The sequence below is a fragment of the Micropterus salmoides genome, unplaced genomic scaffold, assembly GCF_014851395.1.
Source record: "Micropterus salmoides isolate LMB-PRFRI ecotype aquatic unplaced genomic scaffold, ASM1485139v1 Ms_hic_scaffold_12, whole genome shotgun sequence".
Lineage (NCBI taxonomy): Eukaryota > Metazoa > Chordata > Actinopteri > Centrarchiformes > Centrarchidae > Micropterus > Micropterus salmoides.
The window spans coordinates 1,489,525-1,777,882 of record NW_024040263.1 but is presented as its reverse complement, the minus strand read 5'-3'; the positions used below and the strand labels follow the sequence as shown (position 1 = coordinate 1,777,882).

General features: G+C 39.8%; 9 protein-coding genes and 1 long non-coding RNA gene across 15 annotated transcripts; 4 read left to right on the top strand and 6 right to left on the bottom strand.

Moving 5' to 3' along the window:
- Positions 1-5,796: 5,796 nt before the first annotated feature.
- On the bottom strand, positions 5,797-82,085 carry mgat3b (beta-1,4-mannosyl-glycoprotein 4-beta-N-acetylglucosaminyltransferase b). 3 transcript variants are annotated; one of them, XM_038712770.1, is made up of 5 exons: positions 80,660-82,085; positions 21,414-21,825; positions 17,147-17,802; positions 15,800-16,082; positions 5,797-15,686 (listed from the first exon to the last, which is right to left on the bottom strand). In XM_038712770.1, the coding sequence occupies exons 1-5, from the start codon at positions 80,680-80,682 to the stop codon at positions 15,189-15,191; spliced, it is 1,872 nt and encodes a 623-aa protein (XP_038568698.1). In that variant the 5' UTR covers positions 80,683-82,085; the 3' UTR covers positions 5,797-15,188. The 3 variants fall into 3 exon arrangements, with proteins under 3 accessions (XP_038568698.1, XP_038568700.1, XP_038568699.1); XM_038712772.1 differs by lacking the exon at positions 80,660-82,085 and adding an exon at positions 74,455-75,272; XM_038712771.1 differs by lacking the exon at positions 80,660-82,085 and adding an exon at positions 34,971-35,079.
- A 238-nt stretch (positions 82,086-82,323) lies between these two features.
- On the bottom strand, positions 82,324-85,054 carry LOC119898619. Its single transcript, XR_005443606.1, has 2 exons — positions 82,812-85,054; positions 82,324-82,543 (listed from the first exon to the last, which is right to left on the bottom strand). It is a non-coding gene; the product is annotated as an uncharacterized LOC119898619 (long non-coding RNA).
- Positions 85,055-93,463: 8,409 nt separating this feature from the next.
- tab1 (TGF-beta activated kinase 1/MAP3K7 binding protein 1) lies at positions 93,464-110,813 on the bottom strand. Of its 2 annotated transcripts, none has more exons than XM_038712764.1 (11): positions 110,732-110,813; positions 109,435-109,565; positions 108,662-108,815; positions 107,165-107,260; positions 106,355-106,493; positions 102,871-102,987; positions 101,324-101,435; positions 99,056-99,200; positions 98,341-98,554; positions 97,070-97,223; positions 93,464-94,213 (listed from the first exon to the last, which is right to left on the bottom strand). In XM_038712764.1, exons 1-11 carry the CDS (start codon positions 110,762-110,764, stop codon positions 93,988-93,990), a joined length of 1,521 nt encoding a protein of 506 aa, XP_038568692.1. In that variant the 5' UTR covers positions 110,765-110,813; the 3' UTR covers positions 93,464-93,987. The 2 variants fall into 2 exon arrangements, with proteins under 2 accessions (XP_038568692.1, XP_038568693.1); XM_038712765.1 differs by having other exon boundaries at positions 93,464-94,210.
- Positions 110,814-112,453: 1,640 nt separating this feature from the next.
- Positions 112,454-136,169, bottom strand: LOC119898617 (synaptogyrin-1-like). 2 transcript variants are annotated; one of them, XM_038712766.1, is made up of 4 exons: positions 135,306-136,164; positions 118,984-119,221; positions 117,362-117,507; positions 112,454-114,624 (listed from the first exon to the last, which is right to left on the bottom strand). In XM_038712766.1, the coding sequence occupies exons 1-4, from the start codon at positions 135,405-135,407 to the stop codon at positions 114,409-114,411; spliced, it is 702 nt and encodes a 233-aa protein (XP_038568694.1). In that variant the 5' UTR covers positions 135,408-136,164; the 3' UTR covers positions 112,454-114,408. The 2 variants fall into 2 exon arrangements, with proteins under 2 accessions (XP_038568694.1, XP_038568695.1); XM_038712767.1 differs by lacking the exon at positions 112,454-114,624 and adding an exon at positions 114,995-116,700 and having other exon boundaries at positions 135,306-136,169.
- A 231-nt stretch (positions 136,170-136,400) lies between these two features.
- ift27 (intraflagellar transport 27 homolog (Chlamydomonas)) lies at positions 136,401-145,547 on the top strand. Its single transcript, XM_038712768.1, has 7 exons — positions 136,401-136,554; positions 137,473-137,552; positions 143,891-143,950; positions 144,277-144,336; positions 144,574-144,691; positions 144,988-145,097; positions 145,222-145,547. The coding sequence occupies exons 1-7, from the start codon at positions 136,437-136,439 to the stop codon at positions 145,324-145,326; spliced, it is 651 nt and encodes a 216-aa protein (XP_038568696.1). The 5' UTR covers positions 136,401-136,436; the 3' UTR covers positions 145,327-145,547.
- A 7,270-nt stretch (positions 145,548-152,817) lies between these two features.
- On the bottom strand, positions 152,818-220,024 carry LOC119898613 (voltage-dependent calcium channel gamma-2 subunit-like). The gene is made up of 4 exons (XM_038712763.1): positions 217,935-220,024; positions 172,723-172,806; positions 156,526-156,666; positions 152,818-155,007 (listed from the first exon to the last, which is right to left on the bottom strand). The coding sequence occupies exons 1-4, from the start codon at positions 218,143-218,145 to the stop codon at positions 154,475-154,477; spliced, it is 969 nt and encodes a 322-aa protein (XP_038568691.1). The 5' UTR covers positions 218,146-220,024; the 3' UTR covers positions 152,818-154,474.
- Positions 220,025-235,698: 15,674 nt separating this feature from the next.
- Positions 235,699-240,311, top strand: LOC119898612 (protein CutA homolog). Of its 2 annotated transcripts, none has more exons than XM_038712761.1 (7): positions 235,699-235,780; positions 236,288-236,353; positions 236,538-236,686; positions 236,980-237,039; positions 237,194-237,239; positions 239,511-239,560; positions 239,765-240,311. In XM_038712761.1, the coding sequence occupies exons 2-7, from the start codon at positions 236,291-236,293 to the stop codon at positions 239,862-239,864; spliced, it is 468 nt and encodes a 155-aa protein (XP_038568689.1). In that variant the 5' UTR covers positions 235,699-235,780; positions 236,288-236,290; the 3' UTR covers positions 239,865-240,311. The 2 variants fall into 2 exon arrangements, with proteins under 2 accessions (XP_038568689.1, XP_038568690.1); XM_038712762.1 differs by lacking the exon at positions 235,699-235,780 and adding an exon at positions 236,031-236,052.
- LOC119898611 (somatostatin receptor type 5) lies at positions 240,296-244,477 on the bottom strand. Its single transcript, XM_038712760.1, has 2 exons — positions 243,629-244,477; positions 240,296-242,986 (listed from the first exon to the last, which is right to left on the bottom strand). The coding sequence occupies exons 1-2, from the start codon at positions 244,412-244,414 to the stop codon at positions 242,258-242,260; spliced, it is 1,515 nt and encodes a 504-aa protein (XP_038568688.1). The 5' UTR covers positions 244,415-244,477; the 3' UTR covers positions 240,296-242,257.
- Positions 244,478-278,474: 33,997 nt separating this feature from the next.
- Positions 278,475-283,578, top strand: LOC119898609 (kallikrein-8-like). Its single transcript, XM_038712758.1, has 6 exons — positions 278,475-278,605; positions 279,801-279,987; positions 280,215-280,406; positions 281,460-281,521; positions 281,854-282,011; positions 282,146-283,578. The coding sequence occupies exons 1-6, from the start codon at positions 278,563-278,565 to the stop codon at positions 282,329-282,331; spliced, it is 828 nt and encodes a 275-aa protein (XP_038568686.1). The 5' UTR covers positions 278,475-278,562; the 3' UTR covers positions 282,332-283,578.
- On the top strand, positions 283,111-286,190 carry LOC119898610 (kallikrein-8-like). Its single transcript, XM_038712759.1, has 6 exons — positions 283,111-283,194; positions 283,765-283,945; positions 284,115-284,309; positions 284,873-284,934; positions 285,152-285,309; positions 285,414-286,190. Exons 1-6 carry the CDS (start codon positions 283,149-283,151, stop codon positions 285,564-285,566), a joined length of 795 nt encoding a protein of 264 aa, XP_038568687.1. The 5' UTR covers positions 283,111-283,148; the 3' UTR covers positions 285,567-286,190.
- The last annotated feature ends 2,168 nt before the right edge of the window (positions 286,191-288,358 follow it).

The following is a 288,358-nucleotide window of genomic DNA, read 5'->3' as shown; positions in this document are numbered from 1 at the left end:
TTTACATTTCTCATGAGTTGATGGAGAAAACAGGACAGCCTGTCAGGGTATTGACACAGTAAGTTCTGTCCCTATGGCTACTGTAAAAATCAATGCAGTGGCTGCTATTATTCAAATGCTACCTGGGAAGGAACTTCAGTTATCAAAGTTATCTCCTGAAATGGGCACTCTCACTACTCAAAGTAACCATGCTGAATACAGCATGGTGTATTATGGCTTTGGACTGATGAGGATGTCTCTCAGCAGAATGTTTGATGGAGCTCTGAGGGAGCTTTTCAAACTAAACAGGCCCGCATGAGTTAAAGAAGGTAATGCAACTTTTCTTTAGATTTATACAGTACACCTCATGACACGTAGTTCAAATTACAGAGAGAACTTAATTAATAGTGGTGCTGCTGCTATTTCCACTTAAAACGCTGGAAACGTGCTGCAACAGGAGGTAAAGAGCACACAGTATGTCTGCTGATCTGAGGACCCAACTAGACTTCTAATCATGTACCAAACCTAAAATCAGAAGGATTCTGGGTCATATGAACAGGAATCACTATTATTATATGCTATAAAGGTGCCAGGGGTTGTGTTACACAACAATAATTTAATCAGTAACTTGTAGACATAGTAGGCAATCTCAATTATTTAAGTTGCTTTATTCATTCAGGATGTAAAGAAGATGGATTACAGAGACAAAATAAACAGGCTTTATAATAATGATAAAAAAAATACAAGGAAGGGGGATAAAATGTAATTAGTTGATGTGTTAGAAACAAGCATTCTGCTGGGGAAAACATTATTAGTACTATTAGTAAGTACTGTAGAATTTCTACAAAGAAAAAAAAGATTAATTTTTAGGAGCATTTGTCGACTTAGTATAACATTTAAAGCAAAAATAACAGAGTGAGATGATACTTGTCTGTAGAATCATCACTATGAGTGACTCCTTTCACAATACACATGATCAAACGTTAATGTGAACATATTTATTTTAGTTCAGTGTTCTGTTCTACTCCTATAACAACCCCACAATGATTTAGTGACCTTACACTGAACTGTACACAGAAATCCCTTGGTCTAATTTCTAATGTCACTATTTAACATATTGTTGTTGTAATTCATGTTTCTCCATCACTCAATATTGTTTTAAAATCTAGGGACTTTATTAAACTTTGTCAACCATAATACAAAAATGCTGTGAAGAACAAACAACGTACTGAAGATTTTGTTATTGGCAGACCTTTTCAAGGAATTAGGCTATAGTTATCCCCTGTGACTGTAGAAAAAGGTCACGGACAAGGCTGGATAACATCCGTGCAAAGCAATTAACTGCCTCAGATCGTTATCCATGTGGATATTACTTTGTGGTAATTTGATTAATTAAAATATTCTTTGGTAATATCCACCTCAAAAGCACACTAAAACTGAAGGGCCATTTTTAACCAATCTTAAGGCCCTGAATCAGTTAAACCAATTTGGGTTTGATCAAATTATCCCAAACTTACATCAGCCAGCAAACCTGGGCACGGTGGTATTCCGACACAGAAACACTGATTCTTCTTCTCTGGTTTCTTGGACAAAATGGGTTTGGGAAATGTGTGTGTGGCGGCAGGCTCAGGGCACACAGTGGGTAAATTCAGCTCTGATCAGTGGGTCATCTTCTCAAGAACTTGTGCATGTGCATGAATTGAATTTAATATCTATTGTGCAAATTTAATGTTATAGCCTGAGGGAGGTATAAAAAGAAAGCTCATTGTATTTTATTGTATTTGTTCAGTGTTTATTTTAATTACTGGGAAACAAGTGTCACTATCTGCCTACTTTATTCCAGCTGCTTTCTGTTTTGGTATACCTGTCCATATACTTCCTTAAGGGGTCCTCTTGTCATGAATACGGTCTAAAAGGTTGTATGTCCAAAATCATAAGGTTTCATCATCAGTTTTAACGTACTGTAATTATTATGGCACAAGCATTATTTCTTGTTCACAAGTCCAAAGTTTGGCTTGATGGTGGCACTAAAGAGAAGGCTGAAGTAGTAACCTAAAACATATGGATTCAGCATCTGGGAAGCACAAACATCTGCAACAATTTCCAAGAAAACATGCTGAGAAGTTGCTGAGATATTAACATCACCTGCCTCTAAAGGGGCAAAAATACTACAAGTTTATCCATTAAATGACACCTGTTATGGTCTTTCATGATGACCAAGCAGCACTTACTGTATATTCACATCTGTTTCTGTCATTGTTCATGCATTAATGAAGCTGTTTGCATTTCCTCAATATGTCAGGGTCTTTAGATATTTAAAGACCTTTTGTTCTTGCTTCATTGTCTTCACTTTAGACACAGAGAAACAACAGCAGTGCATTCCTAGGTCTGTGTGACTGGGCAGGGAGCTGTTACACCCTACTCCACTGTGGCTGATCTGGCACTTAAACTGGACATTAACTGGATGTTTAGACATAAAGTCGCTCCCTCCTCCCTGCTGAATGTGTCATAGTGGTGTTATGGCCTCAAATGACACTTTCTTTGTCCATTTTATTTCCCAAAGATGGAAAGATGGACTGCTGCAGTTGCATTTGCTGACATGTGGAGGTACAATGTGTTTTTTTCACATTGCACTTTGGTTAATGGTCAAATCCACAGAAACAGTTATTACTCCCTATTTTTCAGCGCGGGTTATTATTTCCTCACCATATAGTTTAACAAAGTTATAGAGCTAGTGCAGATGTGTCCCTGGAAGCCTTTTCAGTTCAGCTTGGCTCAGTTTTTATTACTTAATCTCTGATTAGCAGCAAGGCTGGAAGGCAAGAAAGGTGGGCAACTGCTGCAGGAGGCCAAAATAAGCCCAGGGTCACTGCATGGCAGTTGGTTTAGGTAATTTGATTGATTACATATTTGTAAGGGAATTTGTACCACTCCCAGGTTTAGTTTGAAATTTATGGCAATACACTTCCTTATTTTCATTTTCTTTCTATTGAGCTACCGCCAGCAGCCAGTTATCTTAGCTTAGCATAAATACTGAAAGCAGGGGGAAACAGCTTGCATGGCTCTGTCAAACGTTCAACACACACACACACACCTACAAACACCTCTAAAGCTCACAAATTAAAACATGTCTCACTTGTTTAATTTGTAAACAAGTTGTAGTTTTAGAATTAGCAGAAAAAACGTTATTGTCTTTTTTGGGAATTATGTGATACGCTGAATCACAGCACCTGGAAAAAAATTGTCCAGCACATAATACACATAAATTACAATTTATTACGCTTTGGTTTTTGACAGCTGGGCTTGCTGTTTCCTTTGTTTCCAGTCTCTGTGCCAGGGTAAACTAACCGATTTCTGTCCGTAGCTTCCAATTTAATGACAGATACTGTATGAGAGGGGGAAGAGATCTTCTCATTAAACTCTCAGCAACATATTTCCTATCCAAGCAAAATATTTTTAGTGCATTTTCCTAAAATGTCAAATAATTGATTTAAGACCGGTATCAAGTAAAATGTATTCCGCATTATTATCTTGTCTTATAGAAGGGCGCTCAGTCAAAATCAAAAGTTTTAAGACATTATTTTAGTTTACATGTTGCATGGGGCATATTCCTAAACAAACTTGTTTACCGGTAATCAAATAAGCTCTGGGGCCCATTCGTTTATTTTAGCATAGGAGCACATGTTGTTTCAATAGGAACTTGTTGCATGGTACGTACACTAAGCACCCAGGATGGGAGGAGGGTCAAAACAGGTTAATCCAACCATGATTAGAAATTGTGTTTCCGTGCAACTAATCTGGAAAGTTTCTAAAAGTGACAACGCACGCTTAATTCAGCAATGTGGAATTTAACTTGTGACCAGGATGCACTGTAATAAAATACTTCCTTCTCCATAAGGAGTTTTGAACCTTAAAAGTCTGCTGGTAGAATTAATCCAAATCAATTTGGAGTGTGCAGTGGTGCATCCTAATGAGCTGTAAGGATGTGTGCTGCAGTGCTGCCCTCTAGTGAGATGAGGGATGGATGATGCAAATCACAGCAATCTAGTAACAATGCAGAACATTTGCACGCACACAAACACACACGCTTCAGCTCAGACACCTCAACAGATGTCTCGAAGTCAGAAACAAACAGAGTGCACAGTTAAAATTTTAAAATTAATTTATTATATGTCTTTGTCATAGAACTCATTACTTATTGTTCATGGTTAACATACAGCCATTCATATAGAGAACAAATGAGTTTTTTTATTCATCATTTTCAATTAACTTAGAAATGTACACTCTTCTTTGTGACCCCGCAGAGGAGAAAAATATCCTTTTTTCAAAAGTATCTTTTCTCATTTGTGTGGTTCTTCCCCTGAGGGAAAAGGCTCTCTGCCTCCTCCTCTTCATCTCCCGTTCTTTCTCTTTCATTTGGATGAACGGATGTAGAGGCAAGGGAACACCTGAACACACTGGCACAATGATGAACACAGGCAAAGGGCTGATGTACATTGGGTACTGAACACCGTGCCACAAAACAACCCGCCCAATCTTTTTCTCTTCTCTCACTATCTCACACACGCACACATTCAGTAGGCTATAGTAAATACACACACTCTCTCACACAAACACACACTCTCCCACACACCAATTACGGAGGCCCATCAAACCATTTCAAAATAATAGCACAAAATAATAAATGACCCAAGAAACAAAATGAAACCCCAACAATGATATAAAAATAAAACTATGCGACCATATACAATCATTATCAGTGCATGGGGACAGAGGGAGGCAGGGGATACAGTTTGTGTTATTGTACAATGTCAAAATATGTAAAAGACTATCCTCATATGTAACCATTGTGTCAAAATTAAAAGGAACAATATTTCCTTGCTTTATCCTGTCCCAACAGCTTTTGCAAACAGAACAACAAAAAGCTTGAAAAGGAGCGTCTGGTTATTATTTTTATAAGCAACATAAGAACATTATAGGTAGACAAGAATGGACCAAAATTACAGGCATGACCAGTTTCAGCTAATCTCTCAAATCTCATTTAGGTCAACTGAAAAAGCACAGACAAAGTGCTGCAGCCTGTTCACTTTCACCAGGATTTTATCAAATAAAAACACACCCACACCGAGTCATCTAACCTACTTTCATTATCCCTCTCACATTGTAAACCTTATTTTTTTAACACAACAAAAAGGAGCGGAGGGCCAAATCTGGCAATGTGGCAGGAGGGTGGAGGGGATTAGATGGTTATGGACCTGGCAACCGGCCCTGTTGGTTAATTGGCTGCAGACAGCACTCTGCCCCGGGGACATGAGACCGGGTGGCAGCACCATGCCCAGTGCCAGTCATCTGCCAAGGCCGTACTGTTGATGTGTGTGTATGAGTGTGAAAATGTGTGTGTCTACACAACATGGTGTCTTTTGTCAGTTAGTCATTTGTCCTTTTTCAAGGACAAGATGGACGGAAGGCGGAGGAAGTGTATGTGTATGTGTGATATGTGAGGGGACAAGCAGGATGCCTCCTAGTGGTCACTGTGTAAGGACAGGCCAGTGTGTATGTGTGTGTGTGTGTGTGTGTGTGGACAAGGCTTAACTAAGCAGCAGCAATTAGCCAGACAGTCATACTTGTCCAAGTCAGTATTTCTTTTAATTAAGCTCTTTGGATTAACACAATGCGTGTAGGTATCTCATAAAATTTAATTTATGACCCAGTATGAACAAGAACATACCTAAAAATTCCCAATATGAGAAGTTCTAGTTTTATGGAGTAAAGATTAAAAAATATTTTTTTTATCAGTGTCAAATCTGGTCAAATCTGTTAAGTCTTTTTGTATGTTCACCCCTTTTGTGGCCTATCTTTTGATGCTGCTTAATGAAGCCGTCCCACAACAAACACCAGTGACTAAATCAATTATGATGAAACCTGGTATTAATATGCAAAATCAAAACCCTGTTTACGATACAATATATTGCCTGACTAGCTAACAGTAACATTTTAACAAAATTAAAAATAAACAAAAAATAAAAAATCTTTACGTAGGCATTACAAAACAAAACAAAACCACATCCCTCCAATAAGGTGCAATTCATAGTTTTACAGGCAGAAATACTATATGCATTTCGGCATGCAACTCAAATAAAAAAACCTTTTTTTTTTCAAAAGAAATAATCATCGCTTTCTTTTTTATCAGTTTTTTACATCTTTGTCTATGTGGAGGGACAAAAAAAACAGAGGATATCAGAGATAAAGAGGGGGAAAATGCTGAACACAAAACAAAGAGCATAATACCAGCACCACTTTGCTGTCAGTCAGACACAGAACATTAAAGAAAAGATGAGGGCAAAAATGGCAGTTTTTTTCCCCGTATGCTGGGTTCCTCTTAGGTCGGGGCTCTGGCCCAAACCGGTTCTGAGTGGCTGAGCGACAACAAAAATGTTTTTTGGTCACACAATGGTAGCCTTCATAGTGATCACATAACAGCGAGGGCACAAACAGAGCAGCTACAGTAGTCTGCCTGTTTGACCAGCAGAGGAAGTGGCCACAACCAGACCTCAGTAAAAAACAGAGGCTGTACTACATGCGTGTCTTTGTGTGTATGTGTTGGCTGTAGTTATCTGTGAGTGTCAACTGTATACGTTGCGCCATGTGTGAAGGTAGGAAATGGAGTACATCATGAAAAAATATTCAAATAAAAAGGTCAAAACAAAGTCATAAATCAAGTGGTTATGTGATGCTGTTAAGGTCACAAGAAAAAGTTTGTCATCAACACAACAGAGAGCAAACAAGAGGCCTGCCACAGTATGAAGTCCCCTTTATAGCATCAAAGGAGGTAAAAAATCTGTGAGGTGGACTGGAAGTCTATTCTAGCCGTAGGCTGAGACAGTGTTTATGAGCTTACACACACACACACGCACGCACACACACACACACACACTCGGACATACACACACACCGCCTTAAAAGACATTAAATATCAAGCTGCCAAGTGGATGGAGTTACAAAGAGGTACAAAAACAAAGTTAAACAGAAAAACAGAGGGCTAAAATAAAAAATGATTGCCTCTCAGTTTCTCCATTTCCACCAAAAACAACATTAAAACTTTTCAAACAGAAAGAAAGACATATCGATTGACTTCACACAAAAGCATAGGTGCAAAACATAACCAAACCAAAAAAAAGGGTAGACTACAAATGTGGAAAGTCTGTGATTGTAAGGATCAGTTACTCCCTCTTTCCATCGCTGTTCCCGTTTCTGATTGCAGGGAATTCAAACCCCTCTGGAGGTTCGCCCTCACGCTCTTTCCCTCACTCTTCCCTTCCCTTCCCTTCCCTTCCCTTCATTTGCCTTTTTCTAACCATGTCACCCTCTCCTTCTCTGCCTCAGTTTAGGTCGGGCCGCTAAGGGACAGCAAGTTTCTGAGCATTGCAGGTAGACTAAAGTAGATCATGCACGCAAAATGGAATAAACACACACTACATGGACAAGAGTATGTGGACACCTGAAATTACACCCATATGTGATTGTTGAACATCCCACTCCAAAACCATCATTAATCTGCAGCTATAACAGCTTCTACCCTGCTGGGAAGGCTGTTCACAAGAGTTTGGAACGGGGCCACAGAGATTTTTGGCCATTTAGCCGCAAGAACATTGATCAATTCACCCCACAGGTGTTGGATGGTGTTGAGGTCAAGATCTTCCACAGCAATCTGGGAAAACCATTCCTTTAGGGACCTTACTTTGACCACTAGGGCATTGTCATGTTGAAACAGGAAGAAGCCATTTAAAATAGCAATGTGACTACACAATATTCTGCCAAAGTGTGAAGACTTTTGGTTATTTCACATCCAAGATTTATTTCCTCTGTGCTCTTCCACCAGTTTGAAGTGGGCGGGACTCAAAAAGGTAAAGTCCCCTAAGTCCCTGAACCAACCAGGATTTAGTGACATTTGATTCAGAAGTCAGTCAAATCTGATCAAACCACACCCACACATTTCAGATATAACAGATTAACACTTGTTGGGCATTAAAGGAAAGGTTTGAAATTTTGGGAAATGCAGTTATTCACTGTTTTGCCAAGATTAAAACCAATGGGTCTAGTCTTAATCATGAAAAACAACCCCAAACCAAACTACAGCAAATAATGCTGATAGTGTTGTCCACATATTCTTGGCCATATAGTGTACGCTCGACACAAAGAGAGACACACATTCAACACTCCTCCCTTCCCCTCCAGTTTCTGATGGCATTTGATCTGTAGCCAGGTGTCGGCTTGTCTATATGCCCGACATTTCGCACGCGTATGTGTCACTGCGTCCATCTGTCTCTGCAGTGCCACACTGACTTTCTTCTTTTTGATCTGCAGTGTCACAACATATGGACTCCTGGACCAGACTTGTCCTGCATCCACCCCGAAGCCAACAATCTGTCCTGGAACGCATTCAGACGTGTTATGTGTCCTGATTCACTCACACACCTCTCCTATTTCGCTGTTATAAATGCCAGACACATTCGTCAGACAAAACGTGGCATGTTTACAGAGGAAATTTTCCAGTCATCATTACAAATGTTTCCATTATTTTATATTCAACACTGCTTCTAAACTGCTGCTTAATTTAATGGGTTTTGTTGTTGTTTTGGAGCCCACTTCAATGCGTGATAAGGTAAATTATTTTCCATGCAACTTTTACGCAAGTTGCCTGCTTTACTGAACACAACTGCGCTGTGCCCAATTGATTTGCTGAGGAAGTTTTTACTTCTCAGTGGAAGAATTTAACATTTATGGTTCACAAAAACCTTTTTTATGGTGTAAAGGGCCAGTACACCCAAATGTTCTCACTTAATTCTAGTAGTCTTGCCAACAGTGTCTCCTAATCCACAGAATATTAGGTTGACAGTTTTCATAGGGAGTATTTACTGGGTAGAAAATAGCTTCAAGGAAAGCTGGAAAGACATTAAATGTAAATCTTCAAAGCTGTAACCATTAAAAATGAAATTCTGTTCAATTCCTTGATACTGTAGCACTAGAGGGAAGTGTTGTGTAATTTGAGTAAATTGACCCCTATAATACTACTTGTAGTGTTTCAGCCTAACACTAACAAATCCAGCCCTGAAGTCCAACTAAGCAAAATGGGAGGATAATAACTTGCACTTGTTTTGGCCAATGCTTGTGGTTAGTAACATCAAGTACTTTCCAATCAGTGGTGACACATTTTTGCAGGTGTCGAAGTTAATGCGATTGCTCAGCTTGTGGAATGTGACTGCTTTCCGTTGCTTTCATGAAGAAAATGAACATGTTTACAGCAAAAATGACAACAGCAGCAGATTTCTGCTGTGGTCTGGCAGGAGGCGTGTGCTGGTTCCTATTTCAAAATCCCAATTTAATTTCCTGATTTGATATGAAGCGTTTCAGCCACAATGTTCCATCGACAAAAACTGTTCTTCACACGTATAAACTAAACTAAAATGTGTGAGATGACGAGTCAAAATTAAGGACTTGGCATTTTTTCTAATTTTTCTAAAGATTTCCACACATTCCAGATCCATGTATGAGCCACAGAGAGAAAGAAAAATTACTTTTAGAACTAAGTCAAAAAGGGACCCCAGTAAAATGACCCTCCTTTCTCAGCGCCCCACACCCTCCTTGATTTCCGGCCTGCCTGCTGCTAATGTTTCTTGGAAAAGATCAATCGTTGAAAGCCACAGGACTGGCGGGGGACCAGAGCCGTGAAGGCATGCAAGCCCTGTAGACGGGCAGCTAGTCAGCCGCTCCACAATCACAACAACAGATGGGGGGTGATTGTGGTGGGGCAACACAGCCCTGGAGACACACATCTGTATAAGATAACCCCACAATGAATTGTGCTGTATGCTACAAACATGTGTTGATGGTTAGTGTGTGTGCTAAAAAGAGGGTTGGACTGATAATGGGGATTTTGAAGGCTGCTTTTTGTGACAATTTTCTGTATCTTAAAAGTTGTCTAGCCTTGGGATACATTAAATGGGCACTTCACTTGACTTATTTGACACATACACACATCGGTTTACTAGCCATGTTTAGTCCCACACCTGTGAGAACTGCTGTAAAATGTTTTTAGAATGATCTTTCTGATCAGTTTGGGCTTGGAGACTAAAAATTCACAACAAAAAGCCTGTGTTATAAACTTGTTGCATGGCATTGTAAGACAACATTTACTAGGCAGAAAGGTGTAGCAAAAAGATGCTATTGAGTTGCAAATATGGGAAATCTGAAGTCCTCTTGGAGGATATATCGACCAAATTTTTATCATTCTTTTTTTAATCTGTGTCCCTCACCTTTATGTAAGTGCAAAATCATTAGAGTGCCCCTTTAAGTTTTAAGGTATATAAAACCTGCTCAAGAATAATACTACACAACTCAATAAATTGATCTTCTTTATGAAAATATGTCGTGATAAGACAACTTCTTGGGAAAATGACCTTATTTGCCAATATTTAGAAGAACTAGATCCTGAGAGTGGCCTGATATACCAAAGTATGTATACAACAATATAAATACTTATTTCGAAAACACTCACTGACATCCTCTGTTTAGACCACTCCAATTTAAAACATTAACAATCCAAATGGGTCTAAGTTTGTTTCCTGTTGCTAATATCAATAACTGACAGGAAATAAAGACGGCGCCTGAACTGTTTCCTAGCAACACAACTCCAAACCTCTGCCGTCTGCAGCCCCATCACCCCGTCTCGTATACAGTTTTAATTTATTCCCTCTGTTCCAATCACCTGAAGCAAGATGCCATGTTTATTGCAGTTTTTTTTGTTGGCAGACAGTCCAAAAAATCCTTATCAAATAAAAACTCAAAGCTTATATATTTGGTCAAATTTTTGACACAATTCAAAATGTTGAAAATGCTTTAAATAATCATCAAAAATCTTCACTGTGTGTTGTTATAGGCTGCGGCTATTTCCTTTGCCATATGTTATTGCTTTATTTTGATCATGACAAAAGGCACCAGGCCGGTGCTGCGACTAGTCAAAACTGTCCTGTAATGTAAATGTCACAGGTCACCGTTTAAGTGCTAAAACGTCTGCTGCGTGGTCACAATCTGCCGAAATGTCTTTGAGCAAGACAAAGCCCCTCAAAACATAGTAAATCCATTTTGAGCCTAGCGATGTGGAACAAACACCGCTCCAATGGTTCAACATCACAACCTCGTTTTCACTTTAACTGTCAGTGGTTTATAGATTTCCTCTTACAGGGATGATGAGCTACTCCCTTCATTTGGATGGTTTTCGTTTCATCTGCACGACGATGACTTTCTCTCATAAAAAGGAAAAATCAAAGTCGATTGGTCAAGCTTATTACCTCCCTCCTCTCCCCGTGTCATAACCCCCGCTTTATCCAATAAGACTGTCATTGGGAACAGCAGTGGAAGCATTATTTCCGAAATGTCTCATTTAGGATTCGAGTCTCCATTCATCAAGCCTTGGCTTTGTTTGAAACAGGACTCCCTCTTTTTCTTGTTTTCTTCTGTCTGCTTAGACCAAAAAAAAAACATTTCCTATTCATGTTTTATTCCTGGTACTGGTGATTTTAAAAAAAAGTGTTTTTCTGTCTACCTTTTCTGCTCCTCATGCAAATTGCCTGCATGCTGTGATGAGTCAGTCAAATCAGTGAAAAACAATAACAAACCATATAAAAAGAAAGGTGTGTGCTTGTTAATGGTGTATACTACGGGTGTGTCACTATTCTTGGCTCTGCTGTGCTGTAACATTTTCTCAATGCAACTGAGCAATGAGAGGTTTTGCATTTTTCACCCAGGTCAGGTTGTGTCCGTAGAATTAAGTTGAAAAGAATCAAAGGGTTTGTGATTTCCCCCAATCATCTGCCCTCTGCTCTCCCTCACCTCTTATCCTATTGGTCTGCTATCTTGGTTGATGACCTCAGGCTGTTAGGGATCTCAGGAATTCAACAAGAGGATCGTTGCCATGACGATAATGGGGCAACAGGCTGAGTGAAGTAACCCTGGTTTGTCTATCAGCAGGCCAGACACCCTTATCTGGCATGAGTCGCTCTGTCTGTCTAACACAAACACACAAACACAAATTATTTGTGCATAGCATAAATACCGATATGCACATACACACACACTGTTCACCAGATGTGCAGCCTGATTGCAGAAGGCAGCTGGAGTTGGAAGTTAACTCTGGTTAAATGCCTCTTGGCAGAGCTTAAACACAAACACACAACCCAACCCTTGATGGGATTGAACAGACAACCCTGTGGTCACATTTCTGAGAAGACGTTTAGCTATAAAGCACAAACTTCTTGTTTTTTGCATGTGGCAGCGTGTAAATAAGATGACCTTATTTATCACTAGACAGAGAGGGAGAGAGAGAGAGAGAGAGAGAATGCACAAGGTTGTGGTTTGTGGCCTTGAAATGAGCAGAGGGAGGGAGGCAAGTGTTGTTTGTTTTTTGCACCATCAAATTACATACTTTAGTCAGCTTCATGTTAACTGTTGACACCAGAAAACATTCACAAATGGTATTTCTTTTGCTAGAAAAGCTCAAAAGGTATTCCTTAAAACATTAATTCAGGAGGGGATGTACTGAAAACATTGTTTTAAAAATCCATAGAGTGGACACAAAATTGCCAAACAGCAGAAAAATTCATTAAATCTAAAACTGTCCACAGCCACCAATTTTAGTCTGATTCCATTCTGTTAAAGTGTTAACCCAACACTGAAGTTGCCTACTTTCGTTAAAAATTCATCATGTTTCATTTTTGTTCCATCAATCATTATAAATCATTGCCTTGTCAAAAAGCAGAAAATCTAATTTAGGAACAAAAAACGTCACATCCAGCATTGTTGTCATCTCCTCTGTCGTCTAATGTCAAATCCTATTTAAAGCTCATTTCTCTGCAGCCCTTCTGGAGTAGGGTGGGAGTTTGGCTCTCAACACCAGTACCAAACCCCTAACAGCTGCCGCCGCAGACCGTGCTGCCATCGATGCCGCAGCACAGACACGACACAACTGTCAGTGGCCTGTTGGCTAATCTGCTTTTCCCACTATAAGCTCACAGCCATGAAAACTCAGCGTTATGACGGGCTGATAAATACGCTCACACAAGTTCTGCAAAATTTCAGAGAGTCAGTAACCTGAGGCTTTCATCACGCTGCTGCATGTTTAGCTTTCTTCTTTCCTTAACTGCTCCCCAGCATTGTTAATAGCTTGTACTTGACAAAAGAGTAACCCAGTCCCCATGCTATTTTCGGCCCACATGACACACACCAACAGAGAAAAATATGCTCGCCGAATTGTTCACAACCTCTGCCGAACAATGTGGGGTGGGGATTTAGGCGTTTAGCCACATCTACAGCTGTTGTACAGCAGGGAGAAGGAAAGGGGCATGAGCGCTCATGCCTAAATGTTTAGATGATAGTTATGTGTGGGCACAGGGTTGGCATCGCCATGGTAACAACAACCCTGTCCTGTCCTGTCGAGTCGGGGAAATGAAAGAGGCAGAGAGAAGGTAAATACACCCCTATTATTGAAATGGGGCATTTTTGTGAGGGTTAAGAGGAAATAGATACACATCCAAAATGGAGTGTGAGACCCAGTGTGTGAGGGAGGGGGAGTTAGAGGAAGAGTTGGGCATTTCTGACAGAGAGGTGAATGTGTAGAGAAAGAGAGAAAAATAATTGAACTGAATAGAGAAAAATGCGCCTTGTTAATGAGGATTAGGAGGAAACCAACACCACAGAAAGGAAACGTTAACAGTGTAACAAGAAAGAAAGAAAGAGGACAGGAGAAAGACAGAAAAGGCTTAGAAGAGTCATTTTCAGAGCGTGGCTGATTGACAGCTGAGGAGAAAGAGGAATATGTAACTGAGGGGACTTACAATCAGTGCTGACCTCGTCTGAATGCTACAGCTCCTTGCCTGATGTGAACCAACCCACTCTTCTTGACAACACCCATCTCTTCTTTCCCGTACTTTAGTTTCCAAGGAAACAAAGTCATCTCAGCTGCTGGACAGACCAAGAGACGAAACTGACGGGTGAAGCTTTCCCCAACTGGTCTCAATTGTTCTCATCGAACAAACAATAACGGAGCATGACAGAGCATGATTTATTCAGAGCTGTCTGTAAGCTCTGAGGGACACACATTCTGCACACTCATACATCAGTAGACACTGTGGGAAAGAGAACGTCGAGAGAGCCTCCTTTTCTTTCATTCCTTTTCATCACCGCTCTCTTCCTCCCTCATTATTCTCCTTTCTTTCCTTGCCTGCTGTCTCGCCTGTGCTGTTTTCCCATCTCCTGGTCTTTCTGCCCCGTCCCCCCCGATGATTCTTTCTCAATTTCCTTTTCCTCTCGCTGATCTTGTATCCCCTTCACAGCCCAAAACCTCACAATATGATACAAAGACAGACCACACACACTTTTTTTTTTACAAACACACAGACACAGGTCTAAGGTGCATTTGAATGAGTGCGAGTATATGAATTAGTTGAAACACCTCCATCAAGTCATTCCTTTTCATTTGGCAGTGGGTACTCCAGCGGGGTTTAAAAGGACTTATAAATTGCTACTGAGACCCAAGAATAATATAATATCTGAATGTATGTCTGTTTCTGGAAGGAGGTCACCAAATATGACAGGAAGACATCTGAAGGTGGAGAGTGAAGCGGGAACATCAGCCAGTCCGTAAACTTTAATGAACAAAGACAGAAACAAACAAAAAAAACCCCAATCCTTTACTTCCAAGTTTCTTGTCTCCACAGGTTTCAAATGGCTCCAAAAATACCCTTCCATTACCTCGAAACAGTGCCTTTCTCTCAGACAGCAGGTATGTCATATTGGCTCGGGTGAAGTAAGGGAGGACAGGAGCAGGATGACAAAAAAAGAGAGATAGCTTGGCTCCTCCCCCAAAAAGGGAAAAATGAGGAGTTCTTTGATTTTGTTTATCCAGTGGTTGTATCCTCTTAATAATCTCTCTGTAAATCCATGGTGGATGTGATTAAGTGTTCCCTTTTTGACCCTTTTTTAATAATGATTTTTAAGAGATTAAATCCTTGCAACATCAGTGCTGCCTGGTGGAGATACTCGTAGTATCGCTCCAATGAGAGATGTAGTTCATCAGTACTGTTCCGCCCCCCAAAATTCTGAGGCCTCACTCTGGCTTTGCTAGTTATTTCACATAGCTTGTTCTAGCTGAATTGCTAGCGCTCACTCAGTCTGGACACTTTGTTGTAAGGGTTCTCCAGGAGGTAGCGGTACCTGTCATAGTGCTCCAGCATGTACTTGGGGGCGTACATGTGCTCTTTGGGGTCCACAGGGGGATATTCCTGCAGGGAGCCATCGAACCAGACCCCTGTCCGGATCAGATCGCGGATGTAGTTGAGGTCACGCTTGTCCTCGTAGTCACCCCACCGTGGAAAGTCTCCGTTCTGCGCTGACACCAGCTTGAAGTAGATCCCCTCAGGCGTGAAGCACCAGGAGCAGTGCCATCCAGCAAAGTGGAAGGGGCTGCCCACTGACCATTGCACCAGGATGTGGCCGGTGTCATTCTCATACTTACGGAAACCTGGCATGGTGTAGTATTCGCGACGGCGGAGCTTGATACCGTCGCCATCGTAGACATCGCGAAGCATCCCCACTGTGCAGCCTGATACTACCTCTAGAGAACCAAACTGCTTCCAGAAAAATCCATACAGTGACTGGATGTTGGGAGAGAAGAGAAATAACCAGGGTCATAAACAGAAAGCATGAAATATGAATGATTTGTTCAAACATTTGACTGACCACACACAAGCTGACATATCCCTACTACCTTGCGCATGTGGATGGCAAAAGGTTCTGTCCAGCCATCAAACAGCTTGAGGAAAAGGAGGCCCTCATGTGAAGGGATTTCATCTGCGTCATTGATGACAAATACGTCGTCCGATCTTGCGCCCAACACCCTGGACATGCCATTGTGTGTCAGAAAGGTACGCAAGTAGTCATCAGCAATCCAGCCGTCCTGTCGACCACCCTCTGGGAAGTGGTCAAGGAACACGTACAGGATCTTGTGACGTATGTAGTCATACGTGCCATTGAGGAGGAGCCGCAGGAAACTGGGGAAATTGCAGGCATTACAAATGTCATTTAGTGGATTGTTTTATCCAAAGAAACTTACAGTTGTGCATTTGTGCATTGTTATATTGAAACATATCACCTCACAGCTAACTATTTTCCAATGTTATTGTTTTTAGATCTTCAAATGTATTTTACCTACCATTCCAGTAAGCCATAGATGTCCTTTCTTTTTTCATTTGGTATGCTAATTTGTTAGTAAGCTCTTAAAACTTGCTGGAGTTGAATCTCATCACAGTGTACATTAAGACTTTTTTTTCAAGGTTAGATTGTTGTTACTTAAAAATGTCCAGAGTCCAGGATTTTTAAATCAGCTACATTTACAAATTTCGTTTGTGTCTCATGCTTTAATAGCATGTGCACAAACTGCAAACATTAAAAAAACTGCTTTGAACATTCTGTTTGACATTTGTTGGACATCAAGAATCCATAAATGCATTTTGGTGTAAGAATGTAAATGTAACTGTATTCCTTTAGAAGAAAACTCCACAGGGTAACTTTCAACTTCATTGGCATGCACCCATAATGTGACTTTATCAAACGTTTACAGAGACTTGATGAATTCAACAACTCAAGCAAGTATCAAAGCCCTGCTTATTGATTTCCTACTGTACAGAACAGAACAGTAAGAATAACACATAAACATTTTGTAGATGACATTAAGATTGGTAAAAAGTTGCAGCAGAAATAATAACAGCCAACAAAGTCCTTTTTTGACAAATTATGCCTTTCACTACAGAAAACCCACTGTCCATACACCAAACTGACTGGAAGAACAATTCAATTAACCTGTTGATATGCACAGCAAAAGAGAGTGTTCACTGAATGTAGCTGCTTTCATGCAGTGTCACATCCTATCATTGAACACACCAATCTCTTTCTCCAAGGCTACATAGAGAGTCAATCATGTCGCTCTTGTCATAATCTGCTGTAAAATTGCTCCCGAGGCATTTCATGTTGTTGCCAAAGGAATTTGACTGTAATTGTTATTCAGAGCACACACACACACACACACACACACACACACACACACACGGTGTCTTACCTGAGAGGCCGTTTCTCTCCGTAGGCAGTAAAGTTGGATTCACAAACAAGGAACAGATCAACGGCTTGGGCGAGCTCATGAAAGCGTACATGGAGCAGGTCAAACTCGTGGTTAACGTTGATGGCATTGATCACCCTCCGCGGAGTTCCTCTGGGTGTCAGCCGCTCCTTAGTGGGCAGATTGGAGTGATACACCATGGTGGGAACCCCACAGTAAGGTCCGTGCCAACCCGGCCGACACACACATTTGACCAACCGCTTCCCATTGCCTCTGGCCCTGGCCTTGGCTTTTGGAGCTACAGAGGGCTGCTGCTGGACCTCCAGAGGTTTGCGTTGCGCAGCAGGCCCAACTCGAGCAGCTTCCTCAGCCCCATTGGCCACAGACCCCCCTGATTTCCCAGAGTACTCCTTTGGGGTAGCCATTTCTGTCCCCTGCCTGAAGCAAAGGGCTCCAGCTTTGGTTCGGACAAAGTAAGGTGTTTTGTCATCATGAAGTTGGTGTTTGCGGGTGTGGAGGTCTCCCAGAGTTTCTAAGGGGTCCTTGATGAACACCACATGAGGCTCTTTTGCCACCAATGGGGCCTTTGGGATGTCAGGCCCAACATGTTGGGCTTGGATGCTGGGTTTCCGTGGCTTCAAGTGGTCTTCAGCTCTCTCCTGAAAAGAAAGACAAAAATAGAAGGGGATTAAGAAAACTTGTTTAAATTAGGAAGAGTTTAAAATTTGGGGCTATGAGCTGCACACTTGTGAGCCATAATGGGAGGTAGGTGATTCACAGTTGGGTTACTGCCAGTGCGCCGCTTATCAGCATTGCAGGCTGCGGGGGAACTCCGGTGTTGTCGGAGAATTACAAAGCTTGTCTATTAAACACGATAGGCGTCACTCTGTTTTATTTTCGTTGGCCATCTTTTGAATTGAACCTCAAACTCAGAGTATTTTTTGTTTACTTGCTGGGATATAGAAAGATGAACTCCTAGGAGATTTGAACTGAGATAAGGACTCATTAATTGGTGGTTGAACTGTGGGTTTTATATTGAGCGCTTATTGTAAAACACACTGTGGTGAACTTAGTTTTTCTTGTGGTCTATAGGTGGGCTGACCTGATATTATTATATCATATTATTTAATGCCATGACTTGACTCAAATTAACTTTCTCATATTATTATAATTTGATATATCTTCTCCACCATTGCTCATAATAATAATTCTACCTAATTCATCATAACACCGGCCTGACCCACAAGAAAGAACACTGTTTGTTCTATCTCTCTAATATTGTGTTGGTCATACTGTACACTGACTTACTGCTTGTCTGTTTTGAATAATACAGAAAGTAAAGAGCTTAAAAATTATTTGCATATTAAATCGCAATCGCAATATTGGTAAAAAAAAATCGCAATTAGATTATTTTCCAAAATTGTTCAGCCCTAGTCTGTACTAATAACATTCTAAGCATCCCACTAAACTCATGGACTCATGAATGTTCAAAACATGTTTTAAACGTGCAACATGTGTGCACAAGAACATAGATTTATTTGAATACCAAAAACTGATGAGTAGTCAAAGGCAACAGAATTTAAAGTGAGGTGAAGTGAAAGAGAAATATCATATTAACACATTATATTCAGGATAATAATGCAGACTTATTGTCCAAATTTCAATCTAAGCACTAGCCAAAATGAAATAATTTCTTATTATTTCAACTATGTCGTAGCTTCTTCTGCAAATACATTTTATTCATCTTTATTTATTATATCATGGCTGGAGCCAAAGTCTGTCATTGTTATTGGGTTTTTATACTCCCTACTTTCTAAAAGTATATATGAATGTACAGTGGACCTCAACATTGGAAATTGGACCTTGCAGAAACTGGTAAGATTAGTAGTGACACATGATCTTGAAAAGTGAAGAAGTAACTACATTTGTGTTTGCCTCATTGTCAAAGTGAATGAAAAGAGGGCAAATGGTATGTAGTTAATGTTGAAATGAAATACAAATAAATTAAAGAACAACTGCAGCAATCACAGCAGAACAATGATACCTTATCATTAAATCTTCAGTATGAAAGCAATTACTTATCGTAAAACAGTTTTATTACGATTGATAGAGACACTGCATTACCATATGACCTCTGACGAGTGTTTACAGAGCAGTTTTCTTTGTCTCAAAGGCTCAATGAACATAGACTTGGGAACAAGTGATAACACGGTGGGGCAGAATGATAAAAACAGGATGATAAAATAGGATGATAGCAGGAGAAGATGAAATAACTGAATTAATGAAAGAAATACAATCAATAATGTGTGAGATACTATTACATTACAATTACATCAAGAGGGTTGTGAAAATATTTTTCCTCTATGCGAACAGTTTATTACTTTCTATTTCTGTCACAGTTTGGCTCGCTGTCCTTCTGTCTAGCGTCATTCCCACTTCCTCAAATACATTTTGTGGCTGCACCTCAAGTCTTTTAACATTTCCCTTACTTGCATCTTAGAAAAACCATGTGTGGAGAAAAGAAACAAGGAAATATGCTTTTAGAGAAATGAGACTTTCTTTGCAGCGTCACATGAAGCGACGTCATTTTCTGATGACGGTGACAGTCGACTCAAACAGCTGTAGAGACATTTGACGGAGTTTGTGCCTGCATACATGTACACTGTGCCAGTGCTAATAAAAAGGCTCACAGTTATCAGTGCCAGAACAGCAGTGTTTTCTCTCTGTAGCTGTTACCTGCTTAGCAAACACCTGCACATTATACTGTGTAATGTGTCCTGCTCTGACGCACAGGAGTCATTTCTACTGGCAGAATGCTTTTCTATTATTTATTCATTATCTGCATGAATTCATTGTTGAATAACTCAGAATATGATCATGGTGTCTTTTAAACACTGAATATGATTTATCAGGATACATATTTCAGGGGAAATTATGTAACTCATATCAAATCCAATGCTCCGGAATGATAAGCCACACATGACTAAATGTACATTACAATAAATGATCTAAAAGAGTCTCCGACTCTCTCTGACTTTAATCGTATCCATAATAAAAATTGGGGGGGAAAAAACGTTTGTGAAAAGAAAAATCTTTCTAATAAATGAATAAAGATGTCTGTCCTCCTCTTGTTGTTCAGACCTACAATGAACACAGATTTTTTTTTAACTAGTATGGTGAAGGAGAAAACAAACTTGGGAGTGATGCACTTGAGTTTAATCTGTTATCAGTCTTCAGTGATGCTGTGTAATATAACATCAGTCCGATCAACTACAGGGTCCAATCAACAACTGATATTCATAAAGAGGGCATGTTGTATAGCCCCACTAATGGCTTCTCAGAGATCCCTCCTCGCTCCTCTGACCACAAATAAGAGCTTTGACAAGGCCTGCAAGATGGCGGACCAGAACAAAATGAACAGAAGTGGCCACTCAGACCAAACACCGTACATGCTTATATATTTAACATAATATATTTAATGTGACTAGCCATCATTTAAATAGCGTTTTCAACACCAGCTGTTCCTGCATTACGAGGATAGAGTAGCAGTGTTATTGCCATGACAACAGACCTGCAACAATGAAGTCAAAGTTGGGGATAAATCCACTCTTTTTACCAGACTCATCACAAGTCGTAACTCTATTTTATAGCCTTTAATGTTCACCCCAAGTAACAGATTAGGTAGCCTTAATCAAATAAATAAATTGATGAATAGGCTATACAAATGAATGATTACATTGGCATGAATCACAGCCCTCTATAATAGCCTAATTCCAGTGTTCGAGCCAATTGACAATTTAATTAAAATAATGTGGTATAGCCTAATAATAATAACCAATACGACAATTATGAACGTGAATTATGTTCAAAATTTAGGCTAGGCTATTTGTTTATTTATTAAGTTTAGCTATCATTAACGTTTTACTTTGAAGGCGAGCGGGCGCTGTTTCCGGTTTACAAGTTGGATAATGAAACAAGCCGATGCTTTGGTGCGCTAAATTACATTGCATGTCCTCATTCAATGCGACAGTAACACAGCATAGTTCTAACATAGTTTAGGCAGCATTGGCTCTGGAAAAATGAACTCACATGGATCAACATACATTTGCATTAGCGCAAGTAGGACAATGAAATTAGGTCATACCCCTAAACTGCAGATGAATTATACTTCATGCTCGGACCATTTACTGCAGGGCTGTTGTATTTCATTTCTTTTCTGTTCACTCAATAGACAGTAAATAATGTTACAGCAAAGGTTTACACATCTCACCTCATTTGGAGTGTCTCCCCGCTGGTTCTCCTCTGGTTTTTCCCAAGGGTGGGGGGGCGCCGGCTCCTCCCTCATCTCCCGCCCTTCACTGCCAACAATTCCAACCATTACACCCCCAATCCCCAGACCCACCCCTCCTCCAGCCACAGCTCTAGCTTTGGTGTCCAATTGATGGAGAACAGGTAGGGGAGGGGCCTCTTCAGGAGAGGCGGGGCTGAGCGGGGTGGTGGCCACACCCTTCTCCCTCCAGAAAAAGCCGGTGACCATGATGAAGGACTTGATGTTTGGGTACGGAGCGGAGAGCTCACGCAGTAGGGAGACGTAGTGGAGAGCCTTGTAGTAGTGGAGGAAGGAGATGACACACAGGCCCACTGTGCACAGCAAGAACACCCTGTGTCGCCGCATTTTCATCCTGGAAAGAGGAAGGAGGGGGTGAGTGGGGACAGAGAAATTAAGAAACATCAGTCTGACTATTAACATCAGAAAACAATGTTTGTTTTGGAATAATCTCTTTATTCCCATCTGCACTTCTGCGGGCCAACTACAATTAACTTAAAAGTAATGGCCTCAGGGTAAAAAAATCACTCACCACCCCTTGGCTTTGGTAAGAGCAACAGTACAAATAAAAGGTGGAAGGTGTTAGCCTCAAATGCGTGGGGCCATGAACTTGCATTTTACCCCTCAAGCTAGCATGAGTCCAAAAACATTCACCGCTTTTCCACTGAGCGTGTTGTTTTTTCCTCTAAGAACAAGAAAGTAGCTGAAAAGGAGTAGAAATACTTGTTAAAAGGAAAAATGTTTGGGACTATAAAGATTTTAATTTATTTTCAGATGCAAAATACCTTGGGGATCTAGGCTCCTCTTCTTCTTCTAATGTCATTGTTTTGGTTTTACTACCCACAGCTTCACTATTTTGTTCCCTCTCACCACTCATGAGAGTAATAACCAGACACAGGTTGTTGTTTTCAGTGAAAAAGTTCTGATAAACCCACTGTATGCTACCTGCCCAGCACCAAATGGCACACGTAAGCAGTTAATTGGTGAATAATATTTCCCTCATTGTAGAGACCAAAACAGGGCAAAAATAAGTGAATACTGCACATTAATCACATGGATAGAAAAAGGGCTCAAAACAAATGCTAATTTTGTTCAGGATCAGTTGGACGTGTACATAAGCACCTGTTTGCTAACACCATATCACCTCTGATGTGCTTACAGCTAGTTGTACTGTTCCCTAAATGGCAAAATCAGTTAATTTAGGTTTAAACTCAAACCTGTAAAAATGCAGGTTTATTTAATCTAAAACGCTGACAGATTGGTTCCTACGAGCATAATTGGCCACACTGAGAATCAAAAACCTGTTCATGTCAGTGCTATGCCCTAGCTCTGCTCAGTGAGCTGTACATAATTTCCCGCTGATGATCATGTTGGTTAAATGAGTTGATTTAATTTTCATCCAGTAACTTTTTATTACAGAAGATGCACAACAGAAGAGTGAAATATACGTGGAAAAGAGTGAATTGAAAGGGAAGAAAAGTCAACATGGCCATTATATCATTAGTCATACTGACTTTTAGCTTCTCATGCAGGACGTGGGATGAGAGAGGAAGCATGCGAGAAAAACTGTATGTATTATGTTTTATTAAGGGATAATCATAACTTTCAAAAATACAAGGCAACACAGACCAATTACAGATCATCCTAGTTTAGTCCTGTTTGTACACATGTCTATCTGATCAATTTCACCTTTTTTTTTTTTCTCTGTTAAAATAACCTTTAAATAGACCACAAAAGTGGACTCAAAGCATCTAATGTGAGCATCTGTCTTGGCTTTTGAGTGGGATTTCCTTTTTAGCTGGGCACAGGCAGTACAGAAAAGGAACAGGGAAACGCAATGCTTACACAGCAAGATTTATTCTTGCACTCTAATCCATCTTCAAAAAATGCTGGACATCTGAACACATTAAGCATGCAATGTGCAGGGGAATAAAAAACAAAACACTGAGGCACGATGGAAAAAAGAGCCTACTCTGCCAGTGACCTCCCAGCTCCCATAGTGTGAATCTGAAGTAGCTTGTTCAGCACAGCGCCCTGCCGAGGGTCTCAACTACTGGTTATGAAATGAAAAGCGAAGAGGGAAGACAAGTGTGATGAAGGGCAGGGGAGGAGTGAGGTCCAGCTGAAGATGGGGGGAGGACAAAGAGGAAGAGGAGGAGAGGATGGGAGGTGGTGGTATGGAGAGATGTGGTTAGTGGAGAGAGTAGAGGAATGTGAATGTGAGGGCAGAGATGAGAAGAGTGGAGGGAGACTGAGAGTCCTCTGAGAGGATGAAACATTCATGCGCTGCATTAACAGAAAGTTGAGAGCCTAAACAACAGGCTCAAAAACATTAACGTTAACAGCTTACCACAAGTACATAAAGATCTTAATCCGAGTATAACAACATTAGTCTCCACATGAATCTTAAGTGTTCTACAATCTGAAAACAAATCAGAGGGGTCAATGCGTCAAGTTCTGAATCACGACTGAATCAAATCCTGAACTTTGTGTTGTCAAGTGTCATTCATGTTAATGTTATAGGTCTTAAGTAGCAAGTATGTTTTGATTTTTTCAAGTTGAGTGTAAAGTCACCAGACTTGTGACTTGCGTCTGACCCAAGTCACAAGTCTCGTAACTTAAACCCACCTCTGCTGTTTTCCCATTTCCTGAAGTTCAACATTCACTAATCTCTTCATCAGTGAAGCTAAACCTGAGTCCAAAGATTCAGTTAAATGAAGAATAGTTTCTATTTCACTGCATGGACATTTACTCTATGCAAGCATGTATAACAATGCTTTCAATTACGCTGCTCTAAACTAAACTCTAACTAAAGTTTGTTACTTTAATATGAAATGTTGGGAAATTACTTAACTTCTTCTGTATGCAAATGTGCATTTTGATAGACAATAATGGATTACAAGCACCAGACTTTCACAACTCAAGTATTTGCATACGTTTTATTTCAGTTCAGATATTCAATTCATTCTGCACCTAGACTCCAATCTTAATCACAGACAAGTCCCTTGTTCCCTGTCCTATATTACCTCGTCTTTAACCACCCCCAAAACCTGAAGAGGTCTTAGGATAAAAACATAATGTAAGCAGCCATTTTCGGGTAATGTTGTGGGAAGGAAATCTGTCCCACGCCCTAAATGTCTTCAGTCAACAAGCTCTCAACACTGAGAGAAATACGCATCCATAAACAGATAGAGATGTGTTATGTTGTGTAGCTACTCCATCTCTTCACTGAGATGCTAGACTTCCTTTTCAAAATATAAATGAAGCATTCGTAATTCCACAGTTGATATGAACACAGTCATACATGGATGAGAAGAGAGGAGCGGATAAGAGAGAGGAGGTGATGGGACTAGAAGGCAGAAAAGAAGTGAAAGGAAAAGGTGTATGGAAAAAATCCAGTCTCCAAGTCCATTACCTCAGTCTGAAGGATTTATTAATTAACTACAATAACATGGTTAAGGATGCGAGAACACACTATTTTTCTGAACTCATTACTACACATAAACACAATCCCAGGTTTCTGTTTAAGACTGTGGATCAGCTGGTAAACCCAACCACTCCTTGTGCCTCAGCTGGAAGTAATGATGACTGTGAATTGTTTTTATCTTATTTTACCAATAAGGTGGTGTCAATCAGAGCCTCTATTACCCCCGTGGCCTCTTACTCAGAGGTTCCTCACCAGCAACAAGAGAGTTTTAACCAGTTTTATCCCATCGACTTGTCTGAGCTTTTAAAAACAGTATCACAAATGAGAGTGTCCTCCAGCCCACTTGATGTAATACCTACAAAATTTTTACTGAAAGTAATGGATTCTGTTGGGCCCCATTTGATCTCTGTTTTTAACAGCTCCCTATCTACTGGTTGTGTCCCTGATTATTTCAAAAATGGCTTGCGTGAACCCACTTTTAAAGAAACCTGGTTTAGATCCCTCCCTCCCACATAATTTTAGACCAATTTCAAAACTGCCTTTTATTGCAAAGATTCTAGAAAGAATTGTGTCCAAACAGCTGCTCACTGTACTGGAAAATAACAAAATATTTGAAAAGTTTCAGTCTGGTTTTAGGAAGTACCACAGCACTGAGACTGCCCTGCTTAAAGTCACCAATGACCTTTTAATGTCTGCTGATGAAGGCATGTGCTCAGTCCAGGTACTCCTGGACCTTAGCGCTGCTTTTGACACCATTGATCACAACATCATGTTAGACAGACTGAGGCACTGGGTGGGGATCTCTGGTACTGCCCTAGAATGGTTTTCATCCTACCTGTCAAATAGGAAGTTTTGCGTGTCTGTAAACAACTATGTCTCCTCATTCTGTCCAGTTAAATATGGTGTGCCTCAGGGGTCGGTCTTAGGACCCATTTTGTTTTCCTTGTATCTGCTTCCCCTTGGACATATTATCCATAAACATGGCATTTCTTTTCATATTTATGCTGATGACATACAAATATACTTGCCCGTCAGATCCACAGACCCTGGAATGCTGAGTTCACTTAACAACTGCCTTTGTGAAGTTAAAAAATGGATGTCAAATAATTTCCTCCAGCTGAACTCAGACAACAACAACAGAAATCCTGGTCATCGGGTCTCAGCAGATGGCATCAAATACTGCCATCTGCTGGTTCCCTAGTAAATCACATTAAGCCTGTGGCAAAGAACCTTGGTGTTTGGTTTGATAGTAATTTAAATTTCGAGCAGCACACCACAAAGCTTGTTCAATCATGTTTTTATCAACTTAGAAATATAGCAAAATTCGATCTATGTTAACTTTTAAGGACACCGAGACCATTTTACACGCCTTCATCTCATCACGCCTGGATTATTGTAACAGCCTTTTCACCTGTTTAACCCAAAAATCTATTGATCGACTCCAGACTGTCCAGAACTCAGCTGCCAGGCTTTTAACCAGAACAAAGAAATATGACCACATTACTCCTATTTTAGCTTCATTACACTGGCTCCCAGTATGTTTTAGAATTGACTTTAAAATTCTATTGATCACTTTTAAAGCTCTTCATGGCCTCTCGCCTTGTTATATTTCTGACCTTTTAGTCCCATACACACCAGCAAGTACCTTGAGATCCTCGGGCAGAGGTCTGTTGTCTGTTCCAGAGTCTCGACTGAAAACTAAAGGGGACAGAGCGTTTGCTGTCAGGGCCCCGAGGCTCTGGAACAGCCTGCCCGAGGAAATCAGGTCGGCTGAGTCGGTGAACTCTTTTAAGTCCCTTCTTAAAACATGCTTTTATAGGAGAGCCTTTCCCGATCTTATTTGACTTTATTTTATCCCTTTTATTTTATTGTATTTTCAACGCCTCCTATAGGTTACCATTGTGATGAAAATATTTAGGACAGGTTGGGTTGCATGTAGGTTGTTAAACTCCTGGAGGGCATGTACTGGTGCCAAAAACCCGAGTGGAATTAAACCTTCAGTCAGTATCTTATGGGAATGGTGTTTTCATGACAGCGAGGATATCATGGTTTCTTTCAGATAGCAAAATGTCAAAAAGTACATTTAGCAGTATTTTTGACAGGTAAGAAAACAAACTCAGGTGACCAAAGTTAAAGGGGTGTTTGACATTTTGGAAAACTGTAGATTACTTGCCAAGAGTTCAATGAGTGTGACACCACTAATGTGTGTATGCTAAATAAGAATCTATTTTAATTTAGCTTAACGACTATCGCCATCTAGCCAATCAATATTAGTTGCTTTGGGTATTGGATTCAGTATAGTATTGGGTGTTGGGTATAGTATTCAGATCTAACAGGAAAGTTTAGTTGCTGCAGGTTTTATTGTTTCTAAGAACCAGGTGGCTTTTGCAGTCAGTGTTTGAACTCCCGGCCTCCCTGGAACATTTAGTGACATCTTTTAAATGAATTCTCAAAACATTTAGCATACACTTTTATTTAACATCTTTTTATTATTGTTTTTATCTTATATTATTGTTCAGTACTTTATTCCATTTTACTTTTGTATGATTTACTGCTGAAAATGTTTAGAATATAAAAACATTTTTAAAATTTTTACTAGAAAGGAACTGATTTAGCCCATCTCCAATCCATATATGAAAGCACTTACTAACAGAGTAACCACAGACATCGTGTGAGAGTTTCAGGAATTCTCAGGTACATCCAAGCCAAGACATGATTATAGAAATTACTCCAATGTGCTCAGGTCAGCAGTCATTGCCAGTCTATTGTTGCAACCTTACCCTTTCAAACCTATATAACCTTTTGTTATCTTTCAAGCATTCAAACTGGTTAGGAGTGAAAAAGATGAGAAGTATGGATGAGCACAGAAAAACAAAGACTCGCTAGGGAGGTATGCTCTCCCGGAATTTTTGGGAAAAAAATAAGCTACTAAATGCACATCTGATTCTGATGACTTTTAGGATTACACTGCAAATGTACAAAGTACTAAATTATTAAGTGCACATGTATCTTTATAGCCTATGCATTTGTTTGTTTAGGTTTATGTCTGCTACATGCAAATGTATACTAAATGCATTGATTCTCCTCAAAAGCACAGTCCTGGTTTGGCATCTTACCAGCCTGGATCCATGTGTTATGAAATGCATCCAGACCCCTGGGATACAGTCTGATTATTAAGGTGTTGCCTGCATTACTTTGCAACAAACAGGTACTGAGTTTTCTCAAAACCTTTGCAGTGGGCCCCCATGAATGTTGAGTCCATAATTCTGGGTAAAGTTCTAAAAACATTTGATCCTACGTTTCTATAACATATTTCATTTGATATCCTTGGCCATGACTTTCAAACTCCAAACGTTCTGTAGTCTCTAAGTCCAAGCTGATATAATCCTGCAACATCACTAACTAATGTATTTGGCGCACAGCATCAAACCCCATGAATATCTAAACAAAAGTTTCTGCCTGCTGATCTTCTTCCAAGAAGCAGGATTATGGAGTTATGTATATAAGTTTAGTTGACGTAATCCTCAGATCCCTCAAATTTGGAACATGGACTGGTATAAATAAGATGCCCTGCTGAATGTTTCAAGTCAACCTGCTTATTACAACGGGACTCTTTAGACATCACATATTAATATCCATCAGAAATAATCAAGATCTCTGAAGTGAGAGTGGAAGTTGAAAAAGTATGTACAAAATGTGGTAAAACCTTTGATGGGTCAAAAGTCTGGAAAATGTGCCAACAACCAAGTATGTTAGTTTTTAAAAATATTTGGGCTGTGCATTTGCTTTAAAATAAGGACTTGGATGTACATTTTAGCTGTAAGCTACCAGTTGTGAAGAGATTTAATTGTGTTCCACTGTGTGCTTTTTCCTGTCTAAAACTGTACCTGTTGAAGATAATAAAATTTAATTATGCCTTCTTGTTATAATTAAAGATTATTACAGTATTATTTATTTATCATAAATGTTACTGTTGTGTATGACTGCAATTATTGTTATAATTAAGTAATCTGACAATTACCTTCTCAATGAACTGTTTGGTCGAAAAATACAAAAAAATGTTTTTAAATAAATTTAAATTCAATATCACAATTTCCCAGAGCCCGAAGTAATGTTATCATGTTGTTTGTTTTAACCAACCAAGAGTCCAAAAAAAAGGATGTTCAGTTTAATTATCACCAGAGACAAAGAAAAGCAGTGATGACTTACATTGGAGAAGTTGGAACCAATGAAATATTGGCAATTACTTTAATAAGTGTATTAATTATCACAGCAGTTGCTAATAGATTTTCTGTTTAACAACTAATACATTAATGACCTAAGCGTTTCAGCTCTACTTGTATGTTGTTTTGTGATTTTGACAAGTACTACACTATTTTTACTATTAGTATACAGGTAACACTTGAACAGCCAACGAGACATTCAAAACCAGGTATGTTTTCAGTTCAGGAATGCACTGAACTGAGGTAGGAAGACATTTTCAGAAAACTATTCTTAATGTGTGTTTTAATTCTGGCCGGCTTGAGTTCCTGTGTTTACTTGAGTGATAGCTCCTCTCCCCTACAACAATGTTTATGTTATCATGGCCTAGTAGATTCCATATCCCACCTCTTCTCCCCTCTTTCCCTTTCTTTTGCCACCCGCAAGTCTGCCTATGTGTTTTTTTTAAGGTTTTGGGACAGCACATGCACCCCTGGAGAGTTTCGAAAAGCCCAGACTGCCGCTTGACAAACACAGACCAAACATTTGGCTTGGAGACACAGAGGCCCATCAGAGTGATAAACAACCATAGAGACAGAGAGCGAGTATGTGCCAGGAGGAGGAGTTTTCCCAGTTAACTGCTCCTAATTTCATCAGTCTGACGGTGTGTGTGTGTGCACTGCTACTGCTGACCTGTTGAACCAATTTCACATTGACTGGCAGACAAACGGGAGGGGGTCTGTCTGTTGTCGTGGCTACAGTGTGATGGGGTGGGAGGGCCCCTGCTTAACGAGGGGCAAACTGCATCATTATGTGGGTATAGTTTCGTCCCTCATCCCTCTCTGCAAGCAAGAGCATTTTGAGTTGTCACTCTCAAATAAGGACATCATTCACTTTAAATGACTGTGATCAGTCAGTAAAATCTGGTTGAAAGTCATTTCAGACCAAACAGGACCTTTTAAAATATACAAGGCTGCCACCTGTCAACTCCTACAAAAAATACATATAAGTTATTATTATCATCATCATTAGATCTTTATATAATTTGTTTTAACTATCCACATTTTCAAGACATGAATATCATAGTAGAATCAGTCACAGCGTTGTGTTCCATGGAGGGCCAAAATATCGCCCAGATAGCTCTCATAGACTTTTATTTTAAGGCCGACTTTGGTGTGAGTCCTAATGTGGAGAAACAGAGTGATTAAACAACACATTGACACCTGTTTTCACTAAAACATTGCTTTACTGTCGGGAACTAATTTTTCAGATTATTCCGACACCACATAAGGCAGTGCCATTGGATCTCAAACCATTTTCTGATGCCACCAAAAATATATTAAAATTCTTAAATTAATATTATAAATGAGCAACAACTAGTTGACTAAGGAAAATCTATAGTTGGGGTCAACCCTAAAAACAATATGGGTATTTTTAGTCACAAACTGATATTGACACACACACACACACACACACACACACACACACACACACAGATCTGAAACATTCATGCGCTGCATTAACAGAAAGTTGAGAGCCTAAACAACAGGCTCAAAAACATTAACGTTAACAGCTTACCACAAGTACATAAAGATCTTAATCCGAGTATAACAACATTAGTCTCCACATGAATCTTAAGTGTTCTACAATCTGAAAACAAATCAGAGGGGTCAATGCTTTGCACAAGTACGTTTCAAGTCAAGTTCTGAATCACGACTGAATCAAATCCTGAACTTTGTGTTGTCAAGTGTCATTCATGTTAATGTTATAGGTCTTAAGTAGCAAGTATGTTTTGATTTTTTCAAGTTGAGTGTAAACCAGACTTGTGACTTGCGTCTGACCCAAGTCACAAGTCTCGTAACTTAAACCCACCTCTGCTGTTTTCCCATTTCCTGAAGTTCAACATTCACTAATCTCTTCATCAGTGAAGCTAAACCTGAGTCCAAAGATTCAGTTAAATGAAGAATAGTTTCTATTTCACTGCATGGACATTTACTCTATGCAAGCATGTATAACAATGCTTTCAATTACGCTGCTCTAAACTAAACTCTAACTAAAGTTTGTTACTTTAATATGAAATGTTGGGAAATTACTTAACTTCTTCTGTATGCAAATGTGCATTTTGATAGACAATAATGGATTACAAGCACCAGACTTTCACAACTCAAGTATTTGCATACGTTTTATTTCAGTTCAGATATTCAATTCATTCTGCACCTAGACTCCAATCTTAATCACAGACAAGTCCCTTGTTCCCTGTCCTATATTACCTCGTCTTTAACCACCCCAAAACCTGAAGAGGTCTTGGGATAAAAACATAATGTAAGCAGCCATTTTCGGGTCATGTTGTGGGAAGGAAATCTGTCCCACGCCCTAAATGTCTTCAGTCAACAAGCTCTCAACACTGAGAGAAATACGCATCCATAAACAGATAGAGATGTGTTATGTTGTGTAGCTACTCCATCTCTTCACTGAGATGCTAGACTTCCTTTTCAAAATATAAATGAAGCATTCGTAATTCCACAGTTGATATGAACACAGTCATACATGGATGAGAAGAGAGGAGCGGATAAGAGAGAGGAGGTGATGGGACTAGAAGGCAGAAAAGAAGTGAAAGGAAAAGAAGAGATGAGGTGAAAGCTGGTGGTGTTTGGTGTATTACTTAAGCACTGCGCCACCTCATCTCCCACTGCCACATCCTCTATGCAACTCTTTCCATTCCCCACTATTAACTGTCATCTTCAATTCCACCTCACATTCTCTTCCTCCTTTACTCCACTCTTCTCTGTCTCACACACAGTTTGCCGTAAAAGACAAAGAGGCGGAAACAAGGGGTGAATAAAAGACTCATCTTTCTCCACCCAAACACAGAGAAATTGAAAGTAACAGAGAGGTATTTCAACAAACACAGTGAAAAAATTATATGGCACAAAGCCAAAATTCTTTAACTATAGGTTACCATTGTGATGAAAATATTTAGGATAGGTTGGGTTGCATGTAGGTTGTTAAACTCCTGGAGGGCATGTACTGGTGCCAAAAACCCGAGTGGAATTAAACCTTCAGTCAGTATCTTATGGGAATGGTGTTTTCATGACAGCAAGGATATCATGGTTTCTCTCGGATAGCAAAATGTCAAAAAGTACATTTAGCAGTATTTTTGACAGGTAAGAAAAGAAACACAGGTGACCAAAGTTAAAGGGCTAGTTTGACATTTTGGAAAACTGTAGATTACTTGCCAAGAGTTCAATGAGTGTGACACCACTAATGTGTGTATGCTAAATAAGAATCTATTTTAATTTAGCTTAACAAATATCGCCATCTAGCCAATCAATATTAGTTGCTTTGGGTATTGGATTCAGTATAGTATTGGGTGTTGGGTATAGTATTCAGATCTAACAGGAAAGTTTAGTTGCTGCAGGTTTTATTGTTTCTAAGAACCAGGTGGCTTTTGCAGTCAGTGTTTGAACTCCCGGCCTCCCTGGAACATTTAGTGACATCTTTTAAATGAATTCTCAAAACATTTAGCATACACTTTTATTTAACATCTTTTTATTATTGTTTTTATCTTATATTATTGTTCAGTACTTTATTCCATTTTACTTTTGTATCATTTACTGCTGAAAATGTTTTGAATATAAAAACATTTTTAAAATTTTTACTAGAAAGGAACTGATTTAGCCCATCTCCAATCCATATATGAAAGCACTTACTAACAGAGTAACCACAGACATCGTGGTGTCTGCAGTTGCTAATAGATTTTCTGTTTAACAACTAATACATTAATGACCTAAGCGTTTCAGCTCTACTTGTATGTTGTTTTGTGATTTTGACAAGTACTACACTATTTTTACTATTAGTATACAGGTAACACTTGAACAGCCAATGAGACATTCAAAACCAGGTATGTTTTCAGTTCAGGAATGCATTGAACTGAGGTAGGAAGACATTTTCAGAAAACTATTCTTAATATGTGTTTTAATTCTGGCCGGCTTGAGTTCCTGTCTTTACTTGAGTGATAGCTCCTCTCCCCTACAACAATGTTTATGTTATCACAGCCTAGTAGATTCCATATCCCACCTCTTCTCCCCTCTCTATCATTACATTTTATAAGAATTTTCAAAGTTACAAAACCCACATAGATGGAGAGTCAGTAAACATTTGGTGCGAAGTGTTGGTACTATACAGTAATCTAGTTTTCTAGATTTGGTGTTACAGATGTACATGTAATTGAGCTCAGCCAGACATCACTGAAACCAGCTAGTTAAGCAACACTCTGAGTCTGTGCTGTGTTGTATTGTGCCGGGTAGAGGAATTATGGGCGGAAGGCCTGTGTCTATTTCTGTGCTGCCATCTATTGTCTGGACAGAAACCGTTGGCTCAGACTCAGCGTGCTAAGAATCAATATGCTATGACCACACCAGCTAGCTAGCTTGCTTGGATGCCACAGGCTAGCTACTACACTGTTTCACATTATGAGCAGATTAGCATTGTAAAGTGTATTATAATCATTGACTAAAAAACCACAATGCTGACATGATTAATAATGAGGACATGTTAATACGAATTTGATCAATTTCAACACAAATTACATTGTGTGTGTGTGTGTGTGTGTTCAAGGCATTTCTTTCTTGAACAAGCAAAGTTACGCAGAGAGAGAGAGGGCCACTAAACGTACAAAACTAATTACATTTCAGATCTCACGCTATCCACACCCTGTTACAGTCAACTGTATGCAAACAGGACTGAAATTCAATATTCAGCCCTGGACGCTGCTACAGCAACGGTGCACAACCACAATATGTGCAGATCGTCAAGTGTTTACACACAAAGTACAAACTATCTCACACTTGGCTGTTTGTGACTTTAAAAATTAAACCACATCAGCTAAACTGTTTAATGGGTCGAATGACAAATGATGCACTGCTTCTCCAAAGTGCCTAAAGGCCTTTGTTTTATAAGACCTCAAGGCAATAAATCTGTGCTCAGCGTGTGTTGTTGTGTGTGTGTTTGTGTTACAATTCTCTATGAGAAGTGAACCGCCTCATCTAAATCCCCATTTCTTTTCTTTCAGCACAAAGAAAACTCACAAACATCTTTCCACATGGGCTTTGGTATCGTCTCATCTGAACTACAAAGCGTCTCTTGGCTTATTCAGCACCACCCACAGTCTGTGACCAGTCTGTTGACCTCATCTAACAAGCACCCAGGTGGGATATCGAAACAAAACAAAGCACCTTGGGTGCTCCAGTTAGTGAGACCAATTTCCAACCAGACAAGCAAACACTTGGCCCAATCAAAGTGTCCTTAGATAAGGCCCAGAATCAAAAGAAACAAACTCTTAATTGCACTGTGCAACAAGACAACTCGAACATAAAATGAGCCATAAACTCTTAAATCATGTCCTTGCACTTCCCCAGATTGTCCTTACCAGGCCACCTTTTGTTTATGAGTTTACATAGCGAGACATGAACTCATTTTAAAATACAGAAAGGAATTCCGGGTGGATATTTGAAAAAAAGATGTATAAGAAGTATTAGCATCATGTGGGAGCTTGCGGGATGATGCATGGGTTGACATCGACACAAAAGGGCCATATTAACACCACGGTTTTCACTGTTGTTCTGTCAGAATAATACATTTGGGGACATTTGTCATTATTTTTTACTATTCTTGACCATAATCAAGATAATTGTCAGCTGCAGCTATATTTCATTTAACGCAGGCTAAAACATAATATATCACTAACACTTCCATACGGACTTTGTTTTCTTGGAGTGTTTTGTTCCAAAATCCATTTGAAAAGTCCAACGCCTAATCTGATAAACAAGCACTAGCATGAAATTGAAATTAACTGATGATGAAATAAAACTTACTTGTTCATATTAAATCTTGAGCATCAGGCAGCAACTTCCTCCCTAGATGAATGGGTTTCAGCATGAAATCTTTCAGGCATTAAGTGTTGTAGGCCTGATCCTTCCACTGTCAGAGTATGAAAGTAAATCTCTCAACATGCACAGCTGACAGTTTGTTCCTGCTCTTGTTTCTGCTCTTAATGCCTGCTCAGATAACATTCTTATAGGTGGTTCCTCCAATAACAAATAGGGGTGTTTCACTGGAAAGATGGACGAGGAAGGCAACACTTAACTCAGGCAATCACCAGCCAACAGCGCCACTCTTTCTGAGTAGATTTACTGCACTGCCTCATTTACATTTTGCCCATCCTTCCCCAAATATGCCAAATGAGTGTACACACACTTGCTGAGTTATTTAGGAAACTCCTCTGAAGTTTCCGATCATGCTGTGTGTCACTCTACTCATACATTTACATTAATCAACCAAAAATACTCTTCAGCCTGCACTGTACACATGCTGGTTCTTCCGCTGTTTCTCCTGTGGCATTAGGAAGTGACAAAAAAAATTTTTGGGGGGGTTTTCTTTCTCTAAATTAAGGGTCTGGGGATGGAAGGTGCTAAAGTTGGCTACAGCAGGACGCATTGAACTGTGCTGGTCTACCAAAGTTGACAGACACTGCACTGCTGTGACAGAAAACAAGAAATGCATGTATTCTGCCAACAGGAAATGATTCAAGGCGTACGATAATAGATGACAATCCAACTGCTAGTCTGGAAAGTTATTGGTAGTTTCAAAATTGGTAAGTTTCACTTTTTTTTTTTAACTCGGATTTTAAAAATGAAGAACTGGGAGTTTGATAGTTCCTTTCTGTTGCAGTTTGCAACAAAAGTGACCATAAATGTCTGATGTCAGATATCAACCAGATATTAGTCAAGTTATTAGAATGTGTACATTTGCACTAGCTCTTCTTCTCACATTGCTCCAGCAGCAACCTCCTCTTTTAAGGTATATCTATCTATCTATCTATCTATCTATATATATATATATATAACCTTTCCAACTGCAGTGCCAGAGACCATCCCTTCCTGTCTTGTCCCACTAAAACCCTGGAAAATCAGAGTATATTCTTCTTTTGTCTCTTTTGCAGCACAATGCTCTTCTTCTCAGGGCTTATGGGTCACTGGTTTGGTGAGTCAGATGTCAGGAGAAAACCAGCGTGCTAAGTGGGTTTCAATAATGCAGGCACAGTGGGGGCCTCAAAAAGTGTGTGTGTCTACATGTGAGTGTGAAACAATGTGAGATATGTCAAGAACCAGTCTTTAGGTATACATGAATTTTTGGGGAGTGGAGGGGTGGAACTGCAGCGTGAATGTGTGCTGCCTCTGAGAGACTTGGTGTGTGTGAAGAATATTGTTCGAGTGAAGCAGGCGTGATTTAGTGTATGCGTATGTGGATTGAGATGGGAAAAGCCGGTGGAGTGCCTCCATTCCTCCAACCTCATCTATAATTCAGCTCTGTAGCGGTCTGTGAGGTCCCCCCCACCCCCACCCCTCCCATCGCTCTCTGCACTGAAGGTGGAGACAAGTGTTCCACGGTACATTTCACCGTCTCTCCCCATCTATCCATCCCCATCTACCGCTACCTCTCCAGAGGCCCGAGCAGCTATGGGGAGAAGCAGCCCAGCGAATTTCACTGAATGAAGACGTTCTGAACATACAGAATGTGTGTTCAGAACAAAAGACTCTGGCTGTCTGATAAATCCCCACATCTTTTAAAGCTTTTTGCTCCTAGTTAATAGCACAGACCTTTTATTAAAAATGTTTCCAAGTCCAACCTGAGATACCCGAATTATGTCATTTGAGTTATACTAGCTACGACTAGTTAATTTACTCTGAAATGTAATAAGTGCACCCTCACCCTCTTCACCCATTTAGCTAATATTGCTCCCACACCAAACACAATATAATCACAACAAATAAAACATAGTCTTATCATTAAATATACTAATACTAGCAACAGCACTAGTGGTATAAGAATGACTAGAAGTTTTAATAGTATTAGGAACTGAAGTACACATAGTATTTCAGCAGTAGTAGTAATGGTCTGTGTTTTTGGTTTTATGTACTTGTATTCCCTTTGTCTGTAGCCGTAAAAGCTGCAGAGTCATTGTACCTCAGGGACAATAAAGCCTCGTTCAGCTGAACACCCTCTTTTTCACTATCAAGGCTTATTCAGCCGTTCTTTCTTCACTTCCTTCCTTCCTTTCATTCTAGCTTTTTCTTATATTCTTACACCAGCAGTTTACAGAAAATGAGAAGACACATTCAGAACCTGATCCTGCCTCAGCTGCACTGTACTATGTGTTCTGTTATTATTTTTTATTTATTTATTTATTTTTTTGCTCTCTCTCTGCAGTGTCTCATTCCAGAAAAGGTGGCTCTTATTGTAATGGCTCACTGTGTTCCTTTTTCTTTCCCTCAGTCACTCTGCTTCAATTTAAATGTCACATATTCCTGTAGACTGCTATGATTTCACTTATGTTGACTGAACCTTCATGCGCTGTTCAAAAAGCTTTCAATTTATTGCAGTGATTTTTTTTTTATTAACCTTGCTATTTTTAGCAGCAATAACAGCATTTGAAACTGTTGTACTAATTGTACTTCAGGCAGTGTACATGTTGTGTTGTCCAGGTGATGTTACTGTTTTCAGCATGTCCATTCTTTTCAGTGCAGGATTTGGTGCATTGTTAAGGTTAAAACAATCTAAAAGCAAGGTCCACTTACTCAGTCAAGCTCAACTTGGGTGAAAAGTCCTAGAGGTCAGTGTTAATTACATGGCAAATGAGCAAACTCAATCTGCTTCTGAAGACTGCGTGATACAGTTGAAAGCAGGAAAACAAGCAAATAAGTGGACCTTGAGTTGAGATTATTCTGTCTACTGTTACACCCTTGTTTATTACTTTTCTTTGGTCTAGCTACATTTAAAAGTTAAGAGTTTCTCTTGTAGATAAAAAGTAAGTACTTCTGTGCGTCTCCCCTGCTCATTTTTGAAAACATCAGTCTCTGTTTAGTCATTTTGTTTATACCATTATAGATTAAACCTACATACAGAGCCATAACTTTAAACTTTATCTGAGAAAACTCCATCTGCTTGTGTAGATAGACCATGGGATGCGGTTGAAAGCTAGACCTTGTGTTAAGATTATGTTGTCAAACTACCTATTCCAATGTGAAGAGTGTAGTTTCATGTAGTTTCCGACAAATGAATAACTTAAACTTAATAAAATAGCCAATCTAAACATGAGTCTTGTCGAGAGAGAGACTTGTTAATCAGGCTCATTTTCTGTGTTATGAATTTGAAATGAAGTGTAACATTATACACTTTATACATTATACATTATAAAACACTTGCTATACAGTAGTTCACTTTTGCAGCCTTGTCAGGTAACGTTACATGTCTTATATAAGATATGTTGCATATTTGATGAAGCCAACTGTGACTGAAAAGCTGACAACTGATACTTAATTTTTCAGGGGTAAAGAGAGTCGGCAAAAGGTGCTGTAAAAGAGCAATGGAACCTGCAAGAGTTTCACTTAAGAATCAAAGTAATATTGTCTTTTTCACAGAGAAAGAATTACACCATACATCTTCTCAGTTCCCTCCGATCCTGATCTGGGTTTCATTTCGTCCCCTCACTCTGCAGAATATTGTCCTGAAAAGCTAATAAGAGTCCCTGCAGCCCCCTGATCTCTGCCACTGTCTCCAGCCTTGTTGACTGAACACCAAATTAAAAAGGTAAGCCAATTATACATTTGTGGCCTACGGGAAAACGTCCCTCCATTACAAAGGCTTTCATGTCCGTCTTCTTGATTTCCCACCATCCCCTGCACGTCTTACATCACTGTTCAGCTACACTAATGAACCCAGCTCTCTTAAAAAGCAATCTTCGCTGCGGTGATTCACTCCTTTAGTCATTTGCAGCCTACTCTTTTGCCACGCCCACTCACTTCTACTCTATTAGAAGGCCAACTGCCACATCTCGGCAACTGTTCTGCATTGCTACTCTGCGCTGTGATTGTATGGCGGGCTAAGCTAACTCACACTAGTGTTTGTGGTAATGACACGGCTCTGCGGATCCTCTTGACAGTAAACAAAGATGCTCTCTGTGTTGCAGTGCCTTCCCCAGGTGTGTCATTATTTTCAAGACAGGATGAAAACACCAATTCTCTTTCTGTTTTTTCCACTCCTCTCCCACCTTCCTGTCCTCCCTCTCTTCCTCTTGGATGCCTGCTGAACTGAGAATTGTTTGCTGCAACGGCTACCACTACTATTTGAGCCTGAAGTATTGAAGTCATTAGTTTTACTGTGTGTGTGTGTGTGTGTGTGTGTGTGTGTGAATATAAGAGAGAGCTAGTGGGGTGACAGTGGTCTCTCTGATGGATGTGTGCGGGTCCCTATTGAACATACAGGCCTCGCGTTGTCTATCTGCGTGGGAGAAAATGATATGGCAGCAGACACAAGTGGGTTTACTGCTTATTCTTGGTGTGTGTTTGTTTACCCATGTGAACACACATCCCAGTGCAAACCAGCCTTTGTTAGAAGCGCACCTGCTTGTACTCACGGTATCCTTTCATCCGTTTTTGCTGCCCCCTTCAAACTGCTGCCTCCTCTAAAGTTGAAAGCAGTCTGCATTGCATTTTATGAAATCAGCCTGCCCGCTAACGATCTGGTCAATTGGCAAGGTCAAGACACCAGTCATTGACACTCAAATCAAAACAGCTTACTCATAAATTGAGCCCGATTAAACAACATACAGGCGTACACACAGGCCTGGGATTAGCGAAAGTAGGTCAACACCCAAAAACCACTAGGCTGAAGGATTCACTTGCACACTTCTATTGTCTGTGTGGATACCATTGTTGTTACGGAAACAGGAAGACGGCAGCCATTCCAGGTTCCATTTTGGCTTTCGGTTAAGCCTTATGGTCTTTGCATTAGTCTACAGTTCAGGCGGTAATTGCTGATCGCACAGAATAAGGCCTAATGAACCCAGAGAATGGCGCCTTTGTGTCCAGTATTGTTGCTGCGTAATGCATAACAGGATACTGAGTGTTGATAAGTGAGCTGAGAAGCGACCCACAGTCATGAAATCTGGAACCATGCATTCACTTCTTGCAGTGGTTCGTCAATTTAACTCTCCCATCTCTCATGTGACAAGGCAAATGGGTATTTTGATGGAGGTAATGTAATGTGTTCTGCCGCAGCAGGAACTCAACTCTGCACTGAGGAACAAGAGCAGGACAGGAATCAGGGGTTACACCTTAACACAGCTTGTTCGGCCACTGCAACTGTTTTTAATTAGAGGTTGATGGAGCCACTCGACAAGAAAGCGTGATCAGAGAGAGAAAAGAGAGTGAAGAGACAGTGATTAGGGAGGGAGCAAAAATCAAAAAGGAAACAGCTAGAGGGAAAAAGGGCAGTCTTAAAGGGGATGCACGGGTGTGAGAAAAGAACAGGAAGGTTAGTGCGAGTGATGGTGCAGCAGGAGGATGTGTGGCTGTGAATATGAGCAGGAAGGAGGGAGGGAGAGAAAGAAATAGAAATAGAGAGATGTGGGGGAGGGATGCAGTGGCATGCTGAATAAAGAAAGCGCCAGAAGCTGTGTGTGTGATCAAGACTGTAGACGAGATCACAGTGTGGAGGAGAGCTGGATGGGAGAGGATGTACAACAGCAAGTTCAACAGAAGGAGATGAAACATTTTGGGACGTTTACATGCGCACAAACAACTACACTACTGTAGATTCACAGATTGCGCATAATAGTTTGATTAAGGAAACAACAGAAACTGCAGTAACCTGATGTCCCCAATAAACAGGCTGACTGATGCTGGATTTGTGATGTTGATAACAATATTTATTTTAGAACATTTAGAAAAATGTATATGCGCATTGCTTAACATGAAAACATATTTTGATAGGGAATCCTTAAATGTTCTGACAATAAAGCTGTTTTGCAGTCACCCACCAAAAAATCTGTTATTTCTTTGATGCTGCTAGCGATGATTTCTTTTTTCATAGAAGGAAATCACTAAGCTGTATTGGTGCCAAGAGGAATTTGAGTAATCCAGCTGGGTTAATCGAGTTGTGCTTCTGCGATTACAACCTTAATGCGAGTAAGATAACTTTAAAGGGGTTTATCTGACAGTTGCAATATTACCCTACTGGCACTAATCAAATTATTAGAGTACATGTAAATACAGTGAGTGACAGAGAAAAAGATGGAGGGTGAGGGGAGGGTGGAGGCAGAGTGGCAAAAAAGGGAAGGTAGAAAGAGACACCCACAAAGCAAGATGAAAGAATCAGGTGATTCCTGTCAGCTGTGTGATCTTGAAAAAGCAAGAGTGCCAGAGTAAAACCGCTATCAGCCCTGCTCTCCCTGCCTCTGCTGTCATCTGCTCTTCACTTACTGCAAAGACGACCAGTGAAAAGCCTGAAAGCACTTGGCACACATACCAGTTACTCCCTTTCCCCTCTGATGAGCCCTCTAGACAAAAAGTTCACAAGATCCATGCTTTCATAAAAGGGGGGCACAGGGAGCATGAAAAAGTGAGACAGATTGTGCAACACAGAGGGTAATAATCTGCAACAGTTTTCTGTAACAGTGCAGTGATAAACCATTTTTTATTCTTAGAGATTTGGTAGATTCCCGTCTTATGTTTTGGAACTAACAAAAGAGGGACTAAACAGAAGCAGCCATCACAGAATGAACACCTCAACCTTCACTAACAGAATTACAGATGGCAGGGTCTAAGTAGCAGATAACCATTAAAGCATATTTGATCATTTGATTTCTGCAAAAGAGGAACTGCATAAAATGTATGAAAAAATGCAGCTTGTGCAACCGGAGTTTTCTGACAGAAGTGAAAATGTGAGGTTTTCCATGTGCTGCTTCACTTGGTTGGCAGGGGTCTGTTTTGTTTATACACAAAGGTCCACATACTACATGTACATTTTAGCTATTCGCTTCAGCCTTTCTACCACATTCTACAATACCTGCAAAAGAGGAAAAGGTGGAAGCTGCTGCGCATTGACAACAGATACTGATCTACGTCACTAAATGCAATAATAGAGAAGCAGTAAGTAAAATAAATAGCACTTAGCATGACACTGACTAAAAATGAAACAAGAACAACTTGTTGCCAAATTGTGACAAGATATGTTATACATATTGCAGTCAAGTCTGAAATTTAAGTATTAAGATACTGGTCCTGCAGTTAGCGCGATAAAGAAAGAAGAAAACCACCTCTGCACTGTGCGAGTGATAAAACCTCTACCAGTGGTGTTACCACTCGCACAGTGGTGCAGTCTCTTTATTTCTTTATTACGCAATCACTGTCTTAGCATCTAGGAACCCAGTCTTCCTAAAAAAAATCCTTATGTCACTAGATTGTTGATCATGCAGGAAAATATTTAGAGCTAGTGGTGATCATAAGATTGCTGAAAAAAACAATACAGACTTGAGTGTGTTTAACAGGTGCCAACACGTCTTTGCTTTCCTAAAGCAGATGAAGGAAAAGGGTGCCATGTTCAAAATTTCTTTCCCCATTTTGTTCAGGTTCTTTACTTTATCATTAGCATTCGTCTACATAATCTTGATAACTTTAACTGTGATTTAATGATGTTCCTGTTAAGGTGTCGACTCTCGTATTAGACACAAGTTACTTTGAACTTAAATAAGAATCAAATCCAGCTGTGAGCCTGCATTCATACTGTACAGGCTGCAGTGGGTCGTCACTCAAAGACCTGATCTGTTGACTCTAAACCACAGCCATGTAGTTCACCTCACACAACCCCGTAAAACACATTCAGACCTGAATTACAGACACACACAAACACATGCACACGTGCACACCCACAATTAACCGTTTCCTTCCTCGTGCTGTCCACAGCTCTTCTGCTGTCATGAGTTTTCAAGCAGTGTGACACATTGATCAGCAGTTGCTGTTGCACGTGTGAGAGCGACAGTGTCCGATTGGGTTTGGTAGATTGGTGTGGTCGACAATGTAATAACTCCATTGTGATCACAAGGCCTGTCTCTGCACTCCACAGCTCACTTATCGTTTACAAGCACAGTTTAGGAGGCAAGTTGCTGGCTGCTGGCTGCGAAACGGTATGTGTGCAGTAGCAAGTGTGTGTTTGTTTGAATAGGAAAAAAATATCAATGCATGTGTCTTTGTGTGGCTTGAGTGAATGCATGTCTGTTAAAAGAAACTCTTTGTGTGTGGGGGGTGTATGTGTGGGTTACTATTATCACCATAACACTGTAAGCCTTCCCACCACACCCTCTCTTATGTTCAGACTTGACATTTAGAAAGTTAATTTTAGCAACAGAACAGCAAGGAAAAAGGAAGGTATGTCTGCAAATAAAGTTATACGGCCTCAGAATAAAAATGCCAGGAAAATATACTTCTTAAAACTGAGCTGCACTCAATCCTTCTTTTAACCTTCATGTGACCCATCTGGGAAAAAAATGGTGTCGCGTTAAAGACATGTGCTTGGGACCACAAATCTGTGTTACTTCCAACAGCAACACGACACGCCATGAGGCATCTGCTCTGTTCTTGATTTTGGAGAATCAACAGTGGATCTAAAAAGGTTTGGCAGGTTCCTGGATATGCACTGACCACACTGGCCCATTTTGAGTCAAATAAACTTAGTGTTTTTACTTGGTTCCATGCAGACATGAACTACAGGATGCCAAGACCTGGAGGTGGAGGAAATACTTTTAACGTAAATCCAAACACACACTCAGATGCTGTATTTGACAACACACTGCTTAGATACATCAGGCTATTTTGTGAGCTGGTTTGATTAAAAAAAAGGGAAATATAAATTTTGAAACAGAGAAAAACATCTTGCCCTGGTGGTGCAATTCAAGTGCCACTCATGACGACACTTTCCGTAGTGTTGCCATAGAAGCCTCACCTTCGAAGCAGCCACTTTTTTTATTTTTGCAGATTTGGGCTTCATACCTACCACATGATTTCACCATATTTAACTGACCTGGGTACAGTTTAGTATTTTACAGTTACTGCTGGATGAGACTACTATGGTGAAGAGCTAGTAATTGCAAAACAGCACTGGAAAAAATTAATGCTGCTGTCCTTGACCTCAGTTCAGTTATATAATAACCCAAAATGCTGCATAGAGAGGGGGTGTGACAGGGGGAGTCAGATAATTACTGTTACTGAATAGTAGATGCACAACACTGCTTCTGTTACTAAAATGGAGATAATAACTGAGCAAAAGAATAATATGCGGAAAGACATAGAAAGTATAAAACATAGCGTACAGCAGGCATTCTATACATCTCCAGACCAGGGAAACTCTATTAATCTCTTGGTCGACAGAGAGGTTACAGTGGCTGCAGTCTGTCGTGACGGCACCAGTCACTGTCAGAAACAGAGCGCCTTCAGTCTGAGATAGTGGCATTACAGCAATAAGAGCACCGGAGGAGGGTGGAAGAGACAGGTTGACTGACTTTTAAAAAGGTTTTCAGCTGCCAGCTCAGAAAGTGCAGTCTGGAAATGGTTCAATTAGAGTATCGGGCAGAATTCGTCTATTACTAACCCTCCGCCATCTCAAGTCAAAGGGCTGGTTTCTGTAAAGATTTCTCTGAATTCTGTGTTTTACAATTTGAGCACCTTTTGTCATCAGAAAGAGTGTGTAATCATGTGGTGGATGAATAAAATTCCAACAATTAAATATTACAAATTGTATCATGAAAATACTATATATTCAAGCAATAACCTATTTGATCCTTATTGCTTGACAGCCTCCATTTGCTGCTGAACACAGAATATAGGTGGGTCTGACGACGCCACTCTCACGTGGGCAGCACTCATCTGCTCACTGTAAATGTGTGAAGCACGTGTTAGTGTTTTGATGATTTGTTAGTAGCTTCTTAAAGAGGTGGTATTATGCTCATTTTCAGGTTCAAAATCTTATTTAGGGGGAACAGGTTTACATGGTTTCATTTTCAAAAAACACCACATTTTTTCTCATACTGCACATTGCTGCAGCTCCTCTTTTCACCCTATGTGTTGTACGCTCCGCTCTTGAGCTACAAAGTGATGCATCTTGTTATTAGAAGCAGAGAAGGGGCGGGTAGTAATAAACAAGGTAGTGTGATCCAAATCAAAGCCGCTTCAGACTGTGACCGTAACCTAGCAGATGGTTTAAGTTACTCACAGGTCCACAACATCATTGTTCCACATCTTACCATTACAAGTAAACGTTGAACTGTTGCCGGTGTCCTGACGATCTACGCTGGCTGTGAAAAATGCTACCATAGCGCAAAACGATAAATTCGACTATACTCAGCCCTGCTCCGTTTTCCATTGCAGGTGTAGTACCCAGAAATGGTACGTAGCTTGTCGTCATAGCGACGCCACACACAACTGCCGCGATGTAATGTTCAATGCGACACACCAGCGATCCACACAGCTTTCTCTTTTTTAAGTTAAAACGTTTCAACATTCCTCAGAATGTAAAGACAGATAAGCGGTATGAAAACCTTCCAGCTAACTTTCCTCTGCCGTTGTTGCTGCAGCGGTGTGTGTGACGGCGGGAGTAGAGGGCTCTGTGCCTGACCCCGCTAGCCGCTTGGCAACCTTTATGACGCGTTTTCATTGTGATGTCACAAGTAAAGGAAGTGAAGGGCTGGACTACAAATGAGCTGTTTTCAAGCAGTTCAGAGCAGAGCTTTCTATGGGAGATGGGAACTCCCTTTGGGCTCGACTTTGGGCTTTTTCACTTTGCAAACCTATTACATGCACAAAAAGGAGATTTAACTCAATAAAGGAGAGGGAAAAAGCCAAAAAGCATAATAGCACCTCTTTAAGAAAAACAGAAAACACTGATTAAATCACCGTAGCTCTACATTTAGCTCATATTTCTTTGCCAGCAGTTTCCACCTTGACCATTTGGCAGCCCAGCTAACTGACTAGCATCTCAAGTTCCCTTATCTTTTCCAAACCTTATTCACTTTCAACAGCACAAACCCCACCTGCACTCGGAGAGCTTACTGGAAAGGTCAGGAATGTGGAGGAAAGAGAAAACGAAGTGGAGGGGGGGATGAAAAGGAGCTACTTGTCAGCATAAGGTGTATTCTGAGAGAGGAGGCGGCATGCTAGCATATCTAATCCCTCTGAGAGCTAGGTAAATAACCCTGGGCTGTTTGCTGCGCTTGCTCTCCTGCTAGCGCTCATGCTAATCTTGACACAGACATGTACACTCAGATACACACGTGCACATGCACAAATAACACTATTGACACCATTTTCAATCTTCCCCATGTCTCTCTTTCAGTCTTTTTCTCTCGGTCTCCATCTTCCTCTCTGCTCTGGGCTTTAAAAACATGAAAAAAAAATACGATTCAACCTGTTTTTTGCCTTCCATGTCATCTTTCAGCCAACAAAGAAAGAAAGGGAGAATGTTTGCTGACATTTTAAAGCTCTCACTGCCGCACAGCTTCAGATTATGCTCAACACAGAGCACGACGTTTAATTAGCCTGGTTTGAAAACCCAAACACATAAAAACCAGGCGTGTCATATGCACATGATACGAGCGCAGAAAAGCATCCTCGCAAGTGAGCATTTCTACTTTGTGTGCAGAAATGCGCTCCTGCGAGAACAGGGCTGTGAGGAGCACAATCTTGACCCTCTCCATGCGCTCGCAACTGCTCAACACTGGAACAGACAGTGGTGGATGTCTCCCCTTCTATAGTCATTTTAAATACTGAACATAACCTTTGATTGGCTGTTTGGTTTGACCATCAATCAACAGAGGGGAGACATCAGCCAGTGTCTGTTCCATCCCCGTCTCCAAAGTCTGAAAATCCATTTATTATCCATTTCCATTTTTTCTTTCATTTTATAAGACTTCTGAATTAACCTGTAATTACCTGAATTTATAAGAGAAACAGTTTGATACAGGACCTTTGGTTTTGCAGGCAACTTCCTTGGTTCGGTACGCCCTGTGACCCAAACAACAACTGTCAAATCATCGATTTAAGAAAACTACTCGCACACGTGGAACAGAAATTCTAGGGCACAATTTTTACCTAGAATGTTTTGGCAGTGCACCAGTTGTCTATCAGCGGTAGCATGCTAGTAGGTTTAGCCAGATTAGTCAAGCTCTTGTAGTGTCGCTGTCTCCAAATGGCAGACACAGGGGGCACTAGTTACCTCAATTGGGTGGAGCACGCGTCACAGCATTACCCGAAAGTGTCAATTAGCAGAAAAAGACAAGTCCTTCTCCCCAGCATTAAACTAATCTTAGGAGTGTTTATCCCAGCAGATATGCAACCATATGCAGTAGTAGAGAATGCAGAACATATGGTCAAAGTCCTTGAGGCCCACTACACAGTTCCTTCATGTGTGCATTTTAGTCAGTCCATTGTTCCTGCCCTGTATAAACGAGTACAAGCTGCAGTTCAATAATTATCAACAGGTCAGAGTCTTACGACTGATATATTGACTATATGCCAGAATTTGAGTACCTGAAATGTTACAGTAAGAATTTTGGCCAATGAGCCACAATGTTTAAATCTTTCAAAATAAATGACAAATTACCGGCAAAAATCTGTGCATCAACTGTTGAGTTCATCCCATGAGTAAACAACCAGTCATGCAGTCTTCGGGGCACCTGCTATCCATGGTATGAGTTCACACTCCAGGCAAAAAGAAGTGCCATGACAACCTGAAATAACCTTGTTGTCCTCTTTTTATATCAGCCCTAACTTACAGTGATAGTTTGGTTTGTGGAGAGGAAGTCCTCCTCATACCTCAAACAACAAAACTGGCTGAAAAAAATAATCTTACAACAAGGCCTATTTAGTAACTCTTCTAAGAGCTACTAAATCACACATGGAGTTTGCAGACTTGTCATGTAATTGTAGATATTCTAAATTTATTTTCCTAAGCATTTTAAGGATTATATGTTGGCTTAAAAGCTAAAGTGAAATCTGATCCCGGAATTGGAAGATGCTGAGAAAACAATCCTCCCACAAGGTACATTTAATAGCTGTTCTGGAGCTGTTCAGTTGCACACCTGTATGATAGTCATACAGGTAATATTGACAAAGTTGAGTGTCTGTCAATATTACCTGTATGACTGTTCCGAGACTACGCACAGGAGTTCCTGATCTTCCATTCCCTTGGTTAAAATCAGCTTAAGGTTAAAGAATCACCGTCATGGTAAAAATAAGCCAACAGCGACTGTTGTGAAAGTGGAACATGAACTTAGGTTTGAATTTCAAAGTCACACGCTTCTATATGATCCACCCTGACCTCCTCCCTCGGGGGTTTGTGGCAGTATAACAACATGAAGCTAGTTCTTGTATTGATACTGACAATTGGTCATTATTCACATGACCACAAGTGATCGTTTGTTAGGAATCAAAATTCACTTAAAGGTCAAGAATTAAAGTTCAGAAGTCCTTAAATTTTGTCACGTTTCTGGGGAGCTGGTGTTTGTGTTTCCGGTTTTATTTTGAAGTTGTTTGGCCTCTCGTGTTACTATCTCTGCTTTGCTTCCTTTCAGTTTTTGTGACTTGTTATCTTTACCTCTTGTGTATATAAGGCGTGGGGTGGTGATAGAGCAGTGGATAAGACACATACCTTTGGTGTTAGAGACCAAGGTTCAATTCCCCACTGTGATACATATACCATTGTGTCCCTGAGCAAGACACTGGGCAAGAACCCCTAGTTGCTCCAGAGGCGTGCAACCTCTGACATATATAGCAATTGTAAGTCACTTTGCATAAAAAGCGTCAGCAAAAATGAAGAAATGTAAATAAGTCTTTGTGTTCTTATTGTTAGTTATAATTCGTACTACTCCGTCTTAAGTCTCCCTCATCACCTCAAACATTCCACATCACTTGCAAATTTCTAAACCGCACTCAAAACCCATCTGTTTAAAGCAGGTTTTGACATGTAATCGATTTAGCCTCACATGCTTTCTTTTTGTTTCTGTCCTGTTTTTATGCTGTTTTGCTTTCAACTTTTAATATTTATCTGTAGTTGTTATTGTGGTATTTATGCTAATTGTTGTAAAGTGCCTTGAGTAGTTTTTAAAGCGCTAAGTAAATAAAATGTTGTAGTAGCAGTGGTAGTAATAAACTCTGAAAACTGCATCTGCTCTGCCTGGTGTCTGCGTTTCGATCCAAATCCCGCGTTTTCCTGTGTCAGCGTTGAGCTAAATGTAACAAATTGCTCAGAGATTTAAAAAAAGAAAAGAAATTGTAACGTCTACATTGCCATGACAACTGAGCAAACTCCATCTGCTGATGAAGACTGTATGATAGTTCATATGATAGACACATGTAAATATCTGCAATGTTGTTCTTTCTCTGCAAATAGTTGTTTCTCTATTCTTTTTATTATTCTTAGATAACTTGCATTGTTTATTCCATATTTATATATTTCTAGATTTATTTACAATTTTATGTCAATTGTACCGTTTGTCTACATGTAGCACCTTATCACCAAAGCAAATTCTTCGTATGTGTAAAACACAACTTGGCAACAATCTCACCTCAAGGTCAACTGAGTTGGTGTCCTGGAGCTTTCTTTCATGTTCAGTGTCTGAATAAACAACCAATGCTGCCATTTTTCCAGTGGGGACAGTCTGAGGACTGGTACAATAAAAAAACTGATGCTCAATGCCACAACAATTACGGCAAAGCCTTTTCAGATTTCATTATGACACAACTTCAGTGAGCCTCATTTTCTGACAACAACCACCACATAAAAATATGCAGAATGATACAGCTACTCTGCAAGTTTTTGTTGTTCTTCTAAAATTAAAGCGAGCAGATGGGTCACAGCGGTTTGATGAGCCACTTGAGGCTTCTCCTGTGCTTTGGTTGATTGGACGTAAATGGAATATTTAAAAAATGTAAATAATGACTTCACTTCCAGTGTATTTCTCTGCTTGTACAGAGTGACTGGAAGAGCAGAGGGGGCTAGGGAGGGTTCATCTAAACAAACACGATGCATCTTTGGATGAAACCACAGACTTTTAGTATGTTTCCAAAACCTTTCCCCATACTACGGTACAGAAAGTAGTTGCTCTCAGGGGAATTGCACATGTTAGTACTGAAAGACAGATGTATATCCACAAATAGAGATTCAAACAAATCTTGTGACACTGTGACATGTACATATGCAGATTTCATTACACTGACATCAGACAGCTGTTAAATGCACTAATGTGCACAACCTCACTCAGAGAGACCAAGATGTTCAGTACAATCAGCTCTTTGAAATGAAACTCTACATACAAAGGTCAACCCATGTTTTAAAACCACTGTAATTTTCCACTGCCGTTTGTTTATCTTCACCTGCACCATCATCCTTTGCATATGCTGCTGACACAAGTTAATCCCCTTATAATGCAGAACCACAGCAAATGTCTATCCAAATAGCCCAAGTCACAAGTCATGCCATAGAGTATATTGCATTTCAAAATGTCTATGCAAATGCAAAGAGAGAGGGCAAGTGCAATTAGCTTTGTTCACTGAACTGCAAGTTAATCATGTCCCAGACTACAAAAACAATTAGGAACACAGATGGCTACATATACACATTTTGTGTTAAAATTCAATGAAAGACCTACTGTTGGGTTGCAACTATTATTTTGTGTATCATTATTATTTGATTATATTCAGTATGCCTTATACTTAATCCATTAATTGTTTGGCTGGAAGTTGTGAAAAATGATCATAACAAACTCCAGCCATGATGCTTTTTCTTCTTAAAACAGATCTTAAACCCTTAATCTAACTGTTGCTGCTAAATTTTCTGTATTTTTTTTTAGAAGAAATATGTTTTTAAAATAAATTTGTTAAAATTATTTTAATTACATTTCATTCCATTAATGCTATTAGTTAGGCGCAGACCAAAATGTCTCTTGACGCTATTGGATAGACCAAATCCTGTCAGAAGTACGGCAAAACATCTTTCTTATCAACAAAAAGCTTTAAGTGCAGTTGTTTGTTCGTGTTTCAGAGAAAATATATCGTCTTATAAGCTCTGTTGCTAACGGGTTGTAGCAGGATCTAAAACAAGTTATCTATAAAAATCATGATTTTCTATAAATTTGTAGAAAAGCAACTACATAGGTTGGCACAGAACGGTCATAAATACATTTTAAGCCCCACATGCCTGTGAAAACCTGCTAGAAGAAATAATGATCTGTTTCTAGTAATTACCTGACACCTTTTTGTTCAGGTAAATAAAGGCCTCGTGTGGTAAATGCACATAGTCACATGGTCACCAACCGGACTGACACCTAGACAAATAAGGGATTTTTTTCTCTCCACAGAGTTAAATAATTTGAAAACGAGCACCTGTCCCATCAGGCTGTTCTGGAAGGAAATGTGAGAGGAGGGTGAGGCGACTGGCAGCTCATTAAAACCTGGAAGACAACCTGTTAATGATTCGAGCAGTGGGCGAGTGCGACACTCAGCTAGCATCTTACCCTCGCTATCAGACGTTACAGGATGACAGAAAGATGCATGCACAAACATGCACAGGCAAATAAACGGATACCCAAAGACAAACAAGCAACAAAAATATAAATATACACAAACCTAGACAGGGAGAAGACACACAATCTACAGCTATGGCTTCTTCAGACTATAGAAAACTCATTTCCATACATGTGCCTGTCAGGCACGCATATACAACGCTGCATAATTCCCATAAAGCAACAAGGTCTAATTAAGTTCCTGGCAATTCAGCAACATCTGCCCGCTCCTCCTCATCTTGACTCTTCAATCAGCTATGCATACACGCTAACACACACACACCACAATTACAGAGGGCCTATTAGTGATGTTAAGCTTTCCTTCTTATGATGGCAGGATATGCCAGTTCATGACTAATCGCTGCTGTAGATTTGCATGTACTGGCCTCCCTCTGCGTGCTGTTTTGCATAAGGGTGTGCAGCTGGGACTGGACAATAAGGAATCACTATGTCTTCAATGAACTGAGAATTCCTCACACATTTTGGTAACTGCTTTTATATTGTAAAATGAATTTAAAAGTACTGTAAACCTGCCATTTGAAAGCTGTAAAACTATTATGTTAGTTTAGGTTTTGGTGGATATGAAATGATACATTTTCAAGATAATTCTATTCCATCCTGATAGGAAAATATATCTAGGGGAGTTTCACATTTTGACATTAAATTTTGATGTAAAAACAACAAAAATGTACGCTCTGAGGTTTGTCTATTTGTTGCATCTGAATCTGACTGTGGAGCCGTGTGTGTGTGTGTGTATACACATCCGAAAACTTACACAATTTTTAGATTTACATTAAACAAAAAAAATAAAAAGGCTGTAAACTGCAATGTTTCTCCTCACTTACACCAAACTTGCTGCAAAGTTTCACCACTATATAGCCCTCCACTTCACTGCTCATTTAATTTCCTTGTCTTTGCATTGCTTATATTTTAAATATTTGGCAGCAGGAGCCAAATATGCTTAATTTTGTGGATCAATTCTGTTTCAATCAACCAACTGTAAAGAGCAGGCGGGAAAGCCTCTGCTCCCCATCAACAGAAAAGACAAACAAAATTCCTCGACCTTAAAAGGATCATGGTAGAAAAAGGGGCTTGGAAGTTCAGTGGGATGACATGAGGTTATTCTTAATGTGATGAGTTTTTAGCCTACAGCAACTTGCGCTTTCAAGGAGGTGAGAAGGTCATCCTACCACCATTGTTCATTTGAATGTGTCCCAGTCATGTATGTGTTGCTATGCAAGTGTGTATTGTATTCTTTAAATTGCCGCAAATTAAGTTTCCCGTTAAGGACAAAGAAAGCCTGGAATCGAAACAGAACAACAAATTCCTGAACTAAGCTTACAACCGTAAAGCAGTTCCTGTGGTTAAACTGTGGTACAATCTGTACACAAACGCAGCTGTATGCTCAAACAGATAAATTGGATCATTTAGGCTCACAAACAGTCTCTCTATTTTCTGATAAAATGCTGCATTATGTTCTTGAACACTGATGGGTACAGAACAGTCGGGGGCTTTTCTCTAACTTCATGCCTCATCAATGAGTCTTTAAGAGCAAATTATGGACGTTCAAATGTGCACACAAACTCACACTTCCTGCTTCACACCAAAACTTGTGTCTTCCCTCTCATCAATAAACAGTAATAGCAAGCATTATTCATTAAAAAGAGCAGTTTCCCAACACTCTCAACATGCAGAACAGCTCAGTACAATTGTCAAGCCAAAACAAAAAGCACAAAAGCCACAAAAACACTGTCAATCAATCAGTTGGTTGTGACATGCAACAAATAACTACAGGTAGCATTAGTAGAAGCTGAATTTTATGTAAATCTTTGTGACTATGTAAAAATGTTCTTCAGTTATTCTAAACAAGGTACATAATGGAGTAAATATCAGCCATACTCAACAGACAGTATGTAGGGAATTTTCTGGGTAATTATTTTCCCCTTGGAGGTTAACAGTCATTTTTGTTACATTGTTAGCCGAGGTGGTCTTCATTTCAGGTGTGGTGGACCTGCCGCAAAACCCTGGTTGGTTAGGGTCTTATAAATATTGGAGCCAATAATGTCAAGTTGTCCCTGAGGGTGCTGGTGGTGGGAAAGCCATAGGACCATTGAAAGCAAACATGTCATTAAGAGCATGAAACTCTTCAGTATGTTTCATGGCAGAATGCTTATAGTCTGAAGATTATTTTGGGTGCAACGTCTGCCCTGAGGGTGGTAGCACAGAAAAGTTCTCACTGGAGTGAGATGTATTCTGTACATTTTAAAGACAATCTGTCAATTAGATCTGACATTTCTAGTGTACCAGTGGAAATTTTGGTTTGACAAAAAAGTCCAGATTTTGGCAGTTTTACGGTTCACACAACACAACAAAATAGTGTTATGAAAATAAAGTGAGCCAGGGTCGGGTGTGATGAAGAAGTTTTGGAGACTTATGAACACTTACACAGCATGGTTTAATGAGAGCCGAGGAGATACAGACACAATATACAACATGTGAACACATGCAATGCCAACACCAAATCTGAAGGATACTTCCTGTCTGGGGATATTTGTCCTTAGACCTACAAAGATTCACTAAGTGTCCATAAAACGTTATTGTTCACCACTCTATACACGTGTCAAGATTCTCTTGGATATTGGTTAAAATCAAGACATTATGCTTACTTAAGTTAACCTAAGTCACGTTGTGTGTCGTTCAAGCTACATGCCACACTTTCTACATAGAGCCAGTTAGTCTGTCTGTAATAAAACAAGATAAAGATAATCTCGACCTTGGGTTAGATGGGAACAGTCTGACACACAGTTTTGGAAAGTCACTGGCTGTCACCTTTGGTTTCCTTCAGCTCAGCAAATGACCCTATCATGACCTGGGCAGACCTGTGTCACAGTGCCCCTAAATTCATTCACAGCAGTATAATCTATTTAACAGTACATTTTTTAACCCTCATTAATCTAAAATCTTGATGGACCCTGTTTCTCACGTATCATCTTGCTACTACATGATTCATTGAAAACCTTGAAAAAAGTTCATATTAAAGCAAAATCCACTTGTATAATAGAAATTTCTTTCAACAGCCTTCCATCACCAGTCCAACACTGCGATGAAAAACATTGTGACAGAAGATTGGCAGTAATGGCAGGAGCCCCGCAGAGAGGCAGCTTGACATTGTACCAGAGTCAGTCTGAGAGTAGACAAAAATAGATAGAGAAAGGCAGGAGGTGACGTGAAAATAAGAGACATGACAGTGTGTGTGTGTGTGCGTGTGTGCGTGTGTTTGGGTTATAGTAAGACAATGAAGTACAGATTAGACCTTGAAGTGACCTTGTGATGATAACCACAACCCTGACAACCTAGGAGGGGGGAAATTATTTACTAACACACTGGAGTCAAGTTGCCCCTGCTTAAGGCACTTAATACCATAACAGTCCTACGGAAGCAGCTCACTATCCACTAGCTGATGATTGCGGCCATCCTGGGATGCTTCCATGTGTAAACTGCATACAAATTTAATCAAAACATCATAACAGACTTTTCCATGTTTGCTGCCCCAAATGAGAGGGAGATGCTCAAAGAGCTCGTGTGTGATATCCTTTTAGGGCAACAACTTTGGTGCTAAGGGCCTGTTGCTGTGGTGTTTTTGAAATACAAATCCCAGTTATCGTCTGTCAATCATACTGGGAAATGTTTTTCTTTTGAATTTCTGTGTGTGTTATTGTTGGCCAAAGAACCTCAAAGTGGACCAAAGTTGAATCTCTTGTAAATCCACAATTAATAGTTTTCAGTCACGTGACATGCGCGTTGACCTGGAGGGCAAAACAGCAGACCAACATAGCGGCTCACACCGCGACTCCCCTCACATTTTAATTGGATCACCTTTCAACATAAGAAAAAGAAAGATATGAACACAAACTGCAAGTGTTGGGCATATCTGATCCGTAGGCTATAAAGTTACAGCATCCGCTGCCGCATTTCTACCCTTAAAAAAAGCCAGGTGCCTGCCGCCGCTCGACTGCGGTAATGTTTACTTTTACCTTCTGGGGAATCCCTCACCTAACACAGCTCAGGCTTGTCTCCTCGATTAGTAAATCTGAAAGCACAACAACCATCCAGCATTTTGGCAATGCAAAAAGTAGCCTAACAACTCAAAGTAACAGTGTATCACTTGCATATTGGTTGGCAGGCAGCGGAAATAAATGTCTTTTTGCCCTCCATGGGAGCGTTTTCATTGGAGTGCGACGTCACGTGAAAACTATGAATTGAGATTTGTAAAACAGGCTCTAACCCTTACATATGAAAAGGAAACAAAAGCTGTTTAGCCCTACAATAAGATTTCCCTTTAATGTCAGCTAAATTAAATGTGCGCAAACTGAGAAGATCTAAACTTTTAATTGTGGCTCCATTTTGTACATTAGCCCATGAAGGCAAGTTTATTTCTACATATCAAGGATAATCTTATACTAATCTAATTTAAAATAAGCAGTTGCTGTTAAAGATTCTACACGCTCAGTCTGATGTAAGTGAAGTTTAGGTGAAACAAGGATTTGAGAAATTTTTATTGTGGGAATGGTGGTAGTGCAAGAAAACAGGAAATGAGCTCTTGATTATAGAAACATACTTCCATACATCCAAAACCACACCAACCAGGCATTTTCCGCACGAACTCCAGTATGTGCAGGACGATTATGTCCTTTATTATTATATATAATTTATTTGTGTTGATATAGTCAACATGAAAACATCAGAGAATATGTGTGTGTGAGGGAGCAAACATATCTAACAGCATGTGTGTACACAAGAGACAGCCAACTGAGCGTGTGTGTGTGTGTACCAATCTTTAGCGTGATTTTAATCGCATCTCAACTTCAACAAATACCACAGAGGCAATGTTAAACAAAATTTTAGTCTCAATTTTTTTACAGTGAGATTTAGGAATTTGTGTAATTCTATATACAGATGTACATATTTTAGCTGAAGTCTCCCAGAAATAGTACATTTTAATCTTTTTCATCACATTTTTACAATACTGTCATAATACTGATAATTTTGGTCACTATAATCATGATATGAAATTTTCACACCGTTTCATCCCTAAAATCGCTTCATTGTAGTAATTATAGCTTTCAATTGTGGACTGAACCTGTGACTTGCTGAGACGGCGTTTTAAACCACCAGGCCACCCAGCTGCTCTAAACCAGGATCTGTGCACAATTATCAGAGCATATGTGTGTGTGAGAGAGCAAACATATCTAACAGCATGTCTGTACACAAGAGACAGCCAACAGCCAGTGTGTTTGTGTGTGTACCAATCCTCCGTCAGATTTTAATCGGATCTCAACTTCCTCTTCAGTGCAGCTCTGAAAAACATGAAATACGTGTCTGATCTGCTCACCGTCATTAAATTAGAGCTTTATGTTTGCACTTAAGTCCTAGATCTAATTTCGGCTTAGGTTTGTTGAATTAAACAGAACAAGCTAAGCTTTGTGTTGACAATATGGCTGTAAAAGTAAACAAAATTCAGTCTGAACTCAGTTTTGGGGCCACAGCTTTTTTATGTTTTCAGCACAGTAAGGACAATAATATTAAATAACACTGATAATATGGCTAATAAAAATAACTTCTGGAACTTCTGGAAATCTGTGATAATTTCTTTACAATCAGTGTCCATCCCTTCATGTTCCTAAAATTTGAAAATTCACACCTACACGAGACCCAAATTAAGGTTGCAATCTATCATCGCGTCATAAAACTCATCATCTGTCTCTGTTAGCTCACAGGTGGAAAGCCTGAAGGCCTTAGCTTGTAGGCCCTAAAGGTGAACTACTGCAGCACATAAAAATCGGTGTGCTGGCTCTACAGAAATTGCTCTCTAATTGCCACAGCAATTTCCCTCTATGATCATGAGAATGTTAGGCCTCAAAATGGGGTAATGAGCCAGAAAAGGTAAAGTTAACCAATGCCAAGGTGGTACTGGTAACCCTATGTCAGAGTGCTATTCTGACATAATGATTGGACTCCATCGTCGGTTTAAATGTGTAAGATGCACGGGAGTTTTAAAGATGAGCGAAAGCTAATGTTGAAAAACAGTGTTATTATTCAGCACTTATTAGAGAACTGCAGTTGATTCCAGTACAGTGCTTCTTAGTGTGTGTGACTGTGTGTGAGAGAGAAAAAAGGAGAGAAAGCACTGTGGGGTCAAGCGTAGGGCTGGGCACAGGATATTGTGTGTGTGTGTGTGTGTGTGTGTGTGTGTGTACTGGCTAGCCACTCTGTCTCCAAGATAGTGCTGTTGGAACACAATGAAGCCCATTCAATTCAACTCCTGTCTCTAGAATAGTCCTGGTGGGGTGGGAGCGTGTGTGTGTGTGTGGGAGCGTTTGTGTGTGTGTGTGTCTCACATAATCCTCAATAAATCCATCTCTGAATTGTCATTACGTTGATGTAATACCATCATGAGCAAATGTGGCGATGGGATGGCTTGTCAGCCCATGAATTTCAGTAACTACAGACCTTTATCATGTAATGTCAGTGCACCGCGACATGCTTTATGAGGGGCGTTCATAATGTTGCATGTTAAACTCACATAGAGCAACGTAATGGCCCTTCAAGCTCATTATCATATATTAAAAACACAAGATAGATGTAAAACGTCCAGCTGCAGTGTTATAGCTTAATCTCCTGTGACAATATGATATATGCACACATTATTTTCTGAGCATAATATTGCATGTTGTAGGCACTGTAAGTTGACGGGCAGAGTCAGGCTTTTCACAGACCTTCATGTGGAAAAATCAACACACTGCTCCATACAATAACAACAATAGTTTGCAAAAGGTTGCAACCCAGAAAGTCAACATTTAAGCTGAAGGACAGACTAATAGCTGTAATAATAGTTGTTTTCCACAGCAACAGTCATTTTGTCAGAGTAGGCAGCGTTTCTGAAATACTGAAATTATTTTGGCGACCCACTAAAATAGATATGCTCCAACCCACTTAGATTTCTTGGTATTATTGTGTTTATTTCTGACTTTTAAAACTGTGTGCATGTGATTGCAGCAGACTTTTCAGTCTGCATTCACTTTGATCATACTGGGGGATGGTTTGGTCCAGACTGATATATATCTTAACTATTGGATGGATTGCCATGACATTTTGTACAGACATTCATAATCCCCAGAGAATGAATTCTAACAGCTTAGATGAAAACTTTTCACTTTGAGCCATCCGAGTCAGAATTTTAAAATGACCAATACTTTGATTCATGACCAAATACCTGAAAAACTAATGACACTCACTTTATGTTTAGTGAGAAACATTAGCATGCTAACACCCAAAACTAAGATGGTGAACATGGTAAACATTATACCAGTTAAATATCAGTATGTTTGCATTGTCATTATGAGCATGTCACATGTACATAATCTCCATTGTGTGCCTTAAATACTTGTCAGTGAAGTAAGACAGACATACAATAGCAATTTCTTAGTCTAAGCATATACAATATGACCTTTACACACAGTTTAAGTACTCACTTATCTCAAAGAGTATTTTATGTTACAGACAAGGTATATAAAGGTGTATTAGACTGACCTACTATCTCACACAGCTGTTAAATGTGAGCTGGCTAGTGTGTGTAATGTGTGACCTGGATGCTCAAGAAACACACACAACACACAAACACACCTGATCTCTCACATGACCTTTCCTTACAATCCGTCCTCCTTCCAAATAATAGCCATGGCTCAGTGACACCTATTCAGGTCTCCATTGTCTTCCAGGTGTCTACGGCAGAGATACAGTGCCAACTTGAGAGGTGTCTGCTTACACAACCTTTACAGAACAATGAGCCACAAGTGCACTGAAACGTCAAGCAGAACCACTCTGTGTTCAGTATTTGACTATGAGACAGGGAGAGCAGGAAGGTGTGTTACTCTTCCTGGCCTATGTTTTGGATACAACAAAATCAGGCCATAGGCTATACAATGTGTTCCTCGCTTTCTGCTTATTGAAAAATGTTGAACATGTGCTTCCTATGATACATCTTTATTTCAGTCAATAAATCGTATGCCAAAGAACCCAACATGTCTGCACATTTTACTGAATCTGAGTTTCGCGACTGTCCTCCTTATGCAAGAAAACGAGAATGTAAGTAAGTATTCATGTACTGTGTGGAATTAATGGAAAAATTGTTCTGCAAGTTATAGGTTTCATTCCCCCATGTGCCACTTAAATATAAGGTATTTCTGAATATATTGTGTTACTAAAGGGATACATTGATTTGTGTCCATACTAACGTATTTATGTCCCTTAAGTCTAAAGTTGCACCTCCCAAACAAACTCAAGCATATTGTGATATTGATCTTTTCCAACTTTGTCAAATTTCAAAACTTTAAAACATGTGCATGCACCAAAACAATTTCACATTTAACAACGTTAAGGTTATTTAAGGTTGGGTTAATATAAAAGATAGGGTTACTAACTTCCAATCAGAAGAAAAACTAAAAATAAACTAGTAAGTAGAGTAAGTTGATTTTTTTGTCAACCAAAAAACAAATACTACAGAGGCAATGCTAACCACAATTTTAGAATATTAGTAATTTGTGTAATTCTAGACATCACTCTGAGATGCAGATGTACATGTTTTAGCTGAGGTCAATAGTCATGGACAGTCAGCAGCACCGATTTAGTGCTTGATTGGAAATTGCTTTCAATTGTGGACTGAACCTGTGATTTTTTGAGACAGTGTGTTAAACCACCAGGCCACCCAGCTGCTCTAAACCAGGATATGTGGGCAATTCACTTAACAAAAGGCAAATGACAGCACTGTGTCATGACACAGCACACAACCTATGATATGGAACTATGCAGGTAACAAAAAGATGCCACGAGGAGAAAGCGAGGTGTGATATGATGAATATTCCCACATTAACATGATATGGTCAAATAATACACACACTAAAATACAAATAAATGAAAAAATAAATTCATGGTTTTGGGCAACACCTTTACGTATCAAGTTCTAAATAATATTCTAATATTTGCAGATATGTTTCATTTTAATATGAAGAACAAATAAAAAGCATCATAATCTTTCATCCACTGCAGGATTTCACACTCTTTTGGTGCATTTAAGAGTAATTGGACCATTTCATAGAAACTAGCAGGCACTGATCATGATATAATACGTTACATTACTAATAATACAATTTAAAATAATCTTTAAAAGAGCAAGAATTAACAATGTCTAAATTAGTCCACCAGTTTCATCCTGATTTTGTGCAGCTGACCCCATCCCCAGCATGCCACACAGAAGAAGGGTTAATGTGTTGACAGCTACCACTCTCTTCATACAATCCTGCAATCATTTTTGAGTAGAGACAGCTGAATGTGACATTCAAACCCAACCTTAACAAAAACACAAAAATGATTTTTAACTTTGCTTCAATGTCAACTGACTCATCTTACGCAGAGCATCATGTCGCCCTTGATGACTGTCAGCTGTCAGAAAACCAAAGCCTCTGTATGTTTTTATGTTTAGTGCTGGATGCATGTACCTCTGCTGATGAAAGTATTTAAGATTAACTCCTACAGTATCCTACAGCCAAGGGTAACTCGCTCTAATGTGTGGGAGAAAGTGTGACCCAACAACAGCGGGTTTCAGCTTTACTCTGCCTACACGACAACTCTGTTTTACTGGTACTAAGCCTAAATCTAAAAACTAAAACTCCTCATGAGTAGTATGGTTAATATATAAAGTAGAAACACAGCTGAAGCATCACTGATTAGTAGGAAAGAAAATAAAAAACAATTTGGCTGTGTACACGTGTTAATGTACGCAACTCGTCCTTCTCCTGCCAACTCGCTACGTTTCCCAATTACAGCCATCTAGCCCTCCACAGCAACCTCACACCGTGTAGAACTCTGCCTGAAATCTTTACATTGCATTAGCAGACTTCAAAACATGCAATAAAATATGCCAATGGCACAAGACACCTTGTTACTGAGGCGATTTGTGTGCTATCAGAAAGTAGCAGCTAACACAAGTAGAGTAACACTGGCGCTAGCAGCTAATGCTACTGCCAACAGGCCCCTAACTCCACCTAGTTACTGAAGCTATGTGCTGTTTTATTCACAGGAACAGCATTACTGAAAATACTAAATCCAGGGGGATGAACTGAGGTAAACAACACCCAGTCAGCTGCGTTTAATTAAAAAGTTTATTATCCTTAGGGGCTAGCCAAAATGTCACCCAGTGTATTGCCTGTGTTTAGTCTGTGTGGTAGAAGACAGACTTTCTGATTCAGTCTCGCTGATTCAAATGCATTTCTACAAATTAACTACAGAAATCTTTTCTGAGGTCTGATAATAATCCAGATGGTTTACAGCCGCATATGTGATAAAATAACACTATGGGTAGCAGCTGTGTGTACTGGTCATGTATGAGGACACTATTAGTTAATAGTTAACTGTGGGAGGTGACATACAAATGACGGTAATAGCTGATTAACAGTCTATGATGGTAAGTCCTGGTGCACTAGGGTATTAAGACCATAGACTGTATAAAAGAAGTAGACGTAGTCATTGAGACACGACTGGCTAGTTTGTGGACTGCCGTTTTAAAGCCTCGAGTTTGGCCGTTAGGGTGTCGCCATGTTGATTTTTCGCGACCAGCGGCACCGGACGTGTCCATATTTGGAAGAGACTGTGGAGCCAGCGGCTCCATGTGTGAGCTAGCTAGCTTGCTTAGCTAGGTGCATCTGTAATTTACGCTGTCATTTTAACCGGCTAAAAACAAAATGTACTCACCAGAGAAAGTGAACAGCCAACTCCTAATAAGCCTTTTCAACGGGGCTGGTTACATTTACAGTCTTGGATACAAGTCACTCTTGCCTGATTGACAGATCGCCATGGTAACGACTTTTCAATCTCAGATAGTCCTGCCCTGAAGCATACTCTAGCTTTATGGTCTATTTACCTCTAAATGGGACCAAAATTTACTAAATGAACATCATGCCAAATTAAAGAAGACATTGAACTAGCGATTGAGATCATAAACTCATTATGAAAGTGTTTACTGTGGTAATAAATCAGGAGAAGTAGGGTAATTATTTCTAATGTAACTGGAATTCTTTTTGCAACCAGAGGAGTCGCCCCCTGCTGGCCGTTCAACAGAATGCAGGTTCAAGGGACTTCCGCATTCGCCTCCCTTTTCAGACCCGGGGGTTCCCGCTTGATTAAGACGCTGCCCTACTATACTATACATCCCTGGTTTAAGTCTAGCTGGGGTCCCATCATCTCTTTATCCTTTCCAATGCCCCAGAGCCCAAGGGGAAATCTTCAAGATGCTTGTTTAATACAAGCCAGATTCCGAAAGTGTTCAATTTACAGTAATATAAAACAGAGAAAATCAGCAAATCCTCACATTTGCGAAGCTGGTACCAACCAATGATTTTTGCATTTTTGTCGAAACAAAGAATCAGTTATCAGATTTGTTGTCTCATCAATTATCTGATGAATGGACTAATTGTTTTGGCACCCTGTTAGTCTTGAATCTTCAGTTTTATGCATATAACCTGAAGTCTCCATGTGGAAGTACAGACATGTGGAATACACCTCACTGCAATCAAGGCTTTCCTCCTGGCTGCAGCCTGGTGGTGGGAGGGCAGGAGTTTGGGGATGCACGGCGAATAAACTCAAGAAGGAGAACAGACGAATGGACCACACACGCATAAACAAATACACGCACACATATTCACAGAATTATATATTAAGATCCAGCAGCAGGGTTTTTCTGGAGGGACCACAGTGTAGCCTGAAAGAGGGGCTTTCCTGGGCAAACTGAGGTGAGGCAGAGCTTTTCCAGTTTTTACAGCCTCCTGAGGCTGTGTGTGTGTGTGTGTGTGTGTGTGTGTGTGTGTTCAGTAAGCACTGGGCCACTTTCCCAGATGAGATTCTCTGCTGCAGGATAATCCTGATGAAAATGTCTTTGCTCTTCCTCTCCCTCTCGTTCTCTCCATCAGTCCGTCCAACCGCAGGCAAACTGTTGGCTGGACGCCCTCGCTCTTCCTCTCCCACCTTTGTTCACATCTCACCTCCCTCGCACTACCAGTGACAGACTCCTTATTAACATAGGTATCTCTACCTTCTCTACCTCAGCCAAAAATAAAAGTAATGGGATGACTGTGTCATTTTCATTCTTATAAAGCATGTCAAACCGCTGAGCTGCTTTTGTGGTTGTTTAAGATGAATCATTAACATGGCCAAGACTTTCCCCTTCTGTCTCCTGTCTGTAGCTTGCCAGAGTCTTTTCTTTTTGTCTGCTCAACCTTATATATTTGTGGGTTATGAAACATTTAATGCTGGTAAAATGAAAAGAATCTCTCTCACAAACCAAGAAAAAGCTTAATTGTTCTTAACACGTACAAGTTAAAAACAGTGTACCTTCATTTTTGTACTTTTAGGATATGCGGCAGGTTCGCAGGAGGCAATGAAACACTAACGTGTCAAAAGTGAGTGTGTGTTCCTTGGGATTAACCTTCAAACCAACAACGGTTGCACTTTTAAAATTAGAAGGGTACTTGGACATGGCAGACCTCGCCAAGGCTAATAGTCAGGTCTTCTTCTATGATATGCAAATCTGCAAGCACTTCCAGTATATATGTTTGGATATATTTCCAAAACTATTAGAATTATAGCATGTCCCAATATTGTTGTGCCTAGCTGAAGTCTGTATTTACTCAAACCAAGTTGAAGTATTAGATTTGCCGTATGAGACCAGGTTATCAAGGTTGTCATCACATTCGGTCAGCATTTGCAGGTTAAAAGACATCTAAGTGTTAAGGTTTAACTAATGTGTTAGCTATGCCTGGCATACACTGCATTATTACTTTCAGAAGTTAAGGTTGAAAAATCATGATTTGAGTGACACTATGAACATTCTCAGTTTTATTTAAAGTAAGAAGAAGATTAATGTCAGTGTTGATACAAACCATGAAATAGTACTCTTCAGATGTGCTCAGACAGAAAGCAAAGCAAATTGCATTTAAAAAGCAATGGACAAACACAAGTAGCCACAAATAGAAGAGAAATTGTAGGGTGGTGCTAACTGACACAGAAATGCATCAGTGAAAGTTGAAAATGTTTCAACTTGAGCAAAAAACTGCAGGAGAGACTGCAGGGAAAACCTAGTTAGTTCTGACATCAGACACTGAGCTACCACACACACACAGGCTCATTCCCGCATGTGATCTGTGCGTATCTTGCTAGCTAGCTTACAGCTAAAGTGTGTAAATTGGCAGTTTGGGGTGAAAAATGTAGGCTGCAAAAATGGTTCAGTGGTTCAATTCATGGGAATAATAATAATAGTTTTTAGTGAATTTGCACTATGAAATGTCATGCTGCTAGCATTGTTAGCTACTAGCAGTTCCTTTTTGCATTGCAACAACACAGGTGCTGATAACAAATCAGGAAATATCTGAACATTTGTTCTGGATTTGGATTTGCTGGAAACAGTAGGTGATTCCAATGGTTTATGTAGGATGTTTGTATATTAATTTGTACATTAGCGGTAGTAAGGGTTAAAATAAAGTAAGTGAAATGCTATTATAACACTGTAAAGTGGCCATTTAAAAAGAAAAACTCCCTTTAATGCCAATTAAAGCCCATGTTGAACCTAGATATATAGACATCATCTGACCTGCAAATCAGCACTTTAACTTTCTCTTCTTAAAAGGTTTTGTCCTGCATTGCACATTACACAACATCTGGTACTCCACACAGAATAAACACACAAAGAAATATCTGCATATTCATCTTTGACCCAGGCAATTTTCAACTGGCACCAGACACCCCCCTCCCCCCAATAAATTGTGTGGCAGCGGTACCGTTCCAGCACTGTGGCCTCAACAAACACATGCTGGGTCGAACGCAGGTCAGGACTATTTTCTCTAGCTGCTAGGTGGGTCTCCTGAGGTCTCCACGGTGGAGCATAACTGTAAGGTGACACTGAGGTAACTGAGAGGGGGAAGTAAAAGAGAGTGGGTGAGAGAGAAAGCGGGGCATGGAGAGAAGGGGAAAGAGAGAGAGAGACATCCTCAAGGACAGACAACTTCTATTTTGGCCTGGTGGTAAACTTGGCTTGGCTGTCTGACAAGAGGACGACACAGTGGAGGTGTGTGAGTGGAGGGGGGGTTGAGGTCATGGAGGGAGAACATGCCTTATTTGGAAAAGGGGAGCACCCTCCATACAGCAAGAGGGGAGGGACAGAAAGAAGAGAGAGAACGAGTAAGGGAAGAAAATGGTTGCAATGCTGGTCCTCCGACTGTCGGTCTTGTCCTTGACAAACAGCAGCAGTGTGTGGAGTGCTCTTCATCCACCCCCACATAAAGCCCAGCCATACTCAGTTTGACCTGCCAGAACAGAAATCCATACTTCATCATCACAACTGCTGCCCCTTCAAGACTGCGCCAGAAAGACTGAGCTTGTTTGTACATATGTGTGAGAGACTATGGAGGGGTTGTTGGTTGTGACTAACTGCATTGTAAGTCTTTGCTTAATGAGGACTACAACAGGACCAATAACTCACAGTATAAGACCAATGTCTGCTGGTGTCACATTGTTTTTCTCAAGCATATTCAACCAAAGTCCATCATGTCTATGTTGCAGATAAGATGAGTTATGTGGACACCTGTAGGATTTTTTATGAGGTCCTTGTTTAACTTTTTGTGACTGAATGGCTTTTGTTGTAATCTTTATTGTCCAGTATACGGGATGGTCACATACGCTAAATGCTGCTGTAAAAGTACAAGAAAATAAACAGTGAAGAGCACACATTGTGACAATGGTCACAATGATCAAGTCTTCAGTAAGTAGAGTGAACACCTCCTCCTGAATAACTCACTTCTTAATAATGAAGGATAGAGGTAGTCATATGCTGTACAGATAGTATAGTCCTCAAGGACAACCATGTGATTTGGGGCTAATATATTTGCCTGGAAAATAAAAACACTACTCAGAAGTTATGACATGCAATTGCCCATGTGATTTAACACAATCCTAGACAACACGAGCACACCAAAGTGATGACGGACACATGCAAACTAAGCATAAATATTGAGCAGGGGGGGGGTTGGCTTTAGCAGTTTGACATGCGAGAGACATATGCAAATGCAGTTGAAAGCTCCTTCATTGAAACAAATATACCATACATCACTATGAAAAACTATGTCTCCACTTTAGGTTTTGAAAAAAAAGGAAAAAGAAAAACTGACCTCACTGAACTGAGCTGCAGAGCGCGCTTAACCCAGCGGCAACTGCTGCTCAAATCGCGTTGTATCTGAAAGGGCCTTAAAGCAGCTGCTGAGGCTCACTGTGTCATCTTGCATCAAAATATATTTCATTAGCTCAGCCGGCCATCATGTTGTCTCACAAAAAGGAAATTAATGACTGAAGTCTCCTGCTTCAAAACCTGCTTTTTCTAAATAAACACAGCTACTATAATTGTCAAGTCACAGTTCTGGTAGCTGTTTTTTTTCATCTTTGCATTAAAGAGGTCACTGGCGACCTGTCCAGGGTGTACCCCGCCTTTCGCCTGATGTCAGCTGGGATTGGCTCCAGCCCCCCACGACCCTGTGCACAGGATAAGCGGTTGACGATGGATGGATGGATGGATGGATTAAAGAGGTCATATTATGCTTTTTGCCTTTTTCCCTCTCCTTTATTGAGTTATATATCTTTTTTGTGCATGTAATAGGTTTGCAAAGTGAAAAAGCCCAAAGTCCAGCCCTAAAGGAGTTCCCATCCCCCACAGAAAACTCTGCTCTGAACTGCCTGAAAACAGCTCATTTGTAGTCCAGCCGTTTCCCTTTCATAACTGTGATGTCACAGCAAAATGCGCTTCATAATGCTCGCCAAGCGGCTAGTCTGACACACCCTAAAAACACTAGTGGAAAAACACTCTGAGCTTCAGCACACAGTGACAAGACATCCGCCTGCTGCCTCTCCTCTCCCTTCCAAACACCAGCTACCCTCCAGGCAGTCAATGGACATAAAGTTGTTACTGTGATGTAGAGACAGAGCTCAGTTAAAACTTTATGGATGAAAGATACATTTGTTACAGATTAATAAGTCACCACTCAGAAATTCTTGCTCCAGTCCATGTTGCTAAGCTGGTAAGGGGAACATATATAGCTGAACCGAAGCCGTGATTACCCGCTTCTCACTGACCCGCCCTACTCTGCTTCTGATTGGCTAGTAGTTCTTACCTTGGAACTGCGCATGTGCAACTCCTAACAAAGATCTTGTAGAGACAAGATGTATCACTCCATAGCTAAAACAAAGCCTTCAACATACAGGGTGAAAAGAGGAGCTGCAGCAATGTGCAGTATGACAAAAAATATGGTGTTTTTTGAAAATGAAACCATGTAAACCTGTTCTGGTAAACCTGTTCTGGTACAACCCCTAAATAAGATTTTGAACTTGAAATTGAGCATAATACCACCTCTTTAAATCATTATTATTTATTCATGGAATATATTTTTATCTCTCTGGTTTGTCAGGTGACAGATATTTAGTGGTGGGGAAAAGTTTCAGCGGTTCGTGCATCGAGCCATCATACACCTTTTGTCTGACTAATGAGGGCTCTAAACACTGAATCCAAATGCCGGGAGGATTGACAAACGCACAGATCTGCAGCATGTGTGGGCAGAAGGGTGATCAATGCAGGTATGTGTACGATATATAAGTGTAAATGATACGTGTAGGCAGAGAGAAACTGAAACTGAATGGCAAACTTATCACTCTAGGCTTAAGTACCACACTCTGCAACTGGGGTCTGATCGGTCAGAGAGTTCAGGTTGGCGGCCACACCTTCTCCACTCAAGGCTCAACATTGGCTGTGTGTTCAGCCCTCTTCTTTTCATGCTGTACACCCACGGTTGCAACCCCCAACATGGAGAGAACTCTGTTGTGAAGTCTGAGGATGACATCACCATCATCGGCCAGATTTCCAGAACAACAATGAGAAAATCAACAATCTTGTGGTGCACATAGAACAACCAACTCTTCAAAGACAGCAAAACCTAGGAGCTGATAGTTGATTTTAGGAAAAAGGAGGCAAAGACACACACTCCTACATCAGTGGAGCTGAGGTGTAGCAGGTGAACCTTTTTAGGTTCATGGAAATCAGTATTACAGAGAACCTGATATGGTCATCTCGCATCTCCACCCGGGTAAAGAAAGCTCAGAAACAACTGTAAGGAAACTTAAGAAGGGTTAATTCCTTTGCCAAGTTCTTAATAACTATTACAGAGGAGCAATAGAAAGCATCCTGACAGGAAACATCACAAACTGGCATGGGATGTGCATGGACCAAGACAGGAGAGCTCTGCAGCGGGTGATTAAACCTCCCAGAAGATCACGAGTAGCCATCTACCGAGCATCAGTGGTATTGGTGAGGTGTCTGCGCAGAACCCAAAAGATACTTAAAGACTGTACCCACTCCAGCCACAGCCTGTTCTCCCTGCTGCGTCTGGCAGGAGATCCAGCAGTATCTGCTGTCATCCCACAAGACTTCAAAGCAGCTTCTTTCCTCAGGCAGTGAGACTCCTCAATTCATCCTAAGCACTCCACCATGTGTTTTATTTCTGACTTGTTATTTATCCGCGCCATCTAGTGTGTATATTTTTTGTATATAATGATTGTTTTTTGTGAGTAGCATAAAGGAAACTTCAACCATATCTTGTAATTCAACCCTGTGTTGTAAAATGATAAAGAAATCCACCTTGTACCTTGTAGGCAGAGAGTAAGAAAGATGGCAAACTTTACTGCTGGAAGCCTGATAAGTCAAGTGAAATCATACACACACATTGTCTGTCTTCACACAAAGTGTGCAGAAAGCGATGTATGTCTGTGTGTTTGATTCTCTCTCCAGGAACAGTGTGAGCAGAGCCGGGAGCCTAGAGTGTGTGTGTGTGTGTGTGTGTGTGTGTGTGTGTGTGTGTGTGTGTGTGTGTGTGTCTACAGATGCCAGATCAGGGACGGAACACAGCTTAATTCCCCCAGCAGCAGCAGCAGCAGCAGCAGCAGCAGCAGCAGGCTGTGCTCAGCTGTATCTAACCTGTTGGTGAGGTTAGGATGAAGCTGTTCGGACATCCTGGAGCCTGGGATGACCCTGCCTGAACCACAGAAATCACACACACAGCCAACAATGATGCACACAGAGGTCGGTTCAACTGTATGATCCAGATCAATGGAAAGACAGGCAAAGACAGGAAATGAGGCGCACAAGAGGAAGAAGAAGAAATAAAGACAAAACACTCATGTTGCTGTAAGTTTCATTTTCTATCCTTTCACTCTCTGCTGAGCTATGTCTTACAATTACTTTAGCGCTCACCAGGGTTTTTGCCTCTGTCTCAGCACTGAAAACAACCTTTTATCCCACTGACTTCCAATGGAATAAAAAACATATTAATGCTAAAGACTGCCCAGAGCAGGAAGTAGCTGCTGGGACAAATATAGCCTTCCACATTGTTCAGCTTCACTCAATCTTTGCTCTTATTTCTCCACTCAGAACTTTTTATTGTAAAGACAAAGGCAATCTACAATTACAGTAACTGTGAGCCATCAATACTTCATTTTAAGCCTCATCAACAAATACAACCAGACAAGTTATGTGCAAAATGTGCATTCTGAGAGCAGGCTAATTTCAGTTTCTGCGTGTTCTTTTCTAATAATAATAACCATGGAGGAAAATGTTTACTTCGATTTGTTTGTGTCATCTTATTTAGATCGCCACAGCGTTTCATTTCTACCTGTGGCCATCAAGCTCTATCAAGCGTCCGACAAATGGGCACTTCTCCATTATATTTATTTAATGTAAATATGTAATACATTCTTTCTATTATTATTTCTATTCCTATGACTTGGTGTGCAATATATGCACCTGTAACACAGGAATTTCCCCTCGGGGATCAATAAAGTATTTCTGACAAACAAACCGATGCTTGTAAACAAAGGTCATTGATTCAAATGTAGTTTCCTTAATTTGATAAGAGAAATTTATGTTGGCTTTGCAAAACTGTCTTTGCTGCTCTTTGCTTTCCTTCACTGGTGTTCTCACACTGCAGGAAATCAGATGTCTGCGTCCATCTGCTTATAACAACAAGCCTGGTTTTTGGTCATTTCCTGCAGACTTACATTCTCACTTCATTCAAAATGCAATACGTTTGACTTGGAAAACGACTGAAGCCTCTATATGGATTTGAAACAGTACTGTTTTCACCTGCCTAAGTAAAAGAAATATACTCTTAGGTCTAGGAATGAACAGTTTCAGACATTCTTGATCTGATTACTGATGCCATTACTAGAAGTTTGTTGTTGGGGTGCCTCAAAGCTAACGTTGGATTTACAAGGAGAAAAAGTATTTTAGAGGGAAAGCTTGCAAAACAGGATGCTGTTCTCTTCGTACCCAGATCACCTCCGGCAATGTTAACTGACAGCCTCTCTGTGTGCCAGCAAAGCCATTTGTTTGGGCCTTGCAACTTAAGAAACAGGCAGTGAAAAGAGGGAGCAACCTCATGAAATTGCTGTGTGAGAGGAAGCAACGATGAAAGAATGGGGGAGTTGTGATACGGTGGCGATAAAACAAATAGAAAGGTGTAACGCTGCATATGACAGATTGTTAATGAGACAACAGGTATGGAGAAATAAATTAACCATTTTACCAGCAATCATCTCTTTCTTCCCCACATGAAATCTTATAACCGTTAGAGGTGTTGACAGTTTTGTTGGTGCACAAGGTATTTGCCGACTCGCTGTGTTTGAAAAGGTGAGACACAGGGAGAAACCGTCACCACTGCTACCAAGACATCAATTTCCCCTGCATATGTCCATAACACATAGCAATTTTAACTAAATATTATCAAGGTTTTGAAACAGCTTCATTAGGGCAGACATTATGACCAAAAGTTACTTTTCAGTGGTCACAAAGCAAGACAGATTATTTGTCAGATTATTTGTCACTGAAGCACCTCCAAGCAATAGTTCAACATTTTAAGTATAGTTGTTCGCTTTCTTGTCAAGAGTTATGAGAGGATTGACATATCAGTGCAGTAAACACAAACTGTGTAAGAACAACAATACTTTTTTTGTGGAGGGTTACCTGAATGTTTCTTGTCCGAGACTCCAGGAAGGTACTGGTCCCAGCCAGGACATAATCCGGCACATAACCCTCCATTTAACGGCAATTTAACATTCTTACACTTTGGTTTTTGTACAGATCAAACAAATGAAATATAACCTTTGGGCAAATCCAGGCTTTTACAGTGTTTACCGGCTACTTATTCCAGCTTCATATTTACCAAACAGACATGAGAGTGGTATCAAATTCTCAGCAAGAAAGTGATCAAGCATGTATCCCAAAAAAACTATTTCTTAAAAAGCCTTTGTAATATAACCAGTCACACCTGAAATAGCAAACTTAATGAGATAATGAGAGATAGAGGGAGAAAATCACAGGAGTGTGTTTTTTATCAAAAGAAGTGAGCTTCAGCTGTGGGGCTCAGGTGGACCTCTGGAGTCCACACATCCTTTCAGACACACGTCTGGATAACATCCCTCCATCCTTCCCTCCAGCCCACTCAGTCTCTCTGTTCTATTTTCCTTTTTTATATTTTTCTTTTATCTCTCCATTCTGACCTCAGTGGCTACAACTCAAGCACGCGTGCATGCACGCGTGCATGCACTCAACATACATATTCAGGTATGACAGCTATGTTCAGTCCCCCGCTGTGTCATCTGAAATCCCAAATGAACCCTTGGAAACATTTTCTTTCTTACTCTCCTTATCCTCTTTTTGCAACCCCACCCTTCCCTACATACACACACACACACACACACACACACACACACACACATACACACACACACACCAGCCCACTGCACTGTCTCTCAGCATCAGCATCAATGTGAAGTGAAAAGGCCAGCATCCCCATGAGATGGGGTCTTTGTTGATGTTGTTGTTTTGAAACGTGGGGATCTAGGATGTTGGTCGGGGCTCTGTCAACCATTTGAAGCCACAGTGAGATAACCACAGAGAATCAGAGCAGTAGTAGTAGTTGCGGGATCTGTCTCTGCTTATGCTGCTGCAAAGACAGTGAAGTTTACAGTATACTTCCTACTTTTCACATATTCAAAATTTTGCTAGCAGGTAGGCTACAGGACCAATTTGCTGTCCAAACAACTTTTTAAAAAAAATCACACTGCCATTTCATCAAAAAGCTGCTTCTGTGTTCAACTGGACCAAATAAAGAGTAGTATGTCTTCTGTAAACAACAGACATAGACTGTTCTCCTTTGGAGCAACCTTAGATTCTCAAATAATTACCTCTACCCGACATGCATTTTTAAAAACCTGGATTCATCCTGAGGGAACACACTGAGCATGCTCATCAGCGATGCCCTGTTTCACACATTCACACCTGGGAGCTGGAAGGTACAGCTACAGTCTGCTACTGTTGCACCATTGAGCTGCTCTAATAAGGTTATTGCTGATTAATTGCCTTGCTTAAGGGCAACATGTCAAAGGGACAGAGAAAGAGGTTCATGTTTACACTTCACAGTCAGATATTTCCAGTGTTTCTCCAGTCACAATCTCATCTGCTTCTCTATAACCTCTAGGCTACCCCCCCACCCCCCTTTCATTTATACCACATTTGCACTTAACTGCCTATCAGTGATCAGGTTACTCAGGCTCCCATATATCCAAACCCATTTGGGACCCTGGATCAATACCTGACCCCTACGCAGCAACGAGGGAGACTGGCTCACTCTCGTGGGAAATTAGAAATAGATTCAGCAGATGTTGGTGTTTAGTTTTGGTTTTGGTTTTGGTTTGACTAGATGGGAAATGAAAAGGTTTTTCGTCAGCCAGGTTTGCAGTCTCTGCATACTGTAGACAACTGCCCGGGGCAGGGTGATTCAGATGTGGTTAGGTGACATGTAGCAGGGCTTTCCTCTGGGCTGTAAGATGTAGCAGTGACAAGGCTGAACGCTGCCATCCGCTGAGGTGTTTGGGGAATGTGTGACGGTGTGAAAATTAAGAAATAGCCTGTGAAGCATGGCTACGTTGATGGACACCGAAAGTACCTTATAATACTATGGATTCATTCAAAGATGAGCGGCCAAAATGAGAATCAAACCCCAAATCCCGGCAGCGTTAGTGCAAAATGAATCCACTGAGCCACTTAGAACTGTCAATGATTAGACAATTTAAAAACTAAATAGTTTTGAATTATGAGCGTGGCCTCAAGTCCTGTACTGTACAGATCATGGTCAAATTATGAAACAATGGGCCCCTTGGAGAGTTTTGTGTCTTTATAGTTGGTGTTTTGTGTCCCTTTCTGGTCATTTTGGGCCTCTTTGTGGTTGTTTGGCATCTGGCTATAGTTGTTTAGCATGTTTTTGTGGTCATTTTGTGTCTTCATTTTGTCTACCCTGATGCCCATGGGCCTGTAGCTGGTAGGCTCATTCAGTAATCCATCCATGGTCCTGGTATAGTATAATCTTATTTAAACTAAATCTCTCATATCCTGGACCCCGAAAACACAACAGAACAGAATCGTATGAGATGGCATAAGCTATAGCCTACTCTATCTCTAATATGAACAGTAGCAAAAGGTCATTTGTTCATTTCAACCCATCTACTTCCTATTTTCGTGAGAGGGAACTTCATCAATCTCATACACACGCAGAAATACACCCTTACACTACACTGCAGTCTTATACTGTACGTGCAATGGCAGGGGTCTTCACGTCACAAGTCTTCCTGCCACTCCACCCTCCTCACTCCCACCCCCGCCCAACCTACATAGCATGGAATAAAAAAAATCTAATAAGCAGAGCATCTCCTCTTACCCATCTGTGCCTGTGTCGGATGTCTTTCAGAGGTTCATGATGGATGAGAGCCCTGCTGATCCGAGTCTTGTCTGCTAGTTTCGCTGCAGAAGCCGCTATGCCATCGCATGGGTGATGCTGGAGACTCTGTGATAACCGGGGGCCGGGGTCGCTCTCTCTCTGTTCTTCCGCCGGGTTACTCTACTGTCATCTCGCAGTGTTTACCACCCTCCTCCGGCTTTATCCACCGGATCGGTTGCGCCGACGATCGTCCCGAGCAGGACTTACAGTTGATACAGTAGGTCGTAGTGATGACACTGTCCCCTCTCTTGCCTCTGATGTTTATTCTACGAAAAGACCGAGCAATTGTTTGTCCAGAAAGATTAAATAAAGAGACAACACCAAGAGGCTTTGGTGCGCAAAACGATGAGCCAAACGGTGCAGAAAAGGATGGAGATGGAGAGATGAGGGGGGACACGGGGCTGACGGTGGTGGTGGGGGGTGGTGGGGGGGGGGGTGATCGTCGCTGTCTGCCGTCCTATTTGCCGTTTTCTGTCGTGTTTACCACTAGCTCTCGCCTCCTCCCTCCGTCTTTTCTATCGCTCTCTCCGTGATGCGTCTCCCTCTCTTCCGTCCTCCGTGCTGCGCTCTGCACCCGGTGTGACGCCTTTTCCGCTCGTAAGAAAATAAGACACCCCCCGGCTCTCTTCTCTTTTACTTCTTTTTCATCATCTTCCCTCTCTCCCTCTTGATCAGACTACAAGGAGGAGGAGGTGGAGGCGAGTGTGCATGGGGGGCCAAGTGAAAGAAAACGAAGGCAGTGGAAGGAGGAGCCCCGCGAAGAGAGAGCTCCTCCCCATTATGCTGCTTATCAGTGGAGGACGAGGGGGGCGCCCAGAGGGAGATAAAGGAGGAAATATGTGAAAGGAAGGGTAGAGGGCAGGAGACGGTGGTAAACTTCTGCAGGGGCTTAAGCAGAGACGACTGCCACCATTATTAGTGTAACACGTGTCCTGTCATACTTTAAGAAGTCTCCTATACCCTAAATTCATCCAACCACATACAAGTTCTGCAGAACTGAAAAACATGACTGAAATGCTGTGACCCCACCAGAGCCACCTTGAGGTTGTAATACACATTACATACCATAAAAATAAAACATGGATAAAATATGAAGAGACAATGGTGCTATTTGGAGACACACAACGCTAATGGGTCAAAGAATGGAAAGTTTGGCCTGATGGTGGCAACAGAAGGACTCCCCCGGTGTAAGTTAAAGGAATAATGTTTGGGAAATATACAAAAGTTCAATCTCTCACGTCTTCCGTTATTATACCAAGACTAAATCACACATTGGCACCTTTACACTTCGTTTTTTGTAAGGATTAAACAAAAAAGATATTGTGTTAATTGGTGTGCTAAGGGCTTTTTAAGAGCACTTACTCACCTGTTCTCTCCTGTTGCCAGTCATTATGCTAAGCTAAGGTAACTGTCTGTTGGCTCCAGATTCATATTATTATTTCAGCCCACCTTTTAGCACATTTTACAATGTGTATTGATTGCTGTGATGGACAGACATTAATCTTTTCATCTGACTGCAAGAAAGCAAATAAAAGTTCTAAAAACTTCCAAAACTTCTAACGATTCCTTAAATTAAAAGGGTTTAGACTGGAAATCATATGGGATGGATGTTACTTCCCACATTTACAACTTGCAATTCCTGTTACAGTAAAAATACAGTGAATGTTCAATATAACTGACACTGATTCATTTACATTTGAGTTTAAATACCTTGAATACATACTGTACTTTGACATGAGGCATCCATATTTGCTTATTCAGGCACTATTAAGTGTCACGTCGGATATATCAAGCTGTCACACACACACACAAATCTGAGTTTCACAGTAATTACAACTTGGATATTGACATTAATATGAACTAGCTGACAAGCTGAAAGCTGGTCACTAATGTAACCTTCGTATTGTATAAATGCAGCATTAACTTCTGCACAGTAAACATATTAGGACACATCAGGACAAGACAGCTTGACCGGTTCAGTTCTACAATGTGCAAAGGCTGCATGCTGTACTAAAAAACTGGGATAGTGTGGCAATATTTTTCAATTTTCTGACCATTCTGTTCTGTGTGTGCCAGCCCTTCCTAAACTTAAGTTACACAGCAGTTAAAAAACAAAAACAAACAGAAGATGAATGTAATAGTGGTCTATGTGAATTGAAATGGAAAGTTTGACTCTGGTAATGGGCTCTCATTTCCCATTACAGATGATGAGAGAGAGAGAGAGAGAGAGAGAGAGAGAGAGAAGCTACATCCAGCATAGTTGTAAATACAGAGTCTAGGCTGAAACCAAACTGGGTTCATCTTCAATTGTTGAGTTAACTCATTCAATCTAGAAATGATAGACTTGCTGGATGTGGAGAGTCAGAGACCTGCCTGTACCTTGTAACTTGCATAATGCTAAAATCATGTAAGAAGGTATATGCGTGTTCAGGTTTCTTTATATATCACTTTAAATGTTATATCCTGAATATAAGACCGAAGACTCATTTCACACACACATAAAAAAAAGTCAACTCCAAAGGACAGGCGGCATCCCGACTGACTGTAATGCCTAAAGCTGTACAGCTAAAAATGCATGGACTGTATATCACTGGTTTGGACTTACTGGTGGACTGGTTTTATCAGTTAACCAATATAAAACTCAGTGAAAACACACACAGAAAATAATTAAATTACTTTAGATTTTTAATCTAACATGACTGTCAAGTCAACGGTTCTGTCAGTAGTTGAAGTATGATTACCACAGTAAAAGCCCTGCATGAGGAAAAGATTTGGCAGTAAAAATGTAAATTATCAGAAGTAAAGTCATGATCAGATGATTTCCTTTCAGTGGTTATCATTGATCTGTTACTCTGTAATAAGTACTATGACTCAACTAAACTGGAATGCCCTCTCAAACATTACCAGTCAAGTAGTGACTACGGACCAAGAACACCAAAAATGATGCATGAATAAACTGCATTACCAATTGCATTTATTATAAAAGTTTAATTAAAAACTAACACATGTAATACACATTTGGAATAAGCTGTATGTGGGCATGCATAACTTCACACGCCACACCCTATACAATTGCTTGAGCACATAATGTTTGTTTTTGTCAGTTTTTCATTAATTCGTCAATCTTATTACTTTTTTTAATGCCTGACAAAATGAGGTCACCCAACTTCCTTCGCATTTAAATGCACATAGGACCTCACGGGTAACTTCTAGATTTTTCAACCTGGACCTATTTTCCAGTGTTTTTGTGTCTGACTAACGGGGACTGGTCTAATATTGAGTGAGCACGCTACACTCGGCAGCAGTCAAATCGGGCTGCGATGTAATCCTTGTGGGAATTTGCGCATCCAATTAAGTGCTTGTTTTTGACAACATTATGGAAATTATACAGAGATAGATCTTTTTTAACAAGTAAGATCCTTTTCATTTAACCAGAAACAGTACTGTATCTCTCTGTCCAAAGCCATCTGACTCCCTTGACAAAAACAGAAATTTTACTTCACAGAACACAGGGGTTGCAGGTCTCCCACTGCCTCAATCAGTTAGTTTGTGAGTCAAGGGACTCTGATGGCTTTTAACTAAGAGATATAGCAGCAGTTGCTGGTTAAACGGATCTTAGTCCTTTAATTTTACAACTTGAGCATGGTATTGTATACCTTTATAGTTTTTTGCACCAACTGAAATGTGTCCATATCAGAATCTTAGATTAGCATGAGCATGTTAGCATGCTCAGCCATGTTAGTTTACTCAACCATCGCATGAATATGTTCCACTGTAGCTTACTACCTCCTCTGTGAAGCGTATCATTTCGGGAAGCCCCGGACACACAGGTGCACAGGTCTGGGATGTTTTCCAACTGTTGATACTTTGTGGAGACACACTTGTGTTTGCAAATGTTTTCCAGTGTTTATTAGAATTCATGCAGTATTGATGTTATAGCTGTAATAACTAGTGCTCATTTGTTTCACAGTGTGGTCCCTGTGAGGCTCTGTTATTCTGAATAATCACTCAAAATAAACCTGACCTTTTTCATATTCACTGACTCTCATCTTTTTTCAGTGGAGTAATAGGTGATGAATCATAAGGGAACTGGCCTATTGACATTTTATGGCACACTATTCCATTGTCTACCTGTCAAATTTATGCCTGACAAAATAAGCTCTAAATCAAATTCTTTTGTTATGGTGATTGTTTGGCAAATATTGCTCTAATATCTTGTGACTTAATGTTTCAGGCTTAATATCAGGTTAGTAGGGTAATTTTTTCTCAGACTCGGGCCTGGAGGGAGTCGTTTACTCATGTGAACAAAAGTAAAGGTGCTCATTATTTGGCAGCAGTGATACAGTACAAACTTACAATGGCATATGACCTACTAACTAACACGTGTTTGCGTTCGTGTGTTAGTGAAGTTGCCAGCGCCTCCGCTTGTTTGTTATACAGTAAATACAGCTAGAAGTTAGGCCTCCATTCGTGGAACATCCCTCATCTTCAGCCTCACACTGCCCATTTCGTCTCCCTGTGAGCAGTCAGCTGCAACTGGAGAGAGGCTTACAAACCTACATATCAGGCTGCCTTTTTATCAACTATAGATATCAGCCAGTTAGCATATCCAGTGTGACAGAGGTTTTCGTTCCTGACAGCAGGGGACTGTTTTATGAAGCAGGTGTGTGTGAATAATTCCTGGAGACCCATCAAATCTGGAACAGGGTTTGTGTGAAAAGCCTCCTCCTGGTTTTACTCTGTATTTTCTGACAATTTGAGGGTTTGTAGCAACCCAGGAGGTGTTTAGAATGTACAATTTAAAACATACACAGAGTGGGAATTTTACAGACTGATTCCATTATTTTGATATTTATTGTACGTAAATGTGGCTACACACAAAATAAATGAATAAAAGCTAGGGCTTGGTCACGTTATTTGTACTTTTTTTTTTGTTACATGTTGAATGAAATGAAAAAATGAAATACAGTCATGTATTAGTATTAGTATTTTTAAAAAAGGTCATATTCAAAACAATTATTGAAGACTGGTATAACACACCCAGCTTCTGTCTCGACATGTGAAACCCTAACTGCTCAAAAAAGCCCTAAATCAAGAGAAAAATCTGCAGATTTTCAATGTGAATCTCATTTTGCTAGATGTACTGCACATTCACCTGCACATATACCCACACACAAATACACACACACACTTCCAAATATAGAATGTAAAATATTAAGCTAAAGAGCCTCCTCAGATGACAGTGACGATATGAGGGATACGGAGGACTTTCATCTGAGTCCAGACAAACTGAATTGTTACTGTTGGCTAAAGAATTCACTTCTCCAGATAAAATTCCAGTGACAAGACAAAAAAACTGGAGTTGGAGACAGACCATCTACCTTAACTCAAGGCAATGTTAGAGAGATATTAAGGTGTTTGTCTAAATAGGGCACAGTATCTATGGTTTAGTTTTCTGAGACAACGCCAAGACATGGCATTCCAGAAAGTCACTGTTCCCTTTAAAACTGCAACTTGTCCTTGTCCTACGGATTAAACAAACAAGATATAGGGTGCTAATTAGTGATCTTTAGAAGTGCTGGTACGTAGATTTCTTTAACCTTTGGACAAAGCCATAGCTGTTTCCCTGTTTCCAGTCTTTGTGCTAGACTAAGCTAAGCTAACTGACTCCAGCTTCATATCTAAGAATCTAAAAAAAATAAATAATTATTGCTGTTTTGCACTTATAACTTCCTGTTTTTGCAAGATGTGGCAGAAGTCAGCAAACCAAAGTTGCTAGTGAACAAATATCTGAACAAGCAAATTTGAATGTGATTTCCTACTTTTGGACGTTGACATGTGTTTCTGTCCATCACTGCCTTTAAAAAAAGTCACAAATCCCATGACAGTTCCTAACACACTAGGCGCATGTGGAATACTTCAGCAGTAGTGTTTACTCTCAGAAACAGACTTCATTACACTCACAGCAAGAATTAACAGACACAGAATAAAGATCACATGATTTCTCATTCACTACTCAATGGTGGCAGACATGCTGTCACGGTAGCATCTGTTTACTAACACACTCACACACACACACAGCTCTCCTCCTCACCCACACAGACATTTCACTTAGTGAGTATAAATTGTAGTCTTTTGTATTTACCTCACACATTTTCTTCTACCCATTTTTCCCTCTGCAGTCCAAGATGGAGTAACAGAGCCAGGTGACACTAACTAGCTCTGCTATTAAAGTTGATAAGAATCCAGTGAACGCGGGCTGAGCAAATATTCAGGATCCACTCTCCTTTGTGACAAATAGTGTCACAAGGGAGACAGTGGATGTGTTCATTGGTTGTGTTCACACCCTAAACACACCCACAGAGTGACAGGTCCATCCTGTAGGTGGTTAACCTTTAAACCCATATCCAATAAATAATAATAAAAGAGGTCAGAATAAAACTAGTGACAGTAGCTGCTTGTCTTCATCTTTTGTCATGCTTTTTGTTTTTATAAATATCTGCCAACTCAGCAGAAAGAACAGGTTCAGGAGTGCATTTGCTGTATTGCACAACGTCTATTATTGCTTGGCAGTGGTGGTGGTGGTGAATAAACCAGCAAGCTTCATGTTACAGTATGACTGGGTTTTGAGTCAGGCCTGATTGCACGTGTTGCTACTTGAAGATTTTCTTGTCAAAATGGTCTCTGACAGATCTGGAAATCTAGCTCCATATTGCAATCTGATGGGCTAGTTTAAACAATCAGCAATACAAGCCAGAGTGGCAGAAAGCGGGGACTCAATATGGCGGTTATTATGTCAGAGTTGAACAAAGAAACCAAAGTTATACTGGATTAAAACAAAACATGCTCATGAGTTGTTGTGTTTTTAGTCTCATTTGAAAGAAAAGAAGATTTTTCAGTTACTGTGTAAAAACATGGTCACATGAGGCTCTTAAAGGTTGTAACATAGGATAAAAGCTGATGCAAATAAGTACAATCTAATTATAAATCTTCAGTCCAGTCTTCCAATGTGCAGTGGTGGAAAGTAAGTACATTTACAAGTACTCAAGTACTGTGCAAATTTTTACATACTTAACATCCGTCTCATTTGCACTCAAATATTGTACTTTTCAGGAATGTACTGGGACTGAAATTCAGCCCGGGACTTTGAGACGGAGAGGCCTTCTATGCGAGCGCCCTTTTGGGGGAGGCATAAATATTTTTGCAGTTATTTTAATACATATTTGTGTTTTTGTTGTATACAGTGAATCAGATTACGCTGAAGACCTTCAAGAAACTTCAGGATGACACCTGCCTGTTCAGTTTGTGTAAGCAAGGCAGCTCTGCACTGAACAAGACCAGGTCAGGCAAGCCTGATTCAGTCACAGTGCTAACATACTTAAATGTACTCAAAAACTACAATACATTCTCAATAAAATACAGCAGTGCGACGGGCCCGCCGAATCTCCGTTCGTGGGTCGTCTGTTATGATAAAATTGAGAAATAAAGCTAAATTTAGGTAAGATGTCTATGAAGATTCTCAGTCATCCAGGTCATAGTTATCCAACGAAGGTTAAAATCAAGGGCAACTGGACTTGGTTGAACGAACCAGCGGTATCGATGACCTTGGCCAACGACCCCACTGAGGTTAAATAGCTGAGTTTCCCTGCCAGTCAGTCAGAACTGAAGAAGTCCTTTGGATGAGGGACGAAACGTCTTCCAGTATCTTCAACCAAGTCCAGTTGCCCTTGATTTTAACCTTCGTTGGATAACTAAATTTAGGTAAGGTTCTGCTGGGGAACAGGCTTCACCAAAACAACAAAACCAGGCTCAGACCAGTACTGTTTATAAAACCAGTGAACCTTAAATTAAAAACAATGAACACAAACACAATTAAAAGACCTAAAATGATAAAAAGAGTTCTCAGTCATTTATAATAAACTCAGTAGTTATTCTTAAAAAAATCCCCGTTTATCAGTCCATCGGCCCGCCGCCTCTCTTCCACTGCTCTCGATGCTCGTTCCTCCTCTCGGCAGTGGCCAGCAGCAACCTAGATGACAGGATGCTCACGGCAGTCACAGAGTTCCGCGCAATACCTTCCCCCACAATAGTTCCACTTGGCGTAATTAAATTATATAACAACTTTAAACTAACAAAAAAATGTGCATGCAAATTAACAACTCTAGTCTCTATAATGTACTGGGCTCGCTCCTCCAAATACTACAAGTTAAAAATTACGACTAAAAAGTAACAGCTTGTTCTCTGGGGACGTCAGAACAGGCAGATAGCAAATGAAAAGGTGTGCGAGAGCTACTTACAGGGAAGGAGGGGGGGAATGAATTCCAACCCCTCCTTGTGTCTCCACAAAGGTCGCTTCTTACTCCAGATACTCTGAGACGTCTCCTCTTGGCTCCGGGCCGCTGTATCTAACCAAAGGGTTACTCTGGAGTACGGTGGACTCTCTTCCGAAGTCTACCTCGGTCCCTGTCTCGTCTCTGTCTACGTCGACTCTCCGTCTAACGTTACCGTCGTCTGTGGTGACCACCATGTTCCTCCGGCTTCTTTCCTCTGGCGTCACTGCCGTTCTCGGTCCCACGGTCCAATTCTTCCCTGCTTCCGCGTCCCTCCTGTGTTTCTCCCGTCTCCTTATAAAGGAAGACCTGGCAACAGACTTCCCACACCCACACCGGTAGCCATTCACCACTAACGAGGGGGCGTGACCCTACGCTGCTCCAAATCTCACACACACACACACACACACACCCGTCACCCCAGTGACATTAATTCTTATATTTTCGACTTCATGCAGGTTGTAATAGAGGGATCAAGTGAGCCGCCACAGAAAGCGGGGCAGCCTGCAGCCTGAGCAAACCTGCCATGTTAGCAGTCAGTCTATTTCAGATGTTGGACTAAAAATTATACTGTGTCCCCTCTGGCTTCTGATGCTTTTTCCTGCTTATGTCATGCAGACAGCTAAAACCATCAGTAGATATGAATTTTACCCCTATGGGGGATGGAACATGTGAATATTCATGCACACCAGTGTATACAAACCTCTGTGATCTGATCAACATCTGAAATTACACTGCTATTTACAAAGACAATGGTTATACAGGCATTATGCACATATGGCCTAAGCGAGGTTTGTTTCATTGAAGTGTAACATTAATGCATTAAAATGATTGCCTGTCCCACAGCTATGCTACACTTTTATAAGGGATGGAAAATCATACATGCAAACCAGTCCCCTGCCTGCCTAACTTGCACGCTACCAAACCTAACCTATTCGCCTAGAGTGTAACCGGTCGCAGCACCCATCTTCACTCAATCCTGCACTGATGCGCCTGTACAGAAATGCCACAGATGCCTCTACATGTAAAGTTACATGTTCTACTTTCTAATTGTTATGTTTAGTGTCAGATGTTTCTTGATAATATCCTGTAACGAATATAACAATAATCTTGAACTGTATGCTGCTGCCTTTTAATATACAGTCTATGGCTGCTGCCCGTTTAAAGTGTATCCCCTCTTATTAAGGTCATGTCTACTGTGATGTCCCTTCTTCATCATGTCTCCTGCGTTTCCCAATTGTGTGTGCTTTTCCTTTTTTGTCATATTGAAATGTGCAACCAACACATATTCTTATTTGAGAAAATATCAAAAATGTCAAAAAATGTCAAAAACATAATAGCTTTAGATGGAGCTTTTCATAGGCTGAGGTAATATAAGGTGAATAAGCACAAGGGGGACCACAATATGAATAAAGCTTTACAATGGTATGCTATATTTATTAAATTTAAATAACTGAGCAATGTATGAAAGATTGGGAAGTGATGTTAGGACTGAACAATTCAACAAATGTTTCTGTAGCATCAACTACATCTTTGGTAATCTGGGGGTGAAGGGATGTAAAACCTTAAAATGATTGAAAATACAAGAATTTAAAATTGTCTCTTTAGTCTCTGTGCTTCAGAAATCAAGAAAGTGCACGCATTTTCAAATAGTTGTTAGTATAGTTAGAATGCTGTACCCTCACTGGATGAATCATTCATGGCGCAGAGGCGACATCGACCAATAACAGTTTTACTTTGTCGGAGATACGTCATAATGTCAAGCTCGTTTGGAAGCAGACAGTCTGGATAATGTCCCGCAAAATATATCTACGATGATTGACATTCAGCTTTATAGCTTTCACTAAAGGTAAAATAATAATTTTATTTTTCAACTCAACCTCTCATGAGTTAAGCTAAGCTAATTGAGTAAAGGGCGGCAGCTTGCAAAACGTTACGTTTTATTTTCCATTTGTAACTTATCAAAGTCTGTCTGGCGTTTACAATAGCTAACGTAACATTATGCCAGTCCTAATTAAAACGTTATTACATTATCCTTCAGTGTGAATCATGCATTCATTGTAACGTTTCATTACGGTAAGTTACATTTGTCAGTTGTCATTACATAATTAAACAATAACATGCCATTCCCACTTGCTAATAAATAAAAAGCTGTGGCAGGTTGGAATCTGCACTGACAGAGACATATTTGTGACAGCTAGTTAACGTAACGTTAAGTATGCTAGCGGTGGCACGTTTAGCCAGATAGCTTGATACTAATATGAATTAAAGAAACGTGAAATGCTCTGCTGCGCCTAATGTTACTGTTTCCTTACCAGCGTATGCCGTGTACTAAGGTTACCTTACTTAGTAGGACATGTATCTCAATTTTTGCTAACGTTAGCTCAGATAACTAAGTCCGTTTTTCTTTCTGAACAGCGAACCAGACTCATCACCAGTGAATCATGAGTGAAAATAACGATTTGGGATTCAGAAAGGAGACTCCGCTGCGGTCTGGACAGAGTGGACCACTTCGAAAACTTCTGCATGAGTATTTGAAAAATAAGTCACTGAATTTAATATTTAGATGGACTATAGAATGCTCAAGCAAAGATAATTTTCTTAAATAAGTGAATAGTAGTAAGTTACAATTTTCTGGAAGAGTAAATCACTTGGACAGGTAATGTTATATTTTGCATTTTTGTTTCATTTGTCCATAGATAATCAATCAAGGTAAGTTATAGCATCAGTCAATCTGTTCAAAGCTTTTACCCTCATGGAGAATGAAATGATTTATGTATATGCAAATTTGCAACAAGATATTTACCAGAAATTCCAAGTTGGGAGGAGGTTTTGTTCACAGCATCAGTTGCCTGAGTTACTGATCTAGGGATTATCTGATCTTGCTCTCTGAAACAGAAAACCCAGACGTTCCCTCATCTCAGGCTTAACATACTCAGAATTTGCACTAATTCCGCTTTCTGAAATGGGGCCCTGTTCTGACAGACGCTGTGGTCTCTTGAATGCCCAAGACAAAATTATTCCAAGGGAGACAATAAAGGCTAGGCCAATTATCCTCTTCCCACTGCCTCTCCACAGGGGTGCGACAAGGCTCAGTGCAAGAGCCCCTTCTCTTCTCAATCTACACCACCTCACTGGTGCCGATCATTGGCTAGCACGGCTTCTCTTACCACTGCTATGCAGACGATATGCAACTCTACCAATCCTTCCCGCCAGACGACCCCACCGTCTCGGCGCGGCTCACAGGCTGTCGGACATATCTGCATGGATGAAGGCTTGCCACCTTCAACTAAACTTCTCTAAGACTGAACTCTTGGTGATTTCAGCCAAGCAATCTATCCACCATAACATCAAACTACAAATTGGCTCCTCAACCATCACTCCAACCAGGGTGGTGAGAAACTTGGGTGTCATGATTGATGACCAGCTGTCCTTTTCAGACCATGTTGCTGCTGTCTCTCGGTCATGCCGCTTTGCTCTATACAACATAAGGAAAATCAGGCCCTACCTCACTCAATATGCCACCCAGCTTCTAGTACAGGACATGGTTATCTCTCGCCTCGACTATTGCAATGCCCTCCTAGCAGGTCTTCCAGCTTGTGTGGTGAAACCCTTACAAATGGTTCAGAACACAGCAGCGCGTCTGGTTTTTGATCAGCGCAAAAGGACTCACTCCATTGTGACTTACGTCACTCCATTACTCAGTGACCTCCACTGGCTCCCCGTGGCCTCCAGAATCAGATTCAAGTCACTAATGCTTGCATACAGAGTGACTACTGGGTCTGCACCCATCTACCTAAACTCCACAATACAAACTTACGTTCCTTCTCGGCCACTACACTCATTCCAACGAACGCCGCCTGGCTCTGCCATCCCTTCACACAAAGCAATTCCAGTCTCATCTGTGACACCATGATGGTGGAACGAGCTACCATATGCCATCAGAGCTGAGGCGTCACTCTCTAACTTCAAGAAGCTCTTGAAAACTTCTCTTCCGAGAACACTTCCTCTTATAACACCGCTAACTCCTAACCTCTAACATGCACTTCCTGTGCTCTTCTTCTATCTACTACAATTATCTTGTATTGATTGCACTTTTTTTTGTTAACTCTTACTTCCTTCCCTAGGTATTTACCCCAATGATGTGATATGAACTATGAGCTCTTACCAGTATTTATTGCTGCTCTCACTAGTATGTATTGTCAGTTGTAGATCTGTATTTGCTTTGTTGATGTTTGTATGCTGTTCCGCAAATGTAAGTCGCTTTGGATAAAAGCGTCTGCCAAATGAGTAAATGTAAATGTAAATGTAATCCTTTCTTTAGTGAAAAGTCGAGATTTTGGAACCAGCCAAAGGATCTCAAGCAGCAATCAGACTCATATGGAGTTTGTAGATCACAGATATAGGCAGGAGTCTGACCAACCAAATAAGCAGTGAAATCAATTCTAAAACACACAGGTAACCAGTGAATGTCAGAAAGGACTGGTGTGATGTGGTCACTTCTCTAAGTTAAAAACCTGGCAGCAGTGTTGTGCGAAAGTTGTGTCTTTGAATGTTTTACCTGCTGATATCAGAATAAATCACATAAGTGATACAATCCTTTAAAGAGGTGGTATTATGCTTTTTGGCCTTTTCCCTCTCCTTTATTGAGTTATATATCTTTTTTGTGCATGTCACAGGTTTGCAAAGTGAAAAAGCCCAAAGTCCAGCCCAAAGGGAGTTCCCATCTCCCACAGAAAACTCTGCTCTGAACCGCTTGAAAACAGCTCGTTTGTAGTTCAGCCCTTCACTTCCTTTACTTGTGACGTCACAATGAAAACGCATCATAAAGCTTAACAAGCGGCTAGCGGGGTCAGGCACACCCTCAAACCAAGCTAGTCTGAGCAGAGGCCCTTTGACTCGCCTTTGTTTGGTTTTCTATCGTAGAAATGTTGTACCTGTGCCTGCTTCCAGGTACTTTTTTTCGTAACACCTCACCTCCATTGAGGTTCCAAGCGAGCTGAGGGAAACTAAAATGTAACGTGAAAACACGACAGACTGCTGATTGGTCAGAGAGAATATTCACTATTCACTGCATCATCATTGCTGCACCAGACAGAGGCCAGCAACAGAAAGTTTTAGATTTTACAGTTTTCATATGGAATTTTATCACTAAATTTACTTCTGAGAAGTTTTGAGGTGAGAAATCAGCTGTGTAGATTTCGAATATTGACAGTTTTACGAGAAGTGATAGCGGAACAAAAATGTGCTTGAATATTTTCGGAATTGAGGAGCTCCGCAAGTGGCTGCCGGGGAAGTCTGTGCCAACCCGCGGGAGGAGCGTGTGAGGCCGGCCAGCCGCCCGCTCACAGAGCCCTCTGCTCCCGCCGTCACACAGACCGCTGCAGCAACAACGGCAGAGGAAAACACAGCTGGAAGGTTTTCATACCGCTTATCTGTCTTCACAACCTGTAAGTATGCTTTATTGGTTGTGAATTATATTTAAAATAAACACGGCAATGTAACTTCACAGAGTGTTCAAGTGCGGAGTTGTTGTAAACGTTGGCTAACAGTGTTATAATGCTAATGTTACACCCGATGTGAAAGCTACTGAGCAAACGTTCAGATTGTTTGGCCAATTTATGTTATGGTGATTTTTGTAGTCGTTTATGGTAAGATGTGGAACAATGATGTTGTGGACTTGTGAGTAACTTACACCATCTGCTAGGTTACGGTCACAGTCTGAAGCGGCTTTGATTTGGATCACACTACCTTGTTTACGACCCGCCCTTCTCTGCTTCTGATTGACTAGTAGTCCTTACCTGGGAACTGCGCACGTGCAACTCCCAACAAAGATCTTGTACAAGTAAGATGCATCACTCTGTAGCTCAAGAGACACATAAGTCATGTGTACACTTTTTTTTTCTGTCCCAGGGGTAGCATGTATGTGGTAAATAAGAGGGGAACCAGAAAAGAGAAGAGCGTGAGAGGAGGCATCTCCAAGCATTACAAAGATGGACCTGTTCAGAGCCATTTCACTGATGCCAACATAGCTTCCAGAAAGTTGATTAAGACATTATGATTCACTGTGTCCAAGGCTGAACTAAGGTCAAGGAGGATCAAAATGAAATACAAGCCTGTGTCAACAGCAAGCAGTAAGTCATTTGTGACCTCAGTTCTGTGTAGAGAGCAGAGAGCAGAAACCAGATTGAAAATGTGATTGCAGTTGAAATATTTTTTCTAAAATCTTAAATAAATGGCATCTTAGAAATGGTTCAAAAATGACTTAAAGAGAAGTATCTAGACAGGGTTATTTAAAAGAGGACATACACAGTGGCATGTTTAAAATTGGAGGAGAAAATGCCAGTAGATAGAGCAGTCAGTCTGTTTTAATGTGCTGTTGAATATCCCATTATGTTACAAAGGTAACACAGACTATGTGGTTTTAAATATGATTGTGCAATAATGTCCGTTTAGCAATCAGTTCTAAAGTATCTTTGCACGTCTTTGATTGCACGCTGATAAATGGACAATAGATCTTTTGAGAGAAGCAAGAGAGACACTGTGATTATCCTTCTATTTCCGCTCTGCTGGCAAATCTAAAAACCCATTGCATTTTTTAGATTTCTTGTTTCTTAATTTAACCATGTTCGAAAAGATATCAGATTTTTTATATTTGTGCTGGAGCTGTTAAAAACACTGAAAAGCTCCTCTACGGTGAGGCTTTGGCACTCCATGGTATTAAAAATGTGTTTGAGGCAATAAAAACTTGACAGAAATGAAGACGAGAAAGGGCTGGAGAGAATCAGTGTGGGAGGGTTTGGGGTCAGGAGAGAGAATAGCCTTATGATCAGAGACCGCAAAAACTACCATATTAACATCTTCTACACAGAAACCACAAAGAGAGCATAAGGTCAAATGTGTGTCCTTTGTGGTGGCTGGGATGCTTAACATGTAGGGTAAAATTAAATCTAAATGTTTGTTACAATCAGAAGACATGTATATTAAAAGAATGAATGAGAACTCAAACAAAATGACAAATGATAAGTCTAAGATTAAAACATAAAATAGAACATTTATTCTTTAAAATAAAACTAAGGCTTGAAAAGGTGGAGAAACAACCAGACTGGAGAACAAATCACCTCCTTGGCCTGTCAGTCTTGGCTGGTAGAAGAATAAATCTTGTGGTGGTGATGAGTCAATGAGAGGTGCACATTCATCAGGATTAATCCAGGACTATGTGATGACAAAAAATCTACAGTGGCCATGATAAAATGCTGGGAGATGTAAGATGTATTTGCAAGGGATCTTACGTAAACAGACAAGAGCTGATTAAACAGTGGGGACAGTTGAAGTTGTTTTAACTGTGATGAGATTGTTTCTATGTGAACTGCAAGTAGATTACTGCCTCTCAGTAATGCCAACAGGAATTAATGAATTATTGAGGGAGACAGGTCTGTACAGTCCAGAGCCAGGCTGCTGGGCTGGGTCTTGCTGGGGAAACCATAAATTAAAGCAATGAAGTTAATACAATTAATGTTCCTGTTCCTGCAACCCATCATATTTAAAAATATACCACTTGCTCTAGAAGGAATCAAAATTACTAATCAAACAAGTCCAGAAGCAGTTGTAAAATTTTACTGCCATGATGCGGACTAAAAAGACGATTAGACCGTTCAGAGCTCTTGCTCACGGTTGGAGTGGGACTGAACAGGACACACCATCTCCCCAGGCTTTTGACTGCGGAGGCTAGAGACTCAAGTTAATATTGTAGCTTAATAGATCAGTGCCAGCATGCACTATCACAGTGTGGATGGAGGCAAGAATGTCAAAAAAGCCAGAATTAGTACCATAAAATCCATAAGATCTGGCATTGAATAAAAGCATCTGCCAAATGAATAAATGTAAATTTTGACACTTGAAGGTAGGGTAAGCGCCCAAGTCTGTAAACAGGAAACAAACAAGGTGGGCCGCACCCTGCCACACAACATTCCAGTCGTTTCAGCCATGATGATGCATGTCAGATAAAGTTTAATATGCCCACGTACATTTAGTTTAATTCCAAGACATGCTGTTGTTGTGAGTTTAGCTGTAATACCTGGAGAGTTGTGAAAATCGGTTAGGAGCTGGTGTGCTGGCTCTGGGACCGTCTCTTTCTTTTTGCATGTTAGCTTCGCAGCAGCAACTTTACAGACAGTATGCTAACCCACAACTTAGTTAATGTTATTTACATGTTATTTCCACCTTTAATTTGGACCCTGCTTTCTTACTAACTGAATCTGAACTGGAGTCAGTTGGCAGACAAATCAACCTTTTCAAATCTCTGTGAAAGCATGTTGTCACTTTGCATAATGTTTTGGCTGTTTCAGACTGGCGTTTTGATATTTGTGTTAAAAAGGTTGAAGTGTTAAACGTGTCAGCCCTGGAACACAGCCCAGGTTTGTCAACATCCAAGGCCACACCACTTCCATTAAGCTCCCTCTGAGAACATCCATCACAACAACACAAGTACACAGTAGGTTTCTAGAATATACACGGCACAACTGCATGTCTCCCAGCACGCAGATTAATATCATACAGCATGATAATCAAATATGACATAGAATACAGATTGTTCTTAATTTTCCATCACAGCCAAAGGACATATATTTTATGAGTGTGTACTTTCTTAAGGACCGGGACAAACAGAGACAAGTAATAAGCAGAGTGCCGTGACTGTGGCAGCTCAGTTCATGTTCTCATCATTCAACTGACTTTTTATTTCCCTTCATTTCCTACAAGGAGGAATAAAGTTAATTGAACCCACTTTTCAAGAATTAGGCCAAGGCCTAAACAGGAGGAAAACACAAATTATCCCTAAAATGAGCAATTAGTAACATACCCTGTCTCTGCTGTTGTCTGTGTTACAGAACAGTTCCAACTGGTAATTCGAGGGGTTAATGTGAAATTGTGTTTATCCCCTTTGTTACTTTTTGTGTGTTTCTAATGACTTCCCTGATTAAGTTAATTAGGGTTTCATAACTGTGAAGTTAATTTAGGTGATGAGATTAACTCATGACTTCTAAGAGGAGGGGGCTATGGAAATAACGCTGGATGGTGGCTGCTAACCACTGGCCCAAAGCATACAATGCAATTTCATACTGAGATATTTCCATGTCTAACAGCTGGAAAGGTTTTTCTTTGAATAGCTGAACAGTCATAAAAGGAGAGACATCTCTGGTATGTCAGCCTGCCTTCATGGCAGATGAGACAAAGATACAGATTTCTTCACTAAGAGTTATCTTAATATACCAGAGTGTCGTGCAGTCACAGCTTGTATATTTGTACATCAGTCACTGGTGAAATTGGTTTTCTTAACTGGAAAAAAAATCCTTCTTTCTTCCTTCAAGTAATTTTGAAAAACAGAAATTACAGTTTGGGAGAAGCTGAAATTTCATGTGAAAATAACACCTTGAAGTGCAATGGGCACGAAAATCTAATAATAATTCAACTAATGGAAATATTTACAAATTTGTAAGTTTCTCAAATATGATTCTAAAATCCTGGTGACATGGTATAGAAAAACCATAGTGTGATGACTCTGTGACTTTGATAAATGGCTCCATTTGCTCCAACAATCACTCAGCTCCTGCTGGTAGACCCTCCCTCTACTCACATGATGCTCCCCATCCATCAACGTCATGTTTCTGAGGTGTCAGAGAGGTCCATTCCTCATCATGTTGATAGAACAGACCACGCTTCATAGTCAAGCACTCAAACATTGTAGCTACACTGTAGCTCTCTAGTTCTGACTACTTTACAGAATGCCACCTCCCCCACATCTCTCCTCATGCTGCAGCTTGTCTTGCATTACGCAGCCACTAAATCACATCGTTGTTGATCCCTACAAACCTTCAGGTTAAGCTTTTTGGTTGTTAGGATCAGAAGTGAGTCATGCCATCTCATGTAGCAGGTTTTTTATGAATGTAGCTGTACAGAGGAGTTTTTTTCAATTAATTACTGGTTGCTTGACTGCCCCACCACAGGTACAAATACTTGTGCAAATCGCATGAAACTCTGAGGTATGTATCATTAAAATACATCTGTAAATACATAAAACAGATGTCTGCAAATTAATGCAGAATCTGTAGGCAAGGAACAAGATTTTCTTCCGATTTCAGTTTGTAGTCCAAGAAGTATTGACCAGTCACATTTGAGTGGGCTTTGGTTGCATGCAGGTAAACAGTGTCCGTTGAGCACAAAAGAGACGGAACGCATTGGCTGAAATGTAATCTTGGAACCTATCAGCTATTGTCCAACAATTATTTAGCTTTTTGTCAATCTCAGAACCCTAGAGATTAGCTTTTTATTAGATTTTTAAAATGCATCTGTATTCAAATTGTCATTGGACAATAGCTAATAGGTTCCAAGATTGCCACTCGGACTGTAAACAATGACTTCCACTTGGAAGAGGAAGTCTTGGCCCAGATTTCCTTTATCTGGATTTCCGCAAGCTACACCGGAAGCCCCAAAACATTGGCTGTCACCCCCAGGGATTGCCAGAGGTTGTGACATTCCCACCAAAATGACCCGAAATGTTTCAGGCAATAGATGGTCTTAAGTGTTTCAAAGTGTTAATATGAAGAGAAGTCCAGAGAGCCTTTTGATTAATTTGGAGATATACTTTCATTACAAATAAAGCAGTAATTTCAAACGCATCTATTCATCCCAGTATTACATACATTACAGTATGTAATCATTCTCAACTCCGCAAACTTCATAGTTTCTGAGATTCCTGCTTGCAGATACATGTTTTTACATCTGACAACAATGGCTACAATCTAGATTACATATATTCACATTCACTCATGACCAGCATCTATTACAGAAGAGCAAACATCACTTTATGGTGTGTAGTGACACCATTTCCTCACTGTTTAAGGGTTATTCTTTGCCCACTGGCTTCACCCACCATTATATAGCAAGAACTTCAAAGCCCCAGTCCATCTTCCATAGGTCCCCATGCACCTTTAGGTGACTTAATAGTTATGATACTTTAAAAGCGTTTCATCTGTTATCTCAACCTCTTAAAATCTTTGTTCCTTCTCAATCCATGTGCCTTATCGCTGCCAGAAAAAGCAGTCCGTCCCTTTCTATCTGGCACCCAGCACCCTCCTTGTGCTCCTCACTGGGGTCCCAGTCCTCCCTGAGCGCTTTGGCCTTCGCTGTGGTCACTTCCCCACAGCCGGTAAAACTGGCTGAAGTCCACGTAAGGTGGGACCCTTCCCGTCTCGTCGGGCTGAGCCGCCTGGCTGCCTCTCTGGCGGAAGAGGCTTCCATCTCCCGAGCTGGAGCTGGAGCTCTGCGTCTGGGTGTTGGTAGACTGGAGGGTGGCTGTGGGGCTCTGACTGCTGGGAAAAGCGGAGGAATAGAAGAGGGAGGAGACAGGTGGTTGGTTGGGGAGGGTGGAAAAAGAGGAGAAGACAGGTATGAGGGTGGGAATAGAGGAGGAAGAAGTGGGGGCGTCAGAGGAGAGGAAGGGATCCATGAACGGGGTGGAGAGACAAAGGAGAGAGGTGGAGAGAGGGAGAGGACGGGGAGGAGGAGCAGTGGTGGAAAGAGAGAATAGGGAGGTGGAGAGAGAGAGAGAGGACGGGGAGGAGAAGGGGTGTTGGAGAGAGAGAAGAGGGAGGTGGAGGGGGGGAGAGGAGGAAGAGGGAAGAGGGGGCAAAGAGGGGAAAGTGGGAGTTCAATTATGGGCTGCAGGATGTCGACGGATGTTTGGCAGGTAGCAAGGTGAAAACTGCTAAAGGAGGGGGAAAGGCAGAGGCAAGGACAGACACAGGACGGATATTGGCAAGTCGGGGCCAATGAGGAAGAGAAATACAGATGCGAGTCAGACAGTGAGTGACAGGGAGATAGAGAAGCAAGCCCTGTGGACAAGTTAGCAAAGGCAAATATGCAGATATGAAGAAAGTGCGCAGCAAAAGAAAAGCAGCAGCCACGTGAGTGCAACTCATGCCCACTTATTTTACACTTGAGATAGTTTCAAGCAGGTAACCTCACTAACTAAAACTACATTCCCAATGATGCTGATGGAAGCTGTCAATGATTCCCACATTAATAATCCCATGTTAGTTATCAGCACTGGCCTAAAACTCCAGTGTTCCTCATTAAAAGATGTGTTTGCTCTTCCTGGTGTTTGTCCTGTTAAACTCGTCACTTTGCATCATTATGACATCATCAAAACAAAAGACTCAAAAAAAAAAATGCCGGGAAGTGTTGAGAAATTCAAAGTGCTCTTTTCTCACAATTACCACTTATAGCCACAGTGGCTCCTGTTCAGCAAATGTAACATACACTCTCCCACTAGAGGTTGGAAAAAGGAAAAGCATACTGTAGTGATACTATCCTCTAGGGTTTTTTAAGGCCTTGTTCAGACTGACTTGAGCCCTGCATACAAAACAAAGCCCTCTCATTCGGGGGGACTGGGACCAGTCTGGAGGCACAGCGGAGGTACCAACACTGGGGAAGGGCTCGATAATAACGATGGCCCCTTGCGCTGATAACATTGCTAAAGTGCAGTTGTTAAAGTTGTATGAAAGCCCATTCTACTCCACACCGCTGTGTGTATGTGTCTGTGTGCGCGTTGCTGCAGTATGTAAATTAACTTTATAGACCTGCCCTGAAGGTAACAAAATAGTTATGTGTGATGGTCAAACAGCAGGAATGAGTTAGCTTGGCAATATGCAACTTTGACTAGCACCAAGCAGCTACCTTGCTCAGACCATAAAGCTGCAGTTAGTGTCTTGTTTTGTTTACTATTACCTTTTTATTTTACTATAATTAAATTGTAATAACATTTTAGTTTTTTTTTAATATCCCGGATGCATTTAAAAATGAATAAACATGTCAATAGAATAACATAATTTTTTAGGTCTTTGGTTTTGTTATAACCATAGACTGTATATAAGTGGACGTAGTCATCGTGACGTCACCTGTTGGTTTGTGGACTGCCGTTTTGAATTCTCAAGTTTGACCGATTGATTTTTTTCAACCAGCGGCACTGGACGTGACCATATTTGGACGAGACTGTGGAGCTAGTGGCCGTGTGCGGAGCCAGCCAGCTTGCTTAGCTAGGTGCATCTACAATTCACGTTGACTGTCATTTTAACAGAGCTGACGGCTTCGTCTAGCGAACAACAGGCTTAAAACTAAATGTACTCACCAGAGAAAGTTAACAGCCAACTCCTAATAAGCTTTTTCAACGACGCTGGTTAAATTTACACAGGGCTGTGGGTACAAGTCACTCTTGCCTGATTGACAGGTCGCCATGGTAACAACTTGTCAATAGATAGATAGATACTCCCACCCTGAAGCATACTCTGCTTTATGGTCCATTTTCTTTTAAATGGGACCATAATTTACTACATGAACATGACATGAACTTTTTTGCAACTGGCCTTGTGAGGCCTGCAGGGTACCCACACAAAAAACAAGTTCTAAAATCCTGTATAAATATTACAAACACTGCAGTGTTTTCGTGTGTCATAAACTTTAAAACACATCTGATACGACAACTGGACTTCCTGGACATAATTTGTTTCTGTAAAAATGACCCCCAAGAGCAGTACTGATTGAATTACATTACATATTCTTTCTTCTTCTTCTCTTTTTTTTTTAAACACATCTTGTCAATTTCAGTTTCTTATATATAAATGTTTATTGTTATGCTTTGTCACCAATGCAAATTCCTTGTATGTTTAAACTTATGTTGCAATAACGCTCATTCTGATTTATATGCTTACATTACAGTATATGGTTTACACTGTATGGTTTATGGGTAGGTTCAGTATTAAAATACTTTTCCAGCTGTATTTGATCAGCTTTCCCTTTCTAGTCTGTTAAAGGAGCACTAGCATGATGCACAGAAAACACAGTGGTGGAACAATGGGGAAGTGAAATCCATGCTTACACACAAATAAGCATAGCAGTGGTGCGACACAGGGGAGTGAAAATCAAGCTTACCTAAAATAAATAAAGCAAGGGAGTGCAGAGTGGAGTCAGTGTAAAGAGTGAACTCAGAGTGAAAAAACAACAGTGGGACAAAAAGCAAAACTCAAGCTCATTCAGAGCATGCACGGCAGGAAAAATAATGTGAAAGAGTAAAAGTCAAGCTTACCCAGACCAAACGTAAGAGTAGCAGGGAACCAGGAAAATACAAGCTTACTCAGGGCAAACAGGGACAAGAAACAAACCAAACATACCCTGGTGTGGGGGTGCCTTCCTCCAGTGTGGAAGCAGTGTTGGTTCCATTGGTGAGGGTACTTTGAGAGGGCATGACCAGTGAGAGGGTGACACTGGTTTTACTAGTGCTCTGGCTGTTGGAGTAGGGCACTGATACAGGGTAGATACGTCCACCTGGTAGAAGGGCAGAGGACAAACATGTAAAAGGTTTATAAAAATCACATTACATGATTAAGTCCGGTTTATTTCAGAAGCATTTATAAAAATTCTTCAAGCTAAAAGTTAAAGGCCGCTGTTCAATTGTTTTGGCAAGAAAATGCCTGCCCGTTTTTTATACTTTTCACAAATACATTTATCAAGACAAACACATCTAGTGTGCAGCCTCAGCATAAAATGGGCACCCTGGGAACTGGGAATAAATCTCTGCCTGGACCTGGTTATTCTGTCTCTATGTAGTATTCTTGGCAGCACATTTCTTTTTGTAAAGGCTCAGATGTGGTTAGACCTAGTATTATTTCAAGATTTCTTTACAAGTGTAGCTCTCCACTGGTGTTAAATTTTCAGTGTAGGATTAGTTTAAATCCATGTCTGAGAAACCAACGCTGAAGTCCTAAAAGTTTAGATTAGGGATCTCCCAATCAAGTTGTTCTGACCTGATCAGAGTCTTTTAACACTGGTCCAATCAGATACTTATATTTACCTAAATGTTGATTAAAAAATGTGACTCACTTAAATAACTGCTGTAGACTACTAAATTTGGCACACCTTATTTTTCACAAGCTAGGTCCTGGTTCAGAAATATAAAGCTGACCAGCTTCATTTATTTATAAGATACTGATTCCTAGTTCTTGTTATAATGATTCTTAGTTCCTAGAGTCTAATATGGTACTATACCATAAATGTTCTAAAGAACATAAACTGCTTAAACTAATTATAAGTTTCTATATTGTAAATATTAATAGCAGCATCCATGAACAACAAGTTACAGATGAACTCCTTATCAAGAGCTGAATAGTTTTACCTCTCCAGGCCCCTAAAAATATTCAAATAAAAAAAAAAAATCATAATTCATAAAAAATATATAAGCTATTACGAGTTGAGTGGTTACAGGCCAAAATGTTTGGGAAGCACGCTTTTTCAACGTTCTCTATGAATTTGACTAAAATACTTCCACATACTTCTAAAACTTTATAAGTTTTAAATGAGTACAATTGGTGGTTGGGCTAGTGTGGAGGCCTGTTCCCTGAGCAGTGGTCGAACAGTAAACCAATCACAGAATGCCCTTTCCTACCCTGTGTGGGCGTGACCGCTCCGTCAGCTAGCGGATAGTTGAGCGTGCGGATGAGCAGGGTCATGTCCTCGTGCCGAGAACAGTAGGCCGCCCTCTGACGGCCGGATACGTAGACGTCGTGGTGCAGCCGTTTGACGCGGTCCACCACAGACTGAGCCACTGCCTCTAGACTGGTCTGTTGGGCCAGCTCTGCTGCTACCATGGCAACAATTTCCTACAATGGACAGCAAAGGAGACAGGGAGTCTGAAAAAGAAAGACTGATGCTAGAGTTGATGAACTACAGAAGATAATCAGGATGAAATAAAGAACTGAAAGTGAGCAGAGAAGACAAGCACAAGAAAATGCAATAAATGAGGATAAGAAAACAGCAATGGACACAAAGACAAAAGTAGTCGAGAAAACAGGACCTGAAGTACAAGAGAGGGAACCAACAACATATAACAAAAATAACAAAACAGTAACAAAAACATGACATCAATGAAAAGGAGAAAAGAGAAGGTTTTGGTAGAAGGAGACGATAGGAGGCACAGGAAGGAAGGAAGGAAGGAAGGAACATGACAGAAGGGTTAAGAAAGCAAATTTAGATTAACAAAAGAAAGATGAAATGTGTGGTTTAGGTAGGTGGTTTGCAAAAAAAAGAAAGCGAAACATGAAAAAAAAAGTGGAAGGAACTCTGTTGAGGTTATAAGAAATTGTGAATATGAATCTGCTAACCTGATTGGCCTGTTCTGGGCCGTGGGCAGACTCAAGGGCATTGATGAGACCTTCTGACATCAGCAACAAGAAGCCCGTCACGTTGTCCAAAGACTGGCTGCCATGAATCTCTGGCTCTGCGATGACTGGCCTCGTCTTGGCCGCACTGAGGGTGGAGGAGGACAGGATGAAATAGATGTGTTAGTAGATAAGTTAAAGAGAGAGAAAGAGTAAAACATGCATCATCGGGGACTGGAAAAGAGAGATGAAGTGGAAGGAGCGAGAAAGAGGCAGAAACTGTGACAAAAAGAGCACCTGACCTAAATACAATAAACCTAGCTTATCTTACAGATCCCAAAAAATTGCTTATACTTTGTCCACTTCAAATTTCCTGCACTCCCTTTGATGGCATTTAAGAGGAAATTCTATAAAGATTATATTGTGTGTTTAATTGGGGATCATAATTGAAATGACTCATAGATATCTGAGCCTGATTTGCCTGGTCTGGACTGCAGACAGAAACAGGAAATGAGAAGTGTGAAAGAGGGGCCCCTAGATCATGGAATTTCAAGAGGCTCAGCCGTGATAAAAGAGAGGCTGGGACAGAGTCTGACCGGATAATAAAGACCATAATATGGAGACAGCTCCACTCTCCAGAATATACACACAGCTACAAAATCTGAAAAGAAAAGATTATAATTTCATTTGTTTTGAATTAGGTTTTCACTTAAAATCACAGTTCTTTAAGTATAAGTTTGATATTCTGGGAAGTACATTCATTCGATTTCTTGCAGAGAAGTAAAGATCAACAACCCCTCTCTCCAGTCTTCTCAACGATGCCCCTCCATAATGCTAGATGAGAGGCTAGTACAGCACGGTCCCTCTTCAAAAGTTATCCCCCACTGTTTGTCATCATGCCTCTTTGCCACTTGTCGATATGAGCACCATGGCATCGAACATAACGAACCCAAAGCGCCGTGTGGAGCTTGGTGGTCGTGTGGTTATCTGTCTCGTGTACTTCAGGACAATGAAACTTAAGGAATTCACTGTGCCGGACCAAGAATTACTTCAAGCACATAAATCTGCATAAAACCACAACTTGTTTTCAGATTTCAGTTTGTGTACGGATTAAACAAATAAGATATGAACTATTTTGTTGCCTTTGGACAGAGACATGCTAGCCCCCCCAATCTTTTTATTAAACTTGGCGTCTACAGCGCTATACTTATCGCACAGACATGAGTTATATTGTTCTTCTCATCTAAAGTTCTTTTTTAACTTTATTGCCTATGTGTTACTGCTGAATTCAGTGTGTTTTGTCTCATCACCTTTGAATTATTGTTCTGAACTTTTCCTGTTACAAAGATAGAGGTTGAGGGAAAAACAGTGAGAGATGAACAAAGAGGTACAGTAGAGGTTTGTACTGATCTGTTAAAGAATTCTAGGCTGTAATTGTGCCCTTTAGGATTTTTTTTTTCATTTTTTTTTTTAACTTTTGAACTTATAAATAAAAAGTATGGATGCTCCAATCTATATTTTTTCTCTCCATATCAATTCCGATACCTCTAGCTGAGCCCAGTGCCAATCTGATACTAGTGCTCCTTTTTACCTTAATTAAAATCTTTAACTCACTGCATGGCACCCATTGGAATCATTTTTATGTAAGGTAACGTGAGACCAGGGATAGCTGTGGCACTAAAAACTGCCCACCTTGTCTGAATGAATAAAACTTATTGCGAAGACACTGACAGAGAAACTGTATTTGATGCTCAACTGTTGCAAATATTGATTTTGGATGTCGCATTGGTACGTTTCTAATTTAAAATAAAGAATAATTTGAAAAAAACAGGTATGTACAATTGACCCTTCACTAAGCCACTGCCCGAATACGCAGCTGGCCAAATCACAGCGCAGTTTAAGATTCTCTCTCTGAGGTCCAACACTTTCAAGGCTGCGCTCCTTTGACCGTAATGCAAAAGAGTCGTTTGAGCTTTTTTTTTGCTGTATTGGATTGTTGCTAATGTAATGTTAGTTAGCTAACTTACTACTGAATGCAACGTTATATAAACCTACTGCTTTTGCATTTTGATGATTGTAATAGTGAATCGAGACCTACCAAGCTGTACAGTTGATCCTTGATATGGTTGTCTTTTGTTTCAATCAAAAGTGGCAGCGCCGTGATAAAAGTCGACAAGTCCGACAGTTTGTTGGACTTAGCAACAGTTTCTGAGCGGGGCGTGGGTCAGCGAAGGGTCAATTTATAATGCAGTTTGAGTATTCTGACTTCACCTGATTAAGTCGATTTCATTGTAGTTGAACTTAACCCGGTAGTCTCCGAGCCTTCTGGTGCTGCTCTGACCAGCGATCTGCCCCGCCTGCCTTATACGGGCGGAATCCAAACCTGTATATAAGAGGGAGGAGAGGAAAAACATTAAAGACTGGGAGAGGTGGATAGTGAGGACAGATAGAGGAGATGAGTTTGAGGATTGCAGCATAATGTTAAGAAGAGGATGTGGGAGACAGAAGCAAGATTTTTTTTATGAGGAAGGAGAGGAGAACATAGAGCTAGACAATAAAATAATAACAATAATTATCGCGATATAATTTCTTTCAATAACAATATAACAAATGTTCAATAAATGTTTTGATTTTATGCACTTAAATCATTTTTTTTATTAAGATGTTGATTTTGGTGAAGAAAAAGGACTGAAAAAAGCTTTTACTTAATTTTATTCATGTATATTTGTTGACAAAGAATTTTATCATAATTGTTTTGAATGTTCTACGTCAGATTTGTGAAGTGATTCACTGTTTGTCATTAAGTGTTGACCATAAAGAAGACCTTCAACCACAATTAACCAGCAGGTTTCTTCAACTTTCACTCAGGAGCAAAAATAAGCCTTTAAATTCGAAAAGAAATAACGATTTGATTCTTATTGTCATAATTATCGATATCGAAAGTGAAATTGCCAAGGAGAACAGAACAGGACAAGAGCAGTATGTAGAAGCAAGAGATGGGGGTGGGAGGAGGAGAGGGGTATGTGTATGGGGGTGGATGAAGATACGAGGTCACCTTCATCACCTTGGTTAATGTAATGACTGCCATTTCATTGAAAGCATTCAGGGCGAGACAACAAAGAGAGAGCTCTGCCTCCTCTTCTAATGGCATGGTGTGAAACAATGCAGCTAATTCACCATTAAATTCATTACAGGTGCCAGGCTACACCTAATGGTTCTTTTGCAAAGCTAATCACAATGTATGTATTTCCTGTTATAAACCTGACACTCATTACTAGACCATTAGCTTGGCTGTCCACTGTGGAAAGATGGATCCCAGTGTGTCTCTATTCCAGCTAGTCTACACTGAAGGCTATTTCTCTGTCCGCCTCTATACCCTGGACACAATGCAAGGAATGTAAGTTATGTCTGAATGTATGTATGCTACTGTGCTAATATAATTTTTTAAATACCAATTTGACCAATATACAATATACAGTCTGTTCAACTCACAGAACTGGTTTAAAGGCCAATTTAAATAGCAAAAACCTATTTAATTAATTCCTGTCTTGTTAATTACCAGAAAAAGACAACAGCGAAGACAAAAATGAATATATTCAAAAGCCAGTATGGCTTATTCTTTTTTTTTTTTTTCCCCCTTTTTCCCCCAGACTGGGCTGTAATTCAAATCTAATTTAATTCCTAAAATATCATGGAAAACAAATCTCAACTGAAGAAATGCACCAAACCAACCCTCGTCAGATGGTTTATGTATCCGTTTTCCATCCTGTCATCTTTGAAGGGAACAGTCTATCGGTCTATCTTTCTGTGCATCTCACCCAGTGCAGCCAGTCTCTGCAGCTCGTCTTCATTGTCAGTGCTGTGTGGTCGGCCAATCTGGAGAACCTGGTTCTGGCCATCGCTGCTGGACTTGCACAGCAGTGCCCGGTTGGTACCTGGAATCCCAGACAAACATCCATGGATTCACAAAACCAAGAATGTGGACGGGCAAAATGAATTTATGGTGTAAACTAATAATTTTGTATTTTAGGCAAGCCAACATTTACACATGGTAAAACAGAGTCTGGACAAAAATAATCAAATTGAAGAGAAAATATGAAGTTGGAAATAAGTAATTTTTCATTTCATGCTAAAAACGTGAAGTGGCGTGATTACCAGTTTTTGCTGACACTACATCAGAGAGGATTTTATTCAACTATATTATCATTCTTTGAGGAGCAGACATTTTGCCATATATTTTTCCCACACATTAATAATGCAGAGAAAAAAAGTGTACTAACATTGCCATGAGGTGACTCACAGGCCCAAACCTACGCCAATGAATCAGTGAAGGTATTGTGGTACTTTTACAAAGCTAAATATGAATCATTGGATGATGCTGCCACAATTATTAATTCACTTCAAAGTTAAGTTTTTGGGCCACTGAGCAGGAGCTTGATATGGTGCAACACCACCTCCACCCAAATTTTAAGTTCTGTGAATGCCTGGAGTAGTGTGCTGCTCGTCTAATCTGCAGACAAAGCCATCCAATTAGCCACAGTATACTGAAATTGCAAACAGGGCCCCATGTGCTTCTCTCTGTGGGGCCCTAGGCTTCAGTTCCTGTAACCCTGTGTGTTAGTGCTGCGGTGCTGACAGGACACGTCATTTTTCAAGTGTTCCAAAATGATCTATTGGTTACAAAATACTCTACGTCTTGGTAAGCCTGGAGATAATCCTCATGGTCGTATGTGCAAAGTTGCTCTACACATCACTACATATCTAAAAAGAATAGCCAAACATGCCTATTGTATGTTCGTATGCCCTTGGCTGCCCCCCCCTCCCGCAACCCCCACTCCTAGCATATCAAATTATGGGTCAAACGACCTTAACTGTCAAATATATTTCACATCAACACACAGCTGGAAGTGCTTTTTAGAGCACACTAACTCTTGTTTAAACCTCCCTTGGATTCATGTTCTGTCAACTTTGAACTCTCAACCCTCACACCCCACAGCAGCCCAGTGCGGAGAGTGCTCCTTTCTACTCAGTACTAATTACTATCCCCCCTTGCTCTATGCCACGTCCTGGAGGACAAAAGAAAATGAAATCCCAGAGAGACGTTAAAGGGCTCTTTGCCATTGCCAAGAGACAGAAACATCTAAAAAAAAAAAACATTAAAAAATGGATTTAGACTCATACCCAGAGTTTCTTTAAATGAGTGCAACATTAAAATGAGATTTATACTCTCTCTCTAAATGATTAAATCAAGCAGGAGTTAGAGCGGCCACAGGGCCCAGTCACATGAAACAAATCCCATATACAGCAGCTGGGGTCTGGTACTTTGAGTAACTTTGATGATTCTTAAAGAGAAATTCTTCTAAGGAATCCCTGTGGCTCCTCAAGGTTGGTGTGTGTGTGAATGCCTCCCACAGTCTCCTTTGAATTTCCTCACATTTAAGAATCTAAAATGGACTGCTTGTTCATGTAGTAAAATATAAATTATAAATTATTCTTTTCTGTGGCTTAAGGAGTCAGGTGGGAATCTGAACACAAACACACAGAACAAGCTATCACGCTACTGCCCCTACAGCTGTTGTCTGCAGGAGCCTGATTTGGCACCGGGGATTCAAAAACAATGGCCGACATTGTACGTAAGCTTTGAATAAAGACAGCCAATGTGATTCCAACATCTTTCTGAAGTCCACAGAAAACAGAACCTGTGGGAACAATGAACTTTCTGCACAGCGTGTAAATCATGGGTTTGCTGGCAGGGTATTTCATAATGTAGATTTTTATATCAGACTATCTTGCAACGCTAAACCCCAATATTTTGTAACATACTACTCCACACGTTTTTGTAGCTGCTGTTGAACTTGTGTTAAAATGGTTCTGTACAATATCATTTCATATGACCAATAACTAGAAATGTACAGCATGTTAACTATAACTATTAAAAATAAACACAGAAAGTTGTGAAATAAAAATAACAAAGACGATAAAAAGCTTTAACTGGAAGACTGATACTTGATGCATCAGGATGTGTAATAAGCAAGAGGCAATGGAGAATTGAAACGAATACGATCTCTGTCCACACCAGCGTTTTAGCTGCGTTTAGGAGTTGATCTCAGTCTACATTAAAATGACTGAAAACCATGCTGAAAATGCACATCTATTGGATGGGGCATTAGTTCAACAATTCACCTCAGGATGAATAAAGTTCTTCTCTTACCAAACAAATCTCAACAGAAATCATGAATTTGTTGCCAAATGCAGTAGGATTCAACATACCATCCCACTGCAGAATTATAACAACAGAATTAAGTTGTTTGTATTTACTGTTGCTTGAGTCTGATTTTTGAGTTGCATATGAATGAATGAAAATGAGAAATAGAGGTACTCTGAGAGACTGAAAACACCTCTATCTGCTGAGTGTTTGATGGTTATGTAGTTCTGATTAGAGTCTAACTGCAATTAAACGTTCAGCAAAAAAAGTTTTATTTCTCTCCTTCGCTCACTTTGTCCTCCACACCCACACCCACACAGGAAATCAGCAACAACCACCAACCTAAAAACTTGCTGCCGAGGAAGCTTTAGCATTTGCGATTGCATACAAGCAAATAAAAGAAAAAGTGCGTTCATTGGCATTTATTTCTACTCAAATTGAATTGAAGTCAAGTGAGCAGACAAGCCGGCAGATAATTTGGGGGGTGACAATCATGGTGAAATGATAGCGATGATCCATCCTGTTACAATTTGCCGTGAAGAAGAAGAAGCAACGTTTATTTGTTGTGATCGTCATTTCCAGTAAGTGCACAAAGGCAGTGTCTGATTTAAGATAACACCACCATGTCAAAATTCACACACTATGCAAGTACATAGTGCACAAACTGTACTACATGTGACACAGCATGTGCTTGTCCAATAACTGATGGTCTGCCCTGCAAATGCCACGCCTAAATTTCCTAAAACCATTGGAAAGTACTACTCCTGCAGTAGGGAGGGTTTTTTTCCCACCTGAAACTACATGGGTTTTACTGGAGTAACAATCCCTAAACCAAAACCTGTTTAAGCCTGACATCTACTGGTGTAAAGCAGATTCTTAAGTGGCCATCTAAAATTTGGCTGGTTTTTGGTCTGAACAATATTTCCTGCACTACTACAAAGACGAAAAATAAGGTACAACTAAATTAAAATATTTCTGTCAAAAGGTTTTAACAATGACTCATTTGTAGTATTAAACAAACATAAGTAATGGTACTATCAAAGTCAGAATTTAGGTATCAAGACAACTCTAGCCTGTTTAAATGTGTGTGTCCATACCAACATTGGCAATATAAAGCTTGTTGTTGAGGATCAGTGCCACCACGGCCGTAGCTCCTCCAGACACCTCCTGCTCCAGCTCCTTCAGACGCTCCTGCACTTTTTGACTCTGAGAAGAATGCTGGTGGAATGACACATTCTGACCAAAAAATAAGTAAAGAAAATGTAGTGAGTGGAAGGAGGAGGGGCGGAAGGAAAAGAGGAAAGAATCAGCAGGAGTAGGCACATAGAAGGAAAAAAGAGCAATGAGCAAGAGACATGAGAGGAGAGGAAAGGCGAGTGGAAACGGAAGGAGAGGTGGAGAAGGAGAAAAAAATGACAGGAGGTGAGACAAAAAAAAAAGACAGAAGTTGAGTAAGAACACAGGAGATAGTGAGCATGAAAGAAGCAGATAAGCAAACAAGACAAAGCGTGACAACAGACAAAAGTAGATTATGACTAGATGTTCTTAATGAACCAACTCAAGCAACAAAAAGTGACTAACATCATTTTACAAAAAAAACAAACAACACCAGCAATATCAGAAGTGATATAACACTATGTGAAGCAGAGAAGAGTAGACACTGAAAAAAGGAGAAAAAGATGGAGTGGGGGGAGAAGCGGAGGCAGAAGAGCAGGGAGAGCAGGATCCAGAGACGAAAAACTGAGACCGGCTTATCCAATGAAACAGGTTGATGAGTCCAATTAGAACATTCTCCAATGGGTTGAGGACTAGCTCACACTAACGCCCAAATCTGTGGTTGCTGTGGAAACCGACAGAATACCCTGCTAAATCTATCAATATGCTTTGCCTAGTGTGTATGTGTTTACCTCATTGTGTGGTAGAAGGTAGTTGGACAGGTGAGCTTTCTCAGCCAGAGCGTCATCTATCGTCTCAAAGTAGCTCTTCTCCACCACATCAAAGGCCTGCGACAACAAGAACATATATCTGGATGACACAATGATGGCAATTATCCAGGGCAGTTTGCATTAGCCTCCCTGGGTACGTTGTGTTCAGGTGACATTGTCTTTATCAAGGCAGAAACATCCACATTGCAATAAACTACCATCTTTCTCTGATCAGATCAGCTCGTGAACCGAATGCTGTTTTACAGCCAACCACTGCAGATAAATTAAATCTGTGACAACCCCTGCACAGTTATTTTTCTTTACGCTACATTAGAAGCATTTATGTAAAACATAAAAAGTATATATTTTTTAACCAACTGATGTGGCGAAATTACTTTAAAAGTTCACACAACCACTGACATTTGTGACAGGAAATTTCTAGACACGGGGCAAAGTTTTGAAAGCTCCCTCTGGTTCAGAACATGCTTCTGTCTTTACAGCACTACAGTAACCATAGAACCAGCATAAGAAATCAACTCCCGCCACCTGCCAAATGCAGAAGACTTTGGGCAAAGGCTATTTTGGCATAAAGCGTAGTATATGCACATATGCATTGTGTGTAACGTATGATTAGTTTAGAATGACGATGAATCCTTCTTCTTTTTTTCATACGTTCATTAGGTCCCCTTCACACCGTGATTCTTATGCTCTCTGTCCTATGTTTAAATCCAAAATACTTTTACGCTTCCTTGGATAATTCAATTTACTTAGAGAAAATTAATGCTTGATGTGTTACCTTGCCATCATAAGAAAACAATAAACTAGATGACCTCACAAGGCAGTAGATCAGTTTAGCTTGTGCATGCCATGTGGCTTGACAGGACTGTTATATTGGAAGCACAATGTGGCTGCATATTGCTGGAGTTACAAGGCCCGTAGACACAGATCCTATCAGACATGCAGCAAACTGCAATGTAGTGTGAGATTACATCCTTTATGAGGAACTTGCAGCTCATAACCCTTTAATATTTACAGTAATCACCTTCTGCCTTCTGCGCTTTATTGAAATAGATGCAGATTATTGAAGTGAGGATATGTGTGTGAATGTGAACTTAAAAGCAGTGTGTGCAGTTATCACTTTGTCTACTGACATTTCAGATATGCTTCCATTTTATTAAGTTCATTTAGTGACTTTGCTGTTGTAAACTTTACTGTTGCTGCTCTAGAAACATACATAGTTATAGTTAAAATATTTCATTCTTATCCTGTTCCGAATGTAAAGACAACCAGGCAGCTAATATGTATTTTGAACAATGTTATCGCACATGGACGGTTTTCCTCATATAGTTTTGCAAAAGTGTCTCAATTTCCCATCCAGGAGAGCAAAAAGTTTCTCACTCTTCCTGGAATGTAAATGCATTATAATACTTGCTGTGCAATCGTCAACAAATGAAACGAGTAACATAAAGACTCACAGACCTGTGTGAGGATCCTGCGGACGTCGCTGTCTGTGTGACTGGAGTTTAGCTGTCCTAGCAGCAGTTCAGCTGTTAGACACTGGGAGGCAACACTGGCCACTCTGTTGCCATCAAAACCATTTAAAACCCCATAGAGGAAACAGCCATCCTCTCCTCTGATTGGTGGAGAAAAAACAACAAACATATCTTCTGTTTCACTCCAAAACAGACACTCTTGCTAATGCAGTGTTTTTTTGTCTAAAACTACTACTTGAATTGTGGAGACACATGCAATAAATGCAGCACATTTCTAAAGTCTGAGTGTTTCTTGATAACAACAGCAAAGTCATTTATGTAAATTACTTAAATAGAATTTTAATGACAGAGATGCATTTATACTATGAAGTAATGAGTGTGAATGTGTTTTTGAGTCAGCTAGTTTACAACTACAAGAGACTCAGATTTTAAAAGGACTGTGTTGACAAAGTGTCCATGATCAAGACACAGAATCCCTATCAGCTTCACAGACCTCTTTTAGAGATGGTCAATATCACAATGCTATCAGCAGTTTGATGGTGTACTTAATTACTGTATAGCATTTACACAGACAAACCGAAAATGGCAAACACTGAAAAAGAGAGTCAACTTGCCATTTGAGATGCAGGTGCTGACCATGAATCACAGTGCTGTTGCCGCCTCAGCAATTAGATTATTACATAATTCCTTTAGTTAGCTCCAACCCTACCCCTTTTTCTCTTTATTTTCTGCGCTTATTGTGTTTCCAGAGTGTCTCACCTGAACCCGAGGTGTCCATCCTCATTGGAGTGGCTCTGACTCCCTTTACCATCAGGGCCATACACACAGTTGGGTGCTGTGCCAACCCCACACATCTCACACAAAGGCAGGTCATCTGTCCAGCTCTGATGCTGTCGAGGTAAATAATAAAAAGTTCAAAAGGTAACTGTCCTTCCTCCATTTATCAAAGCATAAGGGGTAATTTGAATAGATTATCTTTTGCAGGTCAGACAGTATATGGCAACAGTATTTGTGCTTCTCTTCCTTGAAACCTCGAAAGTGTTAACAGAATACTATTCGACCAGTAGATAGATGATCTTTTATCTTCCCACCAGTTTTCACAGAACAAACAAATACTGCAATCTGTATTCATCTGCATGCAAATAATGCCAAAATGTCATTATTTTGTTTGCACAACAAGGAATTGTTGATGGTAATTTCCAGATAAAAAGATCTCTTGTGAAACAAACATTTTTTAGAGATTGCCTGCTGTCGTTGGTGTTTCCTTTTTTGGTTGTTTTTGCATTGTCCTTACTTTTTTTGGCACATTTCACTGTGTTCTGACAACTTTTTCCAGTTAAATGATAGTTGTATACATTTTATTGCAAAGCACAGTTAGTTTACTTGTTATGGAAAATAGATATGGCAGGGGGAATGACAAATGTTGAATTTGCGGTACATATTTTATTTAACTATTAACAAAATGAGCACTATGATTTTAATTTAGACTCACCACGCCTAATGTTACACTAGAGACCGACATCGTTTCCGCATAGTGCCAACGGAACATAGACCCAAGTCTATTATAAACGATATGCTGTTGTCAACAACACCGACGGGAGTGTCAACAAAGACTAAACAGGCCGCAAACAATAACTTAAACACAAAGAGCAAAGTTGAGTCTGAGGATTCATTAAGACAAACATACAAAGCGACCGTCGCTAACGTTACAAACTAACGTTAGTTGATGTGTGAAAGATTTGACGGTCAATGAAAAAGTTAGGACAGGGCTCATAACGTTAGTTAGCCACACCTAACGTTACTTCTAGTAATAGTAACTGTCTATGGTGATAAGACGCTGATAAATTATTATTTAGAGTAAGTTAGCTCGCTAATGAGCTCAACTGGTATGGCTAGCACTAGCAAAATTGAACGTCAGGAATTGAACACTGAAAGGAAGAAAACAAGCAAAGACGACCACCAGGGAAGATAAATGAGACCAAAGTACTCTTCAAGAGTACTGTAACAGTAAGATTACAGTTTAGAGAGAGTGATAAATAGCTGAGTTTTCACTCACGCTCTGCATCAGATTCCTACGCTGAGCCGCCATGTTGGACGGTGCCAGTTGCGTTCACGGACTCATCGCAAGGTTCAAAATTCAAGCGCCAAGGTGATTGCATTTATCGTTAACGTTACATAATAATAAAATTAAATGAATCCTAAAACGACATATTGTGGCTACTGTAATAATTCCTCGCTACTAATGTGAGTTACAGAAAACGTCTTCCCTCCTGGGTTGTTGCGTTTTATATATATCGATGTCTTGTCCCTAAATTTCCCACAGCACTTTAAGGCAGCATCCAGATAAATTTATGGAACTCATGAACTAGCAAATTATTGAACAACTACATCATGGGTCTATAGGTTCTCTGTACGACTGCTATTTAAAACGTTTAATGTAAGTCTTAATTGAGTTCATTTATAAAAGGAGGGAAAAAACACCACTTCCGTTTTGTTCCTCCAATGGATCTCTTTGACAATATCGCCATCGTATGGGTTTATTATGAACTACAATAGTAAACTGCAACATGTTGTTGATGGCTGTAGCCTAGGTCCATCATTTTTGTCTTTCATGACATTTCAGTTCTATTTAGGGCTACAAACAAGTACACTTGGGATTTCTACCTTTCCCCCACCATGTATAGTGATTTGTATTTCACCTTGCACTGTCTAAATTCTGGTCCAATAATAATACACAAATCCGATAATCTAATATTATTACATTTATTTCTGGGAGCAATATGTTGGGATGATGCACCTAAAACATCGCAGTGTTTGTTAAAGGTCTGTTCAGTAAATATATCCTATGCTTAGAATTTAGGAAATTGATGTAAATTATCCAAAGTCAGCCAATAACACACTACTGAGCAGCTTCATTCTCTTGCGCTGTGCTGTTTTGATCAGCAGGGAATGTAAAAAAACAAACAAACATTAAGTTACAAATGTGCTTATCATTTCACCAAATCAAAAGCTCTCCTGGTAAAATCCACATTTATACTTATTGTAGATGTGACTACAGATAGACATTTTGCCAGTGGAGGGAGACATGTACCACGTTTCTGTGTCTCACTGAAGCTGCACAGTATTACTACTGGACTGAAAACTGAGTTTATAAAGTTTGCAAGTGTGAGGAACACTTGAAAAACATTTCTGAGCATTTTTTGTATGGATTGTAAGCAATCCAGACACATCTCTGTTTGAATTTTTAAGGCAGTATGGTAGATATTTCCCAGATTAGACCAGTCCCAAAAGGACTCAGAAGTTAAACTTATTTAAACTTTTTAAAACTCTTTCAAAGTATTTTAGCAAGTTATTAAAAATCATAAATAGCAGACAAAGAAATTGCAACTAAAATCAAAATATCCCAGACCACTCATTCATGTTTTTCTCAATTTTTTTCTTTATTTTTATTGGTTAAAATCAAACACATCAAAAAACATACATTTGTAGACACTTTTTCTTAAATACTTCCTTTTTTTAAAACGAATTTCACAAAGGAACGTCACACATTTCTACGTCTACACGGTTGTATAGTATAAAGTATATATGTGCATATATATACTTCGATAATTTGGTCACACTTTGTTGCTGTATTTTTTTTTTATAGTTAGTATTATTATGCCAAAATAAAAACATCTCCTTACCCTTAAAGCAACATAAAGAATGAGGCATGGATGACCTCACCATATATCTTATCACAATAACACTCAACAGAACATAGCTCTTCTTTCTTTTGTCCTTTTTATATACAGAACTAGCATAATGCCCTAAAATGACACACTCTAATATAATGAATTATAGATTTACATATATTTAGAGAGACAGATATACTTTATTCTTTAAGAAATTGGAGCAATGCATGTTCATAAATACTTTGTATATGGATGTTCATAGTTGCCAAATCTGTAGATTTGTTGGAATAAATGGAAAAATATATAAATAACCTGCAATCATCAGTGTAGGAAGTTGCTGTTATGAAATTTTGTGTCATTTGGGATGCTCTATAATGATGACAAATCCTTGTTTTGTTCAGGGTTTTTACGTGCTTAAGGACAAGACAAAATTCGATTAGCTATGCTTTTGCTGCAAAGATGCTTAAAGAGAACTGTGACACTGTGTATGTTGGGTATACTTTGCCCTGTGTTCATTGGATTTTGCTTGGCAGTCAGCACTAAGGCAACAACTGAGGAAAGAAAAAGTGGGTTCTTCAGGGAAATAGGAAAACACACATTGTCCCACATCCACACATCATTAAAATCCAAAGGAGACCTTTCAACACACACACAAACACACTCCTGTGTTACAGTTAATGGGGTTAGTTGCCAGATATGCCACTGTTGCTTGTTTGTCTATGCAAAGACCCTGTAATGCACCTCTAAGGAGTATCGTCAGCAGAAACCTGTGTTGTCTGTTCGAAATCAATATGTGAACGTGTGCTTGTGTGTGGCTGTATTTGTTGTGTGTGTGGTTGTGTGTGTGTGTATCAATGAACACTGATTGCAGTCATTTTGCTGACTGACAGCAGACCTCAACAGATGAAGGCAATGCGGTCACAAGCATTGATCTGCTACAGTGTAACCATTTCTGCAAAAGCTTGACCTCCGAATTCTTCCTACCCTCCTGTTCCTGATATCTTCAACCACACCCAGTGTCTCTCTGCTTCCCACAACCCCTAACTATGGATGTCCTCAAACCTAATTGACATCTTATCAGACCCCTGTGCCTCCCAAAATTTGGAAAGTTGTCCAAAATTTCTGACCTAGAGATAAATTCTGCGTTTTATCCTACATAAACTGATGGAAATCACCCCCAAAATGTCACAGGTATGAAAACCACTAATTTCTTCCTCCAGCAAAATGCATTCATTGTTGCATGTATGCACTACTAATCACTAAGTCAAATAAAATATATTAATTTAAAAGTGAAGATAGAGATTCTAGAGAAATCCATCACCATGACAAATTCCATGGTACAGATCGAACAACGACACAGCAAGTAATGCAACTAACGTTAGCTAAGTTGTGGTTTAGCAAACTGTTGTTACGGTTGCTGCTGCGAAGCCAACATGCAGAGAGGACGGTCCCAGAGCCGCATAACAGCTCCCAACAGCGATACTCCCTGCTACTATAGCTAATATCACAACAACAGCATATCTTAGCAAACTAGAAAGTAAGCTGAATATCCGTGGGCAAGTCGTTTAACGTTACCTGACACACAAATCATGGCTGGAACGGCTGGAATATGTGTGCCATTGTGTGACTGGGTGTGGGCCACATTCCCATTTACAGAGCCAGGGCTGAGCCACCGGATTTTTTCCAGTGCTCACACAGAACTGAGGGCTAGCGGACCGTGAGGAAATATTCGCTGAATTTGACAAAAACACCTGTATTGGATTCGCTTACACCACCTTTAACCCAGTAGCCATGGAGAGATTTTAGTTTTAGTTTGGGGTTATTTATCCAAACATTGTACATTGTTACACTCCAGCTCTAATTACGCTTCATATGCTTATTGTTTTTTTTTTTTTCACTAAATCTTATTGTCTTACACTGGTTCAAAACAACCCTGCGTGTGTGCTATATTGACCCAAATTTGGTCATTTTTGACCCAGTGACTTTTAGTGTGATATAAACTATATACACCTCTTAATTAGAAACTATGGACAACTTCACCCCCCCTCCAGTATATTTTATCTCAGTAGTCCTGACGCTGGTAGCCACTAGTACCGTCAAAAGCCCCATCACTGTTGGACTGGCCCCCTCCTCCTCCTGGGCTCTCCACATCGTCCCCACCAAAGGAGGTATAAGGGGCTCCAGCAGCGTCCTGGCTGGGATCCGTGTATTCCTGGGAGAAGAGGGCTGAGTCAGCTCCCAGCTTGTACCTCTGGAAGGCCAAGAAGGACTGGCCCGCCTTGGGGATGGAGGGATCGGAGATGGAAGATGACAGGAGGCAAAGAGGATATATAGGTGGATGAAAGATGTGGAGAAATGGATAGACGTGGAAGCAGAGATGCAATCGTGTTAGAGCAGAGGTTTTGAGAGAAGAGAGGGAACAAAGAGAGAGAAGGAAACATTGATTAGTTGGGTTGCAAAGCTGGTGAAGTTAATTAGATAGTTTGAGTCAGTCGTTTAGTCGGTCACAGCAAGTTAGTTATACAGGCAGCAGTGCAAAAAGGCTATTATTGAGCTCCGTAATGAGACCTCAGCGCCACTACAGTCCACATGGGATACGGACCAAGCAATTAAACATTGTCTGTGTGCATTATTAAACAGGCCTTGCACTGTAACACCACAAATCTAATTTTTGTTGATAATTACAGATGTTTCAAGAAAACAGTGGACGAAAGCTAGTGATACATGAGTAAACAGACACTCAGAGAAAGAGAAAGTTGAGTTGATTCAAACTCTCAGTCATTTTTTGAAACATTGTAGTTGCTGTGGTACTTGTTAATAAAATAATAACACAATTTACAGACTTTACCTGTAAACTTAGACTTAGATTTTTTGGTTTTGGAACATTTTAGTATAGAATTCGTGCAATAAAACATATTTATGACCCAATAACATGCACAGTTACAAGCCATAAAATCCTATGAATATGCAATAAAACAGTTTGATATTTCAGTTAAATTGTCTTAAACTGTGAAGTCAATCTCAAAAAGCTATAAAAAACAACAAATCTACCTATTAAACTTATTAAAATAGTCCACATGGGAAAAGCATGGATGTGCATAGAGAGTTACAGGGAAAAGCACTGATACACTGGAGCAATTAAAGGAATAGTTTTGGTATATATACTACATCATTTTCTGACCGAGAGCTGAAATGACATGATTGATACCACTTTAATGTCTGTCTGCTCAATGCGAAGCTGGAGTCAGCAGCTGGTTAGCTTATCTTAGCAAGAAGACTGGAAACAGGGGAAGGAGCTAGCCTGGCTCTGTCGAGGGTAACAAAATCCACCTAGCAGCACCTCTAAAACGACCAAAAAATTGTCCGACACATAGAGCTAACCCCCTGCAGCACTGCAACGTGTTGTTTGCACACAGTTTTTGTACAGATTAAACAAATGATTTATAACGTATTAACAAGTGAGCGCTAGAGGTGGTGCTAGATGGATCTTGTTAAATCCAAACAGAGCCAGGTTAACTGTTTCCCCCTGTTTTCACTTTTTATGCTATGCTAAGATAAGCTAACCGGCTGCAGGCTCAAGCTTCATATTTAAATACAGACACATATCAATCCTATCATCTAAGTCTTGGCCAGAAAGTGAAAAGGTGTGTTTCTGTTTTAAGCAATGCACTCTGACAAATGTATAAAAACTCATTACAAAAATCTGAGAAATCACGTTTTAAACAAAATCACTTCATATAAAAACCATCACGTGAAAAATTCTGATCCCCACAATAAAAGATAATGCACTAAACCCTCATGTTAATGATAACATGAAGTAGTGGCCTCTTCTGTAAATTGAGACTGCACTTGTTTAAGGGCTCCAGGTTTGGCGGTAAAGCTACAGCTGGGAGCTTCCATTCTAAAACAGATTACAGGTATTTAAGTAGGTGTTTTTAAGGCCAGAAATCTCAGCATTTGGTGATGTAATTGTTGAATCACGATCAACAATTGAATCAACCCACCTGCACAGGCATTATCATTATAATGTGGCAGTTATTTAACTATGGTGGCAAAAACATTAAGCAATATCTTACTGGTATCAATGATGGTACAACTGTTTTCTTGTACTGTACTGGTGGATCACACTCATTTCCAGCACTATTTAATGTTACCAGGTGCCCTTAAAAAAACGTATCCACATTTGTGTAACAGAAGTGTGTAGGGCCAGCTGTGAAGTGTTAAGGCAGCAGGGGGAGAGGACAGAGCAGAGTCAGACAAAATGTTGACTGGGCTGAGGGGGGAACAGCTTGGTGTATTCCTCTTCAAATGACACATTCTTAAACTTCTCCATAGAGAAGAGAGCCTGAGCGCCCTGTTGGAACAACATCCACACACCTATGAATTCATAGTACATATAGGCTATACAAATGAACATGTTCACAGGCATCCTAACACTAACCAAAAAGAAGATGTAGAAGATGTAGGAACAGTAGTAAAAGCATACACATTTTCAATAGCTTATTCGCAAACAAAGGAGGAACTGAAAGGTGATTCTTTTTTCCATATTTTTCCACCCGCAATCCGCTATCACGGCAGCAGGTGAGCCACTTGCTTGTTAATGACGCAGCCTATCAAACAACTCGAACAGCCGAAACCAACATCTGCACCCTGTGTTCAATGTTGCTTTACGTTACCTGGTCTGTGCTTGTAAAATATCCACCCAGACTTGTAACGTCATTTCAGGTTTTTAACCAAGTGAAGTCTTGTGCGAGTGAACACACGCACAGACCACGCTGATTTGATTACATTAATGTTTGCACCTTATTTGTTTAAAGTTTGCAAACCACATGTTATTGCACTTTTGTGTATATAGCAGTACATTTAAATTAAAATTGCGCATTACACTACTTTAGAAATCATTATTCAATTTTATGTGTGACAATGCGATTAATCGTGATTAAACATATTAATCGTTGCCCAGCACTAGTCATTTTGTGTTATACTGTGCACCAATGAGGTGTGGATGCCCTTACCCAGGTAAAGATGGAGAAGAAAGAGAAGGTGATGGCTGCCCGGGCAGCATCCCCTCCCTCTCTCAGTGGGTTGTCCTCATGCTTGGTTACCTGCCACTGGTTTGCCAAGAAACAGAAACCCACAAACCACATGAAGGACCAGAACGCTGGGAAGAGACACAGGTACACAGACAGTGTTAAAATTCAGATTATCACTGGATTCAAGATGGTATTTTAGAGATGCTTCTAATCTCAAGGGAATTGGTAATGGAATACTTATTAATTTAATTTAATATTTATGAAAAATGCCTATTTGGTTTCTTGATGAGAGTTAGCTTAATCCACTGGGTGGTTATCTTAGCTTAGCATTAAGACTAAAAGCAGAGGGAAGCAGCTAGCCTGGGTCTGTCCAAAGATTAACAAATAGCCTCCTAGCCCTTTAGACAGCTGTAACGTGGATCAGTTGAAAACAACAAGGGACCAAGGATTGACCCTTGTGGAACGCGCCCCATGTAAAATGAGCAGATAAACAGCAAGAATTACACCTAAACCAGATACGGTTCTATCCTGCTTGCGAGTTATTGCAACTAGAAGAGCTCCAAGATACAAAGGGGATTCAAACATCATCCCATCACATCACGCAGTGGGTGAAACATAACATGGGGCTTAACCAGAAACATCCAAGTCCGATTAGGACACATGTACCAGCTGTTACCTTTTTAAGAACAAGTAAGTAAGTAAGTCAGCACAAAGTTCACAGTAAAATGTAATACAACAAAGAAGAACAAAGCATTATATTAGATATCATATCATATTATCACAGAGTACAAAGCATAACATAGATACAGTAGGAGAAAGTGAGAGAAAGAAAGTGCATGAGTGATGAAAAGAGGAATGGAGGATCTTGTCTGTGACAGGAACAGCCTCATTAACTAATCAATCAACAGGATGACTATCTTGTCACTGCAGTAGTTGTACAGCAGAGAAAAAGAGGAAGCCATTGTCCAAGATTACAAAGCACAATGTCTCAGAGGCTTGTTAAAAGCTTAAAACAGCAGCAATACCAATCAGCTACATTTGACCACTAGACTGTTTCTTTGTAGTGGATTTAACACTGGAAAGCATAAACTAAATTAAACTAATTTTATTTTAGTCACTTGTGTCTGAGTTTGCTGTAATGGTTTTCATAACAACTGTATAAGCTAATCATACTGCAGATCCCAGGAGGTAGTGATGTATCTTGAAACTTTATAAACAAAAGAAGCTTCAGTCTTCTGGAGAGTGTATATGGGTAGTGAATTAAGATAGAAAAGACTAGTGCAGTCCTTGATTGCACTTGATAAATTCAGATTAATTTAAATTATGTTAAAAATGGGTTAGAAAAAAGGAGATTTATCTAATTTATCTTTACCTGAACTAAAATAATCGCATGGCCTTTCTTTCGCATGGCCTTTCTTTCATTGTGGTACTTGGCTGAGGTTTACATTATAATGTAATAATGGTTATTATAATGTAGCCCATGCTGTGTTTGTTTAGACTTGTTCAGTGAAAAATGTGTAAAAGTAATTTTTAGCTGTCTGAAAAAAGTACACAAGTGTTAAAAACATAGGAAACAAGAGGCTTTGCATAGATAATTGGTTTACCTGATAACCCGATATCAGCCAGCACTGCCTTTTTACGGTCTTTGACGCTGGTGATCTGGGGGAAGTAGACGTCCAGAGCCAGGAAGGCCATGCAGCAGAGGAAGGCCATGGAACCCATAAAGACGCCATAATTACAGGCATTCTGGTTGCGGTTGAAGATGCAGAACTCCTCTACTTCGTTGGGGCGGTTGATGTAGCCCTCATTGGCGATGCAGCCAAAGATCACGATGGAGAAGAGCTGCAGAGGGGAAAAGAAGAAGGGTTAGGAAAGTGAGAGCAGAAATAAGGCAGCCCAGTGTAGTTCATGGTGCCGTCAGGCTCTTTGGATAAAAGACCTTCAATAAACAGGATACATTTTAAAGAGGCCAGCAACAGAAAGTTTTATATTTTACAATTTTCATACATTATTTCATCACTAAATCCACTTCTAAGAAGTTTTGAGGTGAGAAGTCACCTGTATAGATTTCAAATATTGGCATTTTTATGAAAAGTGATGGCGGAACAAAAATGTGCTTGTAAGTTTTCAGAGTTGAGGAGCTCCAGAAATGGCAGCAGGGGAAGCCTGCGGCAAACCCACGGAAGGAGCTCACGAGGCCGGCCAGCCGCCCGCTCACAGAGCCCTCTGGTCCCGCCATCACACAGACCGCTGCAGCAACAACGGCAGAGGAGCTGGAAGGCTTTCATACCGCTTATCTGTCTTTACATTCTGAGTAATGTTAAACCGTTTTAACTTAAATCACGAGACAGCTGTGTGTGGGTCACTGCTGTGTTTGTCGCATTGAACATTACGTTGCGTCAGTTGTATGTGGCGTTTCTATGACAACCAGCTACAATGAGGGGTACTATCTCTGGGTACTATCTGCAATGGAAAATGGAGGACGGCGGGCCAAAACCGAGTTGAGTAGAGGCGAATCGAGGTGAGTTGAGCTGGTACTGGTAATGGAAAACACAACAATAGATCTGTCTTTCCGTATCTTGTATGTAAAGGGTAACACACACTGGCAAGGTATAGTGCGGCAAAAGACCCGTGACTACAGTTTTTAAGCCCAAATACTGCGTCTTCATGCAGATAGGATAAATCACTGTCCTAATTCCCAGCCAATCGGCACTGGCTACCATGCTTTGTAATCTTCTTCTGTCTGTTTAGCACAGTTGGTTTGTGCTGCGGACGTCAATTTGTGCATTTAAAATGACACAACGAAATATATCGTGGCCTGAGTGTTTTGCATTATAAACCGGATGACACCAAAAGATGAATGACAGCAGTCTATGAAAGGCACATTTAAAGGTTTAGTGTGTAAGTTTAAGTGGCATCTAGTGGTGAGGGTTGCAAATTGCAACAAGCGGCTCATGGTGCATTCACGTACTCCTCGGCTGGTATATAAACAACATGCAGAGATCTGCTTCACTCTACATGGACAGCAAACTAAGTGTTATAACTTTTCTGAAATTCCTGCTCAGTCATGTATTTGTAAAGCACCACCTCACCCTAAATGCCAGTTAGCATGTTTTGTAATAATTCATAAAAGCCATTTATAGCCCCAAAGGAAAAATACCTGCTGTAGTCCAATGGTATATTTAGACTGACTGGGTAATTTATGAATAAAAATACACTTCAGCGTGACGCTCTCAGCCCATAATGTCACGACAACCCTGCAGGGGAGTTTTATGAATAATCCCTCATGTCTGTTTCAAACAGTTTTGCCCACTGTGCCTCTGGGTTTTCTCTTGAAATATGGAGTCTGACTGTGAAAAATTAGCCTTACTCTGCTATTCTGAATTGTTATATGACAGCTACCGGACAGAGAATGATATGAATAATACATGCTGTATATAATGCTTGGCGAATATATTATGCAAATAAGGACATATGGGCTATATTTATGTTTGAAAATAAATAATACATTAGACAGTCTGTTGAAGTTGTCAGAAAATAGGATTTATAGGATCTTTCTTTTGGTATAAGGATAACCAATAAATGCAATTGTTTATATTTTCTTTTTTATTACAAATGATATTGCACTTAAATGTCAAAATTACAATTATACACAATCATACTCTGTTGTTATTATTACCCTGTACTTTGATTGTCTTTTCTGTCAAGGGACTACAGATGCAAATTGCCTATATCTGGTGAAACTTTTTCTTTAATTGAGCATGGTCCCTGACAAATAAACAATAAATTCAAGTAAAATTAAAATAATGTAATCAGAAGAATCTTTAGAGCTTTATTGCCAAGTAGTGTTTTACACATACAAGGAATTTGCTGTGGTGATAAGGTGCTACACGTAGACAAACATACAGTCAACATAAATAAATGCAGAAATATATAAATATGGAATATAAGAACAACATTGCAGATATATATACGTGCATTATTCTGGGTCTGTGCCGTGCAGAAGTAATGCAACGGAAGAGAATGCTGCGTATAAATATATAAACTGACAACAAAGATCAACAATCAATAATTATAGTAATTATAGTAATGTGCTATCAACAATTCATAACAAGCATTTTATAATCTTTTCTACACTGTGACAATATACTTCACCATATTTTTAGCGTCATATAATGTTATACTGCAGGTGCTTTGCATACCATCATTATTAAAATTCAAAATGCTTATAACTGATAAACTTGAATGTCTGGTTAAATAAATCCATACAGCAAAGAACATACTGAGGCTTTTCTCCTCTGCTTCACCAGAATCTTTGAAAGTAAAATTGCACTTCAGGTGGAAATCAATATCTTGTTGAACTATTTCTTTATGTTCTGCATCTCAGTCGTGGTTCAGATTATCTCTGCTTGGAGCAGTAGGACAGAGCTCTTATGAGAAACAATTTATCGGACACTTTCTTCCAGGTGTTCCTACAAACACCTGGGCAGGCTGTGTGCTATCTTAAAACTTATGTGTAGGGTTTGAAAATGTCACAAATTGCAGTGAGCTTAACTGAGAGTAACACATTTTTACCCTTTTTTTTTTGCTTTCACCAGGGTTGTCTCATTTTTCAACAAACAAAGACTTGCCATCAGAAAAAAGAGGCTTTAATCACATAAATATCTTGAAAGTATACAGAGACATTACATAAGCCTGGTGCATATTCATGCTGTGTCTGCCTTTGTTAATGCAGTATGTGATATTAATTACCATGTGCTGAGAGGTAACTCACTTGTATAGGCATTGGAAATGTAATTAATTACATATTTAAGTATTGTGTATTTTTATGAAAAGATTATCTTGTAATTGCTTCTATGTAACTTTTGGATTGCACAGGCTCATGTAAGTCCATAGCCATAAAATCCTTTTTAATTTCAAAAATGCACCACAGCGAGTTGAACTGTAATGCTGATTTTCTTGAATTGTAAGAACATGCAGGCGAAGTCTGTCTAAGGTGGTGGAGAGACAAGGACAGCGACAAAATGGAGATTATCATACTGTAGGAGGAGGTTACAGCATCTGATCCCGCGCCCCTTCACGCTCCTCTGCATTCCTTTCCTTTCATCCTCTCTCCTTTTCTTTTTCTTTTACTTTCTTCTCCTCTCTTGCCTGCCTTTGCCTCGAGGGGTGGAGACACAAAGGGCTACAAAATGGAGTCAATAACAGTAGCAGGTTACTAAGATACCATCTTATCCCTCTCTCCTGTCCTCTCCTCCAATCACTACAGCATCACAGAAACACCCTTTCAAATATGAGACAACACACACATACAAACACCCACAGCGTTAGTATTCCACCCTGCAGAACAGTGTAGCAGTCTACTTTGAACTTCACTTGATAACAGCGGATCAGACAACTCCATCCAACTGAGAAACCCTCAGACCAAACCTCCAGGGAGATAGTTCTGGATAAGACTGAGGCTGAGTGTGTTTATGTTTGTCTGCCGTCTGTGTGTGGATTTTGCTGTGGTGACTGATGGATTCTGAATGTGTGTGTAGTGTATGTATCTGACAGTAAAAAGGAGACTAGAAATGCTAGAAATGAGAAGCTAGAAATGAGCCTTGGTTTGATGAGCTGCTTGGATAGTTTACCCAGCTGTTGTGTCTGTGTTTGAGTGACAAATGACAGAGATACAAACAACAAACAATAGACTATACTTCCACTGACAGCCCAGACCATGAAGGCCAACCGCCAGGCTGGGAGGAAATAGGGATGTCAGTGACAATAGGGATGACAGAAGTTTTTCTCTTCCACTCTTTGCTTCTTTATCTGCTTTTAAGCCAGTCTTTCTAGTGTCTGGTCCACACTTGAGAAACCAAATTTTTTTCCACAGTTGACACAAATACTCAAGATTTGAAGTGCCAGCCGAAGCAGAATATAAGTCTGGTAAATTTACTTGACACAAACTGAGATACAATACATTTGACTGTGCGAGGGCACAAAGTCCATGCCTTGCTTTATCCCAGTGCTGGCCCACTTAACACCAGGATGTGTATATATCAAAACAGAGAAATCATATTAAGATTTTCTTACTAATATACAAACTATAAAATTTAAACTTTTTTTCAATTATTGAATGAAATGATCAAAAGAATTTTTTATTTATTAAGGTCCACTTACTACTTACTACTTTAAGTCTGAAGAAATCTAATAAGATGCTATGCTAGTGGCGCGGATTACCATGAAATGTTAAACCGACCTTGAATTATAGTAACATCAGTGACCCCTAAGTATTCATGTAAATTATTCAATTTGGACAAAAATACCTGAACAACTAATGGCGGAGGGAAAGGGGTGTTGTCGCCATAACTCTGCAATTTTTTCTGGTCCGGAGATTCCTTCAACAGCGCAGGGTAGAGATGTCTTGCAGTTGTTAAGAACTCTCACTTCTTCCCAAAAATCATTAACATTGTTACCTATGAGCTTCTTTGCCATGGAATCAGCCCTCATGGCCTGCTCATTTGTTTGTATTTACTTTTCAGTGCTAATTAGTGATTGTTAGAATGCTGACATGCTAAACATAATAAACACAGTACCTGCTAAATATTAGGCTGCTAGCTAGCATTGTCAAGACATGTAACGCACATTTAAAACAGCATGGGCTGACCAAAGTGCTTTACAAATATATGCAGAAGAAAAAAAGCAGAGAGCAAGATGCAATAATAGCAATTTAAGTATATTTAAAAGCTGAAGAAAAGAGGTGGGCCTAAAGCTGTGCTTTAAATGACTCAGTAGAGGGGCCAGATCTGATGTGGTGGGGCAGTTTGTCATAGTGATTTGTCATTGTGACCAGGTTAGCATGTTTACATTAGCATTTGGCTCAAAGCATCGCTGTGCCTCAGTATAGCCTCACAGAGCCATCAGCATGACTGTAGACTCTTGTTGTGGCTATAGAGTTTCATTTAACATTTTGTAATTAAAAACAAATTAAAGCATATAGCAGACAGTGAGCCTTAAATCTTGCCTAGATAAAGAAATCCGTGATTCAGTTGTATTAATCAGCAATAACACAAGTGACTCAGTATTATCATATATGGTGATACATGGTAATATCTGGTCAATTTGTGCTACTCATAATTAAAAACATCACTAATTCTCACTTTAAAGACAGATTCAGTGGAGATAGCTTTCTCCACCACGTAAAGAGGAAACATGAGCTGGTATTTGGAGTCTGTGTCTTGATATTAAACTGGATCAGTTTGATAGCAAGCATGCACAATCTTTCTGTTTCCCTGGCACCTCCTCCGTCGCCCTTGTGCCTCTTTGGTCTTTAGCCGCATGCACTCTTCTCTCCATGAAATGAAGGATGCGTGGAGGGGCACAGGAACACCTCAATCCCCCCTCCATGTACCTGCAGCCGTTTTCATTAAGGAGAGGGATGATGAAGAGCTAGAGGAAGAGATGGAGGGATTGCGGAGGGGACAAGTGGAGGGAAGCATTTGGGGGCAGCAGGGGTATGGAGGCGGTGCTATTTTTAGACCGGCTGCATCATCACTCGCTCCCTCCCCCTCGTCTTCTCCCATCTCCTCTCGTTACTGGCCCTGCCTCTAACCACGAGCATTCTTGAGAAAAATGAGCATGCTCTGACACACACGCACACACGCAACCATACACAGCCCAAACGCACTCACAGTTTGTCCACTGTTTCACATGCCCGGCTTACTTTAAGATTCAGGTCAGAAAACACACAAAGTCGTCCACACATGCACAAAAATACATACAGACCGTCAATCACATGATGTCGGTAGGATGTCAGAACACCATGCTAAAGACACATTTACTAAGAAGAAACATGGTCTGTGTGTATATTTTACTTGCTTACTTGTTCTTGTGCCTTTTTAGAAATGACTTTGATCTTTTCTTAAATAATAAATAATAATAATAATAATGCCAAGATAATCAAATAGAGATACCGCTAAAGGAACTGCCCATGCTAACTAATGCTAAGATATAAGATTCAGCCTAGGGGTAAACGTGCCCACAATAAACCACAAATTTGGTTGGGGACCTTTGTTGCGTATCATTCCCCATTTCTTGCTCTCCTCATTTCCTGTTGATGAAAGCATAAAATGTCCCCAAAACACATTTATAGTGATGGCAGTTTGCTTCATTCCGTGAACTGTGTTTGGGTCTACACAGTGACTATGAACATGCAGGCCTACATCTTTGACCCTTGCTGTTTTTTATTTGGATGCAGAACGGAGATTCTGTAATAAGGACAGCAAGACCTGCAGTGCCACTAGTTTTAGTGGTGCGACACAGTTTAGTTTTAAGATGCTCCCATGAGAAACTCCACTGGGAAATAAACTCACCGGCAGGGATTATCTTTCTCTATGTTCCTCTATTTTGCACGTTCCCTCTACTTCTCAACCTGTTTCACTGACACAATACCAAACACACAAATGCCCTTACTTGACATAAGGATTGGTTTTGGTATAACAGTTCATTGTGTTTGAAAACACACATCGTCTTCTGGGTCACACTTACATTTGCTGTCACATGACAGGGGGGTAGATTGAATGACTGATCTTTTTTTCTGGCTGCTATCAGAAATCCTGATTTGTGATGACGGTGTAGCAGTAATTTTTCTTTGCCTGTCCCAAGATACATGCATGCACTTAAGCATACTATATATATAGATGCACACACACACATATACATAAATGCGCAGCAAATGTAATGGGGTGGATACAACATTCTTCACGTGCTTTGGAGCCTTGAAAAGTGGAGCATGTGATATGGTTTCATATTTGATTCCCCTTCATCCCCCCCTCCTTCCCTTTTTTACCCCTGTGATTCTGTCTGTATTTTACTTCTTTAGGTATGTATGTGTGTGTGAAGGAGGGGGGTGGGGGGGCGTAGGATCCTTTGATCCGAAGACAGATCACAAGGCTTCTGGTATTGCTGAAAGCAGGCACTGTGAAGGACACCACGTGGATTTTCTGATCTTGTGACCATCAGAGGGTCACTTTACAAATGCACATTAAGAATGCCGATTGCCAAACGTGTGAGTGTGTATGTGTGTACAAGCTTATGAATCTGCGTGCATGCATGTGTGAATCCATGTGCTTCCTTCAGAATCTTCCTTTCTCTCTCTGCATTACTTACTCTGGCCTAAATCATATCAGTCCAGTCTCGCATGTTGTGAATGATTTAAAGCTGCTGTTGTGTGGGCTGAAAGGCCTTTTGGATCCATTGTACAGACCAGACAATTGAGCCAGGCCTCATGTCAACCCAGTATTCACACACTGTAACTCACACAAATCCTGTGTTAGAACTAGCCACACACACCCTCACAGAGGGACACATCAGATCATGGACTAGCACTGCATTTTGTCCAGGTCTTTGTGACTGCAGCCTTAAACACAGTGTGTTTGTAATCCAACAATAAATGAAATACTATCTATGTGAAAAATATTGAAAACGTGAGTTGGTCATCTTCTTTTTTAAGTTGTTGACGCATCTACAGAGTTAAATGAATGTCACCCTGAAATTTATGAAACAAATGTGAGCTTTATGGAGTGTTGAAATGTGTCTTTGCTGTTATGTTTAAATACAAGTTATTAGGTATTATAGGTAAGAAGCTTTTGTTGAATCTAAAAGCGTATTGTTTTGGATTGAGAAGGGCAGAAAACCCAAGTTCTTAGAGCTAAGGGCTATGGCAGGAGCATGGTCAAAAAAAAACAGTTCATATGATGTGTCATCTGCCCATGTTGTTAGGGCAAAAGTGGCAAGGCACACTTGAAGGCTGGATGAAAAGCCTGCTGTCATAGGAAGTGGCAAGACACAATGATTGTTTAAATGGGGATAAGAGCACAAAATGTGTCGTGATGTTGCACTTGTTTGTGCCCACGAAATGTGACAGAAGTAGTTCTGTGAAGAATGAAAGAAGAGCACTTTCGAGAGAAGTTCAAACTTTTCCTACTTCACACACACACACAGCATAGCCCAACGTGAGTATTAGTTATGGACTGTCGGTTTAGGAAAGTTAAAGAAATTGTCGGATTGCGCTGCCCCCAGTACCGATGTCGGAAAGGTGTGGTGAGTATACTCAGCCTGACAACCACCACACCTTTTCTTTGCCCTAGTCTTTTCTAATGTCAAGCTACAAATAAAACATCAATATGGAATAATGCAAAAGAAATGGATAAGAGCCATCTGAGAAATAAAATCAGAATTGTGTTCCACTCTGACCACTGATCTTCGCTCCACAGCTCCTTGTGGTTTTTGAGATATGTGTATTTGAGGTTTTTGTTGCACTTACCAGTCGCTCTAGATGCAAATGCAAAAATGTTCACCAACAACAAAACTGTAAGAAAGAACCAACTTTGCCATGTGTTACGATAAATTCATCACTGAGAGAAGACAATGCTGTGGTTGAAAGACAGGTTTTTATACAGTCTATGGTTGGAACCAGATGCTCTATAGAAGCACACTGAAATTAGTGATTCACTAAGTTAGATGCTGTAACAGGAAGAGGTGAGTTTGTCAACAGTGAGTTAGCTAAACTGCTGAATAATACAGGATCACTGCTGGAACACATTTTATATTGTGTGTGTGAGAGTGTGTGTGTGTGTGGGCTTGTCTGCTGCAGCATGTTGGCCTGGACTGGGCATACCTGATTGCTGCTGTCACCATGGCAGCAGCTGCTCATGTAATGCGAGAGGGAGTGAGATAGACAGAGAGAGAGAGAGAGAGTGATAGAGAGAGAGGAGACCCTGTCAAAGTACAATTCAAGGAGAGCCACTGCAGCACCAAGGGTACACACCGAGACAGACATAATCGCCAGCCCAGGACACAGCGACACTCATATCTACACCACTCTGTTCTACCCACTCACTCAATCACACAACCACTCTGCTCTCCTCAACATTCCTCTCTTTTCTTGCTTTACAATCCCTTACAATTAGTGAGTATATAATCAGATGATTCCAGAAAACAAGGCTGTATCGCTGTAAGGAAACAGACGACTCCTAAATCTTGTAAAGCAGGGCATAACAGAATCAGAAGAGAGCAGAACTGCTATCTGGACTGCCGGTCATTTGGTTACTTCTGTGTGTGTTTTTTTTTAAGTAAGAAAGATTCATCTTGCTTAAACAGCAATTTCACCAGATATTGCCAACGTAGGACCATACCAGCTGTTTTATGGATCTAGTCTACATTCACTTCTGTAATGTATGAAAATCTGTCCCAGTCAAGTCTATTCATACTTTTCGGTCATGTGACATGTGCAGTGACCTGGAGGGAAAAACGACAGACCAAGCTAGTGGCTAACACCGAGACTCCCCCGTAGAGACGCCGCAAAAGCCATCAAATTGTATTTGGATTACCTGTCAACTTAAGAAAAAGAAAGATATGAACACAAACTGCAAGTGTTGGGCATATCCGATCCATATAATGTTACAGCATCCGCTGCCGCACTTCTACAATTAAAAACTGCCAGGTCCCTGCCGCCACTCGATTGCGGTATGTTTACCTTGTGGGGAATCCCTCACCCAACACAGACCAGGCGTGTCTCCTCCTCGATTAACAACCATCCAGCATTTCCAGCAACTCAAAGAAACAATGTATCACTTGCTAGTGTAGTTGTACTCGAGACGGTCTCGTCCTCGACTGTATTTGTACTCGGTCTTGTCTCGGTTTCCGACATTGAGGACTCTGGATTTTATTTCAAGACCAGTCAAGACCATAACTTTGGGAATATCAATAAATAGCTTTTGCATCGTCTGATTTATTTGTTAATATCCTAACTTTGATTGGATGTAAAACGTATTGCTTCGAATGCAACAAATAACCTTGATTAAAATGTGTTGTTACCGTTAACGACTGTCACCCCTCCCAGCGATGGTAAGCACAGAAAAGGAGTGTTGAATAAAGATGCTTACATTGATTTCAGTGTTTGTATGTGGGTGTTTTAATGGGAATGTGGATCTTTCAGATGAATTTGAGAAATACCTGTGATCTCGTTCCACATTTTATTTGTTGTGTGTCATCATGTTATATGGGGAACTGGTCTTGGTCTCGACTTGGTCTCAGCCCCTAAAAATCTTGGTCTTGTCTCGGTCTTGATAAACTCTGGTCTTGGTCTTGACTTGGTCTTGGTTTGGGCGGTCTTGACTACAACACTATCACTTTCTTCTTGGTTCTTCTAGTTGCTGGATCTACAAAAACACAGTCCACTCGCGATTGGACAGTGATGCTACAGAGTGAAGTTTCTACACTCACAAGAGATTTTGGGTCGAGTACAGGTACACAAACCTTACAACAGCCACATTTCATTTTGGCCTGTTACCAAGTGCGTCCAAATCATTTTTCACACTCACACACTTTTCTCACAGTTTTCCCTTGCGCATAAAAGAGAGCAAATGCTGCAACTCCAACAGGCTGAGGTGGACAATACACAACAGAGTAAAGTAAAGTAAGGATCTGCATTTGACTGCTTTATTTTCGCTGATACTGATCCATTAAAATATACCCAGATCGGCCCAGATATTGATCCATAGGATCGACTTGGGATATAAACACACTATTCTTATATCCCATTGCTATTGATCAAAGGCTTTGAACCCCAGTATGGCAACTGTGATAATGGCGCATCGTTTGGGAACAGCATCCTGCTCTCTTCTAACTCATTGATTTTACAACTGTATGCCAGTCCTATTGTCTGAATGAAAAACTGCCTCACCCATTGATTACAGGTGCAATACATACTGTTTGATCACTACCTTCTAGCCCTCAGTATAAATGTTCTACCTTTTCATTGTTGTGGGTGTAGTTTACCCACTCAGACCCACTATCTGTGTCTGTGAGCTAACTATTAGCATACCATTAAACAATCCCACTCCAGCAAACATCCACCAAGGATTTTGAGTGGTTTCTTCAACAACATCAAGTCTATGCTAATGTTTGTCAACGTGCATTATCATTACAATAGTCACAGTACTTAAATTGAATTACGACTCAACAATACTGTGACTTTCACAAATGAATAGAATTTATAAGGAAAATTACTTACTTACATTTCCACTGTACTACTAAGCTGAAGGAAATCCACAGTAAATGTGATTACATCTTTTGTTTTAATTAGGGATGAAACGATTACCGGTTTAACGGTAAACCTTTATAAAATTCCCGACGGTTATTATTACCGTACACATTTTAATTACCACCATAACCGGGTAAGGTTAACCGTTATAATCTCACGGCAAACACTGTCCAGCGTCTCCCAGAAGCAGGCCAGCATGCGCACAATGAAACGTCAGTTTGTTTGGGTCAATGACAACACGGCGGAAGACAGCGCTGCAGAGATTTTTCAGTCACTCTGAAGTCCGGTCATGTTTTAGTTTTTATGAGAGCGCTGAGGGAAACATGACTGAAGAAAATAACCTAATAGTGAACGCAGGGTGAGTTAACTTTTAGCTTTAGTTTGACTCTCTGATTTGGTAACAGCGTGTAAACTGAAGCTCTCAGTTAGTTAGCTGCTCTTGTAAAAACGCTACACGTTGTTCTGTTGCTGTGTGCGTCGTGTGTCGGCAGAGTCTATTCATCCACTGCACGTGATAACACGTTACGCTGTTTAGTCAACCAACCAGCATATCTAGAAACGCTACAGACTCCTCTGTATTTATGTTGGTTGTTGGGCTCATTGCAGTTACTATCACTGTTTTCTAAAGATTTATTTATTTTCATGTAATTGTCCACGGGGTCATTGTATTACCTATATAATATAAAATATAAAATCTATAAAAGTTTTTTAATGCAAAACAAAATGGCAATTGTATTTGTAGTTTTCAATATAAAACTTGTTGAAATGGTTTCTGTGTGTGTATCGGTACATTTTAATATTTTTTGGCACATTTTTACAGTACCGTGATAATACTGATAACCATGATAAATTTGGTCACTATAAGCGTGATATGAAATTTTCATACCGTTAGTATGAAAACCCTAGTTTTAATATACACATCAGAGTGTTGACTGAGTGAAGAGAAACCACAAAAGACAATGCAATCTATCCCTAATCCCTACTACAGATTGTTAACCAGTCAGTGGAGAGTTTAGGGGCTTACTGACACTCACCAGCCAAATGCCAAAATATATTAACAATCCTATGACAGACAGCTGAGTGTTACTATAGGCTCATTTGTAAATGCAACTTGCATTAAAAGCTTTCAAACTGTGTCTGAATTCTGACATGTAGGCACTAACAAAGTGTGAGTGTGTTCCTGTTTTACATGGAGCTGACAGAATGTGCAGCACTGCAGAGTGTGTGTTTGTGTTGCTAATATCAAATACTTACTCACCAATCTCCCGACCTCTAATATGTGAATCATCACAGCTAAATTTAAAATGTTAACCCACGTTGCTTATAAGAGCATTAAAATGAAATTGAAATATTTTAAATAGTTTATTATACGTATGTTTTGAAATGTCACATGTTAAGAAACCCACAAGTGAAAGCAACTTTTCATGAACTGTAAGATGCATTTATCACTATCAAAATACACAAAGGTGGTTGTTGCAGACTATAGAGACAGTAACACTGAAAGTGAGCTCTTACTCCTCTCTTTCTCTTTCAAAAAATTACACACACAAATATCAAACGCAAATATCACTTTGCATTAGTGTAGAGTTAAGTGATGAACTTTGATTTGACAATTCACCCAGTGGGCTGTCAGTAAACTCCACGTTGGGCATGTAGACTTCTGAGAGTAAAGATGCTGCTTTAGAGGAATAAAGCACAAAGCAGAACCACACACCACATTTAGGTACAGACTGATTTGATCAAATATCTTAAGTTGTCCTGGTGATAACCCAAATCCACCAGCAGAACTTAACGCCCAAAGCCAAAAAGCAATGATTTAAGCTTCAAAAGTAATGCTCTATCAAATGCAGATCAAAAGTAGAACCATAGGCAAAAAGATGTCATCTCAATTCAAGAAACAAGATGCTCTCCCTCCATCTGTGACTACGTTCACTCTCCTCCATCCATCATGCATCATCACAAACGTACTGGTCTGACTCCCTGAGGGTGAATCACACACACACACACACACACACACACACACACACAAACACTTATTACCACCTCCACATACAGCCCTCAAAAGTCAGATTAGTGGGAGACAGAGAAAGAACCCTGAACCACCATTCACAAAGTGCTCTCTCTTTCCAAATATGGCCATGCGGATCTCTCCATTCCCAACTGTCCACCACTCTCTAACACACACACCCTCACCTCCATCATCAACTGTTTAAAATGATGATAGTTTCCATCCCCCCAATGAACAGCAGACTGAGTCTTAGCACAATCACGCCAACACTTCCGATGGTTGTTTAAACCATTTATGCAAAAAAAAAAAATAATACCATACAGTTGCAGGTTTCAGTTTCTAAAATGTGAGATTTGCTTAAGGTCATTGCAAATTGAATATTTTTGAGATTTGGACTGTCAGACATCACCTTGGACTCTGGGAAATAGTAAAATACCTGTTTCACTTTTCTGAGAAGTTATAGTGCTCTTTTATAGCCTAGTAACACTCTAACATTGGCTTGTATTATGAAAATATATGCAATAATGACTCAAAGGAGTTTGGGATAAAGGTATCTACACAGCTGTATCAAAAAACAAACCCAAAAACCCAAAAACAATACCTCGTTTCCACTGATTAGACCCTTAGTACACTTTGTTTTATTGTGACATTTCATTTTTCACCTAATAATGCTACAAGGTATATCCAATGAACAGCATACACTGTACAACATAGGGTATCTACAAATAATGTATTAAAGAGAAATTTATCTGCTTTACTAGGCATGCCCATGTCAAAATAAAACCGAATTAAAAAACAACAAAATGTTTCATGACCTTCATATAATTAAACCAGCAACCATTTTGTATGTGGATGTATTTATCTACAACCAGAGAGCTGACCTCAAAACTCAGTACCAGGCCCGATGCTTACATGGAATAGCCACATAGAAGCCATTCTGAGTTTAAATGGTTAACACACTCACTACACTACCTGTTTTCACACTTCTTTCACGTGGTTTAGATCTGGGTTCAGGTTCTATGAGAATGTTAAGATTACTATCAGTCACATTTGTAGCTTTAGTCACAAGGGACAGAAATAAGACCTCAGTGTAACAATACTTGATGGTAAACTACAACTCTTTTTTCTTACTAAAAGTAGTTCAACTATTATCCATCATTTTTTATTCCCATCACAGCGTCACGTAAAACAATCCAAAACAATAGCTTGGTCTTGTTTGTACACATTTCCACCAAAAACAAATGTCCCCTTGTGACCCCAAAAACCAGCATGCCGGCAAGGCTTGCTCCTTTACTGGAAAGTGTAACTTGTGTAACCCCATGAATCACCTTGCCTCGTTATCCTTTCAGCATACTTGAAAAGGCTCTTGGCGTTACATGCAGACACAGACATAGTCCTATAAATAAGAAATATTCCCAACTGTGTGACTTTCTACTATAAAGTGGGGAATAAATAATGTAAATAATGGCCTATGTTTAACATTTAACGCCGTACCTTGCAAAATAAACCAGCATGCTAGTTGTTGTATTGTATTGTAACAGGGTTGCAGGATTGCAAAGGCAACACATGTTTTGTTTTCTATGTGCAGTTCATGAAAACCAGCTAACTTAAAGAGAAACTTTACACATTCCTTTTGAAGAAGTGCAAACGTAATGATGAGCTGGTGGAATCAGACACAGGAAACTTAAGCCAGCATCACATCCTGATCACTAATCTTGATCTTATCACCATTAAAAAACAGTTTATGAAGAAACACTTTCATTTTGTGACAGTCTAAAAGTGACGTGTGACATCTAAAACCGTTACAGGGTACATTATCTGAGTGAACGTCATCAAAGAGTACATCTACACCCATAAACCCACTTTTATATGAGGAGCAGATAAATGAAATCAAGGTCGCCTTCAGCCTACGTTACGTTAAGTAACTGACCTTCAATGTAACTGATTTTTACCAGAACTGAAAAGAGAGAGATAGCTGAAAGGAGCGGTAGAGATTCTGCTTAATGCTCCTTAGTCCCCATTAGTGGTATATACTGTGGTGTGTCGCTCCCACTTTCTGATGTATTTCTGTATTCATTATAACAAATGAAGATCATATTAGAAGCCAAGATGTAAATATAGGCTGAAGAATCCTTGGACAAATAATCAAGTCCTTACATAATAATGACCATATCATCCTTATCTGGAATTTTAAATCTGCAATGGCATCAAATCATATAGCCTATCACAGAATGGATGGAGTGGCCACTTGTTCCAGTTTTGGAGACTTTGTGTCCTTCCTAAAAGTGGTGCCTGTTGCTTTTCCTTTTCATGCTCCTTCCCTTTGGGGAATGGAGGGTGTTTATTATGAAATGATTTGTTATAAAACCCTTTCAGTAAGCCTGTGTGTTCTGACTTTGGTTATTAGAAAACATTAGTTGCTATCTAATAGCCTATGTTATCAGAGGAGAGGACAGTAAATGTTGAAAAACAGTGAAACAGGACCCATCCTGGGCCTACATATGCCTAATATAATCTCCCTACCTATACCATAAACATACAATGGGAATACCACTGACATATAATATTGGTATATTTGATACAAAAGAGAATACGAATAAAGTACCATAAAGCAGGATAATGATGTCTATTGTGTCCTGCAATCGTAGTAATATGTATTATTTCAAACTGATATGAAGCATGTCTGCCTTTTTAGATAAACAGATTCAAATCCACATTTTACATATGCACATGTAAATTGCAGGTATAATAAGGTTATTTCTAAGTGGCCTATGTGGTCACTCTGTAGCTAAGAACCCAAAAAAATTATTGTCTATTTTTCTGTCACTCACCCAAGACACTATGCGGAGAATGGTCTGAGGCTGTTGGAAGAAGGTGACGGGGTCGAAGGCTCCTCCGGCTTTCCCGGCTCCGTATGCCTGCATCCCCTCCATGGTCCTCCTCCTCTCTGCACAGCCTCCTCTGGTCCTCCCCTCCTCCCCGCTGCTGATTCAAAGGCACAGGGTGTGTGGAGCACCGGGCAACTGACACGGAAAATCCACGAATCTGCTCCTGCTACGATTGTCACTACAAGGGTGGATGCTCGTCTCCCCTCGGCTCCTTGGCGCAAAGCCTCCCTGTAATTTACCCTCTAAATTCCCTGTTGTCCTCTTTCGCTATTCGGGCAGAGGAAGCTGTTTGCCAGTGTTGTGATGCTCTCTACCTCTCTCTGGAACCGGTGGCGAACACGTGAACGCGCCTCCGTTGTCACGCCTCGCCTTCAATAACACATAGCGAGCACACGCACGTGTTTATGTAGGGCGCGCGCTTGTGCTCTCAGCGATTACCCAGACCGCGTTGGATTGCCAGGAGTCACGCGCTTTCGGCTTTCCCATAATCTTTTGAGGAGATTGAGCAGAACATGATATTCAATAAAGCAAAGTGATAACTACGATGTTTTAGTGTGCTAAGGAAAGATTAGATGTTCATTTATTAATTTATGTTTGAAAACCGCTGTAATAATCGGATTAGAAAATAATAAGCTATACGATAAAGAGTTACACAAACTAAAGAGCCCGTGTCAGAATAAGTTTGTAATGCTGAGGCAAGAAAGCCCGCCCTCTGGTGGTCTTTCTGATCTTTGCTTTGGAAAACATGGTCCTTCGTACCATAAATAAGCTTTTCAGGCTGTTCTTACTACCTTTGTATTTGCTGTAGTACCAGGAACCAGAGGAGTTTCGATATAACAATTTTACCACAAGTGGCGGTAACTGCACACAGTTTGAGAAAGCTTTGCCTGACAGACAAATAGTCGGGGAAATAACCCCCAATCCACCCGCTTGTTACGTCCTCACAACTAGCCAATGACAGCGCAGCCACTCGCTGTACGTGTTCACTGGTTGGACCAATAAAACACCTCTGTGACTGGTTGCTAAGAGACGCGTTGTGTTCATGTTGCTGAGGGACTAGGAAGACATGTTTACATGCATAAACAGCTAAAGAAAGAAGGTAGAGACGTATTTACCATAATTTATGTAACGTACAGTGTCTGGAAGTTATCCACTGTAATGGTGAAGTTAAGGGCGAGATGTCTGCTTGTCGGTAAGGTTTTAAAAATGTACTTCATCCTTCTGCTAGTAAAGCTAAACGGTTCAATGGCTAAAGCTAACCAATCTGCTACAAAACCCGCCGTAGTCAGTTCACTTGTAAGCGTTAAAACACCAGAGATAAATTAATGGTCCTCTTTCCTCTGTAATTTCCTATCACAAGGGTTAATCAGATTCAACGTGCAAAGCAAAATTACGTTAAAACCGTTTCCCCTTTCTTAGTTAGACTAACGTTACCACTTATAACTTAAGATCTCAAATATTATGACGCTCATTTTCATCATAAAAAATCACTTCCGGTGTTGTGCGATTTGTGCATGCCCACGGAGAATTGCATGCACGTCGCGGGAGTTAACACTCATATATGCTGAGAAAAGAGGTGGATGCAAATCCTGGCATTTAGCCTACAACATCTGTTCTGCCGAATTGTGCAGTCCCCTCTTAAGTTCCTTTTCAGACACCTTGCATGTTGATTGTTGAAATGCTGAAATGCAATCACCACATATTTCTGCTAAATCTCAAGGAATTCTACTTCTACTAAGAGTAATAAAATATTGATGACTCTAAACGTTCATAAAATATCTACTTCAAATCATTTATCACCATTGATGAACCCTACAAAACTATTATATTGTTTTTAAACAGTACTTGGAGGTGCGTGCAATTCTCAGCAGGCATGCAGAACTCGGCACAACACCTGTAGTAGATATTTGATACCAAATCACAAATATACACCAACAAAAGCTGGTAAATCTGACTGTATGAATACTCCATTGGATAATTTGACAATACCAAAGGAAGGTTAATGATTAATTTAATTTCCAAAGCATTTAGTAAACACACATTTAACATTCATCTGTACACTCAGGAGTTGAGAAATTGTGAAGTCAGCCTCTCTACTCTGTGTGTGTAGGAGATGCTGCGGTGGGGAAAAGTGCCCTTTCCCATATGTTCCACAGTGATGGTACTCTCTTCCAGAAAAACTACAGCATGGTGAGAGCATGTAATACTGTCACATTACTATCACATGTCCCACAGCAAGGGCATGCAATTCCAAATATACTGCTGTGTGTTTGGATCACCTCAGGTACCACTGTTAAACTTCTTGTAAAATAAGGATACACTGTATTATATTCACATCACACAATAATAACAAAGGAATTGGGTTGTAAAACAACTGGTTGAGGGATTTAGGAGTTGGGATGTGCTCTGAGTCAGGGACTAGCCAGCGGCTTATATTTTTACATTCAGGTAGGGTAACTGGGATTTTGAATTGGGTTTGAAGGAGCAACTCATGAGATTTAATTCTGGCTCACTGCTAGAAAAGACAGCAGTATGTTAGTAAGATCCATGTTCTGTGAAGTGCTGCAAAATTTAAAATGTATTCTGTTGTTCAGTCCTGGCTGATACTAAAGCAGCTAATCACTGAGTTAATTGGCTAAATCTGCTGCTGCCACACTTTTAACTAGTCGTCCTTCAGAGTAACTTTACAGGAGAACCCCAGAGTAATGATACCTGTAGAGATCGTAGCAGGCTCGATATTTCATATAGACAGTGCAGGTAATCATTTAGTACTTGTGGAGAAGGGTTAATTAATCTTTTAAATTAAATAATTAAATTCTAATATTTCAAATTTAATCAATCAATCATTTTAGAATTAGGCAATTCTTTACATATCCAAATTAATATTAGTTCAAAAAGGTAGAAAGGTCCAAGGCAGTCTTCTGGCAAAACAAACACCTATATTATGCTAGCTATTAAGCTATTTCATGGTGAAATTCTAAAAACACTGAAAACACCTCTAAATAGAGCTAACAAAATCCAGCAAAACAAAGGGCTGTTTGTGCTGCAACACATGGGTTGTTACTCAGCTCATGTACGAGCATTGTCTTGTCTATCTTTTTAGAAATTAGAATGAAATAGCCTATTTAACTTTTTGCCAGAAGAGTGCCTGAGGACCTTTCTTCCTTTTATAACTTTTGTGTTCCCCACCAAAGAGCGCTCCGGATCTTTTCTTTTCTTAAAGCTTTTGTAGGCAATTTATTTCAAAAATCTTTATTGTTATATTGTTGAAGTTCTTTTTACATGATCCTGACAACAATCAATAATTTAAATGCTTTGACACAAGAAAGGAAAAAAAAATCTAGTATAGATGGCTGTTGCAATACTGTAAGAAGCAGCCAATCATTTCACTCAGACAGAATGAAATGCTTGACTGGTCTTCCTGTCTACCTGCGTGCACGCTGCTCATTTACTCATTGCGAATGAAAATGCGTGGATTTGGATGTAGGAATAAAGGGAGAAGGTGGGATTTTTTTCAGTTGGATACTTTCAAATTCTAGTTGTCTCTTGCTAGTTTCTCCAAAATTGCCTACCCTAGCTTTAATATTAGTTCATTTTGGATGCAATAATAATATTTACTTTTCCCAAGATGTAATTATGTATCAGTTGCAAATCTTAAAAGACATGTAATGGTCATTGATAATGTTGATCATTTTACATACGTAGTTTCTTTAGCGGAACTCCTTGCAAGCTTTTCAAGGACCTGCAGAGGTCTCTTAAATCTACTACAGGAATTTCTGAAGTGCAAAGCAGCACAATGTACCAATTAATGCTGATGCAGAAAGGGCTAATCTGCATTATTTATGCTAATCTGCATGAGGGATGGAACTGTGTCATTAACCTGACTCTGTGATATGTGGGGTCAAGGCCGCTCACTGATTTCTTCTGTCAATGTTTGAAGGGCTACTGACTAAATCCATGCGCTACACAATAATAAATGCGCTAGTGCAGCTTGCACACATTCATTTGGGAGTTCACTATTAAGCCCTGCAGCTGGTTAGGGTACAGAACAGTTTCGTGGGTAAACTACTGGACAAGAGCAAATTGTGTGTGTGTGTTAGTTCAGCTCTTGCTGTGTCAGCAGTATTGGGGGTTTTGTGGTGACAGGAACGTCGATAATTAATACAGCAGGATTCTGGAAAGCCACCAGAACAGGTACTTAACAAGCGCAAACACACACACACACACACACACACACACACACACACACACACACTGTACCACAACAGTGTTGAGTTTCTCTGTACTGCAGAGACCTATATCCACTTGTTTGTGATGCTTTACGTGTCTGTTCATGTTGGACTTGTAGAGTAAAGTAGAAAGGTGCTGCAATAGTTCTGCATTTTACATTTGCACTGGCCTAGTATGCTTGCTGAACTCCAGACAAGCCTTAACACATATTTACTGCTGCATAACATAAACATTTGCCGAAAAATGAAATACATACAGAACATACGGATGAAATTGAATACAAGCTATAAATATCCATACAACATAACAAATAGGAAAATGTCACAATGAAAATAAGAGGAGAAACATGCAGGTTAGCATGCGTACCTGTAGATCACCCTGTGCCCACCAAGCACCACTTTATTAGCCGGATGCACTGAAACAAATGCTCATGGAAAAGTGCTGGTCACGGTCTCTGCTGTTGCTATGCAACTGTTAAATCACCTATTTGGAGCCAGCCGCTTGCTTGATATTAGCTGAAATATTTTTAACTTCTTGCCCACTTGGTGGCAAGTGCTTCATGTAAAACAAACTCCACCAACCAAAACTTTGAAGCTGGAGCCAGGAGTTACTATGTATTTAAGTTTTTTTTATTCAGATCAGTTTCTATAATGGTAATGATCGTAGCAAGAGAAAAGGCAAGAAAGTGAATATCTGCTAAATTCAGGAAGCTCGTCAGCTACTGGTCAGATTCACATTGAAATTTTGTGCTGAAATCTGTAGTCCTATGAATTTCAAATCCCTTTTTTTCGTTCTTATGACCTTTTTATCTCGTGCCACTGCCAGGGGAAAACTTCTCCCTGACATACTAAGGCAGATTAATATGTAATTTGTTGTGATTATTTTAACAGATATTGAGATTGTGATAGGAGTCACAATTATTGTGGGAATGGTAATTTTTGCATTTCATTTTCACAACACATTTTTTTTTATAAATTATGTTGATGTGATTTTTTCATCTTTATCAAAAAAAATGCTGCTCCTGCGGATTTTGCACATATTTAGATAATTTTTCATTTAATTGTTCAGCCCTAGTTTGTATTTTTTCATGACCCCCGGCAATCCCCTATGTTGTACAGTTTGCCCAGAAATTCCACATAAAAATATCAAAATGGAATTGGACAGATTAAGAAAAGATTAAATTTACTGAGCTCTTAAATGCTCCCTCATTGATAACCCTTTTATTTTGACTTTACTCTACTGTTACCCTTAGGCCCTAAGAACAGCAAAATTGTATTTATGTTGTGTATTCTGTGTATATTTACACCACTATGACCACATCACCTAACACCCATGACTGAAGTGTTCTACCAATAGTAGTTTTAAGCAGTGTTAAATGTATCAGGTTGGATTTTCTCTTTAAGATTTCACTGCAGATGGAAACAGGGAACAGCGTGTCCTTTCCATTGTGACTAATGTGAAAAAGGAGCCAGCACTGTGAAGACTTATTCCTTGTGCAGACACCTAAGTCATCCCTCATGTTGTTCAACTTTTGATTTTGAAGGGTAGCCGAGGCTGTCGGCCATTCTGCTCACGTCCTCCTTTGAAAATGTCAGACGGCCCGTTAGCAATATTCCAAGCTTATTTGTTACTAATAGGCCCTCATTGACATTCCAGCGAGAGGCTTCCTATGCATCACACCAGCTCATTAGACCGCTCCAAGTGGGACCGCCACATCATCTGTGTGTGTGTGTTTGTACCACTGGATCCTTCTTATGAACTGTTTCTGTGTATGAAGCAGGTAAATGTTTGTCTGAGGTGTGTGTGTGTGTTTGTGTGTGTCTGTGTGTGCATTTGACATGCTCAGTTAAGTTTGAGCTCAGGAGATCAGCTCAATTTTTGAGTATGGTGCTGATGTGAAGAAACCTCAATTTGCCTCTTCAAGGTCACCACTGATCTCATACCAGCTGATACATAGTGGCGAAGGGAAACCTGCAACCATCCAGTCCACTTAGGACCTCAATAGATCTGGAAGCTTGTGAAGAACATGCATCTGTGATCAGACTATATTTATCATATCCTGACCCTCTACTGCCTGCAGTCTATCTCCTTTTATATCTACCTCCTGTATTACATCTGCAACCTCGACACCAAAGCTTAAACAACTATTCTTTCTTGAAACTGCCATTGTGCTGACTCAAAAACACATCTGGCACCTCCACTGTACAACTCTACCATACACAAAAAGAGGGAAAACAGTATCTCTGGTCATTTTAGTTTTAGTTTCTACAAATTTCCAAATGTTGCCGAATTTAGTTTTATTGAAGTAAAACAGCTGTTGTAGGGCTGCTTGTGTGTGGACAATATTTTATATTTGAGAACTTTGGTTTCTTTTGTTAAAGCGGCTATAATCAATATTTATATATTAACAATGAATCACATGATTACTTGTATGTGAAACGGGTCACTTGTAGTCCCAAATCCACAGAAAATTATCACCCAACTCTGCAGTTCCACTCAGCTCTATGGACATTTACAGTTTAACGTCACTGTTAGTAATTTGTGGCCTGTAACTTTACTGTTTTGGTTCACTCTCACTGCTGTTTTTGTTTTTGGCCGCAACAAGCAGCTGTTTTTCATTGAAAAATGGAGTGCACAGGAGCTAAAATAGCTAAAAATAAGGAGAGTGAGTACTGATACGTACATTCATCAGGAGGACGCAAACAGGACTCCAAACGAATGTTAATGCTTAGTGTCTGCTGGATGTGTAAATAGGCAACTGTTTGATAAGATATTTGCCATACAAAAAATAAAATCATCTGTCAGTGCTGCATCAACAGCTTGTTTATGCCCTACAGTGCAAGAGGGCAGCAATGCAGCAAGTGGAGATGATGCAGGACTAGAGCTGCATCATCTCCACCCTTTACTACCTGCATTCTATCTCCTTCTGTTCTCCTCCTCCACATGCCCTGTACTCATTTCTAAAAATTGTCAGCCGCTCGTGTGTCTGACCTATGCATTTTCTCCCCATCAAATCTTTTGACCAAAACAAAAACCATTGCTCTTTCTCAACTGGCCTGCACTGTTTTACCACTGAAAATTATAGAAGGTAGAAAAACTTCTAGGTATTGACAGAGATCTGTGACCAGATTAGTGGTTGACTAATTTGAGTTTTTCAATGGCCGCTGTTTAGATTTAGAAAGCAATATCAAATATCAAAACAAAGAAAAGTCATGTATAATTTCATTATTCCATGCATGTTGTAGATTTCAGAACTTGACTAGTTAAGGGAGAGTGGGGCACAGTTTGTCAAAAGTGACATTGTTGACAACTGCATGATTCCATACAGTTTAACTATATATAATTAACGCTAGCCAGTAATGGTTTTTAGATTAGATGAGCTGTCATTTAGGATGTGAGAAACATTTAGAAAAGACAATGGTGACTAAGGACATTTAGGGATTGAAACTGTTTCACCACCTTCCTTAAACACACAAGAGGGAGCACTAACATCGCTCCACTGACAAGGCTGCCTGCAGATGTGTCCTCAAACATTTTTTGTGTATCGGCCTTGTGAGAGCACGCATTGGCCGTGCCGTTTATCTCAAAATGCCAGATATCGGGCTGATATTTGACAAATTTTCAAACCACAGACAAACTAGCTGCTTGTGGTAACTGTCAACCCATTATAAATGTAAACCTCCACTCTAGATTTGTATTAACCATTAAGACTCTCACTATGTTTTAATTGTTGCAACAGCTGGGCCCCATGGGGGCCATTCAGTCTATCATTCTTACTAGAGTTTAACCGAGCTGGTAGGTCTCTCCCTGAAGGCTTTTTCTTTATTGAGACATTATAAGATTCGTGGAGGTACAGAAGAGGGTTAGGTTCAATCCACGCCAAGCTACTAATTAGTGATGCTTATGTTTAGATATTGACAATAAATCAAACCAGCTAGTTTGTTGTGCTACTGCGTAAAGCGTCAGCTCCGTGGCCGCTAAATGTCTCTTCTCTTCTTTATAGAACCCACAGTAGGAGGAACGTTGGTGCTGTAAAAACCTTGGTTGACAGCGACACATACAACTACAGTACATACTGATTTAGCTGCAGCTTTTGAAGAACATTGAAGAAACAAAAGCATTTACACTTAAGAAAATGTAGCCAAAAATACACTACAGATGTTTCTATGCAATCACATTGACAGAGAAGTTGTTCATAACAAAAGCAAAACATGAGCGGCTGGCTTCATAAAGGCTGTTTAGGTTTACGTTACATAAACAGAATTTTAATTAACATCTCGGTTGTGTTTGTTTGGCAGACAACCGGAGCGGAGCTGCTAATGAAATGTGTGAACATCCCAGAGACCAATGACAGTGTGGTGAGTCCAGCCATTGTCTCTTTCTCATACTGTGTCCACCACCCTGTTTATATCTTTTTGGGCTTCTTTTATCTTATAAAAGTCACAAAATCACAGAAGGTGGGTGGTGAGAATTGGAATCCATCACTCAGTGTGGAGGGAGTTTTCCCTGACATTAATACTGTTAGTTTCTCATCTGTATTCAGAGGCAATAGGGCAGCATTGTAGGAAGAACATTAATGCCCTTACGAAAAGAAATAAGTGGTTTAAAACCATGTAATTTGACTAAATCTCCATGTAACACCTTTTCCCTTCCCTTCCATTCTCTTCTCGCCTTTCCCCTCCAGGAGCTATACATCATAGACTCTGCAGGGAAGCAAACATTAGTGGAAGCCTGTGAAAAGATGGTGAGATTGCTTCTCTTGAGTTTTTTTGCACTGAGCTAGTGAAATCCACCATCCAGGGCTCTGTATCCTCGTCACATGAAGTACAAACACAGAGGAGCTACTGGAATATTATTTATTTTGTCACAGGAGTAGAAAGTATTAAGCTGATCTGATGCTGTCTCATTGTCTGCCACCCTGTCCGCATTCCCTAAACAACCCTCCCCACCTCATCACCACCCATCACCTTCCCTTCCTTAGTGGGGTGAGCTGTCATTGCTGTGCCTGGTTTTTGACCTGACCAGTGAGCAGTCTTTTGCCAATTGCAGCCACTGGATTGAGAGAGTTCATGCTCACTGCCAGGGTTTCCACATTCCAGGTACCAACCTCTAAAATTCAAAGAATTTGTCTTAACGTTGGCAGACTGACAGACATAGTTCAGTTGTGGAGTTGTTCTGAATTCTTTTGTAATTTTCATTCTGGGACTTATGTAAAGGATTATCAGGTCTGTTTTGTAATGTGTTACCTAATATCTTGTGGAGTTGTGCAATAGCTATGGATTAGAACGTGATCAATACTGGACTTTTGAGGCATTTGACATTTAAACAAAAAAAGGAAGGTAGCAATATCGGCAGAATGAATGCAATAGCGATGTTTAAACATTTGGTGTCTCAGGTGTCCTGGTGGGCAACAAGTCAGACTTGTCTGCTAGAAGGGAGGTCCAGGCATCTGTGGCCCAGGATTGGGCCCAAAGCCATGGGTTGGAGTACCACGAGACATCAGCTGTAAGTGTACATTGTGTTCTTCTTTGGCTTTGTGGGTAAAGTGCACCAAATGGGTTGTACTGTATTTCTGCATGAGTAGAGAACAACACCACCCATCACTCGTGTTCATGTTTCTGTCTTGCAGAAAGAGATGGAGAACTGTGATTCTCTGCTCCTGAGTTTAGCCCGGGCCTTCCACTCTCTCTACCAAGAACGTCGCGAGGAAATCCAGAACCTGAGTCCAGGCTAGACCCTTATCCAGTTACACACACACACCTTGACTTTTCACACGTAGAATAGACACAAGATTCTGTTCATAGAATTTAATAAGCTTTATGGATTATGCATGTGAGCATTTGAGGCAATTCAGGCCTGTGTTCTTTTTTACCATGCGCTGCAGGCCCAGCAGAGAATAGTGTTCGGAACGATATTTTGATGGGACCGTGAATAAAGTTGTTTCTACGATAATCAGTGGTTAGCTGTGTTGTCTCTTATCTGCTCGTTCCCTCCATATGCACAGATAGTAGGGTCCTTTCACAGTGATGGTCAGGTCATTACCAAAACCACAATAAGACTCCAGCTCACTGTGGAGAAAAGATCACCTCTCTTCTGCATAGATGTCTGTTCCTGATTTTAGCAAGACAAAAGGTTCGAGCTCGCCCTTATTTATTGCCTCCTACCCCCCTTTTAATGTTGTTGTGCCGTACCTCTAATCTCATTGTCACTTCCTGGCCTCATCTTTTTTCTTGTTTGCCTTCCTTCCTTATCTCACTCTATCTCTTTTTCACTTGCTCTGTCCTTTTCTGACATGTCTCAGTTTTTTTCTCTCTGCCATTATGAGTTGTTGTTTTGTTGCCTTTTTTTTTTTTAATCTCGGCCCCCCTGCTTGCTGTCTCTCCTCTTTCCAGTTCTATCTCTTCCCCTCTCTCTGTCTAGCTTCTGCAAGAGAGCAACAAAAAAACAAAAACAGCATGTGTTTGTATGTATACACATACTTGGCCAGTAAAGCTGATTCTGATTCTCTCTCTCTTGTTGTGTTAACTCCCCAGCTGCAGCTCTCTCACGTCATTTCAGGCATGTCCCCGGTGCCGCTCTAACAACCAGTAATCACCGTTCTAATTAGCAGTCTCCCATTCAAACCAGGTCAAAGCTGTGTCCTTGTTCTTTCACTGCCTCTCAGACCAGCTGCCACCATTCAAATGAGGGTGCACTGGTTCAAGCCAGACATAATGGTCTTTATCTTGTTATGCTCTATACTGAAAGTGTCTCATGATTATTACACACTGCAGTCAGTCTCTGTCCTCTTTAGGAAATGCAGTCACTGAATTTTCGATTAGTTTTTCTTTCAGTCCTCTCTACCAGCTGTACCGTTGTGTCTTTTGACACTTGTGGAGAAGTGTGGGGCATTTTTAAAACCACAACAGTCTTAATTCACAAACTACATACATGAAAGTAAGTGGCTAAGTAATGAAGTATCTTATTGGGAAACTTTCCCCCTCTAAAATAAAAACTGATTTGTAATCACGTTCTTTACAGAATCTGTATTTAACAGCTTGTAATTGTTATTGCAGCACAATGTTTTCCTACTCCTCGAGTGGGTGATCGTAATTATAGCAATTAGGATCTTTCTCCTTCTCTTTCTTTCTGTCCTCATTGTTTTCATGTCTGTAATGTGTACGTGAGGGTGTCTGCATGTGTTTTCTGGTGTGTCTAGATCTGTTTTTTCCCCCCTGCTTATGCTGTCTGTCACATTAGTTTTTTTTTGTGTATCAGCATGTAGATTATAAACCTGTTCCCTTTATTTGTGCCCACCAATGTGCATATAAATCTATGTAATATGTATGGCATTGTCAACTGCAGTAGTTTCCTGGAGCGCTGACTTCAAGTTCAATCATTATTGTACACACATTACATACTGTTAAGGTGTAACACAAGTTCTTGACCATCCTGGAAAATCACTCGAACCACTTCAACAGTATCCTAAAGTCTGTCTTCTATTCATTTTAAATGGAGCATGTCTTGGGAATATAATTTAATAACATCTCAGCATAGAGTGTGGGTTATTACTTATTGCTTTGGGAGAGACATCTTCATTTCCACAGATATTGGAACAGCCGGTTAGCAATCATAGAAATGTTGACACAAGCCTGTTTTCGTGGCTTTATACACTTCCAGTGTGCTCATCTGTCCCTACTGACCGCAGTCATTCACTCTCAATAATTAGTATTCAAAACAGGTTTGCTCCCTTGGCGCAGAGCTATAACACAGCAGGAACAACTGCTGTTCAACTTTTAGCCACAAGAGAGGGCAAAGTGGTCACTGCCACTCCCATTCAAAGCTGAAAGGTCTGCAGGAGGTGATGGAGGTCAACTTTGGTTTGTGTTACTTGTGATTGTAACCATAAAGAACTAAAGATTATTTTATGATATACAGTAATTAATTCAAGGTCTTTTTGCAGTACTCAGCAGACCACTAATGAATGTTTTAAAACTGTTCTTGCCTCACATATTAATGCTTGCATGTGCCGTTAGGTGGGTGCTTTTATTTGAAGCAAACCAAAAGTGCTTGTATTTTATCATGCATTGCCCCAGTGGGCACAGAGCTACTATATTGCTGTCATGCTCTTTCAAGTGATTTAATTAGGCAATGACAAATTGATGATTGTGCGTTTTTAATATCAATTCGGACATAATCACTTTAAAAGTGAACTATGGTTTATATCTGAAAACCTGATACTGGTGAGAAAGCGGCAGAGCTGGACTTAACCAACATTGGCAAGCGGAGCCACATTAATATTTCATATCTACCACCACCAAACTCTACATGGAAAAAAAATAGGACTAAGGAGTGCACTGTTTGCTAATATCATGTTATGTCCACTGACTTCCTCCAAACTTTTACGTATGTCTCGCTGCTGCTTTTAAGCAAATAAATCAGTATTAAGAGGTTCCGTCATTTTGGAGTATATTTGCTGCTGCTCTCTTTTTGTGTTAAGAATGAGTATTTGTGCAGCCATACAGCGGTGATATAAAGCAACTTGCCTAGTCATGATTTGATCGTCACCATATGTCATGAATATGTCATGCATATATTTCAGCCTCATAAAAACAGGTCAGCTAACGTTTCATTGAGGGCCCTAGTGGTTTTATCGGGAGTGCTGTATACATGCTAAACATTACATGCATTCAAACTGAGGATCTAGCAATTGGTTGGCCACCATTCAGGATGAGCAGCCAGTAACTGTTTCAACAATACATAAAGAGTGCACAGAAGTTTTAAATTTTAAAAAATTTAACCTTGAAACATAAATTATAATTTATGCATTGGGTGTAGAAATTCACTGGCAATTATCAGAAATGATAAGGTTGATATATTGGCCTGAAAGGAGAGCATGAGCTGTTGCTTTGAAAGTCTTCTCGTGTGCTACAAATGGCAAACATTGAGTAAATACCTAAAGCACTAATTACTCAGATAAAACCTTATATATTTACAGTTGGATTTCCTAGAAATGTCAGGCGTCTGTATTTTCGGTTTTTACAAATGATGTTTGCTGTGCTCTTTTACATTATCAAAAGTATACATAGCATTTGTGGATGACTGCAATTGGCCCTGGTGTACCTGTGCATCTCTACACATCGTTTCTGTGCAAGGTCTGAGTCTGCTTTGGGACATCAGGGTTTTATTTCAGCTATATTTCACTGCAGTGCATCTCACCCAAACAAACACAGAGTTTTGTATTCATGACACAGCCTGAGCACAGGGCAAATAGTTCCAGCTCACATCTTACACCCAAACCCACTCCTTTTCTGTTTCTCACACTCTTTTCCTGCAGATCAGCTCTTTGTCTGTCTGCTGATTTTCTCTCTTATTTTTTTTCCTTTTCTGATCCTTAACATTTCTAGTTTCTAAATAATGGCTTTCTGCGTTTTCCCAAGTTCCTTTGCAAGCAGCCGTTCCCCATAGCGATACAACCAAATTATACCATTATACCGTAACTGTAAATTATGCTAACTCATATTAATGTGGTAATTTGATTGAATTGACCTTAACCTTGGTCTCCTTCTCTCTGTCTCACTGTGGGTGTGTGGGTTGGTGCGTGTGTGTGCGTGTGTGTGTGTGTGTGTGTCCAAGCATGGCGTGTTCCATAGCCCCTAACTGTCCGTGACCTAAAAAGCTTGCTAATTGCAGGTGAGGGAGGACACAGCAGCTGTTCTCCCAGATCTGCTACCCTCCTGTCTGAACTGCAGCATGACAAAAATCAGCCACAATGCCTCCAAGCTCCCCTGCACTACAACAAAAATGTTTACCGATCTGCTTTTTGATAAAAAAAAAAAAAAGTCCAATAGCATCCCAAAAAATGTAAGTTGCATTCACATTTTAAAGGAAATTAGATTAAAACTATGTTTAAATATTGTGATATTGTTTTTGAAATAACTATGATATCTGTGCTTTCTCTGTTTTTTGCCATAAAGTAATCTATGCTATGAGACCTCTGCTTGTGGCACACGTAATAAGGACAGTAGAGGCCAGCAAAGGCTGAAAATCTTGTTGGTTTATGGTACTCATGTTAGCTTCTCAAACGTAATTAATATATTATAAAAACATATAGTGTAAATTGACCAACCCAGTGTATACCACATTAGCACTAGGTAAGGTAAAGTAATTTTAACACCCCCTTCCCCTATCCAAGTGAGTTGTATAGCTGTGGTGCCTGGGACAGGACAAAAGACACTTTGTAACTTGTTTTTGAAAAGTGCTCTACAAATCAAGATTATTAATTATTATTATAAAAGATATCCTCTGTGAAATAGCAGAGAGTTGCCATTCAAGAAATCCAGTTTCTTAACATCGATATATTAAGAAATTATGTTTACTTGATTATTCAGTAAAACCATGTTATTGTGAATATTATTGTTACTTGTTCATGAAACAACAGCCACATCAAGAAATGAAGTGTTACATGATGTCTCATTCTCCTGTAATACATCATTTTACTGGACTGTAATCATACTCAAACTTCATACTTGTAGTTTTGAGGTTTCACTAGTGTTCTGGCGTAGTTTACTGTCTCTGTGTTCCTTGCTTTTGTATATTTTGTTAGCAAGGCACTCATATCATAGGGTTTTTTTATTTTGTGATTTCACGCCTTGTGTGTTTATGTGAGCTTTACTTCCTGTTTTAGTTTCTCTGATTGTCTAGTGGTTTCACCTGTGTGTCTGCTGTTTTCTCCCTTCATTCTGTGCCAGTTCATTGTTGCTTTTGTGTCAGTTGGTTCTCTCCATTGTTTCTTGTGACTGTTTGTGGGTTAACTTTCTGTTGGACCTTGGATTTACTCACCCTTTGTGTTTGGACAACCTTGCTTCACATACAACTGAAAGTTTCACCTGGTTCTGCAATAAACGTCACCTACTCTACCTGTTTCATGTTCGTGTCTGTGTTTGGGTTCAAAACACCTGTTTCCTGAGTTGAGATCTCAGCTGAAAACAAAGGGTGATTTACCGTAAAGTTAAGCAATTCACATGCAACACTGTCAATTAATAACCACATGCAAACCACCTGTAATATCCAGCTAATGGTGAGTGTGCATATTTACATGCAAGACCTTGGTGTCTAGCTGGCTTTAGTCAACGCATTGGTAATCTATATCGCTACATATCACAAAATGTCAAGGCAGCTGAGTGGCCGAAGGAGGGGACGGCTTCCCAGTTAATATCAGTTACATGAATTACGGATGCCTCTTGCTAACCAATCTAGCTACCTCCACCCTCTTGTCCAAAAATGGTCACTTCTGGTTTAAAAAACCCAAGATGGCGACGGCCAAAATGCCAAACCAATGGGTGATGTCACAGTGGCTATATGTCCACTTCTTTTATATAATCTGTGCGGTCAGGCCATAATGCGTCATTTAAATGTAAATTTAATTAATCAGTTTAGCGGCTTTTTAAAATGTATCATTTTATTGATTATAATTCAGTAAGTTTAGGAATTGTTGCCGCACACAAATGTATATCAGTTTGGAGTCATTAAGGTGTTAATCTTAAAAGGAAAGTCAGTCTCGTTCTGCAAATGAGAGTCAACTGAATTTACCTTCCAGTATATTCATGTTGCTAATAGAATCTGTCGTGGAGGATTTATTCCATGCACTTTGGGAGAGGTCAATGAGTTTGAGCACTGACTTTTCAATGAGAAAATCTCTATGTACCTCCAAACCAGAGGGAGGCAGTGTGCCGCTGCTTGAAGGAGGCTGTCCAACTGCTCCAATCCCTTTTCTCTCTCCTCCCTCTTCTTCACTCTCTCGCTCGCCTCTCTTCAGTGATCACAACAGTACTGCAGAGGGACATGCCAGCCACTTTGATCATCACACCAGGGGAGAAGAGAGAGGGAGGGAAGGAGGGATAGCGAGAGAGAAAGAGAACCCAGAGACAGAGTATCATGCAGAAGTATATGTGGCTGATGTTGAAGAAGTTCATCTGATGGAACAGCGGGTCAGCCAGCTAATGGAGAGCTAACGGAGATAGAGGGGAATGAGGAAGCGAGCAAGAGTGTGAATGAAATTGGGAGAGAGGTCAGGCTGAGTATGTGATTTGAGTTGGTGAACATGGATGTGAAGTTGAGAGAGTGAATGACAGTGAATCATAGAAAGTGATGGAGTGAAAAAGGACATGCAAGAGTGAACAGGTGGGTGACAAAGTGTTCATACAGTATACTTTACCCATGGATTAAAAACACTAACATTAATAAACCCCACCAACATGTTGCGTTACACATTGGTTGCACCCTCAGAAAGCCTTGCTTGTGCTGCAAAGTACTGTTGCATATTCTACCACTTTTTAACCCTAGAAGACCAAGCAATTCTAATGCTTTCTGTGAGAAAATGTTGTGCAGTATGAGATGGTGTAGTCAAGGCAGGTTGTGCTACACCAACTACAGTACCTAGTCATTGAGATGTGTGTATGTAGAGTATGATGATCTTGTGTTATGGCTGCCCTTCCACAGAAATGTGGATGCATGCAGTAAAGTCCAATCAAGTGAAAGTGAAGTCACAAAAAAAGAAATCTGAGATGCATTAGAAATGCACCTTTACCCTCCGAGCAGTTAAATGGGAGGCCCAGTGTATGTGTTTGAGTGACAGCTGACCCAGCAGGAATGCTGAGACACAATGTAAACAAACTTACAAGCCAAGGAGAGTGTTTTGTTAGCAGCAGTATTGAAGAATAGTTTAGCACCATTTAGCATCTAAACTGATCAATCTTGGCTTTTGAATGTATGTTTTTAAGCTGTTCAGTTTGTTACAGATGACTTGCTATCTAGCCTGCAAAATGAAAGTTAGCGGTGCACGTTTTCCTCTTCAGAAAGAAAGCAAATGTGGGTTGCACTGATGGTTAAGCTTGTCTCTATGGGTATGTCGAGGCTCGCGAAGCAACCGCTGTGTAAATAAGCAACCTACACCTGGATGGATCACACATAAAAACCTAAACTTCTGGCAAACACTGCAATTTCTGGCAAAGTTTGAGAGGTGATATTTTTGGGTCCCATAGAAAGGGAAGAGGTGAACTTTGCTCCATGTGGCTGTGTTGCACCCTGTTCAGTGGGTCTTTACCATCAGACCTTTCAAGAGGTCTAAGTCTGTCAAAGTGTTAAATGAAAGACAGTACCTATCTCTCACCATCTCATTTAAAATAAACTCTGGTCTAACTGGACTCTGCAATGTTGTGTTTTTAGACCAAACATGATACAAGACTCATTCTGTTCCCTACGGGGGGGTTCAATTTTTATTCGTCATCAGGACTTGATGCATCCAAGTTCAGAATCATTCAGTTTTGGCACCTTGAAAGACATTACGCTTTTTTAAAATTCTCATTTACAACAACACAACGCAAAACCAAACGAGAAAAATGAGACAAAGAAAAAGTCTAAGGCTGTGTGAGAGTTCAAAGGAACTGAGAAAATAAAAGTAAATGAAAAGGCAAGATAAGATTTTCTTCTGTTAAAAAAAGCCTTGATACGTTCTCCAAGGTTTGTTCTTTTTGTTTCAAGCGTAATGAAGCTCCACCCCAAATTACCCACTCAAAAGAAAAGAAAGAAAAATTGAAGTAGACACAGTACTGTAACATTGATTTCTACTTTGTCATCCCACTGCCCTTACATGGTATTGTTCAGTTGTTCAAAACATAGGTTCCTTAAAAGCAGATCGGATGATTTTGATTAGCATGCATGTAAATTCTTAATTTTTTGGAGTCACTTAGCTTCACCTCGCTGGTAGCCATGTTCTCTCACGCACTACTTTGTGTCTTTGGCAGTAGTGACATTTCATTGTCCACAGTCTTCTTCAAGTTTGCTGAGAGATCCTCGATTACCCAGAGTTCGCTCTTCACTCCGCCCCTTCATGGAGCAAAAAAAGTAAGGTCAACTTTAGTTGACCCTGAACAACGATGGCTGCCAGGGTTTCGGCGGAAGGCCAAAAGATTTTTTTTGTTGTAAAAGAATGTGATGATGTGTCTAATACTAACCAATATCAGTGTATCAAGTAGGCTGAAGCCTTTGCCCGTCAAATGAGCCAGTCACGGTGAATCCTCCGTCTTGGTTTAGTTTCCATGACGACTTGATTTAGTTTCACTTGTAGGTTACTTTGTTTTCTTTTTTTTTTTCTTGTTGATATTTTTGCGCCAGGGAAGTCTAGTCATGATTTATTAACATATATATTCATATATAATCAATACATATATTAACTTGTGTTTTTTCTTTTTTTTTCTTTTTTTGCGGCCTGAATTGTTCCCTGCTAAATCCCACACCGCAATGGTTCACAGTATTAATGCGAATAAAGAATGAAATCAAGAAGATACAGCAACTAAAGAAAGGAGTGGGGTTTAAGGGAGGTTAGGGTGTGTGTTGGGGGGCTTGTGGGATGGTAGTGCGAGGGCGGGATCATAGGCAGGGCCGAGGGGTCAACTAAGCCCCCTTTTCATCAGACTGAGGAAGAGTAAAAAATATAAAGTTCACGTTTTAACGGGCAGTCTGGCCCAGCCCACCACTCCACGGCTCCACAGCCCCGAGACAGACAACCACTGGCCGCCCCCCACCCCCCCCTCCCGACTCTTCTTTGCCCATCCTCCCCCTCAAATCTTTACAAACATGTTCAAAACTTGTTAAACAATGGTAGATGGGAAAATCATGCATGTTTCTTTTTTTATGCATTTTTTCTCAGTTTCCTTTTTTTTTAAACAGGAACTCAGTGATCATCTGAGGTGCTGTGGAGCGCTCAGAAGTTCCCTTCTGTCTTACCCCTCACTCCATCTATCCATTTAAGCCTCTTTCCATCTCCTTACACCATGATCTGTCTTTTGCCTTCCCCCCAAATTCCCTCTGATTTTTTTGTGTCTGAGAACCCTCTATCAGTTTCATACAGGTGTGGTGCGTCGGTTGGCGGTGTTGCTGTGGCCGCCTGAGTCTTTCATGTCCTTCTGGATGCAGTTGTGGACCTGCAGGAAGTTGTGGTCCCTCTCCGTGGAGTTATAGGTGGCTGTCGGGGTGCCCGTTTGGCCCTTGGGTAGCGTGTACATGGATAGCTCGGTGGAGGGCAGTGCCCCAAAGGCCTTCAGGCCCACCGGTGATGCCTCCCGGGAGTGTGAGGGATCTGTAGAGCGTGACGAAGAGCGTGAGCGGCGTCGATAGCGGTAGCGGTAGCTGGGGATGCGCGTGATGGCCGCACCTTGGAGGTAGTCGGCAGCTCGCGCCCCCACGCGCAGCTCCCGATGGCGGTCGATGAACATGTGCACGGCCAGCACGCCCACCATTTCGGCCATGATGAAGGAGAGGGCGCCAAAGTAGAAGGACCAGCCGTAGGAGTAGCTGTTCTTCTTGGAGTCACTCTTGGAAGGGTCCCCAGCATTGGCTGATATGTACACAATGATTCCTATGATGTTGCTCAGGCCTAAGACAGGGAAAGAAGATGAGAGATCAAATTTAAAATACAGCCAAACTGTTTCTCAAATAGGCCCACACACTAAAAAACCAAAGTCATCACAGTTATTATCATTGTCAGCAAAAAATAAAAAATATTAAAAAAATACCACTAGGCTACTTATCTTGTTTAGATTAAACCATAATACAGTTAGCTACAAAAAGAGGTAAGTGAGGATACAGCTGCTGCTTCACACCTCATGTCGACACCCTCTGAATTAAAACAAATCAAATTCATGTAAAATTAGCTAAACAGGTACGTATTTTAACCATGAACTCTGAGATGCAAACCGGGGCAGATTCAGCCATACATTAATTACTTATATTTGAATATCTTTGTTTGTAACTCTGTAGTTCGCCGTCCCCATCTTTTCCTACCAACAATGTTCAAATTAACAGCCAATCTCTCTCATCTGTCTCACCTTTTCTCTCCATTTCTCTTTCCTTTTCTCCCTCCCTCTATTTTGATCATATGTTGTTCTTGTCATACATCATCACTTTGGCAGCCAGGGCAGACAGACAAAAGCACAAATATGCAGATAAACAGTGAAAACAATACTGTATAAAGTGACAGAAAAGCAGACTGGGGTGTGAGGACTGTGAGGGCCTGATTGAGATGGATCAGAGCAGAAGAGTATCAGGGACACCTTATTTTTAGAGTGTAATCCCAGTGGCCTCCTCTTAGCCTAGCAACAGGGCGAGAGAGACAGACACAGCGAGAAAGAGAGTGAGAGAGAAACAGAGGGAACTGCGTCTCTCACTTCTGACTTGAAGGGGAACTAGTTATCTAGCGCAGCACAGTAGGCCATGGCCTAGAACCAGAGTACAAACACACACATGCATGCACACACAAAAACACAAAATCTCTGGCAAAATGGCAACCTGCGCTACCTCTCCCTAGCTTCATCCCGAGGCAATTGTATGCTACACACATGGCCACCGCTACGCAACACATCACCTGGTGGTCAGCGAGTCCCACCGTGGCTTCGCCTGCCTTCGTAAAGGGGCGTTTGTGATCTTCAAAATGTTCTGATACTGTGCTGTCACCTGTGTCTTCCTCACCTCTTTATTCATTTGTCCCCTCAGCTCTGCCTCATTTTCGTCAGTGTTTCCCTTCATTTTCTTTTATATAGGTGACTGGTGAATAACAATGTCCAGATTTGTTTTTTCATAGTCAGACGCGTCACTCATACGGGATGAAGGGGTGAAGCATTGTCTCCAGTCAGCCTTAAATGCAGCTTTATCCATTGCTGTATTCTAATTAAAGCTGCTCTAATTAATATGTTTATATTAACAATGGGTCAAATGACTATGTATGATGTGAAAGTGAAAGTTCCCCTCAGCTCTGCCCATCATTTTAGAGCCTTTCAGCTCATAGTTGTTTTTTTTTTGTGGCCTGCAACTTTGCTGTTTTGGTCCACTCTCACCACTCTCATAATGCTTTTCATATTCATAAGGTGATGCCTCCTTCCTCTCCTTCCCTTTGTACCTGCGGAGACGAAGAGAATGCCGGCGCTGAGGATGATGTTGTGGCGTGACTTGTAGAACTCGCTGGCGGCGATGCACAGCCCCCCCATGAAGAGCAGGATCACACTCAGGATAGGGAAGATACTGGAGGCTCGTACAGCACCTGGGCACACACACATCAAGGCCAAAATAATCCTCATTGTCATAATTGTCACCACTGGATACGTTAAATATATTATTATTATTACAAATAGTATGACAGCTGAATGATCAAATCATAGATGACACGAATGGAGCCTTTAAATTGTAAACTTTAAGTTGTTAGTAATAAATAACTGCAGCATCAATAGCAAAACTACTTACATTTTCCAAAGCAACTTTCTTTATATTTACCCTTTCAGGAAGCCAGTGATTTCAGTTGCTACCAGCATGGCATGAGAATCAAATTGCAAAGACACATATCAGCGATATGATCCCTTAAAGATCTCTTACAGGGCTAAATATATTCTGTATTATAATTTACTTCACCATGACTACTTAATCTATAGAATACATGTACTTGCAAAAAACTTTTTCCACATTTGGAAAAATCTCTTTACCTTTACCATCTGTATCAAAGATCTCTCCTCCTTTTGTGCAGTGTATCTGTCTCCTATCACGCCCTTCTTCATTGCTTTATCACTCTATCACTCCATCTCTCTAACTCTGTCTCTTTCCTCTTTCTCTCTCCTATCAGTCTGTCCATCAGCTGTCTGTCTGTTTGCCCTCTGCGTGGCTGATTTGCTGATTGGCCTCAGGGTTGTCATGGTGTTGCCGTGGTCACGGAGCTCGATCTGGTTTCAGAGGTGATCAATTTCTCATGCCGATACAGTTTCATGGATAATTCTGCTTCTTTTATTGACAAGATCATATTCTTCTTTTTCCTGTCTAATTCTTTGCAAGAACACACATGTGTAAGTAAGGCAAGATAAGTATTAAAGCTAACGTTTTCTGTAATATCATTATGTTAAACTAAACCTTAAATTTACCGTGTTTGGAGACACTTTCCATGCTCTGCTATATGGGGTTTGTCAGATAAGTTAATCTTCAACTTTATTACTCAAGTAAATAATATACTTGTGTTCATCACATTCAGTTGATGGCAGTTCAAGCAGCTCTCACAAATGCAGCATTAGGTAGTTTGTAATTTAATAGTTATACAATCTTAAGCACAAGGTTAAAGGATGATGCCATTTCATTACAGCTTTAATATTATTTTTGTAGTTTCAGCCATTAGGTATGTAGGTAGCTCTTTTTATCCCTGAGAAGAAATTTCAGTCTCACAACAGCAGAGATAAGTAGGGAATAGAAAATGCTAATAATAAATAATGAATACATACAGAATACAAAACAAATACTATAAGAATAGACATATGTGAGATTTATGTGCATTGGCATGCATCTGTATAGCATAAAAGTATAGTTGGTACGGTACAGTACAGTCCATGAAGGGTGACCATCATGCTGTGGCCTCAGAGACCACAGAGTTGGCTGCAACTGCAGTAGGGGTGGTAATCTCTTGGCACCCCACGATTCGATTTGATTACGATTCAGAGGGGTGCGATGTGATTATAAAAACGATTATTGATGCATCTTGATGAATAATTTTTTTTTAAACAAATCTCTGAATAATTACTAAGCATTTAATTTACGCATTAAATCCAAACATCTCCTAATTAGCTTAAAAGAACTACTTTGCATCCCTAATCATTTCTTTAACAACCAGTTGTCAGACTCCTCTAAGAACAGAAATATAAGGATGTACAGTATGTATACAGGACAGAGCTGTACACCAGTTTAGTCTAAGTTTGTGCCTGATGTTCTCAACGTTCAGACAAGTAGGTAAGTTAGTAATGACATACAGTTAAAGTAATTAATATTACTTATTACTAATTTAGCTAATGTTACATAACAGCCAAAATACGTGCTGTACAGGGGAGATGTTAGCTAGCGCTCACAGCCTTCACTTTTCCCACACTGCACTTCCACCTTTTGTGTTCCGTCAACGTTACGTTATCAATTAACATTTAAATAATCTATTTCTTTTCTTAATCGAGTCAGAATCTTCCACGTCCGCATCACGATGCATCTTAGAATCGTTTTCTTCACCCACATCTAGACTGCATTACCGCAGGCATTATAGTATAGTAAAATAGCTATTGGTTCAAAGGGAACACTTGAATCCTTCCTTTGAACACCTTGGCGGATGACACCGTTACTGAAGGTGCTTCCTAGGCCATCCATCTCCTCATGAAGGGGATGAGATGGTTTCTCCAGTATGGTCCTGATTTTGGACCTCATCCTCCCAGCCACCTCCTCCAGGCTGTCAAGAGAACTCCTACAACAGAGATGCCTTCCAGACCAGTTTATTTCAGTTTGCATCACCATCCATAATGCCGCCTCCCCAACAGAAATCCTTCACCTTGTTTCTAATGACAGTGATAACTCTCCATCTCTTTTTTCATTCCACTAATGTTTTTACTGTCATTTTTTTTTCTTTTTTCCATTGTATCTCTCTTCTCTATGTGTGTACGGTGATGTTTTCATTCACTGAAGCAGATAAAATATTAAGGTGACCTCAGAGTTGGCACTGCACCAAGCTTCCCCTCCTCCTCCTCCTCCTCGTCCATCGTATTTGTTTTTACCCCATCTCCTCTTCTTCATTGACATGTGCTGTCAGGGCAAATTGTCTTCAAGGTGGAAAGCCCCTTATACCAGCCACATGCTGTATGCACACACGGACACACATCTTTTTTTCCAGAGTAAGCGGAAATGTCTCCTGTCTCAGACACGCACACACACATGCACAAATACACACTCACCTGTACTAAACCAGAGGTGAACATACTGCTGGCTGAGATTCTGAGTTTTGAGTCACACACACGGCATATTCTAGGAAATAAAATATGGCAACAGGGTTGTATTTTGTTATTAAAATTTCAATGACCATTTCCTAAGCCTGAACCGCCTTAGTTACCGTTGTTGCCCCTTCCAGCACACAACATATGCAGTTTACGATGGCAGTGGCATTTAGGCCATTCAAAAGTTCATAGTTTTGAACACTTTGTGTTTTTGAAAAGAGACAAAAGTAAGACAAAAAAAAATTTCCCAGCAACTTGTGGAATTAACTGAATTGAACAGACTCTGAAATTGTGTTTTTTCCCTAATGACAGACAGTTGACTTCATAAACAAAAATAATGACTTAATAATTTAGTGTTAAGTGTTTTTTACTGAAAGTACTGTAGGCCACGTCAACCCTCAACTCACCTGTCCCGAATCTCAACTATTCTCATCTGGTCAAAATCACAGCTAACAACATGATATGGAAGAAGCCAAGCTACGATGACTTCACACACTGTGAAATTTCCATGGTAACTGTAGTTTTTTGTATGCTGATAAAGGAACCATGGCTTAACTCCATTAAGGTCACAAAGGTTTTAACTTCTAATCTCGAGTGCTGTATTTGATATTCACTTATCTTAGAGGATGGACCCCAGTAACATGATTAACTTTTACAAAATGATGAGCTAAAATTGACAAAATACGGGGATATAAGTGGAAAAGAAAGGAAAGGAGTAGGAAAGAAAAAAGTAATGAAAGCAGAAGAGGACAAAGAATACGAGACGAGGAGAAGTGAGAAGACTGCAGGCCTTCACTTCTCTGTGAAGCTGCTTTGCCTCGAGCAATCTCTTTATCTCTCTCTGTCTCTCTCTCTTTCTCTCTCTCCTCTCTGCACAAGCGCTTTAAGCAGAAGGCAGGGAATTTAAAAGGAAGAATTTTTAACCAAATTCGCTGGCCTCCAGGCACACCCTGCCACCAGGCACATCACAGCACAAAGACTGAGAGACGGGGAGAGGTGAGTTGAAAGTGAACAAGCTTCAGCAGCAGTAGTGAGAGGAGAAGTTTAGAGTATTTCTTTAGTAGCTTTGTCGAGGATGCTTAAAGCTGCAGTGGGGATTGAACCTCTGACTTCCTGGTTGTGGGATTATCTCTGTAAACTACAGGCCATCCTGCCTCAACATACAACACAACGTTAGCAAGTCAAACATTTCACAGTCACATCTGCTGTCCAAGACATTCTTGCAGCAAAATATCCGTTCCTTGGCTATTGGCTTTTTTTGTCATTGACTGTTCTGAAACTTTGCTCATTGTATAGCCTACAGTATCATGAAATCTGTAATTAAACCAAGCAAAGTTATAGTTCTGTATCAAAAACATGTTTCCCCATGTATCCAAAGCCATCACACTTAGTTTTAAAAAATGCAATTAAAGATATCATTGCTCAGTTGTGTTAGAGGGCAGTCTTGAATTTGAAAGTAATAAGAAAGCTTTACTAGCTAAGGGATCAACAGTTGATTATCTGCATCCATCAATCCATGCATTATATTTTCCCATTTATTCTGCACAGGGTTGCAGGGGAATCAAGTTTCCCCAGCTCATATTCAGAAAGAGACGGGGTTCACCCTGGACAGGTCACATGTCTGCTAATTATCTGCAAGTAAGTGATTTGTAATATTGATGCAATGTTTCCCTGTCGGACCATGAAGTGGTGGAGGATTATTATTTTACTGCTGCCATTTTGAATGAGAAGAGTCATCAAGGCTTTATGTAATTCCTGTACATGCTGAAACAATTATCAAGAGAATCTTCATGATAATGATTTTGTTGCTGATATTCCAATAACATAGGTCTACAGTTAATCATAAATATAAATGATCATTGGATGTGTAACTTTGATCACACACATTGTTAAGAAGCTGATCCTAGGCCAGTTTATTTCTGTGTACTTTTCAGAATTTTTTCCAGTTGAATCTCAATTTTGCAAATCAAGCACACCGTGTGTGACATCCAGTCATATTTGTACCATGTGAGTCATTATGTACTGTGCACTATGGTTCTGATACAATACACAGACAGAAGGCAGAGCAGACACACACACACAAACCAAAACTGTTTCCATCCTCCTTCTCTAAAACCTCTTTTCTTTTTCATTCTCTCTGTAACACTGTTTCACCATCCCTTCATTTTTCTCACTGCTTGGTTGGTTCTGCTGCAGTGGTGTGTGTTTATATGGTTGTGTGCGTGTGTGTCTCCGGCTGACTTATGGTTTCATTAGCTGCGGCAGAGGAGAGCCTTGTAATTGTGGCTGAATTATAGAGGCGGGGGTGGACACCACCATGGGAGCTCCCTGGGTTCACACACACGTATACACACAAACGCACACTTTAATGTATACACATAAACTACAGTACAGTGCAGCAATCCCCCCCCCCAATCACACAAACACACACACACATCAACTCAACAAGCTACAAAGTGAACACACTCATCGATCAGCCTCCCACCCCCTCACTCGCTCACTCTCACGCTCCAAAGTGGGGTGTTTCCCATACAGTGTATACTTCCCACGCAGGAACTATCTGCTCACTCTCTCTTTCTCTCACAATCACACACTCATCTAACTCTCTCACACACACACACACACACACACACACACACATTTCGCCCACTTGGGTGAGCCCAGCAGCACAAAACATGTGGTAGTGGGAACTTGGCAAAACAGCTACAGGGGAAAAACTAACAGTATATGCGTGTGTGTGTCCATGTAAAGCTGACACACTTGTTCACCAGTAGAATCCTTTTTAGAAAATGAACAGATCTTATTTAGAGGGAAGAAGAAAAACACAAGCCTGGACACACACCACCGGGTGTGTGTGTATTTTTGTATGAATGTTGGACACGCACACAAGGGTGCTTGCGCAGTCTGCCAGTCATTATCATGCCGTATTACTCATGTAAATCGTGATATGCCTCCATGTCACAACTCGGCTCCCAAAAATAGCTGCAGTGACATCAGTGAGCCGGGTGACATCATCAGTGGGTGACGTCACGTGTCTCTTAGCATCCCGATTCGGAGTGTTAGCTTTATGTAAAAGGATCCAGCGGTCTAATTTTAGCAACCACTTCAGCGTGTTCAGAACGAATCGGGACACTTTTTTGTGTGCGTTCATATATGTCTATCTTTGTAAGGACCAAGTTTTAAACCTTATAAGTGAGGACATTTTGGCTTAATAGTTTCAGGTTTAAAGTCACTGGACTTTAAACCTGAAACTATTTTTTCTAACTTAATACATTTACACAAAAACCTACAAAACATTTAAACAGTTTATAAAATACTATACATTGTTAACTACTCTCTACCTTGCCCAGCCACTGTACTACATTCAATCAACAGTAATAATAATTCAATAATTGAGGCATTATTTTATGGAGTACTTTTACTTTTGTTATAAACATTTTGCTGATAAAAACGTTTACTACAGTCTTACTGAACAAAATGTTTGATAGCAGTGCATTTACTTGTAATAGAACATCTTTAAATTCTGGTATTTACTGACACGTTTTTCTCGTGTGTGCATCCTTGACGTCTAACAAACATGTTGCATTCACTTCCGTCCTCATGAAACATTTGCAAAGCTGATTTGTTTAATATTTTACACCCTGCATTGTTGCATTACATGTGCTAGCAGCTCCCTCCTCCTTTCTTGGTGCTTTCCTGGCTTATGATTCTACCACCAGCTGTCAATCAGTGAAATAACTTTAAACTGTTGCCACAACGTGTGCTGCCTCATCAACATGCCTTTCCACGTACATATTCCAGTTGTTGACATGAACCTAAAACATATTGCTCCACAGCTCCTTTAGTTGTTGAAAACTCCACAAGATGCTTTAAAATAAAATATCGGACTATTTCTTCCACCACTAGTTAAGGTTAGGCAGTAGATGTGATGGTTGGGGTTAGGGACTAACGGATAATTTATTTAAGAGGGTGCTCACAAATATAGAAGTACAAACATCTGTGTGTGTTTGTGTGTGTGTGTGTGTGTGTGTGTGTGTGTGTGTGTGTGTGTGTGTGTGTGTGTGACAGTGCCTTGTTCAAGCCAGTTAGGGCCAGAGCTGAGCTGTTAGCCATATCTAATCCCATTCAATGGCTCTATGCATGATACGACTCACACTCACTTACTCACAAACACACACACACACACACACACACACACACACACACACACACTTCAAGCACACCAACACAAACACACATTCACACTGTGTGTTATATACTTCACACCCTTTTCATCTATCCCTGCATACACACAGCCACTTTTCTATCCTAAATTTATTCTGTTACACACACACACACACCATGCAACCATGCACACAATGGCTTATACGTGCCCTCAGTGATGACCAAGTATTGTGCACTTCACCTAATTTAAATTAAACCCCAAAATACACTTCACTAACAAGGACCAGGCCTGCGAAGATCTAGATTTAAAATGGTTTATTGCTTATGATGGAGCTTGAGATGGGATTGTATGGAGAGAACGGATCGAGTGCCCGGAGGGTGGGCTGAGGGATGCAGGGATGGGGCAGAGGGTCGAGGGATGAGGGGTAGGCTTCGAGGTGTGATGGATGAAGGGTTGAGGGGAAGACGGGTGAGGGATGAGGGAGATGAGTCTGATACGTGCCGATGGATGTAGGCATGAAGGTGTGTGGGAACCGGCGGACTCGAGACTCTGGGTGGGGGAGACGTCTCTTAGTCAGTGGACGAGTGAAAACCCCCAAAAGAACTCCACATGGAAAGGTGAGCGTGGGCGTTTCTGATATCGTTTAGATATCACTGATTACAGATTACATTGCGAATGTAAGTGAGGTATGCTGTTGAGGACCAGCGGCCGAGGATTTTGATGATGTTATATGGGATTCCCTGCCTGGAGGCAGTGAAGGCGGCTCCGATGCGGAATGAATGCCCAGAGTACAGTTCTGGGGATATTCCAGATTTGGATAAAATTTTGCGAAGGTGTTGGTGTTGTTTGTCACACTCATGAGAAAGCTGAATCAAGGGGAGGTGAACGGAAAAGGTGTGCTTAAGTACTTGGTGTGCGGAAATTGGAATAGTTCAAGGCGTGGTCTTGGTCCCCGAATCTAGGGCTGCATTCGAAAAGTCTTTTTTGCTCAGGAAGGTTCCTCACTGAGTGAAGTGAACCGGATGTATTTCAGTGGCAGCCATGATAAGAGCTGTTCGAATTCTCTAAAAGCTAAGGAAAGGTGCCTCAATGCTTCCTTTCATATCTCCTTTAGCATAGGGTACACCTGACCATCCTTTACGAAAGGAAAGGAGAGAATGCCGTCCCACAATTCCTTGCGGCGGCAACATTTAAAGCGGCGCACGTTCTCAAACTCAAACGATAAAATCCATCAACCACATTTAGCAAAATCCTTGCAGTACAGATGCACATTACGATAACTGAATAAGACTCACAATTACCGTCTTTGTTTTGGTTTGTTTTCTTTTGGCTTTTTTTGTAATATAATACTGTTTCAACACCGTTTTATGTTTCTGGTTGTTGAAATAAGCCATGAAGTGTTTTCTACAATAAAAATAAATAAATCACCAACCATGATGGAAAAAGGAGGTTGATCACCATGTAAGTTACCATTGCCTATTAAGCCTTTTCTCTCTTATGCCATAACTTGCTAATATGCACATATCTTAAATTGTCAACAATAACTGAGACCCATTCCAGCTGTTACTAGTCTTGTAGTCTTGTAACGTGATCAAAGTGAGGATAATGTTGCAGCGTGTAGCCTCAGGTTATGTACTGCAGCCTTCAGCACATTAATTTTACTTCAGTCACAGATGCTGACACCCTCGCCTTAATAAAGGCAAAGAACAAGCTGGATAACCTCTACAGAAGGCGTTTCCCACACACTGACTTATTTGTGGCGGCTTGCCACATTATCAACGCTGATTTTCGATTGATTTTGTTACTATTTAAAATGGTTAAAATCGTATTCGATGACAGAGCGCTGCACAGCGTATATATTCTCTCAGCATCTCCTCACGCCCCGTCGCTCCCTCTCTTGGCACAGTTAGGCTGTATTTCTGTAGGAAACACTGTATTTACATACAATTGGGATTCATGTTGATAAATACGTGTATGGGTGGGCAGGAGGGTGAGTGTGAGCAAGCATTCTCAATGTGACAACCCTGTCCATTATTTAGTGACTGGTAGGCTACCTTATCTGCCTTTTTGCTGTCTTGGTTATTAAGTAATATATTCCACCGTGTTGTCCACCTTTAGATGGCCTGCATTACAACAACAGTGTCAAAGATGCGCTTTTTGTAGTCCATCTTCAGAACACTGTAGTTTCATTACAGCAGGTCACGGCAGTAAAATCCACCATCGCATAATTACGTCGCTTAGAAAAGAGCAGTCGGATTCTCTTAGACCCGCCGTCCTCTTTTCCTAAGTCCTTACAGATTCTCCTTCACATCTTTCCTTTACCTCATGACGTTTTCCAACGAGGTCAAGAAAAGGTGGTTAGGAAAAGAGATTTTTTTTGACTTTTCGGGTGCAGCCTTCTTCATAAAACTTCATATAGTTCCTGTTTTATCAAGTCAGGGTTCAGTGTGTCACACAACAGTCTCACACAGATGACCATGTCATAGACACTTATTCTCATAACCCACAGACACACACTATTTCAGATATTATATATTATATATATTTGCAGATTTGTGTTTCAAATGTGAAGTGAATTCATCTTGGGGACACCAGAGACAGATACAGTTTCTTTCGGATACCTCCATTAGTACACTAACATGTAGTACGCTGACAGTAGTACAAAAACAGCCATTGTGCACCAGAAATGACAATCAAAAAAAATAGTATACTTTTACTTTGACTTGCATGTGTGTGCAATCGCAACCGGTGCTGCTTCCTCAGCTGCCATTTTCACAAGTTTGAAAATAGGTTGGTGGTCCCTCCTCTTCTGCTACAAATCCAAATGGAAGTGTCCAGTGTTCCACACTCAACGTTTTGACTGTTATGAGTACACCATCTACGTACACATAGTAAACTTTCCTTGCCATACTTCTCAGTGTTTATGCACTTCTGCACTCAAAATACCAAGTGTAAGAAAGGAAGGGTGCGAATTGAGACACAGCAAGTGTGTCACACAACTCTATGATAAAACTGAATGAAAAACAGCTCAGGTTTCAAGGACAACAGGAGTATAGCGTGCAATAATAGCAGACAGTGCAAGAGATATGTTGGACATTAGACTATACATCAAAGACTGGCTTATGTAGGACATCACAGAGTCTCAGCAGGCTGAGGCGAATGCTATGTCCTCGTGCTGTCTTTGTTTTCTGGAGAGCTTGTGACTATAGTTGCATGCCATCCCAGTTTCTTTGAAATTAATGGTCAAAAATGAAAGAGGAAAACTGTGTTGATGTTTGAAGTGCCATTGTCATTCTGAAAGAGCTCTAGCATATCTCATACCAAAAGACATTGTAGGCTTTCTAAAATATTTCACCAAGAGGTTGATCTTTCCCTTAGAGCGTCACGAAAAATTAATTGTCCAAATTCAACATTCTCCGCTTCCCTGGTCAGGCTATGATCCTGATAAGAAAGGATATTAATACACAGGAGATGCAATAGATTTACTGCTACTGAATCCAGTTTTCATTGGACAGACTACCTACTACTACTATTGGACTGCATGGAACGCTCATGCAGCCCCACTTTGTGATCTTGTCTCATACACATTTTTGTACAAGTCTTGTAAAATTCAACTTCTTATTCCCAACTGCTTACCTGGCCAGCATTAAAAGACAGTGGTTTTACTGGATATTTCCGAAATATTGTTTTGTATAGCTGTCTTGGGAACCAATCCAAAATCGACCGGCAAAAACCCTACCTGATCCCCACATGCATAATTAATTTTCAAAAAAGAGACACCCGATCCAAAGGGGACCAGAGGAAAATAAGACCAGATCCAACATGTGGTGTGACTCAAAAAGAGCCTTATAGAACACCAATCAGATTAATTAACAAGCAGCCATACATAAACAGTAGCAATTCTGATAATAATGTCCAAAGAATGAAGGTAAATTAATAACAAATTATATCCAAAAATTATATGTTTATATGCTTCAAAGACTAATTTATTGAAATAATTAAAAGTCCTATTTTCACCCACTGCATTGATAATAAAACACTCTATAGCCAATTGGGCGATTATATTTTTTTTAACCAATGTAATATCAGTAAATCAACCCCCCCAAAAGGTAATTAAATAGCATACATTATTTACATGGGCTACTGATTTTCCTAAAATGTTTTATCCCAAAGTGATATGACATAGCAAGTGATCAGAATAGACGCTCTGATCTATTCGGATTCCCTCAGATATTAGATGTGTTGACACATATGGAAAGGTCATTAATTTTACATTAATCATGCAGATTTCAGATGATTCTGCTCTCTGATTCAGATGGGTACATGGGCACAGTAAACTGTAAGCCTTGTACTCTATATTATGCTGTAGTGAAAGATTGGGGTGGTGGCTCTGTCCTCTCTCTCTGTGGCTGCGGCTGATAGTACTGCTGCAGGAGGAAGGCTGACTGCTCGACGTTACATAACCACATGTACAAATTCACCCAGAGAGAGGAGGGTGGGGGTGGAGGGTGATACGGCTCAGAGACTGATGGAGAGAGATCGAAAAGACTCTCGCAGAGAGAGAGAGAGAGAGAGAATGGAAGAGAAAGTGTAAAGAATCCAAAATGAATGACAACTTTTATCCTTGTATAAACTTGGTCTACACTTTATTACTACTCAATTTTAGTCTGTACAAGTGGTCCTAATGGTGGCAGACTGTTCATGAATCTCTTCCAGAAATGGGTTTGAGTCATTTGAGGAAGGGGATTTTTCTACTAAAATTGAAAAGCTGCTGCACTCATTTACACTCAGATCAGTTTGACTTTGAAGCAGTTAAAAGTGTAAATCTACACTAATTTTTCTTGTAAAGAATAAATGTATATTTACATTGTGTTACTCACCAAATCTCATTTTGTGAATCCTTGAGATCCAACAAATGCATTTCCGTCCTCTTAAAACATGTGCAGAGCGCATTTTGCCTTTTAAATACAGCATTGTTTCCATTGATGTTTACTAGCTAACACTCTTCTTCTTCCCTGCCTTTACACCCTACAGTTGATGTAGATTATTTAAACCATGTCAACATTATTTCTCTAACCACGTAGTTTAAGCTGCCTGAATTTAACCAGAATTTATCCGGCAGATCACAAAATGCATGTATGAGTCAATGCTCTGGCTCTGCAATTTCACTGCCAAAATGCTTGTTGGAGGTGGGATTTCTACATTGCACTGTGTTGAGTTTCTCCTTCTTAGTTGGTGTAGGCTACTACAAACAATGGTGACTGAAAGTGTTCGAATGATCAATGTTGAAGAGCAGTTACTTTTAGTGAAATTACTAAAGCGCAGAAACGAGAGAAGGCGTCGGAGGAAATGGTATGTCCGACCCTTGAACCAGTTGAGGCAGAAGAAGGGCAAGCCGGAAATGCTCAGGAGGAAAAGCGATCCTACCAAGCTGACCAATCACAGTTCTTGTGGTCTGCGTCACAGCAACTCGTTACATTTTTGGGGAGATGTGTGACAGACTACGGCGTAGATTCAATGCAGAAGTATAAATTGGCCTTTTGGCTCTCTCCTGTATGATTCATTGTTATTACTATGTAAGTTTATTACATAGTTTTTACGGTGTAATAACTGCTGTTTAAGGATATCAGGAGCCTACTAGTCAACAAACACTTTAAATTTTTTTCATCTCATTATCCCAGGCTTCTGACAGTCAAAACAATACGATTGAAATTCAAGGCGGGTCAGGGAAGATCGGTGGTCTCCCCTCTCTCTCTTCCAGGTGGGAATGTGTATGAGTGATACACAAATGTTGCATCATTTCCATCTGTCAGAATGCATCATCATCCACACTTTACATTGTCATTTTAATTATCTAGCAGCCACTGTTATACAGAGTGACTTACAATGAGTGCAACAGTAGAATGAGCTTTGATACCATATTTCATGAATGACTAGATCTGATACCAAATCACAGAAGATTACAGGAAACCAAAAGCAAAGAGTGCTAAAGTAAGTATGTTAGTGCGTTTACAATTATGATGTAATCCTGTAATCTATAAAAGCGGTGCTCCGAAGACAAACAGACAAAGAACAGAAGAACAATTTGTGCAAATGGTCACATACAATTACGGACCTGCAACAATGTTGAATTAAATGTCAAATACACACTGCACATAGATATCCACCAATCTCACTAGAAATCTCCCTCTTTATTGGCTAAATAGCTAATTAGGAAGCTGATCAAACATCTTAAATTTGTGTACTTACAGAACAGGAGCAACTGGTTTTGACATGCATTTAGGGCATTTAAAGGGTAAGGCTACCAATTCTATATATTTTCCCTACTGTCAATGAACCCCATGAAAAAAGCATAAACCAACAATGAATTGAAATACTTTCTGTGTAATTACAATGTAGCACTTGCCAGACTCTGGTAAATCAAATTGAAGTTGTTTGTATTTCTTTATTTTTCTGTTGTACACATACTACTACTGTTGAGCTGATTACGAATATGATTTGGGCTGAATGGATCCAGTAGGACAGTCGTAGTGTGTGCAGGACAGTGTGTGATATGTAAAGACTAAAAAAATTTATAAATACAAGCCAATAAAGCCAATTGAATTGTATTAATCCTAATCTTTAGTCTTTTAGATGTAGTCACAGCCAGTCATTCTCATAAACATTTACCAACAACGTCACATGTGTCACATGTTTGTCCGAAGCTCAAGTGTACCTCACATTACATGTACAAACACACAAGTCCACAGCAGAGATGGGGACTCGAGTTAGAGACTCGGACTCGAGTGCGACTTAAGTCGCACACACAGTGACTTGAGACTCGACTTTAGACTCGTTCTCAAAAGACTTCAGACTCGACTCGGACTCGAGGTGCGGGACTCGTGAACAATGTTTATTTTTTAGGAAATTTCTGATGACCTTGCTGTTATTCCCCTCCCTGCGTTACCTATAACCTGCCTACGTAACATGTAGCATCAGCTGCGCGCGGCTACATGTGAGAGAGGACAACAAGCACCGGCATCTGCCGCGTCATTCATTATAAACTTTGGCTTTAAAACTTAATACAACAAGGCCCAAAAAAAAGAAACGCTTAACGCAAATAGGTTAGTAACCTGTGGTGAGTAAACATGTTTAGCTCAGCACTGGCCATCTAACGTTAGCTTGCTTCTTGCTTCAGCTACGACCTACGAGAGGTTTACTCCGACTGTCGTTCATTAAGAAATGATGAACGAGCGTTTGTTTACTTGCCAAAGTGTGGTGGTCAATTAATGTAATCCTTTACGTCCCGCTGGCTGCCATCACGTTAATTAGTACCGTTGGCTAGAAAGAGGTTTCAGGTTTATTGTTGATCATGTAACCTTACAGTTTTATTTAGTTATAACGTTATACTGGGTTTGAGAGTCTGGGGGATGTGTTGACTTACAGTAGTTTATAAGCTGTCATTAACTGCATTGCACATTACATGGTTGTGCTCTATAAGTTAAAAACAGGTTACAGCTTTATTGTTGACCATGTAACTTTACAGTTTCATTTAGTTAACTTTACACTGGGTTTGAGAGTCAACAGGGTTTGTTGACTTACAGTAGTTTATAAGCTTATAATAGGTCATTAAGTGTAGACGCATTGTACAAAAGACTACATGGTTGTGCAACAGTTTTATTTAGTTAATGTTACACTGGTGAGTGAGTCTGGGGAGTGTGTTGACTTAAAGTATTTAATAAGTCGTCAATAATTGAATTGCACATTACATGGTTGTGCTCTGTAAGTGAAAAACAGGTTACAGTTACAGAATTCCTTATAGCTATGCAGTTTTATAAGCAACCTGGATTGAATGTAGCAGGTGATACAACATTTGTAATAACCACGAGAGACTTGAGACTTGACTTGGACTTGTGAGCATCTCTGGTCCACAGATATTTTAAATGATTGCCATGGTGATGCAGGGAAGGAATGCAGGACCAGGGGTGGACATATTTGGCAAGAGTGCTGCTTCCACCTTCAACCACTCAGAGTCCACTAGAATCCACACACCTCATCTAGAAACCTAAAATAAAACCTAAAACCAACAGACTACTGCAGGTCATTGTTTATTTTAAAATGCTGAAAAGAGACACTAATAATTGTAATTGTTTTTTAAACCAAACACGCTTAAAACTTTCTAAAAAACATTTCAAGTGGATACTAACCCCAACTTCGGTTCCCTCTCTGTCCTGTTCCCCATCATCCCCTCGCTCCACCCCATGGCCTCCATCCACCAGCTGTCAGACAGGCATGCAGGCCTCGGTGGAGATGGACAGACAGATGGATGGAAAGCAAGAGGGAGGAGGCAAGGGATGGATGGAAGGAAGGAGGAGAGGGAGAGGTGTGACCCATATAGCAGAGCCTAGAGTATTTATAGAAGAAAGTGTCCTAATTGGCAAGCCGCTGGGAGAGCAACAGCACTGCATTGGTACCCTACTCCTTGTCCTTCACCTCCTCAACCTTCCCTTCTCCTTGTCTTCTACGTTTTCCTACCACCTCGTCCTCTTGACCTCTTTCACCTACCAGAATTTGTCTTCTCTAAGACTTCATCGCTCTTTCTGCTGCCTTCCACGTCAGTGACCTACTCCTCATCTTTTGACTTCCACCTCTTACCCCTCCACCTCTTTTGAGTCTCTCCGTCTTTACACAGCTCTCTCTAGTTTCTCATCTTCAATTTTTATGCTACTCGTTGTCTTTGCCCTCTCTCTTCCACCTGAAACTTCTCATCCCGGCCCTCCTGTCCTCCATCTTCCTCTCTTCACTATGGCTGCGTCACCCATGCCCCATCTTCTACCCTCTCTTTGCTTCTCACATCAAGTTTAAACAAGTTTTCTGGTGGCAGAGTTAATATACTGACATTTTCTTGTATCTCAGTGATACTTGATGAAATGCTTGAAATAATAAGTTTAACTCCAGTGATCACACAGATTCAGTATATTTTCAGATTCAGTATAAACTATTTCATATTAAATCTTTTAATTATAGAATGAGTATGACGATATGGCAGTGCTATGTAGGTTCTTGAATTTCAAGATCAAATGACTGATGATAATGACAAGAAATACTAAAGATGTATGGATGAAAACATATAGTAAATTCTAAAAAATATGGATGGAGGGAAGGAAGAACTCACGTAGGAAGTACTCGGAAGCATCCGCCTCATAGTCAGCATCCTCTGGGAAGTGATCTATCTGCTTACACATGCCTTTAAAAGATCCTGTGTGAGATCAAGAGAAAGAAAGAAAAAAAGAAAGAGAGGAGGCAAAGTTATGAATAAAGTCACAAGTCAAAGCATTTAAATGAAATGATTAGACAGAAGAAATAACAGTTTAAAGGATGTACTGTATATGTAAATGTGTGTTTGGTGTGTGCTTATCACAATCCTTTGCCCAGCTAAATCATCACTGTAATTGCAGTAAAAATTAAGATAATGACAGTGAAGACAAGAGGAAGGTAATCAGAAAGTCAGCAGTCAGAAAAAGGTCAGGTTAAGAAAGGGGAGTGGAACTCAAGAAAGAGTAAAAAGGTAAGAAAGTGATGGCGAAAAGAAAAGAAGAAAAAAAGAAGTAGGTTAGATGCAACATTTGAGACAAAGGAAATAAAGAGAGGAAGAAAGATTTGTCATCAGCTTTGAAGAAATGCATCACAGGACAGAAAGTGACAGACAGAAGAGGAAGAAGAAGGCAGGAGGAGTATTTAATTTAAACGCCTCATCAGAGCAGACAGGAGGGTGAGGAGGAGGCAGGAGGAGAGAGTGAGCAAAATGCAAATGAAAGAGAGGAAGAAAGGAGAGCTGATAGTGCCGCTCATTAAGAAGAATTGTGTGTGTGTGTGTGTGTGTGTGTGTGTGTGTGTGTGTGTGTGTGTTCAGCTCCAGTGGTAATTGTATGCCCTCCCAAACCACTGCAATTAAATGGGCCCTTGTTAATTGCCGATTGAAGGACGAAAGACTAGCATCGGTTACACACACACACACACACACACACTCGCACAATATGCCTCACACTTACAAGCACATACACACAAAAAACCAATACACACTCATATACTTTTGCATCAGCCCTACTATCAAGAGAACTGGCTGTCTTTCTCACACATCACAGTGAGAGCACTTACGACTAAGTTTACAGACACTTTACATTTTCATCATCATCACCACTGAGAAAAAGCTTTTTTTTTTTTTTTTACCAAAGCTCAACACATAAAAGTGAATAAAAATGATGACAGAACTTTACCACAAGCCTGTTTCATATTTACATGTCTTTTATACACTTCAGCAAACATGCAGGCGAACAAAGTGTTTTTCATCAGGTAGGCTTTGATAGAAACATTAAAGATATTTCGCCAGGAAGCGGCTCGAAAACCTTTCAGCGTGCTGCAAAAAGGCTTTCATCATTTTATAATTTCAGTGTGAACTGTGTAGAGCTGTGTGTAGAAATTCTGTTCCGTTCCTGAGAGGACAATGATGTGCAAAAGCACTGCGTGTTTCAGGTGAAAATAGCCTCACATTCACATTGCCTCTTGTCTCAGTTACTTACTGTAGCTATTTGTTGTGCAAATGTGAGGGATACTACAAAGTTGAACAGTCTTGAAGTATGCTGTGTGTATGCAAGAGGCTTTTAGTCAAGCATAGAAATAAGGTGTAGATGTGTAAATGTCTCTTATGTTATGTAGTTTGACCTCCAGTGACATGAAGGAGGTCTGAGCTTTTCTAAAAGACTGAGTCACGTGGACATCACTAGGATTGAAAGACAGGAGGCTTAGCAAAATCTTTGCACTCGCATCTCTTGTTACTGTATTAGAAGAACACTTACCAGTATGTCAAAAGTAGTGAAGAAGCCAATATGTTAAGACATACTCTGTTCTCCATTTCTCCTCTGTTGAACAAAAGTTACTGTAATGTTACATGGGTGTCTCTTTGAGCATTAAACAATTAATTTCCTGCATTCTGGTGATTTTTTTCTGCACCAATTTCTGTCTTTCCTGCATCAATTTTTGGTGGAAATGTTTTTATTTTTGCAAAGGTGGCAGGTGACAAATCAAAATCTAAAACTCAACAGAACTTAAATCAGTGCAGCTCTTAGTCATTCTGTGTTGCTTTCAGATATGTTACTCCTGTAGATCAACTTTCTCATGTAATATTATCCCTGCTGAGTCAGCACACATGCACATGAAAAAATGTTGATATAATAAAAGAATTTTGTCCAGTCCATTTTTGAACCAGATTTGGCACTGGTACCACAGCTAGCTTCTCTCATTGACCAGGATTCAAAGAGCTGCTAACACTGGTTGATTAATGTTAACTTAACTGTAGCTAGCTAGCCTAGCAAAAATGTCAGAGAACTCTGTTATAAGTATTAACATAACAACATAGTGTAAGTGTAATTCAATGATGCAACAAAGACGCATTTAAAAGACGCATTCACTTAAAAAGCGGCTTTAGAATGTGAGCACAAAAACACACCTGAGCAGCAGGTATGCTAAAATGCTTTGTTTACCTTGCAGTATTACGGCAGCGCAGCAGGCGCGAGCAGTGAAAACAAGGAATAGGATTTAACTTATATGGAGTCTAAATGAGCTGTGTGGAATGGATTGGAAGGAGCAGCAGTGTGAAAGTGACGGCTGTAGAATGGAGTTAAATTTATTAGTGCATTCCTGAAGTGGAATGGATTTGATTGACGACGCTCTGAAAGGTGAACAAACAGATACGCTGAATTACAGACAGTAAAAGTGAGTGGGTCCAATATCATTGGTCCACCCACATACAATGGTTCCGACGCCCATTAAATGTTAGCTTTTAGACACATCAACGCTGCATGTGGGGAATTCACTTAGGCCAGACTGAGTTCTTCTATAGGCTGCTCATGTAAATGTGGGATGAAGTAATACCATGTCTAATTTCTCTCTCTATTAGATAAGTTGTAGGTCCAAAGAATGCTATTTAATTACAGTAATTACTCTTACTGCACTGTGGATTGGTTCAATCAGAGTGTGATTTTTGCTCTGTAGTTTGGTTTGCATACAAACATTTACACGTAAGCTGTTGATAAGGATCCTATTTAAAGTGGCTACTGTCTGAAATTAATAACCTGATGGTGGGAGCATTAAAAGATTTGGAGTAATGATTACTATATGTATGGATACAAGTATGTATGATTGCCTTTATTTTATTATATTTTCCTGTGTGTATATCTGTGGGTATATGCTCATGTATATCCAAGCCTACATTAAGGCAACATCTGCCAACAAATGCATAATGTTAGAAGAAAACAAAACAGCCCACATTTCCTTAGACCTGTAGACCACAGACTGACTGTAGAATACTACTGACCTGCAGACCACTACTGACCTCAGAATCAGCTGCCTTGCCATCCTCCTGCTTCTCTTTCTCTCCCCTAAAATATCTTCAATATCCATCTGGTCAATGAATGGAAGGATATACAACAGCATTAACAGGGACACTATGACATTTAGTTTTCACTGACAACAACATTCTATGGGGACTGATATTGTTTTGAAATAGGCTACTAGAGATAGGTAAAATGAATGACGTTCACATTATCAACACTAGTGTTTTCTATAGCCAACTAAAATATCTCCTTTCCTTTACCTCAAGTAAACGTTTCTGAAGTTCAGCAAGTAACAGTCACTAACAGCAATTTACAGTTTCACTCTGAATCACTCACTACACTGAATCAATCTTCCTTTTACCATGTCTGTGTGTGTGTGTGTGTGTGTGTGTGTGTGTGTGTCTCTCTCTGTGTAGTAAGTGGCGCTGCAGCTCAGCAGAGCAGCGATGACCCTCAGGGTCCTAGTGCCTGACCACAGCAGGGATTTCAATTATGAAGCAAAGGAAACAACCAGGATTATTTTAAGCCAATAATTACAAATTCTATTTGTATATTTCAATAGTATTTATAAATATTCGAGTACGTGTCTGCACTGTATCAAAAAAAAATTTTAAATGTTGTAAATGTAATTATTTTTCTTATTATTCTTTGGGGGGCTTAGGACCATGTTAGGGTGGCTTCAGCCACCTTAAAATACGTCCATGCTGAATCATAAGTATCAAAAAACATTACATCATTACTTGTTCAGTTCAAGATTTGTTACTGATATATCTTATTAGCTTTGTTTTGAGATAATGGCATCTATAAATAACAGGATATTACCAGTTGTTACGGTGAGCTGCATGCATGACATGACCGTTAACACTTGATACAGTTAATGTCACATGTCAGAGAGTTATTGACAAGCCACAAACAGAATGTCGAGGCGGTGAAAAGTACATGACCCAATCAGAGAGCCAAACGTGAGCGTCTGTGCCCGTCCTCGGTAAAACGCCACCCGGAGATTTAAAATGTACAACGGGGTCGGCAGCGTTTTCCAACTTCTCAGTTTTAGGTCTTCGTTTTTGTCGTTTTAATCTGGACGGGAGGTGCAAACGTAGCAAAAGGTCTCGATACGAAAACGCATTAGTGTAGATGGTGCCTCAGTGCTATGAGGTAAATAGAAAACAAAATATGTAAATAGAGATGCGTCATCCATCTGCACCACTCTTGTGCTTTGAAAATGTAGAAAAATAAGAAGCAAACTTCGACTACAGTGCTGACACGTCTATGCATTGAAAAATCATGGTTCTTGTGAAATGTGACACAGACAGTGTTTTAGTCTGTAATAATATTACTTTTCCCAGTAACTAATTACTTATTATTACTAGTTACAAAGGCAAGTAACATTGTCGTCTATCGTAAACTCTTAGCGAGCAGCAAAAAGCTTTCAACTGCGAACATTTCTACATCTGATTTATTGAAGCATCCGCTGAAGCAGCACAGCAACGTGAAACTTGAAAGAAACTCCGGCAGCTGCTGTCACTGATGCTTGGACTCGTCGGGAGAGAGTGCTACGTAATGTAACATTTTGTAACTGCTGAATAAGGCTCTTATAAAAAGGCTACATGTGCAGTAAACCTCTGTTTAAAAGTCGGGATTTACTTATTTTTTTTATTTCAGCCGGTGGCGTTAAGAAACGTAGGCCTAGGCTATATGCTTTGTAAAATATGCTTTGCCACAGGCTTTTCTTTGGTTGCCAAAGCTCTGAATTGGCCTTCAGTTTTGGATTGACAAAGATTTTACCATGTTTCTTTCACAACTGTCAACTTTCATCTCAGACAAAATTGCACAGTGAGAATAGAGCCTTTAGTCACAAACTTGGTGATGGTGCCTGAGTGAACTCCTACTGAAGGGACTTCACCTTAGAATTGGCTGAGCAACATCAACTGTGACTGAAGCTTTACTTTTCCTGCTTTCACTAGCTTTTAAAGGAGTATGTTTTGTTAGATATAGATAGTTCTGACATGTATAAAGATGAATATACAAACACACAGAGATAACATTAACCTTTGTGGCTTTGTTAAAGTGGGGAAACACTTAGTGATTGTTCAGACGATTATAGTTTGGGTTTAGACATCATACTCATTAGACACTGTGTGTTTTGGGTCAGTTTGCTGCTGACAGTCAGGAAATAAAATCATAATTAAAATTTTTACATTAAAGTTGTTGCCTGATATCCCTTCTAAGATTAGTTAATCATTTACATTCATTTTTACAACTAAAGCTGGATCAAAGACAGCACAAATGTGATCAGCAGAAATAACAACAGAAATACTGGCCAAAAAGCTAGCGAACACAAATCCAGCACATGCAGCATTTATAATCCAGTTTATCCAGGTTCCAACTTCCAATTTCTCTGCACAGTTTACAAGACTTGTTGCTCTTTTCTCTCGCCCTTAACCATTTTGTTGTTTTTGTCTTTGGATCAATTTTAGCATAAATGAGGAGGGAAAATGATTTATTCATTGATGACAATGTAAAAATATGTGGTAATCATAGTGTGCATTTACTCAGTTGTTTCTGGCTGTCAAGGCTAATAATTCAGTGTACACTATGTTGGAGGAAGTCTATTATTATGTGTGATGTGTCTCTGTAGGGTTTCCTCAGTCTTCAGGTGAAGCAGGTTAAATGGTAACTGCTTAACAGGAATGCTTTGGAGTAGAAACAAGACCACTAGACAACATACTAGCATCCAGTTTGGAATCAATTTACCTGTGCAGAATTTTAATCTTAAACATTCCTGTATGCATCTATTCACAAGATTTCTGTTATTTTCTCAACCATCTAACTGCCATGTAGCTACAGTATTATAAAACATTCAAAATGGTGTCTGTTGTGGTTGCTAGGAGATGTGCAAAGTAGAAGATACAGTAAAAACACTGTTGTACCATCACTCTTTCAGCTTTAATAATAATAATACCTTTTTGTATCACTGTTTGGTTTTCAGTTTTAATTTACTGGCGACTCCACATGAAGATCCCACATTATGTCAAACGCATCAATTCACACACTCACTGCTGGGCAGAATTTCCATCATCTCCACTCTCTTCCCTGTCTCTCTCGCATTTACACTCTCCCTCACTCCCTCCAACACATGCCCACCCACGCTGCAGCACAAGCACATGTAATCTGGAATTGCATTTTCCTTTCATTCTCTCCTATTTTGCTCTCACATAACCCTCTCTGTCTCTCTCTTTCTCCTCTATCGGTCTCTCACATGCATACATATGTGTGTACCCCGAGGACCAGCTGGCAGCTCAGCTCTCCTCTACTCCTCTGTCTCTTCCTTTATTCTTTCTGCAATTCAAATCAAAAACACACTTTATTGTCTCAACAGGGATGAAACCTGTGCAGCCTGAACAGAGCATTATGTCATCATCTGAGATTCACTGATTATATTTACTTTAACAGCCAGAAAACAAAACAAATCAAATGGATATAAAATGTGTCTCAAAAAGCCTCAGTCATGAGCATTTTACTTACATCTCTAGTTATCCAAGCACTGTACACCTATACTGCTCTGATATGTCATATGTTTACCTAAGAACAAATAGTCTTACTACTCTCTCCTGTCATCAGATGAGTGAATCTGCTGCTCATTTCAGTGTTCTGAATTTGTGAATATGAGGCCAGTTTTGTGAGGTTTGAGTTTTACTCTTGATCATCTTAACATTTTTAACTGTCTCTGTACTATGATTCAGATTTCACACAAGTTTGCTGTCCACACTGAAATGCCTATAGAAATACAGTTAAATCTCTTCTATCATCTTTTTGTTTTGCATTGTCATCATTATATATCATTATATTTTATATGGAATGACTCCTGTATTTTTTTAATAAACTACAGTGATCAAAGACACTGACAAAGTTTAACACTGATACATACACTGTATAAAAGAAGTGAACATAGACAACATGACATGACCGTTTTGAAGCCTTCAGTTTGGCGTGTTGGCTGTCACCATCTTGTTTTTTATGGAACCAGAAGTGGGTGGAGGGTGGAGCAGGGGAGGGATAAACAATACACATTGCTACGCCTAACTGGCTGTGGTAACAACTTGTCAATCACAATGTAGCCACACCCTAAAGCATAACCTGCTTTATTGTCTATTTTTCTGTAAATGGGACCATAATTCACAAAATCAACATCATGCAACATCATCTTCATGTAGTGAAGAAGACTTGAAACTAGTGATTGAGACCATAAACTCATTAGGAAAGTGTTTACTGACGTAATCAGTCAAGTGAGAAGTCAAATCATTTCGTCATAGACATCTATACAATCACATTTCTTTTTGCAGCCAGTGGTGTTGTCCCCTGCTTGCCTTTAGAAAGAATGAGGTTGAAGTACTTTTGCATTGTTCTAAAGGTTTTTCTAGTTTTTGAGGGGTCCTAACATACATCACAATCATAACAAAAGAGCAGAGACAAAATAAAGAAATACAATTATCAATTATCAATTATCGAGGGACAGAGACTCATTTGATAATTTGGAGTTAAGGGAACAAGATACTGTAAATAAGAAGAATATTTGAAATGAATATTCTTGAATTTAAGTTGAAGCCAGTGAGTGTTTCTTCTTGCGTTTAGTGATGGCCATTTGAGAGCCTCATACATTGTGCAGTGAAGACATCCAAGGACAAATCTGCAGAGTCTGGTATATACTGTGTTAAGATGGACATGGTCTGATATTACAGAGTTTTGATCAGGAGAATCAGCAGTATAAGTTGAGAGGCAAGTTTCTTACGCTAAAGCATTTACGAGACTGATTATTCTAAAGAACATTATTCCAAAGTTGAGTTTGCGTAAAACATGATCCATGTGTAAAAAAAAAAATCATACTGAAGACAAGCTTGAATTGGTGGAAGATCAGGTTTAGATGTGTATATGAAAGTGTCATCAGCATAAAGTTGGCCTCACTTTATAGACCCAGAAGTCCCCTCTAGCACTGATACTAATGGAAATACTAAACAATGTGTGTGAGTGTTGACACTCATACATCAACATTTTTCAAAAGTTGCAATTAATCCGTTTATACCACAATATCATTTTAATAAAAACACAATGTTTTTAGTTTCAATAAATCTTATAAGCTGTTGCCGTCATCTCTTCCCCATTTCTTAATATTTTACAATAAGTGAAACAGTGCCCCTCTAAATGCGTTGGATGTGTGGTGAAACACTATATTGCACCACCGAATACTGGCCTGCAATCTGACTACGCGAGAAGGCCAGGCAGAGTTGGCATCCCTTTGTGAAAAAAAATTAAATGATTAACCAATCAGATGAGGTCATGCCACTGCCTTAGTCAGGATGATGCCAAGGAAAGCCATCCGCTGTCTGGCTTCACGCCAGTGACCACGCCTGTCAAATCACAGCATGAGATCAACATCCTTCAGATGAAATAACGGGAGCTAGCAACTTTAGCTGGTGCAGTTATGGAGGGTGGAGATTTGGAGTTTTTAGTTATAATAAATAGTTTTACTGAACTACCACTACATCAGCAATTTAAGATTAAATCTGACGGAAGACCAACGCCAAAACTGGAGCTGGCCTGGAGAGGAAAAAGGGGTTTCGGACTTTCAATGAGGAAAACTACATCCGTACAGAGTGGCTAGCTAGTAGCGCCAAACTTTGACTGACTCTTTTGTTGCGGAGGATGTAAAAGCCAGTGTGAAATTCTATAACTTGGTTATTGACCACTTCGCCACCATGAAAGACTTGAGAATGGCCTTCCTTTTCAAATAGGGTGAGTGAAATGACACCTCCTTCTCTCTCTGAACTTAACTGAACTGCAGCTGTGTGTGCAATTTGTGATGTGGTTATATTGTTTGTTTTGCTTTGCTTTCCTGGAATTAGCTGCGAATGAAGTAACCTTGTTGTTTTTACTGCGGTTGTGTACGCATAGATAATGAGCTCCGGACAGCACCCGCCACAGGGCCCTGCGCCAGGTTAGGCTACCTGGCTGAATTATTGTTTCTACTCTGGTTGGTCTGGTACTTGGTTGTTAGTCTTGACGTTGTGTTGTGAACATTTGGCCAAGCATTAAGAGGTATGTAGGCCTATTTGATACATGCACCACTGCTACTATGCAAATGTCTTCACTCGTCTTCTGATTGAGCTTGTGAATGCTTCTTTCATTCTTAAGTGCAATTTCTACTTCTGTGTCAAATCGATGGCGTAGGCTACGGGGCTACACAGAGGCTATGCCGTCGTGATTGGTCAGCTGGGTAGCCTCGCAATGCCTCCGAGCCGACCGAAAGTACCACGCGCTTTGAAGTGACATTTACTAGGCGGCTGTAACACAGTGAATCAATATATTTGACCGTCGCAACCTGAGCGAAATGACTCTTTTCGCTATCAGAATGTGATCCATTCGGTTGGTAAAATTTGAAAAGCCTACACCAGCCGCACGTTTACAATTTACGTTAGCGGAGCGCTAAACCGAAAGTTAGCCTGCTCAACCAGCAAAAGTCAACACAGTGGACGCTCTAGCGCTACTGCCGACTAGCGCTTGGGGGTGTAATTGCAGAATGACGGACACATGTACGCACAAGTATAAATTCATGGCTACATGCGTAGCCTACAGCGTAGGTACACACGTAGACCCAACGCAGGAGTATAAATGGGCCTTTAACCAAAGCCTATTTGTACTGCGCACTGTAAGCAGCGGACTATGTATGCTATTTGGAATAAGAGAGAGTGAGTGAGAGAGAGCGAGAGAGAGAGAGAGAGAAAGAGAGAGAGAGAGCGTACGTGTCAGTTTGTATAATGATAACAGATAGTGTGCATCTTTAAAGTATGATTCAATTTTGTGTAAAATGATCCCGTGCTGTAGGGTTAGCTGGTCAACATGCATAAAGTCAGTGACTTAGGTTTAGGTACTAACATTTCTGATGGTTGTGGTAAGGGTAGGGGCTTCGGGAGGCTGTCAACACCTTTATCACGAATGTAGCTACCGCTAGCTAACTAGCACTTCCGGTCTGTAGAGGACGCCCCAGAGCGTCTCATAGAGACGCACCCAGTGCGTCTCACACCCTTTAGCGTCAAATAACTACGCTTTGTCACTCTTTCTCAAATCGTTGGTATATGACGCCCTGAGATGAAAACGTGCTGCTATCCCACACGCTTTCCTCTAGTTTCGTTTGTTGTTGTAAAATGTACCCGCCCTGTGCCCACTCTGATTGGTGGGTGGGACCGTAACAGGAAGCGCATGGCGCTTGGGACTGGCAAGCAAATCTGTCACACAAGGATGACAACGGAATGAATTTGTAACTGCTGTATAATTAACCTGCATTTTCTTATCGCAGTATTTAAGATTAGCTTATCAAGTTCTTTGAAAATGAAATTTTGATTTTAAAGCCATTAATTGTTCAGCCCTATGTCTAACCTTAACCTTAATCTTAACCCTACCCTTAACCTCATTGTAACTTCAACCTAAAACCAAGGCTTATCCTTCTAAAAGAACTTGTGACGAGTGACTTGTGTCACTGTGGGGAAAAATTATTTTGTCCCCACAGTGCTCCTTGGATGTATCAGAGCTGTCCACATTTAACCTTAATCAACAACTTGCTGTATATGTTCATGCTATTATGAAAATATAAAACATAGTTATTTTCATTACCAATATTCCATAAAAAATGTTATCAATTAATACCATAATTTGACAACAAACAATAATGACAACAAGTCTTCTCTTAAGTCAAGATTTCTTTGTCGGTAGCCTTCAGGTTCAGTTCTAAAGTCATAACAATATGTTTTCTGCTATCAATGTCAGACTTTCTCACCAACACCAAAACGTAATCTTTGCAAGAGTACGGTAAATGTAATTACAAGCTAATACATCCAGCCTCTTGACAACTATATGCTAGCATTAATCTAAATTATGCCTAAATAAGCAGCCATGTGGCTACAAGTTTGAAGGTTAAACTCTGGTGCTGATCCCTTTTTAATGCAAGTCTGAATAGATAAAAACTAGATTAGAAAATAAAATTGTCTTCCTTACTTATGCACTAATGAATGAGTAGACACTAAACAGTCTTTAATCCACAACTATTTCCAATCTAATTATTGGCAGTTGTTCCATTGTTGATTTGGGGTTACAGGACAGATGTGAACAAGACAAATCTGTGCAGACATAATTCATTTATGCTGTAAACTTCATACACTGGAGTTACACTCAACAACTTCTCTTGTGATTGTGTTTATAAAAGTCACTGTCCTATCTCTACTATTAAAATAAAGTATTGCACGTTTTTCTACAGTGACATTTAATATTTTGCCACACAGACAAAACCTTTGTGTGTATAAAATCCCCATCTGAGAAACACCTCTCCCCCTCCCCTCCTCCCCACCTCTCTCTGCAGTCGTCATAATGAGATGTCGCTCTTCCAAATTGCCCATGTTAAATTATACATCCTGCTTAAACATGGAACAGATACTATTATTCTGAGACCTGCACCTCGGGTCAGGATGGCTCCGTCACCCACTTATCCTCACAGCGATAGGGGGGCCTTGTGACTCTTCTTGGATGATTTATAGCAATAATATGAGACCCCAGTGACCGCCTTGCTGTCACAAGCCAATCAGAGGCCTGCTTGTCGACTGACCTTACGGCTGTTAAGGATAAGTTAATGTAGTGTGATGAAACACATCAGACATCCTTTTTATGAAGTATTAACATTGTAACCCACTGCAGAAAGTGTGTATGTGTGTGTGTATGTCTGTGTGTGGGGGGAGTATATGTAATGTAAAGTACAAACGCCCTCCACTGAACCAGCTCTGTGTGCTATGCAAATACTTGGCATAGCGTCTTTATTCTTTATGCTAATTATGGCTCAGTCTATCTGTGTGCTAAAATGCCATTAAAGTAATCCCTATGCTGCAAAGGTGGATGAGTATAAGAGACCTCGAAGGAGACGTGTTGCACAGCAAAGATGGCTATCAGCTCGGTTCAGTTGATTACAAGTGCGATGCACAGAAAATGTGTGTTCCTTTCTTTTCATGATCTATAAATGTTAATTCATCCAGGAGAGAGTTTTCCCGTGAGTGATGCTCTGTTTTTTACTCCTTTTATGCATTTGCAAACATTTCCTTTTTTAACCTTGTATTGTGTAGGTTCCCCATCTGTACTGAACATGGACATCCAGGACTTCAACCTATTACTGTATTCTTAACTGGGTACAGAACTAGTTTGTATGACTTGTTGACCAACCACATCTTTGTCATTGTTTTGTTCAAACTGGAGATAAAGACAGACCAAGTTCTCTCCATGAAGCAGGTTACATAATTGTATACCTTTAATTCCCAACCCAATTAAGTTTTCATTGATTTATTACATTTCTGACTGCTTTAAAGGTAGAAATAGAAAGTGGTGTGTGACGTATGTTCTATATAGTTCTAGCATCCTGTGTGTCGTACAGCACAACACCTGATGATGAAGATTAAAGAAGAACTATTTCACTATCTGCCATGTTTTAAAACTAAATCATGACATCCCAACTGGATGTGCAACTTTCCAATACCTGTCCCTTCAAATAGGTTCTACGTTCTTACGTTTTGATTCCACCTCGCACGTCTCTTTGATGTTGCGTCTACCATGCCGTTTTGTTCCATCCTCCCTGCATCCCACCTGAAGTGTTTCAGTAGCAGAGCCCAGTGAATAGTGGAATCAAGTAGTTCAGGCCATCCCTTATCATTTGGATCTCTGGGCCCACGCCTGTTGGGTCCGCACTAAAAGATCTAGCTCTATAGATCTGTATATAGTAGTTTATTGATTTGGCTATACACTTTGGTAATAAAAAGAAAATTGTACAATGTAGATAAAGTGTAAAATCAACTCTTCTTGCATTTTAGGACAAAAACTCTGACAAAAAAAGACAAGCTCCACCGCAAGAGGAGAGACACGGGTGCCTGAAAAGCATTCACTTCATTAAACGACTTCATTGTGAGATGTATTTCATTTTAATCTTTGAACCAGGACAGCCCAATTCATTTCCGCACAATTTCAGAACACATTCGACAATGGAGAGACCTATTAAAGATAATTGTAATAAATGTGGAATGAGATTTTCACCCTACTTGCAACTAATTTAGAGTAAGCAATTACTTTTCCTATCTGCAGGCACTCACATGTGTACACACAACACATAAGTTAGTTTGATGTGTAGTTGTGACAGAGAGACAAAACTGCTTGGTTTTGCTACTGAAAAAAGCCTCCGTCCTGTCTTAGATTTTTTTGAGACAGGGAAATGGAGCAGTGTTTTGTCATGTGGCACAAAACAAGAAGCAGCTAATGTGATAGTAGCACAAATGGCTGGTTAATTGTAATTTGGCAGCACACAAGCAGTTGGGTGAAGGGCACCGAAGAGGCCAGGTGGTCAGAGACTATCCCATAACCAGATGTTCATACTTTAAATCCAAATGAGCTCATCACTGCTAAATTTTCCCTCAATGCTAAAATGAGTCAGGCAAGCACAATAATTTTGCAAAACAATACATGCGCTTGACAGGGTTGTGCGTGATGATTGAAATTGTGTACTGTGTTAGCCATATTTTGGCAAAAAGATATATAGAGTGGACTATTGCAGCGTTCACATTATGTTGTTTATGCTGGGGGGGGGGCGAGCAGCCATGTCAGAAAAAATGTTGTCAGCTTCTGAGTTAGAATTCTTAGTCAGAAATATCAGAAATTTCTGATCTGGTATAGGAGCACAATCTCCTGATTAAAGTATAAATCAAATATGTGCATTTCAAGAACTCAATGTACAGCGAGGTTTCCATGTCCGCACCCAATGAACACAACTAGCTAACCTCCTCCTCTCAATGCTCTTTTCTGATTTTTGTCGTGTATCTGCTAAGAGGAAATCTTACAAGCCTACATGAAGCACCACACTGTGTTATCATCACTTAGATAGGCGTTGGTGTCGTGTGTAATGCAGAAGAATGTCAGCATCACTGATACTGCTGCTGCTGCTGCGTTCCCATCATGCATTGTGTATCCTGTATTAGATCAGTCAAACGGACGTCTATCTTCATGCATCTCTTTTCAGATACATCAGAACTATCAGTCTCTCTTGAATAGTATATACAAATCCGATTTGCACAGTGAAAGAAAAGTCAGGATATTTTCCGGACATATCAACGTAATTTCAGAGAGCTGGGAAAAAAAACCAGCACCACTTTTTTGGGACAGAGCTGTAGAGCAGCTCTACAGTGGTTCTGCATTTGGAAGTAGGACTAGTACTGTGTCACCGGCATGTAGCACTCTCAGGACAAGAATGTTACAATTTGGTGAGTGCATACTCAAAAAAACGGATACAGTTTTTCAGAGCACATTAAACAGCCTCACTATTCCCCAAAACAGGTACAGCAATCTGAAACTGGCTAACTCTAATTCTAAATTACTGCAACAACACCTGCACAGTGAAAACAGGATCACAGTCTACATGGCTGGTCACATGTCTTTGCAAAATAGATGGTGCCTGAAACTACTTGCTCTCTTGACTAACTGCAAACCATGCTGCATCTCTTTTTACACAGCAGTTTTTACTCCAGCAAATCTAGGTTATATTAAACTAGGTGGTGCAACACAGCTCATATGATTTTGAGCTCCCAGTTCTCTCAGTTCCCTCAAAAGTCAGAAGTGTCAAGGCGCTTTGCAGATTGTCGGTGGTTTGAATTCACATGTCAATGTTCCCTGAAGTTGAACACTACTTGAAAACAAAGAATTAATTTAATCTCGACAAATCCACTGATGGCGGCAATTCCACAGAATTTTCTGGTTTAAATGCTAATGTGACAAAGCTCTTAACCATAAAATATAATTAGAAACAAGACTGTGAGTCTACAGCCATGCCATAATCACTGATTACAGATATTTGCATCCACACCCATGGGTGCACACATGCCATTTTAAATGTATAAATTTGCAGATGGGATTTGGAGCAGAAAAGGGTCAAAACAATTAAACAATTACGGTTAATGAACAAGTCTAAAAGAGTTTTAATGGGGGGTTGGGGTGGTAGCAGCCACCTGCAAACAGCCACACTGTCCCCCTTTTGAGAAATCCCTCAGCTCTCTCTCTCTCTCTGGTCGCTTCACTGCTCTATCCTAGTTTTATTTAGTGAAACTTTGTGCAATGTTTTCCTCCCCCCTCCCACCCTGTTGAATTCCTTTGGCGCAGAGGGAGAGAAAGGGGGAAAAGGAGTTATAGGAGGTGATGAAAAGAGGGAGAGAGGGAAGGGAAGAGAAGGAACGAGACAGAGAGGTGACAGCAATGAAAGAAAAGTGAGACTCACAAAGCTGATAGCGTCCCAGCGAAGCTCATTGATAAATGAGGCAACAGATGTTTAGTCCTGTGTAAAATTACACCAGGCAGCTATATGTGGAACAGCTACCTGCCCTCATTTTGCAGCTCTACATTACATCCTCCCAAAAAACACACTGGCCAGCAGAGCCAGCGAGTGAAATGTCAGCTCAGATTATACAGTGCTATGATTTATATTACTGTGTCATTATAGTGGCAGCTTATCAAAAACTACAGAATAGTTGGAGAATGTCAGATTTAGGTATCACTTCTTCCCATTCAATCTCTTAGTCTTTGGATTTTAACTTGGGAATTTAAGGGAAGTATACTTTTAGTGTAATTGGATTAAGTGAACTTTACACAGTTATGAGCGCCTGCTGTTAAGTGTGACAATGTCAGCAAATAGAATGTCTTTCGCCTCCTATTTCGACAGTTCAACATGACTTTTTTGGTACTTGGGAGTCTTGAAAATGTCTTCTAGAATTTAAAATAAAGGTCAAAAAGCAAAAAGTTCTTTCAATGTGTGATCCCATCGACTGACAGATGTCCATCCATTGATATCTCAATATATTCTTGCTTTTTGACAATGATGATTATTTTAGTCTTCAGAAACCCTATGTGATATGTGACTTATTTTTGTGTAGCATTTCAATTTCTGAACAATAAATACACACAAAGGACAATAGTCAACATGTGCAAAGAATCCATTTTGTAATCAAGTAAAATGTAAATGGGCACTTAATCCACTTTTTGTGTGGCACCCAAATCATTTACTGTAACCAACTATGTCTCCTATAGAAATTATGTTTATATAGTACTAATTTGTTTTCCCAATTACATTAGGCCAGCAAACGTAATTGCTGCCTAGATTATGTCCCCTAGCAACGTCTCTTCAATCAGAATCAGATTTATTTGCCAGGTATGTGTACACATACGAGGAATTTGACTCAGGATGGTCCATTGCTCACAATATGCCTACTCATACAAAAATACCATAACATAAGAATAAAATCAAACACAGGCTACAGTATAGAAAACACAAATATACACACTATCAACAAAAACAATATAGACAGATTGAGACAATAGTGCAATGAGCAGAGTGCAAAGGATGCAGGAGTAAATAATTATTATCATTGTTATTATCATTATTATGTACATGTCGGAGGTGGATATGATATACAGGTACACATACACAAACAGGCATACATGTTCACAGTGTGATGAAGCATAGTGCAAAGGATGTTGGAATAAATAAGTATTATGTGCAGGTACAAGTGTAGGAGGTGCTTCATTTATGTACAACACATAAGTCATACAGTAAGGAGGTGGTCAAGGTGTATTAGGGTTTACAAGGTGCAGGACTAGGGACAATGTTGGTTGGGCACAGTGGTGGATTATTAAGTGTTAGAATCTGAATCACTTCAACCACTGATTTAAAGAACACTGGGTCAAATTGTATTCAAATGGTGTACTGATTGTTGTCAGGTCTAGAAGAGCCTTACTGTGAAGCAGCCGCAGGCAAGCTTGGGTGCATGTGTAAACTCAGTGCCAGCAGTTAAACTGCTGCTTCATAAACTTTATTTGTCTGTCAGTGCTTTTAGATCAGGTTTAAGAAATCAGATATTGAAAATTAGGATGGTATAGGAGCACAAGAAAATATAAAATATACAGTAATGCTGGATGGTGTTTACTATATCATCAATATCATATCGTTATACAATATCTTACTGCCCACCACTGCAAGGATAACCAAAAAGAATGTTATTTGCATTCATTTTGGCCAAAATGACTATTGTTGCACTAATAATATATTCAGACTCACTACCCTTCCAAAATATTTTTAGCATTTAAACAACCCACTTACGAGATAAATGCAATGTCCTGAGTCCTCCTAACATCCTAATATCTTTGCATAATCATTTTTTGAGGACAGAATCATTATCAGTTTTTTGTCCAGTTTTCAAACTGTTGAAAATGTTAGAATGAAACTATTCATATTTCCTAATCTATTTCCTTGCTTTAAAACACCATGCAAATTAAACACAGTGACCTATTGATCTAATGAATGATTTAAACAGTGGTCTTACTCTCAGCACAGAGGGTGAGTCATAGTGTAATTAAAATTTCAATATTAATGTGCTATACACCACAAACATACATATACTCAAATATATGCTTTGTGTATTTATGGCCTCAAATGTGTGGATTAATTTACAGACTAAAAAGTTGAATGAAAAGCTGATCATGGTCATAATGTTGCACATTACGCCACATTAAAATGCATTTCGCTCCAGTGGAATTCACGGGTATAAATGGGTCAGAATCAGCCATTAACTCATGAAGGTTGAAGGGACCACGAGACTGGGCAAGATAGTGGGTCAATGAGCAGTGAATAGCAAGCCCTCTCTCTCCCTTTACGCTTTCATGTCTCTCATCCTCTGTCTTTCTTCCCCATCCAGCTCTCTCTCTCTTTCTACTTCCTCACCCCACCACCCTCCCATGCCCCACAGTGTGTCTGTGATGGCTGTTGCGTAACATTACTAAAGAAACACCACCCCAGTGAGCAGCATTGATGGGGGTGAGGAGTGGGAAGTTGTGCAGGGCGCACTGACCCAATATCTAATGAAAGAGAAGAGAGGGGAGTGGAAGGAAATAAAGAACGATGGAGATGGAGAGGAGGGAGAGAGGGCAAAGGTGAAGTCATTGCGAGATATGAGAGATGGAAAGAATGGAGACAGAAAGGGAGATATAGAGGGAGGAGAGAGGAAGATAAAATGAGAGGGAGAGACAGAGAGAGGGGCAGAGGCTATGGGGGAGAGGAGGATAGAGACAGAGAGGGGCAGACAATGAATTCAGGCAAAAGGAGCCAGGACATTTAAACTATAAATAACCAAGATACTAGCAGCAACACTGGTCTGCTCTTTCTCTCACTCCATCCTTCCCTACATCTTTCTGGCATCCCCCTTTCCTCCCCACATTCAAATATTTCTCCATATAATTCCTCATGTCTGCTTTTTATTTCTGCTTGATAAAGCCAACATGACTTTTGAAAGCCAGAAATTTATTTGCAGTTTCATCATCCCAGCTACCAATCAAAGGAGAAAGTTGTTTACCAATTCAGAAGATGAAGGAAAGAAAGGAAACTTGCTATATTAAATTTAAGAGTTATAACTGAAAATGTGTTACATTAATTGTATATTATTAACTTTAATTTGTATTCTGAGTTATCAATTTGGAGAACAATAATTCTGACTGTAAGTATTTTTTTTAATTTTGAGGTTTAATGGCTAATAAAAATTTATTAGGAGATAATGGGCATCTTTGTCTTCTGCCTTAGATGACTAAAATAGTTATTGTAATAAAAATAGAGTGCTCACTGATGAGTTTTGAGCTGTTAATGATTTCCTTTGTTTTCTCTCTGTCACTCATGCAAGTGATGAAGTTTAACAATGAAAAAAATGTGTGCACTATGAGCTCCAGTCTGTACACTGCGGGACTTTTACATATAAATGAACATCTGTTACATTCAAGCCCTTGCCAAACAAGCTCACACAATGCTGATTAAGCCTATTACCATCAGGTAAATCTCTCTTTGGTCGCAGTATACCAGAGTTTTTAATCTAGTGTCTGTGGCTACATTTCCACACTGGCAAACTGTTAGTGATCACCGGTAGTGATGTGTTTCATGCCAACCAGCAATGATTCGTTTGCCAGAGTTGAAGGGGAAAGCAACCATAGTGACAGCAGCAACTCAGCAGAGCCTATCATAAGTCTCAATGTCAAAAGGGGGAGACGGAAGTTCCGCACAGCAGGTTTAACTTTTAACACAAAACTCTTTCAAATAGGGTTATTTTTCCTCATCACTGTGTGACACACTCAGCCATGGACAGTTGGGGAGATAATTTACCGGCTGCCCTGATCAGAGGTCATTCACTGGCTACCCTTTGGCAACAAGTTGTTATGTTAGCCAATCTGAGCAATCACTAAGTACACCTATTGGTCAATGAATGAACCGTAGGTGGACATGAGAGTATTTTCAAAGTGGATTATTTATTGTAAAATCCTGTTTTGGTGGTATACATGAGACTTGTATGATGCTCCATGGTGTCATTTGAGAAGGTGTTATGGTTGTGCTGTTAAATGGCGATACAACATTATGAAGTTTTGGTCTCCAGAAATAAATAGCAGGAAAGACATTTTGTAGTCTGTAGTCTTAGTTCAGCAGTGATATTCTAGCATGGAGGACATGATGAAACAAGATACAGCACTGATATGTCATTATACAGAACATTTTTTCTGCTCCTTGTCATGCTCTTCATTACATCCCTAAGTGTTTTCTTCTCTCCTCTCTCACTGTCTTTCTCTTCCTCTGTGTCCATCCCACTTCACTCCTTTGTCGCTGATTCATCCTACCCTCTTCTTTTTCGGGCCATAGCTGTATCACATTTTCAGTCTCTTTCTTCCTTCAAGCTTCCACCTATCCCTGTGTCCAGCCATGTCTCCCTGTATCCTAAATCCAGCGATGATTCTCATTTAAATTATGCAGATACTGTCATCTCAATTTATAATGGGAGAACTGACTATGCACTTATGAGCTGTCATGCTTCTGATTATTCAGTTTCACACATTCACACCTGGGAGTGCAAAGTTCAACCAGTCCTTCAATAAGCAGCCATGAGGTTAAGTGCTTCCCTCAAACACCTCAGCAGTGGTTGTTGAGGGCAGAATGCGATAAAGGGAGGTGTGTGTGTGTGTGTGTATATTTGAAAAAGAATAATCAGCATATTAATGTGCATGTGTGTGACTGTGTGCACATATTCATAGTTGATTCATTTGCCTGCACATGTGCATGAATGTGCGCTGACAATGTACAGTACAGTATTTGTGCATCTGTGCACGTATGTGTGTATGTGTGCATGCATGCATATGAATATGAGCCGTTAGTTGTTATCCACAGGGAAGACATGTTAACAGGTTTGGCTACCACTGAGAGGATTGGTAAGAAACCGTCATGAGCTGTGTTTGTGTTTGTTTGTGTGTGTCCTTCTCATAGGCCTACATGTATACACCCAAGTATGTGTTTGTGCGTGTGTGAGGTCCCATTGAGTCAGTGGAAGGAAAGCAGGGGGTATGAGTGTGAGGGGAGGGAGGGCTGGGGGGCGCTATGACTCATCCACTGCATGGGCCTCTGGCTCTCTCTCTCTCTCTCTCCCTGCATAGCAACGGCTGTGCAAAAGCTCATATAGGTCCATAGCAACCAGTACTGATAGTGTTGTGGCCTATAAACACTCCATTAACAGGTCAGAGGGACGCAGGAAATCATAATCAATATATAAGAAATTGTAGACTGTGGAGACTCAAACTAGCTGGATTTTTTTACATCAATAAAACACTGTTCAAAATCACACCCAAACCTTAACCAGAATAATTTAATCAAATCTTAAAGAAGATTTTGTCAAAATGTTTTTAAATAGAATGTTTTGGAGGTTTTTTTGGTCACAGTTTTAGTGTTAATTTTCATCACTCTCATGCATGAACTTCTTTTCAACCCACTGTACATCACCTGTCCTGCACCAAATATCAGGCAGACAAAGCTAGATAATAGTTTAGGCGATGAACATAGTGGGTCTCAAAGTGAAGATAACTACTTGACTACAAAATATTGCTTTATGTCTTCTGGCTGTGTAAAGTATATGTCATATCAACTTTACAAGGCCATAATGTGTTAATACTGTGTTAATTTATAGTTTTCAGATTCACTACATGGAAGTGTCCCAAGAAAATCCATTAATACTTCATTTAAACTAGCCAAGATTTTAGTGTGGTAAATTTTCCTGTTCCTTTAAAGTCAATAAGTGAAATGTCTCAATCAGGGACAGCTGAAATGAAGCACAGTTCCTCAGTCAAAGCACTTATTTATTCAAGTATTTTTATAAATTCAAGTGAAACAAAAAATGTCAAAAATGTGTCATTTGGCAACATCCTGAATGAACGGCATATTTAATATCTCAAATATTATTTGTATTTGTGTTGAGAAACTGTACATAGAGAGATTTAGGTAGCAGAACAAACAGACACCTTATGTCATGGATCATCCCCTTCATAAAATCAGTTTTCATCACCAGTAACCTTTCCTGTCATTTCAGACCCTGCCAATCCCTCATCATCTAGAGATTCACCTCTTCCTTTTGTTCCCCAGTCACATGATCTTCACCTGCCCATATTTCCCCTAATTCGCTCTGCCAGCATATATACCGGACACTTTCCTGTTTTCTGACCTAACCCTCCGTTTGGACTGACCAATCTTTGTTTTGAACTGCATACCTCCGAGTTGTGTTATTGAGTCAATTGTTTGTAAAACTGAACCTTTAAGTGTAGCAAAGTTCAAAGTCTGAAATAAGTTTGCGTTATGTGCAGACCTAGAAAATAATTTATAATGAGGTTATGAAAAATAGAGTTACGACTATTTTCTGGTTGTGGTTGTGAGAAGACAGTGATGTCAACGTATGTATACAAACACATTCCATAGGCCCAACAGGTTAAACTACGGCAGAAAAAACTCTTCAGCCTTTATCTGCCCTCGCACAAAGAGCATCAAAATCTTACTGTCTAACAGCAGCTAAAAGCTAGCGCATTGCTAGCTCATACGCCTATAGCATTGATGGTGATAGATGGGACGAATTGCAAAGCTAGTAAGCCATGGTAGTGATGGATTATGTTTCCCAAAAACCTCAGCTGCAGTAGTGTTTTTCCCAAATCAGCAAAGGAGTAAACAAGATGAAAACATGGTTGGTTCACTCGCAGCTGATGTTGTGGCCACAGAAACAACTTCCAGTGTCGAGATTTTTCAACTTGCTTGCTGTGTCAAGAACATTAACTATGACTAAGAATCACTCACAGCAGCGTCAGTCACCTCAGCACACTCTCAGTTTAAGATCTTATCTGCCTTTCGCCTCACCTCTCCTCTCCTCTCCTCCCATCTTTGGAAAGCTTTCTCCCATACACATCCACAGCTATGTCTCCTCTTCCTCCCTCCTTCACAGATGTTGTTTGGCGCATGTCTACCCGTCCCTGTCTTCTTCTTTTTCTCTTTCCTCTATTTCTCCTCATCCCCACCTTTTCACTTCTTCTCTCTTGCTACACCTTCTCTTCTGTACCAGATTATGTTTGTCTCTCCATCTGCTCTCTCTCCTAATTTTCCTTCCTCTCTCCACCCCTCATTCCTTCCTTCACTTCTTCAATTTCCCTCCACAAAAACCCAACTATTCAAACCCTCCATTTCTCTCTTGTTTGTCTTCCTTCTTTTCCTCCCTCCTCACCCCAGTTCTTCCATCTCCCCCCGACATCTCTCCCAGATGTTTTCTGGACAGAGATGATCTCTCCTGCAGTGATAATGAAACTGAAAAGTGTCCTGAGGCAAAAGAAGTACTTGTTGTTTTGGGCTGGAGGGGTCATGTCACAGTCATATGCTCACAGCCTGGATAAAGAAAGAAACACATACTGTCACGCAAGCTGTGTAAGTGTGTGTGTTTGTGTGTATGTGGAATACAAGCTTGTGCAGGGTTGGCAACAAAGTGTGCCACTGTGTGGATACATATGTTTATACCCAAGTTTCAGCATAATGTTGCCATTTGGAGATAATCTGCTGGCTGTTTCAGCATTGCTGATTTGAATGTTAAAGCGGCTATAATCAATATTGTGTAATAACAATGCATTAAATGGCAATGTGAAAACAGTGTGACAATGTGAAAGGAGTTGCTTGTTTTGATGAACCTACAGAGGATTATCACCCAAATGTGCTGCTCCCCTTGGCTTTAAGGAGCTTTATAGCAGGTTTCCACCCATTATTTAGCTATCTGACTCTCAACTTTACAGTTTTGGTTCACACTCACCGCTCTCATATTACTATTTTTGGGTTTTCAGCATAAAAGCTCTAAAAACCCACTGAACACTACCTGCTCAGCACCATTGGAAGAGTCCAAAAGCAGAGCTATAAGAGAGTAAATATTGGACGTTCGTCAGGTGGCCAGAAACACGACTCAAAATCAATGTTTCTCCTTAACTTTTCAATGTTTCTCCATAACTCCTGGATGTGCTTGAAGGAGGTTTTTGTACAATTTGATCTCACAAAAGTTGAGGAAACGAGCATGAAGTCCTATAATGCAAATTATATGTTCATTGTACAAGAAGTTGGAGAAATAATTTTAACTGAATAATGAGATTAAGATGAGCTGCAACTAAATTATTGATTAAAGAAGTAGGAGGAGTCGTGATTCAACTATAAAAAATTATTATAGAAACTCAAATACAGCTAAACATTTACTCCACTGAGAAGATAATAAAGACCCACATTTTTTTGTACGTATATGTGGGATGTCAGTTTGGTCCATCATGCAGTAGACAGCCAATTTGACATTGTGCTTGCTCCAAGTCAAGTCTGCTTAGGTTCCAAATTTGCCCAGGTTTGGATTTTCTGGAAGGTGACTGCAAATGTAGCAGTGACAATAACTCAGGTTTAAAGATCACCTTTGATAGAGCAACACCATGTCAAGGTCTTTCTGTATCTAAAAAAAATGCAAACGCTGCACAGATCATTAAAATCCACTCATTTGATCCCACAGATAGCGAAGATATTTTGATTTCAGATTCATGTTTATTTAAGTAATTACTTACTGACAGTAAGTACATATTAATATTAATATTTTCAGGTTGCAATTTGATAAATGTGTGTTTGCATTTCTTCATTTTATTCTTATGTAAACTCTTCATTTTATTCTTGTGTAAATGTGTTTTTAACTTTTTTCTTTACTTTATTAAGACATTTGGAAGAACATTGTGATAGGAACATAAACAAAATACACTGAGACTGAAGACAGCTTGGATGAGACATCCTAAGAAAAATAGCGTTACTATAAAAAGATCTTTACTCTACTTTTTTTTTTACTATTATGCTGTCAAAACAAAAAAATTTATTCCAACCAATTGAGTCAGTGACTATATTACCCTTCTTCATTTAAATAATTTTAAGAACTGGCCTAATACCAGAAATGCCACTAAAAAGGCAGAGGAAAAAATACAACAAAAAAATATTTTACTGGATTTTATAGCATATAAAAACATGGATCTAATACTGTTTAAAGCTCACCTACTAGCAGAGTCCTAGGTTTTATCAGATGTAATACAATAATACAATATCAGTAGTGAAATGCAGGGTAACATAATCTTGAAATCTTGAATCTCTATGAAAGATGAAATTCAGTGGCAGAATTGATCCGTTTCCAGTACATGTAATGAAATACTAAAGTATGCATTGAGCCAGTGTGAAGGAGGACTGTGCAATTTTTCAGTCCACATGAAATGTGAAACTTTCATATGTCTCAGTTTAAAGGCAAAATTATGTTGGTTCACATAACTTATTTAGTCTTCATCACTTCTAACAACTCCATACAGAAACATTTGACATTTTCATATTTCCAGTTTCAGTTTATATTATATATATATATATATATATATATATATATATATATTTTTTTTTTTCACAGTAGGTCTGGCTTTAAAATCTCCGACAGTTGGATTTCCAGCCCAGGCTACAGATATTTCCTCCTTGAAATGATACAAAGAGTGTCTAACGGGGGCGCCACAACAATCGCCATGACAACAATGATTACTCATCCCCAAACAAGTGAAACAACAATGAATAACATCTAATAAGGCTCAAAGCACTGAAGGTGTGATTATGCACACTGCTGCTGCTTTGCTATCTTTATGCAAACCATCTCTTTCTCCTTTTCAAAGCGCTCTGGGCAGAATGATTAATTTGCGACTATTGATTCCTTGAGAATGTGGGAGGGATTGAAAGAGAGAGGATGGGGAGGAGAGAGCATCCAGTATTCTGAGTAGCGCCTTGCTGCAGCTCTCGCCTCTGGTCCTTCATTTAAGAAAAAGCCAATGGGTACAGAGTTTGGATCCGCCAAATCACCTCCATCCCTCTCTCTTTCCCTTCTCCTCCTTCAACCTCCTCTGTTCATCCCTTCCTTTTTTCCTCTCCCTTTTTTCTTCATCCTCCTTCTCTCCTGCTTCTGCCTCCTCCTGTCCTCTGCTGAGTAAATTATCTGTGAATATTCAACAAAAATGCCTGAGCATTTCACAACAAGCAGGAAGGAACCTAGGGCAGAGAGAGAGAGACACACAGAGAGAGGAGGGTGAAATGCTTAGAAAACAAAAACAAAAATATTTGCTCCTCCTAAAGTTCATAAACTATTTAGTTCCATAAATATCTTGAAACCAAGAGCCCAGCCTTTAGCTGTGTTTCACTACAACTTCAAAACACTTTCTAATTCAACAGCAGTGGAAAATTAGCAGAATAATTCTCATTTAATATCACAAGGAGCATATTAAAACACTAGCTTCTTCCTCAGCAAGGGCTAACTGAAGAGTTTCCTTCAGAACAGATAAAAACTTTTTTAATGGGATACCTATAAATTAAAAATAGAAGCTGGGAAAAGGTGGGTTAAAGAATTTTAACCCACCTTTTCCCATTTGATCATGCATTTAATCAACTGAGCTTTAAAAAAAGTACATTACAATATTTTTTTCTAAAGTTTTATATTTGACTTTATCCCATCTTCTACTCAACACGGTTCCCCAAATACATGGAAAAATATGTTGTTTATTAGTGCCTTCCAAAACATTACAAATGACAAATTATTCATACGACCATTTTCTGATCTGTGATTGAAATTGGCTGGGTTTAGATTTAGGTTAAAGGAAACATCATGGAGCCTTAGTTGTCATAGTTAAAATAAATCAACACCATCTGTTGGTAACAAATCGAAAGCAAATGTATTACAGTTGCATGCTTTTTCTCCCATCAATCAACCCAGACTTCCTCCCTAGAGTTAAATGTAAACACGTTGTTTTTAGGCACGTGGAAGACTTTTTATTGGAAGGACAGTCTTGTGGAAGGTAAAAAATAAAGAACACATACTCCCGTTCTCTCCTCCTTCCATTGTCTCCCTGTAAGCTATAGGAGTGGGTTTAAAATCCTTTGTTTGTGTGAATCCAGATGCCATTTTCTGCCTCTCTCTAGGAATGTGATACATCTGTGTCCACTGCTATGATCATCTTTTATAATAAGGTTGATAATAAGCTGAATTCTGTTGAATGTTACTTCAGTACATACAGTGACTTGATCATACTAGCCAGTGAGATGAGAAAAACACAGGCTTCAGGGTGCATGAATCGAAATCATATTTCTGGAATTTTGATTCTCACTGCTACATGTACAGGATGTGTTACTTTTCTCCCCATCATGGCATTTGACATTTGACATTTGGCAAATGACATTAAAGATAGAAGAAAAAAACATTTCTCAACCACTGAGCTGAGCTAACCAGCCACAATCAGTTTGTTCCTTTGATTCCTTTTTGTAAGTTAACTAAAGAGGAGCAAAATGGTATTTTGGCTCTGCCTTAGTAAGTGTGCTGTAATCATCCAGCTTCAGGGTTGATACTTTTTAACCTTTTAATGAGTTGACTGTGTCATTGTTGGAGAGACATCTATTAATATTAGAAATATTGTGGCACCTATTTACGGTGTCCAATTTGAGGATTGCTATTTCTTCTGACATAATCAACAATCAGCCTTTACAAAGAAAGAACGGCAAACAATCTGGTGCTTCAAAACACACACTGAAACAAGTGATGTTGTGAGAGAAGTGACACTCCACTGTACAGTTAGCAGATGGCAGACATGATGTGTTTTAACAGTCACTTAATTCACAATGTTTTAAAATAATGCTCATATAGACACACCAAAATGAATTATTTACACACACAAACACATATTCACTGCAAACCTGCGCTGAATAAAGAAGAGTTGTTTCTGCGTGTGTCACCTGTCTGTCAGCACGTTTGCCAAAACAAAGCAAAACAACAAACAAGCAGACTAGCTGGAGGCCATTTTGTGTCCACATGCTGCTGTCACTGCGCTGACCTGAACTCTGAGAGGCTTCAGTAAAATGCTGAATCGTTTCGCTTTATTCTGACTCAACTCATGTGCTACAGTACCTGCTGTAGGGAAGAAGCTCCCTGTTCTCTCAAAACAGCACGATGGCATTCTCAGCCATGTCATCAGCTGTTTGCATGAGTGAAGTACATGTAGCTTGCACATCGAAATCACATTATATTAACAGGGTTTTCATCCTAGTAATTGCACAAGGTTTCATTTCAGAAGTGGGACACACACACACAAATGATTTGTTGATGTGCTTTCCATAATAATGGTAGTATACCAAAAAGTAGAAATGCTATGTTCATCTCTGTTTTGTGTAACCCTACTTAAAATATATTTTTTAATAGTTTCCTTTATATATACACTTGTTAACTTCTGAGGGAAAATGTTGTATTTGCATCTTCAGGATAAAGAGCTTATTTTTTGCTAATGTTCAATTTTAGTTTAGGCCTTAAGCCTAACTAACTACAAATAAAAATAAAGATAAAACGTTATCGTATTATATATATCCGCAATACTTTTTTCAGCCCTGAATGATGTGTGCAGGTATTCCCCCCAGACTGCATACAGCCCCAACAAACTTCACCAAATAAGGTGCAGCCTGTGAGGTTAAAAAGTCTGCTAAGGATTCACCCCACCACTCACTGCTGCTCATTAAGCTTATTGCTGTGAGCGCACAGTAATAACTGGAGGCGACTCAGATGAGTGTATCAAGTCAGATCGTCTCTCATCTGGATGATGATGGCTGGACAGTAAGAGGACAGTGCTCAGGGAGACTTAAGTAAGAAAATCAACCTGAGACAAAAGTTGGGAGGGAGGGAGGACTTTGAAAAGAGAGTGGGCTCCAGCCCCAGTGGAAAAGACACCATTGAAACTACATAGCCATATAAAAAACAATAACAATAAAAAACAAGTTGGTGGGCGTACAGTTGAATACATTTTTTGTCAAAGAAATTGTGTAACATTGAAATGGAAAGGCGCGTGTAAATGTGTTCTCGTGGTGTTCATGAATCAGATTTTTTGCATTAGCCTTCCTAGTGGAAAGGGTCAAACTTAAATTTTTTGGATTTGAATTGGATGACAAAATAGATAGTTCACTGCACACAAAATAAACAGTCAATTCTCACCCCATCTAACATGGTTAAGTGAGTATCAGATTTAATTGTTTGTTGTAGTTTTTTGATGTGTTTAGTCAATAAAGTTTTACTTAACTTCCCAGATGAATGTTTAAGGGCAGATAGATGGGACTGTGAATGGAAAAAACCATGTGATGTGTATTTTTTCTCTGTTACACAACTGTTAAAATTAAACAATATAAAGTACAGTAGCTGTACCAAACAAGGGGAATAATGGATGAGCACGCAAATTGTGTTCAATTGTGATTTCATTGTTACGTTTACACACCGACACACCACAGTACTACCACAGTCTTTTACTGGGTCATTTAGCAGACGCAAAAGATCGATGAGTGATTTAAAGGGAACTTTTCTTCTACCTTGTGATTAACGACAACCAAAGGGAGTTGTCTCTTGCTCAAAATAAATTTGGGACATTGCTGGAACCAACTTCTCGAATCAGAAATGCAGATTAAACCATTAGAAGCTACACCTGGGACTCTGTACATGCCTAAAAGGCTAAGCATTGGAACTGTTTTGTAAGAGAACAGCTTAAAGCCAAAACATGCAAATGACAAAATCTGAATAATGGTCTATTTTCATCTCTCCAGGCTCAATTTCCTATATACCATTTCTTCCTTGTACTTTGCTCCATGACTGTAGCACCAGAATCAGAAAGGCTGGAAGATGTGACAGATAAATTCAGGAAAACACTTACATGCTAATTAACCACATCTGTACCTACTTGCCTTTTCTACTCTTTAGGGGTTAGTGCTCTGATAGTTTAACCCTGCTGAGAGGTGGGCCAGCGACTGTAAACAGAGTTACAACTCCAGAAAAACTAGTAAACAAGGAAGTGAACAAGCAACCGCAAATTAAGCAAATGTGTCTGAATTGTCGGAGAAAAGATTCAGCAATTTGTGAGAAAAACTGGTGGCACTGACAGTATGATAACAAACATAGCTATAGGTATGATTTAAGAGCCTTTCTCAGCAATGTTCATGTCGATACTTTTTCCATACAGATAATACCATCCAGTTCAGACGATCAACTTGGCAACCTTGCATTATAAGCTTGTTCCTACAGACTTAAGAAGAGCACATAAAAACACACACACACACACACGCACACATATCTGACGCATCTATCCACACAATCTAATACACACACAACCTGACAGGCACATATATACAACTTCACCCACACAAGTGCAAACTCTGTCTCACACAACCACACACAGTACATAAACACAATGAGGATTTACTGCAGACCACAAGTCATAAAACGCAGACACCAGAGTTCATCATAGCCTGCTTAATGTTGCACCATTACCGTTAACGTGAGTTAGCCACATCTGGCGTGTAGCTGTAAACTCATTCCACTGACCATAAAAATCTGATGAATTAGAACCTGACACCTCGCTAGGTTTCACTTTGTGTCATGAAGACATCTGGACGCTTCTCACACAGCCAACAACCAGATTATAGAGCTATTTATTTCATCTTCCGCACAGACAGTGACTGCCGTTTCAGTCGGTTAGGTTCAGTCAGTGGTGTAGCACAAAATTCTGACAAATCTTGTGTTTATAAATAAAATAATTACACCTGACCAAAATGCACCAGGAACACTAACAAATAAAAACAGGGTAAGGTGATGTATAGCTTTAAAAAAAAAAAATTAAATTGTCTTGTTTGAATAGGCCAAAAATTTAACTGCAGCCTAATGGTAGGTCAATTTCTAACATAATACAAAAGTGAAAAATACATCCACAGGTTATATTGTAATTAGACTCATTCATCACCTTCATCTAAAAATCATAATGATTATCCTCCTCAGTTCAAGGTTTATTTGGCCTACTTTTAGCCTTCTGAGAACTACATTATCCCAATGTGGTATCATATGAATCTTGAGATTGCAATGAATCTGTTGATACCAAACATGGCATGTTAGCTTACTGGTAAAGGGGATAAAAATTGCAATCGAAAGTTGAACTTTCTTTACCGCGGGGTCCATAACGCCTCAATGTCAAATGATTGCTTGTAATAACTTTTGGTAGCCACTTCATAGTAAGTAGCTGATTGGGTAGGTGAGCTCACCTTGACTAACGTCCTCTGTAACAAATGAGGGACGTGCTGCTGCTCTACTCTCAGTGGCTGTTTCTGAAACTAAGGGCCGTGTGTTATGATGTTAAGCTTTGCTAGGTAATGATAGATATAATGTCACATGATTTATATCTTGCTGATTAATTTATGATACTGATCAAGGTACTGTAAGGCAGATTTTTGACTGCCTTTTATTTATACAGCTGCTGAAATTAGCTTAAACACGGTGTTAGTTGTGCTCACCTTTCTTTTGAAAGACATTAGTCAAAAGCTGTTTTCCCTCAGTTTGCTTTATTTTCTCTCTTTTCTTTCTTTTCTTTTTTGCTAGCCAGATTTCCCTTTTTGGGGAAAGACATGAATTACAGTGCACATTGCTACTCCAGCATCAGCAGTCACGGACTCGAATAGCTGCCTTTAGAGATGAATCCTAGTGCCGGAGTGGAACTAAACTAAGAGCCTCCACATGTTTTTGGTTTACAAAGTCAATCAACTTATTTATTTAGAGAATTTAGTTATGACACATCTTACTAAGAAATAAAAAAAAATGCAAACAGAAACAAAATTTTCACTGACTTATAAAGCTATCATACATTTACCAGTAAGTTCTGTATCTGGAAAGCAACAGGGTGGTTCACCTGTTAGAAATCATTCCCTAACTCTCAATGTAGCCTGTCAAATTGTCCTTGAGCACACTTCATTCAGTAGGCTACACACTCAAATAATTGCTTGAAATTGTAAGAAGTAAGTAATCTTCTACACACACTCAGGCTTTCTGACTGAACAGTTCCTGGAACTAAAGCCAGGAACAATCTCAGGTACTAAAATTTCTTCTAATGCATTGGTATTTCCAGCGGATGTCAATATTGATCACGACAAGGTAAATTTGCCCATGTAATGGCTTCGTTAGAGATGGAATTTGTGGACAGACAGGGACATTTTAATAGATTTTGGATAAGTAATGTGTTGATCAGGGAAAATCCCAGAGAAGTAAGTTGTCTCTTTTTGCATGATGTTGCTTATCTGGGTCTGAAGTCTTTGCTAGTACCATTTAAAACCGGAATGGTTTTCTTAGAGTTTTCTAATGTGTGTATGTGTGTTTCACGAAATAAACTTAAATATGATGATGACACTTTCTGAATTTAATGCAAAAACAAAGAATAATTAACATTTCTTCTATGCATTATTCTACACATTCTACACAATAATAACAGGGATAAAATAGGAAACATTTGTGTCTGCTGGAGGAAAATACATTGTGCATACTATATTAGAAAATACCGGAAACTTACTTGGTTTATGATGGTTTATATTGATTTTCTTCCTTGTATTAAATGTAATTGATGATTCCTATTAATATTTGCCATGTACTGTGTTTATGTTACTGCTGTCTGAGCATTTTAAACATAAGCAAATGTAAATTCAACCACCCACACTTTTAAGCAGCATTGTGAAATATTTCAATGTCATGGGTATCTTTGGTACAGTGTACTTGGTGTCATTGTGTCCTGGATTGTATTCCATAATAGTACATCTGCAACCACATAAATATCATCTTACAGCTTCAGAGCAGTCTGTTTACTGTTTTAGGAGTTTATCAATATCTGGTGGAACCTCCAATATACTCCAACATGCCACTTTTTACAAAGCCAGCACAAATTCAGTTCAGACTGTTTCCAATTGTTTATTCCTGTTTATTAGAATTATTTTAAGTACCACCCTTATTTAGACATACGAAGCAAGCCACCCAGCATATTGTGTTGAAAGACTGTTCCAGGCCTGGCATTTTGGTTAAATAGGTTCACTTTGGCTCTCTATTTGATAACCCATGCAGTGTGTAGAACATAATTACATAAAGTGCATGTAATTTCAGTTTGTCTGTATGTGTTGATACATGGGTTTGTGTCTTGTAAGGTGTGTGTGTGTGTGTGTGTGTGTGTGTGTGTGTATTGGGGGCAGCTTGTCTGACTCTGTAATGCTTATCAGTAATCAATGGCTTAATGTATCATATACAGGCAAGTGAGACTGAGAACTCACACACACACACACACACACGCACAACATATTCATGATACTGTGTTCATGACTCATCTATCTTACAGATGACAGCATTGTTACTTTATCAGTTTGGCCATATGTTACTACTAAGACAAACTCAATATTGGAGCAGCAGCAGCTTTATCCTGCATTCACATTGAGAGCAGCTCGGTCGATCTGTCTATTGTCACTTATGGTGGGTAGAAGCAAAGGCTCTGATTGCATCCATCTGGTGATTGACATTAATAGACCCTTTACACAACCATAGCTCATGTATGTTCTTCTTTGTACAACGTTTCTATATAGTTCCGTTGCTGTTGTCAGACAACTGCACAAGTATTTTTAAAAAAGTGATTTAATCAACAGTCATAAAATTACCAGTGTGACTATCTGTGTAGAAGGAGACATACTGTATACATATTGCTCATACATACACACATACACACACACACACGCGCACACACACACACACATACACACTGCGCTCCCTGGTCATTCCCTTTGGCTCCTGATGTCTGTAGGATTAGGGAGCAGTCGGCCTGTCAGCACCTCTCCCACCAGGCGTTAAACAGACTGTGTTGAGGTGCCAACAGCTCTCTGCTACACCACACTTAGCCTACTATACTGTAAAACTAGAACGTGACATACTGTTACTACTATAAAAACTGGACTCCACTGTGAAACACAATACCTGACATTCTGTTGTGATGGTGTAAATCACACTATCACACACTGTTACTATACTGTAAGACATAAATCACAAGATAATAAAAGGAATAAGAAGGAAATATAAATATATAAAAATATTTCTGTCACACAAAATTATTTGTGTGTTTCTGACTCTTCTTTTTCTCCTGTGCAGTAGAGGCTACTTTGTCTTTTCCAGACTCTAAAATTCCATAAAATTAAACTATCTGTGAAGAAAAAAAATCTTTTGTTGCATTTGTTTCCAAGTTATATTCACACTAAGAGACAAAAAAAATGGGAACCAATCATGACATAATACACTATTACTCCACTGTAAAATATTGACTTATTAAATTGTTCCAATGCTGTGAATTAAAGGATGTAATTTTTTTACTTTACACTAACTTTGGGATTACATAAACTCTAACACTGTGAAATTAGAACTAGCAAGTCAGAATGTCCCTTTTTGGTCTTGAACTAATAAAACACATGCAGTATTGAAGAACAAGTGCAGTTATATTTGGCGGGGACTCTTGTGACATAGATGACGGAGAATCCTGTTAAAACACAGCACATGATTTACTCTTCCTGCACTGTAAAACAATGGACTACAAACACCATACTATGAAACACTTGTTCTAGTGCAGTTGTTCCCAACTTTTTTGCTTGTGACCCCTTAAAGTGAAACAATCACATTTTGCCTGTATCTATTGAAGATGACCAGTTTAGCCAAAGGGTGATTTTTCTTTTCTCAGATTAACCTGAAAATAAATGAAAAGCATAGGTGACCAGCAAGGGTGTATCTTAAATGTTTGTAGCAACCCATCAGATTTGTCATGTGTTGTTGCATGTCTATATTTACAGTGTGTAAGAGAAGACAATATACACCAGCATCACAGTAGCATTTTCTTAACTATATTTCGGATCCAACAGCTGCCTCTAGCATTCAACTCAGTGCTTTCTATTTAACCGTGATGCTGTTGACTATAAAAGCATAACCTTCAGATTGTTTTTGTTTTAATAATAGAACATGCTTATTCATTTTTAATCTGGATCTGGATCATAATACACATAGTGATAAACAATCATGCAATACATGTTGCATTAAGAAATTATTTTGCTGAGCTCAAACGCAAGTTGTAACAGTTTTAAATATTGAACATGTTGTAAACACCTGTTATGTGTTAACTCTCTATTTCCTTGTGTTTCTACCACACCTGTATCTATGTGTGTGCATGTTCCTGCATGGAAATGTGCTCTGTATACTCCTGTCTCTATGTGTGTATGTGTGTGTGTGTGTGATTGATGTCCCTCCCATGGTGTGGAGCGGAGTGTGTGTCATTCCCAGGTGTGTTTGAGTGCTCGTAAACAGTCTCTTTGATTGAGAGGCCATGATGCCTGTTTGACAGGCGGCCTTGTGCTGCCAACAGAGCGCTGCATTGCCATAGTTACACAGCATCATGTGGCCATAGATACCCCGCACTGCAATGAAAGAGGACGAGAACTGCTGCAAATTGAAGGTGGAGTGACTGCATTAATTAGCAAATGATTAGAAGGTCATTAGGGATTTAACCACCACTGGGTCATACAAGATACTAAATGTCATGTACATATGTATACCCTAAAAACAAATGTAAGATCACATGTTCAATAATTAAATGGATGTTCTCTACACTATATTATATGATGAAAATGTATCCTTGTCCTTACTATCCTCTGCACTGATATTTCGGGATGCCATTCTTCGCTGTTGGAAATGTAGCTAGTTTGCAATACAAGTGAAGAAAGCGTTAACTAGAGCACAACCCCTTGCTTCCCAGAGATGGAAGCTAGAAGATCCAAGCTGAAGTAGCCTGTAGTTTTACTTTGACCCCAACCGCGTCACTATAACGCCAAATGACGGTGCTGGATGTAGGAAGAACTTCTTGGCAAACTCAGCCTTCTTGATCAATATGGCACGCACTGCTAAGTTAATGGACTGCATTTACCATCAACTCTGACTGGGCATCCAAAATGTGGCGAATTTTACCGTTAAGCATTAATCTTATTCTTATTCTCACAGTGGCTGTTCTGACTATGGGTCATTCAAACTTTGTACTTGTTGTAGGGATTTGGGAGTTTGACCCAGACTGAATCTTAAAATTTGTGCCAAAAAAAAGGCAAAATCTAGGTTTAATCATCCTCACAATAAGTGAGTCCTCATTGTCTGAACGGGTATTTATCCCTACAGTACATGATAAATACAAACGACACGCACATTCACTTGCAAACCATTACATGAGAAAATGTATATAATGCCTATTTGTCTGCAAGTATAACAGCTGTACACTATTTATGTGGCTCATGTCTCTCTACCAAATGCTGGAATAACACTGAATGGACTTCAAAATCACCTTTACACATAGATCATAAAAGCTGTCCTTCCATAACAGCTGACAAACCTCACAGCTCCACAATATGTACCTGTCATAGCTTAGGAGAATGAACATTGTTCTTAAATTGACATTTGGGAATTTGCAAAGGTCCTAATGGGTTTTACGTAAAAAAAGGCTCCATAAGCCCAGAGGTTGTTTTTCCAAAACGTAGAGGAACACGTGTCCATCCAGGCGACTATTGCTTAGATCAAAATAATAAACGTGGTGAGGTTGTCAAAGGTTCAGAGGGTTCAGATGTCTTCAGTAACACAATGATTTTGAGGCCGATGAAAGCTTGAATTGAATGCTGCTACAAACACATACACACAGGGAGCTCACACACTCAGACACTCACACCTCATTCCCAGAAACATATCTCCTGTCACACACACCTTGCTTGCTCTCAAACCCGCCGTGATGGAGATTAATAGCAGCATTTAGAGCCTGCTGAGCTCCACCTGTCAAGGCTGGGGCCCCCAGGGCAGCTCCGGTCTGTGCCTAGGAACGAGACACTGTCCTGAGGCAAGATCCATCTTGGAAGTCCGCGACAGGCTGGATCTCTGGAGCCAGGCTCCACAGCTGGACCACCGACACGGGGCCATCCGTCCAGGATGACAGGCACACAGAGTGAATCCAACTGGAGCAGACTTGATAGCTGCTGGATGGAAGAGTGTGGGGACCGAGGGGAAGTGTGATGGCTGCACTGATATCAGGAGGTTGAGATGTGGTGGGACTGAGAGACAAAAGCGCAATTACAAATCCATCTGCTACTTCGGCACCATGCAGTTCACTGTGGATTTATCAGTACACAGCACAGTTTGGCTACTGATATTTCAGAGTCATGGTCGGGGCCATGGATTCTAACTTGCACAAAACTCAGTCCGATAAAGGATCAATGAGTCAGGCTGACTAGACTAACGTACTCAACTTAACAATCCCCTGCCCCTGTGCTCTCTCTACTACTATGGGATGGAGAGGCAGGAGGGCAGGTTAACAAGGAGGATTCATTTTAGTAACTTTGCTAACATGCAATCACGCCTCAAATCACCTACTGACTGTGATGTTCTAAGTGTCACAGCAAATTTCAGCTGTCCAGTTTAACCAATTAAGGTATGCAAAGATGAAGATAGTTTCGTAGTCAGTCACTGGTTTTTTAACACTTCACTGACTGACCAGTCAATGTGTCATGCTGTTCAACTTTATTTTAAAATGTAGTTGAGATCCTATAGCCATCTGCCGGTGCATGGACAGCAGGCCTTCAGGAATATCTAGTTACAGAGAAACATCCTGCACATATATTTTCTTTCTTCAGATGGATTAAAGGCAGATGGATGTAAGTAGGTATAATATTTGCCATGTTCACCATCTTAGTTTCTGGCTTTATTGAGTTATATACATATATTTCTTGCATGTAATAGGTTTGCAAAGTGAAAGTCCACCCCAAAGGGAGTTCCCATCTCCCACAGAAAACACTGCTGCTGAACTGCCCGAAAACACCTAGTGGCTAGAGTGGCACGCCCTCAAAAACACTAGTGGAGAAACACACTGAACTGCAGCACACACAGTGACAAGATGTTCTGCCTCCCCTCAACCCCACCCTCCTTACCGAGCGTTAGACACTCTCCAGGCAGTCAATGGACATAAAGTTGTTACTGTGATGGACAGACCGTGCATAGTTAAAACGTTTGAAAGATCAATTTGTTGCAAATTACCACTTACCACTCAGAAACTCTTGCTCCAGTCTAGGTTGCCAAGCTGGTACGGGAAGCTGAACCGAAGCCGTGGTTACCAGCTTGTCAAGACCCGCCCAACTCTGCTTCTGTTTGGCTAGTAGTCTTTACTTGGTACTGTGCATGTACAATTACCAACAAAGATCGTATAGAAGTAAGATGCTTCACTTGGTAGCCAAAACAAAGCCTTCAACACACAGGGTGAAAAGAGGAGCTGCAGCAATGTGCAGTATGACACAAATATGGTGTTTTTTGAAAATTAAACCATGTAAACCTGTTCTGGTACAATCCCTAAATAAAATTATGAACCTGAAAATGAGAATAATATCACCACTTTAATTTTTTTTAGCATGCTAACATTTATTATATCGTCTATTTTCACATTTTACTTCACTTTGAGAATATCAGTCACTATCAGTCTGATATGACTGCAACACTGTAATTACTGCATTAAAAAGTCTTATGGTGTTATGAGAGCAGTACAAATTATTAACAATCACATCAAGGCAACATATTTTTCAAAAGAGAGAGAGTCTATGATTTTCAGGATTCGGTTACTGCAATTTAAATAAGTTATGAATCTAAAAATAATTTAAAATAGGATTTTGTTGTTTTGTCAAGAACAGTCTCCAGAAGTTGGGTGGTTGCAGTACATTGATGGCTGAGGTTTGACAGCTGCCGTGACCTGTCAGTCACTTTCATTACAGTATCAACAACAGCACGCCCACAGAGCGCTGCTGGATGCTGACTGTTTGCCAGCCTCAGTGCAGAGGCAGAACAATGACTCTTATTTCCTTACCCAGCACTCCTCCATCATACATAGCCTGTTACATCTTCTAACATTTTTATGAAGGGACTATGGCTTTGATTTGTTGTCCTTTAAAAGCGGTCACTTGTGATGTCAGAAGTGTGTGGAAATAATACAATTTCTCATTTATTGTAAATAAAACCCAAAATGTAAATGAAGTGATGGGGTTCACTCCCAGATGTTAATTAATATGCATTTCCGTCATGTTGGGAAAAGTCTTCTCGTCAATGAATTGCAATAAGTGCCACAGGTCTTTGGTGATCAACCATAAACATGGCTATCCAAATCAAATACTAACTGGCTTTCCAACAGTAAAATGTTGTTGGTTTCAGTCTGTGAAATGAACCTTCTTCAACATAGGGTCCACTAGAAGCAACAGACATGATCATAATCTTGAAAGCTACTTTAGCTAAAACACAGAAGCCGTCAGTTGTAGTTGTATTACACCATAATTGTGGGTAACATCAATGTTCTGTAAGGCATGTTCTGCAATTTGATTTTGTTGATGCTCCAAGATCAAGGTGGCTTGTCTTGTCTGTTGGTGTTTCTCAGACTATAGTTAAACTAGATATAGAATCTGACAAGTGCATGCTATAATGTGAACAGCTTTAATAGAACTATCTCCTTAAATCATCATTTAATTTTATTGTATTTTCATCATCAATATTATTTCCTATCTAGCTGCCAAAAGTTTCCAGATCACACATAATCAGGCGACTTTTGAATAAATCTGCTTGTATTAATCACTTCCTATCCCATCATGTCACGTAATGAAGCCTTAGTTAAAGCACCAGTGTGATTACATGTAATGTTCCACTCCCCATCCCTGCCTACTGCCTGACTGGTGCCTTTCCAACCAGATTACTTCAGTAATCAGATTACACATAATTTACCCTCCCCATCCACTGAACCACTAACTGGAGCTTTAGATAAAGAGGCGGTCTGCGTTTTTGTCTTTGTGTACACAGATTATTTTTGTAATCTTGATTCCATGTAATTAGTTACTCCCTATCTCGGCATATCAGGAGCCGGAGCTTTAGATAAAGAGGCAGCGTGGAGAGGCTCTGTTGATGATCAGCACTGCAAAGCTAACGGAGCTGATGGCTATTAGCATAATTAATGTCATTGTCGTAATGCACTCCTTTTCTGAGACAGCCTGGCTCACACACACACTCAAACACCCTTACGTTTGTGTACAGACCTAACGTAGAGACATAATCAAATCTGCAGTGTATAACTCAAGGCTCAACATGAAAATGTCATGTGTGATCTTTCCTGTTTTGTGATGCTAACATGTCACAGTGATGACAGAAGTGCAACAGTCAGTCAGTCACTGGTATCTGCAAATCATGTATGGTACATCATGTCCTGAGCATTAAAATAAACGCATACACTGTGACGTAGTATGTTAAAAGCCGGGGCAAGATAGGTTAGATAGAACGTAGGCCTGTGTGTTAAAGATAGCACAGTATGCCTGAGGGGGTGTGACAGAAAACCAGGGCTGCCTGCTCTTTCTCTCTTGTTCTTTTTTTCCCCCTCTTTTTTCTCGTTCTCAACACCTCCCAATTTCTCTCTTCCTCTCTCTTTCTTTTCTCTGCACCACGCAGCTATAAAGCAACTGTAGCTCTGAAGGCGAAGCACACAGAGCGAGCTGGATCTCTCTCAGATTCCTCTCTGCTCTTAACCATTTCAAATCTCCAGTGCCAAGGACACAGAGTGAGCTTAGAGTGTGAAAAGTAAAGCCACTTAGCGGGGAAAATAAGCATATCACATGGAGTGAGTTGGCGTGGCTGCATTCACATCGACAAATGTGTTGGGTGATTTGACACAATTTTGCAACCTCTGCCAAGATTTTATGTTCTCTGTCTTAAGAAATAAACACATTTTGTCCTTAAACTCACAACAAACCAGCATCTAAGTAGTTCCAAACTTACAGCAATAATTTATTCCCATGACCTTGTTAATATGATTAGATAATGTGGTCACATGGTTGATCATAGGTAGCTTTTATCATACCTGCACGGAATTAGAAATTTTCAACAGAGCTTTAAAAAGCAGCAATGTGAAACAAGTTGCACACTGTTTTCTTTTGAGGTAATTTCAAATAAAACCGGCTAATCACTGAGAAAAGTGCATGTTCTTTCATCCTGCATCATGAACATTAAAAGTGCAGAGCAACAGTACAACTCATTTTTTCATGAGTAAAACAAAAGATCAAAAGATTTTCTTTCTCATAAGAAATGATGTTCATTAGTTCTATTTCATTCTGGGTGATGTAAGTGACCTGATAAAGGAGCCCAAAATCCAGTAATTGTCTCCCTTTTCACTCTAGCCTTTTTGCACAGGTTATACAGCTAGCATTAGCATCACACTGCCGATGCCAGTAGTCTCCTTTCCAATTGGTTTGAGCTTTGTTTTCTTATCAAGAATTGTCAAAACTTTAACAGATAAGTGGACACTTTTTTGCCTCAATGGGCTAGCATCAACAACAAGTTAGGGGCTTGTGTTAGTCCAGGTCTGATTCTGAGACACTCACAGATGTGGAGCTTGATAAACCCTATCCTTCTCTAACTTTGTGTAGTTCTAAGCATTGTTTTAGGCGGGCTCCAGGGTTAGCCACAGGCTGGGGTCATAACAGCAAAAGCATGGAGAACATGTTCTTTTTCTTAGAGACCGACTTAGACAAAGGAATAACTAGACATCGCTGTCTCAGCCCAAAGAACCTAAGGCTTGACTTTTTCTCTCTATAAAGAATCAATAGGTCAGAGATGTGGCCAGGGGCAAGGCATCAACAAAGGTTGACAAGCATCAATAAAATGTAAAACTGACGGAAACAAATGTAACCAGGTATAATGTCTTCCCTTCCTGTCCTGGCTTTACTATAGCAGTAACCTGCATAGCACAGAACCGGGCCATGCTGTTTAAGGCAAGTAGGAGAAGTAATCCTAGTACAATAAGATGATATCCAAGCCAAGTGTGTTGTGTCTGTGTGACTTCTAACCCAAACAGATCAAATGCAAACAATATTATTAGCTAGGAAAATGTGTGTGGTAAAGTTAGCAAGTATGGCATATTTTGTTGGACTGGAATGTTTAACTGTGGTAGGCTCATATGACAAACGTTAACTACTGCAGCAGCATAAACAAAGCATTAGCTAAAGGTTAGTTAGGTCTAATGTGAAACTGAGGTGCAAAATAGAAAGGTTGTAAAGCTGGAGAATAGGTGAGTGTGTATAACCATAATTGTATAGTGTATGAGTATGAGTTTAACCTCAGCCTGCAAAGCTTTTTGAGCTGTACTTTTGTACTGAACAAAGCGGTTAATTTTCAATTTAAAATGAGTGACCCGACATTAAATTGACACTAGCTCTAACTAGTTCATTAGCTAATTAGATACAAAATTTAAATGTCATGTGCTTAACTTGAACTCCAATTTTTCAGCATATTTTCTCATAATGTCAGATCTGGAAATATAGTTAGATAGTTAGTTTTGTTGTAAAGAGTTTAATGTTCCATTGCACTTCTCTGCTTTTGCATTAAGGTTAAAAAACTACCTGAAACTACATATAGAGGGACTTCTGCTATACATGCCACTGATGTTAAATGATTACTTTTGAACTAAGGATCTCCTTACAGTTCATCTTCTTAATGTTACATTGAGGCCTTGTGACAATGGATAACCAGGTGGTTGACAGGATCAGGCTGAGTGGCTCAACCAATGTGACGATGTGAGGACACAATTAAAGAGAGTGACATCACAGCGTCAGCACCATAACTGGATATGCATGAGTGCACACACACACACACACATTCCACGTCATATTTCAATTTAGATATTAAATTTGATGTATTTACAAATCCTCAAATGGCAACTATATACCATGAACACAACATTAGTGAATAGTACATACATAAAAATGTTAACACAATCTGTGTTAAGCGTTTTGGAATATGGTGTAAGGGGTCAAAGTGAGATCATATTTCTTTTTCTGTTTGTCTGTCTGTCTTTCCTTGTCTCATAAACCCAGATATTTAATGACAAGACAGCTGCTATTCTTGCTGCAATCACTGAAGGAGGACCAAATGAATCATGGGAGAAATATGGCTTTATCCTGTGAATCAGGTGAATCTGGGACGGGTTTTTTGTGATTCGGGATGAAGATGGATCACTCAGGCATTATATACATATGTGTGTGTGTGTGTGGGGTGGGGTGGTGTGTGTGTGTGGGGTGGGGTGGTATCCTGACCTGTACACTTGTACTGCTATCCTTATGAGGAACAGCAAACTTTAACTTTAGTCCTGTCTTCTTACTTGAGACTTATGACCTAGGTATGATGTTATGGCTAAAATTAGTGCCAATTGTTAGGATTAGGACTAAGACAGATCACACAAGTTTAAAACCTGCCTGAAAGTTTCAAATATTTTTCCACATATAGAGAAGTATTTTGCAGGTTTTCGTCTATAATATTGTAAATACACTCAGTACAATACATACTATTGCACTGCACACTACATGTTAAGACTTTGCTTTTTCTTTAAAATACTCTCTCATTTGTCTGTCTTTCTAATACACACTCCCAACACTTACTTTGTCCATAAGTTTCAATGATGTCTTAACAGATCATTTTTGTTGTGCAAAATCAGTTTATACCACATTTAAACCAGATTTTTCAACTCCCAAACCTGTAAAGCTGTTTCTTGTCTCTTTCCAATCACCATTTCTAAATCAGTGATGCAACTGTCCAAATTTTTAAGTCAAAAAGTTGAAACAGGTTTGCAATTTTTAGTACAAAAAGGGAGTCCAAGGACAAAGATGAAAAGTTTTACCTGTAAACGCCAGATATTGGGTCTGACCAACGCCTCAGACATGACTGCATGTGATGCAGACAAACCCCAACTTCAACGTTGGCTAGGGTTCTCTGTAATCCTTCTTCCTCTGTATACTAGGGATGTACCGATCCAATACTGATATCGGATATCGGCCCAATTCTTACTCAAATAGCTGTATCTTGTATCGGTGAAAAGTCGCGATCTATTTATTTCAATTACACACATACTACGCGATGTGTCAGCAGTGCGCCAGTGAACCTGAACATTTTGCTGGGAGAGCTAACATAGCATGGAGGGAGCTTAATAACAACGAGTCAGCAGTTTGGAGGTAATTCACGCTTGCTACGCCAACAAGTTCTACATGCAATATCTGCAAAATCAATGTGTCGAGGGGTACGATACCACTGCAAAATATAACACAACCAACTTAATCAAGCACCTCCAGCATCATGCCAAAAAACACGATTCCCAGGCTCTTACTCATAGTGACGAGCACTGCTTATTAATTTCACACTGGTATCAGATCAGTATTCGGCATCAACCAATAGGAAAAGCCCAGGTAATGGTATTGGTTTTGTGACTGAAAAGGTCAGATCAGTGCATACCTACTTTATACTGGGCCTATGTGAGTCTATTTCTCAATGTGTGTCCTCCATAAGAAATGGGGGACAAAATTTATATTTCTTGTTTAATGCAAAAATGCATTTCAATGTTCAGTCAAACTTATGATGGTTCAAAAAAAAACATGCCCAGAACAATGCATGTATAAGACACCAGTAAGTATCCCTCTGCTACAGACACAGCAGTTAAGATGTAAGACATTTTTATGTGGCATAATAATAGTGGATTGTGGTCTTTATTTCCTACAGTAGACTGCAGCAGTACACGGCACAGATTAGCTAATATTTCAAGGCTAGTATGGAGAACAGGAATGATCACTGAGATTACAAAACACATAGACATGGAACACATGGAAGACAAGGAATACGAAATCAAGATAATCTACAAAAAAAACTTCAAAGGATTGCAGTTTGCCTGTTCATCAGTCTCAATGCAGACTGCTGGAGACATATCTTTGCTTATCAGCCTGTCATTAAGATAACCAAGTAAAGGTCTCATTTCTTTCCCATATTTACTTTCAGTGTAGAACGAGAAATCAATTAGAAGCTTATAGCAGAACTGGTGGCCAAATCAGTCAGTTTAGACCTTGCTGGGCCCTGTGTATCCATAGGGGTCCGGTGTGACAATTTGCTATGTGAGTTGAGCTTCTCTCTGCTAGGACAATTAAAAGGCCAATCTGCACTCCGGCCATGACAGACATAATATAACACCCCAAACAACAAACACAAACAACCTGAGCAAGGAAGCAACCGAATACCATTTGTTGGAAGTTTCATCAAAATCACCTGCTAGAAAGAGGCTGGATTCATCACTCAACAAGTTAGATCCTTCCTATACTTTAGGAAACTGAAAGTAGTCAAGATGAAAGATAAATCATTATGAAATGAAGGAGTGGGTACACACTTTGTGCAGGAACGCAAAGGACCTGTAATACTCACAATAAGGATCTCATGCCACAGATTGCAGGCAAAGAGGGGTACATATGCATATAGATAAAAAATGCACATAGATAGATAGATAGATAGATAGATAGATAGATAGATAGATAGATAGATAGATAGAGTGGAGTGTGTGTAGGTTAGACACAGTGTGTGTTTTCATGTGTGGAAATGGATGCAGAGTACATACAGAGAAGTGTGGGCATGTGAGCATATGTGTAGGCATGTGAGTGCCAATGCAGGACTGTGTGTATCTGTGTGTGGGCACGTTGGAATCGATCTGCCTGTGTGCAGGGTGTTGTTGGTGCATCTAAGCATGTATATATGGCTTCTTCAGTGCATCCTTAGCTCACCTTCCAGGCAGCAGGTCCTCCAGAGGCCCGAGTGCGTCATCACCTCCTCGTTCTTCTTGCTGGTCTCATTCTCGTTGGTGCTCTTGATCTTGCAGACGCCGCGTGAGTACAGCCAGTAGTCTGTCCCCACGGCGATGGTCATAAGACTGAAGGCGGCGAAGGCCCCTACCGTGGTCAGCAGCATCTGAACTCCGCGGTCAAACACGCCCATGTTGCCACATTCCACGAAAGGGGGGCCCCCTTTCCTCTTGATGTACAGGAAGTAAATATTTGTGAGTTTGCGTCGCCACGCCAGCTCGGAAAACGGGGGGTGGGCAGTGTCGGGTGGACGACGGTAGCGGGGGGCCGCTGGGGGGGCGGGGGAATTAGGGGAGCTCGGGGGAAATCGTATGGTTGGTTTTGGGGTGGGACAGCAAACAGGTGAAAATTAAGATGAGGGGGTTAGGGTTAGGGTGAGGTTTAGGGACAATAGGTGGCTGTTTGGCCCAAAAGACGAGTCAAACAGTCTTTGGCGAGGATGACAGAACTCTCAGCTACAGAGGTTTCCAAATTCTAGTCCTCAAGTGGCAGTAAGTTGCCCTGCTTTGGAAAAAAGTTGACCTAAAAACACAGGCTTCTAGCAGATTCCACAAGAGACCTGGTCTGGGTTCTAGGCCTACTTTGTTGAGTTGGAAGGCCTCTAAATGTCAAACTCTGAAAAAGGCCGAGATAATGAGAAGATGGAGGATTTTGTTCTGTTTCTCTGTCGTTGTCTCAGGCCTGAATTCGGCGCTCTAAGCTGACTAAAGCAGTTACATGTATAACAATCCTCACAGCTTCAACGGTGATGTATGGAATGATGTGCATGTAGCTCTTGATTTTTTCCCACATAGGCCGTCACATAAAGCCTACACTAATTTTTCGGGTCATACATAGACACACACATACACTTGCTCACAGAGCCAAACTTTCACTCACACACACACCTGTACATGGACGAGCACACACATACATGCAGTGTGAATTAATTCATACTGAAAAGGGATGAAGAAACACTGGGGTGTGGGGGTGGAGGGTGGTTAAGACTAACACAGTTGGTGGCCTAATTTCTTTAAAATGGCCCCAAAAAAAGGCAAAAGCAGAGACCTCCAACATATGATGACACAATTCAGGATTAGATCTGACTAACTTGATGTAACCCAGTGGACCAGTGAATTATGGAGGTTCATCTCCATAGCATTTCTGAAGAATCAGGCTATCACATGTATTTTGGAAATAGGGAGACAGGCAAGACAGACAGGCAATGCCCAAAATATGTTGAAAAAAAACAAGGACTGGATGTGCTGAAAGAAATGAAAGAACAAATTCAAACCAGCAGAATCAAACGCTCCCCCAAATCAAGGACAGAATGATAAATAATGCCAAATAATCAGCCGGTACCATGACTGCAATGAAAACCAGCCATTCCTTAAAAGATGAAGGAAAATAAACCAACCAGGGACGATCAACCCGTTTCCCCTAAATTAAAAAAATCAAGCCAAAAAGACGAGGGAAAAATATTAAGTTATGAAAATCAAACGACAGCCTGCTTAGTTTTCCTTTTTTCTAAAATTCTGATCCCCAGTTTCCATATGTGGTCCCTAGACCTTTCTCCGGCGACAGTGGAAATCTGCTATAGGGGGATACAGGCAGCGGTACCGACGGCACACCGCGAAGAGAGGGGCGCATCCAGGCGACGAGTCCGAGCATCACCGGTCATGCAGCCGGTCGCAGGAATGAGGAGGACACGGAGGGATGGACGAAGCTTCCCGGAGCGTTAGAGCCTCTTCCTTCAACATCCAAACGATCCTAGACGGTTATATCACGGCCAACCGGAGCACAACGAGCGCACATACTGTACACACACAGCTATGTACTGTTATCACATAAAAATCATCAAAAGCAATGATTTTTTTTTTTTTTTTTAGCAAAGCCGGCGGTCGTTGGGGACGTGCGCAAAAAATATTAAATTTCAAGCAACACATCAATCCTTGGTTTCCTCGTTTGCCTTCTTCGCAGAGCTGAGATAGAAGTGGAGAGAGGAGAGGAGGAGGAGGGGGTGGATGATGGTTAGAAGCAGAGGATGAAAAAAATCGACACTACCAGAGAGCGAGGAAGAGAGAGAGAGTGAGGGAGATGTTCCGTGCGCATCAGCAGCACTGCAAAAAATGTCCTTTTCAACAAGTCTGTTCATCTCATGCTGATTCTGCTGAAAAGATTTAAAAAAGCACATGTGGCTTCTTGGTGAAAACATTTCACGTGTTCCATCAACTTGTTTGTTGAATTATTTTCTGTAGAGCATTTTTTTCTTGACATTCTTTATCGGAGGAAAGGCAAGGCGACTTTATTTGTATTGTCAAGAAAAGCATTAGAACAATATATAATATATAAAAATAGATTAAATGTATTAATATAGAAATAAACAGAATTACAATAATAATTGAGTTAGCTGTTCAATTGTATTTCCTACAATAAATTCTTAAATTGAGCAACTCTTTGAAGGGAATTCCTCTGCTGGAAATCAAGTCTGGTCATACATTTAGATAACACTAAGAAAAGGAACTGTCCCATCTCTTTTCCCGGTATTTACTAATTACATAGTCCTATCAAGGATACTTGTTAGGAAACTTGTTAGAAAGTCTAAGCATTTTATCTCCCATGGTATACAGAAAAAAACTTCTGGTGGATATATAGAATAATTTATTCATATATTTCTGTTGGCTTGTTATCAACTTTGAAGTTTTAGGGTCTAAAAACACTGGAATAAATTCTGAGGAATGTAACTTTCCTCCCACAGTTAATAAACCGCTGAAAGTATGCCCCGAAAATATAGAGGTTTGACCTCGATGTCAGCAATGGCCCTGTTAAAATGTATTACATTTAACAAAAACAAATAACTTGTTATGGCACATATTTTTGCAGTGCATTTGCCCTAAATTGCTAAAGGAATCTGGGGTTAGATTGTATGATTTATTTTATGTTTTTCAGGGGGCACCAACTGTAGTAATTAAAAAGAATTTGGGCAAGTCTGACTCCATTTCATTAAGCAGCAGGTGTGACTAATGCTAAAAAATAACTCACAAACCCAGTTAAAATCCCATTGGCAGCAAGCTTACTGCCCTGCTGAAGTGTCCTGGAGCAAGGCACTACCTTATGACGTCCGACCTCTTGACCTCCCAATACGAGAACGGGCAAAGAAAGGGACAATTTTCTGACAGGGATCAATAAGGTGTCACATTATTATGATCAGGAAGTTATTATTTTCCAAAAGACTGAGGTGTATTTTAATTTCCTGGTGAGGGAGAGATATGAGACACAAATGATGAAAAGGTTGAGCAGTGAGTATAAAACACTTGAGCGGTTAAGGGCTTAGATGGGTTCAGCAGAAATAGATGGGTTAGGTTGTAAAGCTCAGTGAACCGTGCTCTGTATATTTGACTTTGTCATATGTTTCATATCCCCTCGCCTTGCAGAGAAGGCAATGATTCTGATACTGTCAGAACCACTGAAACATACTTCATATTATATTTAGACACATGTTCCAAATATTATCACAAAGTACAAAACACAATCTATTAATTTTAAAGGTAAAGTATACTTTTATTGGCCAAAAAGTATATGTCAGTGGTGCATGTAGGTGGAAATATAGTACAAACCCCGGAATCTGCGTGTGACAGGCAATTTTTTTGTCTTTTTTTCTAATTATCTGCCAAATGTGGAAAATTATCTTGTTTTGTTTGTGTGTGTTTTATTAGTCACATCCTGTTCATCCTCACAGTGCACCATGGTTACTGCTGCCTCTTCGTGGTGCTGAAATGGACAGCTACTCACAGGATCCAGAAGCACGGCAACTGTCTCCCTCTTGTGATAGGCTGCTCTGTAGCCACATGGTATTTTCATGGGGATTACCAGGGAAATAGACACAGATGCACACACACAAACACACAGATACTCAGTGTAGCGAGCTGGCCTAAAGGTAACAGAAACTGTCTGTGTTTTATTCTGTACCAAAGATGCATTTCTGCGTGATGTTGATGGATGTATCACGTTAATATCTTCATGCAAGTGTTTTAATTGATCACTACTTGGTCAGGTCTTACTTGAAAAGGGAATGTTTAATCTCAAACATAGGGACTAAGCAGGTTATATAAAGATTGAATATGAAGCATTCATGTAGTTATATATCCAGTATCAATGCTGCTTAAGTGTCATTTGTGTCAGGACGTTGAATCACTTGCTTTAGTGTTAGTAGTCTAAATCACAAAAAGGGGTTGCAGTAGAGAAAATGTCATACAATACATGACTAGACATTTTAACAATGACAAATCACAATTTAAGACTGAACTTTTTAGACTTACCATGTTGGATCTTTAAGAATTGTTTACTCTCTTTTCCATTTGGTGTCCCCTCATGTATTGGTAAACATGTGAGCTAAATAATTTTAAAAGTTAATTATGTTTTCTTGCGAGAGTGAACCTCAAAAGGGAAGTCAGAAGGCAACTCAAAATTAGTTTAAAGGGCTACTCTGGCAATTTAATATTGTGCTTCAAAACATTTAGGGGACAAGAGGTGCACATAATAAAGAATGATCAAATGTGAAGAAACAGATGTTGAGATAGATTAAGTTTTAGTCCTAAGCATGGGTCAAACTGCAAAAACAATGGATCCTTATGCCACTAATGTAATCATAAATCACATTTAGAGTGAACTGAATGTGCAGAAAATCCTTATCTAAAGAGAAGGAGTACATGTCGTACTGGCACCAAGAAATAGATTCTTTCAGATAAGATGAGTTCTGATGTTTCAGATGCATGGAGCTCACATCCTACACATACTGCAGCAATGTAGCTGTGGGCTATACAGTACAAAGGCTAACTGACAGAGCTGGTGCGATTCTTACACAACATTTCATGATTTCTAGGTACCAAAGTTCCGATTTTTCACAGCTATCTCTCGCTGCCATTTGCAGCATCTGATATGCAAAGTTGTTCCCTACAGCTTGTAGATACAAAGCTGCTAGTGCTGCTGACCTGAAATAGCAATTCACGAGACTCAGATTAAATGTATAAACCAAGAAGCAAAGGGGTAGCAACTGGTTCAGCCTGTTAATTCATCCATACATGTTTCAAACTATGCCTAAGACGCTACTCGTCTACTGTTAAAGAAACTTGGAACAATGGATTTTGGCATTGTTCTAGCATTTTGAAATTACACTAAGTTGCCTGTTGGGGATGCTGTAATTAAATGTCAAAACTTCAAACTTCGAAAGGCCATAACTGCTGCAGCAGTAGCCTGATCTGGATGTAATGAGGGAGGCTTTGTCTTGTCACTGATTGGCCTAAAGCTGCCTGCACCATTTCGGATGATGAGATTTACAGTGTAACTACTTCGTGCTGTGGTCCACACGCGTCCATACATGCTACTCTCAACGCATGCATCCTCAACATTATTGCAATAGTAACAAACTGTACATTCCGTGCTTTTGTTGTTTGACATTTCTGGCTCGCTTCTGCTAACAATTATCTCCATTTTACCTGATATTCTACAAATTCACCCTTGCATCAGATTATTTATTTGAAATGGATATTTATCAACCTCATAAATGCAAAGATAAAGAACCTGTCTTGGCAAAGGAACACAGATTTGACAGAATACTTTTGACCTTTTGAATTATGAGCTTATTCGCTTTCTTGCAGAGAGAGTGATATGAGAAGATCAATAACCCTCTAAATATGAAGCTACAGCCAAGAGATTAGCTTAGTTTAGCATGAAGACTGAAAACATGGTGAAAGCGCTAGCCTGGCCCAAAGGTAACACAATAATGATCAAATGTGCAAAGAATTTGGGATTTGTTAACCAAGCTTGTTGAAGTGCTCAAAAAAGGTACAGCAGGTATTATAATATTGCGCTATCAATTATTCTGAAAAGACAGGTTTAAGTTCTTTTAAATGACCATTACCTCATTCAGTGACGCAAATCCTTTAGCCTAATAACATTTCAAAAACTGAGTGAATTACAATTACAGTGACTAAACTAAATCTGAAGATTCTAGAAAGACACACAGAATTACGAATATGAACAGCTTCCAAATGAAAGATACAAAAGATCTCCAAAGAAGAGAAGAAGCTGCAGATAGAGTGGGAGGAAGAAAGTGAGAAGAAAGACAGAGAGGGATAGAAACAGAGCCATAGAGAAGAAGAGAGAGGCAGAGTGAACAGTCTGCCATGTTGGCCGCCCTCCCTCCTCCTCCTCTGGGGTCTAGAGGACATGTTTAACATTCTACTCTACTCCTCCTCCTCTCCTCTCATCCAGCCACAGCCTCAAATCCCCGATGCACTCTGGTTACTGATGGCCAGAGACGAGAAGAGAGGCACAGAAATCCCTTAATCATGACCAGGACGCCGTTGTTGCTGCATTGTTGTTGCTGTATTTTATGTGCTCATCTGCAAAAGTGATGTGCCGATGATACATGCAGTTTGTCTCAATGCCAGTATTTTGCATTGTCAAACAAGACAATGCATTCAATGCAGCACCAGAAATCAATCATAAACGAAGATCTTGACATCAATACACTTTCATGTACTTTTTTCAGAAAAAAATAAATTCCACTCATTGTTCAAAACTGAACTCATTGTTCTTTCTTTCTTTCTTTTTAATTGTTCCTTAGTCAGTGGTGACTATCCATAACAACTATCCATGTTGAAATTTAAAGTTCTGGACAATGTAAATCTCAGTGTGTAAAAGGTGACTATCAAGACATGCTGGACACAATCTCTTCCTAAAACACCTCAGGGCCTGGTCACACCAGAAAGTGACAAATGAGCTAAATTCGTTGTGTTGTAAATGTTGTAATCATGACCACCACAAGCTAACACGTTTTCTATTTTTATCTGCATTAATAGTGGTTGTTGACCTTTGCTTCGGATTTTGGATATAGATTCCTGCCAAGTGACTTTGTACCTTTGCTTGTGTTTTTGGGACTAAACAATAAACCTCCTTTTTGTGTGTTATCTGGAGTTGTACATTGTGAGTGCTTTTCCACTGTGTGAGTGAGCCTTGATAGTAAGATCTGGCCACCACAATGGACTCCACCGACAAGTTTTCATTTGGTTAAGTCTCCACTACATTCGCTTATTTTGGGTTTCCCTTAGTTAGCTCTGCACAATCCCCACCTTGACTGGTCTACTGGGACTGTTAAGGGATGGGGGGAGAACTGTTGCACGACCTGTTTCCGGTCTGTATCTGCTGGGGGGTCGGGTCAGATACTTCTATTAAAGACTTTCCGGACCTCTCTAATGTTCCCTCTTGCTACGTGGACTTAAAGGAGGTGTTTAATAAGTCTCACCACCTCACTTCCCCCACACAGAGCCTATAATTGTGCCATTGAGCAGGAGGAGCACTGCCAGAGCCCTGCAAAATGACCTCCAGCAGGCCACAAATGTGCATGTGTCTGCTCAAACGGTCAGAAACAGACTCCATGAGGGTGGTTTGAGGGCACGACGTCCACAGGTGGGGGTTGTGCTTACAGCCCAACACCGTGCAGGACGTTTGGCATTTGCCAGAGAAGATTGGCAAATTCGCCACTGGCGCCCTGTGCTCTTCACAGATGAAAGCAGGTTCACACTGAGCACATGTGACAGACGTGACAGAGTCTGGAGACGCCGTGGAGAACGTTCTGCTGCCTGCAACATCCTCCAGCATGACCGGTTTGGCGGTTCAGCAATGGTGTGGGGTGGCATTTCTTTGGGGGGCCGCACAGCCCTCCATGTGCTCACCAGAGGTAGCCTGACTGCCATTAGGTTGATGCTATTGATGCTATGGACTGGCCCGCCTGTTCCCCAGACCTGAATCCAATTGAGCACATCTGGGACATCATGTCTCGCTCCATCCACCAACGCCACGTTGCACCCCACTGTCCAGGAGTTAGTAGGTGCTTTAGTCCAGGTCTGGGAGGAGATCCCTCCGGAGACCATCTGCCACCTCATCAGGAGCATGCCCAGGCTTTGTAGGGAGGTCACACAGGCACATGGAGGCCACACACACTACTGAGCCTCATTTTGACTTGTTTTAAGGACATTACATCAAAGTTGGATCGGCCTATAGTGTGGTTTTCCACTTTGATTTTGAGTGTGACTCCAAATCCAGACCTCCATGGGTTGATAAATTTGAGTGTTAACCTATAATACTGTCTTAAAATTTTCATTCACAACTGTTAAATATCATTTTATTAAGTTTAGATCATACTATATTCAATTTACATAAGAAACTAATGATGATGTTATTTTATTTTAAATAAATTTAGTCTGCTGCGATGGACTGGCGACCTGTCCAGGGTGTACCCCGCCTTTTGCCCGATGTCATCTGGGATTGGCTCCAGCCCCCCGCGACCCTGTACGCAGGATAAGCGGTTGATGATGATGGATGGATGGCAGAGATACTCACAAGTCTTTGAGCTAGAGTCCAAGTCAAGTCTCAAGTCTCTGAGCTAGAGTCCAAGTCAAGTCTCAAGTCTCTGAGCAAGAGTCAAAGTCAAGTCTCTGAGCAAGAGTCAAAGTCAAGTCTCAAGTCTCTGAGCAAGAGTCAAAGTCAAGTCTCAAGTCTCTCGTGGTTATTACGAATGCTGTATCACTTGCGGCGTTCAATCCAGGTTGCTAATAAAACTTCATAGCTATAAGGAATACTGTTAACCTGTTTTTCATTTACAGAGCACAACCATGTAATGTGCAATGCAATTAATGACAGCTTATTAAATACTGTAAGTCAATAAAACTGTGATGTTGCATAATCAACAATAAATCTGTCTATTTTTAACTTACAGAGCACAACCATGTAGCCTAATGTACAATGTGTCTACAATTAATGACAGCTTATAAACTACTGTAAGTCAACACATCCCCCAGACTCTCAAAACAATAAACTGTAACCTGTTTTTCACAGAGCACAACTATAATGTGCAATGCAATCAATGACAGCTTAAACTACTGTAAGTCAACACACACTACAGACTCTCGAACCAGTGTAATGACTATAACTAAAACTGTAATGTCAGGCGACATTATCAACAATAAACCTGTAACCTCTTTCCAGCCAATGGCAATAATTAATGTGATGGCAGCCAGTAAATGATTACGTTAACCACCACAAGTTTGGCAAGTAAACAAACGCTTGTTCATCTTTTCATAACGAACGACAGTCAGAGTAAACCTCCCGTAGGTCGTAGCGGAAGCTGAAGCAAGCTAACGGTAGATTGCCAATGCTGAGCTAAACATGTTCACTCACCACATATTTGCGTTCAGCGCTTCTTTGTTTGGGTCTTGTTGTATGAAGTTTTAAAGCCAAAGTTTATGATAAATGGCACAGCAGCTGCCGGTGTTTGTTGTCCTCTCTCACATGCGGCCGCGCACAGCAGATTTTACGTGTTACGTAGGAAGGTTATAGGTAACGGAGGGAGGGAATAATGGCAAGCTCATCAGACGTGTCCTAAACTTAAGTCGCACTCGAGTCCGAGTCTCTAACTCGAGTCCCCATCTCTGATGGATAGATGGATAAATTTAGTCTGATCAATTTTATATAACAAAAAATATTTCTAATACAAAAGCAACCGTTTAACAAATTAAAATCATATTTCGCATTCATGGAAACATCAATAATAAAAGGTTACTGTAAATGTAAAAGTTGTTTTGAATGACTTGAAGTAATGTGTTGTAACAGTAATTATAACAACAGAATCTATGTATAGGAGTCATAAATTGAAAGGTGTATAGTTCAGGTGTTGTGGAGTAAAAGTAAAAACAATAGGCTGAGCAAAGCAGTAAGCTGCAGGAGCTGGCAGGGACACACTGGAAGCTGGGACTTCTGTAGATTCGGACTCTGGTGCTTGTCATTTGGAATGATGCGGCCATCAGCTCATCTGGCTCCTGTAAACACAACAATGGTAGAAAGTTACTGACAGCCTATTCCCAACTGCCTTAAACCTACCGAAATCTGAGGATGCCTCAGCATGATAACCTCTCTGGCATCCAACATAGTTGGACAAGACGGTGGAGCTAACAGCTGTGTGTGGAGCTAGCTAGCATGCTTAGCTAGGTGCATCTGTAATTCACGTTAACTGTCATTTTAACAGAGCTGACAACTTTGTCTAGCAAACAGTCTTAAAACTAAATGTACTCACCAGAGAAAGTGAACAGCTAGAGATCGAGACCATAAGCTCATTATGAAAGTGTTTACTGAGGTGTAATAAATCAGGTGAGAAATTTTACCATTATTTCTAATAGAGCTGGACTTCTTTTTGCAACCAGAAGAGTTGCCACCTGCTGGCCATTCAATAGAATGCAGGTTTAAGGGACTTCGCATCTCAGACCAGGAGCCAGTCAGTCGGCTAGCAGTGACAGCGACAGCAGCCACCTGTCAATCAAAGCGGCCATGCCCCTCATAATGCAAAACTATAAGGCTTAATATAATTTAAATGGGTGAGTTATAAAAAAATCACCCCCCTCACAGTTGTCATGAAGGGCAAAATTAGCTATATACACTAAAAACATATTTTGTACCAGGCTGTAAACATGTTTTATTCTGCTGTAAAGTTGGGCTTTTTAACATGGGGGTCAATGGGGATTGACTCTCTTTAGGAGCCAGCCTCAAGTGGCCACTCAATGAATTGCAATTTTAGGCATTTCTGGGATGGCCTCAGTCCGGAAACTGAAAGGTTGCCGCTTGACAGCAAAGACATGGTGGGTTCAATTGGGGACAGGAAAGGCGTCAAGCAGGAGAGGTGCGAGAGCATGGTTCGAATAATTAAGGCTTGGACCCCCCAAAAGAGTCAAAAACAACATTTCAGGGGGGTCTTTCTTACATGTAATTGTAAATATTACAATATATTTCCCATACTATAAGACTATACTAGGTCTTATATTCAAGAATCTTAAAATACGATTTCAGACACAGCTATAATGGACCGTACCATTTCCTAACCTTGACGTTAGTTGAATGTCTTGTCTGCCAACATCACTCTCAGCTGCTCCAGTCCAGTGCACACTAATGGAGACACTGTAGGTTAATGTCAGAAGTTGGCTGTCTAGCTCATTTAATACACTTAACTTTCCTACCTTCAGAGTTTCATAATTAGCCTTTCTTTAACTTAAAATGAGCTATCTGATGTTAGCTAGTGGATGGGCCCACCTTATCATTTCATTACCATTATAAAAATGTCATATTTTATCTAATTGTCAGCTAACACGGGTGCTTAGGCATGAACAGTGAAAATGAGGATTAGTTATTGGAGAAATACATTTTGACATCAATATAGAGTTTATTATTTCATTTCACGTATTTTGTGAGTTTTACATTTAGCATTTTAGTTGTGTATTTCTAGTGCTTTCTTACCATTTGTGTATAATTTTTGTGGGTATATGAGTATTTTTACACACACAGTGATACACCAACAGAACTTACAGACACTTTCAAAAGAGTCCTATTTGTACATGTCTAATCTAGGGTTATGTGGCTCTATTCTCTTCTTTTCTCTCTTTTTTTTTTACCTCATCGCTTAATCTTTCCTTTTTATCCTATCCTTCTGCCTCCTGAACACTGACTTTTTCTATCCTCCCTCTGCCTTCCCCTTTTTTCTTCCCTCTTCCTCTCGCTCTTCTCTCTCCCTCTCATTGCCTGAGGGTGAGCCAGGGTGTCCTGTTCCTCTCGCTCTCATCGCGAGCTTCCAGTCTGCATGAATGACTCTGCGTTACCTGCTACAACCTGGCCTACTTTGAAAGTTCCTCCTCTGCTCTGCTCCAACGCCACCAGCAAAGTCACAGGCAGACAGAAAGAGGTGGTGGGCTGGTGAATTAGCAATGTGGAGGGAGGAAGAGAGCAGATATGAGAGGAGCAACGAAAGTGTACAGCTTGGAATATGTTTTTAAGAGCACTTCATGCTGCATTCACATTGTGGCAGTACTCCATAAAGGACAAACAGGTTTATTAATTTGTCTTTAGAGGTAGAACAATGGAAAATTTCCTGCCAGCGCTGATGTAAAGGCTTTTCCCCTACATTTTCCCAGATTTGATCTGCTGCTCAAAAGCCTTTAGAATGGATGCAACCACATCTGTCTATCCATCTGTTCTTTTTGTCGTTAGCTCTCAAAACTGGAGTTTTGGAGGAAAAGACAAACCAAAATTTCAGTTTGGTTGTGCTGTTCCACTTCTCTGCTTTGCTTCCTTCTAATTTACAGTGGAAACATTAAAAGTGGAATAATTTAAATAAATCATGGCAATGTTCACTTTCAGACATTACTATAATTACCCTCAACAAATTAGACCGTCACTGAGACAACAGCCAGCCTGTAACTGAATTAAAATGGGTCAGAGTTTGTGTTGAATCTGCTACTTTTATGTGTAGCACAAAACTTGAACTCTTGTTATTTAGCATTTTTATTCTTTACATGCTGCAGTTTTATTCTAAATCTATTTTTTTTTTTTTTTTTTACAATTTAGTCTTCACATTAGGTGACCCTATCAGAATAAATTGTCACTGTTATCAAAAGCTATTACCAGAGATATAAACAGCTGCATGCTCACAGTACTCGCAAAAATGAGAGTATGAGAAATATGGTCTTTGTTAAAGACCATAAAATGCTACACTACAGCTTCTTGGCTACAATCTCTAAACTAAAGGGACGGCAGTTTTTTTTGTTCTTTTTCCTTTTGACCTGACCTCCTTTCAGGATTCATTTGCATTAAATAAATAGCACATCACATCAGCACACTCAACCCCAGTATTTGTTTCTACTAGGCTCTAAATCCTCAAAAGCAAATATAAAAAATTAATTTTTCAGTGTACAAACTGCATGCTTGTTTATTAATTAACAACTGAATTGGAGTGCTGTCCTGTTTTATCATAAAACCCAATTGTTATTTATTTTTTTTATTTTTTTTACACATTATCATTGGTCAGTCACCTAGTATGTTTTTGTACTATGTGTCCACAGACCCTTTTGTGATTCAATCTTAGAGAGACAGAAAGAAGACCAGGTTGAAGAGTAATTGTTAAGAGGCAGGAAATTCACCTTAATGAATTTAGAGAGAAAAAGTGCATACTAAATAGAAACCTTTCAAATGATGAATGACAAGTAACTTATAAAAAGCCTCATCTTCTAGGTCAAGACTGTATGTCAAAGAGCTAATCACCAGACAACGTGTAAGCCTCTATCTTTAAGCCATGGGTACAATTTAACTAAGCAGATAAGTGCAGGAATGAGTGCGATGAAGGAAGAGAGGGAGAGACGGGCTAATTGCTGTGGATTTTCAGTCCTCCAAGGGAATGTCTCTCAAACCCTGCTGTTACAGAGGTGAACTTCTCTCTCTTTTCATCTCTTGGGTGAACCAGGTCCCAGGGCAGTCCTCTTTCTTCAGAACTCAATTTTGATCTCAATATAGAGATAAAGACTAAGGTCTGGCAGTCAGTTTTGAAACATGTCCACACGTCATCTATTTGTGCCCATCAAAGGGTCTTACAATGCAAAGTAATTCACAGGATCCAATGGTCTAAAAGCAAACTAGCTCGCATCTTTCCTGGCCCTGATGCAAATTATGATTAATTTCACCTAGGACCAGCAAATCTCACCCACATGTTATGGACCTCTTTTCATCTGCTAATATCCACCCCTCACACTTAGTTGGCCTGACTGGTGTTGTTTCCGTTGACCATTCACTGCCATCCAATTTCCTTTGACTGTCATTTTGAAGCACTGGAAGTGTCCTCGCCCTCCACCGCCCCATTCTCATTGGATAAATAATGCCCTATCCTTTGTGAAATTGTAGAAAATTAAACGCTCTCTTTGTGGTGCTAACGTAAATTTTTTTTAAAACTCTTCTTAGAACATGTCATTTCTCTCAGTATGTAGTATATCCAAAATGTATTTGTTTTCTTTCTATTGTGTTTTCTTGTGGTTTTATTGTTGATACGATCGTCTTACTATCATTATCACCTCTGCCAATATTTACCTCATTCTACACAATGTGTGTTTAGTTTATTCAGTTATACATGCAAGGGTTTATGTATTGTATTGTTGTTGGTTAATAAACAAATAAAATATATATTAAACAAAAGAAGTGAGTATGAATGAGGGCAGAGGAGAGCAGAAGGAGGGAAAGACAAGAGCTCAATCAAGATATCTTTTATTCGTTTCACTTTGAGCTTTTTCCATTTTAGTTTTTACTTTGTATTCTGAATTTCTGTTGGAGATTCTCTCTCTGTGTGTGTTTCTCATTTGTGTTTCTCACTCGTTTGTGTTGTCTGGTATTCACAGTGTGGACGATACTGAGCTAACCCTTTGTACGTGAAAGAAGTTAACTACTATTCCTAAGGCACATTTCAGTAAAAAACATCTAATTGCCAAGCTTGCAAATCTGCCATGTGTGCACTAGCGATGGATGGTATGGGAACTTGTGGTCCAAAAGAAATGATTCTTGATAGCCCTCCTTGATCTTTTATCTAGTGCCTCTGCATTTTAAGGTATTTTTTTTTTTAAACTGCTAGATTGAGATGAAATTTACTCTGGAAATTAATACAGTCCCCTGATGATGAATCCTAATGTTTTAGTGACCTCCTGAGCCTTCCTCTAACACTACTTTTAGTTCAAACTTCAAACTCAAATTTATACCCTCTGACTAAAATGTCAGTGTGGCACAGATTATATCTCATAATCTAACTGGCATTTTGATTAGTTGATTTTGCATTTCCAGAATACATTCATGCTCCAAGAAGATACAACTCTGTGTAAGATGTACTAAAGGGTTAATTATTGGGTTTTACATACATCAAGATGTGTGTTTGTTTTTCATCCACCATCACAGCTCTTGCCATTTATAGCAGTTCTGCCAATCAGTGCAAGATAGAAGAGTGGTATGAGAAAAAGTGACAACAATGCACATATACACCAGCTATGTTTCTTACAGTGTAAAGAGGACTTAAGGCTGACATCCGTCTAAAGTCTGTGTTCCAATGAAAAGACTCATGTCCGCAAGGATCAGCCCTGCTAAATTGTCCTCGAGACAAACCTGGAATCCTGACCAGCTCCAGGATCACTGATCTTTAGCTAACATTGACCTCTGATTTCCGAGGGGGAATGTAAAAAGACGGTCCCCACAAATATAATGAAAGAGCCAGATTACGGTATAATTAAAAGCAATTCAGACACAATACATCTTATAATGAATCCAGATGACTTAATTTGCCTTAAAAGCACAACAAGATAAAATGATAATGACTGATCCCTGTAGAGAAATCAGCAACCAAGAGAGCCAATAAAGACAGAATATATATATAAAATGTCACATTGGGGGATATTATTGAGAGATATTTGTGAAACAGCTATAATGACAATATGCACACCACAGTGCTGGCAGAACTTAAAAGGATATAGCCTATTTATTTTGTTTTGTTTATTTTGCGATGTAGAAGAGTCCCATTTATCTTGGAGAACTGATAACTAAATCCCTATAATATGTTTTATTTTTTTAGAAAGACTGGTTAAAGAAACATTCAATGAGAGATTGCAATGAGTTACAAAAGTTGAAGTGGACAAACCGAATGTGATATCAGCACGTCTGCTCTCTATAGCCTGTAGTGAAACAACAGGAAAAAAATCGCTCTTGCTACACTGATTCTGATTTGGACATCTCAGCTACATATTAGAAATGTCCTTTGGTTGAGGTCCTGCTTTATCTATTTTATAATTTTTTTTTTTACAGTCTATTGGCGTTACCCAAGACTTCTTCTCTTTCTCTCTCTCTCTGGAAGTTAAAGGGCTAGTGGAGCCTGATTAGGATGCAGAGGAGAAAGGCTCTGCTGCAAATTGAAAACATATTGATTCTCCTCATGCTTGGAGGGAGAGGGGGCGAGAAACAGAGGGAGAGAAGAAAAAGGACAAGAGGAAAGAGGGAGAGGGTGAGGAGGGAGAGGGAGAGAAAAAAGAAGGATAAAATCTGGTGATGAAACAGGGAGAGTATGGGTGTCTGGTCTCTGTCACACATATGAAAACAAACACATGCATTTTTTTTTTTTTTGCATTTCTAAGATAACATCCCATGGGTTTAGGGCTCTATGGTCACCATGGTTACAGGGTCAGGGCAGCGGTTGTGCCTATATGCTTTAGTGTACATTATGCATCTTCTCCATATGAGGTCATGCTGTCATGTCCAGCTGTGGTGGGGAGAGGCCGCGGGATGCCGATGAGAGAGGACAGCGCATAACACGTGCAGATGTGCTGACTGCACAGTTTCCATGGGAACAAGCCCCCCCCCGCCCAACCACCACCACCACCAACAACAACATCATCATATCCCTCCTCCTTTCATCGCTGTTCATTGCACTTGCAAAAGCTTGCCAAGCTCCGCTAATATGTCTCGCTGCGTCTTTATGTGTTCATGCATTCTTTGTACCGCTCTCACATCAGCTACAGCTCAATCTATCTTGTCTTGAGAGCACGTGCAACAGTTTTTAAGTGTGTGTGTGTGTGTGTGTGTGTGTGTGTGTGTGTGTGTGTGTGTGTGTGACATGCTTGTCTCATTCTTTAATCAAGGATGAAGGCGAAGAGAGGAGAGTGTGAGGGAGGCGGTGGATGTTATCAAACAAAGTGGCGTCCTGTCTTGTGCACACACACACACACACACACACACACACACACACACACACACACACACACACGGGGCAAGCATCATTTGTGTGCATATAGAAAATCACAGTCATCAGTATCAGAGCTGATCATACAGCTTATTCTTCTCTAGACTGCTGTACAAAAGCTGCCATCATATGGTTATCCACTGAGACTGCACGTTTAATAATCCTAAAGTGTTGGTGGCAATAGTGGATAATCACGTTACATGTAGGCTATAGGCTATTAGATGGCATGTACACATAATTATTGTTAGCCTTTTATTTCTGACTGTTTTGGGTGCCCCACTCAAAGTCTTGCAGAGAATGCCAAAATAATAAGCAGTGGCTTGCATGGAATTCCATAAAAAGTGTTGATTAAAGAGAACCATATATTTGATGAAAGTCACACCTACCGATTAGAAGTAAAAGAAAACAATCCAAACCCTAAATATGCTTGCCGTATTTGTGTGTACAGATAAAAGGTTGCATTGGCCGGGAATCGAACCAAGTCTCCCTGCACTGAACTGGAAATGCAAGGACGTTTTAAGTAGGTCTGGATGGCCCTCCACAGGTCCACTACTGTATTGCAATCAATTGTATTTTTGAATGAATTGCCCTGCACTTTACGCCATCTAGTTGATTAGCACTAAAAAAGTAGTCCTACCTAAAGCGTCAAGATCAATAGAAAGATCATTTCACTTCTGAGTAATTTAGTGGTGATATTTCCCCCCTACAATACACACATCAAAATATTAACTGAAACTGCAAACGTTTATATTTTACAAAAAACAAAAACAGCATGAGACGCCAATATAACAATGGGGAAATGTGTAACAGACTACTACTGAAAGATCAATAGGCCTACATTTAATAGACGTGATTGATGCATGTCCTTGTGCTTGTTCATGATGGACTAAAACATTATCTGCTCCAACTGACAACATCAAATCGATTATTTATTATAATTATACATTTTAGTAATCTTGTTTTGACTTACATCCATCTAACATCCTTGGAAACCTTGGGATGATGACAAGTATAATTATTTATTTATTTTTTGCTGAAGGCGAACGTTGGAGAGCCCAGTGCTGATTTACGACAGTTTCACAAACATACAGCCGTCACGCTTTACGGTAGGGCGTGCTGGTGTCTGTGGGCAGAACCAGGCAGCTGGCAGAAGGTAAGTCACACAAAAAAATCACCCATAACAGGTTTTGCATTTTCTCACTCAATATTAACCAAATTATCTGACATTTTTAGTCAGTTCGTCTTGTAGTGATACCTTTTTATAAAGTCGCCAGTGCTTTTGCTCCTGACTAACAACTAACACATGCTACTAGCTGACGCTAACTTAAACACACCTCGTCTGCAACAAGTCTCCAAAAAACTAGAAACTATTTAGATGTTTGTACGTTTTTGTTCGTGGTATTTGATTGGCGTTATGGGCAAAAGGTAAAGTACATATGAGGGAAAGAGTGACTTTATGCTACTGCAACGTTAACGTACAACGGTGCATTCATGAAATCTAAACACATTTAGATTTCAACTTGTTGTAGAGATACCCTATTGAACGAAGTTAAAATAAAAACGAACCCCAGCTTTGAGGGCATATCCGTAGTTCTCACAATTTGAGTCAGTGACTGTGAATATATTGGCTGGCTAACTGTCATGTTTTTGACCCGCTCAGGCAATGCGCATTGGACTGCCCAGTGCAGAGACACTGCAAGGTGGATCCTTGAAAGCTTTTGTTGTGGTGAGTGTGTGTTTCCTTGATGCAACATGGTGCATGCGAACGCCTCTTAACCATAACACACCTCATTTAACTTGTAGGTTTTCATTACAGAACTCAACGCTTGCTCTGATGTATTCTGGACACATCGATGCTCACTTGTTGGTTGGGTTTCTTCCTCTTCCTGCTCTGTCTTTTCTCCTCCCAGACGGTGCTCCTCAGTGTGTTTATGTTCCAGTTGCTGAGGACTGTTGGACTGAGGGCGTTTTCCATGGCATCTGAGACGTACACGTCGGGCACACACTCTGCCGCCTTTGTCACTTGTCCTAACGACACAGTGGCTAAAGACTTGGCCAGGTGATACAATCAGCAACATCTTAATTCTGTTTTAGAAATGTTTTATCTTTTAACATGTTTATAGAATAAAGGATAAAGTAAAAGTTATGGAAATCTATTCTTCATGTCTCTGTGTTACTGGATGGGCATAATAAAAATGGGATGTTGCATATGATTGGAAGTACTTTGAGCTCATCGAGTTCACCCAGTTTCATTGTCATTTCTGCCATTCAATCAATGGGATTTAGCATTCTTTCAAGTTCTTACGCATGATTTCATTTGTGGCTGATTGATTATTTTCTTCCATCTCACAGGGGTATTGTGGAAAAGAAGCTTGCTGCTTGTGTCAACATTGTCCCAGCAATCAAATCTGTGTAGGTTTTGAGAAGGCTGCTTTTTAGTGTCACGCTAGACTGGGTGATCTATGTTTCAAGATGTATTTTTTCTTAAAGAAAGGTCATGATAAATGAGGATTACTCTCTAAAGTTCATTTGAAGAAAAATGTCTTATTTTGGTATGTTCCTCCAGATATGAATGGCAGGGTAAGATTGAGGAGGACAACGAGGTGCTGCTGGTGAGTTATAACTATATACTGTAATATTACCTGAGTAAAATTTTACTTAAAGTTAAGCTAAATCCTATTTCTAAATTACTGTCATTGCTGCTATTATTTCAAATACTCTTATTGCTACAGCAGCACCTGTAACCTTTACTGCTGTTTCTGCTACCACATTTGCTACCATTATAGTACCCACTATCATCACCGCTGCAACTAGCACTTAAATACCATCTTTAATACAATAAAGCTTATTGACGTTGATAAATATCCATAAACTCATAGTAACTTCTTTAGAATATTTGAATAAAATGCGGGTTCTAAGTGTGTGAAAATTTATTTTACGTATAATTTACATATAATTCAAAAGTTTTAGAAATAATGAAAATAATCAAAGAATGAGATGAAATACGAGTCTGAATGTTTAGTTTCTTCACCACTTAATGACCAAATAAAACCAGACTATAGAGTCTAATGGACAAGACATGTTAACAAAACAGATTAAAACAAGATTATCTGTCAGTGGAGAAAAGTTTATTTAGTCGCTGTTTGAATGAGTCAACACTAAAGCACACATTATCAGATGTGAGCTGGGTTTTGGCTTTGTCAAATATGCGCAAAACAAATTTTCAGGATCAAACAAACTACATGATATTTATGTCTTTCGAGAATCGAGATGATCAGATTAGGTGATCACGGTGCCTTAAATTCCTGACCCAGGCATGTCCAACTACATGATGAACCATGACCAATGTTAGCTCTTTCATGGCCTGCAGTACTTGCAAATGTGATTGAGCAGGACGGGGTAGAGAAAGATTTCCAGGATTAGGAATGTTAAAAACCATTGGCATGTCATAGACCTTCTCATAATTAGTGAGAGAAGGCAACAAATTCACAATTCACATGACTGTCTCATCAAGTACAGTCCCCTCCAAAAGTATTGGAACAGTAAGGCAAATTACTTTGTTTTTGTTGTTCACTGAAGACATTTGGGTTTAAGATCAAAAGATGAGACAAGAGTTCAGAATTTCAGCTTTTATTTCCTGGTATTCACATCTAGATGTGTTAAACAACTTAGGACATACCACTGTTTGTATTAGACCACAGCATTCTTAGGTGAGCAAAAGTAATGGAACAAATAATCTTAAAGTAAATAACATTTAATATTTGGTGGCGTAACCCTTGCTTGCAATAACTGCCTCAAGCCTGCGACCCATCGACATCAGCAAACTGTTGCCTTCTTCATTTGTGATGCTATTCCAGGCTTTTACCACAGCTTCTTTCAGTTCTTGTTTTTTTCAGGGTGTTTCTCCCTTCAGTCTCCTCTTAAGGAGGTGAAATGCAGCGCTGTTGCGTTAAGGTCAGGTGACTGACTTGGCCAGTCTGAAACCTTCCACTTTTCCCCCCTGATGAAGTCCTTTGTTTTGTTGGCAGTGTGCTTTGGCTTATTGTCCTGCTGCATGATAAACTTCCTCCCCATTAGTTTCAATGCATTTCTCCGTAAATTGGCAGACAGAATGTTTCTGTCCACTTCTGAATTCATTCTGCTGATACCATCATCAGATCCATCATCAATAAATATTAATGAGCCTGTTCCAGAAGCAGCCATGCACGCCCAAGCCATGACATCACCTCCACCATGCTTCACAGATGAGCTTGTATGCTTCGGATCAGAAGCAGTTCCTTTCTTTCTCCACACTTTGGCCTTTCCATCACTTTGATAGAGATTAATCTTGGTCTCATCAATCCATAAGATTGCGTTCAAGGACTTTTGCAGCTCGTCTCTGTACTTCTTTGCAAATTTCACTCTGGCCTTCCGATTCTTCCTGCTGATGAGTGGTTTGCATCTTGTGGTGTGGCCTCTATATTTCTGCTCTGAGTCTTCTTCCAACAGTGGATTGTGATACCTTCACCCCTGCACTGTGGTCAGTTTTCCTTCTTTTCTCAGCTTGACAATGGCTTGCTTCTCTCCCATAGACAGCTCTCTGGTCTTCATGTTGGTTTATCCTCTTTAACAGGAAATGCAGTACTTACAGGTTTGAACCAAGGATGAAAACTTAGACTAGTCATGCAGAGCTATTTAATGTTTGGACAATCAACCTAAAAGGCAACACCTGGGCAACAAGAAACATCTGTCAGTCACATGTTCCAATAGTTTTGCTCACTTGAAAAATGGGTGGGTTCAAACAAACGGTGATATTTCCTGAGTTGCCTTACTGTTCCAACACGTTTGGACGAGACTGTATGTGATGAAGTTGGTAGCTGACCCAGTGTCTCTTTCCTGTTTAGATGATTAAAACAAGAAGTTCCAAGGTACCTGCTCTTGCTGAATATGTCCGGTAAGTTTATTTTTAAACTCGGTACAAAAAAAATACACCTTGCTCCTACCTTACTCTTAACAGGAACACTGTGTTTATTATGTAATCCATTACCTGCCATGACTCACGCAGTCAAAGAGCATGGCTTTAATTACTGCTATTTATATGCACTGTGTGCCTGTCTGTGCACTCAGTTGACTCATAACTGCTCATTGTCCTCTACAGCTCTAACCATCCTTATGAGGTGGCCGAGGTCATCAGTATGCCTATTGACCAGGGCAACCCGCCTTACCTCAAGTGGATAGGAGATGTTGTCCCTGAGTAAAGATGGACTGATGGATGAGTGGATCCATTATTTGACAATACTCAAGCACAATAAATACACTATCCAAAAATGTCATGTTATTTCTAACTGCAAAAGTCCAGGACTTACAAAATAAGAAAAAAATGTGCATTGTGTAAAAAAAAAAAAAAAGCAATACACTGGGTGTTTTGAAGTTATTAAAACTATCATGTTATCTAAAATATTTCCTCTTTTGTTGTGTTCCGGCCATCATTTGAGTCTTGTAATATTTTCCCTTTCTAGTATGTTAGCCTCTAGAGGGCAGTGCTGGTCTTTCATTTTCAAAGTTAACCAGGTGCAGATTGAGCTGTGTTACACTGTTCACCTGTTTTTACCTGCCACTAAAATGTTGTAAGTGAACAGACATCAGTTAGATTCCAGATCTGTTTTACAAAAGAAGCTTTTCCAATAAAGTGGATGATTATTTTTTATTGGTTTTAAGTCTTTCTTGGTGAACAACATACAGTAAATTTGAGGTCAACACGACAAACATGTCATGAACATATTACATACTGTATAAATGTACACATTGTGCAGTCGTTTCAGTGGCATGAATACATACAACACCACTTTTATTAATGGACAAAAACATTTACATACAAATATCATCTGTAAACATTTATTTAGCCCACTGTAACCACATAACACTTGGATTTATTACTTTACCAAAGCAACATTGTTGAAAACACAACATCTAAATGCAAGCACTACTTGTGATCATAGACAAAAAGATGAAAAAAAAACAATCATGTGGCAAGTTGGCCTTGTAATATAACCTGCTGATCTGGGATTTGACTTAAGTCTATTAGCGTTAAGTAAGACATGAACTATAAGGTTCACAATACACTACACAACACACCCCTACTTTTGCAACCATCATAACCAACTTTCCATTCAATTTATCAACATAATGTGTTAAACTACGAGCATGAGGTAGAGAATTCTTCAAAAATACTAAAAATAACACTTAAATAGATCAGAGTTAATGTTAAAGGTTGTGTTTTCTATGCTTATATGTGTGTTTCATTTCTCTCTTCTACATGGTTTCTTCATATTTTAAGAGGAATTAATAAGTAAATACAAACATGATCATGTGTTTTCCACACTGCAGTGCAGTTTTCTCACTATCTGAAATCACTAATCATATCTGAGAGCAGACTTTCTGAAACCCTCCCCCCACCCCCCAAAATCCAGTTAAATATGACTCACCTAAAGTTCCAGTCACAAGGAGAAAATAGACTTTAAACATGCTTCTTCTTGAAACCTGCTATATACCTATTTAGAAAGTAGTAGTCTGGCATTGTTCCTATTTCTGTTATTGCACATCTCGGGCAGTAAATAAACCAAGTTGTTGTCAGTTAGCCTTAAAGAGTGAAAAGAAATCACGTGCTGTAGTTGCTTTGAAGAAATGCAGTGACTGAGTTGCATCTATGCCCAGCTCCATGTATGTATGTATGTATGCTCAGGCAAGCACAGTATGGATATTGTTACACGAAACAAAAGCACAAAACAACAGGCACACAAGTGAAACATGCTTGTGAAAACAGTGCAATTTACCTAATTTACCTGGACTGTTTTAAAAATCCAATGCAGTAGAAGTAAATATAGTTGACATTTTTAATTTCACATTAGCTGTGTTTTCTCCCTCTGGGACATGATTCATACAGTGCATTAGCCATTTCAGAACAACATATTCCTGATTTTCTTTTTTTCAGTAACAATCTTCTTCAACATGACAGCAATAAACAAATATAAAGGGTTACATCAATCTTTTAAGACCTTCTTGGTCTAAAATCTAGGCTTCTGTCAGTTTAAAGGGACCATACCAGTAAAAAGTACTCAAGATTAAAAGTGAGACATCCAAACACAAAATCAGGAACAAAACATCAGGAAATAAATATAAATCTCAAGAATAAACGGTAACTCTTGAACGTTCATTCATTGTGTTTCTGCATGTATTCTGCAACAGTAATTGCATACTGTCCTTATAATAATTGCAGCCATTTTCCAAGGCATTGTGTTTTTCCAACCGTTTCAGATATTTAAATTTGTTCTTCCTATCTTTTAGGTTTCCATTGGTTGTGATTCAAAATGGTTAACATCGAGACTGCTTTTATATTTTGTAAAACTTACATTATTTTTATATTTTTGCACCATGGCAAAATCAATTGCATTGAATTCGGCAGTCTATGACATCATGCGAATTGCTATTTCAGCCAAGAAAAAAGATCTCACCCCAGCTTCAAAGATTGGCACACCACATGATCTAACATTGAGATTGTAATCTGTAATCCACAGTTGTTTTTGATATTTACAGCCATTTAGAATACACTTTAAATGGCATGTACCAAAATCCACTGAAAACATGGCATCTGTCACAGATAGCTGATTTCAAGCACATTGTTTTTGTCCAGGAATTCTTCAGGTTGTGACCTGCTGTTTCTACTTTTACTGGCTATAGGGGATGCTGTCTCAGCACTATCAAAGCCTGGGCCCTTCCCAGCCGGTTCTCCATTTGTGGCTGTCTGACCAGAGTGTTCCAGCTCTGACTTACTCCTCTGCATGACCTGGGGGCTCACGCCCTCTGTTACTCCACTGTGGTTACCATTTTGTGACCTCTTGCATATTTCACTCATCTGCATGGCCCCTTCTGTTCCATTGATTTCCTCCTCCTCCTCTTTTTTTTCACCACAGTTTTTCCTATGCACAACAGCGACTCCTTCACTTTTTTGTACTTGGAGCACAATGCCGCCCCACTCCTCTGTTGGCCTCTGTACCTCAGTGCAAGCCCTGTCGTTGTTCTTCACCCTATGTGAAGTGCCACACAGAGCCTTCCTGAAGCCTCTCTTGAAGTTGTCAGACAGAAATCCGTACAGTATGGGGTTGGCACAACTGTTTGCATATGACAGCACAACAACAAAAAAGTAGAGCCCCCTGAAGTCCCCGGGCAGGACCACCAAGAGGTTGACTATATTTAGAGCATAGAATGGTAGCCAGCAAAGGACAAACACTGCCACCACAACAACCACCATCCTGGTGATTTTACGTTCTGACTTCCTGCGCCGAGACGACGTGGCCTGTGCCCGTTTTCCAACACTGCGCACCTTTAGAAGGAAAGATAAACAACTTTTACCTGTCTTATTTAAACACATACATTTACTAGCAATGGCTCAGCTTACCCAAATAAAAATCTCAGTTACAGAGTTATCCTCACCTGAGATTTCTGCTGCCAACCTAATAAGAAATAGTTTGTAAGGTAACTGCTGACAGTGAGGTGTCTTAAGTATTGTACAACCATCGCTTATCCAATGCCGGGGGGTAAAGGCTGGAGCCAAGCAAAATATTGCAAAAATATCTCTGACTTAAAAATAATGCAACAGAGTTCCAAAGTGGGAGGACTTATTTTAGGCACCCCTGGAAGTAAAAGTACAATTTAATTTTCCCATAGAGAATGTTATGTGACTCACAGTTGGAGCACTTCTACAGCTTGGATGGGACTCTCCTGGTGGAATAATACAAAAGTCGAAGGTACAAAGTATTAAAATTCGTAGTCATAACATAAAAATGGTTGATACATTATCCAGGAGAGTTATGTGTTTCTATATTCAGTAACAATGAAGATATCGTTAAAGGAAACGCTCAATTGGCAATACAAAAGGGGGAAAAACATTTCTGGAACTGGCAGCTCCTCCCACTTCTCAACTCTATCTTAACAAAACATATCTGTGTTACTGTAAATGTTGTACCTTGATGACGATCAGCAGGTAGCACATGCAGATGACCAGCAGGGGGCAGAAGAAGCCCATGGTGCACGTGTACACGATGAAAGACGTCTTCCACACTTCTGCTGGCTCAGGCCACACGATGCTGCAGTTCCCATCATCCTTCAGCACGTCGGCAAACACCACCACCGGCAGCACCACCACAAAGGACCCTGCCCAAACTGTGGCACTGATGGCCTTGGCCACACGGGGGCGCCGCCACCAGAAGGAGCGGATGGGGTGCACCACAGCCAGGTAGCGGTCCACTGACATCACAGTCAGGCAGAAGATGCTGGTAAACTGGTTGATGGCGTCCACTGTCATGACCACACGGCACATTAGAGACCCAAAGGGCCAAGAGAGCAGAGCATTTTGCACCGCCAAGAAAGGCAGGCCAAGCATGAAGAGCTCGTCTGCAATGGCTAAGTTGAGGATATAGATGTTGGTGACGGACTCATTCTTGGTGTAGTTCACAATAACATGGATGACTAGAGTGTTGCCCACGAGACCAACAACACAGACTATCCCATAGATAAGAGGGATGAAGATTCCAGCCAGGCCAGGGAGGGATTCAGCTTCAGATTTGGTGCCGTTCTGCCTGGTGCTGTTTAAGAGGAAAGAGCCATCATTTGGGATGAAGTCGAGAAGCGGTTCAGAAGGAGTGGAGAGGAGCAGGAAATTGGAGTAGGGGGGAATGGAGTTGTTACTCCAGGTAGCTGTAAGGCCTTCCTGAGGCAGCAAGGAAACCTGGGTGGCCTGGATAAACTCCATGGAGGCATTAAGGAATATGAGGCTACTGAAGGAGATAAGATCCTATGTGACAGGTCAGTGGCCCTACAAGGCAAAGTAAAGTTAGTTAAAATAGCACATTTCAAAAATTAGGACTGCATGTCTAAACCTTAATAATTAATAAGTTGTTGCCAAGAGTTACAGTGTATTGAGATTATTGTTAGAAAACAGCTATTACAAATACTTTGCAATTCGTGAATGTGAATGCGGTGCATTGCGACAGCTCTGCGTGGATGCTCACAGTGAGCCAGTGCACAAAAAACACTGTTTGAGTCTCACAATATTAGCATTGTAGCTAAGTTGATTTATTATGGTATAGTGGTAAGTACTGCACCAACAAACACGCAGCACAATAACCTTGCTGTGATGTGAATATGCCTTTAGATGAGAAGATACCACTCCCGTATCTGTCCATTCAATATAAAACTAGAGTGGAAGTGGGAAAACAACTAGCGCAGCTTTGTTCAGATATCCGCCTATCAGCACCTCTAAAGCTTACTATTTAACACGTTAGATGCATAGAAAAATGGTGGTCATTGGTTGTCTCATTTCTCTCTTGCCCCCTTTCTTTCATCTCTCTACTGTCAACTCTTTAATAAAGTTTTTTTTAATGACAGAGCCAGACTGGCTGTTTTCCCCTGTTTCTGCGGTAAGCTAAGCTAATTGTCTCCCAGCTCCAGCTCCATATTTAACGCACAGATATGAGAGTGGTATAGAACTAACAGTATTATTTACCGCTCTGCCAAAAAGTAAATAAGCTCATTTATCACAATATTAAACTATTCCATAACAAGCATAAAGCATAAACAACACTGGACAACAGTAAAAAGTTAAAAAAGTTTGGTCCTATCTCAGTGACTTATAGAATACCAAATTATTAATCAACTTAACAACCCTCCTTCCGTCACAACAAAAACAAGCTTGCACCACAAAAACATTACGTGTTTAGTCCTATTAGTACAAGACTTGTTTATGAAGCCATCCTGGCTTCTTAATAACTACACTGCCACACGCAGGCACACCCCCATCCTTCAGACTGATGGCTAATAATTGGTGCTCTGTTAGGAACAAAATGCACTGACCTATGCAGAAAAAATAACAGAGGGATGTACTCCACAACCTTAACTTAAATGCATTAATGCGGATGCGAGGATGATGGAAGAGTAGAGGGGAAAAGGAAGGAAGAATAATTTACAGTTCTACAGGATACAGGCAGAAATTCTGAGGGACAAAATAAAGTCAAAGATATTAACTACATCAAAAAACAAGGGGGTCTATTGTACAGTGTGCTCAGTTAAAGAACCGGTGTCATTTTTGTTACACCCTTTTTGGACCAGATTTACTAAAGGTTTGCGTGAGTAAAAATGTGTGCAAACTTGATATCACCAGGAAATTATGTTGTAGAGCTGGACGCACTGAATGAAACAAACCAAGATTTTTACTCAGTGGCTGCTTTCCCTCCCAGCTCTCCATGGCAGAAACCATTAAACACGCAAAACCCTCATTTAAATACTGCCACTTCCGTTGTGTTTGCACAGTTGTCATCTATGTTATAATTCTTAGTTAATCACCCATAACAGGTACTACAATTACAGATGCAATACTTTAGAATGCACACGCAATTTAGCACTCTTTATTCAAGATGTTAGTAAATCTGGCCCTTTGTGCAGTACATTTCAATATTGCAACAAAAAAATGGAACAAGTATAAATGGAAACAAATAGGTATTTGATTATCTGACAAAATGTCAGCTAGGGAAAGAAATATCACCGCCTCAAAGTCATCTTTATTTATTATTTATTTATTCATCTTTGTCTTATTTTCTTCGGCATACAAATCTTCCTAATTGCTCTTGTGGGATAGAGATTTTCTTTCAATGCTGAATGTAACCAGCCAATAACCAGAGGTCAGGGCCTCAATTATTGAATGTAAATTTTAGAGGCTAGTATGTGCTGTGCAGCTGTGAGATGACCTGAGCCACTTCATACCTAAAAATATAAGCACACACTCGATTTTTTTTTCGGGGGCGCACTTTTAAAACCTGATTTATATCAAGAACAAAATATTATGTTTGACAACATGGTACGTGTCGTGCTCACGGTACGTGTGAAGCTAAAAGCTCCCAATACATTAGAAGAAGATATTAATCAATGCATTGTCTTCAGTCAACATGAATGGAGCTCTACAGCAATACTTTTTTAGAGAAGTATAGAAAGTACTCTAATCAATATTGTCACAGAGTGAAGGTGGTTTTACTGCACACTACTTGGAATACATTGCTCAATCTGGACACTGATAATTAACTAAAAAGGTTTTTTCGAATTGTGTATAGCAGATGGATGAATTCAAGTAAATGGACTGCATTTATGTAGCTTTTTCTAGCATTTTTACCTTACCGCATAAAGTGCAATTTTGCCTCTCATTCATCCATTCATACACACTCAGCAGCCACTAGCCTGCCATCAGGAGCAGCTTGAAGCCTTAATCTAGATTTGTGACTCTTACAGTGATATATTAAACTTAAGGATATCAGGTTTTGACTATATATATATATATAAAAAGCAAGCTGTGGATTTCTACAGATCATAAATCATAACAATGTCATTCTGGAGGATCGAGATAATCAACAAATTGAATCATTGGACCAGCTGGCATAATCTGGAAGCGGGAAATTACCACCTTGAATGGTTACATGAACATATAATTAGAACTAGAATTTGCAAGATATTATATCTTTTTCTGATTCCTATGTGATTACAGGTACATAAAAGGGCACAAATTATAGTAAAAAAACTTATATATATATTTTCACTAAATGTCCTAACAAAGATGAGAACTCCAATTCACACCTGCAGACTCATATAATCACACACATTATGTGCTGCTGATTTTCAGGTTGTGCAGCACAATAGCCTCCCATTCTAATCTCTAACACACACAATGAGAGCAGACAGACAATCTTTCTTCCCAGAAGGCATCACTTCTTTTGTCTGCTATTCTATGGGAGATGTTGCTATGGCAATCAAGAGGTCAAGACAAGGCCCAAAAGGCCTTGTCCAGAGCAAATGAACAAGATAAACAAGAGTCTAAATGAATGCTGATTGAAGAGCCAGTGGTCTTTACATCAACATACAATGGCAACAATGACATACACAGAGCTTTGTGTGAGAGTGTGCATGTGTGTCATTAGGGCATGTGTGTATACAATCTGTTTCCTTTGTGGATCTGCTAAGTGCAGATACTGTAGCTTCATATATCAATGAAACTTTGATGTGATTAGGTTCCTATTATTAAAGGATTGACGCAAGTTCATTTTTTTTTCTGTTGCTGTTTTTGCTTAATTAAAAGTCCACATTACTCAGTCTACATTATCAGTATATTTATTTAAGCCAGAAGCTACATCTGCTCATTAACTACCCCAGTCTTGATTAATCATATCTTTACCTGGCCAAAAATTATTCTTTTTGTCATCATATAATGACTTCCTGTGATCCTGAGTTACTAATATTTATTGTGATGTTTCTTTTTGTTAGTCTTACATAGCCAGAACTGTCCTATCAGAGACATTTGGATAAACTAAAACTCAAGAGTTGGTTAAAAAGGGAGAAGACAGAGTAAGAGTTGTTGTTAATCTTGATGTTTAAAATGAACATCTAATCTAATGGATGCAACATTTCAAATGTCTTATTATTAAAAGTCTTATGTTCCTCCAGAACTCCACAATTCTTCTTAACAAGTTTACATAGCCTTGAAGCTGCACTAATCAATAATTTTATATTAACAATGGATCAAAAGTGTAATGTAAAAGGGGTCACTTGTAGTGACAAACTCACGGAGGACAATCGATGAACTCTGAAGTTCCACTGAGCTTTATGGAGCTTGTATTTTCAACTTTGACTGCTCTTGCCTTTCCGTCACACGTTTACATTATACATACATATCACATTCTGTAACTGGTTATCATCCCTTTACCTTCATGAAAACAATTCAGAGAGACGAGAGGTAACAAGGCAGCATGTATTCCTGTCTGCCACAATGTCTGTTGTAATACTACCACTATATGGTACCAAAGTCAGAAGATGTTTTAATTTAACATAAAGTAATGTGATGTTATGTAACATCAAGTGGTTTTAAAAATTGTCCGGAACTTCTAAATTGCATGCTTTTAGTCTTCTGCCTTGTATGATTTAAAGCTAGGGGAGGCAACATTGGAGAGACTGGCAAGAGACAGCTAGATTTTGAAAGTATCCAAAAGTATCCAAAAAAATCCCACCCCTTCCTTTCAGGGGGGCAGAGTGCATGCAGGTAGGTAAGTAGGTAGGTAGGCAAGGAGGTAGGCCAGCCAAACATTTCATTCGAAGTGAAAGATGACAGAAAAAAAAAAAAAGCAAGCAAAGGGAGTACACCTGGTTGTTGCTAAATATGAGACAGAACTCTTCTGGTCAATTAGTCAATCTGTGTGACTTCAGCCAAACATTTTTGAGGATAGGCTTTGTGCTTCACCTTTGAATTAGCTAAAGCAAATAACGTGTTTGTTCATTTATTTTTAAATTAAATATTTTAAAAAAGTGACAATCATAGTCAGGGAGTAAAGACACTAAAGCTTGTTTTATGCTCCGTCACTCAACACAGATGGTTGTTGTCCTAAAAACACACTGTATGTGTGTGTGTGTGTGTGTGTGTGTGTGTGTGTGTGTGCTCACAGTGCAATGTTTTATTCCTCGGCAAAAAGCAAAAGTGCCTGTATTGACGAGACTGGACACCATGACTGCCACTCCTGGAGGATAATCCACTTCTCCAGCTCTATTGGAATTCACTGAAGTCAAGCTTGCTTCAGTCGCCATTCTGTGCGAATAATCAAGGTACACTCACTTTTCAGAGCCTACTTTAAAGCCTACAGGGGATTAGGATTTGATCCTTTGATCATCACCAAACAACAGAATAGGGTAAAATGCTGCTTGCTCAGACCTATAACCTATACGGCCATATTTTGGGTGGAGGACAGTCTGAAAACAACACATTTGTAGTTCATATTTTTGTCAAGCATGTCAGGTATTGAGCTTTAATTTCAACTGTTGCATTTTCTGAAAGCAGTCAATACGGTTATATTGACAGTAGACAGTGAGTCTGTCTGTGTATGAGAAGCCTATCCATGATTACATGGTTGATGCTGGGGGTGAAGAGCTGCTTCCTCGTCAATTATAACTCTATTGACGTGCGTGTATAATTACCTCATAATATTTCAGCCACATTTTGAGCCTTAGTACAAACAACCTGCTGGTGTGATCGGAGGACAACAAGGTCACATTTAAAACAAATGCCAGTCAAATGAATTCATACTGATTGCTCAAATAGACATCATATTGGCAATATCTTGTATTTTTTAAGTTTTAGTTTGTTTTACACTCCATCTGGTTTGTGATTCAAAGTTGGTCCCTTTTGGAGACCTTTACAATACATGACATTAACAATGAATTTACATTTTAACAAATATTGAGGTGAAATGTAATGCTTTGTCCCCTCATTGTTAATTTACAGAGCTGCCATTACAATAATACTGAGCCTGGAGGAATTTATTACATTAATTTACATTAATAGAGATCTCTCTCTTTACTTCATGTACACACATACACCTGATTAAGTACTGTATATCTGAGGTTACAGGACACAAATCCACCACCTCCGCACATGGCAGCGCCCCTATCCTTCAAAACACACACACACACACACACACACACACACAGACACACACACATACTGTATAAGCATTGACACACTGTAGTATGAAACACACTGTATCTATATTAAATGAACTGCTGGTGTCTGCTACTAACATGATGTAACATTTATGCTTTCACAAGAGGCAATATGTTTTGTTGTTTGTTTTTTTTTTCAGACCAGGATGAATTGGGAATAAAAAGAAAATTAGTTTTCCAACTCCCAAAAATAACTTCAATAAACAGTCAGAATCAGAATCAGATTTATTTTGCCATGTTGTGATAAAAACTATTATTACAAATTCACTAAATCCAATTCAGCACGACTTGCAATTTTGACCAATCACTGAACTTTTTGAAAATTTGACTTATCTTATTATTAGGATGAATGTCCCTGACTTTTGCTATGTTGCCACCATGAGGTTGACAACAAAGTTTTAACTTACACTGTGAAATATCTCAACCTGTACAATATGCATTGGCACAAAATTAGGTATGCATTGTGCTTTCCTCTAGTGCCATCATGGGCTTGACATCTTTGGAGGCTTTTTTTTAAAATTGGTATAGATTTTGGTTCAATCATGTCCCCCTTAATGATAGATTGTTATAGATTTGGTGATCCCTTAGTGGCATCATCAAGTCAACATTGCTTTTGTTGAACACTTTGGTCGATGACCAAATACCTGCAAAGCTAATAACATTCCCATCTGCCTCAGCTTGCAACAAATGTTAACATGCTAACACGCTGTACTACAACATCATGTACATGGTGAACCATGTCATCATTGAGAGCGTGTCAGCATGCTGATATGAACATTTAGCTTAAATACATGCCTTACTGAGCTGGTAGAATGACTAAGTTGACTAAGTGTGGTTAAAAGCTGAATTGTTAGAAAGTGGTACATGTTTTGTATAAGTAAATTTAGTTGGGTATAAATAACAGATTTTCAGATAGATAATACATTTTCCCTCCGAATGATTCCACTTTAGAACAAGAAAGAGGAAGAGAGATACACCATCAGCAAATTGACAATCCATCAGTCGTATTCCCCACGGGAGTCTACTTCCTCCACTGCTGTTCAATTAACAGATTTGCAGGGTTGGATCAGGTCTATATCGCCGCCTCCACACTTTTCATTAAAAAGACTGACAAGAGCTCACAGATTAGCCTGAGTTTGATCAATACTCTTACAAGCCTGTCATGCCTGTGCACACGTGCAAACACAAACGCACAATGTGGTTTGCCTTTTCCAAACCACACATATGCATACAAACAAATATACATACACAAATTTACATGCTCCATTCACACATTCAAATTATCCATTTTGCCCCAAGTGCAGGATTAGAGATAAAAGATTATAGAGTTTGCAGCTCCCACAGAGAACATAGTGGATATTTAGGATGGGAAAATGTGTATGTATCTGAATGTATTTATGTTGTGTTGTCGTGTGATGACAAAGTCCTTTTATACACAATGTTAGCTATTAACTCCTCTTCCCACACAGTGTGCAGAACACATGTAGTCCAAACAAATGCATGTAATTACAGGCCAGATGAACAGAATAGAGAAAAAAGCTGTATTGGAGTGGATGCTTACCAATTAAATAACAAGCTCCTGTATTTCCCCAGACAGATACAGAGAGTGAAAGAGAAGGACATGAGCAGTTGGATTATTTTTGTAACTTGACTGTTAATAGGTTCATTTAGCAATAAGACTTCACTAAGTGCAAACTGATGAAAAGAAGAGAAAATGTCAGATACTGGATATACAGTATGTGCTGAGTGTGTTTCTTATCAGGTGGGGGGCATAGAGGTTTTTACATCAGTCATTGGAAATGCATTTTCTTCATTTTTATGCTCTCCTTTCCTCTCTCCCCTTTGTTCTTTCCTCTTGTATCTTCTCCCTTTCCTCTCCTCTTCTCCTCAAACAATATCCATTCTTCTTCTTTCTTATGTTCCAACCTCTCTCAATTCTCCTTGTTTCCTCTCCTCTTTTCTCACCTCTCCTTTGGCTGAGACTTGTTTCTTCTCTTCTCTCCCTTTTCCCTTCTCCCTTTCCTTCTCTCTATACTCATCTCACCTCATTTTACTTTTTGGTGAAAAAACAACCTTTAGGTCTCTCACCTTTGCTTATTTTACTCCTTTGATTGCCCATCTCCCACTCTATCCTTTATTTGTATTTTTTTATTGATTTTTTTTTAACACTTAGGGACTCTAACCCTAAGGGGACCCTTCCTTAGATACAGTCGTCACTGTAAATCCAGACTGTCCACGCTACAATACAAACTCTCGTAAAAGCGGTTGACAGCGGGCCCTGACAGCGGAGAAAATAGGGACTCTAACCATTGTAATTCTACTCGGTCCTGTTGCCCTGAAAATCTAAATAACAAAGAAAAAGAAAACAGGACAGGTAAAGTTTACGGTGCAGTATAAGTTATCAATCTGCAGCTTTAAATTTGATTTAATTAAAGGCAGTAGTGAAAAGAAAAGTCTTCAGTCTTGATTTGAAAGAGCTGAGAGTTTCAGCAGACTTTCAGTTTTCTGGGAGTTTGATCCAGATATATAGAGCATAAAAACTGAATGCTGCTTCTCCATGTTTAGTTTTGACTCTTGGGACAGAAATAGACAGACATAGACTAGGCTTTACTTGGGGCGGGCCGCTCAGGTAAGACAACGGCAAGTATTTTGCAGAGAAATACTGAGAGAGATGCACTTTTGTTTTTGCCCCCATTCATGATGAGCTGAACTCAAATACCAAAGAAGCCGAGATAATCCATCCACCTCACAGGTGTGTCATATCAAGATGCTGATCAGACAGCATTGGTATTGCACAGGTGTGCCTTAGGCTGGCCACAATAAAAGGCCACTCGAAAATGCAGTTCCATCACACAGCACAATGCCACAGATGTCGCAAGTTTTGGGGGAGAGTGCAATTGGCATGCAGACTGCAGGAATGTCCACCAGAGCTGTTGCCCGGAGATTGAATGTTAATTTCTCTACCATAAGCCGTCTCCAAAGGTGTTTCAGAGAAAATACATCCAACCGGCCTCACAACCGCAGACCACGTGTAACCACACCAGCCCAGAACCTCCACATCCAGCATTTTCACCTCTAAGATCATCTGAGACCAGCCACCCGGACAGCTGCTGCGACAATCGCTTTGCATAACCAAAGAATTTCTGCACAAATTGTCAGGAACCGTCTCAGGCAAGCTCATCTGCATGCTCCTCATCCTCATCGGGGTCTCGACCTTACTGCAACTTTGCACAGCCATTGAAGAGGAGTGGACCAACATTCCACAGGCCACAATCAACAACCTGATCAATGTTTGCGAAGGAGATGTGTTGCACTGCGTGAGGCAAATGGTGGTCACACCAGCTACTGACCCCTCCAATACAGTGAAACTACACATTTTCGAGTGGCCTTTTATTATGGCCAGCCTAAGGTCTGATCAGCATCTTGATATGCTACACCTGTGAGGTGGATGAGTTATCTTGGCAAAGGAGAAGTGCTCACTAACACAGACTTTGACAGATTTGCGAACAATATTTGAGGCCTTTTGTGTACATAGAGAAATTCTTAGATCTTTGAGTTCACCTCATGATGAATGGGGGCAAAAAAAAAAGTGTTGCATTTATAATTTTGTTCAGTGTATTACGTTGTAAGACGCAGACACAGTGGATATTTTACAAGTACGGACCAGGTAAAGCGAACACGCCAGTGCTGATGTATCTGGGTACAACGTTGGTTTCGGTTTCGATAGGCTTCCTCATTAACAAGCCTCCTCCACGCACCTGCGGCTGAAAATGTAATCGCGGATGGAAATCAGTGTAATTTTGGTCACTTTATAAACATCCCACTGCTAATGGAGAAAGTCAACAGGGCTGACAAATACAGGAAGAGAGAAAAAGAAAGAGGTAGAGCAAGCCACTGTGTTTGCAGCAGAGGTGTATGTGCTTGCTTGTGTGGGAATATTAACTGAAAGCAAAGAGAGCAGACTGAAGTAGGCCTAGGCTAGTGAGTAAACACTAAAATAAAGGTGGAAAATGAAGTAGAATTAAAATGGTTAAATAATCCTTACTACTTCTGCCATTTACCAGACTTCTTTTTATTCACGTGTATTCCAATGTTGAGAGCAGTTTGTGAGAAAACATTTTTCTGCAATGTTAACATCCTATACTGTGAACGGATGTTGCTGGAATCAGTACAGACAGAGACCCCTGGTCTTCTAGTACCAGTGCTGTGAGGAAGGACGCTATTGTAGGCCTAGCAGAGACAGGGAAGAGTGTGGTAGAGGTAGGAGAAAAAAAAACAGTGACACACAAATGTTCGGTTTGTAATTAACTCTGCAGTAGAGAAAGACAGTAAAAGCAACCATACAGACAGGGAGCACACAGACTCTACAACATACTCAGATGGAAAGTCATTGTTTAAACTGTATGTTTAAATTTGTTATAAACATGTGCTTTTAAAAAACTATTATGCATTGTGTGCCAGTCACATAAATGAAATGTTACAAATCTGTTACATACAGCATGCCCACTGCTTATATTATTTCAATTATTATATATTATGTGTACACAAATGTGGCCCAAGTAGTGAATGTGTGTGTTTGTCAGTGGGGATGCATGGTAATGTGGTCTGGTGGCTACAATTTTTGTCCCAGTCCACACAGTTCTGGGCAGGAACACACAACAGGCAGACACACTTGAAAGAGAAGGATCTGACGAGGACTGAACAAAACAAAAGGCAATATATATACAGGAGCAAACAACCAAGCAAGCATAGCTGTCATTTCACCGTCTAGGGTAACTATGGACCCAATTTAGTCTGCCTCTCTCAACTCTAGTCTCTCCTTGATTCATCCCCTCTTGTTTTCTCTCATCTTTTCTCACCTCTCTGGCTGTGACTCTTTTCTAATCTTCTCTTCTCTCCCTTTCCGTCTCTCTATACTCATCTCACCTCATTTTACCTTTTTTCTCTATCTGCATCTCTTAATTTCTTCCTTTGGTCTTCCATTCTAGTAATTCTAAACCTTTCTGGCTTGCGACCCCTTGACACAAATCAATGTCTACTTGTGACCAGAAATGGAAGAAGCAGATCTTTAACTTATCTTAAAAATAGCAATACTGCACTGTCAAAATACTCTGTTACAAGCAAATGTTCTGCATTTGATATATTTCTGAAGTACAAACATACTTAAAATACCAAATCTAAAAGTTGTTGTGCTAAATGGCCCATTTCAGAATAATGTATATTATACTGTTGAATAATAATTATTGACCCATTAATATGTAAGATCACTAATGTTTCAGTCAGTAAAGGTGGGGCTTATTTTAACTTCTGAAAAGTATTCCAATTTAATATATTTGAATAGACTTTGTATTAAAAATCTCATGTGCCAGACTAATTGGTGCTCTTGGTTCTTTGATGAGCTGGAATGTGTGCATTTGTCTGGCTGTGTGTGTGTGTGTGTGTGTTTGTGTGATCATCTCTTAATGAGCCAATTGTTGGCTGATCAGAACGTATCACTACCAATCATGGCCATAACCAGCTATGAGGTCACCGAGGTCCGGACCTCCGTAATGATATGTAGGCTATACCTATCAACTAAATAATCTGAATAAAAAACACTGATAACGCAATCAATTTAAATGAAGGCTTTAAATGAAGGCTTTAGGACCATGCGGGCACAGCTGATTACCGTCGCAACCCTCATTTTAACGTGAAAACTGTTCCACGATCAGTTTCCACACTTTGGAAAACACATGAAGCACACGATAACCTTGTGCCTGCAGTAAATGAGAGCTTCACTGTTTGCTGGCTGAGTTTTGGGCGACAAATACGTTTTGTGAATTTCCAGGTGAAATAGGGTGAAGCTTATGAGAGACGCTGTGCGCATTTACGCACGAGGCACAGCAACGTAACTTCTTATAACGCCCGACACGCCAACAGGATCGGTCAGAATCTTATGTTAAAAAATGTTCTGTGTACTTCTACACATCCAAAAAGTCTCACACACAGTCCGGGTTCAAACAGTGATACTGTTTGGAGTGAAGCAGCCGTTCTCCTGATCAATCCTGCGCTCCATCAAAGGTCTAAATCATTTCAGAAGCTAAAAGATGAATTCTGTTTCCTCTGCAGAGTTTCCTCTTTCCTGTCAAGTTTATACAGTTTTTAGTTTTGCTGCATAAATGTCCCACGATATTTGCTGTGACATTACTGCGAGCAGGGAACCGTTTATAATGACTGAGAGCCGCCTCTCTTATCATGAAAGTAAATCGTTAAAGAAAATACTCATACAACAATACAACCCAATAAATAAACCACATGGAAAGTTAAAAGGACCGATAGAGATAGGCTAAATCTGAGAAAATAATTAGTTGGGTGGGGTGCGGGTGGATGATTTATGCGTAGGCTTCATGATTACTCAGATACTGTCAGAGCTACAAATGCAAAACAACACCTCACCTTCCGCATAGGGGTGGAAAGACAATATCCAAATATAGTATGCTCTAAAAATAGCATATAAATACACTGGATTAAAATTGTCGTCTTAAATGACAACCGATTTTAAAATGTCAGTGAACACAAAGATCCTTGTGTAAAGTTACAATGAGATTTAAATGAACATTTGGATACATTCACTGCAGGGACAAGAGCAACCGTGGTGTGCCTGTTTCGTTTATTAAAATACGATGTAGCTATATATATATATATATAGATGTGGCTATATAACCAGGCTATATATAGCTTACTATATACTATCACAATATGAGGCAAATTTATCAGATAAATAGCTCATCTGCTTTGATAAACCAACGAAACATGTACTGAATTAAAAGCCTCTTGTTTAATCTTCAGTATACAGAAAAATGAAAATACACAGAGCACTTAAGATAACAAACAAAACGCTTCCAGAAAAAAAAAAAAACACTTACCACAATCCACCGTGTTTTTCAGTATCGGAGCCTCATCGTTAGGGTCCAGGTTAAACTACCTTACATTTGACGACTTGTGAACTCTTTCCTTACAAGGAGGTCCTTAACACCGCAGCCTCCACCCCCAAACCGCCTCTACACACGCACACACAGGGGGAGAGAGAGAGAGAGAGAGGCATTCATGCCAATAAAGCAAATTGAAATTGAAATTGAAATTGAGAGAAAGAGAGAGAATATGTTAAGGATGTTATCAACAAGTTATTTAATATAGGCCATTAACCTGGCCTATCACCTCACCTCATTAGCATATCAATAACCTTCTTCGCTGTGTTCTGACATTTGAATTGAGTTGGTTAAACTATGTAGTTAGCAACATTCTTTTTTACATTTCACCCCTCTACATCTCACCTTTGTTTATTAGAGGTTGATTACATTTCAACCACCTCTTAAAAAACGTATTTTGTATATCCTGCTTCATATCACATAAATAGTCCTCTCCAGCCAAATGAAATAAAACTGGATCGACAGAAAAAAATACGATGCACCCTATACAAAAGGACAAATAGTAGTTGTCATGTCATATTTATCAACCCCCCTTGCCAACCATTTGATCAGTCTAATCTTTATTGCTAAGACAGAAAAGGGGGAAAACAGTTGTGAAAATTGAGAAAGATCAGACTGGCCATCTAGAGGTGTGTTCAGACACAAAGCGAAGCTAATTTGTGTCTTTTGTCATTTGGCTGAATTTGACCACTGCCACTGTGTGTACCTGAACACAGTCCTCAACATAAACTCTGTTCTTTAGCGCCAGGTCCCTCTCCTCTTTCCTGTTGTGTCTGTAGGCTACGTTTATGAAGCATATTCATGAAGTTTTAGGATGAGTGCAAAAAAAGATAGAAGAAGTTTTTAACATACAGTAAAGAACAACTAATATTAAGAGTGCAATTCCGTAGACAAGGGCAGGAACTTGATAGGCCTAAGTCACTTGATAAGAGATCAAAATTTTGCATAAGTGCAGACCTTTGTAGCCAATGGAGTTGTAGTGATAAACCGTCATGAGGTGATTGGTGGTTCGAAGGCCAACAGGACAGATTTAAAAAGGCACCACTGCTGCACCAGGAGGAAATTCATTGAAAGAGATGGGTGGCATGACAAGTCTTCTCATTTTGCTTTGGGTTGGTGAGTAGTCAGCTATTGTTTACACTTCTGCCACTTATTGTAACCATTCTATATGCTTTCAGATAGTATTTATTTTGATTATTTATTTTTATATAGTAGTGTTAAGAGTGTAAAGGTGCAATAAGTCCGAATGGTGTGGAAAAGTTTTTTTAAATAACTAATAGATATTTGTAGAATTAGAGATACTAGCAACTGGACAACTGAGCGGGACATGGCATTCAGATCCATCCGTCCCTTACCTACACTCACTTATCTTGGAGCCAGTCCCAGCTGACATTAGGCTAGAGGTGGGGTACAGCCTGGACAGGTCACCAGTCAATTAACAAGCTGACACATAAGCTGCGTTCGAAAAGTCTTTTTTGCTCAGGAAGGTTCCTCACTGAGTGAAGTGAACTGGAAGTATTTCAGTGGCAGCCATGATAAGAGCTGTTCGAATTCTCTAAAAGCTAAGGAAAGGTGCCTCAATGCTTCCTTTCATATCTCCTTTAGCATAGGGTACACCTGACCATCCTTTACGAAAGGAAAGGAGAGAATGCCGTCCCACAATTCCTTGCGGCGGCAACATTTAAAGTGGCGCACGTTCTCAAACTCAAACGATAAAATCCATCAACCACATTTAGCAAAATACTGACCCACATTATGATACTTTAATAAGACTCAAAATTACCTTCTTTGTTTTGGTTTGTTTTCTTTTGCCTTTTTTGTAATCTAATACTGTTTCAACACCGTTTTATGTTTCAGGATGTTGAAATAAGCCACGAAGTGTTTTCTACAACCAACCATGATGGAAAAAGGAGGTTGATCACCATGTAAGTTACCATTGGCGATTAAGCCTTTTCTCTCTTATGCCATAACTTGCTAATATGCACATATCTTAAATTGTCAACAATAACTGAGACCCATGCCAGCTGTTACTAGTCTTGTAGTCTTGTAACGTGATCAAAGTGAGGATAATGTTGCAGCGTGTAGCCTCAGGTTATGTACTGCAGCCTTCAGCACATTAATTTTACTTCAGTCACAGATGCTGACACCCTCGCCTTAATAAAGGCAAAGAACAAGCTGGATAACCTCTACAGAAGGCGTTTCCCACACACTGACTTATTTGTGGCGGCTTGCCACATTATCAATGCTGATTTTCGATTGATTTTGTTACTACTGAAAATGGTTAAAATCGTATTCGATGACAGAGCGCTGCACAGCGTATATATTCTCTCAGCATCTCCTCACGCCCCGTCGCTCTCTCTCTTGGCACAGTTAGGCTGTCATTCTATGGGAAACACTGTATTTACATACAATTGGGATTCATGTTGATAAATATACCTGTGGGTGGGCAGGAGGGTAAGTGTGAGCAAGCATTCTCAATGTGACAACCCTGTCCATTATTTAGTGACTGGTAGGCTACCTTATCTGCCTTTTTGCTGTCTTGGTTATTAAGTAATATATTCCACCGTGTTGTCCACCTTTAGATGGCCTGCATTACAACAACAGTGTCAAAGATGCGCTTTTTGTAGTCCATCTTCAGAACACTGTAGTTTCATCACGGCAGGTCACGGCAGTAAAATCCACCATCGCATAATTACGTCGCTTAGAAAAGAGCAGTCGGATTCTCTTAGACCCACCAGGAGGGATAAAACAGACAAAAATATTAAAACACATAAATAAATACAATAATAATAATATATTATATTATATTTTTTATAAAAATAAATAATAATTATTACAAAGGTGAATAAGTAAAGAAGCTAATTAAAATAGATACATACATTTATGTCTCATTGTATAATTTAATTACTGCCTACATTTATTTATTTACTTTTATTTTTTTGTGCATTTAATCGGATGCTTATTTATTTATTGAGCATTTATTTATTTCTGTATTTATTTCTGAATTTGTCAGGATCAGTCCTCCATACCTGTGAACTTTATGTATAGGAACAAAAAAGCCCATGACATCATGCTGCTGCAGCTACCTGAAACTACTACACTTACACCTGTAAGACTTCCTGACTGTTCCAACGCTCCCAAACTGTGAGTTGTGATCTTTTGTCTTTAATAAGTCTAAAAGTTAAATTCTTGAGGAACTTGAAATGAGAAAGTCCTGTGGAACGTTTTAAATGTAAAGTAATTTGTGGTAAAAAGTAGTTTCTGGGGGTTTTGCCCTGTTTTTTTTAGACAGTTATTTAACATTTTTAACTTGTATATTGTCTCCACCCTTCTGATTGTATCAGAGGTAATAAAGTTGAGATTGCAGGTCATGGAGCCACAACTGCAGACCATGATGATAAAAAAAATGAGTGTAATCTTCTGTCGTACCAGTCAGTTTTCTTATTTTTCTTTATATATTGACGCAACAAAGACTGAACAAAACTGAGGGCTTAAATGCAGACAGAGCACAACACACACCGGACAGGCAGGGTAATTAGGCACAGCTGAGGTACACATGAAACAAACAATGAGGTAATCAAAGCAGACATGCTGTCATGCAAGTCTCATATTTGTCATTTCCTCGGAGGATCAAGGATCGGCAGGTGCAATCTAAATACAAATGGCAAATGTTTTCACCTGAAAATCATCTTCACCAATGTGTGTTGGTAATCACCTGCCTTCAGTGGTGGCACTCACTGCACGGGGTTTTGCTCTGCATCTAAAGTTGCAAACATATATCATGTTGGATTAGTTTCGGATCCGCCCAAATGGGCAACGTTTGACGAATCTTGTCAAATCTTGTCATAGCTTAAAAACAATCTACGATAAAGAGATGTAGTCTTTTTTGCCGTGTTTCTGAGACTGTGCTGAAAACGGGGATAACAGGGTTGTTTATATAGGTCATTTCCTTGTTTTACAAATCCAGTAACAGCTCAATGAAATCAGCAAAAATGAAAGTTTGGGGGTATGTTTTATTTTACCCAATCAGAGGAAGGTAACATGATGCTTTCTAGCCAATGAAAACAGAAATATATCCCAGGCCATTTTATCAAAACAGGATGTGACAAATGCATTGGAGTGATTGACAGATGACAATGGAACTTTATAACTGTGATATTTATGATTGTTTTAGTGCTTTCATCATGGCAAAGAGGAAAAGTTTACATAGCACAAACATCAATCAGAAGTTTGGAACGCAACGGAAAGCTAGCACTATACGCAGCCGCAAGTTATTTTACAGAAGAAACAATGCAACAAGGGGCAGCGCAGTGGTGAGTGGTTAGCACTGTCGCGAGTCGTGAGTTCAAACCCCGGTTGCCCCGGCCTTTCTGTGTGGAGTTTGCATGTTCACCCCGTGTCCGCGTGGGTTCTCTCCCATCATCCAAAGACATGCAGGTTAGGTTCTCCAAAATTGTGAGTGGTTGTTTGACTATGTGTGGCCCTGCGATGGACTGGCAACCTGTCCAACCTGTAACCCGCCTTTCGCCCTATGAAAGCAGCCCCTCGCGACTCTGTACGCAGGATAAGCAGTTGACGATGGATGGATAGACAATGCAACAGGATCAGCAATCGCTTTGATGACAGGTATGTAACTCAAATAACATCTTTATCATGTAATAATGTAAAATAATGTCTCGCTTAGTCTGGCTTGGCTCTCTCCAGCCCCCATTCCTTCCCCCTTCCCTCTGTCTGCACTGAGCTCAGTGAGTTGGTTTAGTCAGGAGTCAGATTACATGAGTTTATATAAGAGTTAGTGTTGTTTTGCTCCTTTGAATTTTGCCATTTCATTGTGTAATTGCTCTCTCTTTCTACATTATTACAGCATATTTCAAGCACATCATCTGCATCATCATCTGGGATGCTTTTGGAAACACATCCATAAGATTGACCATACACCTGAAGATGTCGCTGTTGCCACAATTCAATTTTATTTATATAGCGCCAAATCACAACAACAGTTATCTCGCAGCGCTTTTCATAAAAGAGCAGGTCTAGACCATGCTCTGTGATGTTATTTACAGAAGCCCAACAATTCCCACCAAGAGCAAGCACTAGGCGACAGAGGCAAGGAAAAACTTCGAGCAGAACCATGGCTCAGGGTTGGCGTCCATCTGCCTCGACCGGTTGAGGGTGAAGGAGAGAGAGAGGGCAAGAGAGGAACAAAGAGAAAGAGAGAGAGGGATGGAAGGAGAGAGAGAGGGGAGGGAGGCAGCCTATACAATGTACACACAGAGATACAGACAGTAAAGGTGATGTTGCTATAGACTAAATGAAAAATGGTACAGATATTTACAGTAGTGTTAATGATAATAATCACAATGTTAATGATTATAATTACAATAGGACTAGTTACAATAGTTGTAGCAGAGGGTGTCGAGCAGGAACACGGGGGCAGCAGGTGACTAGCAACCACAGATCCAGACTCCACAGCTCCAGAGCCAGAAACACCTACAGGAAGTGATAGGAGGAGAGAGGAGAGGGACGAGAAAGCACAAGACTACGGGAAAGGGGAGAAGTCGAGTTAGTAACATGCATTAATGGGATGAGGTTGCATACAGAAGGAGAGAAAGTAGAGGAGAGAGGAGCTCAGTGCATCATGGGAAATCCCCCGACAGTCTAGGCCTATAGCAGCATAACTAAGGGATGGTTCAGGACTCACCTGAGCCAGCCCTAACTATAAGCTTTATCAAAGAGGAAAGTCTTAAGCCTACTCTTAAATGTGGAGATGGTGTCTGCCTCCTGAACCCAAACTGGAACCTGGTTCCACAGGAGAGGAGCTTGATAGCTTAACGCTCTGGCTCCCATTCTACTTTTGGAGACTCTAGGAACCACAAGTAACCCTGCATTCTGGGAGCGCAGTGCTCTGGTGGGGTAGTAAGGTACTATGAGCTCTTTAAGATAAGATGGTGTCTGACCATTAAGAGCTTTGTATGTGAGAAGAATGATTTTAAATTCTATTCTGGATTTTACAGGAAGCCAATGCAGAGAAGCTAAGACGATGATCTCTTTTCCTGGTAAGGAAAACACGTGCTGCAGCATTCTGGATCAGCTGAAGACTTAATGGACTTTTTCGAGCGGCCTGATAATAAGGAATTGCAGTAATCCTGCCTAGAAGTAACAAATGCATGGACTAGTTTTTCTGCATCATTTTTAGACAGGATGTTCCTGATTTTCGCAATATTACATAGGTGAAAAAAGGCGAAATTTGCTTAATGTGAGACTTAAATGACATGTCCTGATCAAAGATAACTCCAAGATTCCTCACAGTGGTGCTGCAGGCCAGGGCGATGCCATCAATGGAAACTATCTCTTTAGATAATGCGTCACGGAGGTGCTGGGGCCCCAGAAAAATAACTTCAGTTTTATCTGAGTTTAACATTAGAAAATTACAGCTCATCCAGTTTTTTACATCCTGAAGGCAAATTTGAAGTTTAGCTAGCGGATTAGTTTCATCTGGCTTGATCGATAGATATAACTGAGTATCATCTGCATAACAATGAAAGTTTATGGAATATTTCCTAATAATATTGCCTAAAGGAAGCATATATAAAGTGAACAGGATTGCTCCGGGGACAGATCCTTGTTGAACTCCATGACTAATCGTTAACATGTACAAACTGAAATCGATCTGATAAATAGGACCTAAACCAGCTTCAATGGTATCAAATGCAGCACTAAGATCTGGTAAAACCAGTAAACACAGAGACAAGTCCTTTGTCTGATGCAATGAGGTGGTCATTAGTAATTTTCACCAGTGCTCTCTCTGTGCTATGATGAACTCTTTTCAACAATCCTGACTGAAAATTAGAATCAAATAAACTATTGCTCTGTAGAAAGTCACACAGCTGTACAACTTCTGTGTAAAACTTATTTAAGCAGCCTAGTCGGGATGGGGTCTAAGAGGCAGGTTGATGGTTTAGATGAAGAAATTATTGAAATTAGTTGGTAAAGATTGAGGGAAGCAAAGCAGTCTAAACATACATCTGGCTTTACAGTTATTTCTAAGGTTCCTGAGTTTAGAGATAAGGCGGTTGCAGTTGAGGGCAGGTCTTGGTGAATTTAATAGGATAATTGTATCATTAAAGAAGCTCATGAAATCGTAACTACTGAGAGCTATGGGAATACTTGGCTCAGTAGAGTTGTGTCTCTCTGTCAGCCTGGCTACAGTGCTGAAAAGAAACCTGGGGTTGTTCTTATTTTCCTCTATTAATGACGATTAGTACGCTGCTCTGGCATTACGGAGGGCCTTCCTAGAAGTTTTAAGACTATCTTGCCAAATTAAATGAGAATTTTCCAGTTTGGTGGAACGCCAATTCCTGTCAAGTTTCCGAGATATTTGCTTTAATTTGCGAGTTTCAGTATTATACCGTGGAGCTAACCGTTTTTGTTTTATTATTTTCTTTTTTAGAGGGGCTACAGAGTCGAGTGTCATTCGCAGCAAGCCTGCAGCACTATCAACAAGATGATCAATTTGGGAGGGACTGAAATTAGTCCCTCCCAAATCCAGTCCTCCGTTACTTTGTGATCTGATGATGAATTTAGAGCTGATGGAATCGCATCCTTAAATTTAGCTACAGCGCTATCAGAGAGACATCTTGTATAAAAAATTTTGCCCAATGGCGTGTAGTTCAGCAATACAAACTCAAAAGTTATCAAACAGTGGTCAGACAAAGAGGGATTCTGTGGGAACACTACCAAATGTTCTACTTCAACACCATACACCAAAACAAGGTCGAGGGTGTGGTTAAAACAGTGTGTCGGTTCATGAACACTCTGAGAGAAGCCAATGGACTCCAACAGAGAGATAAACGCAGTACTGAAGCTGTCATTCTCAACAATGTGCTCTGCAGGTGCCTTGGTCTGTTTAGCCAACCTAATTCCTTTCTTCTTTCTTCTGCCTGTACTGGACCTTCAAACGTACTTATATCTTCCTTCCACTTGCTGTATACGTTTCTTCATCTGGGGGAATATCAATTTAGACCTTATCTAACAGGATGCGGTCTTTCGTTATTCCGTGTGAGTGACTATTTTTCTAATCTACACCAAACTCGGGGACCTAATAAGCCCTCCCGAGGGTCTGTGTGAAATTTGGCTTTATTCTCCATGGGCCCCCCGAGCCATGGCGGGGCCCGTGGACAGTAAATCATGGCAGGCTCGGGTCGACTCGCGCACCCTCCGCGTGGCCAGGGGGCTGGCTTGCGCCGGGAGGCTTGGACCACGCTTATAACTGCTTGCAGTTCAGGTTATTATTATTATTATTATTATTATTATTATTATTAGCCTATTTCTGATTAACCAATTTAGTCTAATATAAATTTGTTTGTAGAAATTAGCATATATACAAAACACACCGCTACTGACCTTTCTGTTGACAGTGAAAGAGACAAAGGTCAACTGTGGGAAATGTAACAAAAGAATACCGCAAAATTCCGTGCGAAAAATTACTGTCTCTGGCCGAAATAGGTAAAAATGTTAATTTGTTTTTTTTTTGCCATATGTGTAATTTATATGAAAAACATTTTAAATGAAAATACAGACACTTTTAGGAAAAGTCAGGTACCAGCAGGATTTTACTTATTTTTTCAACAAAGTTATTGCAAATATAAATTTCAAAATGGTCAAAATGACCTTCATGGCCGTTCTAGTGTTAAGCCTCTGCTAAGAAAAAGAACAATCTTGACTCTTCGGTAATCAGTAATTATAGACCCATTTCAAATCTAGTGTTTTTATCCACAATAATTGAAAAGATTGTTTTTCTACAATTAAATAATTTTTTAACCTGTAATAATATTTTAGATATCTTCCAGTCTGGATTTCGTTCCGATCACAGCACAGAGGCTGTTTTAATAAAGGTTTTAAATGACATCCATTTTAACCATGATTGTGGGAAAACAACAATTCTTGTTTTACTGGACCTGAGTGCTGCGTTCGTTACCATGACATACTTGTGGACAGACTGGAAAAATATGTAGGTCTGTCTCGCACAGTTTTAAAGCGGTTTAAGTCCTATGTAAAAGACAGAGACTACTTTGTATCCACTGGCAACTGCACATCAAAGAGAATAAAAATGACTTGTGGAGTTCCCCAGGGGTTGACCCGCGAACAATTCTAGCATCAGCTAAAGCAACACAGCAATGTGAAACTCAGAAAGAAACTCCGGGCGCTACTGCCAGTGATGCTTGGACTCATGGGGAGAGAGTAGCGTTATATCACCCAGTAGTAGAGTAGCTAATATTATGCTACTTTTTTAAGGAGTATAAGCTAACTAGTTGGTAATAACTATATTATTTCTGAGTAACTTGCCCAACACTGAGTTGACAATAAGGATCGAATAAATTGTGTAGGCCTGTGTTTTGATTATAGCTTGCTTTCATCAGACGCATTGCCAAGGTGATGTTCCCGGTCCGAAGTCAACTTCCGTTCTGTTTGTTTATTACTGGGTTTGTGTTTACTGGCTAATATGGTGAGTAATATCCAGCACAGTGTTTCCCATAAATTCATTTATTTGTGGCGTCCCACCACATTATCAGCGCTGACCACCACATATTTTTTAAATTTTTTTTTTATTTCTTTTTACTTTTTAAGATGGGAAAACTTGTATTTGATGGCAGAGCTGCACGCAGCGCATATTCGCTCAGCACCTCCTCTCACTCGCTCCCTCTCTCTCTCAGCAGACCAGTCTGTGTATTGAATGGTTAGTATCATGAACACCACTGCACAAATCTGATCAACGTCAATGTCAGAGTGGTTGCTTTTTAAGTCGTCCTTATGTTAAAGGTTTTGGCAAGTTATAAAAAAAAAATCTCGTGAATTGTTGTGACAAGGTTTATAAAAGGCTGTTTCAGACGGCTTTGATCCACGGGGTCGCTCTGCGCTCCTCATCAACAGACAGGCAAACATGCGCTCCACTTGGTAACCATCCTGTAACTGTTGCGGCCGTTCACATCTCACACACACGCTCACCTGCTGCCAGAGTTGAAATGTCAAACTTTTTCCTACAGTTTATCAACAGACAGACACTGATCAGCTGTTTGATCTGAATAATATAACTGTTTCTTTATCAGTTAGGCCACCAGGTCTTACACAGGTGACAACCTACGCTGCTGTCTCTTATTCATTAAAAATAACCCATTAACTTCTACTGAATTAATTTGAAAGTTAATAGTTATATTATTTGAACACACCACAGCCTGTTGATCCGTGTGCACTGGGAATGCAGAGTTAGCTTGCATTGCTGCATTGTGTCACTGTCATGGCAGTAGCCCTTCATTCAGCTTGACAGGTGGGCCAGGCAGCCTGGCTCACTCGGTTCTGGCCGGGGGAGCGGTGTGGGCTTCGAATCCTCGATGCATCACGATGCATCACCTCAAGGGTGGGAATTTCTAGGTATCTCATTACGATTATGAGCTCTACGATGCGACTGTAAAACGAATAGGATAAAGATGTATTTTTATCACTGTTTGACTACTTGGTACTTTTAAAGCAAAGTATTTGTATCAATCCAAACAAGTAGGTAGTAATGAAATGCTGATATTTAATGTTACTTCATATAAATGTAGCTAACATTGCATAGCATTATTACGTTATTACAGCATTATTACTGACCTCTGCTGCTATTTTTCATTTCTGATTCTGCTGTTATTAGTATAGATTCAGATGGGGGTTGAACTACGCACTTTACAATGCTCCAGCCGAAACCATGTTCGGTCCACCTTAATGTATCTGTTCGTTTTCTTGTCTCGTCTAGTGTAGTTTCATGTTTGTGTCTTCTCTTGTAAGCTGATTATTGTAATCTTGTATTGAGCACTATGGGCCTTGAGAAACGGCATTTCGTTAATTTGTGGAGTCAATATGTGAATGAATGACAACAAACAAACTTGAACTGGCAGCCAACAAAAGTCCTGCTCAGCTTCCATACTGCAGTCTGAACAGAAGATGTTAGCTAGCACTAACTGCCTTCACTTTTCCAGTAGGTGGAAAACAACACTTTTACACTTTTACTAACGGACGCACTGTACATTTCCAGCCAGACTGAAATGTAGCGCTCATATTTTACTCTGCTCGGCTCATTTTCACCATCACCTACTGCCGCCTGTCACGTAGTTGTCCTTTGAAGAATGAGGACAGGACGCTAGCTAAGCGCTACTATGCTGCACAGTGTGCGGGTGAAAATCATTAACGTTAGTTGCGCATTGATTTTATTCAGCATGTGAAATTTTAGTATAGCGGTCACTCAATCAACAACTGCCTGTCTGTGCCGAACAATAACAACTACATGTCTCCGTTGTGTGCACTGCACAGACGGTCTGGAGCTGCACTTCTGCATTTACGAGTTCCGCCTTTTTCGTTGCATCAACATTATGTTATCAATTAATCTCACGATAATCGATTATTGACATTTCTGAATCGATTCATAACCATCCAACTCCACATCGCGATGCACCTAAAAATCTAAAAATCAATTATTTTCCACACCCCTAGTCCCCTTGCCCGGCCGCAAAGATGAATTTCTGTGTGGCAACTCCATCCGTGGAGGTGATGAATTCAGTGATCAGTTTGCCGTATGCTGAAGAAGAAAGAAGAAGAAAAAAGGATGCTGAGGCAGTAGGGGCACTGCTATTTATACGTCATGAACGTCAGCTACGTGCACACTTAAAATTTTTGTGTGGGTGTGAGGAGGTAGTACCCATAGAGTCCAGTAGAGGGCGGAGCCTGTGTTACGTAGAACAATAAGTTACTGTAAATATTTACTGTAGAAACTACAGCAATTTGTTACTGTGTGTTGTTTGACTCTCAAATATGTTTGGATGCATTTTATAAAAGTATGAACAATTACATTCCAATGGTAAGTGACAAAAGAGCTGTATTCATTTGTTGGTGCACTGATTCTCTGTGTCTCATCTAGGTGATGAATCAGGTAGTCTCCAATGCGCAAACCTTGACTTTGTCGACTGTCCATAGGTCAAAGACCCTTCATTGAACAAATTGCCACATATTTTTGGAGCGGATACATGGCCAGTGAGTTGGCATGGCTTCTCGCTTTATATCTTTTTATTATAGATGTTTTAATAAATTATGCAAATGTCTGTATCAAACAATATTTATATATTATTATATACAACTCAACTTAGCAAGACCTGTCCCATCCAACGTTTGGATTAAATCAAAGGTGTTCATGTCCATTGTGTCTGTTCTCTGAATATACAGAGGATGGATACAATTATTTTGACTCCGGACTTCAATGGAACATTGGATTTGAAATTAATGATGTCAAGTATTTGTTGAAAGAAATATTGTATTTTGGAGACTGATGAAGACTTAACATAGCATGGTGTATTGAGAGATACAGTGCCAGCATACAACATGTAAACACATCGAATGCCAACACCATATCTGAAGGTTAACATCTTCCGGCCCCTTTTATGTTTCTGTCTTCCCCCTCATGCCTGTAGATTTCCCCTCTTAGGTCATCTTTAACTGGCCTTAACCTAGAACAACTAATCTACCTGATATTTAGACTCCAGTGCTACATAATGATGGAATCTATTACTATCCATGAGTTATACTCTAATCTGTGGTTCTTGCAAACATTCTTGTAAAGGCTCCTGCACACTACATGACTTTCAGCGTCGGCCGATGGCCGTGCCGTTCACACTACACAACTTGCCATCTTGTGACGGGAGTCTGAAGTTGTTGTGGCGTTCACACTACATGACACACTACACAAGCTGACAGCCAGTGTCACCAGACGCTGGTCTCCAAACCATGTTTTGTCAAGACAACACACGTGAAATGTGAAGCGGGAAATGACGCGAACCCAAACACGAAACTGTTGCTATTACCACAATTTAATTTTCCGTTCTGTCTTACATGAGCTTGCGAGGACGCATGGAGGAGAGCAACCCAGGAAATGGCTGGGGGAGAAGCCCCGTCACGTGGCCTGTGAAGGTTATGATGATAACTTGTTAACATTAATGACAGTATGAATTGCATGTAATAGACAGGTTTCTGTGCAACGTCATCACCGAGATGTGCGCGCAACCAGGGGGCAGAAAGCAGCATTCTGTCCTGTCACGGCACATCAGTTTAAATGGCATATCTAGCTGCAGTGTTGGGCAAATTACTCAGAAATTGTAATGACTAACTTTTTACTTATTACTCATTTAAAAAGTAATAATATTACTTTACTTATTACTGGGTATTAAAAGTAAATAGTCACGTTACTCGATCCGTTACAATGACTTTCAACCACCGCACCCCATCCTTAAAAGTGACGGGAAACCTGTTCAGCAGCATATTTTAGATATGAATCCACTTCACTAAAGTGGAAAGCACCAAACTGAAAACACATGATGCAGCATCCTCTGGTCTGAGAGGCTGCATCATATAGGCTATAGGTATAGGCAACTAAAAAATAATTACAAAACAAAGCAGGTCTCTCCCGACATTTTAACTGATCCCGTATTCATAACAGCATCAATGAGTATGATTTTTACAGTACATAACATTTCTTAACCTCACTGGCTGAAATAGAAAAAACAAAGCAAGTCTCTCCCAACTTTTTAAAATAAACGTTATTCATAACAGCATCAATGACAATGATTTTTATGAAGCATATAGCGTTTTTTAACGCCACTGTCTGAGATAAAAACAAACAATTAAGCAAGTGTCTCGACTTTTGAACTAGCGTTATTGGTTTGCATATGCATTTATAAGAGAAGTATTAAGTGCTTTTACAAAAAACGAGTGGATGCATCACTGGCAGTAACGTTAGCTGCCGGAGTTTCAGTTTTACAGTGACCTGGAGCTAAACAATACACACACACAGTTCCTGTGATTACGGTGAAATTTATGAACTAACTAAAAGGTGAATATTAATGCGATTAAATATACATCAAATAAATAAACAATGGCTAAACAAACATGCAAACAATGAGAATGTTGTGGAGAATGTAAATTGAGTTGTTCTATTGTGGGGAGAATTTGATTCATAAGGAGAAAGAGAACTAATAAACGCAGGTTATATGATACTAACCAAATTTGTCTTAGGCTGGAATGATTAAGGATTAAAGCTAATGGATTAACAGACTATTGGACATCAACTCATTGGGCCTTGGCGTCTTGGTACGCCAGGACCAGCTTTTTACTAGCAGGTTGTCATGGGGGTCCCCCTTGGTCGGCTTATTGAAGAAAACTTGCAGGGATAGGCTGCTAAACGTAGCTCTGGTTGTCGGTTTGATTGTCCTTTGTTACTGCTTGCGTAACTAACCACGTGGCTGGCCTCCTGACTCTGTTGTCGTGGGGAGGAGTGAGTTAACTTGATGAAATAAAGCTTAAAAAGAACTTGGTTGTTCTTGAATTAAAATGGTGTGACTTAACGGTCTGATAACTTCAACAAAAAGAAAATAAGATGACTTTACAAACAAAAGAAAAAGATAAATTCAACGAAAGTTTGCTGGAAGACAAAGAGAGCTTTAGAAATCACAGCGCTGCGCCCGGCCGGGCCCTTAGGTTGCTAGGAGACGAGAGGACGCTGAACATGTGCCGAGAGCTGCTGAAGAGCCAAAGTACAAGAGAAAAGAGCGAGCAACAAAGAGCTCCACTGTTGTGCTTGTCTGGCCACTTAGGGTGTGCCCCCAGGGGGCTTGGCTTCTGGTCTCCTCCGAGACTTCGGTATATTAACTTTTAATATGGTCCTTAAGACTATGTGCGTGTATTTTAATCAAATACCTATCCACAATGGAACCTTAGATGTCCGTTCTTGGTTTCAAGCATTCAATAAAAGGAAAGGAAACAATTACTTAGTTGTTGTAATATTAGCATGGTTAGCAGTTAAACACATTTTCAGAATGAGACTTAACTCAATATTTCCTGGATAATATTGGCTGTTACACATTCTTACTTAAAGAATATAAGCAAGTTACACGAACATGGCATCAGATTACCAACAACTACAGAGTGATACCTTACACAGCAGAAGCGGCATTTCAGAACAATGGCATGTAATACTTAGTTTGTCCTCTTGGGGGAACTCTGGTTCAATGAGGAGACTGAAGATAACTTTGATTATTTCTTTAAAACAATCATTTGCTCAGGAGCTGGGGAAATTAGTTATTTAACATTGAATTCGAGCTGGAAAATTGATCAACTAGCATAGGATAACATTTCTTTGTCATATAATTTCCAAGAAACTATATAGAATGGTGTTGAAGCAAGTCATTAGTATAACATAAATTATAGGAGTATCAGTGAGTATTGTGGAAGATTAGAACACTGCAAATTAACTTTCTTTATGGATTCTTCATTTCAACAACAACATGGTAATATAACTACTCAAATGGAGTGGAGAGACCTGCTAAGTAACTTAAAGATCATTTAATTAAACAAGGTAATAGGCAAGCTATAAGGAGACAATATTCATTTGTCCACACAAAGGAAATCGGGGGCAGTGTCCTTCTCTGGCATCTGGAGTTCCTCACACCTAGCTGTGAAAGTGAGAGGGCATGTTAAGAGTCCAAATTAATGGCTCTTTGGTGGGATAGAGAGTCAAGACTGAATAATTATCAAAGGGGGCACGGTTGCCATGGCTACCCTGTGTGGGGGCAGTTTAGGGTTTCCTGCCTTCCTTCCAAAAGCTTTGGTTTTGATTGGCTGATTTAGGAGAGGTTAGTCACTGGGGAGTGTTAATGTTGTCACTTTTATAGTCAGGGTAGATAAGATGCCACTCAGTATAAACAGTTTCTAGTCTTTATGTCTGAGTTTGTGCAGCCCCTTACCAAGCTGCTGTCTCTAGTTTGCATGTCAAAGGTCAACTCCAGGGGAGGAAGACCTTTCACTTTAAGTTTTGGTCAGCCTGTCTGTTGTATCTCAACCCCCCCACCTCACCCTTCCTCAGGGAGTGACAAAAGAGATTTTTGGAATCTCATAATCGCATAAAATTATTAGAACACACTGGCTGATCCACTACATCTACGCTGATCCCAGCAGTTGACTATAGTCTTCTGACTGGCTACCGAAGCGCTTTTGCCCAATAGTGTTTGTATACAAGAAACCCGTCTATACCCGTCGCATCCTCTACTATACGCAGTGTGGCTATACTTGCTTTTACACCTACATGGCAGTAGGGGGTGGTAAAAGACCTCTCTGTAACTTTTAACCCTTTTGTCAGGGTCTCTGTCAGCCCCCATGTTCTCCACCTCCTTATCTCCCCACCCACTATCTTAGCCTGCAGGTCCCACATACCCTCTCCTCGCAGTTAAGGGGAGACATGGAAAACTTCCTATAGATAACAGCAGCACACTGATTAAACGGGGTTGTATCTTTTAATACTAGGCTACCATATGTGCAATGTTTATAGACATTGTTTGCGCTATGAGGGTGGCTCAGGGGTTTTAACGATTCACTGTTTTAATGCATGATATCACATTTAGTTTAGATTATAAATTAAGAGAAAATAAAAACAACCACGATGTGGGACTTGTAAAAAATAAATAGCTAGACTTTGTGTAGCTACTGTTAAATGTTAAGAGGATATTATATGCACATGCGGTATTGCGATATCTAATACATATTTTAAACACTTAATTAAGATGTTATTTTACTAATGACATCTATCTTAAAATAAAGGAGGTAGGCTATAGCTTAACCAAATGAAGCTCTTTTTTTGTCTGACAATCAGTCCATCAACCCTGGCTGGGGTGACTTTAGGTATAATTAAGGATTGTCACCTCTCTGTGATCACCATCTGTTTTTTTCACACATAAACCCATCCCAATTCACCAACTCTGGCGTTTGCTCTTTGTAACATTTAGTTCCTGATAACAGTATTGCATCATATAGACTAAAGTAGGTTATATTACAATGATAAAGATAAAACAGCAGCGGCTTTGGATTAACTGTTGTTTATGCAGTGTTTTGTAAGTATATACATCACAATGGCCCTCAAAATATGTAAAACACATATAGGATTCCTTACAATAAAACGCTTTTGTCTTTTAAGAGACCTACTGCTATATCTACATTGTTTATAGACATTGTTTCATTATGAGGATGACACAGGTTTCACTCATGCACACTGTTTTGAGGTAAGCTATTAACACAGTATTTTAGATTATAAACAAAGTCATAATTCTCTTTGTAGGAAAAAGTATCCAGTGGATGCCTGGCATCCATGATAACTATAGGACTAAAATAAAAGTGTTTTTGTTTTTGTTTTTTTCACTTCTCTGGTTGCGCCGTAGGTTACTTCAATCACTGAGAAAGCTTAGTTGTCTTTATTATTTACAAGACAGTTTAGCTACGGTTGAAGAAAATAAAACCCGTGACACCTCTCACCACCACATCCTGGAAGGGACCAGACTCTCCACTTTTCACATAGGAGTTACTGCACGTCAGAGTCACACACACACACACACACACACACACACACACACACACACACACACACACACACACACACACACACACACACACACACACACACACACACACACACACACACACTCTTTTGGAATGTTATTACAGGAGCACCAGGGAGCCTGCATGATGCCAGAGTACTGCACTTGTCAGGGTTGTGGGGGGGCTAATGGAGGTTTGCTGCTCCCTGACAAAACAAAGGACTTTTCTGGACATGATGTTGGGTTCTGTCTCCTTGGTGACGCAGCCTATCTTATCCTATACTTGTTGTAAGTGTGTAGCTCAGGTGGAATACAGTTTATCAGCGGCTATAGCCAGCACTTTGGCATTGACTTCTTGCTTTTAGTTGTATGCTATATAAAAGCAGTTTCCCTCCTTATTAGTGCCATTCTATATTGTTCTTAAAAGAGGATTTGTATCGTTTGCTTTCTCGTTACATGTATGTCACATAATGTATTCAGACATTTTCAACTCTTCATTATACAGTTATTCAGCACTGTGTTTTTTGTAGTTCAAATTGTTTCATATAAATATATAAGGCAGTTTCAAAGAGTTTTTGACTCTTCATCCTGACTTGCAAATTGGGATTTTTGGTAAAAAGATACCACAGAAAACAGCCAGTCACCTTCACAGCAGAAGTGTAGACACAGAAGTGTTGAGAAAAAGAGAACTAGTTTACATCATGCACATGTTTTGCAATTGCAGTTTGTTTATTTATTTGATTCGCCTCAACAGTAACTTAACTTAACAGCAATGTATTCATTATTATGTCATTAGATACACCAGAGTTTCTGTGTTTGAGAATTCAAAATGTTTGCAATGGAAAAAAGGTCTTATCGCAAAGTTAAATCAAAACCCCTTTGTCTGCACCAGAAACATACTTTATAATGTTATGAGAATGACAAAGGTCTATCTCAACCTGCAAGATAATCTCAGGGCTAACATTTGATCATCCAGCAGGCTGTTGTGGATGGAAAAGGTCTCTTTTGGAATGTTATTACAGGAGCACCAGGGAGCCTGCATGATGCCAGAGTACTGCACTTGTCAGGGTTGTGGGGCCTAGAGGACATGGGTTTGCTGCACCCTGACAAAACAAAGGACATTTCTGGACATGATGTTGGGTTCTGTCTCCTTGGTGACGCAGCCTATCCTTTGAAAAGCTGGCTGATGAAACCTTTCACAGACAATGGCCGTTTGACACAGCAGCAACTTGTGTACAACTACAAAACAAGCAGAGCCAGGGTGGTGGTTGAGAATGCTTTTGGCAGACTGAAGGGCAGATGGCGGTTGTTTGTTAAAACGAAAATGACAGCAACATACACATGATCAAATCTATGGTGATAGCATGTTGTGTTCTACATAACCTTTGTGAAATGAATGGTAATGAGTACAGAGAAGAATGTCTCTGTTTTAAACCGACTTCGTTGACGGTCCATCAGTCGGCTGATTTCTTCTCCATCTTCTGTTATCTGTACTTGAAGCACAAATAATAATAAATTATGATGGCTGCAGACTTTTGGTCTGAAAGCTCATCTCAACTTTTTAAATCATTATTTAGACTTATAAAAAAGAAAACTGCTATAAAACTTTTGTTGTATTTCAAAGGTGACACAGTTCAGATGGCAGGTTATGGAACAACAACTGCAGGCCCTAATAATAAAAGACGTGAGATTAATGTTGTTTGTTTTTAATAAATACATTTAATAATACATTTATACATACACTTTATTTTCACAGTTAATGTTATTTTTGCTTGTATGTTTGGTAATATTGTTTGACACATATTCACATTCACTACATTCTTATTATGTCTTAAAATTTTGTTGCTTATTTACAATATGTATGTATACACTCACCTAAAGGATTATTAGGAACACCTGTTCAATTTCTCATTAATGCAATTATCTAATCAACCAATCACATGGCTGTTGCTTCAATGCATTTAGGGGTGTGGTCCTGGTCAAGACAATCTCCTGAACTCCAAACTGAATGTCAGAATGGGAAAGAAAGGTGATTTAAGCAATTTTGAGTGTGGCACGGTTGTTGGTGCCAGACGGGCCGGTCTGAGTATTTCACAATCTGCTCAGTTACTGGGATTTTCACGCACAACCATTTCTAGGGTTTACAAAGAATGGTGTGAAAAGGGAAAAACATCCAGTATGCGGCAGTCCTGTGGGCGAAAATGCCTTGTTGATGCTAGAGGTCAGAGGAGAATGGGCCGACTGATTCAAGCTGATAGAAGAGCAACTTTGACTGAAATAACCACTCGTTACAACCGAGGTATGCAGCAAAGCATTTGTGAAGCCACAACACAGTCAACTCAGTCTTGCCCTTCTGACACCTCCCATTGAGCTAAAAGATATTGATTAAATCGTTGACAGTGGTTACTCAGTAGATCAGTGTAAACATTCAGTTTTAAGATTTGTTCATACATTTACCAAAAGTTAAAACATGTAAGGCACTGGTAGGATAAGTTCCAAGAGTTATTTCTATCCATGTGTCAATCTGTCCCTCTCCCTCGTCACCTTGTTTCCTGCTCTTCATTGAAGCAAGATCTATGATGATATTGGTGAAGTCCAGCTGCTGAACCAGGTTATATTCCAAGGAAATGATGGTTAAAGCTATCATTATTCACACATTGTGACTCTTGGCCCTTTGAAAAGACATATGTTGCTCAAAAGTAGGGCTGGACAATTTCACCTAAAATCAAAATCACGATTAATTGAACATTTTACCTCAGTTACGATTATTGAATGATTATTTTGTTTTTTGTAGTTTTTTTGTCCTCATAGTTCACTGACAAGGTTTGTACTGTAAATATGCCCAATTATTAAAGCTGGATTTATTTATTTTTTTGATTCACAGATTTTAAACATTGATTATCTAAATGTTAATTGATAAGGTAATGTTGACGTCAACATTACAGAGACATGGTTCCCCTATATTCGGTGCATCACCACTGCTGAGTAATGACCGCTGCTACTAAAATTTCACTAAATTATTTAATATCAATGCGGAACTACTGACTTTCACCCCCACACTGTGCGAGCACAGCAGCACCCGCCTGCTAGCCTCTCCTCATTCATCAAGGGACATCTAAGTTACGTGACAACTGCTGTTATAAGAGCAGCGGAGTTAATCTCAGGTCTTTAAAGGAGTGCAGTGTCCTTTAAAGGAGTGCAGTGTCCTTTAAAGGAGTAGCGAGTGAGGGGATGGGAGAGAGCGAGCGGCAGAAAGTGATGGAAAAAGCGAGCGTGTCTGTTGTCAGTCTGGCAGTAAATGTACAGTGTAGGTCAGTATGAGGGGCCATACAAGCCATTATTTTATAAATAAATTCAAAATCTGTATCCGCTCACTATGTTGAACTAATTGAAATCATGCATGTAGTTACATGTGGAGACATTCATCATGCATTGTGGTCTCATGCAAATATTTACTGTGTTCTAAAGGAATTATGAATTAAATTCTGTTGTTGCAGTGCATCAACCTACAGTGCATATAAGCCCTTCAACACTCAGCAGGGACAAGCAGAATGACACAGAAGATAGTTTGCAACATATGCAAATGGCTCTCGCAAGTTAACCGGAGCTTTGTTATTCTTCTGCGCATGTGGGTCACTTTCAGGCCGCGGACAGTTCACACTGGAGTTTGATATGGGCCACATTTAAACAACAATGTGAACTGTCAAACAAAAAAAAATCGGATCTGGGAAATAATCGGAATTGAGCATTAAGGCCTGCAGTCTGAACGTAGCCTAATAAGCTGTGTGTTGTTTCATCTAAAATTCCAGTGTCATTCTCATCTGATATGTATGTATCATACATTTGCATAAATGTTTTTGATGCCAGCTGGGTTGTGTAGATAAGCTTTCATAGGGTGACTGGCGGCTCGAAGGACAGGGCACATTTAAAAAGGCTGTTGTCACTTGAGGCCAGTCATTGGAGGGTGAATGACAAAGATGACTCGTCTGATGCTTCTCTTTATGTGGGTTGGTGAGTACTAATCCACTGTGTACATTTTAGCTTACAGTTTTGACAGTTCTTTTATCTTTCTGGTTTCATTATGAAACCATAAAACAGCATTCACTAACAAAGACCACGCCTGCAAAGATGTAGATTTAAAATAGTTTATTGATTATGATGGGATCCTATGGAGAGAACGGATCGAGTGCCCGGAGGGTGGGCTGAGGGATGCAGGGATGGGGGAGAGGGTCGAGGGATGAGGGGTAGGGGTCGAGGTGTGATGGATGAAGGGTTGAGGGGAAGACAGGTGAGGGATGAGGAAGAGGAGTCGGATCCGTTCCGTGCCGATGGATGTGGGGGTGAAGAGCAGACTGGTGTCTGCAGGCGTGAAGGTGTGTGGGGACTGGCGGAGTCGAGACTCTGGGTGGGGGAGCCGTCTCTTCATCAGCAGACGACGGTTTGGGTGGGAGGGATGAGAAAGCTGAGTCAAGGGGAGATGAATGGAAAAGGTGTGCTTAAGTACTTCGAATGCGGAAATTGGGTGAGTTCAAGGCGTGGTCTTGGTTCCCGAATCTAGTTTATAAAACTTCATAATGTTAAGGATAACTCAATTTTACTCCTGCCACCTTAAAAGAGGCAAAACTAGTCTGATGTTACAATTTTTAAGTTCCATAACATAAACAGCATTCCCACCATTACTAATCTCCAAACCTATTTTTGTTATACTACGTTGGAGTAGAGTTCACAGTATAAATATTAAGTTGGCTGCTACATCTTAATCCATGTCATAATAATCTGGGCTGCCCCATTAGCAAATCAAGGATGCCCAACAGTGCCAAGTAAACGTGGTTTTTATTATTCTGAATTGAATATTAGACAAAGAACATTTACTCAGCAGAAAATTTGGACACATCCAGGGCTGGAGCCACAGAAGCCCCCCACCCCCACTCCGCCTTTGAAATTGATTAATTTTGTCATTAAGTAACAATAAAGTCATGTAATTATTTTAAATTAGTATAAGTAACTACCCCCGCGACCCAACTAAGCAGATGACGATGGATGGATGGATAAGTAACTACAAATTATTAGTAACTTCTTCAACACGAATGGATAGATGGATAGATGGATGGATGGACACTCACCTGTGTGGGTTTTTAGTAAATATGTTGCTTTCTGATGAGTACAACAACCCCTTTTCTAACTCATAGTCACCTTTCTGTTTCAGGTGTCACAGGGAGCACAGTGCTGGATCTGCAGAAGAGAATCATTGGCGGTCAACTGTGTCAACCAAATGATCGTCTGTATCACGTGAAATTAATAGTAAGGAATGGTAACAATGGCATCTTCTGTGGTGGCTCTCTGATCACTGACCAGTGGATTCTGACAGCAGCTCACTGCTGGAAAGCGGGATGGTGAGAAAAACATGTTTCTCATTCATAAATTCAGACCATGTGTTTCGACATTGTTTAACCAGTCAATCAAAGAGTTATTTATATACTGGACAAATAGATTCATTGAGTGATTGATCTGTGGTTCTAGAAACATAAAAAGAAAAAATTAATTACATTGTGCTGATTTACTATGTACTGTAGAAGTAGATGTTTTCAATTTACTGATATTAATCTGTACTTACCTTTAGGACTATGTATGCAGTTTTAGGTGTGCATCCAGGTCCAGGACAACAAGTGAAAATCACAGCACCACCTGAGATCTATACAGATAAAGACAGCAACAACAACCTCCGGTCCCATGACATCATGCTACTGAGACTACCTAGGCCCACTCAGATTCGACCTATAGCTCTTCCCAACTGTCAACGTCGTCCTAAATTGTGAGTTTTTAAATAACTGAAAGAGTTGGGTTTTTTATATGTTGTTTTTATATATATTTTAAATATGCACTTAATGGCTAAATACATATTGCAGTCACATTCTGAGGTTAAAGCTGGCTGCCCCAGAAAAAAGGCCTGTCTTAATTAATTAATTAAGGTATATCTAACTATATAAGACAAAAGCACACCAAATTTTTTTTTAACCCTGTCAGTAAAGAGTACATTAGTAAACTTTATAATACAATTAATACAGTTGGAAAGGTACCTCTCGCACCTCTTAAAATCAGGTAATCTAAAGGATACATTCCTCTTCATACAAGGTATTGTGTAATCCAGTTTAAAGTGGTCCACCACCTACATGACTCTAAAGTGAGACTGTCAAAAATCTATCCAGAACTAAATTTAAAATGTAAAAGATGCAAACAAGATATTTTTCCATATATCTGGTCCTGCCCAAAATTGCCCCAGATTAATACTGTTAAAGTGGCAGATTCCCCTCCTGTTTTTGCACATAGAGTTTGAAAGGTTCATGCAGTCTCTGAAGGTAGAAAAGATCAGATGCACCATGAAAGGAATCTAGGAATTCTACTTTACATGGAAGCCCTTTTTAGACTTTGTAGATGGATTAGATGTTCAGTTGCTATAATGTTTTAACACGCATCTCACAACAACTTAATTTCCGTCATCCTTTGTTCCTTTATGAGCTTTTGAAATATAATTTTCCTTGATCATTATAATTTTATTCTTTACTTTTTTTTCTTTTAGTTTTACCCACTGTAAACTGCATACTTTGAATCAACTTGCCATCCTAGGGGCTGGGATGCGACTTGTGCAATTGGTGGGTGGCTAATGGGGTGGATGTTGAGTTTATGTGCCCATTGATTGCTGCATAATTTCACTCCAAAAAGTACAACAGTCTTGTGACCACAAGACTCTCCATGTTACTGTGAATCCTTAGCATGTGCTGTGTGTTGAGATCACAGGGGCTATGCATGGGGCCACTGTTTTTATGTCATTATAAAATGATTTCTTATTATTTTTGCTGTTTTTCAGGGGGAGGAAAGTTAATATTGCAGGTCACGCTGCCACTACTGGAGGCCCTAATAAGGAAAGAAGTGAGACTATTTTTCATAACTTGATAAGTGTAATGACCTATCTTCATAAAGTGTATTATTTTGTTTAATGATAGCACGGCAAATTTTGTAAAAATGTCTTAAAACTGTTTTGTTATTTATCTTCAGGTGCAGATCAGCATATTTTACAGCTCTGTGGAAAATATTTAAAATCTTTAAATAAGGAAGATTATTGCACTTATACTAAGAGGTTTAATTCTTAATAATAATGATAAATTCCATTTGTAACGTTTTGTGAATTGATCCTACAGTTTAAACCAGAGTATGCATATTAAATAATATAATATAATGAAAATGTTTTTCTTTTCCTTTAGCGCCCGGTGAATCAACTACTCTCCAATGTGCAGACATTGACATTGTCGACTGTCAGGGACTCAGAAACCATTTGAAAAACACGAAACCCTTTTTCTACAATGAAGTGGTGTATCAACACTGGTTCTGTGGCCAGAGTCCTGGAGTGGATGTGTGTTCTGTGAGTTCCCATGGCTTCAAAACTTAAATCGTCTGTACAGTCATTAAAAGTTTTGATCATCAAGATTAATCAAGATTTTAATAATGAAGTAGAATTATATTACAAGAAATATAAAGTATACTTCTCTCTTACAGGGTGACTCTGGTGGAGGAGTGGTATATCAGAACAAAATCTACGGTGTCATATCTTTCACTGGTGATATACACAATATATGTACTCAACCAGCTGCATTTGTGGACATCTGCAATCAACAATACATGCAATGGATCAAAGATACAGCTGAGATATCACAGAGAGGGTGTGGTCTATTTTGTGGCTAACTGGAAACAGGTCGACTTGTATAATAAACAATGAGATTTCAGCTCTACAAGAAACCATAAGTGATTTCCTTGTGATTTTATACTGTTATGTTTTCACAGAAATAGAAAACAGTGTTTGTCGAAATGATTTGGGTATGAAGGTGAAAACCATTGCATAGAGCTAAAGAAGAAATAAAAACATGCACCTTTTCTAGTGAGGTGTTGGCTTGCAGGTAGACATCCCACAAAGAGGGAAGAGCTGGAGTAAAGTTTGTTTCATGGGTCCACTTTGTTTTAAAGGAATTGACTCAGAGTCCAAATTAAGTAGTACTTTGGTCTATTAGGGACTGGTTTTGTTAGCACAGATCTCTGGGTGTGACATTATGTCCAATAGCCCAATTTATGGATCAAAATGCACCCAGAATTGAATTAAATTGAATTGGATTATTCAAAACAACATGCCCATTTGTTGTCTTATCCATGAACCAATTATCAGTTGATGATTTCCTGTACATGAAGTACATTGGTACTGAACAATATGAAAGTAATTCCTAAGAATTAACATTTCAGCACATATTTTGTAAAAGCCATCTAGTAAGTCATCCAAATAATGTACTGAGAGAAAAGAATATGTGATTCAAGTCAGTGAGCTCTCAGGGCAATGAGTGCCTCTAATTTAATTTCATTGTAATTTCCCTGCTATCTCTTTACGAGGGAAGAAAATGTTGACAAAAGATCTAAACTTTGCATAAATGTGTTAGAGCTTTGCAGCCAATGGGGTTGAGTTGATAAGCCTTTATGAGGTAGTTGGATAGCTGCTGCTGTTATCAGAGGGTGAATGACAGCGATGGCTCGTCCAGTGCTTCTCCTTTTTCTGTGGGTCGGTGAGTGTTAAAAAAGCCTATCTACTTTGTAGTTCACACTATACCTTAATATTTTTGAATATCATGTATTTTGAAATTATATGTCTAGCTAATCCATTACATACACTTGTTGTCGTGCCTCTCACTCTCCCTGTCCCTGGTGCTAGCAATGTGTGCATTTGTTTGTTTGGGAGGTTATCTTGAAAGTTACTTCATTGGTTTAAATTGCATCACACCTTAAAGGTACCCTGTCAAGTGTTTGTGTTTGTTTGTGGTGAGTGCAACGGAACAACATTTTTAGGTATGGGTCCACAGGGCACCCTTAAGATAGATTTATTGTTGTACTTTAAGGCTCCATAGCGCCCTCTCTCTGTTGTAGTAAATGAAAGAACATACACACAGCAATTGTACAGCAGAAGCCTTTTATTCAGTGATAATGAGACAAATTGAAATACAAGCTATACCTGTATGTAATTTCTACAATTTCTTACTGGGGAATCTCATTTTCTTCTATTCTAACTGAGAGCAGATAAGATGACTTAGTGCAAACGGACACTGTTTTACCCCCAACTCACCTGGTGAGTCATTCAGGTGTCACAGTGACCACAGAGGTGGATCTGCAGAAGAGAATTATTCATGGTCAACCATGTGAGCTTATGTACCATGTGAAACTGAGAGGAGTTGCAGCAGATGGATCTTCAAACCTGTGTGGTGGCTCTCTGATCAGTGGCCGCTGGATTTTGACTGCAGCTCACTGTTTGAAGCCAGGAAGGTAAGAAATTGACAGCATTTCTTAAAATACTGTAAAATCTTCGCACTATAAATACATTGAGGCTAATTAAGTAATTGTGCATGTTTTTTGTGTTTTTGAAAAAAAAATTCTAACCCGCAGTACTAAAAGTGGATGTGTTTTACTGTTTTTTAATATATCCAATGTGTAGGACTATGTTTGCAGATTTAAGTGTGCATCCAGGGGGTCCAGTGCAAGAAGTAAAAATCACGGCAGAACCTGTGATCTATACAGATAAAGACAGCAACAACAACACCAGTTCCCATGATATCATGTTACTGCAGTTACCTAGCCCCCCTGAAATTCAACCTATAGCTCTTCCTGATTGTGAACGTCGACCTAAAATGTGAGTTGTGATTTTTCCCCATCTAAAAAAATATAGAGGTGCTTGTCAGTTGTTCGTTTTGACAAGTATGTGGAACACTGCATTCTGTGTTCGATTCAAAATGTTTATTATGTTTAGATTTTTGGAAAGATGCATCTATCATCTAACGATAGCTAACAGTTTATGGCCCTTGAAGTCTCACAGTTTCTGAAGGTTTGTTCCAGATCTGAGCAATTTAGCAGCCAGAAGTAGCTTTACCAAGTTCAGATTTAGTTCTGGAAGAAGCTCCACTCTTTAACACTAGGACACTTTACAACTGCACATGTTTCTGTAGTTCCAACAAATCTCTGGCAGTTGGTGTCACCTAGAGATACCTTTATTTAGTCAGTCTTATATGGGTCTAGATGTGGTGAAGGCTAATGACAAGACAAAAGCACACCAAAAAGCAGAATGTTTATGACTACAGCACTCTTCATGTTACTTTGTGAATCCACAGCATGCGCTGTGTGTGCGGAGATTGCAGATGGGGATAGGCATGGGGTAAGTGTTTTTTAAGGCATTATTGGTTTCTTCTTATTTTTCAGGGGGGAAAAAGTTAAGATCGCAGGTCACGCAGCCACTACTGGAGGTCCTAATGATGAAAGGAGTGAGATGATTTTTGATCATTTAATGATCTATTTTGAAATATATTTGAATAAACATACATTTGCCTATGGGCTTAGACAGTTTCATTTATATTCTGCTGCAGTTCTGCATGCAATTAAATATATTAAAAGAATATTTTGCTTATTCTAAAAATATATATTTTTAGTTTAAATTCTTCAAACAATATTTCGTGTTTACATCTTCTTCTTTTTTTCCAGGACCCAGTAAATCCCCTGATCTCCACTGTGCAGACATTACGATTGTCAGATGTGACAACCTCAAAGCTACTTTAAAAAAAAATTTCAGAAAGGTCTACGAAGTCAAGGTGTCTCAAAAATGGTTCTGTGGCCAAACACCTGGAGTGGATATATGCTATGTGGGTTTGCATGGCCTCTAATAAATACTTTCTACTTTTGTGATTCAAGTTTTGACTATTTTAAGATAGATAGAAGTTTTTCAAAATATATTTCTCTCTCACAGGGAGATTCTGGTGGAGGAGTGGTGTACAAAGACAAGATTTATGGTGTTATTTCTTTTCTTGGAGATCCTTACAATGTATGTAGAACAGCAAGTGCATTCATGGACCTCTGCAATCCAAAATATGCTAAATGGATCAGTAAAACTATTACCTGAGAAAAAGATGTCTCCAGTATGCTGTGGTTAAGTCTTTCATAATTAAAAGAGTTCAGTTCGTTGAGAAACTTTGTGTGCTTTCTGTTTTTATTAAAGATGGTCAATCTTGTATACGATAAAAAAATAAATAAAAAAACATTGTGTGACTGACGCATCATGGTTCTGTTAAAGTCCATTTGTGTTAAACGGCGGTACATAATAACTTGCCAATAACATAATGTAAAAAAATAATGACGAAGAAGCCCCATTTAAATTATATCTGAAATCCATGTGAATAATCCTGTACATCCAAATCCTGGGATTTTTACTATGCAGATTAAATAATATTTTTTTTGCTTAACTTTTAATGTTCTAACACTTTTATTTTTTAAAAACTGTATTAAAAACTATGTCCAGCTTAAAGCGTGGCTGTGACTACTAAATAAAATGCCAAGGAGAAATCATGTTTATTAGCATCATCACATTCCAGTCTCTTGAAATCAAGCAACTCCTGAATTCTACATTGGTGGGTTTTTTTTTTTACACATCACAAAAACATTTTTTGATTGTGTTTTCTTTTTCAGTCATGTAAACAAACACTGGAATGAACACTTATTGCTGCAAAATAAATTACAGTCATATTTACTGTGCTATTTGTAATGTTCCTATATGTTATTTGGATCATGATACTCACTAGCTTTCCATTTGCAAATCATTCAATGAAATCCGTGTGTTGTGGTTGGTGCCGGTCATTTGTTGATGTTAGTGGACTCCATTTCTAAATGTTACCTAATGTTGCACACTGTTGTTGCTGTACGTAAGTGGAAGAAAAATCATTCAAGAGCATGCATAAACATCACATTCTTTGGATTTTGCTGTAAAAACATCCCGAGTTCTTTACATGGGCAATACAAAGCGATTAATATATGTAAATTGTTTCACATTCTTTCATATGTCAGTTTTAACGTTGTTGAAAGCCAACCACCCAATTTAACCCCTGTATTGTTATGGTGATATATGGCAGTTATTAATTTAAGAAGTAATGTCTTGGGTTATGTACATCCATTTACTAAGTCGAAAATCTTGGCTTAGTGTGTAGAATAGAATATAAGAATATTGCATTCATTTACATTTTTTGAGTCTGTGGTTTCCAAACTAGGGGGTGGAAGAGAAATGTGAAATTAAATGAAATGACAAATGTGGAGTGAAAGTAAAGTTGATAGACCTTATTAGACCTTTTTTTCTTTTTTCTAGATATTGACCTGTCAAACACTACTGTAACAGATATTAATTGCTGCAATGCTTTGCAATAACTGCTGGAACTCAGCCATAAGTTCCACCGGTTATGACACATGGAGAAGGTTTACCAACCTGAGCCATTTGGGACGGCTTAGCAAGGCTGAGACTGAGGTCAGAGAGATGTATTCAGAAATCAAAACAAGTCATTTTTTTGTTTCTCTTTCTCTCACTTGTAGTTTTTTTTATGGTGATCATAGTTTTTAAGATTGTCGTGCAGTGTGTTGTGAAAATCATGTTGTAAAACTCATGTCTTTGTGCTCTGAGTTTTCAGGTATTCAACCTGACTGAGCTTTTATTTGGAAGCCTCCTAGTGCAGAACAGATTAATGCCTTGTCAAGTGACGAGTGTCCCTATTGATCCTAATCTGAGCTGTCAGGCGCAAGTTCTCTGTAATCACCAAGTCAAGGATAATCTGGTTTGAAAAGGCTGCAGACCAGTAGCCTTTTTACTGGCTGCTGTTTAACAAATTGCTAACCCTTTGAAAAAGGCTTAAGGGTAGAAAGAAAGAGAAATTGATTTAACACTGGGACATGTTTCTGAAAAAAGCTATCCATTCACACCTACTGTATGACATTTAGTTTGCTGTACTGTGTGTATTTTGACTGTAGGCTTTTACATTTGTGATATTTTCCATGTGTGTACTGTTCACTTAAAGTCTCAATGAGTTTATCTGTTTGAGGTTGTTAACAGGTCCATTATCCATGTCTTAGTTTGTCATGTAAGTTCTTCTTGCATAACCTTTGCCTAGTTACAGTCCTTGCATACTCAGTGAAGACTTAATTTATTTGATCACACCCTATGAGTGGTGGTGGGGAAAGCATACATTTTTGTACTGTTTGTCCAATTTATTTTTCAGTGTCAAATTGCATTTCAAGTTTAGCAATGCCTAGCAAGGAGTTTGTTAGAAATATTTTTTAATTTCTAAAGGAAGTAAGGTCTTAAAGAGAACAGAGAACTTCCTCTGCACAAACCTTTTTCAACTCCGATAGATTTAGTGGCAGTAGGAATGTGAAGATGCATTGTTGATGTAATTCTTGTTTCACTACTTAAACCAATCAAGACATACCGTGGTCATGTTTAGGCAACTCAAACCACTTGGTTAGGGTTAAGAACAGATTGTGGTCTTGGTTAAATATTGTTAACATTTCCAATCCTTCACTAAAGGGCTTTTGTTGCTTAAACCTAACTGTCCTGTGCTGTGTACGCCCACCGTCCACCCTGACCATCTTCTGAGGATTTCTATGTTGGACAAAACTAAAGTATACTTATCATGATAGAACTAAATAATTAACAGAATGAGGGTGTTTTGTGTTTCATTGTGTCTTTACCCTGATAGTCCTGGTGCTATGTGATTCCCTTTGAGCTATTTAGGATTATTTGTTCCCTTACCACCATACACACTCAACAAATGTTTCCCACCTGGCGAGGAGATGACTATAACCTCTTCCCCATTTACACCATTAATCAGTAAACCACTGTTAATCAGCACAAGCAAATAAGTCAGATTGATATCA

Coding starts and splice junctions, on each gene's coding strand:
- LOC119898617 (XM_038712766.1), bottom strand. CDS start 135,407: ATGGAGGGGATGCAGGCATACGGAGCCGGGAAAGCCGGAGGAGCCTTC. Junction 117,508..118,983: donor GGCTGATATCGGGTTATCAG/GTAAACCAATTA, acceptor GTCTCTTCCCAG/CGTTCTGGTCCTTCATGTGG. Junction 114,625..117,361: donor TCTTCTCCATCTTTACCTGG/GTAAGGGCATCC, acceptor TCCATCCCCAAG/GCGGGCCAGTCCTTCTTGGC.
- LOC119898611 (XM_038712760.1), bottom strand. CDS start 244,414: ATGGAGTTTATCCAGGCCACCCAGGTTTCCTTGCTGCCTCAGGAAGGC. Junction 242,987..243,628: donor ACCTGCTGATCGTCATCAAG/GTACAACATTTA, acceptor TTCCTTCTAAAG/GTGCGCAGTGTTGGAAAACG.
- mgat3b (XM_038712770.1), bottom strand. CDS start 80,682: ATGGGTAGAAGAAAATGTGTGAG. Junction 17,803..21,413: donor GGGGAGACACTCCAAATGAG/GTGAGATGTGTA, acceptor CTTTCTTTTCAG/GAGAGAGCTGAAGACCACTT. Junction 16,083..17,146: donor GGAGAGAAACGGCCTCTCAG/GTAAGACACCGT, acceptor CAATTTCCCCAG/TTTCCTGCGGCTCCTCCTCA.
- LOC119898613 (XM_038712763.1), bottom strand. CDS start 218,145: ATGGGCGTGTTTGACCGCGGAGTTCAGATGCTGCTGACCACGGTAGGG. Junction 172,807..217,934: donor GAGGACCTGCTGCCTGGAAG/GTGAGCTAAGGA, acceptor GATCTCACACAG/GATCTTTTAAAGGCATGTGT. Junction 156,667..172,722: donor TGCTTCCGAGTACTTCCTAC/GTGAGTTCTTCC, acceptor GTGTGTGCCCAG/GTGCTGTACGAGCCTCCAGT.
- LOC119898609 (XM_038712758.1), top strand. CDS start 278,563: ATGACAAAGATGACTCGTCTGATGCTTCTCTTTATGTGGGTTG. Junction 281,522..281,853: donor AGGCCCTAATAAGGAAAGAA/GTGAGACTATTT, acceptor CTTTTCCTTTAG/CGCCCGGTGAATCAACTACT. Junction 282,012..282,145: donor CTGGAGTGGATGTGTGTTCT/GTGAGTTCCCAT, acceptor TCTCTCTTACAG/GGTGACTCTGGTGGAGGAGT.
- tab1 (XM_038712764.1), bottom strand. CDS start 110,764: ATGGCGGCTCAGCGTAGGAATCTGATGCAGAGC. Junction 99,201..101,323: donor AATGAAATCGACTTAATCAG/GTGAAGTCAGAA, acceptor CTCCACCCTCAG/TGCGGCCAAGACGAGGCCAG. Junction 94,214..97,069: donor GAAGGCACCCCCACACCAGG/GTATGTTTGGTT, acceptor CGCTTTTCCCAG/CAGTCAGAGCCCCACAGCCA.
- LOC119898610 (XM_038712759.1), top strand. CDS start 283,149: ATGACAGCGATGGCTCGTCCAGTGCTTCTCCTTTTTCTGTGGGTCG. Junction 284,310..284,872: donor TGTGAACGTCGACCTAAAAT/GTGAGTTGTGAT, acceptor CTTATTTTTCAG/GGGGGAAAAAGTTAAGATCG. Junction 285,310..285,413: donor CTGGAGTGGATATATGCTAT/GTGGGTTTGCAT, acceptor TCTCTCTCACAG/GGAGATTCTGGTGGAGGAGT.
- ift27 (XM_038712768.1), top strand. CDS start 136,437: ATGCATAAACAGCTAAAGAAAGAAGGTAGAGACGTATTTACCATAATT. Junction 137,553..143,890: donor TCCAGAAAAACTACAGCATG/GTGAGAGCATGT, acceptor TTTGTTTGGCAG/ACAACCGGAGCGGAGCTGCT. Junction 144,337..144,573: donor TGGAAGCCTGTGAAAAGATG/GTGAGATTGCTT, acceptor TCCCTTCCTTAG/TGGGGTGAGCTGTCATTGCT.
- LOC119898612 (XM_038712761.1), top strand. CDS start 236,291: ATGCGCATTGGACTGCCCAGTGCAGAGACACTGCAAGGTGGATCCTTG. Junction 236,354..236,537: donor CCTTGAAAGCTTTTGTTGTG/GTGAGTGTGTGT, acceptor TTCTCCTCCCAG/ACGGTGCTCCTCAGTGTGTT. Junction 236,687..236,979: donor GTGGCTAAAGACTTGGCCAG/GTGATACAATCA, acceptor TCCATCTCACAG/GGGTATTGTGGAAAAGAAGC.